The sequence below is a fragment of the Grampus griseus genome (assembly GCF_964374135.1).
Source record: "Grampus griseus genome assembly, chromosome: 2".
NCBI classification, from domain to species: domain Eukaryota; kingdom Metazoa; phylum Chordata; class Mammalia; order Artiodactyla; family Delphinidae; genus Grampus; species Grampus griseus.
The window spans coordinates 4922967-5192352 of NC_139018.1; the positions used below are offsets into that span (position 1 = coordinate 4922967).

Consider the following 269386-nt stretch of genomic DNA (forward strand, 5'->3'; position numbering starts at 1 on the left):
GCACTCGGGAGCGGGGCGTCGACGCTGCAGCCGCCGCCTTGGAGCCGGTGAGCCGTCCGCGCGGCCCCCGGCGCCGCGGGGGAGGGGGCCTGCGGGGCAGGGCGGGGCCGGCCGAGCGCAGGGTCCCGGCCGGTGGGCGGCCCGGGGGCCGCGAGGGGGAGCGGGCGGCGCGCGCGGGGCGGTCCCGGCGCCCCAATAAAGTCTGCTTTGACGAGAAACCCTTGTGCCTCCTTTTTCATGTCGGGCGGCGCTCGCTCTTGACGCCTAGCTTCGGGCGGGCGATGGCGGCCGAGTGAGGGAGGAGGGCCAGGCGAACAAAGGAGGGTGGGCGGGCGGGCAGCGGAGGGAAACGTCCGCCGGCGGCCGCGGGTCGGCACATATCGCCGCGAGCGCCCCGTCCCCGCTGGGTCCGGGGCTGAGCGCAGGTGGGCTGCACGCGGGGCGGGGCGGGCGGAAGCGGCGCGCGGAGCCCCCAGGTCCACCGTTGGGAGGATGTCCGTTATCCTTTTGTGACCCGCGGAAACCTGAGACGAAGCCGTTGGGTGCCTGCTTCCCCATAGGTCTTAAGAACAGCAGGGTCCCGGCCGCTGGTCCGGTAGCTTGGCTTTCTGTGGCTTTCGAAAATTTCCTTCTGAGCTTCCCTTTCTTCGCTCTCCAGCCAATCATTGTTTCCCTCGACCACCGTCTTCACCTTTTTCTCACTTGCATAGACGCTCCTCCTAATGCCCACCAGGCTTTGCATTTGTTTCCTCGTTGAAAATTCCACAATTTTCCCGCACTGTTCTCCTTAATACCTGCAGCAGAGCCTATATTTTTTCTGGCACGAATTAGCAGCAATTAACCCTCCCTGAATAGCTGCGGTGAAGTGGTTTTGCCCTTATTCATTGTTTTGGTCGACCTGACTTTGAGTTTGAAGCAACAGAAATAAAAACTGGTTTTTAAGAAAGAAAATCATGTGAAAGTGAGAAGCTGGGAAGGTGTGTCTTTGTTGTACCCGTTTGGCCAATTTAACGGCTGAGTGCATTTCTCAAACGTGTATATTCACAACGTTTAGCCTTGTCTTTTGGAACAGTGTTCTTGCAGGTGAACACCGTGATTATTCTGAACTGTAATATATACATTAATCTTAGATCCAACTTATTAAAGCAAGCAGGTGTCTTTCTTGAGAACCTTTAGAGAAAGAGGTTTGTGTGTTCTGATTAAAAAGTGACTTTGTCAATCTCGTTTAGTCCGTGCTTATTTTTCAACGGCATTGGACTTGATATTTGAGGATGTTGGTATAGGGAGTGAAAAATTAAATCATTGTCTCTTTGAGTTTTAAATTCTGAGTAATTCCCATTGGAGTGCTACACCCACACAGTTTGACAAAGTCAAGTCTGTTGAAATAAGTCATTTCTGGCTTCGTAGCTTATAAATTCTGCATAAATATTTCACAAATGAAAACGAATTGTGGGAGAATTTTTGTGTGGCTTAATTAATTTCACTTTCCCCACTCTCTAGTAATTGATGGGAGGATGTCTTTGCAAGTAGTTGATGCTTCCCCATAGATACAAGAGAAATGGGGGAAGTACCCAGTTAGGCAGCCTAGCTCCTGAGTCATAGGTCTACAGACTTCACAGTCAAGTGGAGAAAGCTGAAAAGGGTTTATCTGTCAGGAAGGGTAGTAGGTGGGAGAAAGCACTGAGACGGTCCAGCTATTCACCTGCTGCATGAAGAGCTTTTAAAAATTGCCCCAGAGCAGGTGACCTGTTAGGTAGGTCTTGAGTTTTCCATGGTGGGAGAGATTCTCGTCTTGTGTTCTTTAGCTGTGGAGTACCTTATGAATAGGCGTGCAAAGGCACGGTGCTGTATTTGCTCTAGCTTGCTTGCGTTTGCTGCTAAAGGTGAAAATCCATTTAAAAGGACAGGTTAAAGTGCAGTTCCAGAGCCATGGGCCTCTAAAGGTAGGGATAATTTCACTGCTTTTATCCTGTTCTGTTTGGGCAGAGTAAACTGGGCCAATGAACCTTCCCTCGGAACTTCTAGAGTCCTTTTGTCTTGGCAGCAAGAAAATTGACTGACCCCACTTAATTAAACTGGGTATTTTACAGCCATGTTTGCGTGCTTTCATCCTTCCAACTGAGGGCAAAGACCACGGCTGGGTCCGTCTACAGCCTAATGCCTTGTACATGGAATGATGGTTGGTTGGTTGGTTCATCAAAAAATGAAGGCACCATGACAGAGAGGACTTCTGTGTGAAAGTGCTCGGCCATTTTAGGTGTCTCAAAAGCTCCAACGAGGGCTTCCCTGGTGGCGCAGTGGTTGAGAGTCCGCCTGCCGATGCAGGGGACGCGGGTTCGTGCCCCGGTCCGGGAAGATCCCACATGCCGCAAAGCGGCTGCGCCCGTGAGCCATGGCCGCTGAGCCTGCGCGTCCGGAGCCTGTTGTTCCGCAACGGGAGAGGCCACAACAGTGAGAGGCCCACGTACCGCAAAAAAAGAAAAAAAAAAAAGCTCCAACGACTTCCAGTCCACCGTGGAAATGAATGTCAACAACTATAGAAGAAAGTAGAAGGTTGGAAGAATCCTGAGTTGTGTAAAGTTTCTAGAATCTTTGAGAAGTCACAGCTCACTAATGGCTGAGGAGACGTGACACATATCCTGCAAGGAGTGTGTCCCTTGACAGGACAGCACAGGACAAAGGTGTGGACTGTTACCCACAGCTCTTTGGATGGCTTCTCTCCTCCCTCATTCCTAATGGTTCCTTTCCGGAAACCTCCATTAAATTTCCAACTCAGCTTTAAGACCATGTGGTTTAGGAAGGGACATGCGTGGAGAGGAGGGGAGAAGGTGGGAGTGGGTGGAAGAATAAAGGATGTGAATTGAGAGACACCTAGTATCTCTTTCTCTCCTTTTTTCAGAGTATCTTCTCATTTATTAATTATAGGGAGGCTAGCGATGAAATCTGATTCTACCTTATTTTTATTTCTAACAGATCGGAAACGATTCAGGCAGTGAACTCATGCTAAGTAATTTCCCTTACCGCAAACTAGTTTGGCTGTCTCATGAAATTGCTTTTTGATTAGTTCTAATGTCTAGTTCTTTTGGAGTTACTTCTAGCAGGTAGTTGGTGCTGTGCATCGGTTACTGTATGGAGAATATTAGCCCAGTCTCTATTTTGCAGTTAAGGAAACCAGCTGAGAGAGGAGCTGCTGAAGGTCACATTGCAGCGTAGTGATGGGGCTGCAGCTAGAGCTTTGCCTTTTGTTAGGCTAGAAGTCTTTTTACATTTGCTGGTCGGACCCTGTTCCAGATCCATGCCGAGTTTCCAATAAAACATGTAGAAAAATCAGGATGAAAATTTGTGTTTCTGCATCTAAATTAGTTACCCCTGGTTTGGATCAATACAAGTTAATTGACCATAGGTGTGTACACATTTTCCTAATCATCTAAACTATTTCTTGATTGTGGAATTTTTGAAACCTGGGCTATTCAGGGGATACTCCTCCCTTCCCCCCAAATCAATGCATACATTAGATTTGGAGCTTAAATTGTGGTGAAATACCTTAACCGTACAAGTCTGTAAAGCTAGCACCATTTCTGCGACGTTTTATGTCCTTCGCTTTTACAGGCTCTTAGACTCTTTTTCTGAGGCTAAGTGGTTTAGTACAGCAGATGAATCTGGTCATTGCCATAAGTCTAAGGAAAGTTGAAATCTCTAGTGATAAATTCGCCTTGTTTTTCTCTACTTCGCTCGCTGTGTGCCCCTCCAAAGTAGAAGCTAAATCAGCTTCTTTGTACCGCAGTTGCTCCTGCCACCTGCCCATCCAAATGAATGTCACCCGTGTGATTGAACAGAATGAATGCCGAGTTCTGTCTCAATCCGCGGTACCTCGTTTCACGGCATACTTACTGCAGCGCAGAAATACAGGAAGCCGAGCCACTCCTGCATCGGTGTGTGAGGCAGGTCAGTGCTGGAGCTCTGTGCGAGTGGGCTGGACACGCAGCCTCTGTTAGGGATTTTCTCCGTTTGCTAAAGAGGAGTGACGGGCGGATTAGGTGAGCCCAGCTGTTCATCCCTGTTTGTCAAGCACCTGCTCTTCGAGGCTGGAGAATACTGCCGTTAACCAAACAATGCGCCCAGACGGGAGACAGGCTATGACCAGAGAGCTCAGAGATACCGGTCTCACTTCCACTTGGCAGTCCTGACAAGAAGTGGAGAGTCTGGGGACAAGTGGACCTAGGCCAAGCTAGTCAGATAAAGGCCTTCCTGAGGAGGGGACATTTCACCTGGGACTTGAGAGTTAAATAAACCACCAAGTGCCAAGGCCAGTGCTTGGCTGCAAACCAGCTTTTTTTTTTTTTTCCTGAAATGTTAATTTCTATGTGAAAAGAAAGTAGATAAAATAAATTAAGTGATAAATTTGTAAATATTTGCGATAAGCCCACAACACTCAGTGTAAAAGGGCTATTTTTTTGCCTCAGAAACTCATCAAATGAGCAAATTAATCCACCAAAACTGCTACTGAGATGCCTGAGGTTTTCTCAGTACTTGGTTACTGACATCATGTCCTTTTTTTTTTTTTTTTTTCGTTTTCGTTTTTTATGAGCCATTCCTTGTTCAGAGTCCCACTTGAACTTGGGGATTAATAATGGAAATGGTCTTGGAGTTCCAGGCCTTGGAAGGTAGACCAGCTACAAAGGTACTTAGGGAGGCAAAACTGATGAGTGGCAGCAGCAGAGCAGTGCCGTCCAAACAGGTCGGGGCCTGGCTGTGCCCTTTGTCATCCAGGTGACATCCACAAGGTCTTGTAGCCTCTCGGGTCTTCATTTCCTCGGCTTCAAAATGGGCCTAACGGTGCCAGTCTTCAGGCTTATAGGAATCCGCCATGGCGGTAAGTAAACCGTGTGAAGGCTTGATGCTTCCCAGGACTGATTATATTTCCTTCTTACCATCTCGCTCCAGGTGAGCTAGCCTCTGCCACTCACCTCTCAGTTTCTGTGCTGGTTTCAGGGCTCATCCTTATAGGCTGGACCCAGTGCTTACTTGGTTTCTTAGAGCAGATAAGAATTCATTTGCTAGCCAGACTTTTCTTAAAGAGATTTGTCATATCAGGGATAAGTTTTGAATCTCCCCGAGCTAGGTGGATTACTGTCTACTAAAAGTAGGCTAAACAACTGCTTTTGTGTTTTCTGTGTCAATCAGAACTCAACTTCTCAACACTGGAGCTCTTTTTGGAAGTGGGTCGACATTGGGATCCAGCTGCTCGTGTCTTACTGGTCACTTTTCCCCTTGTGACACAGAGGTGCTTTGGAAAGGGTAGACCGAGGAAGACTTGGCAAGGGTATCGTCGTCACGGAGGGGTCAACAGCTGCCACTCAGGGAAACAGCAGTCCAGAGGTGGCAGACAGAAGAGGATGAGCATCGGTCTCCTCTCTCCACGTCCCAGTACAGGGTTGCCAACAAACTTCCTTAGCGCTTGTGTACAGTTTTAATTGGGGGATTTAAAGGGTGGATGCAAAGGAAGAACTATCATATTCTAAACCATGCCATCCCCTTATTCCCCGAGGGGTGGATTGGGAGTGTCCTTGCGCTGTTTTGAGTAAACAGCGGTGTCATTGCAGCGAGAATGCGATCGTGGATCGCCTGGATCTTTTCCTAGTGACTGACCAAATCATACCAAAGGCAGTGCCGACTGACATGGTTGGAGGCTAAAGCCATCACCCCACAATGCCCCTCTCTATCATCACCTCACTGTCTCCCGTGCTCATCGAAGACCTGGCGCTTAAACTTGTGTAATATCTTTCTCTCAAACCTAGGCCATACCAGCCCCTGAGTCATCTGAGTCACTGCAGCCTCTTTACGTTGGCTTCCAAAACTCCAGCTACCTTCATTCCCACCTCTTCGGCTGCCATATCCTGGTCCTTGTCATTCCTAGGAGCAGTGCCATATTTGGAATCTCTTTTTGTTTGTTTTTGGCTGCGCTGTGCAACATGCGGGATCTTAGTTCCCTAACCAGGGATCGAACCCATGCCCCCTGCATTGGGAGCACAGAGTCTTAACCACTGGACCGCCAGGGAAGTCCCACATTTGGAACATTAAACTCCCAATCTCCTATCCTCTCCAGCTCTCACACCGTCTTTCCTGTTATCCCTTTATTTCAGCCTCAAACCTTCAATTTTCTAATCTCTCTTTCCTTCCCAGACCAGAACTCCACAATCGATTACCAGCATCCTCAGCTTCCCGCACTGCTTATGGCTGATAAAACGTCACCCTTTTGTCTGTATCACTTTTGTCTGTATACTTCTGAGATCCTGGCATCTACTGGAAGAAACGCCACTTGTGTATGTAGAGTTCTGCAGTGACTTATGGTCCCCGGCATCACCTAAGTGATGTCACTTGACATTTCTTTTTACTTGTCCTGACTCGGCCCCCCTCCACCATTTTGCTCAGCAGATTCTTTAAATTACTTGCCTCAAAGTTCATAAGAAATCTGCTTGTGTCCTTCTCTCCGTCCCCACTGCAGTAGCCCACTTCCAATGCCTCCTACTTCAAGAAAGTTGGAAGGGTCAGAATTCATTCCCTCAGACACCAGCTCTCCCTTTGTGGCCGCTCCTGGATGAGCCTGTGTCCTGTCTCTACCTGTGTTCCCTCCTCCTCTTCCTCTCGGGCTCTGTGCCATCACTTGTCATCTCTTGTCTGTCCCTGGCTCTTTTCTTGTCCCTGGCTCTTTTTCTTTGGATTAAGTCTCTCCTGGTCTTTATTATTATTTAATATATTTATTTTTGGCTGCATTGGGTCTTCGTTGCTGCACGCGGGCTTTCTCTAGTTGCAGCGAGCGGGGGCTACTCTTTGTTGCAGTGCGCTGGCTTCTCATTGCGGTGGCTTCTCTTGTTGCAGAGCACAGACTCTGGGTGCGCGGGCTTCAGTAGTTGTGGCACGTGGACTCAATAGTTGTAGCACACAGGCTTAGTTTGCTCCGCGGCATGTGGGATCCTCCCGGACCAGGGCTCATCCCCTGCCTTGGCAGGTGGATTCTTAACCACTGCACCACCAGGGAAATCCCTCTCCTGGTCTTCAGAAACAAGGCTGTCTCTTGACCCTGTGTCTCCTTGTAACCATTGCCCATCTCCTTCCATTCCCAGCGAAGCCTCCTGAGACCAGGTCTGTGTTGAGAGTCTCTGCTCCATCTGTTGAGCCGCAGGTATTGTGTCCTCACCTGCTGTGGTGCCCTGCCCAGGTGAGGCTTTTCTGACCTCGTTTTCTCATCCTTTCTTGCACTTCATGTGGCCGGCTGCTCGGTCCCCGGATTCCTTCCTTAGCTCTGCTGTCCATCTTCTCGCTTCTGACTTTTCCTCCTTTTGGCCCTCTTCTGTATGCTGTCCTGCGTCACCTCATCCATCCCTGTGGCCTTAACAGCCACCTGCGTGCTGAGCAGTCTTAGCTTCTGTCTCTAGTCTGGATTCTCCACAGAGCTCTAGACGTACATCCACTGTCCCCACTCAGTGTCCCACGGGGTCTCCCTAACAACCTTCTTGCCCTCTTCCTCTCGGGCACCTACCCTCTCACCAGTCACACCCAGTTGCCCGGGGCCGAAATCTGGAAATCATCTACTCCTCTGGCTCCGTAATCCCCGTGTGTAGCCACCAAGTCCTCCTAAATATTTTTCAAACCAACTTTTCTCCATTCCTGCTCTTACTGTCTTGGTGCAGGCCTTGGCGCGCTCTCACCTAAAGCTTTGGCGACCAGCCGCTCTACCTGCCTCCAGCCCTCTCTGTTCCCAAGGCTCTCCTGGGTTTTTCTAACATGCAGATGGGACCACGTTACTCCAGTGCAAACTCGGGATGGAGCTGCTCCTCAGCCAGGCATCCCTAAACCTGCCGGCCTCGTTTTCTGTCCTTCCCGCTACTCCCAGATACATGCACCACAAGAGCTCACACCTTTGTTTTCAGACTGTTTTTCTCTGCCTAGGAGATCCTTTCTCACCTCCTTCGACCTTATTCCTCTTCCGAAACAGCTCAGATGACCTCTCTAGGAAGCCTTCCTTGGGGGGGAATTTCCATAGCATTCTGACCAAATTGCTCTCACTGTCCTCACATTATAATGAAAACGGCTGTTAATGTTTCTGCTCATCCACAAAACTGCACATGCTTTGAGGGCAGGGAGTTTCTCGTCTGCCCAATGCCGGACCTGCGTCCACCCTGTCAGAGCAGAAGTGCCCGTTGATGCTCCTTCTGTGTCCTCCAGCCCTGCTGCATGTGGAATAAAGTCCCGAATCCTTGGCTGGGCTCAAAGGAAGCATGGCATAGCAGGAAAAAAATAAGAGTTCTGATCAGACAGACCCGGTTTTGAATATTTGCTCCACTCTTTATAAGCTAAGTGATCTCAGGTGAGTTTGTTGAACTCTCTGGGCCAGTTTCTTTCTGTTTTCTGGTTTTTCAGATAAACAAGTCTTCCTTGTTTATTTGAAATTCAGATTTAACTGGCTGTCCTGCGTTTTGTCTGGCAACCTCACCTTGGAATAATGCCCCAATTTTCAGTCCTCTTCTCTTTCCTCCCTCTACTCGCATTTCTCACTCTTTTTTTTTTGGCCGGGCCACATGGCTGGTGGGATCTCAGTTCCTCGACCAGGGACTGACCCTGGGCCCCGGCAGTGAAAGCCGGGAATCCTTACCACTAGGCCACCAGGAGACCCCCTCTGGGCCAGTTTCTTGATCTGTAAAATCAGTATATTACTATTCAAGATTGTTGTAACGTTTGATCTAAATAATACGCACAATGCTCCTGGCATGTAATAGGTGCGAAATAAATTCCCTCACCTCTTCCTGGTTTTCACTCTCCCTCCTGCTGCTTCCCGGCACCACCCCACCCCGCAGTTCCGCCTCACAGAAGCGTCATTGTTGGTGAATCTGCCCCTTCGTTTTCCGCCTTTGTTCATACTCCCGTTCTTTAAGGAATGCCTTCCTCACGCTCAGTTCCGAGCCTGCCTCAAGGCGTCCTAGACCCTCCAGTTGCAAATAACGCCCTCCCTGGTCTTCCGTTTCCCCGCAGCATGGAAAATTCCCAACTTGCTAAGCAGTTAGCTGTCTTTTACTTTAATTACTTGTAGATAGTTCCTGAGTTGGAAGCTTCCGGAAGGTAGGGATGTTTCTTCTGCTTTCTCGTAGCTGTTCATGCATCTGAGTTACTCAGGGCCTGGAACGCCCTAAGTGTTAAATGAATGGTGGTGTACTTTGATGGGGGTTGGTGGGGACAGGAAAATGCTGCTTCATGGGCTAAGCAGCGTGGCAGAGTCTTAAAGTAATCAGACTCTGGGAACCCTGAATTTAGCTTACTCGTCCTTAAGATTTTTTGAGTAGTAGGAATTTCCACGTTTGCGAGCAAATAAGTGTCTGGAAATTAGACATAATTCTAGGAAATTCAAACAGTGAAAACTGGTTTATAATGTGAAACAAGTAAAGAATATTGCTTATCCCAAACTACATGAAAGTGTATATTTCTAATTATTTCTCAAAAGTGTCCTCAAAAATGAAACCCTTTAAGGAGACTGTGCTTTGGAAAAACGGTCTTATTTTGACCTGCACAAAGCCCACACAGTCTTTGCTCCAGCCCTCTCAAAGCAAACGTTTTACTACAAGCAAACCCCCAGTGCAACTGCCACAACAAAGAGGGAGTCCACATAGAAAGACCATTTCCTGCCGAAGTAAATGCCTTGATTCATGTATTAATCCAGTGGTAAGCAGGTAACAATGCTGCTTGTGTTACAGGCAGGTAGAGGTGTTTTATAGATCTGCTCACACACATCTCTCCAGCCATGAAGTGGTAGTTTCCCTTGGACGCTTACTCATCCCTTTTTTTTTTTTTTTCCCCCAAACCACTGAATTCTAGATGCAAAGCCTACTCGATGAAACACTACAGTCTGTCCGCTTCTGGCTTCCACCTGTAGCGGGCCTGGCCATGTTCACCTGTGACTTCATGGTGTCAAGGTTCACTGGAACTCATCCCTTTCAGTGTTCAGAGCTGCAAACCAGCCACTGCTTGCTTTCACATGTATGTAGCTTTTAAATCGCCTTTCCCCATCCTCTATTCAAACCGTTGCTTTTCTTTGGATCCAAATTTAGTGACTTACCTGTTACATACGAGATGTAATATGTGGATCTTCATCTTATTGGCTGTGTCTGTCATAGGAGCCTGTGGAGACGGGAGGCGTCTTGACCGTCGTCCATCACGTTATTCCACCAGCTCGATGTTAGCTGCTGACTCTCACATAGCCTTTATGTAAGCTGGGGTCGTACATCAGAAATCCCTTCTAGAAATAGCCTCGAGGAGTGGTTGAACACGTTACTGTATGTCACGCGGATGTACGTGTGTGCATTTGTTTAGCAGAATACATCAGGTCCCTGTGGCATCCACTCTGGTGTCTGGCCAGCGACCACTCTTCTCCCAGCATCCAATGCTCCCTCCTTACAGAGCCCCAGTTTTTTCTTCGGGTAGCAGGTAGAAATCTGCTCCTTCGGGAAGAGGGTGGAACTATCTTAGCTCGCGGGATAAATCATGATTGGCTAAACAGCGAAGGCAGTCCTTTTTTAAAAAAATTTTTTTTTTTTTAATTTATTTTTGGGCCACGCCACATGGCTTGCGGGATCTGCGTTCCCCGAGCAGGGATCAAACCCAGGTCCCCAGCAGTGGAAGCACAGTGTCCTAACTGCTGGACCGCCAGGAAGTCCCTTTCTTTTCCCCCCAAGGCAGTCTTACTTCCTTTAGCCAGTGATGGATGTGAAAAGGAGTCGGGGAGAACGTGACCCAGTTCTGGCCAGTGAAATATTAAGGAAAACATATGTTACATTAGAGGCTTCCCTTCCCTAATAAGAAGATAAAGCCCCAAGAGAAGACGGCCCCTCTTCCTTCCTGCCCAGAAACTGGCGTGATGGCGAGGACTGTGGCGTTATCTTGTGACTGTGTGGAAAGGCGAAGGGAATTGCAGAGTCAGGGGTCAGGCCCTGTGGAGCCGTGAACCCACTGCTCCCACTGGGCTTCTCACGTAAACCCTTGTCCTGGGGTGCGAGGAACTTGCAGGGGCCCATTCTTGACCTACTGCCACAGGGGAGACTGTAAGTTGTTCCCTTGGGGAACGAGAGACCAGGGAATGGGATGGAGGGGAAGGGACATTGAAGGGGGTGTTACCGTTCTGCGTGTCTAAAGGGTTGTCTCTTGGTAATTTTATGGTCCGTCCATATGGAATCCACGGGATAGATTTTATATGTAATGATTTTTAATTTTGTAAACGTTTTTAATATGAAAAAAATGCTACGATACAATAATAAGCAAAAATGTAGCACATTTATGTATATATTATAATCCCAGCTCTTTTGAGGGAAAGGTATAGGAGAAGTGGAAAGTAAACATGTCAAAACAGTGTCGTTTGCTTCCGGGAACTAGGATTTTGAGCAGTTGGGGTTTATGTGGTAGGTTTTTGTTTGTTTGTTTGTTTATATTTGTGTGCAGTTATCACACGTGTATTTTTACTTTTAGATTTTTTTATTGTGGTAAAAGACATAGAATTTACCATCATAGGCCTGTTTAAGTGTGCAGTTCGTTGGTGTTAAGTATGTTTGTATTGTTGTATATCCCTCACCACCGTCCATCCCCAGAACTCTTTTCATCTTGTCAAACTGAAACTCTGTTCCTGTCGAACAGTAACTCCCCACTTGCCACTCCCTGCAGCCTCTGACACTCACCATTCACTTTCTGTCTCTGTAAATTTGACTTCTAGGTACCTCACTCATATAAGTAAATCACGCAGTGTTTGTCCTTTTATTGTCTGGCTTATTTCACTTAACAAAATATCCTCAGTATTCATCCATGTCATGAGGTATGTCAGAATTTCCTTCCTTGTTAAGGCCAAATAATGGTCCTTCGTATGTATATATCACATTTTGCTAATCCACTCATCCCTCAGCGGACACTTGGGTTGTTTCCACATTTTAGGTGTTGTGAATAATGCTGCTGTGAACATGGGTGTACAAATAAGTATTTTATAATTTTTTTTTAAAGTAGCAAATGAAGAAAAGCTTGTGGAAGCCAAATTATCCATATTAAATTTGTGCTTTTTTCCCATCATTTCCCATTTTGTATCAGATCTTTTGGATACTTTAGACAGCTAACTGTACCATTTCCCTATCAGAAGGAAGAATGGTGGCTGGGAGCTTTCTCCCCATTTAAAAACCTAAGAGTAGGGCTTCCCTGGTGGCACAGTGGTTGAGAGTCCGCCTGCCGATGCAGGGGACGTGGGTTCGTGCCCCGGTCCGGGAAGATCCCACATGCCGCGGAGCGGCTGGGCCCGTGAGCCATGGCCGCTGGGCCTGCGCATCCGGAGCCTGTGCTCCACAACGGGAGAGGCCACAGCAGTGAGAGGCCCACGTACCACAAAAAAAAAAAAAAAAAGAAAAAACTAAGAGTAGTGAAGTGGTTAACCATTTTCAAGCGTTCTACCTATCTCCCCCCTTCCCTCGTAGTTAAAGAGCAGGTTATTTGACTTCTTACCACCTGAGAATGCTCCCCTAGTACCTGTCGGCCCCCCGCCTCTGAGACCGTCCCTGGACAGCCGCCCACTGTGCCCACAGCCCTGGGTGTTCCTGCAGCACTCAGAAGGTGTAGTGGCGTCATCAGTTTCCCCAGCGAACTACACAGAAAGCGAGAGAGCAGCAAGTTCAAGTCACTAGATTAGGTGCTCCCACGTGGCAGCCACCCCGCTAGGCACCCAGGGGTCAGCGAAGAACAGGCCCACCGGGTACCAGACGGCCTTCAGGGAACCTGTTGCTTCAGGTGGAAGAGGCAGTGTTAGAATCCACTAACTTGGTGGGCGTCGTGGAATTTGAGCCCAGAGGGGAGTTTCCTGGTGGCCTAGTGGTTAGGATTTGATGTTTTTCACTGCCGTGGCCTGGGTTCAGTCCCTGGTTGGGGAACTGAGATCCTGCAAGCTGCGCAGCGTGGCCAAAAAAAAAAAAAGAATTTGAGTCCAGAGCCCCTAGACCTGATTTCGTCCAGCCACGTGAGACACTTAGGCGAGGCATTCAGGCTGTAGGTTCAGCTGAAAGGGCCTTTCCCGCGCTCATCCTGGTTGACGGCCATCGTCTGTGAGCTCTGACCATCCAGGCAGACCCAAGTCAGCTCTTTGGCCCTAACCTCCTCTTACAAGCCTCCTGTCAGCCCTACTCCTTCCTCCTTTGCAAGATGTCACTCTGCGGTCACACTGGGTGTGCCTTGTCCCTCCCTGCCTTTCCTTCCTTCTGGAATGTCTTCCTCCCCAGGCTCCACCTCTGCCCGCTGAATCCTTCAACTTCCACCTCAAAGGCCACCTCCTCAGCACTCCAGCCGGGCAGGGCAGAAGCCCTCCCTGTTTGATCCACCTGTGTTCTCTGATCGGTGTGCCGTTTATGTTCCGTGTGGCAGCAGGCTTGCGGTTGTGCTTGTGTGTATATGTTGTCGGCTCCTCTCTCCCCTCCGTCGTCCCCATCCTCTCCCCACCCCCCCCCAGATATAGATATACAGATAATCTTTATGTTATATGAGCACGAAGAAAGGAACGGGAATGTACCCACTCTTTAGTTAGTAACGGTCACCTTAGGCGAGGCAAGGGAGAATGTAAAGAATTGAAAACAAGCTTATCTACTGAGCTCTGAGCAAGTGCGGGAAATAAGCTGGAAGGAGGCAGGCAGCGCACATCTGGGTCACTAGGAAGCAGGCTGAGGATCGCATCACGGCTCTTCCTGCTGGTTATGGGTTACGTCAGCGACTCGGGGCAGAGGAGCTGGAGCCTGCTTCCAGAAGCATGGCGTATTTTTATATTCCTGGTGAACTAAATAGAGTTCTTATTTATGGGAGAACAGGCACAGTCAGCCTCTCATCACCCGGGCCTCTCGCTGCCTATGTGGGGCTGCGGCCCTGTCGCCCAACGCTTCCCCCTCTGCACCCAGCTCTCCCTCCTCTTGATTCTCTCCTTTCTGCACCTTGTCTCCCTGGCTTCTTCCCGGGCTTTCCTCTCCTCCTCTGTTGCTTTCCCTTTTCCTGTCCCCATACGTCATCCTTCCCTCCCCGGCTTCACTGGCTCCTCCCTCTTCAGTATAAAGTTAATGTATACGCTTCACGCTTGTTCTGCTTATCGGCTGTGGCTTCGTGTGTTATTAATAGAGCAGTAGATAAGTTATGGTTTGGAGCTGCTTTTCCCCTAGAAAAATTCCAGCCCAAGTTACTTTTCCAGTCAGTGGGCTTTAATTGATTTTTCTCCCCTGATCAATGATCTTCTACAGAAAAGCTCCCCACTGCCCTGTGAAATACAGGCCTGGGAAAGAGGCCCAGAGACTCAGCTCTGTGGGAGCTGAACTCTGGCCCTCTCCGGCCCCCCAGCTCCACGCTCTCCCCGCCGCCCACCCACTGCACCGACCAAAACCTGGGAACAGGCCTTCTCCCTCCCCATCCAGTCCCTGGCACCAGCAGCGTCGGGCCTGTGGGGAGTTTTTCTCCTTCTGCCTCCTGGGAAGGAGGATGGGCTGGGCACCTTCTTCCCTGCTCTGCTTCCCGGACTCCCTGGTCGCTGGGGTTCTGGGTGAAAATTGGGTTTCTTCGATCAGATACTCAATTTTGGAAGGCTGAAATAAAGTGTCAGCTTTGCCGTGTACAGGCATATGCAGTGTGTAAATGACAGGCTGAATTTAAAGCAGGAGGTGGCAGTGCAGTTAGTTCGTTCCTTCATTCGTTTGTTCATTGGTTCTACCCCCTCTCTGATGCTGAGGGCTGTTTTGCGTTGGGAATTAGAAAGACAGGCTCTGGAGGGAAATCACTTCCAGTCCAGTTCCCATATTGAGCACCCCTCCGTGCAAGGCTTCCCAGTACTTGGTTTTCTGGCGAGAAAGATCACAGAGACACCAGCGCATCCACGGCTGTACCTCCAGCCGTCACCCTGCCTTCTGATCCCTGGGTCAATTCCCTGCTGCACACCTTTGAATTCGGCAATCCCGGTGGTGGCCTTCCTGGTCTCGGCCCTTGTTCGTGGTTCAGCCATCCCTGGATCTCTGGCCCATTGTTTTCAGCCCATCCAGTGATTTTGTAAATTAATTCCCTGTGTTAACCCCTGTCGGTTTAAAATATAACCAATGCAGGGGTTCCCTGGTGGTGCAGTGGTTAAGAATCTGCCTGCCGATGCGGGGGACACGATTTCGAGCCCTGGTCCAGGAAGATCCCACATGCCGCGGAGCAGCTAAGCCTGTGTGCCACAACTACTGAGCCTGCGTTCTAGAGCCCACAAGCCACAACTACTACTGAAGCCCGCGCACCTAGAGCCCATGCTCTGCAACAAGAGAAACCCCCGCACTGCAGTGAAGAGTAGCCCCCGCTCACCGCAACTAGAGAAAGCCCACATGCAGCAACAAAGACCCAATGCAGCCAAAAATAAATAAATTTATTTTATAAATAAATGAATAAAATAAGAAATATAACCACTGCAGAGAGAGAGCCTGCTAAGGACTAAATGTTTCTCCGAGCAAAATTCATGTGTTGAAATCCAGTCTCCAATGTGATGGTATTAATTAAGAGGTGGGACTTTTGGGAGGTGATTAGGTCATGAGAGTGGAGCCCTTGTGAATGGGATTAGTGCCCTAATGGACCCCAGAGAGCTCCTCTGCTCCTTCTGCCCTGTGAGGACACAGTGAGAAAACGGGCATCTGCAGCCAGGAGGAGATCTCTCGCCGGGACCCGACCGTGCTGGCACCCTGACCTCAGGCTTCCAGCCTCCAGAACTGTGGGAAATAAATATCTGTTGTCTATAAGCCACCCAGCCTATGGCACTGTGTTACAGCGGCCTGGCCAGACAGAGCCGTCTCTCACCATCCGCACTGGGCAGCAACCCCTCCCCATTATTCCTTCTCCCTTCCCCTGCAGCATCGTGGCGTGTAGTTCTGTACTGCCTTGGGTACCTGTTGTTTCTCTCTCCTCCTTCCATTGTTAGCAAGCAGCTAGTTTCCCAGGCCTTGTACAGAGAGGTGCTTAATATGGAATCTGGACTAAAGTGACTTCCCAGAGCCTCCGTCTTTCTAATTCCCAATGCAAAATGGGTCAGGGAAGGGGTAGAACTAACTAGCTGTCACTTCCTGCTTTAAACTCAGCCTATCCTTTACACACTGCATATACCTGGGGGTGGTTTAACACCTGGCCGGGCCCCCTGCCCTTAAACCTAGTTGCTGGTTGGTTTTAACAAAGCTCTGATTCCAAAGCCCATCAAGGAATTCTAGCAGGACCTGGGTCATGGGTGTGGCTCTGTCCTCAGGGCAGGTTCTGGCCTACCTCAGGGACAGAGAAACTCCTCTGCCTTAAATGAGGCTGGAATCTGTATCAGCTCAAAAGTTGTAAAACAAATACGAGCTATTTCTGGAGTGGAACAACTGCCTCGGGATCCAGGTGAGGTGAGGAAGCCGCCTGGATTTGCAGGAGAGGCAAGCGGGGCACACAGGACGGAGGCGCCTTCCTGGAGCTACAGTAGGCCGCCGTCCCTTCCAGTGGGAATCTGCAGTGTCGGGCTTCCAGACGACCTTAAAGCTTTCCGAGTTAACTGGGACAAAAGGGTGTGAAGGCAAGGGGAGAGGAGGCTGAGGGCGCGTGCTTGTGTGGGCTCCTGGGTTCCTGCAACGGGAGCCTGACCCCGCCTTACCTTATGGTTGGGGAGGGAAACGCCACAGGAGCCACTAAGTGTGAGCCGTGGGAAGCGCCCCGCATCTGCTGTGCTTTTCTTTTTTTTAAATTGAACTAAAAAATAATCTCTCTATACAGTATAAACTTTTTCTTCCTTTTTTTTTTTTTTTTTTTTGTCCGTGCCTTGCGGCTGGCGGGATCTTAGTTCCCCGACCAGGGATCAAACCCGGGCCCAATATAAACTATTAATAGATACCCAAATACAATATGGTTTTTCAAATGAAATCATGTGTATAGCATTGTATTCATAAAGTACACTAATCAAAAGCTATACAACATTAACAGCAAATCCAAATCCAAATGGAGATATTCCTCTGAATTCCACGTTTCATCGAGCGTCAGAAACCACCAGTCTTTTAGTCCTTGTGCATTATTCTGTATCTGCATTCTCTGCGTCAGATTGGATCCCTGGATTTTATTTCATTTTCTGTGGGACATTCTCCACAGATATGTATCATCATCTGCTGCTTTGGGGGTTGCACATCCTTCTGGGTGTCCGTTGTTGTCCCCACATGGCACGGAGGAACTTGTCTACGCCTCCAAACAGACTCCCGCTCACTGCTGTGTCCTGCTGGGCTTTGACCGTGGATGAGCTGGGCTTCTCCAGTGCCTGCCTGCTCCAGCTTGACAATTCTTTGCTTCTGTGGCTGCGTCCTAAATGCGACCCAAGCTGGACACTGACTAGGAAGAACAGGGCCCCCCTTGCTTCTTTACTAGCTGTGTGACCTTGGACAGGTGACCTAACCTCTCTGAGCCACAGTGGGGAAACAGGCCTGGCTTTCAGGGCACTTGTAAGAATGAGGTGAGGTTCTGTATGTAAAGCACCTTAGCTTGGCGCGCGGGGCGGGCCCTAGCCCACAATCAGAGACCTGGATTCTGTTTGTCTCTGCTAACTCCATGTGACCTTGGGTAAGTCAGTCCCCTCTGGGTTGAAATGGACTTATTTTGTGATATCTGTGAAAAATACCCCAAAAAAGTCACAACGTGGCCCATTTTGCTAGTTTCTACATGGCCTTTTATCTGTAACTTGCAGTAGCATCCAGGGGCTCAGGACCCAGGGTGGGGAGACTGCAGACCAAGGAGCACTCCTCAGCAGGACCAGGGCGGGGGCTCCTAGATGGGGCCTCTGTGGTGGGATCAGCTGGTTGTGGAGGCCATCCTCATGGAAGACAGCCACGAGCCTGGAGGCTTGTCGTTAACTTACCCAGGAGCTCGTGAGGCCGGGGGCCACCTCCCTTTTGCCCTGTGCCTTTGCCAAGTCGGTCAGAGCACAGGAAATGGCAGTTGATCCAGACAGACGGGAGTGACGGTGGGCAGGCGGGCAGCTGCGCTGAAGCCGGGTCTAGCCCAGGGCCAGCAGGTGTGTGAGCAGGTGCTGTGCTGTAGCCAGGTGCTGCTATCCACTCTGGTGAGCTGCAGCAGCTGGCCCTGGCCGGGGCGCCTCTGGATGGGGTGTGGAGGTGGGTGCTTGGGAAGCTGAAGCGGCTTGTAGAACAGCACTGGGGTGCCGGAAGCGGGGGTGGTCGGGGAGTGCTGAGCAGAGCAGAATGGTGGGGTTTTGCAGCCATGGGGACGTTGTCTCCAGGGCACTTGGGCTGGTAGCCGAGCCTAGCTGGCTGCATCAACCTCAGGAGAGTCACCTCCCGGGAGCATGGGGCATGCTTACTCCAGAAAGGCTTCAGGGAGCTGTTGGCTGGGTGCCAGGTGCCTTGCAGTCACTCCGAGGGCTGGACACCATTCCCTCCATTCCACACAGGAGGAAACGGACCCAGAGAAGAGGGGGCTTTCCTGACGTCAAGCAGCTAGTAGGTGGCCAGAATTCAAGCCACGTGGCTGGATACTGAGGGGCTTTTTCCTCCCAGTTTTCAGGATTAAAATAACGTTGGCAAGGAATAAATTACTTTTTTTTTTTCTTTTGGATTATTCTCAGAAGAGCAATGACAGAGTCAAAGCATTCCACATTTTCATAGATCTTGATATATACAATTATCAAATTTTGCCCCCAAAGGGATGCATCAGTTTACAAGGCCAACAGCAATGGACCAGTTTCGCCTGAAAATGTTCCCCCCCCCCCATAAAAACACTGCTGAACCCCAGAGACATTGCCCTGTCCTGACCATGATCCTCCCTTCTCCCTGCAGGTAAGCCCAGTGCAGAGCCTTGTGATGCAGCCCATTGGGGTTTTACCTGGGATGGCATTGAACGTATGTATCATGTGGGGAGAGTGGCTCTCTTTATAATGTTAAGTCTTCCAATCCATGGACATGGTATATCTCACCATTTACTGAGGCCTCTTTATCTCATTATCAAGTCTTATGATTTTCTCCAAAGAGGTCTTGTACGTGTTTTAAGAGGCTTATATTTGACGTTATTGTAAATGGTTGTTCTTCCTTCATTTTCTAATTGTCTTAGCTAGAATTTTTTTAACACTGGTGGGTTGGGGGGGGCGGGGTTTGCACATTGATTTTTATATCCAGCAACCTTGCTAAAACCTTTGTGTCCTTGCTAAAACCTTTGTGTCCTAGTAACTTATGTGTTGGTTCTGTGACTTTTCTATCCTCTCTAAATAAGGACAATTTTGCTTCTTCGTTTTGAATCTTTATACCCTTTTTCTCCTTGCCTTACTGCTCTAGCCAGGACCTTCAGGACAGTTTGAACCATACTGGAAGTGGACAATGGACATCTTTGTCGTGTTTTCAGTCTCACAGGGAAAGCTTTCAGTGCTTCAGCACTGTATGTGATGCTTGTTATAGGGTTTTGTAGCTGCCCTTTATCAGGGCAAGGAAGTCCCTTCCATTCCTAGTTCGCTAACAGTTTTTCTCATGAATGGAGCTTGAATTTCATCTGCAACCATAGAGAGGATGGTATGACTTCTCATTTTTTTTCTGTTAAAGCAATAGATTATGCTGAGTTTACCAATGTTGAACCAATCTGCTTGCACTCTTGGGATTAACCCACCTTGGCTGTGTTGTTATCCTTTTCACGTATTGCTGGATTCCGTTTGTTACTCACGTTGAATTTTTGCCTGTATTTCATGCATGAGATTGCCCTGTACTTTTTCTTTTTCCCATTTCCCTTATCAGGTTTTGGTGTCAAGGCTATGACTGCCTCACAGAAGGACTGGGGCATTTCCCTCTTTTTCTACATTCTGAGTTTGTGTAAGAGTGGAACTCTTTGTTCCTTAAATGCATGTGAGAGTCACAGGTGAAGCCATCTGGGCTGGCCATTTGCTCTGTGGGAAGTTCGACTCCTGATCAACTTTCTCAGAAATGTCATCCCTTTCTTCTCCTCCTCCCAGACCAGACCACCTCACAAATGGACCATTGTGGCACCCTAAGGGGTACTGCCCTGGGCCTCCCCAGCTAGTCTTCCCGAAGCTCCATCTCCATCCTAGCTCTCTCCTGCTCCAGAGCATGCGTGGGTCCCCACTGCCCCCAGGCAAAATCCAGACTTATAGCAAGATGCTCATGGCCCTCAACTGTGGCTGGACCACCTGTCCACCCTTCCCTAGTGCTGTGCCCTGCGGAGCTTGTGGCACACCTAGCTTCTGTCCATGCAGACACACTACAAAAGGCTGTCACGTCCGTACCCCTTTTGCCACTAACATCACCTCTTCCAGGCAGCCTGCCCCTTCCCTTTAGCTATGGGTCCCCTCCCTCCTGTGGCTCTCTATTTCTTTTCTTTTCTTTTTCTGTGCTGCTCTCATTTTTCAAAAATCTATTTTATTTAAGTACAGTTGATTTACAATGTTGTGTTAATTTCTACTGTACAACAAAGTGATTCAGTTATACATATACATACATTCTTCTTCATATTCTTTCTCTATTTCTGCATATTATCAAAATTGCTTTGGGTAGAATTATTCTTTACTCAAATGAGTGTTCCAAGAGGGCGGGCATTGTTTTTGATAGTTTACTTATTCAGTCAACAAACATGTCCAGTGCACCAGGCACCATGCTCAGTGCTGGGATACGTCAGTAACTAAGACAGACAGGTTCCAAGTGTTTCGAAACTTTCCAGTGAGCAGGAATTAAAACAGCTTGCACTGTACAGGTATGAGTATAAATAAAGCAAAATTAAATCACCCCAAATCTCACTGTTAACTATTGGTGCATTTCTTCCCAGCTTTAGAAATGCATTAATAACCTGCCTGAATAGGTATGTCTATTACAGGTAAGGAACCTGAGGCACAGAGCTCTTAAATTAAAGGTCACAGGGAAGACGGAGGGCAGGGTTTTAACTCAGGTAGCCTGACTCTGAGTTCCCACCCCACACCACCGGCCCTTTAAAAAATATAATGGGTCAAACTGTGTGTCCCTGTTTGGGGGCCCAAATTTTTCACTTCTCTTACGACACACATCTTACCTTGGGAACACCGAAATGTGCAGCTGGCCCCTACCTTAGTAGCACACCTCATGGGCTCTACCTGCTGCCTTCTCAGACTGTCGTGGGGAGAGGCCCCGCCCGGGGAGTTCAGGGGCTTGGGTTCTTCTCGCCCTGCCACCAACTCACTGTGTGACCTCGAGCTAGTCACGCAGCCTCTCTAAGCCTCAGTTTCTCCACCTGTAAAAAAGGAGATGGGATTCTGTCACACTACAGGCCGGCCTTGAGGAGCCCTCTCTGTTGAGCGGGTGGCAGTCCCGGGATCTCTGCCGAGTGCTGGGCTGTCCAAGGCTGCGCGCCGCGGCGCATCTGGGCCCATGGGGCCCACCTCCCCCCACCGGCATGGCCGGTGCGCCCCGTCGCGTCTGGGTCCGAAGGCCCATGGCAGCAGCTGGGAAAGTCGCTCCCCCAGGCCAGGGGGAATCGGCACCAGCAAGCGTCCCAAGAGGGCGATGGCTCCGGACGCTGTGCCCCCTCGCCCCGTGGCACCTGCGCTCAGGGTGGGCGGGACAGGCAGGCAGGGTCCGGAGGCTGCGCTGGCGGAGCGTGGGGGTGACTTGCGGCGTCAGGGGACCACAGGCTGCCCTGGGGACCTCCGCCTCGCCTTCCCGGCCTGTGCCATCGGAAGGTGCGAAAGTAACACGGGATGCGCTTGGAGCTCCCGGCACGCTGTAGGCTGTCAAATGCGGCAGCCTTGACCATCCTCACAAGTCGGGCTTTGGGGTCCGGTTAGATTAACCGGGTTAGGGGCCGGAGTGGCTTCCTCCCTCCCTGCAAGGACCAGTCCCGTCTGCGCCCTCCGTAGGCCGGGTGGCAGGCCCTTTACGGGCTCTCCCCACGGTCCGGGCCCTGGCCTCTTGCCCCTGCTCCTCCCCTGGGGCCTCCACTGCCACCCCTGAGAACTTTCCTCTTTCTCGACCGGGCACCTTTGAACTTTGCATGCCACGGACCCCAGAGGCAGTCTGGGGGAAACCTATGGACTTCTCTAAACAGTATTTTAAAATGAGTAGATGGAGGAAACCAATTATATAGAAAAGCAATTAATAAAAAATTTTAAACACGTGTGCAATGTAGTAGTGTATTTTATTTATTAGCACATTAAATAAAAAGGCCAAAGCTGCAAGTCCAAAATGCATCATTTTAGGACTTCCCCGGTGGCGCAGTGGTTAAGAATCCGCCTGCCGATGCAGGGGACACGGGTTCGAGCCCTGGTCCGGGAAGATCCCACATGCCGTGGAGCAGCGGGACCCGTGGGCCACAACTACTGAAGCCCGCGCGCCTAGAGCCCATGCTCTGCAGCAAGAGAAGCCACCACAATGAGAAGCCCGCGCACCTCAACAAAGAATAGCCCCTGCTCGCCGCAACTAGAGGAAGCCCTAGTGCAGCAACAAAGACCCAAGGCAGCCAAAATTAAATAGATAAAAATAAAATTAAAATTCATCATTTTAAAGTAGCAGTGAGTGTAAATGATATTTAAAGATTTTTCTTCAGTTGAAATGTGATTTGAAAATATCTGGGTTTCTGTTGGTGACAAAGTCACAGGTGCAGGTGACACCACTGAAGTTTGTTGCCGCCATTCCTAACTGATGAGAAAGTAAATATCAGTCAGAGGTGTGTGGAAATGAGGATGTAAAATTTTTGTGTCCAGTTTCAGAAACCCCTGGCTTCTCTAGCCTCCAGTCTCCCCTCCCTGCGGTTCTCTCTGTGAAGCCTGGTTAAGAGACCTGCTCTGGTAATAGGCTTGTGAAAGAGGGACTAGGAGAGGAGGCGGGGAGGGTGTGTGCAGAGAGAGGCAAGCCTTCCTGACTGGGTGGGTCTGCTTGAAAGGGAAGCATAGGGCCGATTTTTATGCCTCTGGGCCTTTGCACATGCTGTTCCCGCTGCTAGGCCTTTCCATCCCATGCCCTCGCCCCATCTGCCACCTCACCTGCTTCAGCCCCAGCACAAGGTCCCCCCTCACTCTAGTTTCCTGCTGTTACCATCTCTCCTCAGAGCATCTGCATTGATCTCAAGTGTTTGTATTCAGGCCGGGATATCCTGCTGGACTGACCCAGGCAAGGTCTCGGCCAGGGCTGCTCCACCTCTGGGTCTCCAGGGCCCAACTCAACATCAGGGCTCAGCAGGTGTTTGTTGAATGAATAAATGAAAGAGTGAATGAGTGAATGACAAAGTTGTTCCCTGCCATGATCTCTAAGCTTCTTGCATGGCTCATGTTTCAGAGGAGACCGCCTGCAATGATGTGTGTTACTTTCCTAATATGCGGGGTTTTCTTTAAGTTGTTATTTTTTAAAGCAGGTTAAAAACAATGTTTTAACTACAGTGGAATATTATATGGCCCTAAAAAGGAATGAAGTACTGACACATGCTACAATATGGATGAATCTTGAAAATATACTAAGTGAAAGAAGCCAGCCACAAAAGGCCACATATTGTAAGATCCAATTTGTATGGAATGTCCAGAATTGGCAAATCCAAAGAGACAGAAAGTAGATTAGTTGGGGCTGGGGAATGGGGCACGACTGCTACTAGGTACAGGGTTTCTTGCTGGGGTGTTGAAAATGCTCTAAAATTAGATAGTGGTGATGGTTGCAAAACTCTGTGAATATACTGAAAACCGCTTAAATGGGTGAATTTTAGGCCATGAGAATTGTATCTCAATAAATGTGTTATTAAAAAGTGTGTAGGCAAATACCTACATTTCTGTCAATTTCCACACGTTCCTGCAATGTGGTCCCTGCACAGAGCTGGGCAGTGAGATTATTGTGTGAGATAAACACACATAATAAACTTGTGTTACATTTGTAATCAGTAGTTTTAAAAAGTTTACTTAAGAACACTTGATTCTTGGGACTTCCCTGGTGGTCCAGTGGTTAAGAATCTGCCTTCCAATGCAGGGTACGTGGGTTCGATCCCTGGTCGGGGAACTAAGATCCCACATGCTGCAGGGCAACTAAGCCAACGTGCCGCAGTTACTGAGCCTGTACGCCACAACTACTGAGCCTGGGTGCCACAACCAGAGAGCCGATGCACTCTGGAACCTCTGCCACAAGTAGAGAAAAGCCTGCGCACCGCAACGAAGAGCCCATGTGTCGCAACGAAAGATCCTGCGTGCCGCAACTAAGACCCAACGCAGCCATAAATAAATAAATGTTAAAAAAACAGAAAAAAGAAAAAACACTTGATTCTTGGACTTCCCTGGTGGTCCAGTGGTTAAGACTCCGTGCTTCCACTGCAGGGGGCACGGGTTCAATCCCTGGTCAGGGAACTGGGATCGCTCATGCTGCATGGCCAAAAAGAGAATAAATAAATAAATGAAAAGGTATTTTAAAAAAACCCACTTGATTCTTGTATATATCATGTCATCATCTATCTAAAAAGGTTAGGGGGACACAAATAGCTACATTTTTATTTATGTTAGAAATGATGGGAGGAAAACCCATAATATAAAGTGGTTGCCCTTAGGCTTGTGGGTTGATGTAGCTGTAGCTGGTGATGGGTCCTTGGAGGTTCATCAGACTGTTAACTTCTCTCTACTTTTACGTATGTTTGAAACTGTTTATAATAAAAAATTTAAAATATACCTGAAGCAATCAGCAGATATTTATCACTGAATAGCTGCATTTATTGAGCGCCTGCTGTGTGCCAAGCACTGTGTGAAGTGTTCCTAGGATCCAGGAGGTCATTTTAACCTCACACCAGGCCTGAGGAGCCAGCACCTGTTACAGGTGAGAGACCTAGAGGCGTGTGGTAACGTTGGGAGGACAGGGCGAGGGACAAGTGTGGAGGTACCAGGGTTTAACGGAGCTAAATCCTCATCTTTCAGCAGCAGGCAGCCATTGGATCGTATCTTAAAAAAAAAAAAAAAAAGAGAAATCAGGGACTTCCCCGGCGGTCCAGTGGTTAAGACTCCACGATTCCACTTTAGGGGGTGCGGGTTCGATCCCTGGTTGGGGAACTAAGATCCCACATGCTGTGCTGTGCAGCCAAAAAAAACAAAAAAAAAAAGTGAAAAATCAGTAATTGTCAGTATAAGCCTGTCGCTTACACATATAAAAGTGAAAGGCTTCCCTGGTGGTTGAGAGTCCACCTGCTGATGCAGGGGACACGGGTTCGTGCCCCGGTCCAGGAAGATCCCACATGCCGCGGAGCGGCTGGGCCCGTGAGCCATGGCCGCTGAGCCTGCACGTCTGGAGCCTGTGCTCCGCAACGGGAGAGGCCACAACAGTGAGAGGCCCACGTACCGCAAAAAAAAAAAGTGAAAGCCAGAAGAAACTTCTAAGAGCACAAATGGCTGCCTCTGAGGGGAGGACTCGGGGTGGGGCTGAGGGAGGGGGAGAAGGTCGGGAAACTGCCATTTTTTCATTTTAAGCCTTGTAATTCTATTTTTCCTTTAAAGATGTGTACCTGTTACTAATTTTATTGAAAATAAAAGAGTAAAAAAAGAAGAGAGAAAGAAAACAGGATCAGAGAGGTGAAGGAACTTGCCCAAGGTCACACAGGATTCAGAGCTGAGCCAGAGTTCAGACTTGAGACGGAGGTGGGCCCTACAGCCCCGCTGGACCTGATGCTGGAGGTGCACAGAAGGCCATCTGGCCAGAGGGACCAGACTCATGTTGAGGACAGGCTATTTTCACTGTCAGATGTTGCTGAAGTTAGAACCCGAGAGTTAATGTTAAAAAGCTGTTTATGAACCTGAAAGGCCCTTTCCACATGTCTGACCTTGCAGGCTGGGCTGTGGAGGTTCAATGTCCACCAAGCCCCTGCTCAGTGACGGCAAATCAGCAGAGTTCTCCCTAAGTTGGCTGCACTGTTTTGCAAGAACACCGATGAGCCATTCTCCCAGGGCGGCCACAAATGTGTCAGGCAGAGGGCTGGGTTTGAACTCAAGTCTCTGCAACTGTGGGTCCTCAGGGAACTGGTGGGGCCAGAGCAGAGGCACTGGGCTCTGGAAAGTAGGGACTGTTCTTGACCACGTGATGGGGGTGGGGTTGGGTGAACCCCGGAGGCGGCGGCGTGCGCAAAGTCCCAGGGGCCTTGATCTGGGAGTTTGGCACGGGTCAGCGTAACTGGAGAATGGGGGGAGGGAGGCTGCAGTTGAGGAGAGATGGGGGCTGGAGGGGGAGGGGACCGGAGGGGGGGAAGGGCTGACTATGCACAGGGCACAGACTGGGTGAAAGCCCAGGGCAGGAGGGAGCTGTGGCTGGAGCTGAGGAGCCAACAGCAAGGACGAGGCCCGAGGGGAGGCTGAGAGGCCGCAAGGCTCCGATCCGCAGGGCCTCGCGGCCTAGCAAGGATTTGCGTCTTTATCCCAAAAAAGCCACTTCGGGGTTTGAAAACCTTGCCCCGCCACTAAGTGGGGAAGGGAGGCAGTGGGGAAAGGAGGCGGGAGCTGCAGCTCCAGGGCGCCGCGTCCTGAAGGGCTGGGGAGGGGCGCACCCAGTCCCCCGCCGGGCGCTCGGGGCGGAGCGAACAGCCCAGCCGTCCCGCCCACAGCCCCGCCCAGCAGGAGACAGGCCGGTGACTCCGCCTCCCCCTCTCTGGTTGGCCCGGGGCGGGGGCACCTGACTCAGAGCGGCCAATCCTCGCGCTGGCAGGGCCCCGGGCCCCGAGCTCTGCCGCGCAGCGAGGCGCTTACAGACCAGCTGGCAGGGGGCGGCAAAGGGCGCCTCGGGCTGCTGGGGCTCACGAATGGGGGCTGGCAGCAGGTTGCAGATTAGCAATTCCCCGGACGTCCACTTGGCCAAAAGACCAATTTCTATGAACTGACGATGACGTGTGTGTTGGCCGAGGTCGTCCGGCGTCCGCTGGAAAGTGATCATTTCTCGTTGTCTCTATCCCACCCTGCTCTGCTGAGCCAGAGTTCCAAGCCTCTGAGGGCGGGAGTGAGGGGGTCTGTGGGGGCCGTGGAGTTACAAGTCTGCCCTCCTCCCCCCAACACTCACTCTCCCCCTTTGTGAGGTCCCGACTTATAAGTCTCAGCGTGCACGCCGCCTCGTCCAAGAAGCCTTCCCTGGAGGCCCCAGCGGCTGGACTCCCTGGGGCTTCCCAGGGCTCTGGGCTTTTCTCTCCATCCGGAAGCATCGTTATATGGGGATGTTTATCCCGGAGGGCAGGGGCCCTCTCCCCAGGCAGGGCCCCAGGCTCGTTGGGGGGTCCATCAAGGCAAAGTAAAGGGCTGAAAGTTGGCCCACCCGCAACTGACCCGGAGGAGATGCAGACAGGGAGGCTTCTTCCGCCAAGGCCGGTCGTGACTTGTGAGGCCTGGGAAGCCGGAAGTGTCCTCTGGCCCCGGAACCCCCACCTGTACCAGTACAGATGGGGACCAATGACCCGGCCTCGACCCCTCAGACGGCCCGAGGGTAAGGGAGATGCGCCTTAGAAAGCGTCCAAGGAAGGACCGTTTGCACCCAGTATTCAAGCTGTGAAAACGGCGTGTAACTGCATCAAAACTATGGGAAGCGGGCTTCCCTGGTGGCGCAGTGGTTGAGAGTCCACCTGCCAATGCTGGAGACACGAGTTCAAGCCCTGGTCTGGGAAGACCCCACATGCTGCAGAGCGGCTGGGCCCCGTGTGCTACAACTACTGGGCCTGCGCTCTAGAGCCCGTGAGCCACAAGTACTAAGCCCGCAACCCACAACTACTGAGCCCACGTGCTGCAGCTACTGAGGCCCGCGTGCCTAGAGCCCGTACTCCACGACGAGAGAGGCCACCACAGTAAGAGGCCTGCGCACCGCAACAAAGAGTAGCCCCCGCTCTCAGCAACTAGAGGAAGGCCATGCGCAGCAACAAAGACCCAACACAGCCAAAAATAAATAAATAAATAAAATAAATAAATTTATTAAAAAAAAAAATACGCAAAGCGCAGGGCAAAGCTTCGGGTAAACAGGCACTCCTAGCAGGCGTCAGGTCCTGCTGCAGAGGCCACTCACCGCCGTGGGAGCAAGGACTTTGCCAAAACACGAAACAACCTTACTGATTTATCTCGCTATGGCCTCTCTGCCCGCAAAAGGTAAGCTCTAAAGGCATCAGAGGGTGTGCAGTGAAAAATTTACCACCACTGTCGTCATCTGTAGTGTATTTGTATTTTATTCCTTTCTTTCCTTGACTAGATCAACTACTGATTTAGCTGTTTTCAATCCTTCTTTTTTCTTTTATTTTTAGCTGCACTGTGGGGCGTGTGGGATCTTAGTTCTCCCACTAGAGATTGAACCCAGGCCCTGGGCAGTGAGAGCTGAGGCCTAACCACTGGACTGCCAGGGAATTCCTGCTATTTTCAATTTTTAAAAAATTATTTCTACTGGATTTATTTTATTTGAATTAGTTCTACTGTTTTTTCTCTTCTAAACCATTTTACAATTTTTTTTTTGCGGTACGCGGGCCTCTCACTGTCGTGGCCTCTCCCGTTGCGGAGCACAGGCTCCGGACACGCAGGCTCAGCGGCCATGGCTCCCGGGCCCAGCCGCTCCGCGGCATGTGGGATCTTCCCGGACTGGGGCACGAACCCGTGTCCCCTGCATCGGCAGGCGGACTCTCAACCACTGAGCCACCAGCGAAGCCCAAAAGGCTAACTTTTAAAAAATAAAGAAAGAAAGAAAGAAAAGATCTTTAAAAAAATTAATTAAATCTATGTCAATAATTATATTATTGTCTTCTCTAATCTTAATTTTTCTTAATTTTCTTAATACACGTATCTGCGAGAGATGAATTGAAATTTCCTACTACCGATGTGCTTTTCACTTGCTCCCTGTATTTTTTTCATTGTATGAATGTGGATACTGTGTTATTTGATGCAGGTTGGCACCGAAGAGCAAATGAATGCAGTTTGGTGCATACTAGATATGTGATACCTTCACTGCGACTTGCACTCATTCTCATTATAAAGTGCACCTCTTGGCCCCACCTAATGTTTTGCCTTGAACTTGACCCCTGCTTTCTGTTTGTTTGCATTTGCCTGTTATCCCTTGCACCATGCTTTTATTTTCATTCCTTCTGAGTCCTCTGGATTGGGGAGTGTCTTTTGCCTCCAGCTTAAAGTTGAACGTGAGCCATCTGACGGGCAGGTCCCTTTACAGATGAGTTTGCATATATCGATGTGACAAATCTATCTTAGACTCAGTGAAGTCATCTTATTTTACGCTTTCTATTTTTGTAGTTTATAAACTATTGGCTTAATTTAGGTGCAAGATTTCTTCTGATATTTTGGAAATTTTGTAGCTGTGTACTTGTGGTTACCTCTGTAAGTTTATATAACACCCTTAGTCCTTTATTTATCTACTGACTCCCAGCTATGAGTAATGATGACACTATTATGTCTTTCCTTTCGCCTTCCTTTTCTCCACCATCCTTTTCACAATATAATTTTAAATGAAAGAAACATCAGGTTAAATATATCCATTTATATCACATATATATAAAATATGTCCTTGTGTCTAAGATGGCATTGATTTTAAGATGCTCCACTGACGTAGTAACAGCTTCTTGAACAAAAAAAAAACTCTTTCCCATCCCGCAGTCCCTGCAGAGGGCTAACGGTGGTCATGCCCGAGATGGAATTCAGGGGCCTCTTGATCGTCTTGTCTCTGAACCCTGTGTCCCTGACTGGGCTGCCAACAGAGTTCCTGTCCTCCTTAGGGCCATTTGGGGGAGGTGTCCAGCGTCCTTGCCAGTGATCACAGCTGTGAGTGTCTCAGCAGGAGCCACCTGGGTGGAGGGCCTCTGGTTGTGTCTCCCTGGATTCCAGGCACGCGAAGCTCTGTGTCGGGGGTGGGGTGGGGGTGGTGGGAGTGGGGGGATGGGGGGGGATGGGGGGGGCGGTGATGTCACATCCGCCCTGCCTTGACTGTCTTCTTTCTCCAGCCTTTTTTGTGAATCTGGGCGTGGCTGACATTAGCTCAAATACAACTCCTGTTTTTTTTGTTTTTATTTTTGTTTTTGGCCACATTGTACGGCATGTGGGATCTTAGTTCCCCGACCAGGGATCAAACTCGTGCCCCCTGCATTGGGATTGCAGTCTTAACCACTGGACCGCCAGGGAAGTCCCCCAAACAACTCCTGTTTAATAACATCTCATTAAAGCCTTCTGGAAGTTTCTCAGGACCCAGAGTTCTCAGCAGAACCCAGCATTGCCTGGTGCCAACCCATGGCTGTGCCAGTCACACCTGCTCCGCTGAGCCTCCTCTAGCTCCTGTGTGCCAGCCTGACCAGGGCACCCTATCCCGCCCACACCTTGTACTTGCCTCCCTCCAGGCCTTTGCTTCTGCTGTTTCTTCCACCTGGGCTGCCGTCCTCCCTCCAGTTTTTGCTGGTCTAAACCTCACCCACTGGTCTAAACCCTCAGCCTGAACATCACCTCCTGCTGGAAGCATTAGACCCTCCCTCTTCTGGCCCCTCACGGCCTGGCCGGGGGTAGCTGGCCACCGGGCCGCTGGAAGCCCTGGCTCCATCCTCGGACTCACGTCTCTGCCTTCATTCCCAGAGCTGCAGTGGCCACAGAACTTCCCGGGAAAGGCACTGGAGTCAGGCAAGACCCACTTCCACCAAACCGCAGTTTCCATGGTTGTAAAAGTTGTGAGGTTGAATAGAGAGAGTTGCGGCCAAGTGGCTGCCCTGTGCGTGGCCGTGAGGACACGGCGGTTGGGGACGGCCCTTCCTGCCAGCGGGGCTCAAAAATGGGGGGGGCAATCATTAGTATTTTGGTATAGTATTATTATATTAGCTTTACTGGTTTATTTACATTAAAGTGTAAAATCTTATGTGAGCAGCCAGATGAATTCTTCCCTATGTCTACACTGTGACTCCATGCAGATCAAGTTATAGCACATTTCAGGGACTTCCCCGGTGGCACAGTGGTTAAGAATCCGCCTCCCAATGCAGGGGACGCGGGGTCGATCCCTGGTGGGGGAACTGAGATCCCACATGCCTCGGGGCAACTGAGCCCACGCGCCACAACTACTGAGCCCACCCACTCTGCAACTAGAGAAGCCCATGCACCACAAGGAAGACCCAGTGCAGACAAAAATAAAAAATAAAACAAACCGCATTTCAGCCCCCAAAATTCCCCACCAAGGGCAACTGCTACCTTGCCTTTACCACCATAGATGAATTTGGCCTGATTTTTGTACTTTACATCAATGGAATCATACAGTATGTGCTCTCTTGGGTCTGACTTCTTTCACTCAACATTATTATGTTATCCGTCTATATGTTATTATACTAATAACGACAATAATAATAATTGTATCCCCCTCCCCCTGGGGCCTGGCACATGGCAAGTGATTAGTTAATAGTGAGGCTTGGTTGAGGGAACTTGACCCTTTCAGCTTTTTTTTTTTTTTTTGTACGAGAACGTGACCTGAGTCGACTCCATTGTTGAAAACTGTTCTGAAGGTGGAAATCAGGGCAGCAGAGAACGCCAGGGAGTTCACTTTACTGGTCGTTGGTATCTGTGGTTTGGCTTTGCTGTTTATAAATGCCCTGGCAGCGTCCTGAGGTTACCTCAAGCTGGTGGCTTCTGTCATCCCTTGGGGTCACTGGGCCCTACCCCTCCGCCCCGCCCTGGTCTACCCAGGTCAAGTGCCTGCTCTTGTCTAGCCTTGGTGTCTAGGACTCTGCTGTCCTCCTCTGTGTGTAGATACCCAGGAGGTGAGACATGCAAGCCTTGGCCTTGGTCTGGAGGGGAGAAAACATTCCGTCATCCTGCTCCAGAGCCCCCAGGTTGAAATCTCTGGACTGGTGCCTTAATCCAGGGGCTCCTAGGGGGTGGGTTCTCGTTGGTTCTGAAGTCCCTCCCGGAGGGACAGGCCATGTCTGCTCTTCCTAGCTTCCCTCACACAGATGGGAAACTGAAGCTCCAAGTGCAGGCTGAGTGTTTATTCAGGGAGTGGATGAGCACTCAGCCAGCACCTATTAGGCGACTACTGTGTACCCTGAGTAGGCACTGAAGACCCAGAGATAAGCCAACCTGTCCAGGCCAAGGAGAGCCGTGCTCCGGGGAGGGGTCTGGGGAAGCTTCACCAGGCAGTTGGCCTTTGAAGCCTCAGGGACTTTGGCCAGGCCTAAGTGAGGTTATTCCAGGCAGAGGGAACCGCTGGAACAAAGGCTTAGCAGTGGGAGAGTGATCTGGGGCCAGCGATGGGCGGCTGGCTGAGAGAAGTGTTCAGGAGAGAGGCTTGTTTTTTTGTTTTGTTTTTTATTTCCTTTGTTTTTTTTTTTCCCTGCACCAAGACTTGTGGGACCTCAGTTCCCTGACCAGGGATCGAACCCAGGTCCCCTGCAGTGGAAGCACAGAGTCCTAACCACTGGACTGCCAGGGAATTCCCCAGGAGAAAGGCTTGTTGAAGCTGGTCCAAGACCCTCCTTGGGGTGGTGTTGGTGAACCTTGGAGACTCCCTTTGGAGCAGGTGCAGGACCTGAGCTCTAGGCTTTCCTTTCACCCTCTGTGTGACCCTATGTTGGCCCCTGGGTAAATCTCTCCAAATCTCTCCCTGTGGCAGATAGATGAATGGAGGGTGGGGTGTAGTGAATCAGTGAATGGGGTTTGAAAGCTGCAGTCCATGCCAGGGAGGCAGGTGGGGTTGAATGAGCCAGGGCCCTAGGCCCACAGGTGATGAAATCAGCACAAGGATTAGCCTTGGCTCTATTAGGCATGCTCTCTACTCTCATCTCCTGGAGCAGGCCATTCCTGCACTCCACCGATGGGGGGCACACTCAGCTTCTCTGGCAGGACCAACAGGAGGCTTGGCCACCTCCCCTGGTTCAGCCACTGACTGACTTGCTGGTTGCATTTGTCTCCTTCAAGGTCTCAGGTACAGTCCCCTTTGCTCTTTGCAGAAGTGGAGGTGTCCCTGATCCAGACCCCATGGAGGTGGCCCCAGGAGCAGGGGCCCAAGAAGAAATGTTGAAGGAGGATTCACTCTTCCTTTCCTTTCTTTCTTCCTCCCGCCCTCCCTCCCTCCATCCCTTCCTTTTCTTTTGGCTTCATGCGGAACTTCCCTTACTAGGTATGAACCGGCGCCTCCTGCAGTGGAAGTCTTAACCACGGGACTGTGGGGGGAGCCCCCGTTTTACAGGACTTCTAATGGTCTCTCTCGTGGCCGCCTGTCATCTGCCCCTTCTCCCCCGCAACGGCTGGAGCCCCTCCCGAGGCCCCTGTGATCGCCCTCTCCAGCCGCAGCCCGCGGGCTCCTTCCCAATGCCAGGCCTCTGCCCAGTGGTGCCCTCCGCTGGGAGTCTCTTCCCTCTTCTCCCTCTGGTCAGGAACCCTCTCTTCCCTCTCCTTGGAGGCCCGAACTCGCAGCTTCAGGGCTTCCCACCCTCACCAAGGTTGTGGCATCTGGGTGGCTGTTCCCTCCCCGCTCCCGCCCCCCACCCCCGTCCCCGCATGGGCGTGGCTGGCGCCCGGAGAGCTGAGAGCCCTGAGCGTGGCCCAGGGAGGGGCCTGTTGCCCCCCTCCCCGAGATAGGAGACAGAAAAGGGGTTAAAAGAAGGATTCCAAAAGCGAATTTCTCCCTTCCTTGCGGCCCCCCCTCCCCGCTACCAAGCTCTCTGCTAGACCTGCGAGTCTCCCCTCTGGGGCCTTCTTACCTCTGGCGCTTGTTCGCGGGAGGGTGGGATGGGGGGCCGTCGGGCCATCAGTGCCCCGGTTCCCACCGGCTGCACGCCGGGGAGCCCCGGGGTGGGGACGGGGCGGAGCGGGGCGGGGGCAGTTCAAGGCAGGGGCTGGGCTGGGCTGCCTCGGTGGGCCGGGATTCGGGGTGGGAGGGTGGGACTCTCAGAGGCAAAACAGCAAAGGCCACAGGCCAGGTGACCCAGTGAGGGCTAGGGACGCGTGTGTACCTTCCAGCCAGCAGGGGGCGCGGGTTGGCCTTGGGGGTGGAGGAGGGCGAGACTGAACGATGCTGGACCAGAGAGGTCTGTTCATTTTAAAACATTAAATTAGATGGCAACTGAAAAAGAAATGCAAAACCTAAAAATTGAGAATTATGTTTTATTTGGTGGCCTCACCGACGACTGTAACTTGAGAGCTCAGTGCCTCTCAGATAGCTTTGAGGAACTGCTCCAAAGAGGTAAGTGAGGAGCCAGGGTATATAGGAGTTTTTGCTGGGAAAAAAAAGAAGTAGTAGAACATCAAAAGATTACTGCTAATCACAAAAACCAGGCATCTCAAGTTAATGATTCTAGTGCCTTTCTATGTATGGAAAGAGGCAAGAGTCTGGGGACTTCCCCGGTGGTCCAGTGGTTAAGAATCTGCCTGCCAATGCAGGGGACATGGGTTCGAGCCCTGGTCTAGGAAGATCCCACATGGCGCAGAGCAAGTAAGCCCATGGGCCACAACTACTGAACCTGTGCTCTAGAGCCCGTGAGCCACAACTAGAGAAAGTGCAGCAAAGAAGACCCAATGCAAAAAAAAAAGATGCAAGAGTCTGGGCTCATTGAAATTATTCCTTATATATGCATCTTAACCACTTAGGGTCAGTATCCTGTTTTTCTCCATCCTGAATTCCCCTCAGGGTGCACCGTAGGAGGCGGCTGCAGTGGCTGCTGGCTTGATGGCAGGCAACGTTTTTTGGTCCATGTAGATATTTTTTATTCTTTTAATGATCTAAGCTTATAAAACTCAAACAGGACAGAAGCATTAAAATAACAGCCCTGGTCCCACAGCCCCTCCTCTCGGAAGTAATCCCTGCCCTGCCGTCCCCTCTTGGGGAGCATCCTTCCAGGCCTCCTCCAGAGCATTCACGTGTGCAAGGACACACACACACACACACACACACACACACACACACACACAGAGCAAGGTGCCAGGCTCCCAGATGCACTCACAGACACGCACTCACCCAGCCACACAGGGACACGCCGATACATGAGAACACTTGTGGCACATAAATAGGTTGGTCAGAATCCTCTGTGGCGTGGGTGTATTTAGGCAGACACATCTCTGGTGATGAATCTACATACATTTTATTTTTACAGGTTTTGCATAAAAACCTCGCCTCCTTTTCCGGCTTTCCTGCTGCCACACCAACAGGCATTTCACATTTCCATCCCATCTTCCGCACTGTGGGTGAGCCCAGCTGCTAGGTGCAAGGTGGCCCATGTCTAAACTCTTCACGGCTGATGACACATTGCCGGGGCTGCTTGGGTGGTGGTGATGGGGGGCCCTGGGTGTGGGCATGGGGTGTTGCCTACCCCCTTGGGATTCAGGAAGATGCCCTGAGAGTGAGGGCAAAGCCAAGGAGGGGAGAAGTCCAAGGCCAGTGGCTGGCCTGGGGCCACCCCTTGACCCTCTCAAGGGACACGTCTGAGGCCTTGGGGGCTCTTTGGATTCGTGTGGGCCGCAAACACTGATTATCCCCTGAAAATGCAACCATGTTGAGCTGGAAGTAGACCCCGGAGAGACCCTTAAGGAGAGGGCTCTCCCACACCCGGGGCTTTTGGTCTATCTGAACACATGGGGCCCAGTCACTCTGCCTGCAGTTCCACCGTTACCCCCACTCTGGTGAATTCTGGGGAGTTCTCTTGAAAGCCACTGTGCCCCAGGTGATCCTAGCCCCAGCAGAGCCCCCAGGGGGACTGACTGGTTGACACTGTCTTCTACAGTCTGTGGGTGTGTGTGTTGGGTGTGGGGAGGAAGCATTTCAACCCCCAACTCCAGGCCCAGCCCAGAAGGTGGTCACTGTCTTTTTTTTTTTTTTTGCGGTACGCGGGCCTCTCACTGTTATGGCGTCTCCCGCCGCGGAGCACAGGCCCCGGACGCACAGGCTCAGCGGCCATGGCTCACGGGCCCAGCCGCTCTGCGGCATGTGGGATCCTCCCAGACCGGGGCACGAACCCATGTCCCCTGCATCGGCAGGTGGACTCTCAACCACTGCGCCACCAGGGAAGCCCTGAACCCACTGTCTTTTAAGTAAAATCACACACCTGGTCTCAGGACTTAATGAAGCTCAGGTTCTTTTATTTATTTAATTTATTTATTTTTGGCTGGGTCGGGTCTTCGTTGCTGCGTGTGGGCTTTCTCTAGTTGCGGCGAGCGGGGGCTACTCATTGCGGTGGCTTCTCTTATTGCAGAGCACGGGATCTTGGCGCGCGGGCTTCAGTAGTTGTGGCTCGTGGGCTCTAGAGCGCAGGCTCAGTAGTTGTGGCGCACGGACTTAGTTGCTCCACGGCATGTGGGATCTTCCTGGACCAGGGATCGAACCCGTGTCCCCTGCATTGGCAGGCGGATTCTTAACCACTGCACCACCAGGGAAGCCCATGGCTGGAGGATTCTTAAACGCTGTGCCACAAGGGAAGTTCGAAGCTCATGGTTCTTTATGTCTCATCACAGAAAGAATTCAGTGAGAGACTGAATACCTGAGATAGGTAAGAAGTGGATCTATTTAGAGAGATACACATTATAGACAGAATGCGGTCCATCTCAAAAGGCAAGACCGGCCTTGGGAGAAACACACTCCACAGACAGGTTTGGGGCTGTCTCAGAAGGTGAGAGGCCCCGAAATATGGGGTGGTTAGTTTTTATGAGCTGGGTAATGAATGGGAGGATTATTCCAACTATTTTGGAGAAAGGGCCGAGATTTCCAGGCATTGGGCCACCGCCCACTTTTTGGCCTCTTATGGTCGGCCTGGGGACTGTCATGCTGCTGGTGGGTGTGTCACTTAGCTTATGCTAATGTAGTACAATGAGCGTATAACGAGGCTCAGGGTCCACTGGAAGTTGAATCTTCCGCTCTCTTGGAGCTAGCTGGTTCTAACCAGTTTATGTCCTGTCCTCGAGGGCTGTGTCATTCTTTCAGAGGTTGTGCCCTGTCCGCCCCTCTCCTGCTTCAAAGGCACCTAGAGGCCTCACACCCTGAATAAGATCTGAGCTTCAGAACGCTTCTCAGCAGGCTGCCAGGTCCAGAGTGGGCCCTGCGGAGACACCTTGCCAGGATCCACAGACAGGCGTGGACGGAGGCAGGAGAGGACTGAGTGTGCAGTGTGCCAGCCCTGGGCTGCCCCTGCGCCTGGCTGTCACGCTGTCACACCTGGGCCTGGGCTGGGCATCTGGCCCTGGAGACCAAGCACCTTCCAGAGCTCTGATTTGGAACACGCACAAGCCAGGCAGTCCTGGGCAGAAGCTCCCGTCTCTGCTGAACCTGTTTCCGCCACAGTCACACGAGAGGGGGAGGGCCCAGTTTACTGTTGGCCCAGGGGAGGCGCTGGCGTGGCCTGGGGCAGGGGCTGACTTCGGGCCCGTGGGACTGGCACCGCATCCCATGCCCCAAACATCCATCCACACCTGACTGGGTTCGTTTGTCTGTGGTTGGAACCCTCCCCCCGCCAAATCAGGGTGGACTTCTCCAACTGGTTTTAATTTTATCCTTAAGCCACATGTTTGAAATGACTTAATCAAAGAAGGTCATGAATTAAATCTCAACAAGAGTGCTCAGGGCCTGGCTCCCCGCCCGGAGTGCCAAGGGCCCCATGGAGGAGGCGTCCATCAATCCCGTGATCAGCTGGTTCTCCCAGCTGATAACTGCCTTCATTTGAGGGCCTACGAGGTGCCAGGCGAGGTCTTGGGTGCTTCCTACACAGGCTTCCACTTACATCCAACCACCCTGGGAAGTGGAGTAGCTATCCCCACTTTACAGGTGGGGAAACCGAGGCTGGGATGTGAAGCTTGCCCAAGGTCACCTGGCAGGTGAGAGGCAGAGCTGCCATCCCAGTTGGGTCTATCTGTGTCTAGAGGCTGCACTGCCCCTTGGGCAGAACTGGGAAGACAGAGATCACACAGACAGATGTTACTGCTTTGCTGTAGGACAGGCCAATAAATGGAGAGACAAGGTGCTGGGGCAAGAAACAGCGACTTTCTTCAGAAAGCCAGCACACTGAGAAGGTGGTGGACTAGACGTCCCAAAGAACCATCTTCCCTGAGCTAGAATTCAGGCTGCTTTTACACGGAAAGGGGACAGGGTAAAGTCCTGGTTTCCGCCAGCCTCTGGAGGGGATGTGTTACTTTCTTCCTTCCCGCAGCCGTTCACAGATGGGCTCGGTCAGGAGGTTTCCTATGAGCTAAACAAAAGTATTTTAGCTTAACACTCATTACCTGGGAGGCAGGGTCCCCAGAGACGGGCCATTGTGTATAATTGAGGTTTATAGGCAACATCCCTTTAGTGATTAACTTGTAATAGAATACAAAGGTTCTTCCGTACTATATAGCGACCAGTGCTGAGGGGAGAGGGTGGAAGAGAGATGAGCCTCTCGTTCAGGCTCACAGGTCTGGGACGCTCCTGGAGGAGGTGGCACTTGGCCTTGGCATGAAGGATTTGGAGAGAGATGGGGAAGGCGTGCGAGGTAAGAGATTTGGGGACACGGGGAGGGGGTGGGGGCATTGTGGGGTGCAGCTGGAGAAGCTGCTCAGACTTAGCTACGAGGGCAGAGCTGGCCTGGTCTGGGCGTACTGGGCGGGCTGGGGGCGCCAAGGTGGGAGAGAGGCAGGAGGGGTGGACCTGGCAGCCGGCTCCAGGGCTTCCTGTGCACAGCGTTGCTGAGGAGTCTGTGGCCAGGCTGACTCGTGTTCTTTTACAGGTTGTTTCTTTTCTGTCTCTTCTTGGGAGCCTTTGGCATTTTTCTCTTCATTGCAGGTATTCAGAAATTTCTCGACCGTGTTTGTAGATGGTGATGTCAGGCATTTTTGCTGTTATTGTTTCCTTTTGTGTTCATTGTTTTAAAAATTACTTTATTTATTTTTGGCTGCGTCGGGTCTTCATTGCTGTCCACAGGCTTTCTCTAGTGGCGGCGAGCGGGGGCTACTCTTCATTGCGGTGCGTGGGCTTCTCATTGTGGTGGCTTCTCTTGCTGCGGAGCGCGGGCTCTAGGCGTGCGGGCTTCAGTAGTTGTGGCACGCAGGCTCAGTAATTGTGGCTCGTGGGCTCTAGAGCGCAGGCTCAGTAGTTGGGGCGCACGGGCTTAGTTGCTGCGCGGCATGTGGGATCTTGCCGGTCCAGGGCTTGAACCCATGTTCCCTGCATTGGCAGGCGGATTCTTAACCACTGCGCCACCAGGGAAGTCCCTGTGTTCTCTGTTTAATTAAATTGTAACATGTATTGGGGGCATGGGACGAACTGGGAGATGGGGATTGACATATATACACCACTATGTATAAAACAGGTAACTAATGAGAACCTGCTGTATAGCACTGGGAACTCTACTCAGTGATCTGTGACCTAAATGGGAAGGAAATCCAAAAAAGAGGGGATATATGTACACGTATAGCTGATTCACTTTGCTGTACAGCAGAAACTAACACAACGTTGTAAAGCAACTCTACTCCAATATTTAAAAATGTAACCTATTAAATGCACACATTTTAGGAATACAGCTCCGTGAATTTTCACAATTGTCTACACCTGTGTAACCACCACCCCAGTCCGGATGCAGACCACTCACTTCCAGCCCCTGGTGGGCTCCCTTTCACCCACAAAGGAAACCACGATTCTGACCACTAACACCATTGATTAGTTTTGCCTATTCTTGAACTTCACGTAAGTGGAAACATAGTCTGCATGCTTTCGTGTATATTTTTAAAGTAAACGTCTGAAATTTGAGAACAGTTTTAGATTTACAGTTACTGGGAAGATAGTCCAGAGAGTTCTCTATACTCATGCTCATTAGTGTGGTAGATTCGCTACAATTAGTGAACACGTATTGATATCAATACATTATTACCAACTAGAATCCATACATTGTTCAGATTTCCTCAGTTTTTCCCTGATGTCCTTTTTCTGTTCCAAACTTCCTTCCAGGACAGCACATTACATTCAGTTGTCAGGTCTCTTCCGGCGCCTCCTGGCCGTGACACTTGCTCAGGCTTTCCTTGTTTCTGATGGTCTCGGCAGTTTTAAGTACCGCCAGGTGTTTTGTATAATGTTCCTCAGCTGGGATTTTTCTGACTGTTTCTCGTGATTAGACTTGAGTGACGGGTTTGGGAGGAAGACCACAGAGGTGAAGTGTCCTTTCTTCATATCAAGGCCACATACTATCAACGAGATTCATCACTGTTGATGTTGCCCTGGGTCACCTGGCTGAGATGTGCTTGTCGGGTTTCTCCTCCAGGAAGTGACTCTTCCCCCTCCCCTTCCATACTGTCCTCTTCGGGGGTTTTTTGTTTTGCTTTGTTTTTTTTTCTTGGCCGTGCACAGCGTGGCTTGTTCTATCTTAGTTCCCTGACCAGGGATTGAATCCTGGCCCTCAGCAGTGAAAGCACTGAGTCCTAACCACTGGACTGCCAGGGAATTGCCTATACTGTCGTCTTCGGAAGGAAGGAAGTCATGGTGCAGCCCACACTTGAGAAGTGGGGAGTTGTCCTTGAGGGTGGGGTGTGAACCTAAATCCCTTGTAATTCTTCTGCACGGGAGGCTTGTCTCTTCTCCACCATTTAGTTATTTACTCAGTCATTTATATCAATATGGCCTCATGGATATTTGTTTAATGCTTTGGGTTATAATCCAATGCCATTTTCTTTCTTTCTTCTTTTTTTAAGATTTTTTTTGACGTGGACCATTTTCAAAGTCTTTATTGAATTTGTTACAATATTGCTTCTGTTTTATGTGTTGGTTTTTTGGCTGCGAGGCATGTGGGATCTTAGCTCCCCAATCAGGGATCGAAGCCACACCCCCTGCACTGGAAGGTGAAGTCTTAACCACTGGACCGCCAGGGAAGTCCCAGTCCTCCCTTCCTTCCTCCCTTCCTTCCTTCCATAGTTGATTTACAATGTTGTGTTAGTTTCTGGTGCACAGCAAAGTGATTCAATTATATATATATATATATATCCGAAATATACATATATAGATATCTCTTTATTCTTTCCAGATTCTTTTCCATAATGGTTTATTACAGGATATTGATTATAGTTCCCTGTGATAAACAGTAGAACCTTGTTGTTTATCTATTTTATATATAGTAGCTTGTATCTGCTAATCCCAAACTTCTCCCCACCTTTCCCCTTTGGTAACCATAAGTTTGTTTTCTATGTCTGTGAGTCTGTTTCTGTGTCATAAATAAGTTCATTTGTGTCATATTTTAGATTCCACATATAAGGGTTATCATATGGTATTTGTCTTTCTCTGTCTGACTTCACGTAGTATGATAATCTCTAGGTCCATCCATGTTGCTGCAAATGGCATTATTTCATTCTTTTTTAAAAAATTTATTTAGTTTTGGCTACGTTGGGTCTTCATTGCTGTGTGCAATGAAGAATGAAGCCTGCTGTGTGCAGGCTTTCTCTGGTTGTGGCAAGCAGGGGCTACTCTTTGTTGCTGTGCGCGGGCTTCTCATTGCGGTGGCTTCTCGTTGCGGAGCACAGGCTCTAGGCGTGTGGGCTTCAGTAGTTGTGGCATGTGGGCTCAGTAGTTGTGGCTCATGGGCTCTAGAGTGCAGGCTCAGTAGTTGTGGCACACGGGCTTAGTTGCTCCGTGGCATGTGGGATCTTTCTGGACCAGGGCTTGAACCCGTGTCCCCTGCATTGGCAGGCAGATTCTTAACCACTGCTCCACCAGGGAAGTCCTATTTCATTCTTTTTTTATGGCTGAGTAATATTCCATTGTATATATGTACCACATCTTTGTCCATTCCTCTGTCGATGGACAGTTAAGTTGCTTCCATGTCCTGGCTATTGTAAACAGTGCTGGTATGCACAGTGAGGTGCATGTATCTTTTCGATTTAGAGTTTTCTCCAGATATACGCCCAGGAGTGGGATTGCAGGATCATACGGCAACTCCATTTTTAGTTTTTTAGGGAACTTCGTTACTGTTCTCCATAGTGGCTGCACCAATTTACATTCTCGCCAACAGTGTAGGAGGGCTCCCTTTTCTCCACACCCTCTCCAGCATTTGTCATTTGTAGGCTTTTTTTTTTTTTTGCAGTACGCGGGCATCTCACTGTTGTGGCCTCTCCCGTTGCGAAGCACAGGCTCCGGACGCGCAGGCTCAGTGGCCATGGCTCACGGGCCCAGCCGCCCCGCGGCATGTGGGATCTTCCCGGACTGGGGCACGAACCCGTGTGCCCTGCATTGGCAGGCGGACTCTTAACCACTGTACCACCAGGGAAGCCCTGCAGACTTTTTAATGATGGCCATTCTGACCGGTGTGAGTTGGTACCTCATGTCGTTTTGATTTGCATTTCTCTGATGATTCAATGCTACTTTATTTTATTGCTCAAATTGTCCTAGCTTTGGCTATTGGGAACTCTTGTGGTTGGCTCCTGGGTCTCTTTGTCATGCCCCCATCACTCTGTGTGTGTGTGTGTGCGTGTGTGCGTGTGTGTTGAGCGCTTCCTTACTTTCAGCCATTACAGGATGCTCCAGGCTCATCTTGTATATTTCTAGCCCTAGTCGTACCATCTGCATTTCTCCAAGGAGCCCGGGTTCTTCACTGGAGAAGGGTATTAGAAATGAAGATCACATGTGATCATAGCTACTGGGATGTCCTTGTTTCTAGGTGCGCAGAGCTAACAAAGCAAGGCAATCTATTACTATTTCAACATGTAACCATTGTGTATATGTTAAGCTAAACGTAAGTTTACGTCTCCAACCCTAATCCATTACTGCCTGGAACATGTCAGCCTCTCGCTGTTGCTTATCCTAACATCCCACTCCAACAGCAAGAAACCTGGCTCTTACCGTCTGCCACTTATTTACTTAATTGTTCAATTCCAGGATACTTGTAGAGTGGTTCTACAATTGTTAGCACCTGTCCCCACAGGAAACAACTTTCTCAACTAGAGTACAGTTCTTTTGCCTTTAGTCTTGCAGTCTGTACACATTTCCAGTGTTACTTAGGTCAGCACCTTATTCCCCCAGGCCCTTCAGTGAGGTTGTTTCACCCATTTTTAAGACAATTAGATTCTTTTGTCATATTCTGCATTGCATCCTGGGATCCGTACCTCCTAAATGGCTTTTTGCATGCATTAAGATTCACTCTCTGTGATGCAAAGTTCTACGAGTTTTGACAATTGCTAATGTCTTATAGTCACTATTACACAATAATTTCACCTCCTTAAAAATTCCCCTGTGCTTTGCCTGCTACCCCCATCGATCCCTAACCCTACCCTCAGTTCTCCTGGCAACTACTGTTCTGTTTGTATTCACAATAGTTTTGCCTTTTCCAGAATATTCTATGATTGGAGTCACACAGTATTTTCAGACTGGCTTCTTTCACTTACCAGTATGCATTGAAGAGTCACCCACGTCTTTCCGCGAATTATTAGCTCATTTCTTTTTATCTCTGAATAATATTCCGTTGTATGGACGCAGCCCAGTTCCTGTCGCCCCACATCCTTGACGGTATTCGGTGGGGTCAGTGCTCTGGAGTTTAGCCATTCTAATAGGTGTGCAGTCGTATCTCATTATTGTTTAATTTGCTCGGCATGATGTTGAGCGTCTTTTCATAAGCTATTTGCTACCTGTATATCTTCTATGGTGAGGTATCTGTTCAGATCTTTTGCCCATTTGTTAATTGGGTTATTTGTTTTCTTATTGTTGACTTTTTGTAGTAGTTTGTATGTTTTGGATACAAGTCCTTTATCAGATATGTGTTTTGCAAATATTTTTTCCTCCTCTGTGACTTGTCTGTTCATTCTTTTAACAGTGTCTGTCACAGAGCAAACATTTTAAATTTTAATAAAGGGGAAACTATAATTTTTTTTCTCTTTCATGGATTGTACTATTGCTGTTGCATTTAAAAACTCATCACCAAACCCAAAGTCATGTAGATTTTTCTCCTGTTTTCTTTTATTAAAGAATGAATGAATGAATGAATTTTTTGGCTGTGTTGGGTCTTTGTTGCTGCGCGTGGGCTTTCTTTAGTTGCAGAGAGCGGGGGCCATTCTTCATTGTGGTGCACAGGCTTCTCATTGCGGTGGCTTCTTGTTGCGGAGCACGGGTTCTACAGCACAGGTTCAGTAGTTGTGGCGCACAGACTTAGTTGTTCTGCGGCATGTGGGATCTTCCCGGACCAGGGCTCAAACCGTGTCCCCTGCAGTGGCAGGCAGACTCTTAACCACTGCAGCATCAGGGAAGTCCATCCTATGTTTTCTTTTTTTTTTTTTTTTTTTGAGGAGAGAGATGTTTATTAAATATGACTGATTCCCCCTCCCCCATCTCCAGGAGGAGAATAGTAAAACTTGATCAAATCTTTATCCTTGGTTTTCCTTGTCCTTCCTGCCAGGATTAAAAGCCATGAGTTTCTTGTCACACACCTTTCTGTACCTTCCGTGGTTGAGTCTTGGGGAGCCAGGAACGGCTGGCGAGGAGGGATGAAAATGTCGCCGTGTGGCCCGATGCCCTCGTGGGTTCATCCTTCGAAGCCTGACACAGCTGGCGTCGAACCGGCCTCACCTCCCTTTCTCCTCTTCTGGGGCCCCTGGCTGCTCCGGTTCCCTCTCTCCTCCAGTCCAGTGGAGCCAGCCATCCCAGCAGCCTTCTTCCCAGCCTTCACGCTACAGTTACAGGCGAAGTAGGCAGCAAGAGCAATGAGTGTGGGTGGGAAGGTCACAGCCCTGCCCTGCCCTGTTTCAAACGCCCTGCCCTACCCAGTGTGCCCAGGCCTAGTGAACAGCCTGGATTAAACTCTGCCCGCACCTGGGATGCTCCTATCTCACCTGCAAAGGGTGTTCATCAGCCACGGGAGCAATGTGTACTCTGCACTCCACATGCAAGCGCCCTCTATGCTCCTGGGAACAACGTGCCTCCGGCCTGGGCGACCCGCGGAGCCAAGCCTGAAGTCCCGGGTGGTGGCGCATCGTGGCACCCCCAAGGCAGCCTGAATCCAGATTCTTCAGAGGACCTCCCCGACCAATGAGTGCCAGACGCTTTACAGTCAGCTATGAGCATCCCCGGGGCCAGAATGGGACGCTTCCAGCTGCAGGAGCCGTGTAACGCTACAGAAAGCAGACCCAGCCCTCTGAGGGCAGCACGTGACAGGGACCCGACACCCCGTTATGACCTTGCTGACTGTGGTGTGGGAGTCCCCGAAGGGAGTGGTACTCCCGGCAGGCGCCCAGCCACCAGAGCGTGATGGCCGGGCCCATCTCCACCGAGATGGCTGAGAGCTGGCGTCCCGGCACTGGGGGGCAGAGGGCATCGCTCCCGCCGCGTAATCCAAGATGCCCTTTCCGGAGGCCGGCTGCTGGGCCCCCTCCGCCCGGCCCAAGCCCTGGCTCAGCACGCGGTCACAGGAGGCCGTTTAGCGGGCCTTGGCCTAGAGGTGGCGCCCTTGGGCCAGTGGGGTGAGAGGGACCCCCAGGGCCCTCGTTTCACAGGGGCGGCCAGGGCCGGGCCCGCAGGGGGGTTAAGGGCGTTGCCGTCCCCCGAAGCTGGGCTCTCCTTCCCCCCTCCCCCTCCTCTGCCTCAGTGTCGCGGCCCAGCAGTTGCTGGCGCACCCATCTGCGAAGCCTGGGCGAACCTGAGCGTCCTGTTTTCTTGAAGAAGTTTTATCATTTTGCACTTCACAGTTAGGTCTGTGATCCATCTTGAGTTAATTTTTTGTGTGAGGTCAGTGTCTAGGTTCATTTGTTCTTTTGCATGTGGGCGTCCAGTGGTTCTAGAACTTTGCTGAAGAGACTCTTTTCTCCATGGAATGCCTTTGCTCTGTCGTCAAAGATCAGCTGAGCACGTTTGTGTGGGGTCTGTTTCTGGGCTTTCTGTTCTGTCCTGTGGGCCTGCGCGTCTGTTCTTTCACGTGGACATCTTGTCTCACAGTAAGTCCTGAAATCTTTACTTTGTTATTCCTTAGTATTGTGGCTCATGGGCTTGGGATTGGTTAATTTGCGTGTGGAAAGCACACTCCCCGTGTATTCTCTCTAGGATGTGGCTAGCCCTGGGAAGTGGGTAGCCTCTTCAATGTCAGCAAGGCTTCAAGATGTCAGAGCATTCGAATTACAGAAAATAAATAGGTATGATGAACATAATTGGCCCTGTGCTGCTTTGGCATAACTTTAAGGAACCCTTGTGGGGAGATGATAGAGGAGGATTTTAGAGAGTAGGCCATACGTTTCTATTGTGAGAATAGGAAGGACACAAGGGGCAAGTATTAGGGGTCCTTCTAGGCTGGTCTATACCGAAGGTTCTCATCTATATGGCATTACCCAAGAAAACAGACCTGAAATTTCCAGGGTCTCTAACAATATCTCTGTGGACTCATAGAGTGTGTTAAAAATATTAATATAAGAGATACATATAATTTGCTGCTGTTGGCTGTTTTTCTACAATATTATCTTGGTGTGTTTTGGGGGGCAGTTGCTGGGGGCATGAGGTGACCGTCGGGTAAAGTCTATGTGAGGGTGAGTGGTGGTGTGCGTAACCAAGGGGAAGGGGCAGTCATCGTGGTCCTGCTGGGAAGCTGGAGGGTGTAGTAGGGGAAGGCCCTGGGGAGTGGGTGTTCTCATGTAGAGGTGATGGCAAAGCTGTCGAAGTCCCCGTGGGTAGCCTGCAAAAGGTGTGTGTGTCCCTTTAGAGTTGAAGGCAAACTGGCAGAAAGACTGTTGATATAGGCACTGAACAGAGCATATTAGCCAAATCTGTAAGAGCAAAATAAATACTGGTCTTGATTGGGTGGAGGGAGTGATTTTCATAATATCGGAGGGACTTCCCTGTCCAGTGGCTAAGACTCTGCGCTCCCAATGCAGGGGGCCCAGGTTCGATCCCTGGTCAGGGAACTAGATCCTGCATGCATGCTGCAATGAAGTTCCCACGTGCCGCAACGACGACCCAGCACAGCCAAATAAATATTCTTTAAAAAATTGGGTATTGGGTCAGGGGCCTTAATGCATGAACCACAGCTTTACTGTTGTGAATCCATCAGGAGGAACGCTTTCTTTTTCCCAGGTTTCAGAATAGGCAAAGTTGAGCCGTTAAATGGAAGCAGTGGGGATATTCACCCTTTGTTAATTAGGTTTTATATAAAAGTTTTACTCCCTGACGGCCCTGTTTTAACTTACGTTGGGTCATATTAACTATTTTAACTGGGGGTCTGTGGGGTCCCATTTTATCAAGTCAATTTGTAGATGCCAAAGACTTTAATTTTATTATTCATAGCATTAGAGCGTCTTTGCTCAATATGAGATATTTTAGGGCACAAGTACTATGACTATGGGAAATTTAGGCAACGCTACTATTAAAATGAAGTATTATCTATTTCCTCTCTACTTTATATTCAGTTTCTTCCCTAAGATTATAGGGGCCACAGTGTTCAAATTTGGTGGGATCCCCAGGTATGACAATCATTTGAGCCCCAGTATTGATTAAGCCCCATGAAATTTTGTCAGTGGGTGATGTCAGCAAATACTAAAGCTAATTTAGAACCTATGTTATAGAAGCACAAAAGCCAACTGGTGCTTTTTAATTTTTTTGTTATATAAATTCTGTGCTATTTTTGTTATGTATAGTTATGTATTTATATATAAGTTATTGTATAAATTGTTAGTGTCTAAATTTTGGATCTCCAGTTGGGTCAAACTATGGACCTTTAATTTATGTATATATGTAAAATTTATTATATTTTATAAATATATTTAAAATATTTAAAAATACATACTATATGTAAAATTTATTTGTTATATATTTTATTTTATTTTATTTTATTTATTTATTTATTTTTTTGCTGTACGCGGGTCTCTCACTGTTGTGGCCTCTCCCGTTGCGGAGCCGCTCCGCGGCATGTGGGATCTTCCCGGACCGGGGCACGAACCCTTGTCCCCTGCATCGGCAGGCAGACTCTCAACCACTGCGCCACCAGGGAAGCCCGTTATATATTTTATAAATATATTTATATATTTATAAGATATGTAATTTATTTATTCACCTTTTGCTTTCTCCCCCTGTATCTAGGGTTTTCTTTATTCTTCCTTTTTTTCTCTTTTCCCCCACCCCTGCTTTTTTTCTTTTTCTTTTCTTTTCTTTTTCTTTTTTTTTTTTCTTTTCTTTTCTGTTTGAGGCGTTTAGCTGCTTGATTCTGTGGTTTTTAGTTTCTGTCTTGGGCCGATAAGCAAAAAAGGGGCAGGGACAAGGGGCCCAGTTGTCAGCCTCTAGGTAGCAGCCACTACCTGGGACGCGTCTTTTGCCCCCCACCCCACCCCACCCCGCCCCAGGTCTCCACCAGTGTGGTCCCTCCTATTCCTCTGGGTGGAGGGAAAATGGGACTGCAGCAAGGCAAACAACACAACGACGATGGCCCTTCCCCCAGGACCTGCAGGGTGCCACAGTCCCTGGGGTGGGCGCCCTGGCAGTGTGGCTCTGAAGAGCACGACTCTGCCCCACGGGCCGGGCTGAAAGGCAGGGCACCTTTCACGGCAGCTCTTTTTGTGCACACGTATCGGTGCTGCCCGGTCAGGCCCGGCCACAGCATTTAGCGGGAAGTCACACTTCCTTCCCTTCGGAGGGGCCTTTGTAAACTTAGCTGGTCAACCAAGAAAAAGGGGGACCCTGGGAACGTCCTCCTGGAATCTCGGCAAGTAATGGCTCAGACCAGAACTCCAGGAATTGTGGCCACGTCCGCCAGTCCCCAGCGGCAGTGGCACCAAGCACAAGTGTTGCCAGCAGGTGGCGCCACCCTCCCAGGCTACCACTGCCACCTGGTGGGACCAGTTAGTATGCCAAGAGCATATCCTTTTAGTCTGAGGCCAAAACACCCTGCTCGCTGCACCAATTGTTTTAAAATGTAGGTTTTATTATTATTCAGGTATGGTGAGGCCAAGAGATCAGGAGGCCACTGCCCTGGACAAGACAGTTTGTCCTGCATGGTTCCCAAGAGCAGAGGCAGTGCCACCAGGGTCATACGGGGAAGCACCAGGGTCAGGAGCCCAGGGTGTGAGGGGGAAGCAGGGCAGGAGCCTTTATTGTGGTTTCCATGAAGGATGAGGTAGGGTCAACAGGCTTAGCATTGGTTAGTTTGAATAATTTTATTCAGGTTGTCTGTCGAGTTGTCTGGTACCTGGCCCTGGGGTGATTTGGGCAGGGGAATACTGGCCCTGCGTACAGAGCAGGTAGGTCAGGTGGTGGGCTGGAGATAGGTCTGAGTTTGCTTATGGAAGGCACACTCCCCGGCCAAGCATTTACATCTCTAGGAACTGGCCAGCCCTGGAGGGCAGTCTCTTCAGGGTCAGCAATGCCCCAAGATGTCAAAGCATTAGAAATACAGTAAATTTAAACAGCTCAGATGATACACCACGTCGGTGTAGGTTTTGGTGCCACGGTTTGATTGCGGCACACCTTTAAGCAGGTGGATTTGCCATGAGACGTCTGTCCATTCTCCTGTGGTTGGAGGTTGGTGTTGTCTCCAGGACAGGGCTCCTACCAGTAAAGCTGTTATGAACATCCCTGCACGTGTCTTTGGCGAACGTCTATTTTCATTTCTCTGCAAGATGCGCCCTGCTGTGAAAGTCCTGCATCATGAGGTGGGTGGATGTGGAGCTTCGCAGATTTTGCTGCAGAGTTTTCCAAACTGGCTGAACCAAGTTTTCATCTTGACAACACACTTTTCAGTCTGAAGACTCGTGTCTTTCCTTTGTTCTGGGGAAATCCTCAGTTATTACTTGTTTGATGTGACTCATTCATTCTTTTTTTTTTTTTAATTATTTATTTATTTTAGGCTGCGCTGGGTCTTTGTTGCTGCGTGTGGGCTTTCTCTAGTTGCGTTGAGCAGGGGCTGTTGTTTTTTGCAGCGAGTGGGCTTCTCATTGCGGTGGCTTCTCTTGTTGTGGAGCATGGGCTCTAGGTGCACGGGCTTCAGTAGTTGTGGCTCGCGGGCTCTACGGCGCAGGCCCAGTAGTTGTGGTGCATGGGCTTAGTTGCTCCACGGCATGTGAGATCTTCCCAGACCAGGACTCGAACCCATGTTCCCTGCATTGGCAGATGGATTCTTAACCACCGCGCCACCAGGGAAGTCCCTCCTTTTTTTTTTTTTTGGTAGGCTTTTAAAATTTTTTAATTAATTTGGTTGTACCGGGTCTTAGTTGTAGCAGGCAGGCTCCTTAGTTGCAGCACATGGGCTCCTTAGTTGCGGCATGCAAACTCTTAGTTGTGGCATGCATGTGGGATCTAGTTCCCTAACCAGGGATCGAACCAGGGTCCCCTGCATTGGGAGCATGTAGTCTTAACCACTGTGCCACTAGGGAAGTCCCCATTCATTCTTTCATTTAGCAAATTGTTATTAAGGTCATCTCCTGTGCCAGGAACTCTTCTGGGCATTAGGGATGCAAGGGGTGAACCCAAGGGAACAAGACACTGGAGAAGAGGGAGCAGACAGTAAGCAAATAAATAAGTACATGATGTAACAATTTATTTAAGGTTGGCAGAATCATACGTGCATATAATCAAATTATAATTCCAGTGGGAGATGGCTTCTTTGAAGAAAACAAGGCAGGGGAGGGGTAAATGTCACCTCTCCTTCATTCTCTCTCCTAGAAATCTCATTAAAAGGATGGGGGTTCTGTTCCTGTCCCCCAGCTCTCATTTCTTTTTTTTTTTGATTAATTAGTTTATTTTGGCTGTGTTGGGTCTTCATTGCTGCGTGTGGGCTTTTCTCTAGTTGCGGTTAGTGGGGGCTACTCTTTGTTGCAGTGCACAGGCTTCTCATTGTGGTGGCTTCTCTTGTGGAGCATGGGCTCTAGGCGTGTGGGCTTCAGGAGTTGTGGCATGCAGGCTCAGTAGTTGTGGCACACGGGCTTAGTTGCTCCGTGGCATGTGGGATTTTCCCGGACCAGGGCTCAAACCCATGTCCCCTGCATTGGCAGGCGGATTCTTAACCACTGCGACACCAGGGAAGTCCCTCTCATTTCAGTAGAGGTTTTTTTTTTCTCCTGTGGCTGCCCCATGTGGCAAGTGGGATCTTAGTTCCCCAACCAGGGATTGAACCTGTGCCCCCTGCGGTGGAAGTGAGGATTCTTAACCACTGGACCACCAGGGAAGTTCTGAGGGTTTTTTTTTTTTTTTAAAAGAACAATACATACCTGCCCATCTCTGGTGTGTTTGTTTATTTTAATAGGTTGGAATAGCCCTTTATGTCTCCTGGGAGACGTTACTCTCATTCCTCAGTCCAGTTCTGTTTTCTCCAGTGGCTCTGTTTTCCCAGGTGTGAAGTTCTTCCCATTCTTGGGGTGGTTGCCCTTTTTCATGGAGTGATTTCTCTCTGTCGTCGGCTGGCTCTGGGTCACGGGCTGTTAGACTCAGCTGGCTTTGGGGAGGGCTGGGAGGTGCTGTGTGGAATGCATTCTGGCCTGTTTTCTGCAAACACGGGGCAGGAGAGGACTTTCTGCTGGGACAGCAAACACTATAGTCAAAACTGCTGGGCATAGGTGCTTCCTGCTTCTCACAGGCAGCTGAAGACACCAGAGCACCCTGACCAAGAGCCTCCGATCAGGGTCCCTCCTGGGGTTCAGTGAACCCTGCCTACTGGGGCTGGTACCCAGCTTAGGGGAAGTGGGGGAGTGGAGGGTGTGCAGGAGTCATGGAAGAGTGGCTGGCCTTGGGTTCCTCTCAGTTTCCATCCACAAAAGTCCCTGTTTTCCAATATTGTTAGGGATTTAACAACAACTACTACATATATATATATATATATATACACACACACACACACATATATATGTATCTGTATATATATATGTATGTATCTATGAATGTATGTATCTGTACATATGTACATTTTATACACTTCATTTTATTTTTATTTTTTGGCTGCACCCTCTGACATGCAGGATCTTAGTTCCCCGAGCAGGGATCGAACCTGTGCCCCCTGCAGTGGAAGTGCAGAGTCTTAACCACTGGACCGCCAGGGAAGTCCATACACTTCACTTTTATTTATTTATTTATTTAAATTTAAAAGAAATATTTATTTATTTATTTATTCATGGCTGTGTTGGGTCTTTGTCGCTGAGCACGGGCTTTCTCTAGTTGCAGTGAGCAGGGGCTACTCTTCGTTGTGGTGCACGGGCTTCTCATTGCAGTGGCTTTTGTTGCAGAGCACGGGCTCTAGGTGCGCGGGCTTCAGTAGTTGTGGCACGTGGGCTCAGTAGCTGTGGCTCGCAGGCTCTAGAGCACAGGCTCAGTAGTGTGGCGTACAGGCTTAGTTGCTCCACAGCATGTGGGATCTTCCCGGACCAGGGCTCAAACACCGTGTCCCCTGCATCGGCAGGCAGATTCCTAACCACTGCGCCACCAGGAAAGCCCCGCTTCATTTTTAAAATAAACTTTAACATCTGGTTTAGATTTACAGAAAAACTGTGAAGATAGTATTGATGGTTCCATTGCTTCCACACCCAATTCTCTTTATTTTACTCTCTTAAAATATAGGGACATATTATAATCTAATATACAAGGAATTAACCAACTATTCATACATTATTATTAACTAAAGCCTATACTTTATTCAGATTCCCTTAGTTTTTACCTACTGCCCATTTTCTGGCCCAGGATCCCACCCAGGACACCACATTACAAATGAATATGCGGTTTCTTTCATTTCTAGGACCGGGGACCTGGTGGGGAGGCTAGCCCATGTGCTCTGAGTGGCTTCATCGTCGTGAAGCCGAGTCTCTGTGGTCCAAGCCGACCGCGTGGAATTTGGGATTACTTGGCCATGGCAGCCGACTGGAAGTCATGGACTTTTATTCCACTCTCGGGTCTCTCTCCAGTCTGTCCTTTGACTTGTCCCCTCTTTGGCCTCAATTTTCTCATCTGTAAAATGAAGCCATTGGGCTAGTTTCACCTGGACAGACTGAGTCCTGGGGTCGATCTCTGAGTGGTTTGCTGATCTCCATCCTGGGCAGAGGGAGCTGGCAGGCATGGTGGTGCCCCAGAGGGCGGAGCTGGGACCCAGATCTCACTGGTTGTAACACGGGGCCGACACTCTGACTTTGGGCTTTTAAAGTCAAAGATCAGGGGCCTGTCCCATCTCTTCTGCTTATTCTGAGGCCCCCTTCATCTCTGAGCCTCAGTTTACCCATATGTAAAGTGGCAGCCGCTGGGACGGCTGGGACTTCTGAGGGTCCCTCTGGCTGTGAATAGAGCAGGTTGCCCTGGGGAGTGCTGAGTTCTCCATTCCTGGAGGTGTGCAAGCCAGGTAGGTGACACTGTTGGGTGGTGCGAGGGGTGGTGGCAACCCTAGGCTCTAAGTGTCTCTCTGTTGGACAGGGAATCCAGCCTCTCTGTTGGCCCATTTTCCTATCCTTGACTCAGGGGCAGGTGGCTGGCTGCCACCAGATGCCCACACCCAGTTGCCTTCCTTCCCATCTCATGCCAGGACTGCCTTCGGCCCTGGCCCACAGACTTGCGGGAGACTGGAGGGAGGCTCACCATTATTACCTGCCCACCTTGTGGTACCTCTGGCTGCCAGGCCAGTCTGCTACCTAGGCAGCTCCTACAGGCTGGGCTCCAGGTACACGAGGTACACCATACAAAGCTCCAAAGAAGCAAGAGGAGGCTGGGAGGAATCCCTGAGAAGAGAAGTGAGGGGCCCTGTGTCCCTACTCCCCACAAACCAGACTCTCCATTCTGACAATTTTTGGATTCTTCAAGTCCCAGCCTTTGCAGCTTCTGTTCCCTCTACCACCAATGCCCTTGCCCTTCTTTAGCTGTTGAACTCCTACTCATCCTTTGAAGCCTAATACAAAAGACCCCTCTACTGAACCTTAGCTGTCCCAGGACCTACAGGTGTCGTAGCACGTATCATCCTGTGTCATTAATAGGCCTCTTCCATGCCTGTGTCCCTGTCGCTCGATTTCCCTGAAGGCAGGGGTGGGGCTGACTCACTCCCTCCAACCTGCGGACACCTCATTGTCCTCTGCCTTATTGTATGAAAGGAGTGGGTAGGGGAAGGGAGAATCGCTGTGGCGAACCTTTCCCGAGCCCCTTCTCTTTACCAGCACTGTCGCATCCATTTAATCTCTACCCTCCAACCCCTGCCCCGTGCCAGGTGGGCGCTTTCACCGATGGGTCTGTAGGGGCAGGGGTGGCAGGAGCGCGAGTGGCCCTGGGCCGCGGAGAGAACTGGTGCTCAGCCGCGGGGGGGCGGGCCTCAGTGAAACCGAGGGAACGGGGCGTCGCCACACAACGTGGGGTCCGGGGACTCTGCACGGGTTGCGTCCTAACAGTCTCATTTTCCAACCGAGGTTAACTGAGGCTCCGAGAGCCCCGGAGACCCGCCTCTGCCCCGACACAAGACCGCGCCCAGGTCTGGTGGCAGAGGCGCTCCCGGCCCCGCCCCCGGAGGCCCCGCCCCCGGAGGCCCCGCCCCGAGCCCGAACTGGTCCTCGCGCAGAGCAGGGAGACAGGTGGAGGGGAGCCCAGCCCTGAGCCGCGCTCCCGGCGCCACCATGGGCAACAGCGCGGGCCGCAGCGACTTCGAGTGGGTCTACACGGACCAGCCGCACACGCAGCGGCGCAAGGAGATGCTCGGTGAGCTCGGGCCCCAGGTGGGGACAGCCCTGGGGCCGTCTGGTGTCCCGGGACAGCCCGAGCCCAGGAGTCGCTCCTGAGGCCCGGATGCCCAGCAGGCCCTCCCCTACCTCTGCTCCAGAGAGGGTAGGAGCGCCACTCCTCCTCCCTCAGCGCCCCTGGCTCGGGGTTCCTGAGGGTCCCCAGCTCCGGCCTGGAGCTCCCCTCGCGTCTCTGCCTCTGTCCTGGGATCTAAGACACGCGCTCCGCGCGTCAGGGGAGCGCGTTTCAGCTGCTCCATCCTGGCTGTGGGACGCGAGCCACTCCCAGGGCCGGGACCAGGGCTCGAGCTCTGGGGAGAGGTCGCAGCGCAGAGGTCGGCCCCAGGGACTGTCTTTGTACGGGATGCACCGCCCCCGCCTTCGAAGGCAGCTCCGCAGCCACCTGTCCTCCGCCGCAATCCGGGCTCCTATGTGCGCTGAGCGCCGGGGTCCCGGCGGCCCAGCCGGAGGAGTCACCAAGCCCACCCCCAATCCCGGAGTTTAGGGCAGAATGAGCGCCTCGAAGGAAGCAAACGCTGAACCAGAGAGACAAGTTTTTAAAAAACAGACTGTACCAGAGAGTCTGTCCTTTTATTTTATAGCCTAATACACGGTGGCCCCCCTCTCTGTCGTTCAGTGTCCCCGGAGGTCATTTTTACCTACGTGGTCACCCATCCTTTGGATTCACCCATCCTGATGGGCTCCATCCGTCTCTCAGGAAGACCCAGGATGTACAGTCCTTTACCCGCAATTAAAGGGCTCGCACCTCCAGAACAGCTTTTACTAGGTGCCGCCAAACGGCCTTTGCAGTGCCCGGCCAGCTTGCAGCAGGGTGAACGCGCTCCCCTGCCCCAGAGTCCGTCGCCATTTCACCACACCCTCGCCTACACCTGGGCTTGGCAAACGTTTTTAATCTTTACCAAGCAGATTGACAAAACAATACTATTTCATTGTGGGTTAAAATTTTAATTTGATGATTGGTTTCAACGTTTAATTGGCCATTTAACATTTTTTTTCTCTTGGTTTGGTCTTTTGCTTGTTGGTGTTAGAGCTCTCTTTGTACAGAGGCTTTTAACCCTTTGTCTTACACGTTGCAAATCTATTCCCCTTTATAGTCACAAAAGCTTTTTTTTTTTTTAAATGCATTTGAATAGGTTGGCTTTTTTCTCTTTAGAATTTTCCCTTTGGTGTCTTCCTGCCCCACCCCAAGACTAGGGAAATATCTGTCCTGTTACCTTTCAGACACCGGATGCACTGAGTGGTTAGTGTATGACCGTGCCCTGCTGTTGCTGGGGGTTCAGGGCCTAGAGACCCCTGGGTGGGTCTGTAACGTCTGTGGTTTTCTCCTGTGAGGTGAGCAGTAACCCAGCACTATTTACGCCTGCGAACTTCCTGCAGGTGGCTCAGAGAGCACTTGGTGATCATCTGGTCCTCCCTCCCCCACGGAGCACAGGCATCGTGGCTACTGTCTCTCAGCAGTTTCAAGGCAGGGCCGTGTTTCCTTCCCCTCCCCTGGCTGTCCCCCACCTCCCCCTTACAGGACTCACTGGGCACCTGGCCCCAGGTGGAGAAGGCTGTGGGAGGGATGTATCCTGGCCCACAGAGCTGCCTGGAGGGATCCAGACACTCTGGGTTGCAGACTTACTTTCCCAATCTGCATAATGGGCACCATCATCCTTTCTGGAGGAGTGGGTATGAGGATAAAAGGAGAGCTTGGGTGAGAAGGTGCTCACTGTGGTACCCAGCACGCCAGGACATGGGGAATGATCTGTCTCTCAAGATGGAAGCCACGGACCCTGGAACCAATCCAGGAAGCATATGGACAGGGTGGCTGGGAAGCCTGGAAGACTTGGAGGAGAGGGAGGTGACTTGGGCCAGGGTGGGGACAGCACAGGTTCTCAAGGGCTGACTCTCCAGGGAGCTTTGCAAATTCCCTCTGTGCAGTGTGTGCTGTGGATTCCTCCCCGCGCGTCCAGTTTTGAGCTAACGAACTTGGAATGTGCCATTCATTCCCCCTCCCTCTCAGGCATTTGCGCACGCGGTTCCTCCGCCTGGGGGACCTTCCTTGCTACTCTGCCCCACTCGCTCAGTTCTCCCTCCTGTAGGAATTACCCCCCCCCCCCACCACCGAGCCCGGGCCAGAGGAGGGTGCGGGGGGATTCCCCTCCACTGCTCCAGCCCATCGGGTCCTTATCTCTCTGGGGCACGTTATGTGGCTCTAGACCTTGGCTGTGAGCTGATCTCCTGGCAAGGACAACACCCACTCATTAGTCATGTGACCCTGGGCAAGTCGATAAGCAGATGAGGAAACTGAGGTTTGATTGAGTTAAAAGGGGTGAATTGTAGCACTTTCTTTATGGAGTTGTTGTGCAGATTTTTTTTTAAATATCATTTTTATTTATTTAAAAAAATGTATTTATTTATTTGGTTGCGACAGGTCTTAGTTGTGGCTGGTTGGCTCCTTAGCTGTGGCATGCAAACTCTTAGCTGTGGCATGCATGTGGGATCTAGTTCCCCAACCAGGGATGGAAGCTGGGCCCCCTGCGCTTGGAGCGCAGAGTCTTAAACACTGTGCCACCACGGAAGTCCCTGTTGTGCAGATTAAATGAGGTGGTGTTCATGCTCAGCCCAGCACTCAACAAAACTTTAGCTGCGATGATAATTATTACCTCTTACAGAAAGGCCCATGTCTTCCCCAAGGACAGGGAATGCCTTTCCATCTCTGTTTTCCTGAAGCTTGTGCTGTTCCCAGCCTGAGGGAAATCCTATGTGTAACTGTCAGCCTCTCTTTACAGAGGAGGCCCCAGAGTGGGGCTCAGAGAGCGGAAGTGACTTGCCTAGGGCCACACAGCTCAGTGGCCACAGAGGCCAAGTTGGTGTTCAGGCAGGGATGTGCTCCAGTCCCAGCCAGCTGGCCGCTGTGGCCCACACCAAGCTCCTTGGGGGGCCACTGGATGCTCAAGGATCCTAATCTTGAGGTCAGAACCCAGGAAGGCCTCGCATAGAGCTGGTTGCCGTGCTCTTCGCGCAGGACCAAAGTCCGTCTCCAGATCCCGCCTGGAAGGGGGGCGTGCCTTGCAGGCCAGGGCTGAGGCTCCCTGTGCTGTGAGGGCAGGAACGGAGCCGGCGAGACTCTGGTCACATTGGAGACCAGAGTCCAAGCCAGGTGTGCCCAGCGGAATAAGAAGCAGGGTTTGAATTTGTCTTTTCAAAAACAAATAGCTTTGTGAGTTTTTGTTTTTTGTGTTTTACCATGTATGTGCATTTGTGGAGGCTCTTCACCCAACCACAGAGATGCTGGAGCCAGGGGTGGAGGGCCGGCCGGCCACACGGCCATTCTCTCCCGCCCCTGTCCTTGCTGCCGTCAGCCTTCTCCTCGTCCTCCAGGCGGGCTGCAGCCTGTGTCCACCCGGCTCTGAGAGTCCCACAGAAGAGAGAGAGGTGCCTCTCTCCCCTTCTGCCCTGAGTAGCCCGTCCTCCCCTTGAGCCAGCTCATCTCTGGCCAGAGCTGTGAGTCCTCTGATTGGCCAGTGGGCGGGGGGCTGTGATGGGCAAACCGCACAGTATCACATTGTGACGTCAGAGAGTTGCAGCTCTCCGAGAAAGGGGTGCTGTGATCCTAAGTTGGGTGGGGAGGGAGGGGTGCTGGGTGCATGGGCACACAGCACAGACAATAGGTGATCCCTGGGACCCTATTTTTTTAAAAATATTTATTTATCTGGGTCTTAGTTGCGGCATGTGGGACCTAGCACCCTGACCAGGGATTGAACCCAGGCCCCTGAATTGGAAGCATGGCGTCTTACCCCCTGGACCACCAGGGGGTCCCTCTAGGACCCTATTTGAGCTGACTGTGTCCTCCCTGGCTTGAGTCCTCGAGGGCTTCCCTTCCTAGAATCTCATCTCTGCTCTGCGTGCCGGCAGCCCCATGCTCTGGCCCTTGCCCTTTCTCCTTACCGTCTGCTCTCTGGCCACTTGGTGGAATATACCCGCCATCTGCCCCTTTCCTGCGTCATGGCCTTTGCGAATGCTGTTTCCTCTGCTCGAATTCTTCTTCCCTACTCTTCGTCTATGGAACTCCTAGACATCCTTCAGGTCTCAGCCTAAATGTCCCTTTCTCAGAAACACTGTCCAGCAGTGCGTGCCTCACACGCCGTATGCTGGAAATGTTAAACAATCAACTGAATCTCTGGAGGGAACAGAAGACCCTGATTCGCAAATTGGCATTTGCCAATTGTTGTAGCTGTTTCCATCATGGCCAATTTCAAACTACCAACGTGCATCGCTGCCCACTGAGTTGGGGAGAGGGCGGTATATTTGGGCCCTGGACAGCGGCAGGCATAGGCTGGTTGCCCACACCACAGTCTACGCCCGTCTCTGCCGCCCAGCTATTCCTTCCCTATCCTTCCGTAGGGTGCTGTGCACTGCTACCTTGTGACCTTTGCTCCCATCTGTAATTCTACATTGATTTGTGGGGTGATAGCTTTGTCTGACTCTCCCACTCAACTCTGAGCTTCCCAAGGGCAGGGCCGGGCCCACCTCCACCAGTGCCCTTCCCAGCGAGGCTGAGGGAGGCAGTAGGCACCTACCAAAGCTTGAGCATCTCTAGTCCAACCTGCCACGACCGTCGCAGGGTTTCCCTCCATCCAGAGGTGCCAGGGACCTGTCAGCCACAGCTCAGAGCACGCAGTTTAATCCTTGCCAGCTGGAGAGCAGGGAGACATCCCGTTTTTTTTCCCCTCTAATCTCTCTCTCTCTCTCTCTTTATTTATTTGGTTTGCTGGGTCTTAGCTGGCATGCAGGATCTTTAGTTGCCACACACTGGATCTTTTTAGTTGCGGACACGTTGGCTCTTTAGTTGTGGCATGTGAACTCTTAGTTGCGGCCTCTGGGATCTAGTTCCCTGACCGGGGATTGAACGTCGGCCCCCTGCATTGGGAGCGCAGAGTCCCAGGCACTGGACCACCAGGAAGGTCCTGAGACATCCCGTTTTAATTGGCATTTCTGAGCTGATTAGTGAGGCTGAGTGTTTCTTCCATGATTTCACTGTCTTTCTCCTTATGTGAATTTTCGACTCATGTCCTTTTTCTATCTGAGGAGCCCTTTTCCTGGATCCGTAGGAGTCTTTTCCACATGACTTGTGGTGGCCCTGCTTTTGCCACATGTAACAAGAATCTTCCCATGTCTGTCCCTTGTCTTTTCACTTGGAACTTTTATTTTTTGAGGCGGAGTGCACACTGCACATCATGTGGAAACTTAGTTCCCTGACCAGGGATTGAACCTGCACCCTTGCATTGGAAGCGTGGAGTCTTAACCACTGGACCACCAGGGAAGTCCTAACATTTTTTTCATTCGTTTCGTTTCTCCCCCCGACTCCTTTTTTTTTTTTTTTTTTGGCCTTACAGACATTTGCATTTTTTTTAATGCAGAGCAGGACCCTGGGAAGTTAGGCCCCTTGCCCAAAGGTCACCCAGCCTGGTCAGGGTTAGGACAGGGCTGTAACTTGGTAACTCCGGCCTGCGCCTCTGTTCCACCCTCTTCTCCACGCGGGACCTGAAGAGAGCCTGTCCCCCCTCCTGTCCTCCCTGGCACGTGACCCACGGGCAGTCACCAGCTCACGTGGCCCCTTCCTCTCCTCCTTTCCGCCTCTGTACTGATGTGTGTGCTGTGCCTTCACCTGGCCTGCTTCTAATCCACATTCTTTCATTCGTACCAGCTTTTATGAAGTGATTTACATGCCATAAAAGTCACTCATTTTAAAGGCACAGTCCAGTGATTTTTTTAGTGAAGTTACACAGTCTAGTTTTAGAGCCTTCCCCTCACCCCAGGTCCCTAGGACCGCTTGCAGTCACTCGGCAGCCCACCCTGTATCCTTAGACCCACTCCTCGTCCCTCGAGTTTCGGCTCGAGTGTCACGGGACTCAGTCTGTGTGTTCTAAGCACGTCCTAGTCGGGACACACCACTGTGCCCCGCACGTGTGCCTCCCACCCCCGCTGAGCCTGCGAGCCCCTCCCGCCTCTGGGGCCTGGGGCCGGCTCGGCCCAGACCTTCGGCAAATATTTGTCCGGAATCAAGAGCAGGTTTGGCGGGAGGTGGGTCAGTGATTCCTGAAGGCACTTTGGGCCGCTTCCCCGGTTCCCCCAGAGCACCGCCCACACTGACCAGCCAGGCTTAGGCTTGCCTTTGGGCTCCCAAACCGGAAAGGAGGGGGCGAGATGGGGCAGAACAAGGCGGCTTAGGAAGCACTGGGGCCAGAGCTGCAGGGGAGCCGTTTAGGAAGGAGGGGATGAAGAGGGCTTGGGTGCCTTTGCTGGAGATGCTGTCAGAGGACAGGTGCTCAGCCGCTGGGGGGAGAGGGAGGGTGCTCCGCACGGGGTGGCTTGTGGCGGGACAGGGTCAGACAGGCGCTGGAGGCAGGTGGGCACAGCGAGCTGACCGACACGATGGAATGTTCAGGCTGGAGAGCGCTTGGTGGTGAAAGGCGGTGACAAGGCCCCCCTGGAGCCAGCGGGACTGTCCTGCGATGCCACTTGACCTCCCTGGGGAAGCAGTCACGGTATCTAGCCCTAGATGGTGCCCGGCCCGGGTGCGTGGAGGATCCAGAGTGGGGAGAAGCCCCATGTGCTCCTGGGAGCCCTGGAGGAGGCCAATGAGAAGGGACCTTATCGCCGCCGGTTAGCAGGGGCTGCGTGGGGACGCTCGCTCCGTGCGGAGGGCGAGGGCCCGGCAGCCCCCCCTGCCGGGCTGCCTGTTTCTGCCGTTTCCTCCCCACCACGCCTGGCACGGCAGGGTTTGTCAGGAATCTTCTGGGAATAACCAGGTGTCCACAGGGAGACTGTTCTGTGGGGTCAGCGTAGGGCAGTGGGGTCAGGCTGCTTCCCTTCAGGCAGGCTCCTCTGCTGAGCCCTCTGGGTCCTCAGGAACAAGTCCGCCACGTATGTAAATATATGTGATGCACGGGAATGTTCACAGCTGCTGGAGCCAAGCTCCCCGACACCTCGGGGCCTGCGGCCTCCTCTCCGCTGTCCCCCCGAGGCCCATGTGCCCCGGGGAAGGCCCCACCTCCAGGCCCTCACAGCCCAGAGCTGTCAGAGTGGGTGCCTTAGGGACGGAGAGTGAGGAAGCTGGCCCAGAGAGGGACAGGGGCCGGCCCAAGGGCACGCAGCAGTTGGACTGAGCCAGGCTGCAGTGAGGCTCTCTTGAACTGGACCCAGGATTTTCTCTGGGCGCCCTGCCCTGACGATGTAGCCCAGCTCCAGGAAACAGCTCCTCTCGGGGCTGAGGAATCCCTGTGGACTCTGGAGGAGCCAGTGGAGAATCAGGTCGTTTCTCCGTGTGGTGGGAGCTCTGCATGCTCGTCTCTAAGACGGGGGGGACGGTCCCCTCCCGGGCAGGGTGGCGAGGGCTGCATGAGGAAGTGCGTGTCAGACGCCGGGCACGTTTCACCTGCTGAGCACCACGTCCACACCCGGGATCCGGCCACGTCCACGGGCCTGAAGGCGGGGGGTCCTGAGGTCAAGTCTTGGCTCTGTCGGCCTCGCCCTGCCTTGTCAGACCCTTCCCTGGGCCTCCGCCCCTCCTTTCTGTGTCATGCCTGGACAGTGTGGCTTCTAGCAATGGTTGTTTTCGTGGGCAGCTTGCCTTGGGCCCCGCCCAGGCTGCTGCTGGAAGGCCATTTGCATGGGTCTGTTTGTCTCTGGTTCCATGTGGCTGTCCATGCGGGCTCCAGGCTGCCCCACTGGAGCAGAGAGCCCTTGAGGCGTGAGTGTCCTAACCCAGCTTCTCTGGTGCTCTGTGCTGGAGGCCTGAGCGAGCAGGTTTCCCCCCGACATCAGCTGAGATCCCCCAGGGGGGCAGAGCCTGGTCAGGCTGGGCCAGGTTTGGGTGTCCAGCCAGGCCCGGAGGACTCCTCGTGGGGCTGCCAGGGCGCTCTCGCCCTCCTCCTGGGCATCCCACCTCTCCTGGGGCCCAGAGAACATGAAGCCAGCAGCTTTCCCCTACCCAGCCTCACCCCTGAGCCCCAGAAGAGGCGCCCCTCTGTCAGGCCAGCACCCCCTGGCCTTCTCCGTGACCCCTGCCCCGCATCTCTGTCTTCTCCTTCTGCCGTCCGCTGGCCCCAATCTCTCCCATCTCACCCCCCGAGCCAGGCCTCCCTCCCCAGGCCTGCGCTTGGCCTCACCTTCTCACCTCGCCTCCTGCTGAAACGGTTCTTGCTGGGGCCCCCAGGGCCTTGCTAAGTCCAGCAGGTGCCTGTCCGGCCTTCCTTGCCGTGACCCTCCTTGACCCCCCGGCAGCTGGGCACCCCCAAGCCCACGGCTCCATTTATCCCAAACCCGACTGCACCCAGTGACCTCATTAGGCCCGCCTGGCTGGAGGGCCCCAGAGCATCTTCTCAGGGAGGCCTCTAGGCCTCCCACCTCCTTGGGACCCAGAAGCCCTGGAAGTGAAAAGGTTCGATGTTTGCTGTTTCCTTTGAGCGAAGATGGATCTCCGTCCAGCAGGCGGTAGATAAGCTAGTGAACCAGCCTGACCCTGCTCGCCAGCGCGGCTCGGGTGGGTCCGGAGGGGACCCGCTCCTTAGATGGGCCTTCCTGGGGTCTCCGCCGAAGGCCAGGGGTGTTCAGCGAGGTCTCCAAGCCGTGTCACCCCTGGAATCCGCTGGGCTCCTAGCCCCCTGGCCACTGTCTCTGAGCCCCCACTTTTTAAAAAAAAAATTATTATTTTTTTTGCGGTACGCGGGCCTCTCACAGTTGTGGCCTCTCCCGTTGCGGAGCACAGGCTCCGGACGCGCAGGCTCAGTGGCCATGGCTCACGGGCCCAGCCACTCCGTGGCATGTGGGATCTTCCCGGACCGGGGCACAAACCCGTGTCCCCTGCATCGGCAGGCGGACTCTCAACCATTGCGCCACCAGGGAAGCCCCTGAGCCCCCACTTCTGACTCGTCTGGCTTGCTGGGGCTCCTCCTGCCTGCGCTGTGGTCTGGACAGGGCCTCCGGGCAGGGTGGAGGTGGTCTGGAGCTCACGTGTTTGGCCCCTTCTCGGGATCGCCCCTGAGCTGCCCAGCATCCGGCTTGTGCGTGGGCCGCCTTTTTCCGTTGCTTCCAGCAGGATGGCTGGGCCCAGTGACTATCGTGGCCGGGGAGCATGGGGCCTTTGCTCATAGGTTAAAGCAAGCCTGGGGCCAGATCACCTCCAAGAGCAGCCCACAGCCCCAAAGGTCAGAAATGGGATGTTTTTTACTCTCAGATCAGAAAACTGTATTTAATAACAACAGTAGTAACGGCTCCCAGGGCTCAGAGCTGTCATCCCAGCCTCACCAGAGCCTGGATGGGCAGGTCGGGGTGTCACCCCCATTTCCCAGATGTGGAGGCCTAGGCTGGGGCAGCGCTGTGGGCTACCCAGTTGGCCGGGGTAAGGGGCTGGGGACCAGGCACCCCAGGCTGTGTTGAGGCCGCACCCGAGCTGAGGGCAGCTGAGTCCCTGGGAAACTGTCAGGAAAGGAGGAAGGGGCGCCAGGCCAGGCAGGGAAGGGACACCCAAGGATGTTCTCCTTTGCTTCCACTCACGCACGACTTACTGGCCTTGTACGACAGACGGGGCACCAGAGGCCCACCGTCCAAGGTCACAGCTGCTGGGCTCTGTCACTGCCCTTGCCTCTAAGGGGTACGGAAGTGGCCTGTTTGCTGGCCTGGATCCCTGAGCTGGGGTGCTTGTCCCTGCTGGCTTGCCAGTCTGTGCTCACCTGCTGCAGGTGTGGCCTGCCCCAGGCCTGGCCTCCTTCCAAGGGGAAGATGGAGAGACCTGCCCTGTGGAGGCTGGTGGCCTCTGGCCGCCTGGCTGAGCTCCCAGGTGTGCCTGGGCAGGTGAGGGCCCGGACCCTTGGAGGCTGGCGTCCAGAGGCCACCTCTGGTGGGAGGGAGGCTGATGGAACCCTGCGGCCTGTGGTCCCAACCTGACATTCAGGTACGCAAATGTTCGGGGACTTTGCACGTGATTTCCTGGGCACTGGGCGAGAACATTCCTGAAGGCTGGGCTGCAGGCGCATCCTCTTGCCCTGGCCTTCGTGAAGACACTTCTGTCCTCCCCTGCTCCACCTCACTGCGGCTGCTGGATTCCCACCCCCTCAGGCCTCTCAGCTCCACGGTGGAAGCACGCAGCTTCCTGGGCACCACTGAGGCCCGCCTTCTGAAATGTGCCCGCTCACTCTGACCCCCTTGGCGGCAGGAGCAAGCTGGGATGAGGCTTGCCCCCTGCCCCCCTCCCGAGTGGGGCCAACCCCCCCGGTTGGGGTCCTTTTGTCTCCTTTGCCCCGTCTGGCGGGGTGATGCTGGGCGAACGTCATGCTGGCTGGTCCACCTCAGCTGAGGCTGGCGGGCAGTGGCGCCCTTGAGGGGCAGGGTCGAATGTGAGTTGCCGCTGCGCCCAGCGCCAGGCCAGTGCAGGGATGGGGCAGTGAGGTCAGCTGGGCTGTCAGAGCCTCGGGGTTTCCTCATCCCCCGTCCAGTTGCTGTGTGTTTCCTAGAGCTGCAGAGACAAATGACCACGGACAACGCGCGTGTTATCTTACGGTTCTGGAGGTCAGAACTCTGACCCGGGTCCCACTGGGTGAAGTTTCTTCTGGAGGCTCCAGGGGGGGAATCTGTTACCTGGCCCTTCCAGCTTCTGGAGCCGCCTGTGCCCCTCGATCTTCACAGCTGGCGAGGCCGGTGGAGACCTTGCACATCCCCAGACCTCCTCTCCTGCTCCCTTTCCCACTGTCCCGAGCCTGGGATGACGCTGTGCCGCCGGGATACTCCAGGCTCTCCTTGCTGTTGTGAGGTCAGCAGACCAGCACCCTGGGTGCAGCCTGACTTCCAGGGTCCCTCAGAAGCTGACCGATTCACAGTGAGGGGAGTAGGACCTGGACGCGTTTGGGGGGCCCCTGTTCTGCCCACCCCAGTTGCCAGTCTCTCCCTCCACCTTGAGCTGGTTCCAGGCGGCGGGGCCTTGGCACCCCCTTCCCTGCATCTTCCTCCACCTGCCGGGGGCGGCGAGTACCCTTCTGGGCCTCTGGCCTTTCTGGGACAGCCAAGTCGCCTCCCACACGCAACGCAGGGACAGCCCACTCGGCCGCCGCTGGGCCATGTGGGCAGGCCCGGGAGGAGAGCGCTATGCAGCCTAATCCCACCACTGCTGTCCCCAGCATACCCGTCTTCGGGCAGCATCCTGGCCGCCGGCCTTCACGGTGCACTTTGTTGGGTGGTCGTCATAAAGCGCAGATTCACCTGGGCGTCTGCTCCCGGCCAGTCAGCCTGAGCTTTCCGTGCCTTATCTAGTCATCCTCCCAGTGACCTGTTTATGGTTCAGAAACGAGCCTTGGAGCTGACGTAACCTGCTCGGAGCTGGGATTTTTTTGTTTTTGTTTTTTGCAGTACGCGGGCCTCTCCCGTTGCGGAGCACAGGCTCTGGACGCGCAGGCTCAGCGGCCATGGCTCACGGGCCCAGCCGCTCCGCGGCATGTGGGATCTCCCCAGACCGGGGCACGAACCCGCGTCCCCTGCACTGGCAGGCAGACTCTCAACCACTGCGCCACCAGGGAAGCCCCGGACTTTTTTTTTTTAAACTTAAAAAACAAAATTGTGGTAAAGGATAACATAGAATTTGCCATTTTAACCGTGTGTGAAGCATGTGATTTGGGGGCATTCATGACTTTCACGGTGTGGTGTAGCCATCACTACTATTTCCAAAACTTTTTCATGACTCCAAACAGAAATTCTACACCCATTACCAGTCACTGTCCATTCCCCCCACCCCCCCAGCCCTGGAAACCTCTACTTTCTGGTTCTGTGAACTTGCCTGTTCTAGATATTTCACGTAAGTGGAATCGTACGGTATGTGGCCTTTCCTGACTGGCTTCTTTCACTCGGCATCATGTCTTCAAGGTTCATCCGTGTTGTACGCAGCCCGCGGTAGTCCTTCATGCCTGTGTTTTGGGCGGCGGAGGTGCTGCTAGTTTATTTGGGAGTCAGTTCCCGGGAGCAGGATTGAGGGAGCCGGCACTGTGACAGAGAAGCAGCGAATTCAATATAAGGGCTTTTAAAATTGAGGCATAATTGACCTATAGCATTATATTAGCTTCAGGTGTACAACATAATGATTTAAAAAAAAATTTTATTGAAATATAGTTGATTTACAATGTTGTGTTAGTTTCAGGTGTACAGCAAAGTGATTCAGTTATACATACATATATATAAAAAAAATATATATATATAATTTTTCTGCATTCTCTTCCATTATAGGTTATTACAAGATATTGAGTAGAGTTCCCTGTACTATACAGTAGGTCCTTGTTGGTTATCTATTTTATGTATAGTACTGTGCACATATATATATATATATATATGTATATATTTTAAAGAAGATGTTGGGGGTAGGAGTTTATTTATTTATTTTTGCTGTGTTGGGTCTTCGTTTCTGTGCGAGGGCTTTCTCTAGTTGTGGCAAGCAGTGGCCACTCTTCATCATGGTGTGCGGGCCTCTCACTATCGCGGCTTCTCTTGTTGAGGAGCACAGGCTCCAGACGCGCAGGCTCAGTAGTTGTGGCACACGGGCCCAGTTGCTCCGCGGCATGTGGGATCTTCCCAGACCAGGGCTGGAACCCGTGTCCCCTGCATTAGCAGGCAGATTCTCAACCACTGCGCCACCAGGGAAGCCCTGTGTACGTATATTTTTAAAAATATTTACTTATTTGGCTGTGCCAGGTCTTAATCGCGGCATGCGGGATCTTTAGTTGCGGGATGCGGGCTCTCAGTTGCAGCGTGCGGGATCTAGTTCCCTGACCAGGGATCCAACCCAGGCCCCCTGCATTGGGAGCATGGAGTCTTAACCACTGGACCACCAGGGAAGTCCCAGTAGTGTGTATATTTTAATCCCTAATTTATCCCTCCCCCACCAACATAGTGACTTGATATGGTATCCTGTGAAATGACCCCAACAAGTCACTATACACAGTTACAAATTTTTTTTTTCTTGATGAGTTCTTGGATGACAAGTTCTTTTTTTTTAATAAACCTTTATTGGAGTATAATTGCGTCACAATACTGTGTTAGTTTTTCTTGCACAACTGAATCAGCCATATGCATACACATGTCCCCGTATCCCCTCCCTTTGAGCCTCCCTCCCACCCTCCCTATCCCACCCCTCTAGGTCATCGCAAAGCACCGAGCCGATCTCCCTGTGCTATGCGGCTGCTTCCCACCAGCCACCTGTTTACATTCGGTAGTGGATATATGTCGATGCTACTCTCACTTCGCCCCAGCTTCCCGCTCCCACCCCAAGTCCTCAAGTCCATTCTCTGTCTCCCTCTTTATTTGGATGAGAAGTTCTTGATGAGAACTTTCAAGATCTACTTTCCTAACAACTTTAAAATATGCGACACGGCATTAATAACTACAGTCACCGTTCCAGACATTACATCCCCATGTCCTACTTATTTTGTAACTGGAAGTTTCATTCCTTCCTAAGGCTGAATAATATTCCATTGTGTAGAGAGACCATATTTTGTTTAACTACTCATCAGTTAACAGATACTTGGGTTGTTTCCACCTTCTGGCTATTGTGAATAGTTCTGTGAACATGGATATGCACGTTTCTGTCTGTGTCCCTGATTTAAATTCTGTGGGGTATATATTTAGCAGTGGAATTGCTGGGTCTTATGGTAATTCCATGTTTAACTTTTTGAGGAACCGCCCAATTGTTTTCCACAGTGGCTGCACCGTTTTCCATTCCTACTAGCAGCATACAAACAAGGGCCCCCATTTCTCTGCAGCCTCGTCAGCACTTGCTATCTTCCGTTTTTTGAGTTTGGCTGTTAGCGGCTCTGCGGTGGGATCTCACCGTCGGGCTGGCTGCATCCCTGCGACTGCTGCTGCTGAGCACCTTTTCATGTGCTTAGAGAAACAGGTGCACATCTTGGGAGAAATATCTATTCAAGTCCTTTGCTCATTTTTTGTTGGGTTGTTTGTCTTTTTGTTTTTGGGTTGTAGGATATCTTTATATATTCTTGTTACTAAACCCGTATCCAGAGCTGGAATTTGAACGCTTTCTGAACGCTGCTCCCTTCCACCCCCCGGGAGATGCTGTGGCCCCCTGGGCCCCTCTTAAGCAGGGCTGTGGTTTATTGCCAGGCCTGGGCTCGCTTGCCCTTTCCTAAGTTCTGCTTTGACGCTTGTGCTGTGACCACCATCCTTCGGGGCCTGATTAAGGGGTGTCCTTGGCAGCTTCGGGGAAAGCTCCCAGGATCAAAGGGCCCAGGCAGTCTTGCCGAGCTTGGAAGCCTGGGGGGTGGCCCCAGCAGTAGGGGGAAGGAGGCTGGAATGGGAGCCGGGGGTAGGGGTGTGAGGTTCGGCTGCCTCCCCTGGCAGGCTGTCTTGAGGGCTGTATAGCACCACTGCTCAGTTGGTCGGAGCCAAAACCACCGTAGCTGCCAGATGAGGTGGAGGCTCGGTGGGAGTGCTGGTGTGTAGATAGCAGGGGTGTCAGTGCTGCCTGGGGGATTCTGTGGGCTTCCTGGGCAGCGGTTCTAGGATGTGGGAACCCCGACTACCGCCCCCCGCCCCCGCCCCGACATCTCCAGCAGACGCGGGCTGTCCCACCATCAGGCTCCAGGACCGGTATGTGGAACACATACCCCGTGAGGCACATCCTGCCCACACTGTGTCACACTGGGACACAGAGGCCCAGAGAGGGTGGGAATGCACCATGGCCACACAGCAGGATCAAGACTGACCTCGAGATGGGCTTGTGGCACCACCATAGCTTGGGCAGGAAGACTCTGAGCCTGAGTCTCCCCTCTGGGGCAGAAGTCCTTGTTGTGTTTCTCCTTGCATACCCCCAGGGACAGGCAGCTCACCACCTGTGAGGCAGCCTGTTCCATTGCTGGGGGGCTCTGACAGAAAGTTCTCTGGTCTGGGAGGAAGAAGGCAGCCCTGTCACACACTTCCATTCTGAGCACTAAAGGGCAGCGACTTCCTGGGTCACTAGGAGGGAAGCGTAGGCCAGGATTCAACCTTGGCCTGGCCAATTCCATTTGGGGCCCAGCCTCTGCTGCAGCCCTGGACACCCTCTTCACAGGCCAGCCTGAGGCCGCCCAGCTGCTGGATGGGTAGGAGGGGCGGGCACTGAAGGCACTGGAGACGGGTACTGACTGTCCTAAGGGTGCCTGGGACGAGCCCCGCCCTCGCCGGCCTGGATCCCAATCTGTGTGTCAGGACGCTGGTTCCACCTGAGGGCCTGTCTCCTCTGCCAGGGAACCAAGGGACACAGCAGACCTGGAGTGGGAGGGTTGACTGTCCCCTTGAGCATGTGATGCCCCCCGGCCCTGTCCCTCCGTGCCCCTGGACACAGCACCAGCTGCTTCACCAGCCTTAAGCCTGCCAGCCCCCTCCCACAAGCAGAGGTTTCTAGAAGGCACCGCTCTCTTGCCCCAAGGCCCCCACCCCACCCTGTTCTCTTCCGGCTGCCTCCTCGGCTGGGAAGGCCCTCCCTGCTTGGGCAGCTCCCACTGCCATTGTTTTTTCCTTTTCTGTAAAACAAAATACAGAAAAGTACAAAAGATACTATAACAAACACCCACCACCCAAAATAAGTGTATTCAACATTTTATCATATTTCCTTCAGATCTTGTTTGTTTTACGAACTGAAACACCGAGACAAAGCCAGAGCCCTCCAGCTTCCCCTCCCCCAGCCACCCTGCCCCCTCCCAGGGCCCCCCCCGCCCCCCGAAGAGTCTGCTTGTGGTTCTCGGGCTCCCTGGAAGCCCACAGCAACCAAGCAGCCGTACACAGCACTGCGTGCGCTGAACCTGTGGCTCCCGGCATCTGTTTTGATGGCGGGAATTACGTTTCTGTGGCCCATGCTGACGCCTGCTCTTTGTGTAGGCTGGTGACAAAGACCCCCACCCTGGAGAGTCTCCCCAGAGCCCCCTGGGTGGTGGGGGGAGACAGGTCTGCCTGCCTCCCTCGGCAGGAGCACAGGCGAGGCTGCTTCTAGGCCCAGAGCCGCAGTGCCGGATCTCAGAGCACTGCCTGGGGGCTTGATGGATGGTGGAGGGAAAGACGGGGAAGATGGCAGGAAAGATTGAAGGAGGGGGGAGGGGAAGCACACATCTGGACCCACGCGGCCAGCACCCCCTCACCTTCTCTCCCGTCCTCCCTGCAGCCAAGTACCCGGCCATCAAGGCCCTGATGCGGCCGGACCCTCACCTCAAGTGGCTGGTGCTGGGGCTGGTGCTGGCGCAGCTGCTGGCCTGCTGGCTGGTGCGGGGCCTGGCGTGGCGCTGGCTGCTCTTCTGGGCCTACGCCTTCGGGGGCTGCGTGAACCACGCGCTGACGCTGGCCATCCACGACATCTCGCACAACACGGCCTTCGGCACTGGCCACCCCGCCCACAACCGCTGGTTCGCCGTCTTCGCCAACCTGCCCTTGGGTGTGCCCTACGCCTCCTCCTTCAAGAAGTACCACGTGGATCACCACCGCTACCTGGGCGGCGACGGGCTGGACGTGGACGTGCCCACGCGCCTCGAGGGCTGGCTCTTCTGCACGCCGGCCCGCAAGCTGCTCTGGCTGGCGCTGCAGCCCTTCTTCTACTCGCTGCGGCCGCTCTGCGTGCACCCCAAGGCCATGACCCGCATGGAGGTGTTCAACGCCCTGGCGCAGCTGGCGGCCAACGCCACCATCTTCACCCTCTGGGGGCCCAAGCCCATGGTCTACCTGCTGGCCAGCTCCCTGCTGGGCCTGGGCCTGCACCCCATCTCGGGCCACTTCGTGGCTGAGCACTACATGTTCCTCAAGGGCCACGAGACCTACTCCTACTACGGGCCCCTCAACTGGATCACCTTCAACGTGGGCTACCACATGGAACACCACGACTTCCCCAGCATCCCGGGCTGCAACCTGCCCCTGGTACGTGGCCATGGTCGCGGGGCTGCAGCGGCACCTTAGTGGGAGGTGGGGGAACGCGGGGAGGGCTCTGGGCCACACTCCGGCCTCTCTCTCGTGCTGATCACGGGATGGCTACGTGCTCACGTGGGGCCCCCAGGGGAGAAGGAAAGGCCACCCGGCACACGGAGTGCCTGGCTGGAGAACAGGAAGGTGACTTCGGGGGGGCGGGGCACTTTACAGTTCAGGCCTCTTGGTTTAATGAAAACCCGTTTGAGCACAGCTGTGACATTCACTGGCTGGCTGTGTGTCCTGGGGCAAGCCGCTTGCCCTCTCTGTGCCTCAGCTTTCTCTCCTGTAAATGGTGCAGCAGTAACGATACTGCAAGTGAAGCGCCTCGCCTTCCTGACCCTGTCCCTCCGCATTTCTTGTCACTGCCCTGTGACCCTCCAGGGGCCCCCTCACGGCACAGAGAGGACAGGGTGGGCCTTGCCCTTTGTGACCCAAGGGGCTTGGCCCGAGCTGCCTCGGAGTGGAAGCCTCTGGGCTGGCACCTCTGTCTCGGGAGATCTGGGTTGGAGAATTTCTAAAGAAGAAAGGGGGAGGGGGAGGAGGAGGGGGGAGGGGGAGGAGTTGTTGTTGTTCTGGTCTGGCACTGGTCGGTTAGAGCAGAAGTGACCGCGCACAGGGGGTTGGAGATTGTGGTCGTGGGAAGGCTGTCTGAGTGTGCGAGACTGTGTGTACGTCTGTGTGCCCGCATTCCTACACGTGATTAGGTGTGCCTGTCCGTATGTGCATGTCTGTGAGTGCATGTTCACCCACTGGTGTGCTGGAGTGCACGTGAGCGCTGGTCTGGGTGTGCAGGTGTTTGTGCCGTGGCCCACGTGACTCTGGAGTCTGACAGCCTGTGTGTCCACCCTGGCTGTGCAGGCGCCCCCCCCCCCCCCCCCCCCCCGCCCCGCCGATGGTACTGAGGTCCTGCTCTGTGCTGGGCACCATCTCACTGAAGCCTCGCCACAAGCCTACGCAGCATTTCAAGCCCACCACGCCCATTTCATGGACGCGAAGGGAGAGGCTCAGGGAGCAGGGGCCCCTGACTCAGGAAGCAGCAGAGCCAGAATCTTGACCCAGGACACTCACAGAAGCAGCTGCTGTCAGCTGTGAGCCTTTCCTTCTCCCAAGCAAAGTCAAAGGCTCCCTGTTCCTGCCGTGCGTGTCACCTCATCCCCCTTAGGCCCCCCTTTTCAGTTATAAAGCAGGCCCTGTGCACCCGGTGTGTCCTCTGTGGGGGGAGGGGGAGGCCTCCCCTGCAGTTGGTGTGCATGTAGGTGCTGAGGCTGGAGCACTTCTTGGAGGAGGCGGGCTGAGGGTGTCAGGTGCAGAGAGGGGCAGGGAGCTGGAGGGGGAAATAAGTCCTGAGGCTGGCAGGAGGGCGACGGGGTGGGAGTATGGTGGGAGCCAAGGTCAGAGGGGTTTGCAGGGCCGAGAGGGCACCGAACGCCGGGCTGAGGTGCGTGGGCGTGACCTTGGTTCAGCAGGACTCGGCCACCCCGAGGCTCCTGGATCAGAAACTCGGGGCGTGGCTCCAGGGAGGGGGTGCATTTTAACTCCTCACCCCATTTGGGGCAGGGGCCTCAGCGCCTCTTGGTGCCCCCGGCCAACGGCCCCCCCGCCTTTGGGCAGCGCCGGCTGGCCCGGACACGGGTACCCTGGGAGATGACAGGGTTGCGCGTGTGCTCACGTGTGTCTGCGCGCACGTGCGCCTGTGGCTGTGCACGTGCCTGTGCGCGGCCTCTGACCCATGTGCCCTCTCCACAGGTGCGGAAGATCGCGCCCGAGTACTACGACCACCTGCCCCAGCACTACTCGTGGGTGAAGGTGCTCTGGGACTTTGTGTCCGAGGACTCCCTGGGGCCCTACGCCCGGGTGAAGCGGGTGTGCAAGCTGGCGAAGGACGGCCCGTGAGCCCGACGGCCGGCGCCCCGAGAGCACGGACCCCGCTGCGCGCGCCTCAGCACCCCGTGGGAGCAGGGCCTGCGCTCTCCGTCTGCTGCCCGGCCTCGCCCCGCCCACCTGCAGGGCTGGCCGTCACCTGTCCCCAGGGCGTGCAGTGCCCAGAACTGGTTTGGCTGCATTTAGTTCCCGCACCCTAGGCTGCTGTTCTTGTCCCCCTGGAGTCCCGAGACCACGCCTGGAGACAGCGGGCGCGGGTGGCAGCCTGGAGAAGCTTGGTCTGCACGGGGACTGGTGACCGCAGGCCGGGCCCTCCCTTTCAGGACGTCACGCGCGAGGCCTGGCCCGGCGCTGGGTGCCCTGTGCCCAGGGAGCTGATTTCTCTGGCGTGCCCATGCCCTAAATTAAAGCAGCATGTTTTCAAGTCCACAAAGGGTGCTTCCCAGGAGTGGGCTCGGCTCCTGGCCAGCAGGGCCTGAGGCCACGCTCCTCCCTCTGGGGCAGCCTTCCCCAGGGGCCCTGTCATTGAGTGGCCGGTTTTGGGGGTGTGGGCAGAGATGAGATCCACGTGGTCCTCGGGCCACGTCCCTGCTCCCGCCACAACCCTGCCCCCCACCCCCACCCCCGCGCCTGCCGAGCTCCTGCTGCACGTTGGGGCCCTCACCCCCACCAGCTCAGACGTGGGGCTTGAGGAGAACAGGTACCACAGGCCAGGCAGATGGCGGGTGCACAGGCGGCTGCACCGACGGGTGACTGCCCAAGTGAGCTAGGGCTCTGACGGAAGCTGGCTGGTGTCCTCGGTGTCTCTGCGAAGCGGGATGCGGCTCGGCCGGACTGTGCGGAGGGCTAATGGCCCAGCTGAGAGGTGGGGAGGCATCGCTGGCGCCAGCCCCTGGGCCCGGGGGCTGTGTCGGGGTGTGGGTCCTGGTCTTCCAGAGGCAGGCGGGCAGCAGGAGGGATGCCTGGGCGAGGCCCTCCCTGCCAGAGGAAGCGGCCGGGCCAAGACGGCCTCCCTTTGGAGCCGTGAGGCTGGGGAGGCCGAGGACCACGGCCCAGGGGCGGGCATGGCGGGGCTGCCTTAGCTGGCCCGGGAGAGAGAGGGCTGGGAGGAAGGCCCAGCTGGGCGGGGAGGAAGGTCTCAGGTGCCTGAGACAGGGCAGTTGCTACGCAAGGGCTTCCTGCTCAGGGCTGGGAGTGGCCTCGCGTGTGCCAGGCACCCCTGTCCACAGGTGTTCTGACCACTGAGGTGGCCCGGGGAAGAGGCCCTTGGACTGGCTGTGGGAGGGCAATGCGGCTCTGAGCCTGGGCAGGCGGCCCCTCCTTGTGCACACACGCTGGCCTGGGCCCAGGGGAGCCCCAGAGAGCCCAGCTGAGCCTTGCGAGCTCTCCGTGTCCGCCAGCGAGCTTATCTGCCGACGGGACGGTCACGGCTGGGCCTCACCCAGAGCCGAAGGTGGGCCCAGGGCAGGGGTCTGGCACAAATCTCTCGAGAGGCAGCTGCCCAGAAGAGGGGAGCACCCCGTCGCCACCTGCCAGGACTCTCTCCCCGAGGCACCGAGGCGACAGGGTTCTTGGACAGCGGGAGGCAGAAGGAGCCCGGGAGAGCGGCTCATGGAGCTGTGTGTGGGTTAAGCCGCTCACCTCCCAGCCGGCAGAACAGCCCTATTCCTGTGTCCCAGGGTCGCTGGGAGCACTCGGTGAGATGGTGTGTCCAGAGCCTGGCCAGAAAACAGCCCCACTGTCACGAGCCAGACTGGGGGCCCTCCTCCCGTGGCCCCAGGGGACGGCTGGGCCAGCGCCTGGGCACACCGTGCCGTGGTGCCTGCGTGATAGTCAAAGGACGCCAAAGCCTTCCCACTGGCTGGGGCCTCACTCCTGCCACGGAGGCGGGGACCTGTGCTCCTCCCTGGGGGCTGCAGGAGACTTGTGGGGCAGGGCGGAGGCCTTCCCTGCCCGCCTTGCTGGGCCCGAGTCACGGGGCGCCCCTCTGCGCGGCGGGGAGGGTAAGCTGGTGCCTCCTCCCGGCCCTGCTGATGTTCCAGGCGCCACTCAGAGCCCGTCTCCCTGGAGGAGGCCCTGGGGGGCGGCTCCTGGGCCCCCCGCCGGCAGTGCCTGAGCTGCGCGGCTCAGCGGCCCGTCCCCCCTCGCATCCGCGTCAGCCCAGCCTCGCACCCACGGCCGCCACTGCCGTGGGCCCTTCCCCCAAAAGAGGCCTCCCCGGCCGGGAGCCACCAACAGCGAGCGAGTCGGAGCCGGGGTGTGGACGGTAAGCGTTTATTACCACGTGCACACAGACCGCCTGGCGCGTGGATGGACCCCAACCACCAGGACGCTGGGAAGGAGCCGCGTGGAAGCGGCCGCTGCTCCCGGTGGCACCTAGGAGAAAACTTGAAACCACCTAGCGAGGCGCGTGACTGACTCGGGGTGTCTTCTCTATAAACCGAAAGGAATGTACACTTAAATAGGCAAATATAAAATACAAAAAAAGGCGATAGGCCTGGTGTGCTGTGTCAGGTTGAATCTAAAAAAATCCAGGAGCTGAACTTTTTTCCTCATTTTAATATTTTATCACAGGTTAAGACTTTTAAACGAAGCACATCCTAGCTTCAGTGCGTGCTCGTGTGTGCTGGAGGCCCGGGGCGCTGGGCTCCTTGCTGTCCCCGCCTTCGGCTGGACCGGGTCTCAGGCGGCGTCGGGGGCCGAGCGACCTACGACGTGCTGATCCCACTCAGCTCCTGCCTGATGGCTGAGGGGACAGGGCGGGACAGGAGGCTCAGGCGCCGCCCCCCGGCCTGCTCAGGTCCTGCCTGGGGTCTGCCCCACTCTGTCTCCCCCCAGGCCAGAGGGCAGGCAGCGCAGCGGGCTCCGGCCGACTCCGGGGTGACAGCAAAGCCCTCTGTGGGTCTCATCTGCCGCTTCTCGTGAGCTGGCAGCCCCTCAAAGATGGCACTGCCCCTTCCCCGTCAGAGGACGGACTGGTAAGGGGCAGGCAGGCAGCCCAGCTCTGGTCGGAGGACCGGCAAGCCCCCCACCCCGCCCCCAGGGGCAGCATCAGGTCGGTGACCTTGAGCAGGGCGGAGGGCTCCCATGCCCTGCCTCCCGGGCCTGGGCTCGCCCCATCCGGAGGGGGCCGGGGCTTCTCCCTGCTCCTCTCCCCAGAGTCCTCCCCCAGATGTGAGCCTCTGCCCGGACAGACCCCAGGGGGCCTGCAGCCGAAGGCCAGGAGAGAGAGCTAAGGGCCAGGCCCGTCTCCAGCAGCAGGGGAACGAGGGGAGGGTTCCAGGAGACCCCCATGGCCCACATCTCCCCCAGCCTCTCAGCCGCCCGCCCCAGAGGCTGCGTCCACCATGGCCGCGCTGTGGCAGGTGCAGAGACGGGGGCCCCCCCACACCCACTGGCTCCCTCCGTCGAGGCTGTGCCCTCTGCTCGCTGGCTGGCTGGCAGCCCTGCTTCGGGCCCCACACCAGCCCTGGCCCTGGGGCCACACAAGCAGCCCTCCTGAGGTGGGAGTGCCCAGCATCAGAGCAGGGTTAATAGTTGGCCTCTGTCTCCTCTCTGGCTCTGCTTTCTCTCTTCATTCATTAACTCCTTATCTGCCCATCCCAGGCCTGTGGGGGGACTGGGCAAACAGGAACTGAGTGCTCTCTGGGTCAAGGACGGGGTGTGGCCGTCACCCAGCCCTGGGCAGGGGTCCGGCTCTGCTGGCACCCCACGCAGGCTCCCAGCCGCCTCTCCTCTCTCCCATGTCTGGCGGCCCTCCGCCACCAGCACCCAGCAGGTGGGATGGGGAGGGGTGTGGGCACCAGGCTGTGCCTCACTGCTCTGTCGGGCGGAGCCAGCCCTGCCCGAACCTTTCCTTTTCCTCTGGCTCCAGATCTGAGCCAGCGGCATCAAAGGCTACGGTGGGGCCCGGAAGGACGGATGTGATTCACCGTGACGAGGCCCTGCCGCTGGAGCCACATGCCCGCTCCCTCAGGCCAGGCCAAGCAGGCTGTGAACTAGGTCAGGCCCATAGGTAATTCTGTGGCTTCTTGGACCCCTAAACCTCTGGGAAGGCAGCGGTTGCCCTTATAACCCCAAACCCAGTGATCAGAAGTGGCAGAATAAAAAGCAGTAATCTACGTCCACAGGTGCTGAGCTAAGCAGCAGATAACTCAGGGCCGCTCTGGGCCTGGGAATGCACTCTCGGATCTTTCTCCTCGACACAGGCTAATCCTGGGAAGACAGACTGAGGCGGCAGAGCAGCAGGGCGTCCCCGGCCTTACACGAGGCGCTTAATCTGAGTCTCAGTTTGCTCAGAGACGCGGGAGGGTGGTGCTGGCCGCTGGGAGGAAGACTGACCCCCGCCCCCATGCTGGTACAAGGCCCAGGCCTCCTGGCCCAGGACGGCCTCCCTGGATGGACCATCCTGGACCCCTGCTTGGCCGCCCTGGGCGCAGGCAGGCCTCCGTCTTCAAGGACGCTGGGTGTACCCCGGCTCAGGGCGATGCTGGGGGTGGGGGCCCTCTACTCACCATCGATGATCTCCTCCTTCACTTTGTGGAGCTCGCGGACCACCTCCTCGAGGATCTCCTGGTGGGAGCAGAGCCTCGGAGTGAAGGGACAGACAGCAGAGAAGTGGCCTTGACCGAGGGGCAGGGGCAGCGCCACAACCCTCACCCCTGCCCATGTCACCCGTGTTCTCGGCTCCCTCCCCAAGCTGGGGAACGGTGTGTGAGTGGGACGTGAGACACCCTCCCACGCCTGAGAAATACTCAGGAGGAGCCGGGGTGCCCGGAAGGGGAAGCCCCAGAGGCGGGCCGGGAGCCTTTTCCTGGTAAGGACAGGGGCAGGGGGACCGACGCTGCGCGTGTCCCCTCCCCTACCGCCGGCTCCCGACTGCTGGCAGCCGCATGTGGCCCTCTTGGGCAAGAGGGCGGGCCTGCCTGCCCACGCGGCCCCGACAAGTCCCCAGCTCTGGCTCCTTCACAGCCTCTCCGGGAAGGACACACTCACCTGTTTCATCCGGTCTAAGTCTAAGGCATCCAGGGCCACGTCGTTTACACTTCCTGCCGGCTTCATCCTGGGGAGAGGGCGGCAGGGTGCGGTCAGGTGGGCGTTGGGGCCCGGCAGGCGCCCCCGTGCTGGGAGACTGAGCGGTGCCCCGGCGCCTCCCGGCTGCGGGCCCAGCCCTGCCCTCTCCCATCGTCCTTCACACGCTTTCTGCTTCTACCTCCGGCCGCTCCTTAGCTACCTGAAAAGGACTCCAATGCCCTGTCTCCACCTCGAGAGGGGCTCATGGATACTGTGACCATATTTCCCAACCCAAGAGTCAGGACTTGGTGTCTTCTGCCTGGACAGCTCTCACACAGAAGCAGCCACATAAGTGGACAGCGTCACATGCTGCCTCCCCTGGAAAGGGACCCTGATAAGCTGGCCCTCAGTGTGAGGGTCTGCGTTCCTAGCTAGACGGAGGCTTGGGGGAAACCAGTAACGATGGCATTAAATACGAGACAAAATTGCAAAAACCTTAAACACTCATCCTAAAGGCACCCACTTCCGACACAAACACGTGTCCCTGGTGTTGGTAACCGGCTCTGGTGTGTAATTACTTCAGGAAACGTCCTTGGATGTGGTTTTGCTCGTCTCAGGCAAAGGTTTCAGTTTTGGGGACTGTCCTGATGCTTCCGAACTAAGGTTAGCTGGTTTGAAACTTCATGTCTCTTGCACATGAATCCTCCCTGGAAAATCTTGGCAGGGAATTGCCTGGTGGTCCAGTGGTTAGGACTTGCTGCTTTCAGAGCCGGGGCCCAGGTTCACTCCCTGGTCGGGGAACTAAGATCCCACCAGTGGAAGAGAGGAGGGGAGGGAAAGATGGAAGGACGGAAGGACGGAGGAAGGGAGGAAGGAAATCTTGGCAAACGCTCGTCTAACCACCTGGCCTTTCAAAGCAGGACCATGGTGCTGAGGGTACACTTTCTGGATCCACTTTCTGTCCCCACGTGGAGAGAAAGGCAGGTTCAGGGAAATGATGTGGCTAGAGCCAGCTGCAGGGATCGTGGATGTGACAGCTGGCGGACAGACACTGACCTGGCGGACTGGCATGGCTACCAGGGGTCACTGTACAGATTAGGTCCATCTGGGGAAATCGAGGGCTGGTGTTCTCCACAGTGAAGGAGAACAAGCATGAAAACTAAAGTGCTGGTGCCGCCGCGATGGAAAACAGTGTGGAGGGGCCTCAAAGGATTAAGAACGTAATGACCACACGAGCCAGCAATCCCACCTCTGGGTACACAGCCGAAGGGAATGAAATCACTGTCCCAGGAGACAGCTGCACCCCCATGTTCACTGCAGCGTTATTCACAACTGCCATGACATGGGAACAACCCAAGGGTCCGCTGACAGATGAATGGAGACAGAAGATGTCATGTCTGTATCTGTGTGCGTGTGTGAGTGTATGTACACACACGTGTACATATGTACATCACACGGTTACATAATGGAGTATTCTGCCACAAGAAAGAAGGAAACCCTGCCATTTGTGACAACATGGACATTATGCTAAGTGAAATAAGCCAGAGAAAAACAAACGCCGCATGATCTCACTTATATGTAAAATCTAGGAAAGCCGAACTCAGAAACAGAGCGCAGACTCGTGGCTGCCAGGGGCTGGCGGGTGGCGGCAACCGGTGGAGGTGGTCCACGGGCACACACTTCCGCTAATAAGATGGGCTCCCTCTTGGGGGTGTGACGTACAGCACGGTAACTATGGTTAACGATACTGTATCGTATGCTTGAAAGGAGCGAAGAAAATAGACCTGAAAGTTCTCACCACACACGTACAAAAAAAGGTAACTGTGTGAGGTTATGGACGAGTTAACTTACCTGACTGTGGTAACCATTTTACAATGCACACGTGTATCAAATCACAGTGTGGTACATCTTGAACTTACACAACGCTAGATGTCAATTATATCTCAATAAAACTGGATTAAAAAAAACCCACTGAATGCTATTGTAAATAAAATTTTAGTGTCCAGTGCACAAAGCTGGGTTAAAAAAGAAAAGAAAAAGTGCTCCTGCGCCCCTCCTGGATGAACTCAATAAAGAGACTCAATAAATGTGGTCCTGACTGAGTTTGTACGTTAACTTTGGGTCCTGATGTGGAAAGAGGTCCGGCCTGAGATCCCTGGATCCGTCACACCCATCCTGTAGTTTCCAGTCACCTGGACAAACTGCTTCACCTCTCTGGGCCTCGGTCCCCCCATGTGCAGACCTGGAAAGTGCCCCCGATGGTGACCCTGACAGCTTTTGTGAGCCCTGCGGCACCCGCCCCATCTGTGAGTCTGGCTCGGAGCCGGAGAGCCCTCTTACGTGTAGGAATGCCCTAGACGACGCTCCTGCCCTGTGAGGGACGCCTGGCCACTCAGAACTTGGCCGCCCGTCCTTACTCCACAACCAGGAAGCAGCTAGCTCTGCTGGGAGCTGCAGGTCAGCCCCGGCCGCCTCGCCTCCCCGGCTGCTCTGGCTCCCGCCCGGCTCCGGTTCACCTCTCGCTTCACAGCCAGAGCGAGCTGCCCAGAGAGCAACTCCATCGCGGCGCCCTTTGCGCAGAGCTCGGAGACTGGGGCCCGCACACAGAATAAAATCCACACTTCTCACCGTGCGGCTCCTTCCTGCCTCTCTAAACGTGCCTCCCTCTGCCCTCCCCACGTCCGATCACCTGCCAGCCACAACGGCCTGCTTTCTGTTCTTTGAACTTGCCAGGCTGGTGGCAGGCTCAGGGCCTTAGCACTTACCACTCGTTCGGCCTGGAGGGCCGTGCCTACAGTCTCCACGGGGCAGGCTCCCTCTCACCCGGGTCAACTCGAATGCCACCTCTGAGAGGCCCACTTGCTAAAGCACCCCCGTCCCCAGCCCCGTCCACCACACGGCCCTCTACGTCTTCCCCAGAGCACCTCTCAGAACTCACAGTTGTCTTATTTACGGGCCTTTCCAACAGGAAAATGAGCTCCTCGCAGGCAGGGACCTGCAGGGCCCAGCTCAGGGCCTGGCTGAGAAAGGCCCTCCACAAGTCCTGGCTGCCGCCGAGACCCCTCATCCCCGTTCACCCGCATCTGTCATCGCCACTCCTGCTGGGCCGGCTGGAGCTCTCTCTGGTCACCTTGTTTGATTTGGCAAGACCAGGCTCAAACTCCACCTGCTCTGGGATTTGGGCTGTTCCCCTCCAATTTGTGATGGGCACTGAAGACACTTCCTAGTACGGATTCTAGAAGCCTGCAAATTCAGGCCACACTTGGCCCATAGCTACTGTGTGACTGTCTCTCGATTTTTTGGGCGACCTCAGTTTCAAACAACCCATCCTGTTATCACATCAGCTTTTGGTTTGGGAAATATGGTCAGCGTATCTCCGGGGAAAAGGCAGAGGAAGGAGAGGAGGTGGGGTGCCGGGCCAGCCCCCGGGATTTTGAGCTGCGGGATGCAGCCAGGGCTGCTGAAGATTTCCTGTGTCCAGCTGTTGTCCACACATGGTCACCCTGTGCGTGAGGGATGAAGAGACCTCCTCGTGGCGTGGGGGAGCAGTGGAGGCTCGGAGAGGTCCCCTGGCTTGCCCGGTGTCACAATTAGCGAGGCCAGAGCTGGGATTCGATCCCGGCTCCACCTCGCTGCCTCTCTGGACAGTCACTCCCCTCCCCTGGCCTCGGGCCCTCTGTCTAGGAGAAGACAGGAAGCAGCTGGCCCGCCCTGTCCCTGACGAAGCACAGACCACCCTTTCCCAGGGCCGACTGTTAGATGACAGGACACAGGTGGGATCCGGGGTGTTAGTCATGGGCAAGGGACAAAGGAGGCCCCAGAGGCGGGGCTGTTCGGTACCTAGAGTGAGGCTGCGACTGAAGGGGGCTCTTAGCTTCGGGGCTCTTGGCCACAGACGGGGTTCTGTGCGGTGGAACGGAATGGAACAGAGAGGTGAGTTGGCGCCGTCGCCCGCCTGGGCCCACCGACCCGGGCGCAGGGCCAGCCTTCCCGGGGCAGCTCACCTGGACAGCAAGGAGGACACGGGCTTCTCCGCCGAGCTGCTCCGCTCCCAGGGCTTCCGGCCGGCCTCTGTTGGTTCACGTCATGGATGAAGCGCCTCAGAGCTGGGAGGGCGCTCAGTGGCCCCCATCCCACAGCGTCCCGGGCAGGAGGCCCACCCGTGCTCCCCCGTCACAGCTGAGACCCGGCTCCTTATTCCAGTCCCCTTTGGCCCAGGCGGCCCTGGCAGGGTGTAGATGGCCCTGCTGCCACCCGGCGTCTCGCCCCCCTCAGGACATGAGCCTCTGTTCCCTCGACTCGGTTGACCTTGTGGCCTGGCTTTGAGCCCTCTCACCATGACTGGGTCTGTCCTTGGAACGTGAGCCAGCTGGTCAGGGAACCTCTTAACTACGACTTCCAGAGGCGCCCTGGGACTCCAGCAGTGGGCCGAGCAGGGCACAGGAGGCCCCCCACCAGGACACTCTCCGGGCAGCCCGGGGTCCACGTTCGCCTTCAGGGGCCAGGTCCACGACCCACGTGCGTCCCCTGTCCCCTGACTCCTTGCTTTCTCCCCCGACACTGCAGCTGGCTCTTTCCCAGCCTGGGCTTCAAAGCTGATTTGTCTTTCCTTTTTCCTTTTTAACTGGTGTTAAACTACATCTCACTTTACTTCAAGAGATTTGTCGAGCTGGACAGAATTCACTGACTTTGCAGGATGAGCAGAGAGGCAGAAGGAAAAACCCCTGGGGCAGCAGGGGCCAACCACTCTGAGCTGAGCCTGGAGACTGTGCAGGCTGACGGGCCCACGCTGGGCCTGCCGGACAGGTATGAGAGCTGGGACCACGTCCAGGGTCCAGGCATGCAGCCTGGAGGAAGCCATTTAAACACACTGAGCCTCAACCTCCTAGACTGGGAACAACCCATCCACCGGGACGTGAGCTGTTCATGCAGTCACTCACCAAGAACTGTGGTGGCACTGCCTGAGAAGGAGAGGGCACAGACCGCAGCCTCGCAAGGGAGGCAGACGCGCCAACAGTCAGGACGCTAGGCCCGTGCAGGGCAGAGCCGTGCCCCAGCGAGCAGCCAGCCCCTGGCAAGAGCTGCCCTCCGCTGGCTGGGGCGGGGGCGCTACTTCCCCTCCGCCTCTCCCAAGCCTGCACCGCACCATGTGCTCAGGAGCACAGGCCTGGCTCAGAGCAGACACTGAAACGTTGGACGAGTGACTGACTGCGGTGGCTTCTTCCCACCATAGAGCCTCAAGGCACTCTTCTAATCGCAAGCCCCGCTCCAGAGCTCAGACTGGGGGATTTCTGCGCGGGGTTCAGGACCGCCTTGTCTGGTTGACTTCTCAGCGAGCGAGACTCACTGCTAATCACTGTAACATGGGTCACAGCTGGCGTTTTGCAGGGCGCAGGAACGTGACATTTACGTGCCCCTCTTCGGAGCACGGGCCCAAGGCCGGGAACCTGAGCCCCAGGGCACGGTCTCCCACACCACTCGGTAGGTGCTGGCAGGCCGGCTGGGAGACGCGAGGCTTAGACTGGGCGGTCTTTCCTCCAGGGTGCCCCTGCTCAGGCTCGGCGTGGAGGCCGCGAAGATGGTGGGGAGCCCCCCACCAGCGCAGCCTCTCTGCTCACCGTAAAGTGAGGCAGGGGGATCAGATCGCCTTCCTGTAAGAACCCCTCCTGTGCTAAGACCCCGTGCTGGCGCCGGCAGGGCGGTGCGCCTTACCTGAGGAGTTGGGGGGCTGGCTGGCTGCTCGGGTCCCCGGAGATGGAGAGGTGCTCGGCTCTTCCTGAAATGGAAGAGAAAGGCTCTGCTGTCGGCCTGCTTAGGAAGACCGGCTGGGTGGGGGACCTTTGGGCCAGGTCATCTAGAAAACCTCAGTTTTCCAAATTAGCCAATGAACATATATTATTTTTATAATCAGTAAAACAACAAATATGATTCACCAATGAAAACCCAAGGTCGCGGTGGGGAGGTGGTCCACCCCACGGAAGTCAGGGAGGAGAAGGCTGCAGGGGGACACAGTGGACGTGGCCTGGACCCTGGGCCCAGCGCTGCTCACAGACTCACTATCCCTCACGAGGCACTGCCACCCCTTGTCCACCGGGACCCTTCCGCAGCCCTGGGAGGAGCCCGCTTCTGGTCAGCCCTGCTGGTCAAGGCTGGGCACGGACACAGCCTGAGTCCTAGAGACCCCAGCACTTCACTTCTCTTTCACCGGAGAGGAGGAAGCGTTAAGAATTTAGAATGTAGGGGCTTCCCTGGTGACGCAGGGGTTAAGAATCCGCCTGCCCGTGCAGGGCACACGGGTTCGAGCCCTGGTCCAGGAAGATCCCACATGCCGCGGAACAACTAAGCCCGTGCACCACAACTACTGAGGCTGCACTCTAGAGCCCGTGAGCCACAACTACTGAGCCTGAGCTCTAGAGCCCGTGTGCCACAAGAGAAGCCACCGCAGTGAGAAGCCTGTGCACCGCAATGAAGAGTAGCCCTGCTCGCCGCAACTAGAGAAGAAAGCCCGCGCGCAGCAAAAAACGCCCAACGCGGCCAAAAATTAAAAAAAAAAAAAAAAGAATTCAGAATGCTCTGAAGGTTATCTTTAGCCCAACCAGGCTACGGGTTCATCAATGTTGCTGACCAGTGGGCCAGGCGGAGCCCCAAGCCTCCGGCCGCTCGCCCATGCGCCCCACCATCCCCCAGACACGGCCGCTGCGCGTCTCTGTCCTGCACGCCCGCTCCTCTCAGAGCTCGGGGCAGATGCCGCCTGTCCTGGGAGCTCTCGCAGGGCTCAGGGCCCTGGTGCTCCGTCTCTGTCCTCAGCACTTTTCTGTATCGGCAGTCAGTTTATTGTGTCCTACCTTGAGCACAGAGGCCATGGTCCTATCCACCCAGGACCCCCGTGCCTGGCTCCCAGCGGGGCCCCACGAAGGCGGCCCGTGCGTGTCTGCTCTGCCCGTGGAATAAGTCTGTGGCGACACTTGTAATGGAGGTGAGTAATGCAGCAGTAACACAAGCTGACGTTTATTATCGCACATATTTTGGAAAGATTCTACACTCTTAGGAAAATGGCATTTATTAAGTAATCATAATTCCTCCATTTTTCTCAAGCAAAACACATACAGCTGCTACCTGGAGCTTTTTTTTTTTTTTTTTTTTTTGCGGTACGCGGGCCTCTCACTGTTGCGGCCTCTCCCGTTGCGGAGCACAGGCTCCGGATGCACAGGCTCAGCGGCCATGGCTCACGGGCCCAGCTGCTCCGTAGCATGTGGGATCATCCCGGACCGGGGCACGAACCCGTGTCCCCTGCATCGGCAGGCGGACTCTCAACCGCTGTGCCACCAGGGACGCCCTACCCGGAGCTTTTGACCAGAGACAGCCAGCCGACCTGACGAGACGGAACTAGCATAATGCTGACCAAAGCCAAGAATCGCCTTCTGCCACTGCCCATGTCAACTCTGCTTCCCATCTGGTCCATCCGAGCCTTGGGGTGAGGGCTCTCGGACGCTCACGGCCACCTCCAGGGCCAGGACTCCAGGCTCAGCGCTCCAATCAGGACCCACCACGCCCGGTCCACCTAATGCGAGCCTGTGAGAGCCAGGACCACGGCTGCTCACGCTTGGTCCCTGCGCCGAGAGCAGACCTGGCACCTATCAGACCTATCAGGAACCCCCACCCTGTATCTGCGTGGTGACTGAATGAACCCGGGAGTTGCTGGTCCAGGGGCAAAAGAACGTGCTAGGCGTGGGTCTCAGGCCAAGTCTCCTGAGCGTTCTGGTTTAAAGAGAGAGTGGAATAAATGAAACTATATAAATCAACACGTATGCGTGGGGACCAGGGCCCAGAGGAAACAGGCAAGAATGAAAGCCATTATGGGTGAAGTTAGAGTAACTGAAAAAAATGAGTAAGTTGTTTTGTGTCATCCTATTATTATTTCAGAAACAGTCAACAAGAATCCTCGCTCCCAGCGCACGGGGCTCAGCCGTGCCCACACCCCTGCCCCGAGGCTGCCGGCCCAGCGCCTGGGGGCTGTGTTTTCATGCCATGGAACACGTCCTTAGAGCAGTGACATAACTGGCCTGCGGCCAGCAAGCGGCAGAGCGCCCGCCTGAGCCACATCTGACTCCACATTTGGGGTGTTTTCCTTCTTTAACTAATGCTTATTTGTTTCTCATTAATTATAAACCTAGTACATGTTCAATGAAGAGGATCTGGAAAACACTGAAAAGTATAAAAAAGAAAAGCCAGGGAATTCCTGGCAGTCCAGTGGTTAGGACTCGGTGCTCTCACTGCTGAGGGCCCGGGTTCAATCCCTGGGCGGGGAACTCAGACCCCGCCAACTGCACAGCGTGGCCAAAAAAACAAAAAAGAAAAGAGAAAAAAGAAAGAAGAAAAGCCAGTCTCCAGTGTCTCCGTCCACGCGGCACCTGCTCTGGTGTGTGGAACTGCCCTAGCCCTTGCCCTGGAAGAGGCTGCTCCCGGGTGGGCAGGGCCTCCTGACTGCGGGGGACCAAGGCAAACAGAACTCCCAGTGACCAGGAGGCTTCTTAAAAAAGGAAAGGAAAGAAAAGAAAAAGGAGAGTCAGAGGAAGAAAACTCTACCCTTGGGGTCAAAGATTTCTCCTGGGTCCCTGGGATTTGAAACACACTCTTCCTGGAGACCAGGGAGGAGGGAGGTTGGGTACCGGGGCTGGAGCTGTGATGGCGGGAACTGGCCGGCGCCTTTGGAGACCTGTAATTATTCCTGGGCTCCTGGCCAGACAGGCCTCTGCAGTTTGAGAAATTAGTGGGGAGTTAGCTGGATGAACTCCATACTCTGTGCAAGGCATGGGAACAGTGGAATATGCACGCCTGGTCCTCACAGGGCTCACGATTCAGCAGGAACGAGCGAGTCTGAACAAGCAGAGATGTGTGTGCTAAGGGCAGGGAGAAGCATGGTGGCGAGAGCGGCCCGGGGTCCACGTAGCAGAGAGCCTTACTAGCCTGGAGGTCGGGAGCCTGTTTCTCAGGGAGTACTGTTTACACAGAGAAGTGCAGCCGAGGAGGAGTTAGCTGCTGGGGCCGAGGGGACCGCATGTGCCAGGCGGGGGGACCAGGGGAAGGGAGGGCCGCTGGCAAGGCTGGAGCCCGGGGGTCACACCCGGTAAGCCTTGCCCTGCTGACGGGGGTGGCACGGTACCCTGGCGCCTGGTGGTTGTAATATTTCTTCTGTCTCCTGCCACCGAGATGCAACCTGTATGCCATCTGTAGTTAAGGTCTAAACTTAGCCGTTTCAGTAGGAGTCTATTTTTACAGGGAAAGCTTAACACAGAGGGAAAGAGTGTTAGCCACCCTAGTGACGGCGGGAGCCTGGAACCTGTGTGGATAGACTAGGCTCCAGGACCCCCTCAGGACAAGAGCCAGAGCGCTGGGTTCCTCTGCCCAGCTCCCCTGCGGCTCTTGCTGGAATCCACGGACTCAAGTGAAGCCTTTCAAGAACAGGAATAATTTGAAAATAATAACTGCCCTGGTCTTCAAGCAGACACTGCCTACTGCAACTGTACTCTCCAACCCCCCGAGTCCCTTGAGATCTGTCTGCTGCCCCTCTGAGCTCCCCAGCCTCCAGGCCCTTCCCTCAAGGCGCTCCCAGGCGGGTCCTGCTTCTCTGCCTCTTACCTGCCTTCCCTGAGAGGCTGCGAGCTCCAAAGCAGAGCAGTGTCTGCTAGATGCTCAGTGAGCACAGGCCTGCCACCCGGTGCAGCGGGGACGGACATGAGCGCCCACAGGCCCTGTCCCCCTGCACTACCCCCTCCTGTCCCTCTTGTCACCCGTCCCCCCGCCCTCCTACAAATCACCCAGCGAAGTATCTACCGCGTGTATGTCCAAACACGGTGTCCCGCAGGCCCGGTCCATTCACACCTCTGGGGAAGCCGGGGTGGGCTGGCCGTGGGGTGTGCTTACCGTTTGGCTTTCGTCTTCCTTTTTATCAGCCGGCTTGTCTGTCTGGGAGGCTGCTTTTCTCCTAACACAAGGAGGGAGAAGATACAATCAGCCCTAAAGGTTTCCACACAGAGCAGACGTCACCTCTGTGCGGACACAGCTTGGTCCTCAGAGACTCCTTGCTGGGGTGTGACCCCTGTTTCGTGTGAAGGAGATGACTTGTCCAGGCACCCATCTGGCCTGTGGCGATGCCCGGGTGAGTGTCCAGGCCTTCTGTGCTGGCCCCAGGACCCTGGACACAAAACTGGTCTGGGTGGTGGGGTGGGGGGCACCCCATCTCTGTCTACAGCACCTGAAGGCCGAGGAGGTTGGTCCACACCCTGTCCAGGTCCCGGGGGACCTGGGCTCGGCCGGGTGGCCGCTGTCCTCCCAGGACGCTCAATGCCTGGCCACGAGGGGCAGGAGAGCTGCCCCCGCCACAGGTCAGCCTGGGGGCATCCCGTCTGCAGGCCGCCTGCGGGATGGAGGAGGAAGCCTTTCCCTATCGTCCTAAAGCTCCTCCTACCTCAGAGCTCAGCAGCCATGTCCTCCCCGACCTGGACACCACGAAGAGCGGCACGTGCTCAGGAAGGAAAGAACCCGAGAGACGCCCTCTAGTCACGGCGCGCACCTCCCCGCAGGGATGAGCCCCCTTCTCAGACACTGAGAACTCGCTGCTCTTTTCCGGCCTCAGTGGTGGCCTACCTCTGGCTAATTCCCAAATCTACACACATACCCCTTCCTACTCTCCAAAGATCCGGCCCCGGGGGCTCTCAACTCGGTGAAGCCGCCAGGACACAAACAAAGCTCTCGGAGCTCACGAGGTAGCTGGCTGTCAGGAGGGAAGCTGGCCTGGCAGGGGTGAGGGCCACCGGCTGCCTGTCCCCGTCTAGGGACCGGCCACAGGGGGCTCCTTCCTCATCTTCTCATCCCATCCACCTACGGCCCTTCCCAGAAGCCCGGGACTCATGCCCGACTTCTTCCTCGTGACAGTGGGCCCGCTCACTTCTGGCTCTGCACTTTGTTTCTGGGCTGTCTGGCCCGTCTTCACTCCCAACGCTGCGCGCAAGCACCACCAGCTCCTGCCTGGCCTGCTACTGCCACCGCGCCCGTGACGTTCTGCTCCTACCCAGAGCCTGCGTTTAATCTTCTAAGGATACCCAGCAGACCAGGCCCCTCCAGGCCTGTGAAGATTCCCTGGGCTGAGTGTCTGTGGACACGCTCGGCATCGAGCAGCTCCCAGCGACACGGTTCCCCCGCCTGGTCCACTGCCGGGACAGGCCTCAGCAACTGAGGAGGCAGCGACTCCGCAAGGACCTTTGATCAGCTAAGCTCTGTTACTATGCCTGTTTGACAGATAAGAAAAAGAAGTCCTAATGAAAAGGAACGAAATGGGGTCATTTGTAGAGACACGGATGGACCTAGAGACCGTCATACGGAGTGAGGTAAGTCAGAAAGAGAAAAACAAATAGCGTATCTTAACGCATATATGCGGAATCTAGAAAAATGGTACAGATGAACCTGTTTGCAAGGCAGAAACAGAGACAAAGACGTAGAGGACAAACGTATGGACACCAAGGGGAGAAGTGGGGGTGGGATGAACTGGGAGGCTGGGATTGACACGTAAACACTAATATGTATAAAATAGATAACTAATAAGAACCTGCTGTATGGCACTGGGAACTGCACTTCGCTGTACAGTAGAAACTAACACAACATTGTAAAACAGCTATACCCTAATTAAAAAAAAAAAAAAAAGGGCTTTAACAAGACCCTAGCCAAAAAATAAATAAATAAATAAAAGAGACCCCAGAGAGCTCCCTGCTCCCTTTCACCACGTGAGGACACAGCAGAGATGGCCATTTATGGACCAGGCGGTGGGCTCTCACCAGACACTGCATTGGTCAGTGCCGTGGTCTTGTACTTCTCTAGGAGTCTTGTACTTCTCTAGAACTGTGAGAAATAAAATTCTGTTTATAAGCCATGCATGCTGATTTATTTTTATAGCATCGCAAGCTGATTAAGATAGAGAATTAGCTGTCTGTACAAAGTGGAAGTAGAGATCTTCTTTAAAAAAAAAAAAAAAGTAGCCCTCGCGCGCATCTCCTTGTAGGCTCCACCCAGCATCCTGCGCGCCCAGGTGGGCTTCAGAGAGCAGCGTGGCCGCCCCTTGCCGGTCGTGCAGGGTGAGTGCTCTCGGTGGGCCCGGCTCTGCCACCAGCTTCTGGCGTCTCACTGGCTCCTGGCACACCGGCCTTTTCCTGTTCTCAGAAACTTCCTCTCCGTTTGGTCTAAACCATCTAGGCCAAGCAGTCACTGGGAACGCACTGGTGTTGGACTTGGGGAGAGTGTAAACACTTCCTTTTTTAAAGAATCTTCTATTTTTATGCGAGGCCTCTCTGGAATGGACTCTAACGCACGTGCACACGAGGCTCTCCCCTCTAGCCTGCATCCTGGTCCACCTCCTCCAGGCCCTGGGCTCTGGGGGGTGGGGGGCGTGTCTCAGCCTCTCCAGGTAGTATAACTCCACCCACCACACCCATCTCTGCTCCTCCTCTGCACGGAACCTCTCCTCTGCTGCTTCGGCCCAGAGGACGTGCAGAACCTCCTCTGTGAAGCGCCCCGGCTCCCTGGAGCTGCTCTGCACTGTCCGGCCGCAGTCGCCGGCTCACCTCTGGTCACGGCACGTGGACCCACCTGGCTGCTCCCCTCCCCCTGTGCCCTCCCTTGCTGGGCACACAGGGCCCTGGACCAGCCCCGCCGAGACGTGCCAGACCAGCTACCTGCACTCTGGGGGCCTCTGTCTCCCCCGTGTCCTCGCAGTGCCGTGTGGGTTTACCGAAGACCCGGCACAGAAAGCGCTCGCCCGGGGTCAGCCGCCATGGGGGCACCGGGAAGAGCCTGGAGACTGAGAGAAGGCAGGAGGGGTCACGGGGGAGCAAGGCCCCTGCCGTTGCTTTTCTTGGGCAACAAGGAGCGTGCTGACAGGTGAGGCCCACTCCTGGGTCCTCTGGTGCCCGGGTGAGCCATGGCCCTGGAAACCCCATCAGGGCATTCCCGCTGCCACACCACATTTACAGGTAAGACCCAAGCTTTTGCGACCCTTCTGAGAGGGAGCTGTCTGATCTCTCCATCTGCCTGGGATTCAGCTGGGGAACAACGAAGAGCCATAGTGACAGGCTGATGGCCTTGGGCAAGCTGGAGGCACATGTGCTGGTGAGGATGGAGGCGGAGGCCGCAGAGCTGCGCACGACGGGGAGGGAACTGCTGCTCCGTCCCTGAGGGGTAACGTCCTCTGGGCTCCTACCACCTCAGCACCCCTTCTCCCGAGTCCTCCGTAAGGGCCCCCACAAGGCGGGCCCCTTCGTCATACGTTCACCGCTGGGAATACTCCTATTTTCCCTCGGAATTGATCTCTGAAATGATCTCCAAATTTCTCTCTGCTCAGGACAAGGCTGACACATGGCAGATGCTTCAACGAACACTTGCTAAACTGAAATGAGGAAGGACGTAGAGCTCAGAGGACTCCTTTGGCTTGACGTCTCAGACTGAGCCCTGGAGAAGGGAAAGCGCGACGACCAGTCCCCTGCTTGGCTGAGCCCAGGGGACGGTGGGTCCTGAGGCCAGGCAGGCTTCCCCTTCCGCTGAGGAGCAGCAGCTCCTGACAGTGGCTGGGCCTGGGGGAAGCCTAAGCACTCACCTCTTGGCCAGCAGCTTGTTCATTTCTTCCATGAGGCCTCCTCCTCCACCCCCACTGCTCGCCCGGTTGGCGTCAGACTTCGAGGTCCCGCTGGGACTGGAGCTTCCGGACGCATCTTCTGGCTAAGGGGAGAGGACGGCGCGCTTCGGTCTGGTGTCCGTGGCAGGACGCCACTCGAGGGGAGACGGGGCCACGTGTGATGGCAGTGCTGGAAGAGGTCGAGGCCATCTAGTCCCCCAACCCCACCTGCTGGCGGCACAGCTGGAGCCCAGAGAGCGACCGGGACTGGAGGGTCACGGTTGGCAGGCACCCCCAGGTTCGCTGGCTCACGGTCAGCACCTTGCCAAGGCCAGCGTGGCTTGAGGGGGGAGGAGGCACAGTTCTGTGTCCCAGGTGCTCCTAATCCCACAGCCACACGTACGGCCTTCTAGAAGCCCCACCTCCCAGGACGCTGCTGAAGGCTGGGAGGGCCAGCTGAGCCTGAGGGAGCTGGTGGGCTTAAATGCAGGAGACCCAGGGCCAGAGTCCAAACCGCAACGGATGACCTGCGTACTCTGAACAAGTTGCTCGTGCCTACGCCTCGGTTTCCTCATCTACGAGGGCAGAGATCTCCTGCCTCGCTTGTAAAGGACTAGCAGCAGGTTACGTAACTGCAGGCACCTACGGCTCTCACGCGGCCCTGTCCCAGTGGTCTCAGTAACCGGGTAACTGTGACCGAGGAGGTGGGAGGTGCCGTCTGGCTGGGGAGGGCGGCGCTGCGCTCCCCGCCGGCGGGAAAGGGTCCGCCCGCCCCTCTGCCAGTTAGAAACCCGTCCCCCAGCCTGGTCCGTCCTGCCCACCCGCCCGCCCATCTGACAGGGCCCGGGACACTTACCCGCGGGACTCTTCTCAGCTTGGCCCCAGCCAGGGCGGCGGCCAGGCCGGACACGGAGCCCTCGTCGTGGCTGGTGCCCTGGGCTCCTCCGGCTGGCAGGGGGGGCGGGGGAGGGGGGGCGGCCCCTGTGGGTGGAGGCGGGACAGGGGGTGGGGGTGGGGGTGGAGGCCCGCTACACGAGAGGGGGGCGCCAGCTGCAATGGAGGGGTGCCCCGCTGGGAGGGTGGGTCCTGAAACAACAGTGCGCTCAGTGAGTGCCCAGCTCTCAGCGGGCGCCTCCCCGGGAGCAGGGACAGAGGGCAGCCTACTCCCCTGAGGGATGAGGAACAGCTCAAGCCTCTTCCAGGAAGCCCCCGCGGCATGCACCTGGCGTTGTTCCAGTCTCTCCCTACATTCGGGGGCCGGGCTGGACCCGGCGTCACATACTTGCTTAGCAGCCCTTGACCTACGCTAACTTTCTGTTGCTCAACTGTGGTCTTCCAGTGGGACAAGAAGCTCTTCGGTGGCACGAATTGTGTCTTATTTTCCCTCTGTTTCTCCTCAGCTCCTAGCACCCCCCTAGGCTTCAGCAATTGTTAGTCCCCAAGATACAGCTGTGACTGCCCCTTGGCCTCTGGGGACAGCAGCAGGCGGCTGCGGGTCGCAGGGCAGACCGGGGCATCTGTCCAGGAGCACTGCTGCGTGCTAGGCAGTCCCCCGTCCCCCACCCAGCATCCAACGCCCGAGCCTCTGCTGCAGGCCTGGCCCCGTGCAGGGCGCTGGGGACAAGCGGCCACAGGCTCCCTGCTCACGGTGCTCATGGCCTGGTAGCAGCAAACCCATCACATGGCTGAAGGCAGAACTGTCCCCGCGGCAGGGTGGCAAGTGCCTCCTAGAGCAGGCGCACGTGGGCCGCCCTGGCCTGTGAGGAGGCGCCCCAACCCGACCAGAAGGCCGTGCAAGGCCTCCTCAGGGAAGCAATGACTGCGCTGGACAGGGCAGGAGAGCGGGAGTGACGTCTGGTGAAGGGTGAGTGAGCGCGAGGGGGGAGGCCCTGCGGGAACTGAAGGAGCCGCCGGGAGGGAGCGTGCAGGGCAGTGGGTCTGCGGGGACTGGGCCTGCGCACCAGGAGCCCGTGCCAAGGACCCAGGTTGTTCAGGAGTGATGGAGAAGGGTGGCCCGGTGACAGGGTGAGACCCGCATTAGTAACGCAGGGGTGGGGCAGAGCGGGACAGGAGCCCGAGGGGTGCAGCGGCCCAGCTGAGAGGGGGCGGCACCAGACAGCATCCCCACCAGCGGGGGCTTCTGCAGCCAGCTGGGGCCCGGGGTCCTCATCAAAGACAGGGAAACATTCACCTGCTTACTTCACAGGGCTCGAGAGAATTAAGTGAAACGAAGGACGCGAAAGTACTTTGTAAGTTATGAAGTCCCATGCTTACTAATCAACATTACCCTGTTCCAGAAAACCCCTCTGCTTCACTGTGCTGAGTTCCAGTCACTGTTCAGGACTGAAGCCACCCCTCCCCTGGGGTCTTCTCTGACCCCCAGGGCAGCTGGGGCCCCCTCCACGTGCCTCCACCCCTGCACTGACTTGGTAACTGCATGTGCCCCGCGGTGACCCAGGGTCATTAGTCTGTGTCCTTGGCTGGACAGTCAGCTCTCTGGGGCAGAGGGTGCATCTGCCTCGTCCACCACTGTGTCCTCAGCCATTAGTACAGGGCCTGAGACACGCTCTACTCAGGGGATGAGTCGGGGGAGGACCAGAGGCCAGTGGGCAGGGCTGGGTCAAGCTGAGCTAATCCCCGCACCCGTGCTCCGTTCCCTCGTTTCCCCACATTCACCGGGCGTGGCTGTCACGCTCTGAGGCCTGTGCGACCAGCAGCTGGTCACAGCGTTCCCAGTGTGTCCCTGGGCACCATCTGGTGAAGGGGCGCCAGTGGGCACAGGCAGGGGAAGCTCTCACCTGTGGCTGAGGCTCTTCTCTCTAGAGACTCCTGGCGCTGCTGCTCCATCACTTGTCTGAAAAGCAAACACAGCAGAGCGGGTCTCACCTCCTGGGGCGAGACCGCGCGGCTCCGCGTCAGAGCCCAGGCTGCAGAGCTGGGCTTCGCCGGCGCCCCCGGGGGCTCAGCAATGAGCTCGCCTCATCCCACCCTAGGCTCCGGCTGCTGGGCTTGCCGCCCCGCTCACAGAGGCAGAGTTGTAGGCCCTGGCTCCAGGGCTCACACAGGGGAGCGCCAGCAGCCGCTGAGTCTTAAGACACCTGGGCAGACCAAGCTCTCCCCTCGGCTGGACAAGCTCGCCTAGCTTTTGGGGGCCTATGGCCACAACAGACTCGACCTCAGGGGCACCCATTCTTACCGCACCTGGCTCAGTTTCCTGGAACAACTGTCAGGCATTGTTGGCTGTGAGAGAAGCGGACACGAAGGCTACCTGTCCTCTTCCTTCCACTGATCCAGCTGCGGCCTGGCCTCCATCTGGAGGGCCATTTGGGAGGGTGTACCTCTGCGGGGACTAACCTCCTAGCTCCTCGCACGAGTGGCCCTGGGTTGCTCTTCAAGGCTGGACGAGTGAACACACTGATCCACAAACACATCCAGAGAACCTGGGGCTGAGATGCTGGGGGAGGAGGGGCTCGAGGAGTCATGTGGGCCCGGGTGGCAGCAGGGCTTCAACTGCTGAGCCAACTCTGAAGGCCTGTAATGGGGCGCGGGGCTGAGCGGGAGGCTGTGGGGCACGCGTCTGCTCCGCTGGTGTACAGCGCGCTGATGTCTGGGGCTGGGGCCGGGTGTGCGTGCAGCAGCTGCTCAGTATGCGCTGTGTGTGGAAGAGCTACACGGGGCTGCCCAGCTGCCTTCCCCTTGGACGAAGGTCAAGTGGGACCCGGAGTTTACTGCAAGGTCATTTAGAGGTAGAGAGCTTTCTGGTTCCCGTTCTGGGATTCACTGGTTTGTGATTACAGGCAAGTCATTTCCCTTTCCTGGCCCTCAGATTCCTCTCCGTAAATAAGCATAAGAACACCTGTTTCGTGGGGTTCTTGTGAGGATTATGCCCGAGATCTAAAAAATAATGAAAAAGACCCTTTTGACACTAAAGAGTCCCTACCTCACTGCTGGGCACCACGCAATTCCTCTCTTTCTGGGCCCCGCTCCGTGGTGACTGCCAGGGATGCAGGGGGAGTAGGATCCCTGCTCTGCAGTTTGATGCCTGTGGTTCATAGACTGACCTCTCGGGGTCGCTCGGTCTGTGCACGGTCGACTGCAGACAAAACTGAATGGCCCTCTGCAGCCAGTGGCCTGGAACACTGGACTTGGGGGGTGGCGTCAGATAAAGTGTGTGGTGTTTCACCAGTTCTGAGAGCACAACTGCAGGGTGTGTTTAGGACGCAGGCCCTTCTCTGGGTGGAGGCAGCCCTGGGACCTGGCACAGGGCTGAGCTGGGGCCAGTTCTGGTTCTGCTACTAAGTCTTGCTTACTTTGGGCAAGTCACTTCTGTTCTCTGAGCTTCAGTTGGCTCATGTGAGAAATAGTATGGGTAGTAACAACCCCTGACGGCTGATGTGAGGATTAAAATGAAACAAAGTGTGTAAAAGCCCCTTGTAAACTGCAGTATGTGATACTCCTGAGGGGCTAGAAGACAGGCCAGGGGAATTAATAAGAAGGAACCTCTGGGCTTCCCTGGTGGCGCAGTGGTTGAGAGTCCGCCTGCCGATGCAGGGGACGCGGGTTCGTGCCCAGGTCCGGGAAGATCCCACATGCCGCGGAGCGGCTGGGCCTGTGAGCCATGGCCGCTGAGCCTGCGCGTCCGGAGCCTGTGCTCCGCAACGGGAGAGGCCACGGCAGTGAGAGGCCCGCGTACCACAAAAAAAAAAAAAAGGAACCTCTGAGGTCAGGGGAACTGGTCTCGGCCACTCGCTGCAAGGCTGCCACTTTCATCCACTGGACAATCGTGTTCATATCAGCATTATTTACAATAGCCAAAATGTCAAAGCAAGAAAAATAATATAGGAAAAATGTGGTCTACACATACGATGGAATATTACGTACTTTAAAAAGGAAGAAAAAAAATTTTTTTTTAAAAGTTAGAAAATTCTGACATGATACAGCCTGGATGCAGCCTGAAGACATAATGCTCAGTGACATTAACCAGCCACAAAGACACTTACTGTATGATTCTGTTTCCATTAGGTACACAGAGCAGTCAAGTTCATCAAGATGGAAAGTAGGATGCTGGCTGCCAGGGGCTATGGGAGTGGGGAGGGGGGAGTTAATGTTCACTGGGCATAGAGTTTCAGTTTGTTTGTTTATTTGTTTGTTTTTGGTTTTTTTTTTTGCGGTACGCGGGCCTCTCCCTGCTGTGGCCTCTCCCGTTGCGGAGCACAGGCTCTGGCCGCGCAGGCTCAGAGGCCATGGCTCCCGGGCCCAGCCGCTCCGCGGCATGTGGGATCTTCCCGGACTGGGGCACGAACCCGTGTCCCCTGCATTGGCAGGCGGACTCCCAACCATTGCGCCACCAGGGAAGCCCGGGTGTTAGCGTTTAATGGGGACAGAGTTTCATTTTTGATGCAAACGTTCTGTGGATGAGTGATGATGCTGGTTGCAAAATGACGTGGACATCCTTAATACCACTGATCTGTACGCTTAAAAATGGCTAATATGGTAAATCTGATGATTTTTAAAATTTTAAATAAATTGTTAAAAAGCTGGAAAAAAAAAAAAAAGGAACCTCTCCAACCTGAGTCTGGGAAGCATATTCCCATCTTTCCTTCGTTAACACTGTTACCTTCAAACAGGAAGCCGAGGCCTAGAGCAGTAACTGGCCCAAGGTCACAAAGTACACCATGGCGGCCAGAAGGTGCTCAGAGCAGGGGAGAGGCTCGAGAAGAGAACTCCCTGAGAGAGTCTCACAGCCAGGTGAGGGTGGGGATGTCGCCTGCCCAGCTCCCGGCCCCGGGCTCTGCCTGCCTCACCACAGGCCCCTGGAGGCACGCCCTCTCCCGCTGACCCGGGTGAGGATGCAGGCCCCAGGCCTGCCTCCGCAGCACGGCTCCCACAGAGCCGGGACTCCAAGCCCCTCAGAGACGCTGAGTCCCCACCCAGGAGGCACAGAGCAGGTTCAAGCCCTGGCGCTGCCTCACCTGGCAACGTGACCTGGGGAGGCTGCTCCCTCCTTGGCCACCACGACCTCTTTTGTAACTTCAGGACAATGGCACTGGCCCTTCCTCCCAGTTCCAACACTTAAGAGGCTCCTTGGAGGGGGCCGGGGGGGCAGGGCGTCACCCTATGGCCCAAATCCCACCGGCGCAGCCCTGGCCCAGCTGTCCAAGAGCAGCTGCAGTGCACAAAGTGCTCTCACAGCCTCTGTCTGCTTTAACCTCCACCGGGAGGTGAGCAGGCAAGGGGTTAAGATCCTCCAGAGAGGCCGTGGCACCCACCCAGGGCACCCAGCGAGAGTGTGCCAGGACCAGGGCTCACGAGGCCTTCGGACAGAGCACAGGACGGGGTCAAGGACGGGCCTCAGTCGCACAGGCCTGGCGGGTCACGTCCGCCCATCTCCAGCAGTACAGCCTTGGCCACGTTACTGAATCCCCAGATGACTACCTCCTAATATACCCGGGAGGGCTGTGCTCAATAAGTGAACGACACAGGACACTGCCAGGCTGATCACGAGGCTGCGGCGCCGGCGAGCTCACCCCCGCCCCCTGCCCCCCCGTGAAACCACACCCTCTCACGGTCACTGGCAAAGCAGCAGTGAGCTGGCTCCCCTTCCTTTCTGGTCAGGCCTGTTCCCCCGCCCCCGTGTCTCTCTGGGAGTCCTGGCTGCAGCCACAGGTGTGTCCTCCAGGCTGGCCCCTGCTGCTGGGGGGTTACCTTCTCTGGATGTCCATCTCATCAGGAGACGGGCCATTCTGCACCTGACGCTGGCTGGAGGAGCCTGTGGGGCAGAGAAGCACAAGAGCGCAGCGGTTAACAGAGAAGCAGGGACTCCCGGGACTCTCCCTGCCTCTGCCCTCTGGTCCCACCGGAGACGGTCTCAACCGCTGGTCCTCAGCCCTGCAACACCCTGTCCCCCCTCACCCTCTCAGTCAAACCTCCTTCTCCCTTTCTTGCGGCTCCTGCCCTGGCGCCAGTAAAGGGGGTGCCATTTCACACGGCTCAGAATCGCCCCTTCTCGCCTGACCCCTCTGGCCTCCCTCTCAAACTGCACCTGCCGTTGCCACTTCCTCCTTGCCACTGTGCCCTCGACCCTCGACATCTGGCTCCGGCCTCTCTATGTCCCACAAAGCTGTTCTAACGAAAATTTGGAATCACTGAACCCAGCAGATCCATTTTATTCCGCCTTTTGAGCAGGCGAATGACCCTTACGGCAGGTATGCGTCGGAGCCGGGGTTTCAGCACCGGGTCTGGGCCGCAGCCCCGTGCCCCTCACCGCGATGTGACGCCCTCCTGCCTGCATCTAGGAGTCTGGAGCTGTGCGGTGGGCAGAAGAGGACAGAGCAACTGTGGAGCCTTCCAGGCTACATTCTTGCCCTTGACCCTGAAGGCAGGGCCCCAGAACAGGCGAGGTCTGTGGAGTGTACCTCCTGTCCAGACCAGGGCTGGTGCTGTGTTACATTCACAGGAAAATCAAGCTTTTGCTCCAATCTGAGAAGGAGCTGATTGTTCCTTCTCTTCGCCAGCTCAGGTGTCACTGGGGAACTGTGGAGTCACAGCAATGGGGGAGGGACTCCGGGCAAGCTGGCCTCACGCCTCGCTGCCTAGGTGGGGAAGAGGCATTGTCTCCTCTCTAGGATGAGGGGCATACGACAAAATCCACGATGGGCAGAAGGCTTCTCCCACAGGTGTTTCAAACAGCTGAGAGATTAGCAGGGTGTCCCCTGGGCCAGGGGCACAGCGGCACAGAGAGTAACAGAATCTCAAAGCCGAAACAGGTCATCTGATTCTGGGGCAAGCTTCTGCCCAGCACAGGTGCCCTCCAGGCCGGCTCTCCGAGCATGATCCCCGCAACGCAAGCCTCACCTCCCAAGGGAGCAGGTCCCTTCCTACACCGAGGTCCCAAATCTACCCACCCAGGAAGGCCCGATTTCCACCCCCAGGTGTGACAACACGGGTTGAATCCTTTTCTACTTTTCTATGCTTGACAGTCCTTTCCAAGCCGGGAGTTTGCTTCCATATTCAGCAGCGCCCAGTCCTAGGCCCCAGTATGGGCTTCAGTCACGTTTTCAGTGAGCCTTGCTTTGCTGCTTCCGGACCCCTGTGTGGATGCTTTAGTTGGGGAAAGAGGATCCAGGTGGTGGGCAGTGGGCCAGCTGCTTGACGGGAGGAGGGCCTCCCAGCACCTGAGGATAAATTTCTCCCCTGGGTGGCCCTGCCTGACCCTGCCTTGTTCAATGCCAACTGCTGAACTCAGGGGCCGGGCAGGAGAGAAGACGCCTGCGTACTCTTTACAGAGGTGACTACACAAATATCTGGTGGCCTGGCACATTAGTAGGTGTGAAATAAATACTGGTTTTCTTTTCCTGTCTCTAAACATGCTTGTTCTGCTTTATTTAACATAAAATAACTCTGCTCTTTCTAAAAATTGGTTTTTCTGTAAATATGTCCAGTATAGACATTAGAAAAATTTTCAAGTTTAATAAAGAAAAAACATTCCTAATTAAAAAAAAAAATCCACGGTGGAGGGGACCTCTTTTCTCTCCTACTCCGTGAGGCCCAGGCCTTAGGGCTCCTCTCCTCTTGTTCTCAGGAAACCAGAGAAAGAATACGAGAACACTGCTTTACAGCAGTGTCAGGTCACTTCTCTTAATTTAATTTACAGTTACTGTAATTCTCACAACCCTACTGGACAGCTCCCAGGAAGGCTTGTAACAGGTGAGGGCACAGCCCAGAAAGGGTAAGTGACACACCTGTAAACAGGAGAACCAAGCTCAGACTACCCGCAAAACGCCACTTCCTTTCTTAAATTCAGTCGCACTGTGGTGTCGGCTGAGACCGGCCTGTAGGATGAAGAGTGCAGGTGGCAGACTGGCCAGAAGAGTCCCGGGTGAGGGGCCGCAGCCCTCAGACAGCACCCAGGCTCTGCTTGGTGTCCGCGCGGCGGACAGTGCCACCCACTCAGCCCAGCATTTGGGGCTCAGGCCTGACAGCTGGACTCCTGCCTTGTTCCAAGACCCGGCCTCGGCTGCTGGGCCCGTGCCCGCGTCCGGATCTGCCCCTCTTCCGGGGCCAAGCCCCTGCCCCGGAGCCCCCGCCTGGCCCCTGGTCTGAGGACGGGAGCGCACCCTCGCTCTGACCGGGCTCCGCCAGCTGTCAGGACCCCCGCTGGCAGCCAACTGCCACGGCGTGAACTGCGGAGGTCCTGCGCTCGTGCCCCTTGTTCCGCCCGCTGGTCTGGACTGCCTCCTGACACCCTCAGCCAGCCGGCCTGGCCAGGGTGGGAGGACCGAGCGCAGCCCTCGCTGCTCCCAGGGGGCTCCAGTCCCTGCGCGTGAGGCATCTCAAAATGCGACGGCTAGAACTTTAGACACTACGGGGCAGGAAGAGACAACACTGGTTGCGTGAGGCCTCCCACTCTTTTTAACCTCAGAAAATGTGGCTATGTTTTGAGCTGCGAGGGTCCTTAGCATTAGGAAGTACAGGCCCTCTGTCTCAGAGGGGAGGGGTCTGTCCAGGGGCGCGCGGGGCGTGCCTCCTTCCTCCTGGCCCATTCCACCCACTGGCCACGGTGCCCCACTGGCAGAGGCGGGAGGACAACGGGGAGGAGGCTCCACCCTCCAGGACGGTCTAGGGCCTTCGGGAAGCCTGGGCACAGCCCATCTGTAGATGCCTCTTGTGTTGAGATCTCAGGGCGGGAGCATCGGGTGTCTGGTCATCACTCCCGTCTGTCCCGCGTCCCAAGTTACTTCCCATGATTCTCTGAGCGGTGCGATCAGAAGCCAAACACGTGGAGTGTCCTGTGCCCGAGTCACCGCAGGCCAGCCGTGCCCCCACCTCCAGGATCCAGGATCCAGGTGAGGACCGCAGGCCACCCACCCCCCAGTCTCCTTAGCTACCAAGTTCTCTGCTGCTGCGTCTGAGACCCCAGCAGAATCCACCTGCCTCTCCCTGCTCACGCGGCTGCCTCAGCATCTCTCCTGGACCCGTGCCTTAGTCAACCAAAGGGACCTCCGCCTCTACCCACACCTCTTTCTCCCCATCCAGTTTCCACACTGACTGCAGATCACATGATCTCTGGAAAACACAAGTCTGACCCCTATGGGGTCAAGTCCAAGCTCAATGGAGTTAGGAGTCCAGCCCATCCCCACAGCCGCTTCTCCTGGACTCACCGCCCCCCCCCCCCGCCCCCACAGCAGGCCTTCTGCACCTGCTCACTAAGCCTGGATCACCTGTTGTGCTTCCCACCTCCCCGTCTCTGTGTGGCCCCCATCCACCCGGGACACCTTCCTCACCTACCACGTCTTCAAGGCCCAACTGCATAGCTGCCTCTGCCAGGAAGCCTGCCCTACCTCCTCCTGCCTCCACTGCTCGGCCTCTCCCACACCACTTTCTGATATTACAGTGATTGGAGGGCAGAGACCACGCCTGTCACTCATCACTCCCTGCTCAAGGCCGGCTCACATCAGGTACTCGGCGTATTTTATCAAACGGAGTTGGGAAGGTCTGAGGGAACCTTGGTGTGATCACCAAGCCCAGGGAAAAAAGCACAGGAGAAGGAATGGGACTGGACTCGCTCAGATGAAGATAAGACCCACCTAGAAGTGAGCCACAGAACCAGGGCTCCCCAGGTCCGTGCCTGTTCAGAGAGGAGGCCGACTGAGGCCCAGTTCCCAGGCTAACTACTCCCCGCCGGCACCGGGGCCCACTGCCACCCGGAGAAGGGGTGTTGGTGGCTTTGAGAGGTGGGGAGGTGGCTTGCCCAAGGCCATGGGGCTCGGTGTCACAAGCTTGCCAAGTCTGGGAGCTCCAACTAAGACAGATGCTGCCCTTCTCTCACTCACTTCAAACAAGTTTTGCAAAGTCACAATAAAGAGCTAATTTGCACTACAGACACGTGACAAAGAGGAAAATTGAACGTGGAACATGGACCCAACATCGGGAGAAGCGGGGCGCCTGTGAGGTTCTGGTGTCTTGTGGGTCCAGCCCACAGCGTCAGAGTGCACACCCTGGTGGCAGGCCAGGGCAGAGGGTGGCCCGTGCCCGATGGAGCCCCTGTCTGACCACAGAGAGGAGCCTGGGCATGGGACAGGCAGGCTCATCCGCTCTGAGTCCATCTGACATGATGCTTCTTGGGGAAGGAGTGACTTCTTGTCCCCTGAGGCCCACATTCCAGCTTCAGGTCGGAGTCCCATCACACACCCACTCCTACAAACACGCTGGTGACTCAGAGGAGGCCCTTTTACCCTTGGGGGTCATGAGGTGGGGGATGGGAAGGAGAGACAACACCAGAGGGGAGGGAGAGGCTGGCCAGACCCAGGCCATGAGCCCGCCCGGGAGGGGGGCTGGCAGCCGAAGGGCCCTAGGGCAAGTCACTGAGTGACCGGAGGCCACACTGAAGGGGAGAGAGGGGCTGGGAGGACTGAGGTCAGACCTGGGGCCTCAGCAGCGAGCAGGGCGTGAACGACCCCGCGCCCTCCACGGGGTACAGGGCTGTTCCCAGCTGGGGTGAGAGCGCCCGGTCCGGGTACTGCGCCCCCGAAGACTTCCACGGCCTCCATCTGTGACGCAGATTCCAGCGTGAGATGCGATCGTCCTCGGGAACACTGCCCTCATTCAGCAGCAAGGGGCCGGGGAGAGCAGATGGAGGAAAAGCCGGCTGCACAGGGTCAGGCTTCCGGGAGAAGGGACCCAAAGGGGCTGACCCCCGGCCCCGCCCCAGCCTTGCTGAGAGGGGTGCAGGGGACAGGCGGGGCCCAGGCCCTGCTCTGCTGTGCAGGGGGCACCTCCTCACGGGGACTCTGCGAGCCCAGGCTCCCTGTCCCCTAGGACGTATTACGTGCACCTGTATGTGCCAGGACCCGGGCGCACAGCCGTCCGACTTAACCCCCAGGCACGTAACTGTCCTGTTCTCCACGTGCCCGGCACTTAACGTACTTCTTGGCATCCGGTCAACACTCGACAAATATCTGTTGAATAAATGCATGACCGGGCCCCAGGCAAACTGTCTGATGATCTCCAACAGCTGTCGAGGCTGTGCAGGCGGCACATTCTAGAGCTTTCCCCTCACGCTGGAAACAGGCCGTGGCCGAGCCGGGGACGCGCCTCGCGAGCGGGAGATTCGCGAGCAGGGAGACACCGTGGTCACCGGCGGGGGTGGCACTTGGCCAACTCGAGGCGACGGGATGCGGGATGAGAGAACTCAAGTTTATCGAGCAGCCACCATGCTGCGTGCCAGGTCCTGCGCCAGAGACTCCCAGACGTCACTCACTTAACCCGCACCCTCACCCCAGGAGCCTTGGTAGCATCCGTATTTCATCCTAAGGAAGCCGGAGAGCAGACTTCAGCTCTGCTGAAGTGACTTCAGCTCCCTTAGACACATGCCCTTGAACTGCTCCGCCTCCCGGGGAAGGGAGGGTGGGGGAGGCCGGATGGGAGGACAGGGGCAGAGGGTCCTAGAGAGCAGCGTGCAGGGCGGGAGGCAGGCAGCGGCCGCCGGGTTGGGGGGGAGTGGGGGGAGCCCCGGCGCCCTTTCCCGGCCGGAGTCCAGCCCCCGCAGACTCTCAGCACCCACTGGCCTCTGGGGAGGGAGACCGTGGGTCGGCCTGCCTGCCGCCATCCTGCCTGACCCCACGCAGGTGCCCTGCCCACGCAGTGCTTGGGTGAAGTGAGCGCAAATGAATGCTCCTGACCCAGGAGAAAGATCTGTATCCCAGGCTCTCAGCTGTGCAGAGCCTGAAGGGCCGCAGCGAGGAGAGACCCCAGAGCCTACCCGGGGTCTACTTCCCAGTGGGCTGAAGCCCGTCCTGCTGGCACTGTTCCCACGGGAGCCGGTCAGGACCAGACAGGGGCCTGGACGGTGGAGAGCGGAGCTCGTGTTCCCCCTCCAGTCCTCCCAGCACCCCTCATTCCTGTTTCCCAGCCCCTCCCCGTTCCTGGCTAGCCTCCCTGGACCGTTTCAGTTTGTTCAAATACCCTCTGGAGTGAGCCTGGAGCCGGTGAGACCCAGGTTCTTGCTGGATTTCGGCCACGCCGTAGTTAAGCCCCTCTCCGCTCCTGGCCTCAGTTTCCTATAGAGTGAGAAGGATGGAAGCAAGGATCTCCTAGTTCTGAATCTCTGCAACTTAAAAGGACAAACAAGGAAATACACCTAAATGTTCACAGTGGCTACCTCTGGATTGTGGGTTCTTCCCCTCTTTTTGAACTTCCAAATTCTGCACAAGCAGGACGCATCAGCTTATAATAAAGAAACAAAAGACTTAAGAGTCCCCACGGAGGGGATAAGCGCTCCACTGTGACTCCACCCTGAGTCTGGCTGTGCAGGGCAGGCAGAGGCCGTACCGCTCCTGCCCCAGGTACTGCACTTCAAGTTACACAGCTGAGGTAGGCAGATAAGCACTGCGGACACCTTCTCATGAGAAAGGCCGTCCTCCTGCTGGCCATTAACATTTATGAGGCCCTGGGACACCAGCCCCCAGCTCCTCTGGGACAGAAGGGACAGGCCAGGTTTCCAGGCAGTCTCTACAGGAAAGGCATCCCCTGGGCCTCCTGAAAAGATGGAACCTGAGATCCCAGCAGCACCAGAAACCAAGGATCCAGCACCTGCTCAGTGATGCCTGATGGAATTTCTGGCCAGCAAGTGACAGCCACCTGGCCCAGGCTGGGCAGAGCCCCAAGCCCTTTCGAGCCCCCTTCCCCTCTGCCGTCTCTCTGGCTGACTCCTTCTCCTTTCTCCAGAGGTGTCTCCATTTTGGACCGGCTCAGAGCCACACTCTGAGATGGGGTGCAGCCTTCCCTTCTCGTGTCTAGGTTCCTGCTGCCAAGCGAGCAAACACACACGTGGGAATGGAGCCTGTGATCTGGGCCTAAGCTCAGGCCTGGCCACGGTCTTCAGAGCCACCCTGCCAAGGCCACCCAGGAATCGGTGGCAGAGCTGGGACCAGCGCCCAGGACGAGTGTCTCCCAGCCCAGGGCTCTGTCCACACCAGCATGCTGATGCTCGGCTCTGGTTGGACAGACAGCTGCCTCACCACCTCTGAGATGCTCAGGAAGCCCAGGCAGGGGTGCCTAACCCACCTCCTGAGCCTGGCTCAGCAGCAGACAAATCCCGACTGCCACGGCCCTGCCAGTCTGATTGCTTGCTGAAAGCTACCCCGTGTCAATTTTCTAGTGCCTTTCTGCCAGTCCTTATGAGTGAGTTTAGGCTCACAGTGGCTGCTACGTGAGGCAGCTTGCTTTGTTTTACTCAGATCACCAGGGCCAGCTGTTTTATCATCCACTGCAATCCTGTAATACACCCTCATCCACGGGCCCGCCAGTTATGGCTCAACCCCAGGGTGACCGGTGGTTAAAGCTGTGTCTAAGAGGCCAGTGTCGAAATGACCTGTAGGCCCAGGTCAGCACGTGCAGATGCAGAGGCTGCAATTCAGAGAGGGGCGAAGGCCCAAGGCCACACAGTGAGAAGCACCTACCAGCCTTGCAATTAAGCACCAGCATGGTACGCCAGAAAGCAAAGGCCCTTTCACTCCAATGACAGCAGGAGGCCTGTGTGCCACCCTGGGTGCTAGCAAGCAGGGTCCCCTCTCCTGGCGTAGAGGGATCCTGAGGCCAGGGGAAAGGGAGGGACTTGCCCAAGAACACATCCAAACAGGGGTGAACGGGGCGAGAACCGAGGTCTCCTGGCTTCCAGGCCAGGATGCTGCCAACCAGCCTGCTTAGTCCCACTCAGGCTGTGGTCCTCAGGCCAATTATCATCCTAGTAAAATATTTTTTCTCCCTTTCTTAATAAGCTCCTTTCAGCATACATTACACACCTTGAAAAGGATCTCAAATAGAATAAAATCTGTCACACATTTATTGCCTGCGTGACAAACCACCTTTGCGTCATTTTTGTGATTAATCTGCTCAATCATCCAGGGCAGAGCCTGTCAGACCTATGTCACAGACGGGGAAACTGAGGCTTGGAAAGGGTGAGCGACTTCCCAAGGCCACAGGTACCCCAAGTGGACGGGGCTGCTGGGACCGGAGCCCACACTGGCCGCGGCCCAGCCTGCGTGCTGCCGCGTCTGCCCACCCTTCCTGCGAGGCCTCTGTCAGAACAGCATCTCAACCCTCCGACCGTCAGTGACAGGGAGGTCGTCGCAAGACCCAGAGCTCCGGCCCCGCCTCCCCCAGCACCTGGGAGCGGAAGGGGAGGCCCGGGAGGAGCGGGGAGGAGGGGGAGGGGCTCCCGTCACCTACAGCTCACTCTGCAAAGCACGGTGCAGTCGCAGTGGCAGAAGCAGAAGCAGTGGAAGGTCCACTCCCTGCTGACCATTACGGGCAGGCCCCGGGGCGCAGTCCGGAGGCGCGCTGCTCACATCCTGCCCACTTACCTCTCCTTCCTCAGCCGCCTGGCTTGGGCACTGGGAAACTGATACGCCGGGCAGCCGTCAAATGGGCTTCGCCGCTTCAATGTTTAATGAGGCTTCCCAGCTAACCTATCAGAACCCGCCTGCCTACCCGACTCCAGAAAGCTCTGGGGGCCCAGGAGGAGGGTCCCGACCCCTCGTGGGGCCAGCCCACGGGCCCTGGTGACGCCAGGTGTCTTCCAGAAGGAGCCTCCCACCGTGGCTCGCTCTCCTCTTGCCCCCGTGGGCTGTGGGAGGGGACGAGGTGGGTGCGGACCCAGAGGGAACAGGTGACCAACCGAGGGAAGAGCCCCAGGCACTGCTGACCTTGGCCGCCCACTCCTCCCGAGCTCCATCGGCCGTTCCTTGGATTTCCTCTCCTCTCCTCGCTGCTTCTCTCAGCCAATCCCTGCCCCTCCTGCCTGCTTTCCAGCCCAACCGGCTTCAAGGCCCGCGGGAAGTCAATCCTTCACCCCCTTCCACCACCCTGGACCCCCTTCTGCCATCATACCTGTGGGTGCAGTGGCTGCTCCTTCCGCTGAGAAGGTGCCTCTGCACTTCCCCAGCTGGCAAAGCCCCAGGGCCCATAAAGCCCAGAGTCAAGGGGGTCGCTGACCCCGTGGAGCCTTCCTCGACTCCTAGGTTGCCTCCTGCGGTCTCTCTGTCTCTGACTCTTCCCCTTGAGCCCTGCTCTCACACGAAACATCAGAAAGCATAGCGCTTCTGTGCTGGTCCCCACGTGGGAAACATCATTCCCATGGGTCCCTTGGGAAACGCTTCCCGGCCCCCAGCCCCTCCTCCAGCTCCTCTTTCCCTACCAGTGACCTACTGGGGTCAGGCCCCACCTCCCTTACCATCTTCCCTTGTGATGCTGACTGCTCCGTCTTTACTGCCCTGAGCTAAAATGCAAATATGCACGGATTTGTAAGGTACCACAAAGGACTTCAAAGGAATCTGGGATCCCCCAGACTTGCTGCCTAGGAGGGGCATCTCAAGGTTGGCACCTCCTACCGCCCCCCCCCACCCCGACCTTCCTCCCTGACGTGGGGCTCACACGGCCTTGCCTGTCCAAATCTTTCCCCGGATGATTAACGCATCGGTTCTGCTGGGCTTTGGGGCCTTGGGTAGCTAGTCGCTTTCCCTCTTTGGGACTTAATTTCCCACCTGCGGGGCTGAGCCAGAGCAGGCATCGGGTGCTGAGAGCGGCACTCCCCGTTCACACAGCGCACGGACTTGAGGCCACTTGGAGCTAAATCTGAGTCCTGGCTCTGCCACTCTTTGACCTTGGGCATATGGCTGAAGCTCTTTCTCTCTGTTGTCTGGTCTGAAACACAGCGAGAGCATCCCTTATCTTGGGGTGTGCATCTTCAACGCGTTAGTGTCAGCCTAGAGTCTGACATAGCACGACTCAGCCCTCTGCCAGTGCCCCTCCTTCTTAGGGAATTCTGAGTGACTAACATTTCATATCTCTATCTATTAAATTCTCGTAACACATCCCAGGAGTGGAATTATCGTTACCTCAGCAGGCCAGGGACGCCCAGAGAGATTAAAAGCTTGTCTACATCAAGTAAGTGACAGAGTCAGAAGCAGAACGAGCTCCTGCAGCTTCCGAGCCCATGTTCTGTCCCCATCAGCTTCCTGTCTCTTCAGAGGTCAGCTCTGCAATGGGTCATGTTGAGAAAACTCCCCAAAGTGGAGGTCTTCAGGAGCAGTTTCTCTCCTTGGTATCCAGTGGTCAGAAATGCAATTCCGGGCCACCCCACCAGCCACGGACCACTTCTCCTTAGAAAAGCGCTATGCGTTAGGTGCAAGCAGCTGGAGAAACTGAAGGTGAGGTTGTAACCGAAGCTAGGATGCGGGTCAGCAGAGCCGAGTGTTAATTCTCTTTGGCCTTTAGTGTCTCCATTACCTCCAACTGCTGAAGGCGCAGTGGATGGGATCTGCAGAATTCACACCCTGCAGGTGGCAGGGCTCGGACCCCGACTAAGCTGCCTGCTCCACCTCCAGCTGCTAGATGCTCCAGAAGCGTGTGATGACATTTCATTAGCAGTGTTTGCAAAGGGAATCACGAGCTACCGAAACACAGTCAGGCAAACAGCTGGATTTGAGCCCTGTTGCTGCCGGTGCGGGGCTTTCCGAGCTAGTTTCTCTGTGTGTAACGCGAGGGTCTTGGCTGATGTGGCTTGTAAGGTCCTTTTCTACACTATGAGCCTGTGAACTAGCTAATTAAATGGATTTGGTTCTTCAGCAAGGATTTATTCTAAGTTTTCTAGATGAGCTCACGTAAGAACGTCCTGCCGGTTATGCATGGCTTGGCTAACCTCCAGCTGTGCCTGAGTCACTGAGGTCACACGGTAGGGCTGCTCCTGCACTCTGCCGCTGAGGCCAGGCCACTCTCCGCCCTCCACGCCTCAACTGGAGAGGCCCCTGTGTCTTGGGCAGACCCTTCCCCGGCGTGGGGTGCTCTGCACTATGTGCAGAAACAGGAGGGCACCCTTCTGGAGCATCAGTTTTTTGTTTTTTTTTTGCAGTACGCGGGCCTCTCACTGTTGTGGCCTCTCCCGTTGCGGAGCACAGGCTCCAGACGCGCAGGCTCAGCGGCCATGGCTCACGGGCCCAGCCGCTCTGCGGCATGTGGGATCTTCCTGGACCGGGGCACAAACCCGCGTCCCATGCATCGGCAGGCGGACTCTCAACCACTGCGCCACCAGGGAAGCCCTGGAGCATCAGTTTTACTGAATGGGAAATAATTCCAAATAGGGAAGGAGGCACAGATACACCATGGAGAAGAACATAAAATCTGTGTGAGTTTTTACAACATGGCCCAGGACTTGCAAGGACTTTGGAGACTGGGGGTCTCTTGCAGCTCCACCGCACACCAGCCCCAGGACAGGCGGGATCCTGACCGGCATCCAGGGCCCTGCGACTCACTCTCTGAGCCTCGCCCCGGTGCGCTCTCCTAACCTCTCTGTTCTTCAGTCGGTCGCCTGCGTCCTCCTGAAATGTTGCTTTCTTTCCCGCCTTTCTCTGGTGCTTCCTCTGCCTGTGATGTGGCACGTTCCCTCCTCTGCCCCACAAGCCCATGGCCCCAGGCTTGCTCAGGGACTTGGTGAAGCCCCGCCCGCCAGGCCCCAGGCTGTCCTTTATCAGAGTTGTGTAGGTGCCTGTGTGCACCCCTGCCGGACTGCGAGCGCCTTGAGAAGTGAAATACCCTACATTTATGCCCCACACCACCGTGTCTACTTCTCAAAACCACCTGACAGGCTGTCAGTACAACCCCATGCAACAGATCAGAAATGGAGTTTCAGAGGCATGAATTACCCCCAATCGGTGGTAAAGATGGGTGAAGCCAGGACTCTTTCAGTCCCACCCGTCTGCCACCGCAAACAGCATGCCGTGTCCCTCCAAAGCTGGGAGACAGGTGGGGTGCTATCCACGGACAGTGGCAACTGGGGCTGGCCGGCCGGGGCAAACCATCGCTGAGTCCATTTAGAAGCCACGGGCTGTGGCCAAGAGCTGCGCAGGAGCCGCAGAGGCAGAGCACGAGGCTCTCAGGCCTCAGGAAGTCCCAGGCAGCCGGGAATCGGCACGGACGCTCCCTCTAAGCCCCGGCAAGAGCCACGGCGCCAGGGCAGGACATCAGCATGTAACTTTTCACCTCTGAAGATCTGTCTGGCAGGGAGAGGAGGCCATGAAGGCCTGGGGCTCGAGGGGAAGGTCTAGGCCCTTCCAGACCTGGCCCTGACTGTTCCGCAAGCCTCACCGATTCCCCCACACCCGTCCAGGGTGGGAAGTGCCCCCGTGAAAGGCTCAAGCACGTCTCTGTGCCTTTGCACGCGCGGCTTCCTCACCTGACTGTCCTCTCTCTTCTCTAACTGGCAAACTTCTATCCATCCTTGAAGCCCCAGATCCAGCATGCCCTCTGCAGAGGCTTTCCTGGAGCCCTGTCCCTGCATCTCAGGCTCCCGAGGCCCTGGACTTACTTCCCTCTGTCCCCGCACTGGCCACACTGTACTGTCAAGTCCCTCTTCTCTGCCTGACTGAGCTCTGCAGACGCGGGAACCGTGTCTTGGTCCTCTCTGTGTGCTGGTGCACGGCCCATAACAGAACAGGCCCAGGATATGCCTGGTCCTTCATCCATCACACAAACGTCACTGTGCGCGGCACTGGGGATACCGCTGTGGACACAAACCACTCTCCTGGGCCCTTGGTTCTCGAGAGGAAAGACAGGCAACACGGTAGCACGTAACAGGAGGAACGCAGCAGGAAGAGCTGAAGGGGCAGGTGTGTGGGTCCTGCCTCCCTGACGAGGCGTCATGTGAGCCATGGGTTACTCGGAGGGAAGAGCATTCCAGATAGAAGGGACACCGGGGTGAAGGGGCACGTGTGGCACAATCGGGGGGCGACCAGGAGGCCGCTGTGATTGGAAGTAAGTGGGTGAGGTAGAGAGTGGGGTGGAAATGAATGAGCAAGGCAGCCAGGGCCAGGGAGGTCCACGCGGGCCTCAGTCAGGGTTTGGATTTGATTCTGGGTCAGACTGTAAGTCTCTGGAGAGTCCTGAGCAAGGCTCGACCTGGCTTGACCTAGACATGGAAAGATCAATCTGCTTGTGTGTGGAGAACAGACTAAGTGCAGAAGCAGGCAAATCAAGTAGGTGTCCACTGTGAAAGCCCAGTCGTTTGTTGAATGAATAAATGATGAATGAAGGCAGGCAGCTGACAAGCGGGTGGGGGGCAGGGTCTCAAATGCTCACACCCTGTCCACTCTAGAAGCTGCAGGTTGCATCCAGGTCCAGCACCTGGGTTTCTGCGTCCCTGGGATGGTCACTTACTAAAATGTTTGAGCTGGCTCTTATCCTATATGAGCTAAAGTTGGCAGAAGGCTGACCTGGAAATTATCATTCTTTAGGAAAGATATTGAGTATGCTAACTGAGAAAAAAGAAAATGGATGCTAATTAATTTTTGACTTATTTCAGAAGAAGTAGGCATTTCGCTATAAAGATGGGCCAGGTTAAATGCCCATAATAATCAACCCGTGATCAAGCTGGGTTATGATTTAGAAAGTGTGGAGGCCACCAGCTGACTGGGATCTCTTTGACAGGCCATCTGGCTCACTGGGCAAAGGCCTGGACTTTGAATCAGAGACTTGGGCTCTGTCACTCACTAGTGTAGCCTTTGGCGAATCACTGCTATGAGCCTTCGTTTCTTCAGCCTTAAAGTGGGGACAGGAATTCCTAACCTGTCCCCGACAGTCTCAGGAGGATGCCAGGGGACCCAATGAGACCAGGCGGGACAGGTACAACAAAAGACACGTTCCTTTCCTTGAGGAGCGTGTGGGCCAGCCCCCGGGCACGTCACTGTTTCTTCCCACACCAGTGAGGACTCTGGCCGTTTCTGAGGGCTGAGATCTCAGACAGTGTCCTGGGATGGGTTGCTCCAGGGGCAAGCATGACAATTTGCATTCTTAGGGTGCTTTACAGCTTGCAAGTCACATTCCCACTTATGTTATCATTTGAATCTCACAGCAACTTTGCAGGTGGTTATTATAACCACCTTTAACGATGAGGAAACTGAGGCTCGGGGTGATGAAACGGCTTGCTCAAGGTTTCACAGGCTCTTGTGTGACAGGGCCTGGAGCACGGGCCTGGCACTCTGTCCTCTGCCCTCAGAGTCTGTGTCATCTCTCAGTCGCTGTGCTGACCACAGGCTGCTCACCACGACCCAACGCGAGATGTACTTGGTGGGCACTGGCGAGGCGGGCATCCATAATGGACCATTCAGGAGCTCAAGCCCCAACTGAGCATGTGGTACCCAGGTCAGATCTAAGGAAAACGAAAAGCCCCAAAGAAATCCTCCCATTAGCGTTAGGGAGATGATCCTGGGGCCGGTGGAAGGAGGTCCTCCTTCTCCGGGATGGGAGCTACACACAAACCAGCAGTGCTTTAAAGGAAGACAATGATGGCAGCAGGCTGCTGCTGGGATGCTCAGAAATCAGGGGTCCCAAGAAGGCTACAAAGTACTGCCAAGGTGCAGAGGGAGACCCCAAGGGTCAGGTACAGCCTCTCCTTGGACCCTTGACTTGAACTCACCAGCCCAGCCCAAGCAGCCCGGCCTCCCTGTGTCTCCCAAGGCATCACCACAGGAGTTGATATGTTAGTTAGTTAACTTTTCAAATACTAAAAAAAAAAAAAAAAAAAAAAAAAGTAACTTCAAATTGTTATAGTAATTTACAGGTGACAAAAAACTTGTACAAACATCATCTCATGTTATCCTCACAACAACCCTGTGAGGTAGGTGTAGTAAACCCATTGTACAGATGGAGAAACTGAGTCTCAGAAATCTGAAGTGACTTGCCCGAGGGCACAGCCTCGGCACAAGCAGTGCACGAACCCAGACTTGCCTGACTCCACGTCCGATACACGTGTACCCCAGGGCCACAAAGAGCTGGAGGTCGGTGAGAACACGGCTGCTGGCTGGGGAAGGTGTATTCCTCGGTTCAGGGTGCTGCTAGGCGGGCCAAGGTGACGGGTGCGATTTCTGTGTGAGACAATTCTATGTGCCATGTCCCTCAATCACAGATAGCACCCCTCGCCTTGCGCCCAGTTCCAAAAGTGGTGCTGGTCCAGGAACGTCGTCTTGGTCTGCAGAGGATGGCGTGACGGCAGGAAGCATCAGGCCACGTGAGGGACAGACAGACAGACAGATGTGTGACCGCACCAGTGAGCTCACCTACTGTCCAAACACCTGGGTTGTGTTGGCCCTTCTTCAGGGCTCCTGCCCTCAACGGGCTCACAGTCTAGATGAGCAAATAGCGAGCTCAAACCAAGTGGATGACCATGTGCTGAGAGGCAGGAGGAGGCCCCGGGAGGGGAGGGGAGGGGAGGGGAGGGGAGGGTGCCTTGTGGCTCGCAGCCCAAGCACGAAGCACGAGGACAACACACGTGAGGCTGGGGTCTGGGGTCGGGCCCAGTGCACGCCCGTGTCAGGATAGACCATCCAGTGCAATCACAATATGGGGCTGGAGGTCTCAAGACCGGCAAGTCCCCGGGTCTTGGTTTGCCCCCCCTCACCTGTATGGATGCAGCCAGAGCTTGTCAGTTAGACAGTGTGCTGGTTTTTGAGGGTCCAGAGACAAACAGGACACTTTCTGACTTCCCAGCCTGACCGAACGCACATGCTGAGAACAATGTGACATGCTAGGTGGCATTAACCCCTGCGATGGAGGCGTAAATGAGCACCGTGGGAGTGCGGGGAAGGAGCGGGGCACCCTGCCACGGTGGCCGGAAACGGCTTTGTCTGCAGAGCCAGGGTCCTGCAGAAGGAGTGGGGCTCAGAAGAGTGGGGACAGGAGGGCACGCCGGGGGTGGGGGGGCTCTGGGGAAGGTGCCCTGGTGAGTCACCGTGGGTGCAGGTGGTAGGACGCCCCGGAGGCTGGTGCGCAGGAAGCGGCCACCAGGGGGCAGGCAGGAGATGACGCGGAGCCTCAGGGAACGGGTGTCCTCAGTGACCCTTTGTCGGGGATAGAAAGTGCCCACGGCCTCCGCAGGAGGGAGGTGAAAACAGCTTTTTTCCTTAGGAGAAAAAAGCAGGTAATTTTAAGAAGAAAAGAGGTTTATGAAAAGCAGAATCCAGCCCCAGCTCTACGAAGCCGGGAGGTGGGGCAGTGAGAGGAAACGGCTCCGGGCCTCACTCTTCAGGAGAGGCCCCTGGCCTGGGCGCCCTCCTGTGGGAGCTGACGCTGCAGCGGTTAAGGACATTGGAAAGACTGGGGGAACATTCATCACCAGCACCGGCTTGAAATGCACCAACGAATGATGTTATCACAAGCAAACCAGGTAACAAAAGGCCACACCGCTATGTTCTGAGAGACGTGCTTTAACTCATCCCGTGTGGATTTGCACCAAGCTACCAGGTGCTCCTTTTCCTTTTTTGCAGAGTCCCAAAAGATAAAATGGAACTATTCTGGTTGTCATCAGGGTGTGAGGGTAGGACATGCCTGGTGAACCCCTGGAACTCCACAACATAGACAGTTTGAAATTCACTGCATTCAACCCCAAACTGTAAGCAAAGTTGCCTTTGACCAGGCAAGCCCCTGTGCCCCTCCCTGCCCAGCGCCAGCATCAGGCTTTAATGCCCTGAGGCATTCCTGCATGTAATCCTGAGCCCAAGGCCTTTAAAGGAAAGCCACACTCCCACGGAGCCTGGATGCTCTGAGGTGTTACCTCCTGCTCGTGACAAGCCAGCCAGTCTTCAGAACTCCTGCCACCAGCACCATGCTTTGCTGTACACCCATGATCTAATCTGAGGTAGGCATGACCACCCCATTTTACAGATGAAGAAGCTGAGGCTGGGAGGAGTCCTGCCCAAGGTCTGACAGCCTACAGCAGCAGGGCTGCTCCTGGCCTCTCCCCTGTGAATGCAACTTCACGGTCCTGCCCTAGAAGCCCAGGCACTGGGACATAGGTCCTCCCAGCACCCCTCCGGGGGCTCCAGAAGCCCTAAGGTTCTGGGGAAACGGACTCCCGCCTCCAGTGCTGGCTTTAATGGTCTCCTGCTTGAAGCATTCTTGGGCCCCAGACCCTGGCAGTCTGTGCGGAAGGCCCAACATGCCGTGGGGTGCCCTCTGGGCCGTCTCTTCCACTCTTCCCGGCACACTCAGGCTTGGTCACATGCACATGACATTGGCCCCCTCCCCTCATCACTGCTGGTGACCTACTGGGAGCGTCTATGACTCTGGGATGAGTTGAGGGTCGCCGCATCTTCGGATTTGGAGAGTTTCTTGAGGTCTTAGCGGGAATGGAGGAGGGGACCCTCAGTTTTGGTCTGGGGTCTTCCCACTCTGCGTGAGCTACAGGACAGCATGACTCTGCCCATTGGGAGGGTGGACTGGATGTCACTGGAGAGAACACGGACAAGCCAAGCTCTCCAGCCCTCCCGAGCCCCGCCTTCCAGGCTCCACAGCTCTCTTTCTAGCCCCACCCTGGGCCTGGGTCCCAGGGAAAATCCTTCTTCAGGAAGGAATGGGCGTGATGTGGGACAGCGGGAGGAGGCTTGGGTGCAGGCGCCAGCTCCGCCCCGATGTGCTGTGCAACCCGCACAAGTCCCTCCCCTCACCGGGTCCCAGCTGCAAAAGGGAAGCCCAGCGCCCTGACGTCTAAGCCCTTCTCTGGTCCCACATCAGTGCTGGCCGGGCCTCCACCATCTGTCCTCCACACCTGTGGAGGCTTGGAGGGGGAAGATTATTCTCAAAAGCCCACTCCCGCCAGAGGGCTGGAGGCCATCAGCCTGGGGCCTCGCATCCGGTGCCACCAAGGCCCTACCCTTCAGGAACAAGGAAAGACAACTAGACAGTGACTGCGGGAAGTTCCGAGAGAACCTAGTTTAACGAAAGAGCGCTCCTCTGCTGACAAGGAACAGCAGTGCCTGTGAGGGGGGCAGAGCAGAGGCCTGGAGGAAACAAGCTTTATTTACCGGACACCTACAGGTACAGGTGTCACACAGGAATTGTGTGGGGTGATCCTCCAGCCATCAATGGTATTATTATATCCGTTTTATAGACGAAGTGACTCGTCAGGGTCACACTGCTTGTGAGTAGCAGAAATTTGAACCCAAGGGTGATACTGTGATTTATAATAAGAAATGTACATTTGGTCTTCGCACACTGTTCCCGGCATATAGCTCCTAAAACCCTTGTAATTTCCTAAACAGGAGCCAAAGGGGCATCTTTCGTGATAACATTTAGGCTCCTTCTCAATTCCTGACACAGCTGCAGAGCATGGAGGTGAGATGGGTGTATTCTAACAGGCCCTTTCAACCACCCTTGAGCTGATGTTAATGCAGTGACTTTTGATTGGAGGGCTGGAACTTTCAGTTCCCACGCCCTCAACCTCTACGGAGGGCAGACTGGCTAGAGATTGGGTTCAATCGCCTGTGGCCTATGTAATGAAACCCCCATAAAAAACCCAAAAGGATGGGGCTCAGAGATCTTGGGCTGGTGGACATGTGGAGGCTGGCGAGGGTGCTGCCTAGAGAGGGCACAGAAGCTCTGGGCCCGTCCCACACGCCTTGCCCCGTGCATCTCGTCCATCCGGCTGTTCCAGAGTTCCATCCTTTCTAATACACTGGTCGGTAATCCAGTAAGTCAGACATTTCTCTGAGTTCTGCAAGCCACTCTAGCAAATTCATTGAACCTGAGGAGGGCACAGGCCCCTCTGACTCATGGCCTGTTGGTCAGAAGCACAGGTGACTGGCTCCTGAAGGGGGTGGGGGCGGTTTTTTGGGGCTGAGCCCGTAGCCTGTGGGATGCTGCCTGCAGGCAGCGTCTGGACCGCTTGGCGCGCTGTCGGAGGGACGCGGTGCCGGAGCACAGGCGTGCTCGGAGGAGAGGCGGGAGGAACGCGTGGCTCTCCTTCACACCGCGGTACCCTGGCTCCAAAATGTACATTCCCCGCCCACCCCCCGCCTCCCGGGGGCCCCGCTGCCTCTCCTGCTTGTCTCTGGAGGAGAAGAGGAACAGTGTTCAGATCCCAGCCTCCCTTATCCAGCCGGCACTGTTAGGTGACGACCCAAGGAGATACCAGACGTGACGAAGACCGAACTCGTCTCGTTTTTACAGAACTTCTAGCCCTTCCTTTCAGACTCAATGGCCCCTTTTTATTACAAACATTTTATAACACTCCCTGTATTATACTGAAGTGAAATTTAAAGATTATATAACCTACCTACATAAATTAGAAAAAAATAATAAAGGAGAGAAGAGAGAGAAGTAACCAATAATAAGACAACACTGCACCACGTAACAGCTCAGACAACTACAGTAGGAGACATCATCAGTCAGGTGCCGGCACCGCCCTCAGACACACAGTGGCCACTACTGACACAAGCGGTTTCAATAATGCGGTGCTGTGTGTGTATCTCACCAGCCATAACGCTGGAGATAAGATTTTCCAAAAGAGAAAACAACTCTTGGTAAAGTTACAAACAAACTAAAGCACAATTTTCTTCCGAAGCACGGGGTGGCTGCATTCCTAGAAAATCCAGCACATACTAGAACTGGTATTAAAAAAAAAGGAGGGGCTTCCCTGGTGGCGCAGTGGTTAAGAACCCGCCTGCCAATGCAGGGGACACGGGTTTGAGCCCTGGTCTGGGAAGATCCCACATGCCATGGAGCAACTAAGCCCGTGGGTCACAACTACTGAGCCTGTGCTCTAGAGCCTGCGAGCCACAGCTACTGAGCCCACGTGCCACGACTACAGAAGTCTGCACACCTACAGCCTGTGCTCTGCAACAAGAGAAGCCACCGCGATGAGAAGCCCGTGCACTGCAACGAAGAGTAGCCCCCGCTTGCTGCAACTAGAGAAAGTGCAGCAATGAAGACCCGACGCAGCCAAACATAAATAAATAACTTAATTAAAAAAAAAAAAAGGAGTGCTTTTTCTCGCAACACAGTAAAGTTCTGTCTCAGATAATTAGGTTCCTTGCTTCCATGTGTTTGGTGGAACACGCAGGACAGTACGGGATCACGCGGGGCTGCCCAGCGCACCGTGATGCGTCCAGTGCTCCTGGCCCTCTGTCCACCGTCCACCAAATGCCTCCTCTCCGCTCCCACACTGTCCCTGTTGGAACCACCTGACTAGTCCAGCCTAAGCACCAACGCCCGCACGGCAGAGGAGACACGCCTGAAGCCACAGGCATGGTGGCGGCCGAGCTGGCCAACAAGCAGATGCCCGACCTCCAGGCCAGGCTCTTCCCACCGAGGGCGGAGCTTCCCGTGGAACCCAGACGCTGTGCTGGGGGAGCCTCTGCCTTAGTCGGACGGGGGCTTGGCTGGTCACCATCACAGCCTTTCATGCGCCATGCTGCGCTGAACGCCTCAGAATCTGCCCATCTTACAGATGGAGAAACCGAGGCACAGAAAAGGGAGGTGATTTGCCCAGGCTGCATGCAGGCGGGCAGCACCCAGGTCTGCTCACCTCCGGGCCACCATGGCCTCGTCCTCCGCGGAGCCGACGGGCACCACACACAAAGGGCTCTGAGGGCCTCTGGCCTGGGGGGACCTTGGAGGGACAACCAGCACTGCATGTTTCAGATGAGGAAACTGAGGCCCATGGAGGTCACTGTGCTGATCGAGGGCACACGTGAGGAGCAGAGCTGCGACCAGAGCCAGACCTCCTGAGTCCTAGCCCAGAGGAACAGAGCTTGGGCTCCTGAGATTCAGGACGTCAAAAAGGCTGCTGCTTCTCACACGCATTTCCTGAGCTCCCTGGGTGCCTCTCCGGCTCTGTTCCTGGAAAATGGCTGGTGACTAAGGCTACACCGGTCCTACCACCAGTAGAACCAGTAAGGTGGCGGGGAAGCAGACCCCACAGAGGTGTTGTGAGTAAAACACGTTAAGTACCCTGGCAGAGGGGATGTGCAGGGCCGAGGGTGCTGGCTGTAGCGCCCGAGACAGGAGGCTGTGGGGTGCGGCAGCAGGTGCACGGGCCGGGTGCTGGCACGACCCGCCAAGGTCTGTGCTCACCGGAGCTGCCACAGAGCCCTCGGGGAGGCCAGCTCTCCTCTGTCCTCCCCCTTCAACCAGAGAAGTAGCTCCAAACAGCAAAACAAAAAAACAAAAAAACTCCAGTTTTTTTCTGTTCTGGCCTCTCCCGTTGCGGAGCACAGGCTCTGGACGCACAGGCTCAGCGGCCACGGCTCACGGGCCCAGCCGCTCCGCGGCATGTGGGATCTTCCTGGACCGGGGCACGAACCCGCGTCCCCTGCATCGGCAGGCGGACTCCCAACCACTGCGCCACCAGGGAAGCCCTCCAGTTTTTTTGGAAAAAAAACTTGGCTAAGTATCTCTAAGATCCTTCCCATCTTTCAATTTATTTCTAAATATAGGTTAGTGAGGGAGTTAGTCATCTATACACTTGCTTTTCCAACGAAAGAGCCGTTCTTCTTTTTCATGTTACCGAGTGACTCATTCAGGGAAACGCTTTCTCAGACAGGCACCCGGACACCTGACAGCTAGGTCTTCTAACTGCTAGACCCCCTCCCTGCTTTAGGAAGCCAGATGCAGGAACAGCCAAGGAACCTCTCTGACCTACTGACGTGCTTCCAGATTCTAAACAGAAGGAAGTTCCTCCAGCAGAAGTAAAGTTCCAGGGAATGAAAGAGGACGAAAGTGAATGTTTTCTTCTACGTCTATGCAGCCGAGCATGAATAACAACGACTCCTAAGATACAGACGAAGTAACACTACTCCACAGCAGCCGGGCGAGGGAGGTGGATTTATTATCTGTCGTGGGCCTGAAACACACTACGTGAGAGCAGGCTGCCTCCACTCATTTGCCAAAGGAAATAAAAGACCTCTTGGTCATTAGAGGACGCACCTGCTGTGGGAGTGGGAAATTATGCAGACGTGACTAAAGGCGCAGGAGGTTTGCAGCCCTGCGTGTTGTACTGCACTTAATTAAAGCTACTCCTGAAAATAACGGGAAAAATGAAAGCTCAAATTAGCATATGAAGAATGGTCATCATACTAGTAAACAAAAACGCAAATTAAAATGATACGTTTTCCCTTCTCTTGTGTCTGCTAAGGTTATAGGAGTACTAAGGCCTGGTCCTGGTGCAGGCTCAGCAGTGGGTGACCGTCGACTGGGCTGAACACAGTACAAACCAGTACTCTCATTCCGGAAGGTGTATTCAGCAAGATACGTCAAAGCTTTAGAAGTGTATGTATTGTTTGACTCAGAAATATCCCAAGATATAATCGGACAAGTGTGTAAAGATGAACATGAGACACAAAGCATACATACAAATTACCATATAAACATACAAGAGAGCCTGAGAGCCTGTAACAGCCCTCTGTTACACGAATATAGTGGTGAAACATGGGGACAACTTACTTACAAGCCGAAGGCTGGTTAAATTGTAGTAACATCTCTATATGGTACTCAGTGCAACACTCTGGCCACTTAAATGGTGAGGAGATCCGACTTCCCTGGCACAGAAGGACATGCGTACCATAGTGCCAAGTGAGAAAAGCTTACAAGACAGTACATACAGACTATTTCTGGGGAATAGCTCTTCAGTCATATGTGAACACAGAAAACTCTGGAAGCCTATGTAAGTGTTAACAGCAGTCATCTCTGGGTTTTAGGATCAGAGATAATTTTTTGTTTGCTGGTCTGTATTTTCTATTTTTCAGTTATAAACAAGGACTACGGATGGTGAGGGATGCTGCCTCCCGGACGTGCTAGGTCCTTCGGGAAGTAAAGAAGGACATTCTTCCGTCCCGTTTCTACACAGGGCTTTTCCTGCTTCTAGCATCGGCCACAGTGACCACATCTGTAAGCAGTGAACTAGCATTCACTCTGTCCAGACAATATACATAAAACCTAAACCGTTAGGGCTAGAAGGACCTGTAGAGAGCTTGATCAAATCTGTATCCCTCCTTTCAGAGACGGGGAAACTGGGGCCCCCAGAGAAATGACCTGTTTAAGGTCAGAAGCAGGCTCACATGGAAGCATATAGAAGCATATAGTGCCTTTACAAGGCCACTAAACTGTGAACTGAAGTCTGCTAAGAGAATGAACTGCAGCGGGGAGGGAAGCTGAGCTGGGCCGGGTGGCCAAGTATAGCCTGTAAACACTGCTGCCCTGCCTGACAGCTGGCGGCTTTACCAGACGGTGGTGCACGCCCACTGAGGACAGCAGCCGCAGGGAGTCCAGGTACATGCATCAGTGGGGTGGGAGCTGAGACGGTGCAGACCTGCCGGCGCCGAGGCCCGCGTCCTCGGTCCTCTTTCTGTAGCAGCTGTAACGTGCCATGAGCCATGCTCACTGCCCTGACCAAGCCCCTGTGATCCCCAGAGCAAGAAGCCCACCTGGAGCTGTGGGCTCAGGCTGGGCCCACGGCTGGCTGACCCTCCCCTCTGACCTACTGAGGCCCTGCAGAGTTGTAGAAAAAACACTGGATTTTGTTCAAAGCAGGAGCCCTAAAATTGAGTCTCAGTTCCACTGGAAGATCCTGGCAGACATGTCACCTCTTTTAACCCCAAGCCCCCATCTGAATAAATGTGTCTAACAGTAGCCGGCCTGACAACCTGTGGGAAATAAAAGCCAAATTATAGGCTCTTTAGAGTATAAGAAGTCCTTTCTTAGCCAGCTGAGGCCTACCTGTGGGGCTGCCTGGTTAGTGGGAGCCCCTTCCCTCAAGAAGGGCAGGGAAGGGGCATGTGGGAGAAGATCCTGGTAAGAAACAAAAATCCTGGGCTTTGCAGAGGAAGCCTAGATGTTATTATTACTACAGTCATTATCTCTGCCATCCAACTAGACCACAGGAGCCCCACTCTGAGTCCCCCTAAGCACACACACCACCCGCGGCCATCACACCTCGTCACGGAGCGGTACCCACAGGGAGGCCCCGTTTCCGCCAATGTCGGCACTCCTCCTTCACGCAGAAGACGGCTGCGCGTTAGGAGACAGACGGCTCCTCCCCACACCCCAAACTACCTCCAGGTGCCAATTTCTATAGAAAAAGCCCCAAGAACCCAGGGGCTGACTGTCCCCCTGTCCACTGAGATAACCCCTGAACCCAGAGCCTTGTGGGTCCCAAGAGAACCCTGAGCCAGCTCTGCACTCCTGTGCCTACCCAGGGAACCGAAAGTACCAGGCAACAGGACCATTATTTAATTTGTTGATTTGACTTGCTAGGTTGGCTTTAGGTTCCCCAGGTTGGGCCTGAAGTTGAAGAATGAGTATCCAAAACTCACTGGCATAAAAAGACAGGTTTTGTGGGTACCAAGGAACAAGGCCAGCAAAACAGATCTCTCAAGGGTCTGACTCTCTCCTCTCTCTTCCACGTAGAAGTCAGGCAGCGAGAACATTACTCTGTGGCGCCCGTTCTTTCTCCAGAATAATGTCAAGAACTCTGGCTGAACAATGGGTTTCACCAGGGTGACAGGCAGGAAGGAACAAAGAAAGAACAGAGTCGTGACCTGTCCTCAGCACACAGAGGGTGCAAACTGCGAGAGTGGGTCAAGTCCTGGGTGTACATCCAGGGAAGCCCCTTCCCCTCTTGAGCCCCGGCCTCCTAACCCAGCCATGTTGTGTGGGGACTCACTTCCCAGGGCTGTGGTGAGAATCAGGTAAGAGAAAGGGGCGTGAAGACTGGGCGGCCACGATTTGCTCTCCTTTGCTTTCAGGTTTGTATCTAAGCATCTTGTGTCTGCCAGGTTTGTTGGACCCCAGGAGGCCACACTAGTGTCGCTCACGCATGAGGGGGAGGTGGGACATGCTGATGAGACCCTGAGTCTCAGGAAGTCCACGATCCGATGGCCCGAGCCCCAGATGCCTAGCACAGAACAGGACATGCCGGTGAGGAGAGGAGGGAGCAGAGGCGGGCACTTAGGAGGTGCCAGGCCCCATGCCGGGCAACTGAATCCTCTCCACAACTCTGGAAGAGGGACTTATGACCCCATTTTACAAATAAGGATGCTGAAGCCTACGGAAGATAAGCAAATTCAGCAGGACCAAAGGGTAAAGAACCAGTATCATTCACGCTCTTATTCCATACCAGGCACTGTACACTAAGTACTCTATAAACATTTTAAACTTAACCCTCATGACAACCCTAGGAAGTAGGGTTTATTACCCCAAGGCCACTTAGTATAAGATCTCACTGCCTCCGAACACATGCTTTTCTCACTACACTTGACCCCTGAACAACGTGGCGGTCGGGCTCTGAGTGAAAACCTGCGTGTAACTGCACAGCTGGCCTCCACGTCCACGGCTCTGCACCCGCAGATGCGACCAACTGCGGATCATGTAGGGCCGGAGACGCATTCATGGAAAAGAAACCACTGTCAGTGGACCACTTGGTTCAAAGCCGTGTTGGTTCAAGGGTCCACTGCACCGCAAACCGCCTCCCACCGAGGAGGGCAGAACACAGTTTGCCAATACAGAGGGGATCTGATAGAAGCCTCACTATTATCCTGCAGCAGAGCCCTCCTGCGGTAGCTGGTGGAGAGGCTGCCCGTGCCCTGCCCGCGCTCTGAGGCCTGAACTACAGGTCAGGGTGGCACAGCCGTATTGTGGAGTGGCACTCCACAGTGACAGAGCCGGCTGCAGAGACACATGGGTCCGGGGCGGGTCTCTCAGACGTAATGTCGAGGGACAGAAATCAGGCCCCGACGTACACCCTACATGATCCATTTACACGAAGTTCGAACACAGGTAAGAGTGCTCTGTTGTCACGGAACTTGACATCCTGGTTTTCCTGGGAGGGGGCGGAGGGATTTGGTCCCTGTCAGGGCCTGGCAGGGGTTCTGCATATGCATTTGTACAAGCTCATCGAGCTCACACTTCAGGTTTCTGTACGGGACAGTGCGGCACACCCCAGGTGAAGAAAACGCTTCCTCCTCAGCGGCCCCACGGTCTCCCCTCCACCAAAGGCCGTGGAACCGGGATGGGCGACTACTATTCATGATGAAAGTTTCAAGTCAGGCCACTGTCACCTCGTGAGCACACATCCACCCCCTACCCCAACAAAGACACCCGTTCAACCCAGAGGAGACGCAGGAGGTCGGGGTTCTGAATCTGAGTTACTACCTGGCACCGGGAAGTTATTTCTTCATACTAGGTCACACGATTCCTATCTGAAAATGAGGGCTGGATTAGCTGATTTCCTTGTGATTCTATGGTGAAGTTAAAAAAATAACTAGTAGTTGCTTTGCATCAGTCATCTGAATAAAATAAAACCTTCTTTTCCCCCGCTTAATGTATCTGTATGTACAGATAAAATAAAGCTTAACTCCCACATCCCGGGGCAAGTGAGGCAGCTCGGATCGGAAACCTTAAACTCAGCTCCCTCCACCACGAAGCTCAAGGCTTTTGGGTGGAAAAAAAGACAGCTGGCTACACAGTTATTCCGTGCCTACAATGTTGCAGGCAGGCCCTGCACTCATCACTCACACCGCTGTGGTTCCTCGCGGCGCACCCCCAGTTCTCAGCAGAAAATCCACAAACCCTGGGGCCTTTTCACAGTGGGGACAGAACTCTACAAGTACCAGTTCTACGTATGACCTGCGGGAAGCATACTCAAAACGTGTTCTTTATTTTCTTAAAAAAACTCTCCTAGGGTTTAAATTGGGTCCCAAAGCTCCAACCTGTCAGGCACAATAGATATTGAAAAGCCATCTCCCTCCAGGTTCCAAGTGCTATGTCTCTCCACTTCCCACCCCAATTCTGGCAGCAGTAGCAGCAGCAGTGACAGTAATAATACCCACAAATACGAATACTGGGTGATTAATACGTGTCAGGCAGCCTGCTAACATACATTTGACTTCATTTAAACTTAGAAACAACCACATATCACCCATCCTATAGCTAAAGAAATTGAAGCCTAGAAAAATGACCAGGACTCAAGGCCAGCAGGGCACCCCGAGGCCCAGTTCCTCACTACCACGCTCTACCAAGGTAAGATCTCCAGCAAAGTGCAGGACTGTCTGTGGCCACCGAGATGCCAACATCCTGGAAGGCCTGCGACCTCCCTCTGAAGCTAACGCTACAAATTTCCGAGAACGGCCGCGTGTGCTTTTGCTCCTTTGCTCTACCTGCCCTGCACGGAAGCTTTTGCTAGCGCCCCTTGCCGCCCCCAGCCCACTGTCTACACCCCAAGCCTTCCAATATGGAGCCCTTCACTGTGCAGTCCGTGCCACCCTTCTAATTCCACATCCAATCTCTTTGCTGTCGGCACCGCGGTCTGCAGAGACACTGCAGCATTCTCTTTCCCAGCATGTGCTGGGCTTTCAGGCCCACGTGCCTTTGTATTTGCTGTTCCCTCTGCCTGGGATGCCCACTCCCACCTCTTTGCCCTTCAAAACTCCAGCTCAGATGTCACCACCCGCTCAAGGCCTCCCTTGGCAGCCCACATGGGCAGTCCCTTATTTCCCTTTCTGTGCTCCCCATGTCCCTGCCCTGCTCATACCTTATGAGCACACTTATCACAATACGTTACAGTTAGCAGTTCATGAATCCGTCTACTCCAAGATACCAAGTGCCTTGAGGGAAAGGACTCCATCTCCCCATTTGTTACCTATTCTGTCTAGTCAGTTTCTAACACTCAGTAAATGTTGAGTAAAAGTGTGCTAAACATACGCATAATTGAATACAAGAATACATTTTTGCTCGTTCCCTCCGATCTACGCCAAACATGTGTCTAGAATATCGAATTAGGATGACAAATGTAAAATGCATCTGGACACTTGGCTTTAGGAACACAGTACAAATCTGTATCTCACCAAGGGCAAAAAAGATGTAAATGCCATTCTCTCCTCCTTCAAATTGCTAACATAGCTTTAAATCTAGAGTCAGGCAGTGCGTTTCTCTGAGAACCCACAAAGCATCAGCTCAGCGCAGCTGCAGGGCGAGGACACCCAGGCAGCCAGAACTGTAGGAGGGCAGAGGTAGAATGAGAGAGAGTCTAGGCACCAGGCCAAGACAGAGCCCCGCTTACCTCCTTCTTGGGAATTCATGATGTTCAGGGCAAACAGCATGGCATTGGAGAACGTGGTCGCCTCTTCCTTACTCGCAAAGTTTAAACCATAGACCTGGCGGGCATCTCGCCACTGGTGGAAGGTTGGCGTTGCCTGATTGTACTTCAGCCCTTTCACGATTGAATAATTGATCACAACCTGAAAGGGAAAAGAGAGAGAAATACGTGTAAATAAATAAAAGGTAAGTGAGCTGTGTGGGGCAAGGATATTGTGTCCCCTGGGGCTACAAGAGGACAGGGGGACGGGGATGGGGTCAGCAGAAGGGGAAAGCACGACCCGGCAGCTTTTCAACATGATCTATACAACACTGAGGGTTTGAAAACTAGTTATTTCATTTAACTAACAAAGAGTGTGGTCGTGACCTCCACAGGACAGCCCTAAGCTGGGAGTCAGGTTCCCTGGGTCCTGGTCCTGGCCCTGCCTCCCAGCCATGTCACCCTAGGCGGCACCGCACTTCTCTGGGTCTCAGTTTCGCCAGTTATAAAATGGGGATAATGATCCTGGCTCTACTGACCTAATGGGGTTACTGCAAAGGTCACACAGTGACACATATCTTATGGAGGCTTCTGGATATTAAGATCCTTAAGGGCGAGAGCCTTTTCTAATTCATGTTTATGCCTCCCATAGCCCTCTGCATAGCGTCTAATACTCAGAATGCACTAGTAAATGGGTTATTAGTTAAAAGGACAACTAGCCATTCTTTTGCATGTGGCTATTCAGTTTTCTCAACACCATTTACTGAAGAGACTGTCCTCTCCCCACTATATGCTCCTGACTCCTTTGTCATAAATTAATAAAACCATATCTGATGGGTTTATTACTGCGTTCTCTATTCTGTTCCATTGATTTTTGTGTCTGTTTTTATGCCAATATCATGCTTTTTATTTACTAAGGTTTTTAATTACTATACTAAAATTACAGTAATATAGTTTGAAATGAGGGAGTGTGGTGTCTCCAGCTTTGTTCTTCTTTCTCAAGATTGCTTTTGCCGTTTGGGGTCTTCTGAGGTTCCATACAAATTTTAGGATTATTGTTCTAGTTCTGTGGCATTTTGATAGGGATTGCGTTGAATCTTGTTGATTGCTTTGGGTGGTGTGGACATTCTAACATGAGCACAGAGTCTGCTCTCTTTGCCTTGGTGAGTCTGGCTGAAGGCTTGTCAGTTTTGTTTACATTTTCAAAGAATCAGCTCTTAGTTTCCTTGACCTTCTCTATTGTCTTTTTAGTCTCTATTTCACTGATTTCTTCTTCTTTTTTAAAATGATCACCTCCTTCCTTCCTCCCTTTCCTCCCTCCCCTCCCTCCCTCCTTTCCCCGCCCTCCTTCCTTCCTTTCTTTCTTGGCTGCGTTGGGTCTTCGCTGCTGCGTGTGGGCTTTCTCCAGTTGTGGGAGCAGGGGCTACTCTTCATTGCAATGCGCGGGCTTCTCACTGCGGTGGCTTCTCTTGTGGCAGAGCGTGGGCTCTAGGCGCGCGGGCTTCAGTAGTTGGGGCACGTGGGCTCAGCAGTTGTGGCTCATGGGCTCTAGAGCTCAGGCTCAGTAGTTGTGGTGCACAGGCTTTGTTGTTCCGCGGCACGTGGGATCTTCCCGGATCAGGGCTCGAACCCGTGTTCCCTGCATTGGCAGGTGGATTCTTAACCACTGTGCCACCAGGGAAGTCCTATTTCATTGATTTCTGCTCTCATCTTTGTCATTTCCTTCCTTCTACTAACTTTGGACTTCTTTTGTTCATCTTTTTCCAGTTCCCTGGGGCATAAAGTTAGGTTGTTTGTGACTTTTGTTTCTTGAGGTAGGCACTGACTGCTATGAACTTAGCGGTAGAATGCAGAACTGCTTTTGCTACATCCCACAAATTCTGTTATGTTATACTTCCATTTTCATTTGTCTCCAGGTACTTGTTTTTTTTTGCGGTACGCGGGCCTCTCACTGTTGTGGCCTCTCCCATTGCGGAGCACAGGCTCCGGACGCACAGGCTCAGCGGCCATGGCTCATGGGCCCAGCCGCTCCGCGGCACGTGGGATCTTCCCGGACCGGGGCATGAACCCATGTCCCCTGCATCGGCAGGCGGATTCTCAACCACTGCGCCACCAGGAAAGCCCTGTCTCCAGGTACTTTTTAAATTTCTCTTTTGATTTCTCCTTCAACCCACTTCCGTAGCATGTTGTTTAATCTCCACATACTTGTGACCTGAAACCATAAAGCCCCTGGAAGAAAATATAAGTGGTAAGCTCCTTGACATAGGCCTTGGTGATGATTTTTTGAATCTGATACCAAAAACAAAAGTGACAAAAGCAAAAATAAACAAGTGGGACTACATCAAACTAAAAAGCTTCTGTATAGCAAAGAAAGCCATCAACAGAATGAAAAGGCAATCTACTGAATGGGAGAAGCTGTTTGCAAAACATATATCTCATAAGGGACTAATATCTAAAATATATAAAGAACCTGTATTGCTCAATAGCAAAGAAACAATCCAATTAAGAAATGGGCAGAAGATCCGAATAGATATTTATCTAAAGCAGACATACAGATGGCTAACAGGTACAAGAAAAGATGCTCAACGTTACTAATGATCAGGGAAATGCAAATCAAAACCACAAGGAGATATCATCTCACACATGTCAGAACGGCTGTTATCAAAAAGACAAGAAATAAAGTGTTGGCAAGGATATGGAGAAAAAGGAACCCTTGTGCACTGTCAGTGGGAATGCAAATTGGTGCAGCCACTACAGGATACAGTATAGAGGTTCCTTAAAGTTAAAAATAGAACTATCCCATGATCCTGCAATTCCACTTTTGGGTATTTACCTGAAGAAAATATAAACACTCAATCAGAAACATATATGCACCCCCATGTTCACAGCAGCATTATTTACAACAGCCAAGATATGGAAATAACCTAAGTGTCCACTGATGTATGAACAGATTAAGAAACTGTGGTATATACACAATGGAATATTACTCAGCCATAAAAAAGAATGAAATCTAGCCATCTGTGACAACATGGATGGATCTCAAGGGCATTATGCTAAGGGAAAGAAGTCAGACAGAGAAAGACAAAAACTGTATGATCTATCTTGTATGTGGAATCTTAAAAAAAAAAAAAAAAGCTCATGGATACAGAGAACAGATTGATGGTTGCCAGAGGTGGTGGTGGTGGGGGTAGGGAATGGCAGGGAGAAATTATGCATATGAAACCACTTAACACAGCTGCTAGCACACAGGCTGCCAGCAAGTGTTAACTGAAAAATATTAAGGTCCTCAGAGATGGAAATATGCAAGCAGAGTCTAGATAAGGCTGGATGGCCTGCTGTTAGTGATACAATGGAAAGATTCTGCTTTAGGAGAGGTACAAGATGATTTCTCAGATCTCCTCTGGCTTTGAGGCTCTAGGGTTTTGTGACTTGAATTGCCGATAACTCAGTCTGTTGTCCCCCCGGTCAGGAAGGAGAGCTCAGGAAAAGATTTGGAGACGCAAGGGGACATGGCCAAGACACCCTGTGTGCTGGCTGGGGCACTAAGATGAGAACTCTGATTTACTGCTCCATCCTGCTGTGCTGTTGGTTAAAGGCCAGAGGACAGCAAATACGGGCAATACCCACAAGAGCTTTTTCCCAAGTCTCGGCCAGGTGGAAGGTAGGTTTGGATTGTCCTATGGTGAAAAAAGAGCGAGCAAGTGAGAGAGACGGAGGGAGAGAAGCACGTGTACTAAATTAGCTAAAGAAACACAACAGGTTTTTTTTTTTTTTTTTTTTTTTTGGTACGCGGGCCTCTCACTGTTGTGGCCTCTCCCATTGCAGAGCACAGGCTCCGGACGCGCAGGCTCAGCGGCCATGGCTCACGGGCCCAGCCGCTCCGCGGCATGGGGGATCTTCCCGGACCGGGGCACGAACCCGCGTCCCCTTCATCGGCAGGCGGACTCTCAACCACTGCGCCACCAGGGAAGCCCAACAGTTTCTTAACTTAGTTGTTACATACTGACACTGCAGTTTTGGCCAACATCTATGCCCAGGTTCCTCGGTGGTTCTCTCTGGGTTTAGCTCTAGATCGTCAGAAAAGGGCTGGAGGTTTTGTGGCTACATGCATGATAAGCAGCACAGTGACTTGTGGTTAACACAGCTCTTCAGAGGAGAGGGCACGATGATAGCGGTACAGTGACCAGAATGAGGGAGATGAGACCCTCTTCCTTTCTGCCGTGGTTAAGTCTCTACCAGAAGGTCTGTGTCTGTGTGGTTTTGGTGCTGCACTTTTAGTGGACATTGACAAACTAGAGCAAGCCAGAGGGATGTGTTTCAAATGGACGAAGGTCTGGAAACCACATCATATCAAGAATGGTTGAGGGATACGGAAGCAAGATAAAAGAAGACTCTTCAGTGTATCACATATCTTTCCAGGTACTTGAGGGGATGATCTGGGGAAGTGAGGTTAGAATCCTAAGATCCGAAATCTCTGGTTGGCTATGTTCTTGGAGGGGGACTTGGAGCAGGAACTGGGGGAGGTGGATGCCTATCCACAATCTAGAAACAGTGTGGCGTAAGGAACTCAGAGACCAGACAGAATGTCTAACTCAATCCTCCCTTTTTACAGTTGGGAAAACTGAGGCCCAGGGAGAATGAGTGATCTGCCCAAGGTTACAAGGTAAGTAATGGTAGAACTGAATTTAGAATCCAAGCCTGTAGCCTAGGACTTTGTGCTGCTTCTGACTGCCAGCATAATGAGCTGCAATCTTTCTTCCCATAATTCCTTCTCTGGTCCTAGCTCTAACCTCTAAAGAGCCTCAGAAATCGATTCTCTACTTTTAGAGATTTTCGGCTACTGGATTGGGAGAGTGTGATAAAGCTGTCCCAGAAGTCCTCTGGGTTCTTTGCTGCACATGGCTGGCCTGTCCTCCAACTGCAGCTCTTGGGTTACCATTTCTGATCCATCTACACCTAGAGCATAGAGTTATAAAGGCTGCTCACCGAGTGCTGTGTCTGCTAGCCAGACATAGCCCACAAGGGTCTACGACTGCTCCAAACACAACTACCGTATGAGGTACAAGGACTGAGCAGAGGGTTTTGAGTCAAATGGTTCAGGATTAAAATTCTGGCCTTATTACTTTGTAGCTGAATAAACTTGGAAAAGTTACTAGCATTAGCTTCTTCATATGTAAAATGAAAATATTATAAATAATGCTGGACTGAATATCCTTGTGCATATGTCTGTGTGAACATTCCTATGAGCAGAATTTCTGGATCAATGGACATGACCATTTAAACATTTATATTTTCTGTTTGAAAAGATCTACTCTGAAACTTCTAAACTGCCTTCTAAAAAAGGAGAGTCCATGCAATGTGTTTTGGACATACGTGCAGATGACACATGGCCTATTTGTCACTTGACCATCTCGAGAGGTGGTCAGTGTTCATTAACTGACAGACAGAACTTACGAGCGCTGATAGTTAAAAATCTCTGTACCTACTCAATGGTTCCATTCCCTTGTTTACTCTCCTTAGAGCATGTGCATTACTACAAGTCCACTTAGGGGTGTGGATCAGCTTCATTTAATACACTCCTCCCCAGAGATGTCCATGTTTCTGAGTATCACCATCAGTTACTTTCGCCTGTTCTTGGACTACACAGAAATGGATTCATATGGTATGTTCACTTTTGTTTCTGTGTTCTTTCACTCAATATAATATCTATGAGATTCACCTGCGTCACTGCATTTATAAGTATATAGTTTTGTTTGATTGCTACATAACATTCCATTTTTTTATATACTATAAATAACCTATCCATTCTCCTGTTGATGGACATTCTCGTAGTTTCTAACTGTTGGGTATCAGGAATAAAACTGCTGGGAATATTTTCATATAGGTCTTTCAGTGGACACAGACACTCATTTCTCTTGGGTAGGTACCCAAGAGTAGGTTATAGGGTAGGTGTACACTGAGTTTTACTAGGTTCTGGCAAACCATTTTTCAAACAGGCTGTATTGATGGACACCTCCGCCAGCAGTAACGGGAACTCCAGCTGCTCTGCATCCTCACCGACATTTGGTATCCTTTTAATTTTAGCCTTTTGTCCTTTAAATTTTAGCCTTTCTGGTGTGCGTGCAGTACTCTGATTGCAGTTTTCGTTTGTATTTCCCTTATGGGTAATGATGCAGAGCAACCTTCACGTGCTCACTGGCCATGTCTTCTGTTCCACTGCTCTTTTCTCTTTTGTGAAACTCCTGTCCCAGTCATTTTGCTCATTTTTAAGAGGTTGTATGTTTTTTTCTTTTTGATTTGTAGGAGTTCTGTATATATTCTTCATATGAATCCTTTGTCATATTCATTTCTCTCCCTCTCTTTCTCCCCGCCCATATGTATGTATGTATATATGTATGTACGTATGTGTGTGTGTACGTACGTATATTCTCCCTGTTTGTAGCTTGCCCTTTCATTCTCTTAATGGGGCCTTTTAACAAAGAAAACTCCTTAAATTTAAAGAAGTCCAACTTAATTTTTTTTCTTTTACAGTTAATGCTTTGTGTGTCCCGTTCAAGGTTCTAAAGATATTTTCCTGTATTTTCCCCTCAATATAATGAAGATATTTTCCTGAATTTTCTTCTAGACACTTTATTGATTTACTTTGCATATTTAGGTTGATTTTTAATTAATTTGGGGGTATAGTGCGAACTAGGGATAAAGTTTTTTTTTTCATATTGATATCTCATTGTTCTGCCATCATCTGTTGAAAAGACCATCTTTAGCCCACTGAGTGCAACGGGGCTTTGTCATAAATCAAGTGACTATATATATGTGGGTCTATCTAGACTCTTTTTTTCAAAAAAAACTACAACATTTTGCTTTTCTCTATTGTGTATCTGCTTTCTATTTCATTAGATTTTTGGTTTTGCTTTTAATTTTTCCTTCTACTTTTGTTGGTTTAATTTGTTTTTTTTCTAGCTTCTTGAGATAGAAGCTTAGGTCACTGACTTTCAATCATTCTTTTTCTAAGCTATGCATTTCTAGCTATACATTTGTCTATATGCTGTTCTTTAGTTGCATCCCACAAGTTTTGCTACATTGCAGTTTCACTATTGTTCTGTTCAAAATATTTTCTAGTTTTACACTGAGACTTTTTTTTTTGGTCCTATGGGTTATTTAGTAGTATACTGCTTAATTTCTAAACATTTGAAGATTTTCTAGTTATCCTTCTATTACTGATTTCTAGCTTAATTCCTCTGTGGTCTAAGAAAAACTCTGTATGATTTTAATCCTTTTAAATTTGTTGAGATTGGCTTTGTGGCCTAGCATGTAGTCTGTTCTGTTAAATGCTCAATGTACACTTGAGAAGACTATATTCTACTGTGGCTGCCTGTAGTTTCTATAAATGTAAATTACATCAAGTTGGTTAATAATGCTCTTCAAATTTTCTACGTCTACTTATTCCAGTCTCTTGCAGGTATGAACAGAATCTCCGACCAGGCTTCTGGATTCCTTTATTTCTCCCTTTAGATCTGTCCATTTTTGCTTTATATATTTTGAAGATATATTAGATGCCTACAAATTTAGGATTGTTATGTCATCCTTTTCAGTTGACTCTTTTATCATTAAAAAGGTCCTTTATCTTCACTAATAATTCTTGCCTTAAAGTCTACTTTGTATAATATTAATATAGTCACACCATTTTCTTTGGTTAGTGTCTGTTAAGGTTCATCTTCTTCCACTCTATTACTTTCAACCTCTGTCCTTATCAGCTTTATATTAAAACTAATTCTCCAAGCTTTGGTAGGACTAATCTAGACAAGAGCTGAAGGATAAAACTTATTTTATTTTATTTTTTAACATCTTTATTGTAGTATAATTGCTTTATAATGTTATGTTAGTTGTTGCTGTATAACAAAGCAAATCAGCTATATGTATACATATATCCCCGTATCTTTTCCCTCTTGCGTCTCCCTCCCACCCTCCCTATCCCACCCCTCTAGGTGGACACAAAGCACTGAGCTGATCTCCCTGTGCTATGTGGCTCCTTCCCACTAGCTATCTATTTTACATTTGGTAGTGTATATATGTCCATGCCACTCTCTCACTTCGTCCCAGCTTACCCTTTCCCCTCCCCATGTCAAGTCCATTCTCTACGTTTGCGTCTTTATTCCTGTCCTGCCCCTAGGTTCCTCAGAAACTTTTTTTTTTTAGATTCCATATATATGTGTTAGCGTATGGTATTTGTTTTTCTCTTTCTGACTTATTTCACTCTGTATGACAGTCTCTAGGTCCATCCACCTCCATCCAAGTAAATATCTCTTGCTACTTCTTCAACTGTTCCACATAATAATGCTGCTTTCAGACCTCTCACCAGTTTGGACGCCCTCCTCCTTACAGATTTCATTTACGGCACTCAGATTTGGTCCCAACATTCACGGGAAAGTACAACCAGTGCAGAGCAGAGCACGACTATAAAATCCCTCCTTCTGGGCCTCTACTTCTATTAATTCAGCCTGAGAGTCACTAACATTTTTAGTGGCCATAACTCCTTCTCAACTAAACATCTTTTGGTTTCTTCACCTTTGATGTGAGATTCAGGTTAGACCCTGGCTAATGATACTATAACTTACCAGTCCTTTTCCCCACAAATGATCACCTGGTTTTATGTCCACCTATTAGCAAAACGGGGGAGACAATTCTTATACCATTATCCTCATGGGGTTACTGGGGGACTGAAATAATAAACATGAAGAGTGCTCTGTAAGCCATAGAGAGCACTGAACATGTAAGATATCCCCCTCTGGTTATAAGACCAGGAATCTCTGTCTCTCTTAAGATGTTTGACCTTGTAATCCATACTGACTGGAAATCAGACCTGTGAAAATCCATATTTTCTCCTGGGTCCATAAAAGTTATTATGGACCAGGTTTCCTGCCACTTTCTCTAATACCTTGGTTTACTGAGAATCTCTTTTGTGTTCCTGGCTAATGTGTCCCACCCACCTGGGCAGAGTTGCAACCATGTTCCAGGAGCCTGTCTGATGAACGTGTAATTCCAGCTGGAAGGCTATGTTGGTAACTTCTCCATCAGGTTCCAGAAGATCTCTAAGTTTGAGGCAACAGAGTCTCTCTGAGTTTCCCCAGGAGATCACTGAGGACGGCGGCCAGTCCCTCCCTGAACGCAGCAAAGGTCTCCTCCCAAACGAGCCCCAACACGTGCTTTCCTCTGAAGGAAGCTGAGGCTTCCGAGAACCAGGTTCACGTTGGTTCCCACACACCATGGTATCTTCCTAGTGTGCCCTGCAGGGCAACCAAGAGGCATGAAGAGAATGGAAAACTTGTCATAATAAAAGCAGCCACTTAGGGAACACCCACTATGATTCAGGAACTGCCTGAGATAATGCGCCTTATGTCAAAGGCGAGTACCAGGGTGGAACTGCCCTGGCTGTCAGGGAAATGTGTGAGATGTTTTTGGTTGTCACTATAGTTGGGGCTAAAGGTGTTATAAATCCTGCAGCATATGGTGCAGTGTGCCTCTAAAAGGCAGAGCCAGAATCAGTGAACTAGAAGAACAGGGAAGCAGCTTCTAGAAGGTTTTTAGAATAACCTGCCTATCCGTAAGGCTCATCAACAAGGGACAGGGATGCCCCTGAAGGTACCCAGAGTTCCAGGTCAGAAAGACCACCTTTGATCAGGGGTTCTGAAGTGAGGAGGTCCCGTTTAGCCACAAGAATCTGAAATCTAATAGGACTATTTTGGCAAAAGCAGAAACCCATTCAATAGGCAACACACTAAAAACAGAGTCCTCAGTTTCTGTTCTCTTTCCTATTTGAGAACACGATGATTCTTGCAAAGATAGCAGCAAACCTGCTGCTCAGCTCAGCCCAGGGCTGACTGACAAGGGCTGCCTATTTAAGGCAGAGGTGTTCATAAATGCTGAACTACAGATCTGCCGATTTCACTGCTGAAAAATGTCCTTGTCCATCTCTAAGAAGAGAGCCGGAGGGAGAGCCTGAGGCCCTAACAGAGTCACTGTGGTGAAGCCACACGAGCCCTTTCTCCACGTCTCTATTTCAGTCCACGACACATCAGCTCACTCTGTCTGAGTTATTTGTACACGACTACCGCGGACATAGGTGGACTTACCTTGTATTTATTGGCACAGGTACTTACCAGGTACACTCACAAACTACCTCATCTGATTTCTCCAGGATGTACTATTATGGAGGAGAATGATCCCAGATTCTTTAAATCATCTTGATTTCCCCCCCAAAGTAAGACTTAGGGGGTTGGTGGACCCAAAATCTTCACAGCTATATTACTTATGGGTATGCAGGCAGAGAATAATACTAACACATTTGTACAATATATTTTTCAAAGCTGTTTCACATCTATTATTTTATTTATATTCTAATATGACAGTAACACAGTGAGGTAGGCAGGGTGTGGATCACTGCCTGTGTAAGACAGCTGTGAACACTGAAGTTCAGAAAAGACCGTTGCTCAAGGCCTTACACCTTGGGGTATGAGAATACAGAGCCGGACACTGAACCCAGACCTTTGACTCTAAATCGTGACCTTGTTGTTCTCTGACCATTTTCCACCAGTGTGTGTGTGTGTGTGTCTGTGTGTGTGTGGTGTGTGAGGGGTGTGTGTGTGTGTGTGAGGTGTGGGTGTGTGAAGTGAGGTGTGTCTGAGGTTTTGTGTGTGTGTGGTGTGTGTGAGTTGTGTGTGTGGTGTGTGTGAGGGGTGTGTGTGTGAGGGGTGTGTGTGAGGTGTGTGTGGGTGTGTGAAGTGAGGTGTGTCTGAGGTTTTGTGTGTGTGTGGTGTGTGTGAGTTGTGTGTGAGTTGTGTGTGAGGTGTGTGTGTGGTGTGTGTGAGGTGTGTGTGTGTGTGAGGGGTGTGTGTGTGTGTGAGGGGTGTGTGTGTGTCTGGTGTGTGTGAGGTGTGTGTGTGAGGGGTGTGTGTGTGAGGTGTGTGTGTGTGTGTGTGAGGGGTGCGTGTGTGGGGGGGGTGTGTGTGGGGACGGCCTGTCACCCCAGCACTCACCTGCTGATCCTGAAGCTTGACTCCGACGACTCTGAAGGTGTTGCTGGCAGTGTTGTGGTAGATGTTGATCCGGCTGAATCCCTGCTGGCCAGGTTTGATTGGTACCCACTTCTTACTGGTGTCATCGTAGACCATCACGGAAGCCCGGGCTTGGCAGATACTCTGTTCGCTGCAGACCAAGAGAAAACGTTAAGCGTCAGCCTCAGTTACAAGGGATGGATGCTGGCTTTGTCCTTTTCTGAAACAGAGGCTAACTGCCGCTTGACACAAAGGAACTTCCTAGTTGCCAGAGCTTCCAACTGTCTGTGGAAGGGCCGCTCTGTGTGGTGATGAGTTTTGACTCTCCAAAGACCAGGGGGAGTGGACAGGAGGTTCTATGCCAAAGTTTTTGATAGCATGGAAGAGACTCCCAGCTTCACTTTCAGGGGAAAAGGTGCTTGAATTAGGAAGGAATTACAGCTATAATTTGCCAACTGTCCACGAGGTCCTAGGCACGGTGTTGAATAAGACAATGCACTAAACCACATAAGCTTCGCAACTTAGGAAGCAGCCATTTATTTCCCCCATTTTGTAGATGACAGGAGAGTGGCTCAGAGACTTGGAAAGCTTTATACAAATTCACACAGGGACTCAGCGACTCTATCTGGGATTTCCAACCTGTTCTGTCTGACTCTAGAATACATGACATAGATAATATTCTCCACAACATCCAACAAAACGCTCAGTTTATGACAGCACGACAGTGTGGCTTCACACATGCTATGTAGGCAATAACATGATTAGGTGATCTTCTGAAGAACAGAGTGAATCAAAATGAATAGATGGTCCACCCTGCTTCAATGGAGACATTTCCGAGCAAACTCCCCTGTTCAGCATGTGACAGAAAACGAGGGAAGAAGCAAAAGAAGCACCCGGAGAGAGAAGATAGTCATGACTGAAGTCAGCACACTGCAACTCCTGCCACAGCACGCAGGGCAAGTCTCCCAGAGCCCACCGGCCTCTTCATTTACATATAAGCCTAATAATCTTAAACATTTACTTTCTCAGTCTCTAGTATATTAGAATCCCCCAATTAAAAAGGTAAGACGGGCTTCCCTGGTGGCGCAGTGGTTGAGAGTCCGCCTGCCGATGCAGGGGACACGGGTTCGTGCCCCGGTCCGGGAAGATCCCACATGCCGCGGAGCGGCTGGGCCCGTGAGCCATGGCCGCTGAGCCTGCACGTCCGGAGCCTGTGCTCCGCAACGGGAGAGGCCACAGCAGTGAGAGGCCCGCGTACTGCAAAAAAAAAAAAAGGTAAGACGTGGTTTTCAAAGGTAGGCACCCCAACAGCAGCGAGGAGTGGCTGTTAGCAGAAAGGGAGGCTGAAGAATTAGAAACGGAAAGTTAAAGCCCAGCAAGTCGGCGCCAAGTTATAAAGAAGTGAAAGTGTAATTGTGATAGTCGTGATGAGGAGACCAAGCAGTCAGGAGAAAGTCACAGTCCGTTCCCTTCACCACCTCTAAGAGGGCAGGGAAACCAAATACTCGGAGAAGTTCTCTCCCCAGTCCCAGCGGTCACCAGGTGACAAAACGATGGTTTCCAGGAGACTGGCCCTCAGGGACCTGGAAACCTCAGCTTGGCCGAGGCAGCCTGCCTGAGGGCTCTTGTGGGCTGAGCTTCCCCGGGACCCGGCTCCCCTACGACTCCAAGCCGGCGGAGGAGACACATACAGATGGTCACCACCTTAGCAACGATTCTGGGTATGTGCACACACAAACCTGTCCGTACACATCCCCTCACCTCACGTTACACGAATCCCTACGTACATTTGATGGCTGTCCGGCTAACGACTTCGCGAGCCGGCGCTCTCAGACCCGCTCCAGGCCTACGCTGCTCATCTCAATCCTTCTGCTGGCCCCTCGGCTCTGCCCGAGGGTGCAGGAGTCTGGGGCGCACTGGACGCCAGCCGTCCACGCCCTGTGCCGAGGCTCCCTCTGTGGACGCGTGTACTGGGAGTGAACTAGGTGGGTTTTGTTGTGCAATTGTGCTACATCTTTTTTCCCATAATTCATTATTCATTCAACAAATAATTAAGGGGAAATCAGTGATGAGCCGAGCAGGCATGGGCTTCCCCTGAAGACAGCCATATCATACTGGCAGGGAGAAAAAAGAAAAACAAAAGGAGAACCAAACACAGCACTATGCTTTGCCTTCTCTGAGCTCTGGAGCCCGAAACCATGTATCTTCTACGAGAATATTAGGAGTTACCGCTCCCCTAGCTGAGTCATTGGGGCCCTGTCCTCATGAAGTCGAAGGTAGGAATCAGAGTAAACTGTACACAGAATTAGACCTTGGTTCAGATCAAGTCAGAGTCCCACACCAATGTAAACTAATTACTAATCAAGTTCCGGGCTAAGTTGTGTCACTTACTGCTACTCACGCACTTAGGCGCTCATGGTGACAGTGGGCAAGTAGGTGTGTGCTCTGAATGCTGGCTCAGGAGCTAGGAGAGATCCTGAGACGCGGCACAGTGTTAGGTAACAAAGCACAGACTCGATCAAGTCAGAGGGATCTGAGCCAAAATCCCAGGCGTAGCGCTTACTGGCACGTGACACAGAAGCCCTTGAGATGCCTCTGGGGGAGCAAGCCAGGAAGGAACCGTGTGGTTGAGTCCCTGTGTGAAGGCCGTGGAGTGCCGCCCTTCTGATCACCTTCAAACGAGCCTGTTCTGGAGCAGAGCTGACCAGTGGTCCCAGCTGCTGCCCTCTGGATGCCCACCACGTCTGCACAGAGGCCACATTCTCTGGGCTACTGTCTGCCAATGACTCAGTGGTGGCAGGCATGGCTGGCCCACGCAGGGCTCCTCCCCAGGGGAAACCTCATCAGCCAGGCCCAGATTGTCTCAGAACTGTGCTGTGGGCTGAGACGCTTCCTCCTCAGTCCTTCTCGCCCCTTCTTCTGCAGACGCCAGACCTGCACCTTGGCCTGAGGCTCTCTGGGCCTCTCCACTCCCTCCACCCTTCACTGACCTTCTGATAAATCTCTGGAATGTAGCCGTCCTGGGGGACTTGGTGTCTGCTTCTGGAAGACCCGAAGTAACACAGCCTGCACGGTGCAGGCTCCCCGAGGGCAGGGACACAGGGGTCTCATTCTCCACTATCTCCAGAACCCGGCAGACAGCAGGGGCCTGAGGACTGCTCCCTGTGAAGAGAGCTCTGGAGAGGACCTAGCCCCTCTCCTGCTCAACACAGCACACCTCCTAAAGCAGCCCGAAGAGCGCGCCGAGCCTCTGAATGGAACTGCTGGCGACGGAGAACTCTGCTCTCCAGAGCAGCCTGTTTGTTGTGAAACGGTTTGAGTTGTCCTTGTCCTGAGGGTCAGCCCACTCCCCGCCCTCCAGAGGCACAAAGGGGCTCTGGACAGCTCTGCCAGTCTAGTGGACAACTGAAGGAGCACCTTGGCTCTGCCATCCACCATTCACACAACACAGCGACAGGCCGCTGTGCCACCCCAGTGAGTCACCACCTGTCACATGTTCTCTCAGGATCTGGGTATGATACTCTTGCCTTCGTCTGACAAGCACAGATGCCAGTGAGTCCAAAAACATTTAGTGATGCAGAGATGCACATGACAGTCTCTGCTCACAGCTACTCAGGAAATAAGACAAATAATTACACACCTTCCTCAGCCTGGAGGGACTGAGGGAACAGGGGAGACTTTCTGCAGAAACCGCAGTGTGGGTTTAATGCTGAAGAGCTCTCAACCCCAGGCGGGTTCAGGAAGGGGATGTGGGATTCCGGGCGGGGGCGGCCCGCAGCCAGCGAGGCAAGGACAGCGCACTGCGTGCAGAGCCCACCTGGGGCACCACATACACCTCTCGGGGCTGTTCAACGGACATGATACGGCAACGGACCCCCCGCTGTGCTTGCCCCTGCTAGGTGCTTCAACATCAACCACTTTTTAAAAATTGTAATCATAGCCACAGCCTCCCTTTTTGTGTTTTTTTTGTTTTTTTTTTAGCAGTTTAGGTTCAAATTGAACTTGTGGTTAATCAAAAATCCCTATTTTTGTTCCCATTTGACTAGTGCTTGTCTATCTCTGCTTATTTTATTACCACGAACAAACCCTAAGTGCAAGAAAACACGTGTTTACTTAAGATTCGTCTTATTATCCCTTCGGGATTTTTGTTTTGTTTTGCAGGAGTCAGCATTTTATTATTTTTTATTTTTACTGAGATATAATTGACATGTAACATTATATTAGCTTCAGGTGTGTAACACAATGATTCAATATTTATATATATTGCAAAATGATCACCACAGTAAGTCTAGTTAACATCCATCACCACACCTAGTTATGAAAATTTTTTCTTGTGTTTTGTTTTAGTAAACTCTTGATTCCTCTCCAGCCTAGACAGTGCCTCTGAGCGCCATATATTCACTGTCTTCTCGACACCTCCATGGGGATGAATATGCAAACTCTACGCTACACGTGTTACTTCACAGGCACCAGACACTTCATTTGTCTAAATCAGTTTTTTGAGGAAAGTTAATTTGGTAGACAAATATCAGAATGGCTGAACTATTTTTCAAACACATACATACAAGATTCCCTTTACTAAACTGAGAAGGACTACTGCTACCCCTCCCCTCCCCCAGCCCTGGCCCTACACAACTTGCGCCAAAGCTGGTCCTCCTGAGGGCTCATCTCGGACAGGCTGCCTTCACGTGAGCAAACAACCACTGACCAGTGGGAATCAGTCCAATATGCCGTTTGGTTTGTTCCACATGGTGCTGAACTGCCAGGCTGATGGACTTTTGCCCCCTGGGACCTAACAGCCTGCTCTGAGCTGCAGGTACAAGCAGTTTCTCTCCCAGGAGAAGGCTCTTGCAGAGCTAGCAGTCCAATTCCAGTCTCATTTTGGGCTTTTGTATGGGTATTTGTGGGCCCAGCAAAATATTCAAGTCCGTAACTTCCCTCCCAGTGGCAGGTGAGACATACACTAAGAAAGCTGGGACAGCGCTTTTGTCAGAACCGTAGAGGAGGAAGATGGCATCCTCTGGGCCTCAGTTTCCTCATCTGTACAAGGCTAGTCTGACCTCAGGGCCCCCCTCAGACAGCCAAGCGTTCGTGCTGAGCTCTGCCCATAAGCCCAGCCCCGGGTCAGCAGTCAGTGTCTTGTCACTGGTTCAGCAGTTAACTCCTCTAGGCTATACGTCAGAGACCACTACTGAATCCCTGTTGAAATCTCTCACTTAAAAAGAAAAAGCGCAAACACACCCCAAACTTTCTGCATATAACTGTGAAACATACTCACAGATATTCCTGGACTTGACATAAGAAACCACTGATACACTGTGGATAAAACTAATACACGGGAGAACACAGTGAAAGTAGCCTGAAGTCAGTCTCCACCTCTGCTGCTGTCTATTCCTTCTGGAAAAGCGCAGCTTCCATGTCCCACCAGCTGGTGGACTCCCGCCCCACCGCTCCCTACGTGACCGGGAATGAGGTCTCCGAACCTCTCTCGGGCTTGCGGTGACACCCCATCCTGGCCACGCTCTTCCCTGTGCGCAGTGAATGTGGAATCCTTTCCACTCTACAAATACCTTTCGGGGCTTTTCCAGGCATTTACTACAAAAATTTGAAGAACAGAGTGTAATTTCATAAAGTAAGAGCAACAAGGTGCAAAGCCAAAAAGGGAGCAGAGAACAACAGGGCCAACGAAGAGAGGCTCATTGGAAAACTAAGCCCAGGGTTGAGCTTGGAACCTGTACAGCACTTGGACCTGTAAGAAGAACCAGCCCCCGCAGCACTGTGCTCGTCTCTGCCTCTCACCAAAGCTCTTACCTGTCTGTCCTGCTTCTCAACATCTGCATCAGCATCCGTCTGCCCCATTAGAAGGTGAGCTCCTTGAAGGCAGGGGCTCTATTGCTTTCCCCTTCGTAAATCTGCTCCCTTGTGTGCTGCTGACACTACAAACTGTTGAATACATGACTCTCTAACTGTGAATAAGTGCATTTATGACCGCGTGCCCGTGGGAACATTCCGTCTACAATCCGAGTCCGTTAATCCTCAGAGAGAGTAGCTGAATAAAAGTCTCGGTTATACAGAGCACCGTCAGATCACCGCGGCCTGGGATCTGAGAGTCAGGAGACCGCAGTGCTGAGGGTGGGCCTACGGAGAGTGAGGCTCCCAGGAGGCCAGCTGCGGACACAGACCCGCGGCTCTGGGAAGGTGCAGGCTGCCCTCTCGGGGTCCTCTGGAGGGTCAGCCTAGGAGCGCACTCTGTCGCCTGGATCACACCTCACCCTCCCCGCCAGCACGGGCTCAACCCAATGCCCAGCTCGGTCACTCCCTTCAGACAGAACAACTCATCACACTCTGTCCTGAAGGCGTATCTTGTCGCCCCAGCAGGACCAGGAATCCAGGTTTGCCTGGGACTGAGGCGTTTCCCGGGAGGTGGGGCAGGACACTCAGCGCTAAGACCAGGATGGTCCCAGGCAAAGCAGAGTGAGTGGTTACCCTACTGGGAGCTTCCTCTCCCTCTCCACAATAACTATCGCGGGATTAAGCGCCCAATAAACACCCAGTGAATGTGAGTCTGGCTGATGTAAGCTGATATGAGCTGGCACCACTCCCTGCTCCCAGCCGCTACCTCTCTAGCTCTCGTTTTCTCTTCCGTCAGGCTGAGACATATGATACCCGGCCAGACAGACCTGCAGAACAGTGGCAGGTACAGTAAGTGGCATGAAGGAAAGCCACCCAGCACCTTCTCCAGGGGGTGGGCCATCACACTCCCAGGGGCAGGCACTCAGGAGAGTAAGTGGGCAAAGCAGGGCTCGGAGACCCGGCGTGGGAGATGCCCCGGCAGCACAGCCTGTGCCCCCAGTGGGCAGGCCTCCGCCCTGGGGCTCCCGGCAAAGGCAGGACCCAACAGCCTGCGCGCTGCCACCTGAACGCCCAGGGTGGCTCTCCAGGTCACACTCAGGAGCCCCCGACCTTAGTTTTCTCCTTGGAGGTTAAAAGAATAAGGGGTAAGGGCAGCTCCAACGTGGATACAGAAGGCGCCTCACACTGGCTTCACCTCAAGTCTTACCTCATGCAGACGTGCTGTTTACTTGAGACAGTATGTCCCTCGTTCAAGACAACTTCTCTTTCCTACATCCACAGTTTGCATCTCACCTTTCTCAGCTCAGCGCCACTGCCTTCAGGAAACACCTGTCCATTCACTGCCACTGTCCTGAAGGTCTGCTGATTTTCTCTCTCCCCCACGAGGCAGGTTTTTTGTGGTTGCTTTAAAGATGTTCATCTCTGTAGCTCCAATAACTGGGACCTGCTGGATTGCTCAGTAATTATCTCTGAATACATGCTTGCTTCTGAGTGTGCCTAGTTCTGCCAGGCATCCTGCTTCTCAGCCTTCGAGGATTCTTTGGGGTGGGGTGGGGTGGGGAGGGGGTCACGACCCACCTGAGATCGGGCCACCACTGCTTTCTCTTCCCGCATTAATTTAACAAATAAACCAAGAACACACCCCTTTCACTGAGTACCGACTACGAAGCAAATATATCCCCACGCCTGGTCCTTAGAAAGTAGACCGTGTGTTGAACAGAAGCCGCGGTCTGCGCCATCAAGGGAAGGCGCGCGCGCAGCCCACGGCACTCCAGGGGTGCAGAGCGCCCGCAGCAGAAGGGGAGCCTGGCGCGTCTGGCCCAGGGTGGGGGTGCGTGCGTCTCGGGCAGAGTGCCTGGTGCTCCTGGCCATCACCCTGGGCCTCTCGTTACTTCTCAACACGCACGCATTCCAGGGGAACCAGGAAGCCTGCACCAGGCGTACTGGCACCGCATCCCAATCCAGGGACCAAGGAACAGGGATGGAAACAGAGCCCGGTCAGAGCCCAGAAACATTCGTAAGGAACCTTTAGATGGAGGAGTCAGGCCAAGTGAAGGGGGCAAGCTTACCAACGTCCCACAGCTAAATGCGGGAGGCCGGGACTCGACTGCAGAGCCCTTTCTGCTACAAGATAGGGCTTCTCTGCCTCCGGAATAAAGCATTTTTGCCACATGCAAGTTTTCTCTTTTTTATGTCATTTTTTTCTGAACCATTTGACAGTTCCAGATATCATGATACATCAATTCTAAGGTTTTTACATTTCTTTAAAATAAGGACGTTCTGATATATAACTTAAACACCATTATTACATCTAAGAAAATTAGTAATTTACTAATAGATCCAATACAGAGCCCATATTAAAAGTTACCCAAGTTTCCCCAAAATGTTTTGATTTTTTATAGATCTAGGATCCGCTCATGCATTACATTTAGTTGTGTTGTCTGCTTACTCTCTTTTAAGCTAGAATGTTAGGGCCTGTTTTTTTCCTGTTTATCACTGATACTGATTTTTGTGTGTGTGAAGAGATCAGGCCAATTGTGTTGGGGGCCGTCCCCATCCTGGATTGTTTCCTCGTGACTAAATTCAGGGTAAACAGGAAGAACACAGCACAGGTGGTAGTGGGCATGTATCCTACCACATCACATGGGGCAGCACACTCAGGTGCCTTCTCTTGCAGAGGCAAGCCTGTCTACCGGAGCAGACGCCAGATGTCTCCAATGGAAAGGTGCCTTTCTTCTTGGTAATGAGTAAATCCCCTCTAGGGTGACCTTTTTTCCTCTTAATGGAAACAGGCCTGAAACAGGTTTGGTGTTTTCATCTAAACTTAAAATGTTTATTCTGAAACAGTTCATGCCTACAGCTTTGGTGTTTTGTTCTAAACGTAAAATGTTATTCTGAAAACAGTTCACGCCTGTGAGAAGTAGGTTCCCATGATCCCACCACTCAGGCCAGGAAATGGGATGTCATCTCAGAAAGCTGTTCAGCTGGGAGGCCCCTGCATCCCAGTGCCCTCCTCTCGACCAGTGGGAGCCACCCCCCTGAACCAGGGGCTTTTACCAATTCTGTGCGTGTCTTTCATAGCACAGTCACATAACAGACTATGTTACAGAAGTGGTTCTCAAACTGTTTTGGTCTCAGAACCCCTGTACGCCCGTATAAACTACTGGAGATGGCAGCTAATTAGTACAGAAATGCAAATCAAAACTACAGTGAGGTACCACCTCACACCAGTCAGAACGGCCATCACTAAAAAGTCTACAAATAACAAATGCTGGGGAGGCTGTGGAGAAAAGGGAACCCTCCTACACTGCTGGCGGGAATGTAAATTGGTGCAGCCACTATGGAAAACAGTATGGAGGTTCCTCAAAAAACTAAAAATAGAATTACCATATGATCCTGCAATCCCACTCCTGGGTGTATACCTGGACAAAACTATAATTCAAAAAGATACACGCACCCCTATGTTCACAGCAGCACTATTTACAATAGCCAAGACATGGAAGCAACCTAAATGTCCATCAACAGATGACTGGATAAAGAAGATGTGGTACCTATCTATATACAATGGAATATTACTCAGCCATAAAAAAGAATGAAACAGTGCCATCTGCAGCAACATAGATGGACCTAGAGATTATCCTACTAAGCGAAATAAGTCAGAAAGAGAAAGACAAATACCATATGATATCACTTACACGTGGACTCTAAAATATGACACAAATGAACTTATTCACAAAACAGAAACAGACTCACAGACACAGAGAACAGACCTGTGGTTGCCAAAGGAGGTGGGGGTGGGGGAAGGATGGAGTGGGAGTTTGGGATTAGCAGATGCAAACTAGTATGTATAGGATGGATAAACGACAAGGTCCTAGTGTATAGCACAGGGAACTATATTCAATATCCTGTGATAAACCATAATTGAGAAGAATATGAAAAAGAATGTATATACATGTATAACTGAATCCCTTTGCTGTATAGCAGAAATTAACACAACACTGTAAATCAACTATACTTCAATAAATTTTAAAAAATTATCGAGGGTGCCAAAAAGCTTCTGTTTATGGAGATTAAGTCTATCTGTATTTACCATATTTGAAATTAAAACTAAGAAGTTTTAAAAACACAAGTATACACTTCCTTGGCTGTCACCGTGACAATGTCAACACATGTCATGTAAGCCTCTGGAAAATTCTACTTTGCACTCATGAGAGTGAAAAAGGCAAATAATGTCTCAGTATTATTACAAATATAGTTTTGACTCACAGACCCCTAAAAGAGGAGGTCTCCTGATCACATTTTGAGAACTGCTGCATTACAGTAATGAAAACAATAAATTAGATCCGCACAGAATAACACGCATAATCTCAAATGGTGACTAAGCTCCATTTTTGTGAGTGTTAGAATTAAAGAAAGGCTTTGGGTAAGTGAAGAACAAATTTGGTATCAAACCCAAGTATCTTCTCTTCTACCCAAGTTGGTTGGGAGAGCCAGACTGCCACGTCATGTGCGGTCAAGACTGTTTGCCAGGGCTTCCCTGGTGGCGCAGTGGTTGAGAGTCCGCCTGCCGATGCAGGGGACACGGGTTCGTGCCCCGGTCTGGGAAGATCCCACATGCCGCGGAGCGGCTGGGCCCGTGAGCCATGGCCGCTGAGCCTGCGCATCCGGAGCCTGTGCTCCGCAACGGGAGAGGCCACAACAGTGAGAGGCCCGCGTACCGCAAAAAAAAAAAAAAAAAAAAAAAAGACTGTTTGCCTTTTCTCTGCTCTGATGCCAGTGTCCCGGATGCCTGGACAGCTGGCTCCACTTCTCTGTGAAGTCTAGTGGAATCTGGAACAAACACTCCAACCAACTGTTGAGAGGGCCTGACATCCTTAGACTGATCCTGTCTCAACCCCTTCCCACACTTTCTCTCGAGGCCACCGACGCAGCCCTTCCCTTGGGGAGCCACCTGACAGGCCATGTGCACACGAGGACTGCTCCAACTTCAAACGTATTTAAATTCCACTCTATGCCTGTGTCCCCAGAGTCTGTGCCTCTGACCACTTGTGGGAGTGGAACAGGTTTTAACACGGCCTTGGGACAGCGGTAGAGACCTGGCTGGGCCAAGGACTGGGGCGGTACACGCATCCCCGAGGGTAAGTTAATCAATCGCCTGGGAATGAGACCCGGCTGCGCCTCGGCTGACACCCCTGATTATCGGCGGGGCGGTTCGGCTCAGATTCGCATCAGAATGAGTGCGTGCCATCCCCTGGCCATGGGGGCGGACGCAGACCCTGTCCACGAACAGCTCTAGGCTGGGAGGGGAGGTGGTGAATGAACAGATGACTGACGGAGAGAAGCGTGGGCGCCACAGGAGGGCTGAGGAGGTCTCCCGTCTCCCGTGGTACTAACGGTGGAAAATCGGAGACTACAAAGAAAGACAGAGATTAGGAGCCTTGATTCTAACTCTGATGGTCATTCTGGGCAAGTTCCTTCGAAAGGCTACAGCTAAGCTTAGCTTTTGAAAACACAAGAGACCTGGCTTCAAAGCCCAACTCTGCCAAGTGATACCAGTGTGACCTGGAGCAAGCAAGCTACCTTTGCTGACCCCTGTTCTACCAGTGAGATGGGAACAGCAACGAACACCTCCGAGGATGAGGGTCAAGTACAACACATGTCGAATCACATCAATGTAATTAGCACAGTGCTTGGCATGGAACACTCAGAAAAGGGTACTGCTGCTACTTTTCTCTTTTAAGGGTTCAGGTGTCAAAGTCTAGACTAGCTCTCAACCATCTCCTGCCTCAGGAAGCCCAGGGAACACAACACACTCCCATGAGAAGAACTTAGAGTCGTTATGGGAGTGTTTCTCCACTGCAGACACACTGGATTCTTTGAATAGAAGAAGACAGCAAAGTTTCAAGACGTCTTCAAATGACTGGGCTACACATCCCGGGACAGCAAACGCACAGCATGCTCTCTGAGGGCTCGTTTGGCTGTGAGCTTCCAGGACTCACACTCGCCTGTGAGGACAAGACGTCAAAGGAAACACCAGCTGCCCTTAGAGACGGTCTTCCAAACCCTGTAGCAGAGGCAAGGGTGTGGGCTGGGGGGCACCGTGGGGTGGCCAGGCCGTGGAACTTCTTCCACGTTTGCTTATTCAAGCTCTGAAGGGCTGTGGAATAAGTGGTGACTGCTGTGCCCGGGCAGCTGACTACCGACTGGTCGCACAGGGAGCCCTGGCTCCATCACGAGCTGAGAACACACGGAACATCTGCTCTCCTGGCCGCTGCTCCAACAGGCCACACTGCGGAGCTCCGCTGGCAGCGTCAGCGGCCCAGCCATCTCCAGTATCGTAACGAAAGTACTTAATTAATTCCAGCAAGTTAATAAATGTGTATTGCTGGGCACTGTTTTAGGCACTGAGGATACCCTAGTCAGCAAAACACAAAAAACCCTCCACTTTTGAACTTACATCCTTGTGGGGTGGAGACAGATGACAAACAACAAACTAAAAAGTCATGTGATATGTCAGAAGGTGACAAGTGCATTAGAAAACCAACCAAGCAAGCACGGTAAGGACAAGAGGGAGACGAGGGAAGGGGCTGGAATTACCCGGCTGCACCAGGAAGGGTCAGACGCATCACTGACGCGTGCGGTCCTCCCGCTGCCGTGGCGCGCTGAGTTCCCGCTTCGTGCAGCCTCGTTCAGCCAACACTCCCTGGAAGCCGTCCTGCACCGGCTTGACCCCCACCGACCCAGCCAGTACACAGGCTTGCACCCGGCCTTCCCCGAGTCCGCCCGAGTTGGGTTTGATTCACTTCCCTCCTTCACACCACCCTGGATCCAGCGGGCAGCCCCAGAGGTTAGACCTCCACAGCACCTCCCAAATCCGGCCACTCTCCCGCTATGCCACTGGCTCCATCACTGGTCCCAACCGTGGCCTGTCACCTGCGTGACGGCAGCAGCGTCCCCGACGCCTTCCTACCTCCATTCTTGTCGCGCTACAGACCCTTATCCACTCAGTGACCAGAGTGACTTTTCTTGAAGCTCTGTCGGATGTCTTTCCCCTTGCGTAACTCCCTCCAAAGGCTTCTCGTGACACGACAGACACAGCCTGGACTCCTTCCGGGCTCCCGGGCTCTGCGTGATGAGGCCTGGCTGCCCCTCCGCCCCACCTCCCTTCACTCTCCCCTTATGTCGCTTCAGCCTCCCCGTTCTTTTCCTGACCTTTGGACGCACCAAGCCGTTCCCGTCTCAGGGTCTTTCCCCTCGCCGTCCCCCCCAGTGTGGCCCCTCCTCATATTTTCATGCTCAGGTCTGGCGTGGCTGCCTCGTGCCCTCGCGCAGGTCGGGGGGTGAAGGCTGCAGCGGGCGTGAGCAGGGCCCCGCCTCTGCCGTCGCTCTAGCTGGGCTTTCCGCTTCTCCACGATTTTTCGACCGTGCGCCCGCTTCCTACTGCCCCTAGTGCAGTCCCTGTCTCCCTGCCACCGAGAGCAGCCCCTCGGTCCCTTTTAAAACTCATCCCTGGGACTTCCCTGGTGGTCCAGTGGTAAGACTCTGCACTCCCAATGCAGGGGGCCCAGGTTCAATCCCTGGTCAGGAACTGGATCCCGCATGCATGCTGCAACTAAGAGTTCGCATGCCGCAACTAAGAGCCGGCATGCTGCAACTAAAAAGATCCCACATAGCACAACGAAGATCCCTCATGTTGCAATTAAGACCCAGAGCAGCCAAAAATAAAAATAAAAAATAAAAATAAAAATACAACTCACCCCTATCCTTCGAGTCTACCTGAGACCCCACTTTCTCCCTGAAGTACCTCCTGGCAGCCCCCGACTTCTCAACTCCTGCCGTGCCTCCTGTCTACACTCACCATGGTCTACACTGCACCGGACTAAGGCCCTGTGATTCCTTCATTCCTGAGAACGCCGCCTTCCCACTCGACCAGCTCAGGGGCAGGAGTGCAGAGCGTCTGCATCAGGAGGCCCACTCCAGCCTGGGTCTCTCACTTCCTGGGCAACTTACTCCCTGCCTCTCTACCGTGGTTTCTTCCACTATGAAGTGGGAACAATAAAAGCAATACCTGCCACCTTCAGGGTCGCCGTAGGCATTAAATGAAATCATGCCCGAGAGAGCGTGCTGTACGCCGGCACGTGCTCAAGAGAACTCCCCGGTCCCAGCCCAGGGTTGAGTGCTCAGAAAATGTTTCTTGACTGATGGATGGCCGGAACTGGGACTGACCCGCTTTCATGATGGGAAGGCCTTTTCCATCCCCACCACAGGAACCACGGTGACCTAGGAATCCAGCGATCACATCTCTGTTATGTCAGCATGTGGAAAGCAAACCGTCTACGGCTCTCACAGCTGCTGTACGTGCCGTCCCGCTGGCACCGTGAGCGCAGGCAGCCTGGTACGGGGAGGGTGGGTGCAGAGAACCTGGGTTTTGGTTTGGCTGGACCACTAACTCACTCACCAAAGAACAAGTTCTGCCCCAGCTCTGGGCCTCAATTTCCCCAACTGTGTATACCTCAGAGCTGGACTAAATAAGTAGTTTTCAGATTTCAAAATCATCATCACCAGCAACAATACAACTTCTTTCCTCAAAGAAATATCGAGGAGTACTTTAAAAAGATAAAAGAGAGTGGATCTGGTTGAAGTGGAGGGTAAGATGCCTGAAGCACCACTAACCCAGGTGATCTACTGTAGATGGTCTCAACCTGCTTTCAAGATGGAAACTCCTAAGATTTCTACAACTTTAAAAGACTTTTAAGAACTGCTTTGCTTCCTCCTGGTTTACTTCTGATACTGTTTTCTGCAGTCAGTAGTTGACAGGATAGAGTAGACTCAGCTTTTCAGTGTAGTTTTCGGCAGGTAATGACTTTGGCGCCTGCCCACTTCGGAAGCTAACGAGCCTTTGAAACGGAAAGTCTGGTTTGCTGCAGCTCCACCCACAAGTCCTCTAGAGCTCAAGGATGATAGAAAACTGGCTGCAAAGGAGCAGGGAAGGCCAACTGCGGCCCTGGCCTTGAGAGCTGCCAGCGCCTGGAGGAAGGGCTCCGGCAGCCTGCCCAAGGCCGCGCCATGGCGCGAGAGCGCCGCCCTCTCCAAAGCTCCCCTGCCGACCAGAAGCATCGGACGGGCCCCACTTACTGTGTGTCAGCTGTCATAACTCCCTGCAAAATGCTCCTAGAGAGCCCGTGTTGCATCCTGGGAGAAACGCTGGACGCAGCTGTTCTGGGTGGTTCTCCTTCCAGTCCCTCCTCAACCAGCCATGCAACCCTGAGCGAGGGCCACAGCCGATCAGAGGCCAGGCCTCCTCGCCCACAGAACAGCAGTGATGCCCCCTTCCTGAGCTAACCACCCAACACGGCTGAAAGAATCAAGAAAACTGGTGAAACAGCAGTTTGGGAACTGTGAAGTACTTTTTAAGGGCAGGGATTATAACTTATGCTGAGACGCACAGCTGCAGTGAGTCGATCAAGTCAATGCCCCAAATCCCAGAGGATGAAGCTCTGTCCTACGAGCCACGGTATTGTACGGGGTCGCAGGGCAGGGGCAAATCACGTCTGAATTATAATCTCACCTTTGGAAAGGGCGCTCACAATGACCAGCTCAGGACACAGACCGGCTGGTGCCCACACATGTGCTAGACCGCAGCAGCCTAAGTGATCCGCGGTCTAAAGTCAGTCCCAAGTCTCTCAAGCAGAAGGTCAGGGTTCTGCTGTGACAGCCCATGAGGTCTCAGCTTGTACAGAAGGCACCCCAGCTCCTCCTTCTGTGCCCAGCATTCAGAGAAAACCCCGATGCTTTCAGGTCATTCTGAGAGAAGAGCCAGGACCTGTCCACAGCATCTCTCAGCCAAGCCCCAGTCCCCTCAGATAGTTCAGAGCCCCCTCTACCACCCGAGGCAGGCATCTGACTTCTGAGGAAGTGATTCTGACACACACACAAAAGCCATTAAAGATGACAGGCACCCAGAGACACAGGCCAGCGTAGTGGACAGGCCAGCAGACGGAGTGGGCAGGCTCCATCATAACCTGCTGTGTGACTGTGAGAGAGTCCTCTGCCCTCTGGGTCCTCGGTCTCCCCATCAGTACACCCAGGGGATCTGGGGGGAATCTCTAGAGTCCCCGTGATTCTTGGTCTCCTCTGACGTCCCTCTGTCCCCTCTGGTCCCCGTACTCACACTGTGGCCATGGCTGCACGTCTGTAGCACAGGGAACCCGAGGAGGTAAGTCCTGTATTCCCACCAGGCCAGCTGATCAGAGGGCACAGACCCTCGGAAGGCAGCAACTTGATTTTTAGACTCTACTTAAAACCAAACAGGAAAAGGAAGCTGAACCAGAGGCAACGGAGAAACAAACCCCAGTTGAGAACTGAAACCTAGGTAGAAAATAGAGCAACAGAGCTTGTGGTGCACAGACCCACCAGCATGGGCTGCCTGAAAGCGCCAGGCTGCAGCCTCCAGCTCCAGCGCTTTCTGCAGGGCCGGGATGAGGTCGCAGCCGGGCAGGGCGTTTTGAAAGGTCAAGGGCCAGACTCCCTCACCGGTGAGGACGCCGAGGCCCAGCGCCGAGGGCTTCCTACAAGCATTCACGGAAAGGTGCCCTGGCCCATCCTCCAGAGAATAAAAGACGACACGATGAGGTTACAGCCGGTGAAGGCTTTAGTTTTACCCCGGTATAAATTCTACAATTCTGTTGGGGAGACGCTTCTCACTAATGGTGACGTTTCTGTCAGCAACTTAGGACCCGAAAGGAAAATTTCTGAGGAATGATGGAAACCTGGCCTTGTCACTGGCTCATTAAGGGAACCTGGGCTTCTGTTTTCTCAACTGTAAAATGGGGCTAATAATTCTTAGTTTGCTTGTCTCCACAGGGTCCTCATGAAGATAAGGTCCATTCCCAATCTTTCATTCAAAATTGACTGAGGACCCACTGAGGACCCACAGTCATGCACTGTGCTAGAAACTAGAGACAAAACATCGATGGGAACAGCAGTTACTTGTCCTTAAAGGGTTTTTGCGGGTTAGAAAGGAAGAGACTGACAGGTTAGCAAGTTGATGTGTTAAGATGTTATTACTGATATAGCGGAAAACAGCTACACCGAGAACAGTACAAAAGAAAGATCACTTCTAACTAGAGAGCTGAAAGCACAGGCAGTGAGAGCTGAAGGCTGAAAGTGCATTTTCAAAGGATTTCAAAGATACGCATCTCCCTTTAAGCACAGCTTCAGGTTGCAAACCACAAACTTTGACATATTGTGGTTTTCATTTTCTCTTAGTTCAAAATATTTTCTATTTTTCCCTGACTTCTTTTATCCATACATTATTGAGAAATATTTTGTTTAATTTCCAAATATTTGGTGTTATCTTACCTCTGTTATTATTATTTATTTCTAATTTAATTCTACTGTGGTCAAAGAACATATTTAGAATTTCTTCTTTGGTTCTTCCTGGTATGACTGCAGTCCTTTTAAATTTACTGAGACTTGTTTGATGGTCCAGCATGTAGTCAGAAGATGTGTTCTGAAACTGGGTGCATTTTTCTAAAAATGTCAATTAAGTCAAGGTGGTTAAAAGTGTGGTTCGGGGCTTCCCTGGTGGCACAGTGGTTAAGAATTCGCCTGCCAATGCAGGAGACACGGGTTTGAGCCCCGGTCTGGGAAGATCCCACATGCCGCAGAGCAACTAAGCCCGTGTGCCACAACTACTGAACCTGTGCTCTAGAGCCCGTGAGCCACAACTACTGAGCCCACGTGCCACAACTACGGAAGCCTGTGCACCTAGAGCCCGTACTCCGCAACGAGAAGCCACCACAATGAGAAGCCCGTGCACAGCAACGAAGAGTAGCCCCCGCTCACTACAACTAGAGAAAGCCTGCAAGCAGCAACGAAGACCCAACGCAGCCATAAATGAATTAAAAAAAAAAAAAAAGTGTGGTTCGGATCTTATGTCTTTATTGGTTTGCTGTCATTGTTGATTTATTTTTGTCTAATTGTTGTATCAATTGCTGAGACAAAGGTGTTAAAATCTCCAAACATGGGCTTCCCTGGTGGCACAGTGGTTGAGAGTCTGCATGCCGATGCAGGGGACACAGGTTCGAGCCCCAGTCCGGGAGGATCCCACATGCCGTGGAGCGGCAAATCTCCAAACATGATTGTGGATTTGTATTTCTGCCAATTTTTATTTTATGTATTTTGAAGCTCTTGTTAGGTACATATATTTTTAAGACTATTCTATCTTCCGGATGAACTGACCCTTTGATCAGTATGAAATGCCCCTCTTTATTGCTGGTAACACTCTTTGTCTTTATCTGATATTAATGTAGCCATTGGAACTTTCTTATGCTTACTATTTACCTAGTATATCTTCTTCCATCCTTATTGGTTTTCCACTGCTGCTATAACAAATTACCACAAACTTACAGCTTATAACAACACAAATTTATTACCTTAGTTTTGTAAGATAATAGTAGGCCAGCCATCTGACATAGATCTCATGGCCTCACTGGGCTCAACTCAAGGTGTTGGAAGTGATACAGTCTCTTCTGGAGGCTCTAAAGCAGAAGAACTTCCTGGCCTTTTTGTCAGATTCTAGAGGCTACCTGTACTCCTTGGCTCATGATATACATGTATGTTATGAAATAATCACCACAAGTAAGTTAATGAACATATCCATCCCTACCTTTTTTTTTTTAAGATAGATTTTATTCATTTTATTTTATTTTATATATTTATTTATTTTTGGCTGTGTTGGGTCTTTGCTGCTGTGCACGGGCTTTCCCTAGTTGTGGCGAGCAGGGCTACTTTTCATTGTGGTGCGCGGGCTTCTTATTGCGGTGGCTTCTCTTGTTGCAGAGCACGGGCTCTAGGTGCGCAGGCTTCAGTAGTTGTGGCTCATGAGCTCAGTAGTTGTGGCTCACGGGCTCTACAGCGCAGGCTCAGCAGTTGTGGCGCACAGGCTTAGTTGCTCTGTGGCATGTGCGATCTTCTCGGACCAGGGCTCAAACCTGTGTCCTCTGCATTGGCAGGCGGATTCTTAACCACTGTGCCGCCAGGGAAGCCCTATCTCTACCTTTTAATTGGAATATTTAGTCCATTTACATTTAATTTATTGATATGATTGGGTAGAGATCTACCATTTTGCTACTTTTCTGTTTATCTCATTTGTTTTTGGTTCCCCTGTTGTGCCTTTCCTGCATTCTTTTGGGTAAACTAAATACCCTTTAGAATTCCATTTTAATTTTTCTATTGACTTTTTAGCTATTCCTCTTTACATTACTTTTTAGACGTCTTTCTAGGGATTAAAATATACATTCTTAACTTCGTACAGTATACTTAGAATTAATATTGTACACTTCATGTAAAATGTAAGAACTTTATAACTGCATAAATCCACTCCCACCCTTAATGGTATAGTAGTCCTATGCATTATATAATCTCAATAGAACGCTGTATGTGTGTTTGTATTTTTTAATTATGGAAAAAAGTCTTTTATATTTACCCATATATATTTATCCTTCCCAGTATTCTTCACCCTTTCCTAAACATCTGAGTTGCCTGGCATCCTTTTTCTTCAGCCTGAGGAACTGCCAATAGCATTTCTTGTACATCAGGTATGCCGGCAATAAATTCTCTTACTCTTCTTTTAGCTGAAAAATGTCTTCATTTTGCTTACATACTTAAAGGCACTTTTTTTTCTGATAGAGAATTCTGAGATTTTTTTCTTTCCCTTTCAGCACCTTGAAAATGTTGTTCTACTGTCTTCTGGCATCCATGGTATCTGATGAGAAGTCAGCCGTCGTTCATATAATCCTCTCTATAGAATTTCTCTCCCGTTATGATACACTGCACAGTCTCGGCTATGCTGTCTTCCTTTAAAGGTATTGAGTTTGTCCTGGCAGTTAGGTAAATTATTGGCATGTCCTTTTATTGTTAACAAGCTTGGATTAATTCTTTCTTAAGTTCTACTTCCATTTTGATTTAGCCCTAGGGTATGTCCCTTACTCAAGGGCATAGTCCTTACTCCTAATGCATAGCTGTTCTGGGGTCTCAACTGAATGCCTAGGTGCTGCTCAGTGAGGTCTCCTCATTCAGGTGGACAGGGATCTCCAGCATTCCCAGCACTGCATGACCTCTGGCATCATCATTCAGCTCTTAGCCCTACAGAAGGGAATCTGTGCTGGGTCTCACGGAGAGTGCCATTCTACTCATGCACAGCCAGCCCTTAGCCAACAACCCAAAGTGAATTCCCTACACAAAACTCAACATCGCTTCCTCTTCCCTATTTCCTTGCCCTGCAACATCCAGCTATTTCAGTAGCTTGGAATTCCAACAACTGACTCTTCCGCTCACTAAGATCAACTTTTAGCTTGGGTTCCACCATTCTGTGCCAAGACCAGAAAGAGACTCCAGGTAGAAAGCTAGAGCCATTGTGGGGCTTATCATGTGCGTTTCTCCACTCAAAGATCAGAGTACTGTGCCGCCTGTTCAATGCCTGAAAACAGCCAGAATTTAATATTTTGTCTGAGTTTCAATATCCTTCATATATTTAGGAATTTTGTATATTTTGTTCAGTTTCACAGTTGTTTTTGTCAAGATGACAAGTCTATTACAAATACTCTGTCATGGCCAGAAGCAGAAGTTGATTATGATTATTAAAGTACCAAAGGGTATTCTTTTTCATTTCCTGAGCATTTCCTAAAGATATTAGTTTCAGTGTAAATATCCTCACTGTGAGAAATGTGCCTTTCACTTTCATCCTTCATTAACTCTATCCTCAAAACATGTTACTACTGCTTTTTCTTGGTTTCAATAAGTAGGTCACAGGTAAGAGTGAATCTTTTGGGGGCATTTTTAAAAACTCTACCATCTGGCTTAATACAGCACTTGAGTAGGATTATGAGACGGAGCAAGAAATGTGGCAAGATTTATGAACAGGGTGTTATGAGACATGGACTCCAGCCCACGCTTTATTATGGGCACGCTGTATGTCCCTGGGCATTCACTTCCTCACTTTCGACCCTGGCTTCCTCATCTGTTCAATGAAAGGACTGGTTATATTAATAACTATGGGCTGCAGGTACACCACCAATTCCTACATCAACTGTGTCAGGGAAACAGAAAATATTGGAAAAACAGGATAGGGGCTGTTGACACTTGAAGAGCAATTTAGTGAGAGAGTTAAGAAATGTCGTTTAAGGTAGCACCCTATAATGTGTTCCTATGAATTGAGCTCAGCACCTAGTATACTGTTTAGGATATAGTAGGTACAGGGTAGACGTTAATTGCACGAATGAATGTATGAATGAACAAATGAAAGAGAAGGGCACCAAATCTCACACAGGATATTAAATGCTAAAGCATTTGGCCCTTGATCATGTTCAATAAACAACAACTATATTGACTTGAAGGAGGTGTTTTCCATGGGGCTAGATCCCAAAAGGAAGCAGAATGGTTGACAACGAATCAGGAAGCTATACTAAAAGACACCTTACTTAGGAGATCTAGTTAAGATCTAGTTGCTGTGTGGCTTGGGGAAGTCACCTTCTGTGGATTTTAGTTTCCTTTCCTTTAAACAGACTAATCGCTCTTCTACTCTGCCTCAGTGGTATATTTGAGCATAAAAGGGTCTTTGACTAAGAAATACAGAAAAAAATTATGCTTGTGTAATACTGGCTTTCCATGAGAATTTGTGTTAAAAAGAAGCAAAGTGTTCTGAGCAGTAGGTCCTTGTGTTCTAGGAGTAGAGAAAAAGAGGATAGAGAAACGGCTACACAGAATTAGTTAACATCATTGACATGTTATGAAAACCTACTAGCAAGGTTCATGACCAACTGTAGTCAAACTTGGATTTGTCCTTCAAGACCCAGCTTACATATCGCCTCTTCAGTGAGGTGTCTAATGCCCTCCAGGCCCCCAGAGAAAATTATTCCTGCTGCTGTGTTTCTTCAGCATTTTACAGCATTATCAATAGTTGTCACAGATCACTATCCTTTAGGTAAGGGCTACCATGTTTTATTCATCTTTTATAACCACCTGTACCCACCAGCACAATTCTTGGTACATACTGGGTGTTCAGAATGTTTGTTAAGTTATTCTGCTGCAGAGACTGGGACTCAAAAAGTACAGGAATTATTAGTGGTACAGAGAGGGGACAGATACGGGCTTGTTTTTCAAATCTCAGCATTTGGAAAGGGAATGGTTGAGCCTTGCCCATAATACCACGGTCCTCTGCCCCAAGGAACTTCCATCCCAACTAAGGTCCTGGCCAAACTCATCTGCAGCATAAATCGGCAGGACTGGCCGAGGCGACTGAATGTTCCAAGGAAACAGTGATGAACTCACAGGGGAAAATGATAATATCTCTGAGAAGTGTAAGCACTATAAAAAAAAAAAGACTTAAAAGAAAGGCAACTAATGAAGAAACCTGTGATATACAATAAGAAATATATATCTGGTCTTCGTCCCTGTTTCTGGCTCATAGCTCTCAAAACCCTTGGAATTTCCAAAGTGTAAGAGGAATGGAAGCATCCTTTGTTATAATACTTGGCCTCTGGTCTTCACTTCCTGAAAGAGTTTTGTGTGATAACAGTGAAACTGATGTCTTTTGTTACTGATAACAAGCCCCTTTCAACTACCCTTGAATTAATGTTAATGAGGTGACTTTTGGAAAGCCCCTAAGGATGAGTGAGGGCTGGTTGCCTGGAGAACCAACCATGTGATTAGAGGGTTGTAACTTGCAACCCACAGCCTTGACCTCAACTTCCAAGGAGGGCAGAGAGGCTGATACAGTAAGTCCCCTACATACGAACCTTCAAGCTGTGAACTTTCAAAGATGCAAACGTGCAGTCCATCAACGTCAGGCGTGAATGAAATTGCAGCTGGCCCTCCATCTCCTATTGCTGATGATCCTGCAGCTCTACCATCTCCCACCTCCTCTCCCTCCTCCAGTCAGTAACTCTTCTTGCCTGTTCACTCGATGCCAGCCCCCGTATGCCAGCTGTTGTACTGTACTTTTCAAGGTACTATACTGTAAGGTTAAAACTGTTTTATTGTGTTTTTTTTTTTTTTTTTTTTTTTTTTTTGCGGTATGCGGGCCTCTCACTGCCGTGGCCTCTCCCGCTGCGGAGCACAGGCTCCGGGCGCGCAGGCTCAGCGGCCATGGCTCACGGGCCCAGCCGCTCCGCGGCCTGTGGGATCTTCCTGGACCAGGGCACGAACCCGTGTCCCCCGCATCGGCAGGCGGACTCTCAACCACTGCGCCACCAGGGAAGCCCTGTGTTTGTTTTTTTATGTATTACTTGTGTGAAAAGTATTATAAACCTATTACAGTACAGTACTATATAGCCGATTATGTTAGTTGGGTGCCTAGACTAACTCCGTTGGACTTAAGAACAAATTGGACTCACGAACGAGCTCTCGGAATGGAACTCGTTTGTATGTAGGGGACTTACTGTATTGAGTTCAGTCACCAATGGCTAATGATTTACTCAATCACACCTCTTTAATGAAGCCTCCATAAACTCCCAAAAGGACAGGGTTGGAGAGCTTCCAGGTGGGTGGAGAGAATGTATCCGCAAGCTGGGAGGGGCGCACAACCTAAACATGAGAACAGAAGCCCCTGCGCTCAGCACCCTCTGGACCCTGCCTTTGATATCTTCTCCTCTAGCCGTTCATTTGTATCCTTTAATATCCTTTGTAATAATCTGCTTTCCTGAGTTCCGGAAGCTCTCCTATCAAATTAACTGAACCCCAGGAAGGGGGCATGGGAGCCTCCAATTAATAGCCAGTTGGTCTGAAGCCCAGGTAATAACCTGGATTTGTGATTGGCATTTGAAGCAGGGGGAGGAACAGCCTTGTGGGACAGAGCCCTTAACCTGTGGGATCTGATGCTATCTCCAGGTAAACAGCATCAGAATTGAGTTAAACTTAGAACACCCAGCTGGTACTGCAGAACTGCCTGATGTGTGAAAACCCCACATCCGGTGTCAGAAGTGAAGCAGTGTTGGTCTACAAATAATAAATGCTGCAGAGAGTGTGGCGAAAAGGGACCCCTCCTACACTGTTGATGGGAATGCAAATTGGTGCAGCCACTATGGAGAACAGTATGGAGGTCCCTTAAAAGACTAAAAATAGAGTTACCATATGATCCAGCAATCCCACTCCCGGGCATTTATCAGGAGAAAACCATAATTTGAAAAGATACATGCACCCCAATGTTCATAGTGGCAATATTTACAATAGCCAAGGCATGGAAGCAACCTAAGTGTCCATCGACAGATGAATGGATAAAGAAGATGTGGTAATATATACACAATGGAATATTACTCAGCCATAAAAAAATGAAATAAAGCCATTTGCAGCAACAAGGATGGACCTGGAGATTAACGTACTACGTGAAGTAAGTCAGACAAAGACAAATACCATATGATATCACTTGTATGTGGAATCTAAAATATGACACAAATGAACTTATTTACGACACAGAAACAGACTCACAGACATGGAATATAAACTTATGGTTACCAAAGGGGAAAGGGAGTAAGGGATAAATTAGGAGTTTGGGATTAGCAGATATAAACTACTGTACATAAAATAGATAAACAACAAGGTCCTACTATATAGCACAGGGAACTACATTCAATATCTTGTAATAAATTACAATGGAAAAGAATCTGAAAAAGAACAAAACAAAACTGAATCACTTTGCTTTACACCAGAAACTAACACAACATTGTAAATCAACTATACTTCAATAAAACTAAAACATAAAAAAAAATAAAGTAGGAAGTGAAGCAGTATTGTAGTAGAGCAGTGTAACAGTGAATGAAACACACAGGAGTTTCTCCTTTAGAGAACCTATACCATGGGAAACGGAATTTGAAAATTTAATAAGCATGATAAAAGTTATTGGAGATATAAGGAAAGATTTAATAATGACGTGGGAATAAGCAGTGAGAAAGAAGAACCAAGCAATATTTTAGTATAAAAATATAATTGTTGAAATAACTCAATGCATAGCCTCAGCAGAAGAACTGAGAGAGATGAAAAACACAAAATCAGGTCAAAGAACTGACCTAGACACATCAGGAAGTGAAAAAGAGGAGGACAGGAGAAAACTACCAGTTTCTGTGAAAAAGGCACCTGAGAAGGAAAGAAAAACAAAGAGATGAAATATTTACAGAAATAATGGCAGAATTTTTCAGAATTCAAGAAAGATGTAAGACCTCAGACTGAAAAGGCTCACAGGGTGACAAACAGAATTGATAAGTAAAAAATGTAAGTGTGCATGTGCACATACAAGGATTATAATAATATTCAAAAACATCAGACGAGGACTTCCCTGCTGGTGCAGTGGTTAAGAATCCACCTGCCAATGCAGGGGACACAGGTTCAATCCCCGGTGCGGGGAGATCCCACATGCTGCGGAGCAACTAAGCCCGTGCACCACTACTACTGAGCCTGTGCTCTAGAGCCTGCGAGCCACAACTACTGAGCTCGCGTGCCACAACTACTGAAGCCCATGCGCCTAGAACCCATGCTCTGCAACAAGAGAAGCCACCACAATGAGAAGCCCGCGCTCCGCGACAAAGAGTAGCTCCGGCTTGCCACAACTAGAGAAGGCCCATGTGCAGGAACGAAGACCCAATGCAGCCAAAAGGAAATAAATAAAACAAAATTAATTAATTAAAAAAAATCAGACAGAGAGAAAATTCTAAAAAGTTTTCCAAGTAAAATCAGATGACCAATTAAAGAACAAAAATCAGAACAGACTTCTATATCCTAGCTGCAGTAAGACAACAGGATATTAGCTTCAGAATACTGGACGAAAAACTTTGATACTCGCATTTCATACCTCGCTAAACCATTCTTTAAATGTGGGGCGGGGGAAATGTACTTTCAGGTATATAAGATCTTAGAGGGCTTCCCTGGTGGCGCAGTGGTTGGGAGTCCGACTGCCGATGCAGGGGATGCGGGTTTGTGCCCCGGTCTGGGAGGATCCCACATGCTGCGGAGCGGCTGGGCCCGTGAGCCATGGCCGCTGAGCTTGCGCGTCCGGAGCCTGTGCTCCGCAGCGGGAGAGGGCAAGGCAGCGAGAGGCCCGCGTAACGCAAAAAAAAAAAAAAAAGAAAAGAAAAGAAAATTTACGAAGGAAGAAATAAGATATAAAAAATGGGAGCATATAATTGAATACTATTCAGCCATAAAAAGGAGGCAGGTACTGACACACGCTACAGCACGGATTAACCTTGAAATCATTATGCGAAGTGAAAGAAGCCAGACATGAAAGGCCACATACTGTATGATTCCATTTACATGTGATATCCAGAATTCACAGATTAGTGCTGTCACGGGGCGGGGTGGGGTGAGGAGGGTCATTTGTGTCTGGATTTTCATTTATAAAGGTGACTGAGTGATGACAATGTCGTTCTAAGAAAAGTTTAACGTTACCGACAGTTTCCCTCGAAACAAGAGGTTTGGGATTGCGAAAGCACCAGTGTTGGTCAGGAGGCAGGAAGGAGCAAGGGGAAGGCAGAGGCGACAGCCCTTCTTGGAGTTTCCGTGGGAAGAGCAGAGCAGGGTAAACAGATTAGGATTGGCTGGTTTGAATAATTCCAGCAGGCTGTGGGGCCCAGGGGCTGTCCCTAGCTGTCTGGTACCTGTCCCAGGCTTGATTTAGGGCAGGGGAAATACTGGCCTGGTGTGTGAGTTAGATAAAGGGGGTGGCTGAGGGTATGGACTCCAGACTGGTTGGTCTGTACATGAAAGGTGGATCCACCAACAAATTTACTGTCTAGAGGAATTAGCCAGCCCTGGAGGGGCAGTCTCTCCCCAGCCAGCAAGGCCCCCCAAAGATGTCAAGACATCAAAAAAAACCCATTAAAAATATAATTAATATGGAGGGGAGGGGAGGGAGGTATGGGAAGAGATTACTTAATGAGTACGGAGTTTCCTTTTGATAAAAGTGATAAAAAGTCTTTGAAACTAAATAGTAGTGACGGTTGCACAGCACTGTGAATGTACTAAATATCACTGAATTGCAGACTGCAGAATGATTAAAATGGTCTTTTAAAATAGTTAGAAAAATTACGGGGGCGGGGCAAAAATCTAGTGAAGCTTCTTATAGCCTGAGGTTTAATTTATGTTTGAATAAGCAATGATAATCAGTAACCATTTTTTAAGGAAGTGTATCTATAATTTTGAACAAAAATTCCAGATATACCAACTTGTGTGTGTGTGTGTGTTGGGGGGGTGGGGGAGTACTGCCGATGAGGAACAGAGGGAGGTCAGAGAACATTAAAGGCTGAGGGAAGCGCAGACACTGACAAGCCTTAGAATAATGATGATGAAAGAGGGGCAAGCATGGGTCACAGTAAGTCAGGAGCAGAAACCAGGAGAATAAAAACAGAATTTACAGCTTTCAATTCAATTTAGGAAAATTCAATATACATAATACACTAGAAGGCAGGGCGGGAGGAAAAAAACAAGGAGTAAAAAGCGTTAAAAACAGAAATATAGAATAAGACAGCAGAAATCAGTGTATTACTCTGGTCACCCAATTTTTCTGCTTATGTACCTTCTAGAAATATTTAGAAAATTATACATCCTCCTGCATATTTTTAAGACAACATGTATAATTTTTCACAGGAAGTGTAGATGGTTGCGAAGGATTTAATATTTAGAAACATCATATGTGGTATATGTGCACTAAATAGGCTAAATTTATAAACGCAGTTTAAGATGTAAGCTTAAGTTCTTTCAATTTATGAAAAAGGTCTGCCATAAAACTTAACTGGTAGAACTTGCTTGCTCTATAAAACTATTCGGCCAAATCAGTTATACTTTCTATCAGAAAAAGTTTGACTAACTTTTTAAAAAAATTAATTAATTATTATTATTTTTGGCTGAGTTGGGTCTCTGTTGCTGTGCGCGGGCTTCCTCTAATTGCGGTGAGCAGGAGCTACTCTTCGTTGTGGTGTGCAGGCTTCTATGCGGTGGCTTCTCTTGTTGCGGAGCACAGGCTCTAGGAATGCGGGCTTCAGTAGTTGTGGCGCGCGGGCTCAGTAGCTGTGGTGCGCATGCTGAGTAGTTGTGGCACACGGGCTTAGATGCTCCGCGGCATGTGGGATCTTCCCGGACAGGGGCTCGACCCTGTGTCGCCTGCATTAGCAGGTGGATTCTCAACCACTGTGCCACCAGGGAAGCCTTGACTAACTTTTTTTCTTTTTAATACATTTATTTATTTATTTTTTGGTTGCATCAGGTCTTTGTTGCTGCGCGCAGGCTTTCTCTAGTTGCGGCGAGCGGGGGCTACTCTTTGTTGCGGTGTGCGGGCTTCTCATTGCGGTGGCTTCTCTTGTTGCAGGGCATGAGCTCTAGGTTGCGGGCTTCAGTAGTTGTGGCACGCAGGCTCAGTAGTTGTGGCTCACGGGCCCTAGAGTGTGCAGACTCAATAGTTGTGGCCCACAGGCTTAGTTGCTCCGCGGCATGTGGGATCTTTCTGGACCAGGGCTCGAACCCGTGTCTCCTGCATTGGCAGGTGGATTCTTAACCACTGCACCACCAGGGAAGTCCTGTCCTTGACTAAATTTTGAACTCTAACATGCTTATACACAGCACAGTGAGAGAATTCTTAATTTTAGAACAGAGAGCTACACGTATAAGGCACGGCACTTTGCACGAGTTGGCAGCCTAGATGAAATAAGAGCTGCCCTCTTCGGTATTTTCTTTCTTTCTTTTTTAAACTTATGGTTTTTTTGGCTGCATGGGGTCTTCATTGCTGCACGCGGGTTTCTCTAGCTGTGGTGAGCAGGGGATACTCTTCATTGCGGTGCACGGGCTTCTCATTGCGGTGGCTTCTCTTGCTGTGGAGCACGGGCTCTAGGCACGTGGGCTTCAGTAGCTGCAGCACGTGGGCTCAAATAGTTGCGGCACGCGGGTCGTAAAGCGTGTGGGCTCCAGTAGTTGTGGCTCGCAGGCTTCAGTAGTTGTGGCTCACAGGCTCTAGAGCACAGGCTCAGTAGCTGTGGTGCACGGGCTTAGTTTGGGCTTAGTTGCTCCGCAGCATGTGGGCTCTCCCCGGACCAGGGCTCGAACCCGTGTCCCCTGCATTGGCGGGCAGATTCTTAACCACTGTGCCACCAGGGAAGCCCCTGGTATTTTCTATAGATGCTTTCTTTGGTCTGCTCTCAGGAGACGCTCCTTCAAGGCCAATGCGTTCTCAAATTATTCCTCTGTTTGGTCTACTGAAAGTTATTATATCCTGAGGCAATGAATCTTCATAAGATTAGGAAAGGGCAGGCGATACGCCTCTCTTCCACACAGTGAGAAAAGAGGAATCATGAGAGGTGATGTGAGGAAGGGGAGCCAGCATAGCACAGGCACACAGAACTGGGAACTCAGGAGACTTATTCCCTTCAAGCTATCTTTGCCAGTGTAGCCCCAGGAAGTCTCAACACACCCCCAGGAATGAACGTGCCCCAGTTTGAAGATGGCTGTGCTACTGTAATAGTCACGACCTACCAGAAGTGGGTTAAAATCACTGGTCAGCAGACGGGAATTTGTTGGATTTCATAAAAAATAAGAACCAGAGTTACAGAGTCAACACAAGACAGTTCAAACAAAAGGATACTTCAAGATTGAAAATAAATAAATGGAAAAGTTATAAGGCAAATATAAAGAGAACATCATTAGCAATTTTAATATCACACAAATACAATTTAAGGAGAAAAACATGATTAAGGATCTAGAGGAATATTAAATACAAAACCAAATCATGAGCACATACATATGTAATATAGCTTCAACTGTGTAAAGTAACCAAAAAATTATGAGGAGAAACAGTTAAATAAACCATCCCAGTGAAATTTTAGAAACATATGACTTATTAGATCTTTCTTAAAACAGAGAGATACAAAGTAAACAAAGTGGGAGGCATTAGCTCTCCACTCAGCTAGTCCTTGCTTTAAAGTTATATTTGTTTAAAGTTAGAAAACTCAAACTATAGAAAGATATGGAAAGTAAATTAAGGCCCCTCTCCTCTCCTCTGGTCCTCTCTCCCCAAAGAGAACCATTGTTCATGCTGGGGAAAATGTTTGTACGGAATAAGGGGTCACAATTTTCATTTATCATGGTCCAGCGCTGCTTCCATTACACCCGTGTCAGGTATAATGTGGGGATGGACTAAAATGAGCCCTGCTTTGTAGAGGGACTCGTGCAACTTAGCATCTCAAAAAGGAATGCCAGTGTAACATTCAGGCACACTGAAAACATCAGGCTAAGGGAGGGATGCCCACCACGAAGAACCACACATCATACAATTCCGTTTATATGAAATGCCCAGAACAGGCAAATCCACAGAGACAGAAGTAGATTGGTGGTTGCCGGGGGAAGAGACTGGGGGAAATGGGAAAGGACTGCTAATGGGTACAGAGTTTCCTTGTGGGGTGACGATAATGTTCCAAAATTCACTGTGGTAACAGTGGCAAAACTGAATATACTAAAACCCCTGAACAGTACACTTGAAGTGGATGAATTTTATGGTATGTAAATTATGTCTGAGTAAAGCTATGATTAAAAACTAACCCCAAGGGCTTCCCTGGTGGCGCAGTGGTTGAGAGTCCGCCTGCCGATGCAGGGGACACGGGTTCGTGCCCCGGTCCGGGAAGATCCCACATGCCGCGGAGTGGCTGGGCCCGTGAGCCATGGCCGCTGAGCCTGCGCGTCCGGAGCCTGTGCTCCGCAACGGGAGAGGCCACAGCAGTGAGAGGCCCGCGTACTGCAAAAAAAAAAACAAAACCAAAAACAAAGCAAAAAAAGCCCACAAAAACAAACAACAAAAAAAACTAACCCCAAATGAAGGAAATATAATGCTTCCAACTGGATTATGAATTAGTGGGACTTTGAGATTGTTGAAGAAAACCATTCTGGCTCACATCAGAAACAATACCCAGTAGAAAGGACCTCACGTAGGGTGACAACCCTCAAGTTATTTCAGCCTTCTAGAATATAGAGAATATAAAATGAATCAAGGGGACTTCTGACTAAAAAGACCTCCCCAGAATCCAGCAGTTGCAGTATATATGCTCTTTGGCTTCAAGGCAACGCCTATGAACTTGAATTATGCTCAGGCTTCAAGGGAAGCCTACGAACCTAACCCAAGAACAATTCATATCTCAAGCTGTATGTTGAGTATTTTAATGTTGCCTAGCCTTCTTCCTCCTTTCAGTGATTTCCAATGGTTTTAATGATCATCTGAAGATAGAAGGACACATTAGGTAGTTTTGGTTAACTATATATCAAATAAATCCAAAGGAACACAATAATGAGAAACCATTTTTTATCATCCAAACAACTGGAGTGTTTTGTTTGTTTGTTCCTCAGAACTTTTGGTTTGGCTTGGTTTTGGTTTTATCTCATTTCAGTGAATTTAACACCCATATGGATCTGAGTAACCACCACCGCAATCAGAGGATACAGTTCCATCACCCCCTAAACCTCCTCCATTGTCCCTTAGTGGTCACACGTTCCCTCCCCCCCGCCCCCCGCCTTGCTCTCACTGATCTGTTCTCCAGATCTACAGTTTTCTTTCATAGAATGCTATACTAATGGAACTCTACGGTATGTAACCTTTTAGGACGCTTCCTTCACTCAGCATAATGCGTCTGAGGTTCATCCAAGTTACTGTGTTCATTAAATAATTTGGTTCTTTTCTCTTGTTTTGCAGAGTAGTACTCCATCATACGGATATACCACGAATTGTTTATCCACTAAGCCGAAGCACATTTGAGTTGTTTACGGTTTTGGCCGTTATAAATAGAGCCACTGTAAACAGTCTCTCTCTCTCTCTCTCTCTCTCTCTCTCTCACACACACACACACACACACACAGGTTTTTACGTGAATGTAAGTTTTCTTTTCTATAAGGTAAACATCCAGGATTGAGATTACTGGGTTATATGTTTAACTTTATAAGACACTGCCAAACTGTTGTCCAGAGTAGCTGTACCATTTCTGTTCCTACCAGCGATGTAGGAGAGCTGCATCCCCACCAGCATTTGGCATTGTCAATATTTTCTTCATTTCAGTCATTCTAGTAAGTGCGTTGTAGTATCTCCTTGTAATTTTAATTTGCATTTCTCTAATGACTAATGATGCTGTGTATCTTTTCATGTGCTTGTTTGCCATCTGTATATCGTCTTTGGTGAAATGTCTATTCAAGTCTTTTGCCCATTTTTTAAAAATCAGGCTGTTTTAATACTGTTAAGCTTTGAGAGTTCTCTATACATTCCAAAGACAAGTCCTTTGGGATGAGCAATTATTTTTTCCAAGTCTGTCTCCTGCCTTGTCAAAATTATTTTAATTTCATTAAGTCCAATTCATCTCTCTTTTTCTTCTTTTATGGATGGCTGCTTCTGCTGTCATGTCTCAAACCCTTTGCCTAACCCCAGCTCGTGGAGGCTGTCTCAAGATTTCTTCCAGAATTCTTATAGCTTTGTATGTTACATTTAGATTTAGCATCCATCTTGAGGTAATTTTTGTATAATGTGTGGGGATTAGATCAAAGTTCAATTTTTGGCAGATTAATGTCTAATTGTTCCAACTCCATTTGTTGAAAAGACAATGCTTTCTCCATTGAATTGCCTTTGCACCTTTGTCAAACATCAACTGACAAATCTGTATGGACCTATTTCCGGATTTTCCACCCAAGTGTCCAACATGTCTCTAAGTCATTTTGCAAAATCACAAGGCAAGCTTGTTGGTATCTCACACATGTCTCAACATCAGAACTCAGAACCTGAATCAGAAACAGTGATTAGGTACTTGATTTATTTATCTTTGTGCTACAGGCTGTGGAGTATGTAACCCGTGCCCTCTCCAGGCTGGACCACACATGGAATATTGAGATCAATTTTTTTTTTTTTTTGCGGTACGCGGGCCTCTCACTGTTGTGGCCTCTCCCGTTGTGGAGCACAGGCTCTGGACGCGCAGGCCCAGTGGCCATGGCTCACGGGCCCAGCCGCTCCGCGGCACGTGGGATCTTCCCGGACCAGGGCACGAACCCGCATCCCCTGCATCGGCAGGCGGACTCTCAACCAGTGCGCCACCAGGGAAGCCCCGAGGTCAGTTTTTGATATTGCAATATGAAAGGTACTGGCCACCTGGAAACACTCTGAGAGGGTGACTAAGATAGTGAGGCAAAGAGCAATCATAACACATGAGGACTGGCTGAGAAAACTGGGGCTGCCTAGCCTGGAGAGATGAAAGGCAAATGTGAACACGAGCTCTGGACCTATGCAGTGGAGCTCACCGGAAAGACGGAGTGCTTCTGTTATGGGATCTTTAGGGAGATGATTAGGACCAGTGGCTAAAGCAGGCGCTGTGCTATGTGCTGGGAGCCCAGAGACTGACAAGATATGCTTCCTGCTTTCAGAGGGGGAAGCCACAGGAAAGACTGTTTTGTTTTGACGTGGGCCATCCAAGCAATTTTAAGTGTAACGGACATCTGCTTTATAGGAGACCGGATTGAATGGCTTGTTTGCCGCTGATTTTGCATGGTTGCCAAAGGTGGCCCAACAACTCTATTTTTGAACAAACGACTTGTTTCTGTCTTTGGGTTTAATGGCCTCAGGAAGAGGCTCAGGCCACGTGAAAGCGATCTGCCCAGGGTCTCCAAACAGTGGCTGCAGAACTGGATTTGTAAACCAAGCCTCCTCATGCTTAGTCCAGGACTGCTTTTCACTGCTTGTCAAAATTACTAGTCGACACTGTATTTGCTGAAGACTCAGTAACCCGGTGCCTCCTCTTGTATATATAGTGTCTCCTGGGTTTTTCTGACCCTTTGGGCTTTCAGTCTCGCAGGCTCACTGTCTCAGAGGCCTTTAAAGAGAAAGGAATCCTACATTTGGAATTTCAACACTTTTTTTCAATGACAAGACGGGGGAAAAAAATCATATCAAATCAGACAGGGCTCTTCTGAAGATTTTCGTTCTGCTCTGAGCTGCTTCTGGGTGACCTACTACTCTAATTAGGCTGGAAGTAGACCTGGCTTTCATGAGATTCAGACTATGGCTGGAGGAAAAAGTTGTCAAGACTACTTAGCGTCATCGGTGCCAACAGTGGCATCAGAGCATTCCGGGAATTCACTGATTCATTCCATAATTCATTCCATCAAGTAACCATCAACACAGACAAACAAGGAGCACAAACATCACTGAATGATTTAGTATTAACCAACACACCCAGGACAGGACAGAGCAGAAAAGTAGCTAACGCTTCAGGTTACTGCCAGCCCCTCCCTTCCCCAAGCTCCCCAAGCAGGGGTGCGGGACAGGAGGAAGTCGCCACAGGGCTGAGGCGGACAGTCCCACCTCTTCCTTTCTGATGTGTGCTCAGTTATAGAAGGGAAGAAATAACCCCAGTCCTTTCTAGCAGACAGAGTTCTGGTGGGGATCAAAGGAGATGACCGATAGGAAAAGTGAAAAGCACTGTACTTAAGGGAGAGATTTACTCATTTAACAACCATGTGCCGGGCACCTATTAAATGGCGGGCACCATGTGAAATTTCATGGATATAAAGTAAACTAAAATATATCCCCGCAGTCCAGACAGTCAGACATAACATACTGTTGCAAGCACAATGACGGGAAAGTACAGGGTGATGGGAGAGCTCAGGAGGGGTCCATTCCCAGGCTGGGCAGTTAGAAACGACGATTGTGAAGTTATGGCATGAACAGGGTATTAAGGTAGCAGAAGACGGTACCAGATTTTAGAAAATACCTCACTCTGTTTATTTTATATGATGCACGAGATATCTGCAAAAGTGGGCCATGATTTTACTATTACCCGTACTGTAGCATAAAGCAGTGGCTCCCAACCAGGGAGGTTACTGGCACCTGGCAGGTAAGACCAGGGATGCTGTAGATACCCTATTAATACAATGCACAGGGCAGCCTCCCCGACAAAGGGTTACCTGGCCCCAGATGTCGACTGTGCCAATGTTGAGCAGGCCTGCTGTAAAGGAGACAGGCCTGCAGAGGAGAAGCAACTCGTCCGAAAGGCCACAGCAAGATAGTGGAAGGGCTGGAACCTGAACGCCGGTCTCCCGTGACCAAGCACCCCAGACAGGTGTCCCAGGTCATCGCCTGTACAGGTCTACACCTGGGCAGCAGAGGGAAAGCATGAAGGACAATGGGCTGGGGCAGCAGCTTGACTGATGCTGGAGGATAAACCTGAGTCCTAGTATCAGAGCAGCACAGACTTGGAGCAGTGAGAGAGAGGAAGGAGAGAGAAGGGGAGAAGGAAAAAAGCAAAGGAAGAAGCAGGCAGCTGGCCGTCTATTTCTGACTCTTAGAACACCCTTTAACATTTCTATAGTGATCTGCACTTAAAGAAGTGGGTTTCACACTCTCAGTCATCACAACAGCCTCACCAGCGAGGTGGGAGAGGTGAAGATAAAAATATACTCCATTCTCTGAAGCCCAGAAGGGCGAAATGCTGTACCCAGGGTCCCTGAGCTTTGCAGAGAGAGGCAGGACTCGACGGTCAGCACCGTCTCGGGCAGTCGACAAGCGCTGCACCCCAGCCCTGCACCCGCCGTGAGTTTCTCGGCCCCCCTGCGGCCCACGGAGATGGGACAGGTGTCTCTGAAAGGGCTCCCTGTGACGGCAAGCACGCACGCCTCCTGGTGAACTGAGGCCCCGAGCAGGGAGGCACTGCAGGCCTGGGCCGCTCCCTGTTTCGAGATCAGGTGAGCCTGCTGGCTTCTCTGGGCATCACTGCCTGTGCGCACAGTGAGAGAACCACAGATCACCTTTGAGAGCCCTCCCTGCTCTGAAAACGGAGTCCATGCTATTTTAAAATTCTCTATTCCTGAAGCCAATGATACTGCTTTTAAGTGTGGCCAACAAAAACTGTTATGGGTGAGGCAGCTGGTATAGCTTAGTGCCTTAGCCTACGCTGACAGGAAATATAATTACTTCGTTAATGAATTAATTTTCAAAAAAAATGAATCCTTAAAAAAAAGTCTCTGTCCAAATATCCTGGCTGCTGTTTCAGGCAGCTTTGCTGATGACGGTTTAGTTCCTGTTCACGCTAACATTTCTCCTGTGACTGATGCCCTGACTGGGCCTCAGGGCCTCGGGGACACACAGGGCAGGTGTGATGGGATGAGCTGGGAGTGGGGAGTCGGGATACAAGCTACACCTGGTCGGGTCTCAGGGAAACGAGTTACCTTTCAGGGCCATAATCTCCTCATCTTTAAAATGAGGGACGGGATTAGGAGGCCACCTGCACACAGCCAACACTGTCTCAAACTATTTTAAGTCTCAACTGGTCTGAGTCTGTTTCTTCATTACCATGCTGCTTGTGAAGATTAAATACAACAACGAATGGGGAAGATTCTTGAAAAGTAAAACATTTCACTTGTCAGAGGGGTGTGGAGCTTAGCACTCCGCTTAATTAGCACACGAAAGGCCATGCATGTGGATGCCAGTTTACACAGGCACAGGGGTCTTCAGCAGCAGTTCTCAACTAAGGAAGTGCAGCTCACCCCGTGTGTCAGGAAAAGTTCTACAGAAAATTGCATTGCAAGTTATTACCATGAAGTATCAACGTTTGCAAGAATTACCTTTTTCCCCATCACCAAGATGAATCAAGGTTACCCCTATAACATCATTCTTGCCAATTTACATTACAATATGATCTTTTTAGCAGACAGGTGGAATCACACTCCATACAACCCTGGGTGGGCATCCTCTAAGCGACTACCACCCATCTGACAGTCACTTCCTGGTTTGGGGGACTGTCTTCAACTTCTGCTTAATTCCACTCCAGTTTCATCAGTCTAGATCTAGCTAATAACAGAGTTCATGATTTAAAAATCTAAAAAGACCCTATCAGGCTGGCCTGGAATCTATGAACTAATGTATCTGTTTTTGACACATGCCACTAAAATCTTTGCAGGATGACAATAGGCACGTAAGTCCATGGAACTCTGCCTCTTCCGGATGCCCACTCACCCAGCACTTCAGTAGAAACTCCTCAAGGTCGTTGCCTTGAAGTCGTCTACTCGACAGTGACGAGACAGATCCAGCTGCTCCATCTGTCAGGCCCTAAAGGAGGTCACAATCTCCAGTTCTTCACAAAGCATCCTAGGTCTAAAATTTTAGTAACAGTCAACCTCTATTTTCCACCAATACCAGTCTCTTTTTCAACCTTGAGTTCACAGCCAGGAAATGGTTGCCTAAGGTCCTGCCCAAACTGATTCAGAACAGACCTACCTGAGAACCCAGCAAGGGAATATGGAGGGCAGACACACTCTGCTCCATCCACCTGTATCTACTGCAGCACTGTGTCCTCTGGGAAACCACCACCAAACTGAGCCATCGGGCAGGGATAGTGTTTTGGTCATCTCTGCAGCCCCAGGCCCTGACACAGGACTGGATTCGGGCTGCTGTATAAATGGAGGATTACTGGATGGAGGAAGGCTGACTTGGGAAGTACAGTACATTATAGTGAAACGGCCTGACCTTGGCATCAGAAGACCTAGACAAGCCCAAGCTCTGTCCTTTAGTAGCAGCGGGACTCCAGGCAAATCTCTTTACCTTTCTACCCTTGGCCTATTTCATCACCTGTAAGATGAGGTGACTGGTCCTTATTCTGCCTAGGACTGATGAGGAGACAGCAGACCTGGAAGCCATGGGTATTCTACAAAGCAAGTACAAAAGTGACCCGTTGGGGCTTCCCTGGTGGCGCAGTGGTTCAGAGTCCGCCTGCCGATGCGGGGGACGCGGGTTCGTGCCCCGGTCTGGGAGGATCCCACATGCCGTGGAGCGGCTGGGCCCGTGAGCCGTGGCCCCTGAGCCTGTGCGTCCGGAGCCTGTGCTCCACAACGGGAGAGGCCACAACAGTGAGAGGCCCGCGTACCGAAAAAAAAAAAAAAGTGACCAGTTGTTTTTATTTTAAAAAAAACCTCTCCTAGCCTGGCATTTGGGATAGTGACTGTCAATCAGAACTTTTCCTGGGAGCTCCTTGCTCTGCAAACATGATGGATGCCAGGCTAATCCCATGTACCAGCACTGTTCTCTAAAATCTTAAACTTAGGAGATGCTCATTTTCGGGCACAGAGGAAAGAGCCCTGGCCCAGGAAGCACGTGACTTGGGCAGCTGGTCCTGGGTTTCCCGTCAGGTCTCCTGTCAGTTCCCCAGCAGCCTGGCCAAGTGAGTCGCCTCTCTGGGCCTCAGTGTCCCTACGAGAAGACAGACGCTCAGATCCTCTTCCTCCTGCCGCCTCCTGCCTCTCAGGTGTCTCCTTCTTTTCACAGCCCTTCCCCCACCCAGAGTTCACAGGCAGCTGTAACTCCACCAACCCCAGGCAGGAGGCTCACCACCCTAGGACGGTATCAACACACTGGCTGGAATTAGCTACTCTTTCATCGTCTCTATGCCCAGCTTTTCCTCTAATAGTTCCTACTTTAATTAATGCTACCACATTTATTTGGCAGGCAATCTGGAATTTCTTTCCTATTCCTCAACCAATAACTTGCCAAGAACTGACAACCCAGATTAAACCTCAGCAGTTCTCACGTGGACTAACTCAGCTCCCTAACTGGCTGCCCTGCCTCTAGCTATAGCTCCTTCAAACCCAGCTTCCACATACTTAGTTCCAAGAGTAACTGGATAAAATGCAAATCTGACAATGTCAGGTCCTCACACAAAACCCCCCGAAGAAGACCCATCTCCTGTGGGAAGTGGTGTAAAGCCGGCCCAAGCTTCAATGCTGGGGAGCTTATCCGCAAGCACAGTCCAGGCCGGCTCCCACCGGCGGCCACTCTGGCCACCCCCGCTGATGTGAAAGGGCTCCCTTTAGGCTCTGTCTCTGGGGGAATTCAGGACTCACCCAGAGGAGCCTATGCATTTAATTACCCCCTCCTCCAGGTTTGCCTAGGACATGCTTGGACCCCACTACAAGGTCTGTTTCGGGGTCTGTCTGCCACTGGGGGCTCTGGGAGGGCAGGCACCAGGCCCTACTTTATCTTCCCCAGCACCTGGCAGCCTGAGAGCGCTCAGCCCACGTTTATTTTCCTATGGCTTTAGTCGACGCTTTCTGGACAGTTCTAACATGGGATTCTGGATGGAGGGGTGTTGTTGTGTTTGTATGTATGTGTGTTGAAGCAAAATCTCTGTGTTTAGGCAATGTTGCATGTCATAAAGAATTTTTTTAAATAAAAAGCTCTGTCCAGGGGTAACTGCTGGTACTAGTTCCATGTCTGTTCCTTCCCACCCACCCCCACGCACAGTCAAGTGTGTGGTGAGCCCCCAGCCTCTTCCCTCCCTCACAAACGGGTGCAGGCGGCACACCCGCTCTACACCGGAGGTGCGCACGCTGGCTTCAGGGATCCATAACCCCCTGAAACTGCACATAATGCTGTGTTTTAAGCATGTTGGACTTTTCCAGGGACTGTGTTAATAACTTCCATTCAGGTTTCAAAGGTGCTCCAAATCTCCAAAAAGAGACCTTCCCACCGCCGGAAGCTTATGAACTGCCCCCAGCCTGGGGGCTGCCGCTGAAGCCCCATCATGGTACGTTCCCCTGCTCAGGGACCACTGCGCCCACAGACGAGGGGGTTAAGGCAGGCAGCATGCCCATGGCGCTCGTGTCAGGAGCAGAGAAATTAGGAGCAACGAGGAGTATGTGGAAGCCTCCAATATCACTGCAACCTAATACAGAGCAAGGAATACTGCACAAATCTGGAAATTCTATTTAGCTCAGCACTTTCAAGTCCGTTTGCTAAATGCAGCAACGTGAAAGAGATCTGTCTGAGTTACTTTTCCTTCTCAGTTCATGGGGACACGGAGCTGCACTGTCCAGTGCCACGCCCCGAGCCACGTGACCAAGAGCACTAGAAGTGTCGCCAGTCCGAGTAGAGACGCGATGCTAGTGTAAAGGACATACCAGACTTCAAAGACTCAGTACCAAAAGTCATCTAATAGAGCTCATTAATTTTTACCTTGATTACATGTTGAAATCATATTTTAGACACAGTATTTTAAATAAATATATGACTAAAATTAATTGAATCTGTTCTTCTTACTTAATAGGGCTATGAAATATTTTAAATGTGGCATATGGCTCCCATCTGTGGCTTGTGCTCTATTCTGTTGGCCAGGGCTGCTCCAGAAAATGTGGCACACTAGCCACTATTCTGTGCTTCTATTCACTCTATCACTGCTTAATTGATTCCCAGCTTAGAATTGTTCTATTCTTTGCAAACCAAAAGCAAAACTTTCAGAGAGGATTTTCTACGTCAGATACTAGTATTTTCACACAAATAAAAAACAGTTTGGCAAAAATACCTGGGAAAATACACTAAGACAGACACATTTATTTATGGGGTCCAAATCCCCTTGGCAACATGCAGGTGAAAATGTCACATCCAGGATATACGTCTAATAATCACCTATTTCTACAGACATTTACTGAGCACCTACCGAATGCTGGGCTCTTCACATTTATGATCATTACTTTCATTTTAAATACGAGAGGACTGAAGCTCAGAGAGGGGGTTCAAGGCCACTTCACTTGTACGTGGCAGGTCACCTTGAACCCCGGTCCTGGAACCACAGCACACTGCCCCATCCCTCCCTCTGCCAACATTCTGCCTTGGTAAACTGTAAAGGGTGAGGCAAACATAAAGTACTTTGAGATACATTATATCATCTAATTATCCAAGCTATTCTGTGAGATAGACATGGAGGTTATCAATCACCATATTAAAAGCAAGGCATGAAAAGCTGTGTGAAGGACTTGCCCTACACCTAACAGCTTGGTGGAGCACAGTCTTACACCTAGGAGTTGTGAAAACAAGTTCAATATCCGTTCAAATGTACCCTCTCCATGCTACCAAACATAACCTCCTCCGTTAATTAATACTGACTGCGTTCCTGGTCTTGGAATTAAGGGAACAACAGAAGGCGGACCATTACTGTCAATAATAGTCATATTCATGTTCAGTGACAAACACATATTACCGCATATGATATACTCTTATATTATGAGTGTAGGAACGGCACCATGAATTTTCAGTGTGATATTTTATGTATTCATCAGCTCTTCCACGCTTACAGTGTCAGACTCATTTGAAAGAGGAAGAAACTGAGACATGGGACAGTTGAGTGACTTTTACAAAAGCTCTCAGAGCTACTTATGGACCAAACAAATTAAACACACAGGCAGCAAAGGTTAAACAAAGAAGCGCCTGGGAGAAGCCCTTCTTCTTGGTCTCTAACAGCCCAGGGAAGGTCTGACTGATGGATGTATAAACTCCTTGGTGCAGGTGGGAAAATGTAAAAGCAAAAGCACAGAAGATGCATAAAAAGGTTTAACTTCTTGAGAGGGAAGGGCATCCACTGCGTAGGAGTCAGGGTTGGTTTTGTTCTGTCTTGTTTTGTCCTCAGGTGAGTTTCCAGAGGAGCAAGAGGGCAACCACACTCCATCCTCGCTCTGCCCTAACGCTTGAAGTCAAAATATGGGAAAAACAGTGAAACACAGAAGTAATCCAAGTACAGCGGAGAAGGTAAGCCTGCATGTGGACCAGAGGGAGAGGATGCAGGCGCAGGAGTAACCCCACACAGCAGATTATGAACAAGGAGCAAGGAGAAGTTCACAAGAGAAAAACACAGCAACTGATGACAGCGGACAAGAACAGGGAGGAGAGAAAGCGGGGAAACAAGAGGAGCTTGTAAGAAACTGCAGAGGGAGCAAGGTGCTAGTAACACCATCACCATGTACTGAGCCGCTGGCCGAGTTGTCCACGTGCCAGAAGCCAGCATGCAGAGGGACAGACACCACCCAGGACCGGCTCGAAGCCACCACTGGGACACACGAGCCAGGGGAAAAGAGTGGGTTAAGATGCTGATGAGTCCAGGAGAGGAAATTACTTAGGACCCCCTTAGCATGGAGGGATGGACCCACGTTGTCATTTATTTAGAACTTTCTTGCACATGGTTTAAACCTAGTTCTTTTATCTATACTGTGCACCCGAGGTTATTCACTTTCCTTAAAGGTCCACTTTAAGAAGCCTGACATGGGCTCCTCCAGCTTCCGCTGTTGCTGCGCAGCATCAGCTTCACCCTGCCCAGTCTTCCTTCTTCAGGTTTCTACCACCGGCTGTCCATCTTCTGCATTTTTTTTCCCCTCAGAGTTCAGTCCACCACTCCTGCCCTTTAGTTTCGGAGTCACAGGGAATGGGTGCTGTACTTTAGGACCCACTGGATGATGAAATTCACCTGAGACCACAGAGCCAGAGAAGGCCAAACTGAGTTTTGAATCTGGCAATCTTGACACCAGAGCCCTCCAGCCTAAAGCCATGTGGCTGACAGGGTCTTCGTGCTCTGTCCGGGTGTCAGGCCTGTGCCTCTGAGGTGGGAGAGCCAAGTTCAGGACATTGGTGCACCAGAGACCTCCCGGCCCCACATAATATCAATCAGCGAGAGCTCTCCCAGAGATCCCCGTCTCAACGCTAAGACCCAGTTCCACCCAATGGCCAGCAAGCTCCAGGGCTGGACGCCCGATGCCAAACAACTAGCAAGACAGGAACACAACCCCACCCATTAGCAGAGAGGCGGCCTAAAATCATACTAACTTCACAGACACCCCAAAACACACCACCAGACACAGTCCTGCCCACCAGAAAGACAAGATCCAGCCTCATCTACCAGAACACAGGCACTAGTCCCCTCCAGCAGGAAACCTACACAACCCACTGAACCAACCTCACCCACTGGGGGCAGACATCAAAAACAACAGGAACTACGAACCTGCAGCCTGCGAAAAGGAGACCCCAAACACGGTAAGTTAACCAAAATGGGAAGACAGAGAAACACACAGCAGATGAAGGAGCAAGATAAAAACCCACCAGACCTAATAAATGAAGAGGAAATAGGCAGTCTACCTGAAAAAGAATTCAGAGTAATGATAGTAAAGATATACAAAATCTTGGAAATAGAATTAAGAAAATACAACAAACATTTAACAAGGACCTAGAAGAACTAAAGCACAAACAAACAATGATGAACAATACAATAAATGAAATTATAAATTCTCTAGAAGGAATCAATAGCAGAATAACTGAGGCAGAAGAACAGATAAGGGACCTGGAAGATAAAATAGTGGAAATAACTACTGCAGAGAAGAATAAAGAAAAAAGAATGAAAAGAATTGAGGGCAGACTCACAGACTTCTGGGACAATATTAAACATACCAACATTCGAATTATAGGGGTCCCAGAAGAAGAAGAGGAAAAGAAAGGGACTGAGAAAATATTTGAAGAGATTATAGTCAAAAACTTCCCTAATATGGGAAAGGAAACAGTCAATCAAGTCCAGGAAGCGCAGAGAGTCCCATACAGGATAAATCCAAGGAGAAACACACCAAGACACATACTAATCAAACTATCAAAAAATAAATACAAAGAAAAAATACTAAAAGGAGCAAGGGAAAAGCAACAAATAACACACAAGGGAATCCCCATAAGGTTAAGAGCTGATCTTTCAGCAGAAACTCTGCAAGCCAGAAGTGAGTGGCAGGGCATTTTTTTTTTTTTTTTTTTTTGCAGGGCATATTTAAAGTGATGAAAGGGAGAAACCTACAACCAAGATTACTCTACCCAGCAAGGATCTCATTCAGATTAGATGGACAAATTAAAACATTTACAGACAAGCAAAAGCTAAGAGAATTCAGCACCACCAAACCAGCTTTAAAACAAATGATAAAGGAACTTCTCCAGGCAGGAAACACAAGAGAAGGAAAAGGCCTGCAAAAACAAACCCAAAACAATTAAGAAAATGGTAAGCGGAACATACATATTGACAATTACTTAAATGTAAATGGACTAAATGCTCCAACCAAAAGACACAGACTGGCTGAATAAATACAAAAACAAGACCCGTATTTATGCTGTCTACAAGAGACCCACTTCAGACCAAGGGACACATACAGACTGAAAGTGAGGGGATGGAAAAAGATATTCCATGCAAATGGAAATCAAAAGAAAGCTGGAGTAGCAATTCTCATATCAGACAAAATAGACTTTGAAATAAAGACTATTACAAGAGACAAAGAAGGACAGCACATAATAATCAAGGGATCAATCCAATAAGAAGATATAACAATTGTAAATATTTATGCACCCAACATAGGAGCATCTCAATACATAAGGCAAATGCTAACAGCCATAAAAGGGGGAATGGACAGTAACACATTCATAGTAGGGGACTTAAACACCCCACTTTCACCAATGGACAGATCATCAAAAATGAAAATAAATAAGGAAACACAAGCTGTAAATAATACATTAAACAAGATGGACTTAACTGATATTTATAGGACATCCCATCCAAAACCAACAGAATACACTTTCTTCTCAAGTGCTCATGGAACATTCTCCAGGATAGATCATATCTTGGGTCACAAATCCAGCCTTGGTAAATTTAAGAAAACTGAAATCATATCAAGTATCTTTTTGGACCACAGGCTATGAGACTAGATATCACTTACAGGAAAAATCTGTAAAAAATACAAACACATTGGAGGCTAAACAATACACTACTTAATAACCAAGCGATCACTGAAGAAATCAAAGAGGAAATCAAAAAATACCTAGAAACAAATGACAATGAAAACACGAAGACCCAAAACCTATGGGAGGCAGCAAAAGCAGTTCTAAGACGGAAGTTATTAGCAATACAAGCCTACCTCAAGAAACAAGAAACATCTCAAATAAACAACCTAACATTAAACCTAAAGCAATTAGAGAAAGAAGAACAAAAAACCCCCAAAGTTAGCAGAAGGGAAGAAACCATAAAGATCAGATCAGAAATAAATGAAAAAGAAATGAAGGAAACAATAGCAAAGATCAATAAACCTAAAAGCTGGTTCTTGAGAAGACAAACAAAACTGATAAACCATTAGCCAGACTCATTAAGAAAAAAAGGGAGACGACTCAAATCAACAGAATTAGAAATGAAAAAGAAGAAATAACAACTGACACTGCAGAAATACAAGGGATCATGAGAGATGACTACAAGCAACTCTATGCCAATAAAATGGACAACCTGGAAGAAAAGAAAAGCAAAACCTTCCGAGACAGAATCAGGAAGAAACAGACAATATAAACAGACAAGTCACAAGCACTGAAATTGAGACTGTGATTAAAAATCTTCCAACAAACAAAAGCCCAGGACCAGATGGCTTCACAGGCGAATTCTATCAAACATTTAGAGAAGAGCTAACACCTATCCTTCTCAAACTCTTCCAAAATATAGCAGAGGGAGAAACACTCCCAAACTCATTGTACGAGGCCACCATCACCCTGATACCAAAACCAGACAAAGATGTCACAAAGAAAGAAAACTACAGGCCAATATCACTGATGAACATAGATGCAAAAATCCTCAACAAAATACTAGCAAACAGAATCCAACAGCACATTAAAAGGATCATACACCATGACCAAGTGGGGTTTATCCCAGGAATGCAAGAATTCTTCAATATACGCAAATCAATCAATGTGATAAACCACATTAACAAATTGAAGGAGAAAAACCATATGATCATCTCAGTAGATGCAGAGAAAGCTTTTGACAAAATTCAACACGCATTTATGATAAAAACCCTCCGGAAAGTACGCATAGAGGGAACCTACCTCAACTAAGAAAGGCCATATATGACAAACCCACAGCCAACATCGTTCTCAATGGTGAAAAACTGAAACCATTTCCACTAAGATAAAAGGAACCAGACAAGGTTGTTCACTCTCATCACTATTATTCAACATAGTTTTGGACATTTTAGCCACATCAATCAAAGAAGAAAAAGGAATCCAAATCGGACAAGAAGAAGTAAAGCTGTCACTGTTTGCAGATGACATGATACTATACATAGAGAATCCTAAAGATGCTACCAGAAAACTACTAGAGCTAGTCAATGAATTTAGTAAAGTAGCAGGATACAAAATTAATGCACAGAAATCGCTTGTGTTCCTATACACTAATGATGAAAAATCTGAAGGAGAAATTAAGGACACACTCCCATTTACCATTGCAACAAAAAGAATAAAATACCTAGGAATAAACCTACCTAAGGAGACAAAAGACCTGTATGCATAAAACTATGAGACACTGATGAGAGAAATTAAAGATGATACAAACATATGGAGAGATATACCCTGTTCTTGGATTGGAGAATCAACATTGTGAAAATGACTATACTACCCAAAGCAATCTAGAGATTCAATGCAATCCCTATCAATCTACCAATGGCATTTTTCACAGAACTAGAGAAAAAAATTTCATAATTTGTATGGAAACACAAAAGACCCTGAACAGCCAAAGCAATCTTGAGAAAGAAAAATGGAGCTGGAGGAATAAGGCTCCTGGACTTCAGACTATACTACAAAGCTACAGTAATCAAGACAGTATGGTACAGGCACAAAAACAGAAATATAGATCAACGGAACAGACAGAATACAAAGTCCAGAGATAAACCCACACACATATGGTCACCTTATTTTTGATACAGGAGGCAAGAATATACAATGGAGAAAAGACAGCCTCTTCAATAAGTGGTGCTGGGAAACCTGGACAGCTATATGTAAAAGAATGAAATTAAAACACTCCCTAACACCATACACAAAAATAAACTCAAAATGGATTAAAGACCTAAATGTAAGGCCAGACACTATAAAACTCTTAGAGGAAAACATAGGCAGAACACTCTATGACAAAAATCACAGTAAGATCCTTTTTGACCCACCTCCTAGAGAGATGGAAATAGAAACAAAAACAAACAAATGGGACCTAATGAAACTTAAAAGCTTTTGCACAGCAAAGGAAACCATAAACAAGATGAAAAGACAACCCTCCGAATGGGAGAAAAGATTTGCAAATGAAGCAACTAACAAATGATGCATCTCCAAAATTTACAAGTAGCTCATGCAGCTCAATAACAAAAAAACAAACAACCCAATCCAAAAATGGGCAGAAGATCTAAGCACACATTTCTCCAAAGAATATATAGAGATTGTCAATAAACACATGAAAGGATGCCCAACATCACTAATCATTAGAGAAATGCAAATCAAAACTACAATGAGGTATCACCTCACACCAGTCAGAATGGCCACCAAAAAATCTACAAACAATAAATGCTGGAGAGGGTGTGGAGAAAAGGGAACCCTCTTGCACTGTTGGTGGGAGTGTAAATTGATACAGCCACTATGGAGAACAGCATGGAGGTTCCTCAAAATACTAAAAACAGAACTACCATACGACCCAGCAATCCCACTACGGGGCATATACCCTAAGAAAACCGTAATTCAAAAAGAGTCATGTACCACAATGTTCATTGCAGCTCTATTTACAATAGCCAGGACATGGAAGCAACCTAAATGTCCATCGACAGATGAAGAGAAAAAGAAGATGTGGCACATATACACAATGGAATATTACTCAGCCATAAAAAGAAACAAAATTGAGTTATTTGTAGTGAGGTGGATGGCCCTGGAGACTGTCATACAGAGTGAAGTAAGTCAGAAAGAGAAAAATAAATACCGTATGCTAACACATATATGTGGAAACTAAAAAAAAAAAAAAAAAGGTTCTGAAGAACCTAGGGGCAGGACAGGAATAAAGATGCAGACGTAGAGAATGGACTTGAGGACCCGGGAAGGGTAAGCTGGGACGAAGTGACAGAGTGGCATGGACATGTATACACTACCAAATGTAAAAGAGATAGCTAATGGGAAGCAGACGCATAGAACAGGGAGATCAGCTCAGTGCTTTGTGACCACCTAGAGGGGTGGGATAGGGAGGGCAGGAGGAAGACGCGAGGAGGAGGAGATATCGGGATATATGTATATGTATAGCAGTGAATCAGCTAACACACCACTGTAAAGCAATTATACTCCAATAAAGATGTTAAAAAAAAAAAAACCTTAAAAAAAAAAGATAGGGCTTCCCTGGTGGCGCAGTGGTTGAGAGTCCGCCTGCCGATGCAGGGGACACGGGTTCGTGCCCCAGTCCGGGAGGATCCCACATGCCGCGGAGCGGCTGGGCCCGTGAGCCATGGCCACTGAGCCTGCACGTCCGGAGCCTGTGCTCCGCAACGGGAGAGGCCACACAGTGAGAGGCCCGCGTACCGCAAAAAAAAAAAAAAAAAAAAAAAAGTTAAGTGAACAAACCTGTATTAGTCAACTTGGGTGGCTGTAATGAAATACCCCAGAGTGGGAGCTTAGAAGCAGCAATTCACTTTCTCACAGTTCTGGAGGCTGCAAGTCCAAATCAAGGTGTCAGCAGGGTTGGTTTCTCTAGAGGTCTCTCACCTGATTTGTACAATAGATGTCGCCTTTCCTTGTGTCGTCACACAGCCTTCCTCTGTGCGCGAGCTCTCCTGGTGACTCTGCCTCTTCTTATATGAACACAAGTCGTATTGGATTAGGGCTCCACCCTTACGACCTAATTTAACCTTCAGTACCTCCTTAAAGGCCCCATCTCCAACTACAGTCACACTGGGGATTAGAGCTTCAACCTATGAATTCAGGGGGACACAATTCCATCCATATCAGTGTCCTAGGCCACAGTCCTTTGTTAAACACCCAGATGGAATACAACACTGTAAATGTGGTCTGACAATTTTGAAGATTACTGGGACAGTCATCTCCTCCGGAGGTAAAAATGATACAGTTTTGGGTCTGTTTTTATTTATCTTGCATGGTTTTGTATTATTTGGGATTCTTTAGGTTGTAGGTGACAGATATTAATGGGAAAAAAATGGAATTTATTAGTTCATACAGTACAAAAAAGTGGGCTCATGAATACGCCTGGATTAAGCAGGGCGGAAAGCGGGACACACAAGCTCAGCGATGCCAGGAGAATTCGGTTTCTTTGGCCTTTGCTGAACTCTACTTCTCTCTCTGGCTTCACTAGCAGACCATCTTTCCCCACATGGTGGGAAAGAAGGTTACCAGTGACTTGAGGCTTTCATGATCCTGACAGAGAAAACCAGCATCTTTCCTAATAGCTCTAGCCCATCAGCGGTCTCCTAGAGGACTCTTAGATGACATGCCTGCACCTAAGCCAATCACCACAGTCAGGGGATTGAGTTTTGGCCGGGCCAGGCCTGGGTTGTGTGCTACCCCAGAGTGGCGGTGAGTTGTCAGGCCCACACAAACTGCATGACCAGGTCAAGTTACCAGGGAACGGAAAGCTAGCTCCCCTCTACTTAACCCTCCTCTCCAAAACGGCTGCTGGGCAAAACACAGTATCTTTCTAGCAATAAATGCTATTCCAGCAAACAAACAGGTGTGCTAAAAAGTATTTTGACTGCCTCTCTCTTTTTAAAAATTTCTTGATCTTTGTACAACATCTTACTTATTGAAATAACCTCAAGCCCATCTCTGTCTCTTTGGCCAGGTGCTAAAAAACCAATGACTTATTTGAAGTGGGTAAAGAATGCCCTGACATCTTAGTACTTCCCATCAGTAAGATCTGTACTGGAAAGCAAAACCGCAGCAAGTTTCTCCTCCTTACAGTCCTTGAAAAGAGCTAGACTTTATCATGGAGACATCAAGAGTAATTCCATCAAGAGGGTGATACATTAGAAATTCCTTTAAAAAAAAAAAACCCACCACAGATGGGCACATCTGAGAGAATGAGCATTGTAAAAAATAAAAGAGGGCTTCCATGGTAGCGCAGTGGTTAAGAATCTGCCTGCCAACGCAGGGGACATGGGTTCGAGCCCTGGTCTGGGAAAATCCCACATGCCGCGGAGCAACTAAAGCCTGTGTGCCACAACTACTGAGCCTGCGCTCTAGAGCCCACGAGCCACAATTACTGAGCCCACGCGCCACAACTACTGAAGCCCATGAGCCTACAGCCCGTGCTCCGCAACAAGAGAAGCCACCGCAATAAGAAGCCCATGCACCGCAATGAAGAGTAGCTCCCACTCGCTGCAACTAGAGAAAGCCCGCACACGGCAACGAAAACCCAACGCAGCCAAAAATAAATAAATAAATTTATTAAAGAAAAAAAGCTAACACGTGCACACTGTTGAATGAAATTTACCATTTGGAACTGTCAAAAGTTTCTTGCTGCCAGGGACATGTCAGAAACACACAAAATAAACTGCCTTGGCAGTCCAAACTGGGGTACAACAAAGTGAATGACAGAAACATGGTTCTTGATTTTCCAATTGAGTGACTTCATTAAACTCCAAAAACATAAAACCTAGCAAAAACACAACTGAGAAAGAAAATTCAAGGAACATTTAAAAAAACTTTTCAGTTGTAACATGTCAGCTACAGAACTCAGAGATACATAAGACAAAATTTATTCATTCATGGAACAACTTTTTTTTTTTTTTTTTTGCGGTACGCAGGCCTCTCACTGTTGTGGCCTCTCCCATGGCAGAGCGCAGGCTCCGGACGTGCAGGCTCAGCGGCCATGGCTCACGGGCCCAGCCACTCCGCGGCATGCGGGATCTTCCCAGACCGGGGCACGAACCCGTGTCCCCTGCATCGGCAGGCGGACTCTCAACCACTGAGCCACCAGGGAAGCCCCCATGGAACAACTTTTAATTGTCCTTCAAACATCTAGTAGATGCCGTGTTAGGTACTAAGGCACTAAATGAACTTGGCAAATAACAACTGAAAAAAGAACTATGCGTTTTACTGTTAACAAAGCACTTTTGCGTATATAATCACACTTTTCCTCACAACAATATTTTACAGATAAGGCAAGTGAGACCCAAAAAGAATAAGTGATTTGCCCCAAATGACACAGCCAGTAAGAGCAGAAGCCTGAACTCACACCTAAACGAGACTTCAAATCACAGGCTCCATTTATTATCTTCTTCCATTTATGTATTTTGCTCTGAATATTCTCCTCTCCCCCCTCTTCTAATTCCCAGGCTCAGATTCTCCTTCCGCTACAGCAGCATTTTCCAGAGTTAAAACTAAAAATTAAGTGTTAGGCAATAAAAGTTCCTTCATCAAACACACATGGGAAACTCGGGGCAAAATTCCCACATATACACACACCCGCCGCTACAGGACTTCTCAGAGCCTTCATGCTACTCTCCAGGGCATGGGGTGTGCAATTTTCCTCAAACAGCTGACCACAGAACTTTGCTCCCCATGAAGCCCCTTGTACGACTAAGACAGCAGTCAAAAGCACAGGTCTCAGAGTCAGACGGCCCTGGGTTCAAATGCCAGCTCTGTGTGATGCTGGACAAGTTGTGAAACAGGTACGACAATAACAGCAGCTGTCTCAGGATTCCTATGAGGACGGCGGTACATGTGTTCATGCCTACAAAGGGCTTAGCAGGTTACAATGATCACAGTCAGGGCTCAATAAATGTGATATACTCACTTATCCAATGAAACATTATATAAAACAAATAGTGCCAGAATACCTCACAGACTCTGTTCTACAAAATTAGGGTCCGAATGATAAAAACAAGCATTGACGTTTTGGTTAGAAGACCTAGATCCAATTTCCAGCTTTACCAATTAAGCAGATGTGTGACTCTGAGGAAGTGACCTAACCTCTCTGAACCTTAGGTGCCTCTTAGATAAGATGGTAATAATAATGCCTAGCTCATAGGATTGTTGGGAAAATTAGAGATGATAACAAAAGTGCCTGGAATATGGCGGGTACACGTGCACAGGTGTTATCTTGTTTGCATCTGAATCCAGAAGAACCAGAAAAACTTCATTTAAATACGTAACGACTCTTTAAACTTCACATGCATTTTTACTAGCTCAAACCTTTTCTAAGTCCCTACAGCTTTGAAACCCTACCACCTGGCCCTTCCAGGCCTTCCTGCTGGTCTACTGCCCGGACAGACCCTGCCCGTGCACAGCAGGTCCTGCTCCCCAGACTCAGTACCTCTCTCAAAATCCCAATCATGCCTCCGTGCTCAGTAATGAACAGACGTCAGAGAGGCAGCAAATTGTCCTTTTTCCTGCCGTTTCCCCTTCTAGGGCCTAGAACAATGACTGGCATATGGCAGAGGGTTTTAAATAAGTCATAAAAATGAGCAAATAAAAAGTGCCGAGAAGCCAGGCTGCATCCAGCTCTGCTCAAGTGGGACAGATGGGATGAAGATGCATCAAACCCTGCTTCTGCCTTCAAGTATCCCTCAGTCTAGTCAGGAAAATCAGACTGAGAAACATTAAGTATTAGATTATGTGTTATACAGCTTGAGTGCTCTATGGGAGTTCAGTGAAAGGAGAACGTATTTGGGCGACAGAGGTCAGAAAAGGCTCCTGAAGGTAGCGTGTGCAGTCCTGGGTTTCGAAGGGTTTCATGGGAAGAAAACAACGGTTTTGACAGGAAAAGAGTAAAGGGATGAAGTTGGTGATTAAACAGTTAATTGCACTAGGGAATCTTAAGTAAAGAAAAAGGTATGGGCGAATCCTGTGAGTTAATGATCAGTCAAGAAAGCAGGTTTGCTTAACCACAAAACCGAACGGGCTTGCTTAGCAACAAAACCATGCAACAGAAGCATGAGACATGCCCCCCCAAAACACTAAAATAATGGTGGAATGAGGCCCACATGCTGCCCAGTGAGGCCAGGAAGTTAGTGAATCCTAGGACATGCTCCTCTACACACACGAAAAACAAAAATGTGAGGAAAAGGTGACATTACACTGAAACCTGAGACGGTTTACTGCATTTCAGTGTATGTTACCGCCGTTTTGCTCGTTTCCATGGCTCCGTGACAGTCCCAGTTCGCCAGTGTAGGGGCAAGAGAACTCCCCCACCCGCCGTGGAGGAGGAGCTGATGGTGGAGGCCTGACGTCTGCTTAAGAGTGAAGACGAAGGTGGTCTTCTCCCCCGCCCCACTTCTCCTTCGATTATAAACCGTAGCCCACTAAGTTCTGGGGGCGGCACTCCCTTGCCTGCCCGCTTGTATCTCTCACAAGCATCCTATACTTACTAATAAACTCTTTGCTTACCTGTCACTCTGCCTCTCGCTGAATTCTTGAAACGCGTTCTGTGGTTTCAGTTTAGAGACGGGGAAGCAAAGTGGCACGTGCAGATCTGTGACTAAATCCGTTTTTTGGAGCAGAGGGAAGATTCCTGGGAGTTAAGCTTTAAGAGAGAGGACGCAGTCAGGCCACAGACGGCTTCATTCGCAGAAGACAAAGGGGAGCTGCACTGGTGGTGGACAGAGTTCTATTGCAACTTGGTAAAGGGCCGTCCCCCCAATACTAGGACTTGTTCCCCGCATTGCCCACCTTTCTCTGAGGCAGGCTGTATTTAAGTTTTCAGTCAGGGCGGGGTGAGTTGATTCACACTTCGAATCACCACAGGAACCTGATTATCATAATGCCCCAACCAAGATCAGGAAAACAAACAGTTTTATCAACTGTAGCAAAACATATCTGCCTTCCTCTACCTTAGGAATCTCTAATGCCCTCAACTCTTCAGCAAGTTGGTGAATAAGGAAAATACACAGTCTTCACTCTGGCTTTGGAAGTGCTCCAGGGTTCATTCGACTATGAAAGCATCCTCTCTCCAGGAAAAGGAATTTCATCACTGAGTACAAACACTTCTTTAAATCATACAGTTTGCTTGATGTCCTGTTCATAAACGTATATCCAACCACATAGTTCTACCCATCTCCCCATCTGTCCTGAGAAGGCTCTATCTTGACTCAATACACAGCTTCTGATCCACGGCACACAGTGAAACAGGAAGGACAGAGCTTCTGAATACCCTGGAGGGAGCCCCGGAGGGACACCCACCTTCCTGCTCTGGGTTCTCTTTCCAATGACCCTGTGCTCCAGGGGCATAGGGGTGATCTCAGGGACGGAAGGGCTCCCCGTTTCCAGTTTTCTCCAGTGCCTCCACAAGTAAACGCAGGCTGCCTTTTCTCTCCTCCAGCCCTCGTGCTGAGGAAGACGGAGGCCAAGCTAGTCTCAAAGACGCACAGCGAGATCCGTCCTGGCGTCGGGCAGGCCCTGAAGTGGCTGACTGGAGTGAAAACAATCCCACTCACTTGTAACCGGGTTCAGGATGAACTTGAGAGCCACATGACCAGTTACCAAACCCAACAGACCACAAACCAGCAGGCCGTCAGTTCTAGACCCACTGTGTGTCTGTACGAGCCCCACACACTCAACACACCTGGGTTCAATCTGCCGCAGGAGGCGCCAGCTGAACTTGAAAGCACGTGTGACAGCACTTTTCATTATCCAGGGCTCCTGACTTTCCCACACTCCCGCATGGCCGTCATCTTGTTCTCTCTGAACCACATAAATTATTATTTGTATTTTCCAGGTGGACCAACTACATCCCAGTGAAGTTAAGTGGCGTATCTAAGGTAACACAGTATCATTAGAACCTAGGGCTTTCAGGTTCCCAAGTTCAGGTTCTCCCCACACACTCCAGCTAGGGAGGTGTGTCATCAGCGGAGCCTTGAAAAAAAAATGGACACCCCTGGACTCCACCTCTGAATACCTGGACTCGGTAGGTTTGAGGTGCGACCTGGGCACCTGTGTCAGGTTTCAGTGCACCCTCCCAGGAGGGAACCATTACGGGGGATCCCCCAGTTGAGGTCTCCAGTGGCTTCTCCTGAGGCCCAGCAGAGCTGCCCCAGGATGTACTACGCCACATCCACAACAGCGCCCGCTGGCTGGAATGGTGCTCTCCACAGAGGTCCCCCCCGTAATTCACTCTGCTTCCCCCCAAAGGAGGGCTCACACACCGAACCTGTCCAGTGCGGCCCATGTCAGTTCAACAGACATCTACTGCTCATGTCAGTCTCTGGAGATAAAGAGATACGACCCGGAGGAATACAGAACAATGAGGAACGGGCCACGGACTAACCAGGGAGGCACTGGGACAATGTTGACACTTGATGGTGGGCTCTGGCTATGTTATCATGATTAGGCAGAAAGCGGCAGCGTCCCAGTTATGTCAACTTCAGGGAACTTAATTAATCTCTCAGCCCAGTGAATCTGTGTGCCAACCAAGCCGAGATCCAGGCTCTCAGCTGATTAGTCACACCACAGTCAGTTCACTGTGTCATAAACATTTCAGCAGCAAACAGGATTATCTTCCACGGACTGACTGGTGGCATTCTGAGTCTGAATGCCAAGGAAACGGGGAGATCAGAGGTGCTCCCCACCCTTAAGAGTGTGCCAGGTCTCCTTCCTGGCTCCTGTGTAATTTCTAATCCAGGATGAGGGTCTGAATTAAATGCTCTGCTGCTTAAGGTAAATTAAAGGAATTAATTTATTGAGTATCTACTAAGTGCCAGGAACCCTGCCAGATGCTTTATATAAGTAATCTCATTTAATCAACACAGTAGCTCTGGGAGGTAAGTAATACCCCCATCTTACAGACAGGCAGACTAAACCACGAAGAACTTAGGTAACTTGTGCAAAGTAACAAGCCAGCACTGCAAAACATGCGTTTCCCACGAATACTTACATGTTCCCTAAAGGTGAAAAATGTGTGCCTCTGCAAAATAGTGACCTTCAGGGCAGAGAGAAGTGACCATCATGAGGAAAAGACAACCAGGTTGGGTTACTCTGAAAAGAGTGAGAAGAAGTCCCTTCTCCTCAGGTTTTACCAGCCAAAATATGGCTAAGAGCACACTGCCCCTGGCTCCCGGCTCCCTGGGCCTCAGCTCCTGCACTGCTGCCAACAGCCCTTCCCTTTATTTTCACCCACTCAAATCCTATGCTTCTCTAAGACTCGCTCCAAGAGACGGCCCGGCCCGGCCCGCAAGTCTCCCTAACTTCCACAACAGAAAAACCAGATCCTCCTCCCAGCCCAGGCACCTTATCCGGACCCCTGTGGAACTTCCCCTGGTTTTCCCTGGTTTCCTTTTGTCTTTGGCCACCCCCACGCCATGCTTTTGGTGTTGGTTCAGCACCTTCTCGGGGACAGTAATTCCCTGAGGGCAGGACCAAGGATGACACATATTTGCATTTTCTACTGATGTTCAGGAAGTGGTCTGTTGGATGAAGGGCTATCCTAATAGCAAAAAGGCCCTCTCACCTCCAAAAGGACACACCTGCACAGTTGGGAGACTCTTCTGCAACCATCCTAAGTAACTAGCAAGAGTTACACAGACCCAAGCTTGTGTCCTATTCTGGGGCTTATTCCTCTCGGTAATGAGTCCAGTTAAAATTCTTTCCTCTTAGTTCAGTTTTGCTTTGTTTTCTACATAAGAGACCAGAATGCTAAGCAAAGAGAAATGGGAGATGGAAACAAAAATTGTTTTATAAAGCAGCACCTGAACCGGTCAACTATGAACTGATTCCAAAATATAAAATGCAAACATTTATAGCAAAGTTTTATAATTCATACACTTCTTTCCTATATGTTATCCTCAAAATAGCCCTTTTCCTCTAAGAGAGGTAAAGAGAGATAAAGTGACTTCTGCAAGCTTTTAAATTTATATTGTATGAACTGCAGGAGAGTCTGGTTCCACAACACTGCTTCGCTTTGAGTGAAACTCAACAACTGTAACACTTAATAATGGAGAATAGACTGGTATTTTTAAATATACCTGCGTGGGCACCCTACAGCTAAAGTATCTGTTTCGCAAAATAAGTTTTGCTTGTGGCTAGACAAACACTCGGCGAAACTGTCAAGTCAATGAAACTTTCTGTCCTTCCCTCTCTGCTGCTCTACTTTTCTCTCCCTCAACCCTCCACCCTCCGCCCATGTACTCCAACCAGGTGCCCCTACCACCCCCTACTAAAGACCCACGTGGCTGTGCATACTAATAGCCCTGGGGGATCAGACAGCGTGACGGTAAGCTCCCCGCAGTTAGGGACTGTGACTTATTCAATTAAAGTTATTCTAATGCCCACAATATCAGTAGTGTAGACATTTAATAGTCAGACACTTACTAATCCCTCCTAGAGCTGACACTAGGCTAATAGTTGGTAGTGAGGTAAGATGACTAGATAATGCCTCCTGGCCTCCAAGAGCTCATACTTCAGTAGGGTAGAAGGATGTGAAAGAAACGGATTGTTACACAATTGCACTACAGTAAGTACTATTGATACATCGCTACATCACTAGAGCCCTGGGAGCTAGGAGGAGGGGTCAGTCTGTTCTACCCTTGGGGGCAGAATATTCCTCTTCTATTCCTCATCTTTTCCCACAGTCAGGGAGGTGAGCCAAGTGCCTGGAGCTACGACAGGCTCTGGGCCCAGAGGAGAGACTCAGAAAGGCTGTGCTGGCTGGAAGACACAAGGTCAATTCATAGGATGGCATTCTAGGCCCAGAGTATCAGAGAAAGAAGGACTGAACTGAAGTTGACCAGATCCCCATAACCGCTGGGTGACTTCAGGGAAATTACCTCACCCCTTTGAGCCTCTGTTCTCATTTCCTTCACTCACTTAACATTATTTATGGATTGGAGGTTTGGGGACAGTCCCATGTCTCTGAGCCTCTGTTTTCATTTTTATGTGGGTTAAAGTTACCAGGGGCAAAGCAGCTAGCAGTGTCTGGTACATAGTAGGTACTCAGTGATCAAGTTTCTGTACCTTTCCTTTCCCTGCCCAGCCCAGTTTCCATCTCCTGTTGATCTGAGATTTATTTCCTCACCACCGTGTGAAAGTCACTGTACCTAAATATCTGTTTCTTCAAGGGATTACAGGACCCTGGGAAACGAGAGGGACTAAGCTGGCTTGGGCTCTGGACACTCGAACGGGGTGGTGGGGCTCTCCTCGTGTGCGAACTTCAGGTCTTCCCTGATGCCACTTTTTTTTTTTTTTTCCAGTACGCGGGCCTCTCACTGTCGTGGCCTCTCCTGTTGCGGAGCACAGACTCCGGACGCGCAGGCTCAGCGGCCATGGCTCACGGGCCCAGCCGCTCCGCGGCATGTGGGATCTTCCCGGACCAGGGCACGAACCCGTGTCCCCTGCATCGACAGGCGGACTCTCAACCACTGCGCCACCGGGGAAACCCTCCAACTGTGGATTTTAAATACTGGAGTTGATATATCACATTCCTTCTGGAAATAAATCAGAATAAGTGGCAGGAGTTCTGAGAAACAGCGGTTTCTGATTTGGGTTCCATTCTCACTTGAGGGATTATGAAGCCGAAAATCACATTTCAAACTCTTTATTCCAGGGTCTGTAAGAGGATGCAGTCATTATTCTGGGTCTAGAGGTGGAGGAAAAACTACAGTATGCCACGAAGTTGTCTCCAGCAGGGCTCAGAGGATAGCCTCTGTGGTGTGCAGTTAACAGGTAAATGTTGACTTAAACTATCAGTTCAGCACACATCTCGCCTAAGAAGTTTTTTTTTTTTTAAAGCAAACACACAAATGCAGTGTGTCTCCCAGCACAGCCAGCTAGAAGAGCTGGCCTCGTGTTAGGACAAAACAGTCTTGCAGTCAGTGGAAGGTAGAAACCCTCTAACCAGCTGGAAAATGCCGGCCCGGTCTCTCAAGCTCTCGGGACCCTGCAGCGCTCCAGGCTTGCGCCCTGGGCCCCGGCACGTCACAACGATCAGCAGCCCATTCTAGAGTGAGGGCATCGCGGAGATCCCTCGTGAAATGTGCTCGCAGTTCTCTGGCACTCCTGCCATGGGGGTGTGCTGAGGACACTTCACATTTTTCTCAGGAGGTCAGATGTCAGCTTTCGACATGCTCTTCTGAACCAGCACACTCGGCGGGCACCATGGTACTATCCCAGGCCTGCGCCGAGCTAGCCAGAGAGCTTGCTTGCCTTTTCTTCCTTATTAAGTCCTCGTGAAAATGAACTGCGTCCGCCACTTACTAAGGCCTTACTGTGTGTCAAGCAGTTTTAGGCACTAAGGAGACAAAGTTAAAAAGACAGGATTGACAGACCACATTGGAACTCAGAGTCCAATAGGGAGTAACGGCAGGTAAACGTGTCTGTCAATCAGACTTCCTTTTAAAATGAACGTGGCCCTTGCGCTCTTGGAGTTGGGTGTGTGTACGGAGGGCTGTGTCCAGATAACCTGATGGAGACCCCCAGGGTCCTCTTCTCCCTTTATACTCATGTGGAAAGAGTGCTATAATTTATTAAGTAAGTTTATGTTATCTCATTTAATTCTAACAGTATTATACACTTTCTTGGCAAGAACAACTATCCCCATTTTCAGTTGAGAAAATTGAGACTTCAGAACGATGAAGAGGCTGGCCAAGCCCACAAAGGAGCACACGGCAGAACGAGGATTATAAAGCAAGTCCCCTGGTTCTCGTCCCAGTGTTCCCTTCCACCGCCGTCCCACGAGCGTGCCCCCCTCACGCCTGCACCCCCGCCTTGGCCCACCTGCCCGTACCTGAACTGCAGCTTCTGGCTCCTCCCTGTACCTCCCTCCTCGCCTCTGCCTCAGACTTCCCACCTCAACGACAACAACAACAACGTCTGCTTTCCCCAAGCCAGTGGTTCTCAAAGTCTGGTCCCCAGAACTGCAGCATCAGAAAACCTGGGAACTTATCGGACACACAGATCCTGACGCCCCATTCCAGACCTGCTAGATCTGAAACTCTGGGGGTGGGTTTTCATGAGCCCTCCGGGTGATTCTGCTGCGTGCTATAGCTTCAGGACCGACCTGACCTAAACTAAAAAGCTAAGCTAAGCTCCTCTCGAGTGCAGCGTTGCCCCACCACAATCACCTGGCCCCCATGTGCATAGGCCCCATGACTAAAGAAGAAAGCCACCTGGTCTGGCCCCCGTGCAGCCGTCATAAAATGCAATCATACTCAGCGAAATTCTTCAGGGCCAGCTTAGGCAGAAACTTGAAGGGTAACAGACTTCCCCACTTTCTCAGCTCAGCAGAGCAGTGGCCTTTAACTCAACCCCCTTCCACCTCATCAGACCCAGCTCTTGGCTCCGGGACTAGGTGCCACCACGGTGGGAGTGGGTTTGTTGATATGCATCCCTCCCCGCTGACTACAAAATGCAACGAAAGGCTCCAAGCTTGTTCGAGGCAGAAGCCAAGACTTACTCCATCTCAAACAAATGCTAGCAATAAAATCTGAGCCTCACCATCGTACTACTTTCTACGATGTACAAAGCTCTTCCGTAACTCTCACAAGGATCAGGAAAGCCAATTCTGAAACTCGGATTAGAACCCAAGACTCACGATTCATTCCCTAAGGACCTATCTACTGTTACATGCCAGGCATTAAATAAATTCTTGTTAGTTATCTAATGGAGCTATCCTAAAACTGTAAGTTCTGGTCACGGTGTCACCCCATGTCATCCGAGCACGTTGCCACGTGGAAAGAATGTTCTTTTCACAAACCCAGTCCATTAGAAATAATGCAGAGGCACGCTCTTAAACAAAGGGTAACTTCCTGGATCCAAAGCCCCAAGTTTATAGAAAGGGCGGGAACAACCTCCGTAGCCCTGCTTTTCCTTGTGGAAAGCTGATAATGCTCTCATCCTCTCCCTTGATTTTGATCAAAAGGTCTCTAGTTTCCTCTTACAAGTAATGAAAGCTGGTAATTCTACTATCATTTTCATGTCTATTGCAGCAACATTTGGAGGGAACGAAAAAGGCCTGTGGAGGTTCCCACACAATCACTTCTTCGCCCATCAATATGGTATTTTCGTTCAGTTCTAAAATACACAAAAATTCCATCTGAGAAATGAGCTGTCAGAGGTTAGAAACAGACACACTGTCTTCCGTACGCTCCGAAGAGGTGGAGACCTGCACAAGAACGAGCCGGTAACCCTCCCATCCCAGCTCCTTTATTTTCATTTCTTAGAGACTATCTCTTCTGGAGCACCCCCCGCCCCTACATTCATACCCAGGGAGGAGAGATGGAGGAAAGAGAAGGCATAAGATTCACAAAAGACTCAATCTGGAGCATTAATAATTACAGCAGCTGAAAAGCTGACGAAAGCAAAGAAGGACCCTGTTAACAAAACATCATGAGGGTACTTCCCAGAAAACCGCCCAGCCGCGAGATCACTATTCACAACGAGCAAAATCAGAGCCCAGATCAGATCTCGACTAAGCAGACAGACTTGCAGGACTTTCACCTTCACCGCTACAGTTAGCGTTTTTTAAAAGAGCAGTCAGGCTCCATGAGTCTGACAAAGGAAGAAAAACGAAAGGCAGCAAGAGACTCCTTCCGGATAAGCAGCTCCTGTCCTGTATTCCTGCCTCCACACCAGCAGCGGCACAGCTCACATGAGGCACAAGGTGGGGTCCTCGGCACATTCACACACGAGCAAACCAGTTACCCAGCTGCAGCTGTCCTGCAGTAAACAGCCTGGACCGGTACCACCTCCGCGCCTCCCGCCCCCGTGACCGGGAGAAACCCCGCCGCAGAAAAGAACCCTTCTTTTGTGAGAACGAGCCAGAGCCTAAGCTGTCATTACACAGCAAAAACCTAGCGAGAACAAAAACCCAGCGGCAGACTGATGTAGAAAACCCAGAACATACCTGAATTCTTCAAATGCAAACATGACCTAGTCAGAGACAATTTCCTTATACTGCCTGGTAGCCTTTCTGGTTCGGAGGACAACCGTTTAGTCAGTCAGATGGTGCAAAGTGCAGAAGAAAGAGGCGGGTTTGCACCCCCCGACCCCCCATATTCTGAAGTAGAAGGCTTTCTGCAGACGGGCCTGCAGCCTCCAGCCAGCCAGCTGCTGACGAGCAGCAGCTGACAGGCAGGCAGCTAGAGGACCACGTGATCATTCCAGCAAGTCTGATTAACGCAGCGAACGCTGAGGCTCCACGCTGGGAGCTGGGTCAGTCCCGGGCAAGAAGTGGAACCCCAGGCACGCCTGGGATCCTGGGGAAATCACACAACACACGCCCCCCCAGCAAGAACCATACGGGGGATGGGGTGGGGGGCAAGAGTGTAAAGGCACCAGAGCGCGATCTGTTCCCCCGCGCTGCTGGGTCACCTCCCCACGGCCGCCGCTGTGCTCAGGGTCAGGTACGATGACCACCGTGGGCAGCGAACGCAGAGGAGACTGATACCGGGCTGCGTGCTACCGGAAATTCTTCAGAATTCTGTATTTTACCCTTCTACTCTCAAACATTATTTTAGCACAAATGCACAAGCTGCTCTGGAATGACAGAATTCACATTTTATGCCCGGCACTTTACCACGAACATCACCCTGTAAGTCAACCAGGATGCGTGACCTCATTTATCTGATTATTCATTTATTGAGTACCTAATATGTACCAGCCTCCAATTCCTTGAAGTACAAAAACTGCTGTAATAATTTCAGAACAGAAGTTAAGAAAAAGGAAACGAGACGTCAGCCAAAAAAAGAGGAATGTTTCCCCGCTTGTAAAGCCCGAGCTGGCCAGATTTGGCAAGTGAGCTGAGGTTGTGCTCTGAAAGTTGCCATTAAGGAGAACCGTAGCATCTGGATTGCAAATCTTTATAAAATAAGGCAGGCAGATCTCAAATAAAAACCGGCGAGTCACTCTTGACTTCTCTGCTCTCCCTCACACCGGTCACTGACTCTGATTCTACCTCAGGAAGGTTTCTTTGAATCTGACCCTGCCCCACTCCCAGACCCACTGCCTCGGCTCTCGCCTTCAGCATTTCCCTCGTAGTCTCCTGCATTAGTAACTGGTCTTCCTTGTTCCGTCCCTTCTCTAACAATCTACCAGAACAACTGTTCTCAGTCTGACTTTGATGTCCGCCTATTTCAACCCTTAGTTCCTCGGTGGTCACGGGATTGAGTAAAAATGTCTCAGCGCAACACACAAAGTCTTATTTCTCCAACTTTCTTCCATTAAAACTTTTCACAGCCCCCAAAATTCAGCTAGACACTCTCAGTTCCCAAAATAAGGCAGGCCCTCTGTCCTCTGGTCCCCAGGCCAACTAGCCCAGATTATTTCTTGCTCCCCACATGGGCTGCACCCTTCCACGTGGCCCCCATTGTTCCCTGGGCTGCTCCGTCCCCAGGGGCCTGACCCATCCGCAGGATGGTCAGCTGCTCTCTCTGCTGTCAACTGCGCTGCATTACAGCACCCTGCCCACCCCACATCTATGAGGCCCTTGAGGGAGGTCTGTGTGAAGTTAATGTCTGTATTCCCAGGGCCCGGTAGAGAGCTTGACAGGGAGGAGTTAGTAAAGGTTTGCTGAGCGAACCTCCGCAGCTTTCTATCAGGGAGAAAAAGCAAGCTAGGGCATGTGTGTATTCACACAAAGGTGCTCAGGATGAAGGAGCTCCTCTTTAAAGTAATGAAGTGATGACGGCCAACTGAGGCGACTGACTGGTGAGCAGGATACTCTGGGGAGTCCTCTGTCCCTCAAACCACACAGCAGTCGTCAACTACGCCGGCCCAGATGCCTTCCACAGTATTCCTGACAGCCTCTGCCGAGACCCTCTAGGGGTGGCAGCTTCCTGGCCGCACTGTGATAGATCAGAAAACGCAGGAGAGGCAGAGTCACTAAATAACCCAAGTTTAAGTCCCAGACCTGCCACCTGCTAACTCTGTGATCACCGGCAGCCTGAGACTCCCTGTATGTAAAACGGGAAGAATGCGGATCCTGCCCAGGCCTCTGTCACAGGATGGGGGCAGGGACCCGACAAGGCAGGACTTGTGAAAGTTCTTTACAGGCACGTAGAGTTACAGAGATGTTCTTCACTGTCTTCGTTACTTCACAAGGTGGTCTCTCGCTGACAGCGCTGGGACGGCTCTTCTCTATGTGAGGCCACCCTGGCACTGAAGTTCTGTCTGTTCACAGGAGCTCATTTAATTTTTTTCCCAGGGGGAAGAGGGGCAAGGTATTTCTGTCCTGTGATTCTCAGGACAGGAATACAAGATAAATGGATATGCAGACAAAATCACTGTCCTAAGTCCTTTAAAAAAAAAAAGCAGTAGAGTTTATCCAAGTCTTAGGAAGAACAATTTACCCATACCAAATAAAATGATATGATGTTTTAATTTATTAAACTACCTGGTTAGAGTCACAGATGGATAGGGGTAGGGGCAAGCTTCTCGAGGGAAAGGAGACACCAGACCGAGCACCCACTGCCCATCCTTCCCACCCTTGAGGGCGGGGGTAGTAAACAGCAGACACCCCACAATGACTCGACGGATCTGTTGGTTGGTCTAATAAAGGTCAAAACCTACATTCCCGGTACTCTTTGCAAGGCATGGGGGGGGGGGGTAGCAAGGGCCTTAACCCCCAGAGACTGGGCACGGTGAGAACTGCCAGATGTGCTCTACCATGGCCGCCAGGAAGGTCCAGCGTGGTGATGAGGCCTGGTGGGTTAGAGAACCTCTGGACTTCACGCCTGGTTTCCACCGGCGACTCAAGAATCTCCTCTTGGAGAGCTGGTTATACCTTTCAGGGCAATTCTTTTAAGGTCCTAGTAGAGTTGATAGAAATGGTGAAAAATCGCCAAATCCTAGCACCAACTGTATTTGAGACATAATTTTATGAGATTCCCCAATCTACTAATAAGAGAACAGAGGCCACAGTGGTTAAGTAACTTGCCCAAGATCATATGGCTATGAAGTGGCAGAGCAATGACTTGCACCCGGGTAGGTTTATTTATTTGGCTGTGCCGGGTCTTAGTTGCGGCATGAGAGATTTTTAGTTGTGGCATGCATGCAGGATCTAGTTCCCTGACCAGGGATCAAACCCAGGTCCCCTACATAGGGAGCGTGGAGTCTTAACCACGTGACCACCAGGGAAGTCCCGCCTGCACCTGGTTAGGTTTAATGCCAAAGTTTTTAACCCCTGTGCCTGCTTGGGGTTCCAACGCCACAGACCCAACTGCCTCAGGCTACCTCCCTAAGAGGACTTATTCCACAGACTGTCAGGCAGCCGTGGCCCTGAGACAGGGCTGGGACATGGCAAACCTTTGAGGTTCCTTCATCCAGCTGGCCCTGGCTAATCCCCAGATTTCACAGCCAGACAAGAGACCGCTAGGGCTGAAAAGGTGGTTCAGCTGCCCCAGGAAGTAGGAAAACCTGAGTTGACATGGCCTTCGGACCAGATTGGGAAGGAGTGTGCTTCAGAGGCTGGGCAATCGCACCTGGCCACTTGATAACTAATAACACCACAGTGTCAGGAACAGGGACTCCTGGCCACTCCACTCCCCTCTAAGTGGCACTTCTGTGACCATACAGTGCTTTAAAAAAGAGTGATCCCAGGCCATCCACCAGTGACAAAGCATGCTCCTACTCTGTGACTTACGCTCCCTTTGTAACACGAAGGAACAACCAGACAGTAATTTTTTAGGCTTTTGTTTTTTTAAATGCCACTTACTTGGAACATGAAACTGATATGAACACAAAACTGATAAAAATGGAAGAGCCCCAGACTACCTGCTACCGGGCTTTCCCCTCCCTCCACCAGGGTCAGAACCAGAGTCAGCCTGGCAACACCAGGTCTAGATGACCTGGCAGCCCCATCAGCACTGACCTTTTGAGGCCTCTCCGAGCTACACGTCATCACGCTCACCCTTGTCACTCTGGACTCACTTCCTCTTCCCGGTCTCATCCTATGAACAGAAGCCTCCTGACTGGGCCCGGCTGTCCCATCAGGTCCCACTACTGACCTGCTGCCTGTACTGGCCGTGCAGGCTGCCCGAGGCTTCCGCAGAAAAACAGGCGTGGGGATAACGGAGCAGAAGCACGGTGGGTGACAGGAGGTGTTCCCAAACCTGGGACAATCTTGGAAAGCCACATGAGAAGGATGTTTGAAACCGGTGTCCTTCCTTAGCTTAAGGTGCACACGCTCAGCTTGCCGCAACATGGCTTTCCACGTGAGATGGTCAATTTCCCAAGGAAGTGGAGTCATGATTTAATTGTTGGCGCTGAATCCTCATCCAGCTCCTTTAGAGACTGACAGTCTATGAGTTCCAGGCCCTGAGGTCCCATGGGTTTGAGGCATCACAACCAGTGTTTCCTCTGCCACTTTTTTTTTTTTTTTTTTTTTTGCAGTACGCGGGCCTCTCACTGTTGTGGCCTCTCCCGTTGCGGAGCACAGGCTCCGGATGCGCAGGCTCAGTGGCCATGGCTCACGGGCCCAGCTGCTCTGCGGCATGTGGGATCTTCCCAGACCGGGGCACGAACCCGTGTCCCCTGCATCGGCAGGCAGACTCTCAACCACTGTGCCACCAGGGAAGCCCCTCTGCCACTTTTTTAGGTTAGGTTTTTAGGTTTGCACAGCCATGATGTATGTGCAACAAAACAAGGACTGGGCATCTGAGCAGAGACTAGCATTCCCATCACATGAGCAGGAACGCTCTGACATGCACGGGCCCGTACACTTGCGGCTGTGCTGCATACAGACCAAGCGGGAGGGAACATAAAGGGAAACCAGCTACAGACAAGACTGAAAATCCGACTCTGTCCTCACGGCCTGGCCGCAGATGTTCCACTGAGCAGGGGGATGAGCCTAACAAGAGACACTCGAGAGTGTGCTCAGTGGCCTTCCTGGTCGCACCCCAGCTCCTGATCACCCTGCCATCTGACCCCTTCCGGCACAGTCACCCACCCCAGAACCTCCCAGGGAAAACCCACAACTCCTCCTCACTGCAGAATGGAGTCTCGGCACCCCAGCCGGGCCTTCCCGCCTCCACCCACTTCCCACCCTGCCAACCCGGGACCCGGACGTGGGGGTCTCCCCGCCTCCTCTCCACAGAGGTTATGGAGACTGGGGTTCTGAACCCAGTGCTACTACCTGCCTGAGAAGCCTCGGGAAAACTCGCTCCCATCTAAGCCTCAGTCTCTAATCTCAGAACGGGGATGACAGCGTGCGTGTGGGATGCTGGGGAGAGGAAGTGCTGGCACACGTTAACCGCACGCCACGGTGGCTAATATTACCGCATGTTGCAAAATCCCATTGAGCGCCCTCCTGACCAAAGCCAGCCGACAATAAGCTCTAAAACTCAGCAATTCCTGTGACAATCAACAGCTATTATTTTAAAAATCTCACATACTGTACAAAAGTCTTGTACTGAGGAGTAATCTCTGTCCATCACGTGTCTTAGGCCTCTGACCAGGTGAGAGTCACTGGGGACAGTGTCTAAGGGGGCTGGTGACAGGAGACCTGAGGGGTTTAGCCCCTCACAACCTCCATCAGAAATGTATGGACAGGGCCTTCCCTGGCGGTCCAGTGCTTAAGACTCCGCGCTCCAAATGCAGGGGGCCCAGGTTCGATCCCTGGTTGGGGAACTAGATCCCGCATGCATGCTGCAACTGAAGACCCCGCACGCCACAACTAAGACCCGGTGCGGCCAAATAAATAAATAAATATTAAAAAAAGAGAAATGTACAGACATTCCAGGTGAAACAACATGCTTGCTATGCAAATACAGCGTCAAGAGAAACCCGCCACGATATGGAACCACCGGCTCTGAACTCTCCTATTTTGAATCGGTGGGGAGCCCACTAGCAGTGACCTTTGTTTTCAGTCCTTTCTAAGCCTTCACAAGGCAGAGCACAATCTTAGGCATAGATTTCTTTGTCAGAGATGTGCTGAATGCACTGAACGTGCTTTTATTCCAGTTGAATTAACCTTTCAAAAATTTAAAACTACACAAAACCCTCACCTCGTTGAAAGCACAGGGAAGGTGTGAGTCCTGCTCCAGTAACTCCTCCCCCCAAACTACATGTCACCTGAACTATTTAACTTCAAAACAAAAGTTTTAAAGACATCCCTTGCCTCCATGTTGAGAATTCTATTTAAAGTAAAAGCTATCTTTGGAGCAATGTCTATTTAGGTCTTCTGCCCATTTTTGGATTGGGTTGTTGGTTTTTTTGTTATTGAGCTGCATGAGCTGCTTGTAAATTTTGGAGATTAATCCTTTGTCAGTTGCTTCATTTGCAAATCTTTTCTCCCATTCTGAGGGTTGTCTGTTGGTCTTGTTTATGATTTCCTTTGCTGGGCAAAAGCTTTTAAGTCTCATTCGGTCCCATTTGTTTATTTTTGTTTTTATTTCCATTTCTCTAGGAGTAGGGTCAAAAAGGATCTAGACATTTCTCCAAAGAAGATATACAGACTGCCAACAAACACATGAAAGAATGCTCAACATCATTAATCATTAGAGAAATGCAAATCAAAGCTACAATGAGATATCACCTCACTCCAGTCAGAATGGCCATCATCAAAAAATCTAGAAACAATAAATGCTGGAGAGGGTGTGGAGAAAAGGGAACACTCTTGCACTGTTGGTGGGAATGTGAATTGGTACAGCCACTATGGAAAACAGTATGGAGGTTCCTTAAAAAACTACAAATAGAAAGACCATACGACCCAGCAATCCCACTACTGGGCATATAACCTGAGAAAACCATAATTCAAAAAGAGTCATGTACCAAAATGTTCATTGCAGCTCTATTTACAATAGCCAGGACATGGGAGCAACCTAAGTGTCCAGTAAGAGATGAATGGATAAAGAAGATGCGGTACATACATACAATGGAATATTACTCAGCCATAAAAAGAAATGAAATTGAGCTATTTGTGGTGAGGTGGATGGACCTAGAGTCTGTCATACAGAGTAAAGTAAGTCAGAAAGAGAAAAACAAATACTGTACGCTAACACATATATATGGAATCTAAGGAAAAAAAAAAAAAGGTCATGAAGAACCTAGGGGTAAGGCAGGAATAAAGACACAGACCTACTAGAGAATGGACTTGAGGATATGGGGAGGGGGAAGGGTAAGCTGTGACAAAGCGAGAGAGTGGCATGGACATATACACACTACCAAATGTACAACAGATAGCTAGTAGGAAGCAGCCGCATGGCACAGGGAGATCAGCTCGGTGCTTTGTGACCACCTAGAGGGATGGGCTAGGGAGGGTGGGAGGGAGGGAAACATAAGAGTGAAGAGATATGGGAACATATGTGTATGTATAACTGATTCACTTTGTTATAAAGCAGAAACTAACACACCATTGTAAAGCAATTATACTGCAATAAAGATGTTAAAAAAATAAAATAAAGTAAAAGCTATCCAAAAAAATCATTCCACGATTAAGCAAACACAATCACAATCCATTTTTCAGTCTCCCACTGTTCAGAAGTAGGAGTTTACTGGTAATTACTTCTTCATTCCTGTCTACATCAATCCCTCTCACCCAATAAGCACTCTCTAGGTATCTGTACCAGGTTATTGAAAACTATCCTTGCATTCCCTCAACAAATTTCTGTGTGAAAAGCTAAAGCCTTCAGTTTCATATTCTAATGAAGGAAGTAAGATAATAAATAAGAAAAAGATGGTAAAATAGGGCAAAGTACCAGAGTGATGGGGGAGGAGCTACTGAACTTAAAAGAGGTAACAGGAAAGGCCCCTCTCAGGTAGGGATATTTAAGCTGAGATGTGAACGACAAGTAGGGACAGTTGTGCAAATACCAGGGGAAGATCAGTGTGGGCAGACAACATAGCTGGTACAGAGGCCCGAGGGAGGAGGAAACTAGCTTGGCTTCTGCCCTTCCACAAGTGTGCCTGGAACGGAGAAGGAGCGAGTAGAGGGCGATGGAGACAGAGGGGAAAGCAGGGCTTTATCAGCAGGGCAGCTGCTGAAGAGCTTTAAGCAATGGAGTACCATGACCTGATTTTCATTTTTAGAAGGAAATGGAAGTGGGAGAAGCTGCTGCAGCTGTGCAGGTGAGAGATGGTGGGCTGTGGACTCCAGGGGCAGCAGCAGATGAGAGACAAGTTGATGGGTTGGGGGCAGGTTTCAGAGAGTCTTTTTCACAACTCAGTTGTTTCACGTTGTGTTTCATGAAACAGGGCAAAGACTGAAAATATTTCAACAGAAATACTAAGACACTGGACTTCCCTGGCAGTCCAGTGGCTAAGACTTCCACTGCAGGGGGTGCAGGTTCGATCCCTGGTCGGGGAACTGAGATCCTGCATGCCAAAGAAAAAAGAAAAATACTAAGACACCACCAGGGCCATGAGCCAAAGGGAGTGGGAGCCCCACAAGAGGAGGTCCTGCCTCGTCTTTCCCGTTCTACCCCAGGGCCTGGAACACAGGACTAGTCAATCAATATCTGCTGAATTAACGAATCAGCAGTTTGTAGATTTAGGGAAGATTTCATAAAAAGATGAAATTGGGTTAAGTCAGCAGTCCTCTTTCCAGTGCAAGCATCAAATAAAAGGGCAGATTATCCTTTTGAATGAACAAGTGCAGCTGCTCCGATGTCACCCAGAGAGACAGAAATTTGCCGAGAGAGTCTTACCAGGAATAGAGGGAGAATCAAGATATAAAAGCACGTAAAGCAAATTCCTACATTCATTCGAGAACTGTTTCCTGGGCACCTGCTGTGTGTCCAGCAACGCTCTATCCCTGAGAGGGGAGGGAGGGTGAAGGAAGATTCAGACACATCTCAGGTCTCTCCAACAGTCAGGAACAGAGCACACAGACGAACAAAACTACAGGATGAGAGTCAGGACTGGTAAGTCAGTGTGCAAGGGGTCTGGAGCCGTGATGTAGGATTTTATAGTTGGTTTTTTTTGAAAAATTTTTTTTAATACAGCAGGTTCTTATTAGTTATCCATTTAATACATATTAGTGTATATGTGTCAATCCCAACCTCCCAATTCATCACCCCCCCCAACCCCCCGCCACCGCTGATTCCCCCCTTGGTGTCTATACGTTTGTTCTCTACGTCTGTGTCTCTATTTCTCCCCTGCAAATCAGTTCAACTATACCATTTTTCTAGGTTCCACATGTATGCGTTAATATACATTTGTTTTTCTCTTTCTGACTTACTTCACTCTGTATGACAGTCTCTAGGTCCATCCACGTCTCTACAAATGACCCAATTTCGTTCCTTTCTATGGCTGAGTAATATTCCATTGTACCTACGTACCACATCTTCTTCATCCATTTGTCTGTCGATGGGCATTTAGGTTGCTTCAGTTTTTCCCTACTTCAGCTCACTGTTCTTATCAAGACCCTCTTGAACCCTGGTTCCCTCGTGCAGCTGCTGATGAGCTTGGAGTGTGAAGGGCTGCGCTGTGGTCCCAGCTCCACTCGACACCAGCTGAGTGCCCTGCGGCAAGGGCACTTTACCGGAGGCTCAGCTTAGTTACCTATAAAATGGGGACCATAATTCCTGTCCTGCTCCCTCACAAAGAAAGAGAGAGGGTCAGATACAACAGTAGGTATGCCAGTGTTTTGTAACTGTGAGTGCTACATAAACAAATGTGTTATTCTTTTTTTATTATAAATTTATTTAATGAATTAATTAATTTATTTTTGGCTGCATTGGGTCTTCATTGCTGTGTGCGGGCTTTCTCTAGTTGTGGCGAGCGGGGGCTGCTCTTCGTTGTGGTGCGCGGGCTTCTCATTGCGGTGGCTTCTCTTGTTGCGGAGCACGGGCTCTAGGCACGTGGGCTTCAGTAGTTGTGGCACGCAGGCTCAGTAGTTGTGGCTCGCGGGCTCTAGAGCGCAGGCTCAGTAGTTGTGGTGCACGGACTTAGTTGCTCCACGGCATGTGGGATCTTCCAGCACCAGGGCTCGAACCCATGTCCCCTGCATTAGCAGGCAGATTCTTAACCACTGCGTCACCAGGGAAATCCCAATAGTGCTATTCTTAACAACAAAAGAAATGATCCTTTTCTACTTTGTGCTATCTGAGATCTTGATAAAGGAGGAATTTTAAGTATTCATTCAAGTCAGATAATTAGATGATCCATAAATGCAATTTACTACCCAGGTGACCAAGAGAATTCATATAAACACCCAAAATTGTGGGAATTCAGGGCTGAAAGGACATGAAGTCAAATTAGTCAAACCCCACTCCTGGGTAAGCTACCTAAATGCTTATATCCTCCACAAGCACTCATTTCTGTCAAAGTATAAACTTCAAAAAGCTAAAAACATAACTCTCTCACAAATATATAGTATGCATGTATTAACTAAGTCCTTAATGAGGGAACCAGCAGGATGGCAAAGCTGGTTCAAAGGTGGTGGAAAAAAAGAATGCTGTAATAATCTTGCCAAATTAGATACAAAACTGGTTAATATCCTACACAGCAATTAAACTGTAACTTTTGAGGTTATCTCTTCTACTAAACAGAAATCATTTAGATCTCTTCTGGACAGAAAAAGATCACCTGTCACTTATCAATTTTTCACAAGTTAAAATCTAACTTTACAAAAGTCAGTCAACTCCAAGAATATCAGATACCCCTTAGACAGGTTTGCTAGACAATGCTCTTGAGTGACATTGGAAGGGCACATAATAATCAATTTGCCTTTTCTCCAAGTTTTAGGTAATTTTCCTAAAATATCTAAACCTAGCTTACTATCCATTCCAATGAACTGGTTGGAAAGGATGAGAAGTTCTTTCCTATCTGGTCCATTTTTTGCTTCTGCCTCATTTATATCCTCTTAATTTGTAAAAGAAATCCTTTCAAATAATTGACGTCAATTCTAAATTATTGCTTTGTCTTCCTAGGTCAAATCATCTGAAATTTGGGGGGGCCCTGTTTTCCAGAATTTCCAGCCTTCAGTGCTTCTCTGAATTCTCTCCAGCTATCACACTTGTGAGTCTCTTAAAGACAAAAAGGGAACATCTGATTCACAGGCACTGATTCACAGAGTCCCCTCCCCCAGGCTCTGGCTATTCTGAGGCAGTTACCATAATTAACTCTAATTTCCTAACTTCACAAAACCACCCCTATCACTCCTTCCTTTCCAATATAACCGTGCTTGGAAGTCACAAACCAAACCCACTACAGAGAGGCACATATAAACCCAACCCACACTAAATGCACAATAATATGAAGTCAAAGAAGAAATCTAATGGATCAGAGAATGTCTTGCTCGTATCTGTATTTTCCACAGAGGCCAGGAAATTAGAATGAATAAACAAACAGATTAATTAAGTAAACGCTCTAAAGAACTGAAAGAATGAATGGATTCCAAAGGCTCTGGCACGTTAAGTGTCTCTTAAGAGGCTAAGTAAGGAAGGGAATTTCCGGGGACTAGTCCAGCGCGAGCCTTCAGAAATGGAGACCGGCTTAGTCCGCTTGGGTTGTGGCGTAACGGACCCCGTGGCTTATAACAATTTATTTCTTACAGTTCTGGGGGCTGGAGGTCTGAGATCAGAGTGCCAGCATGGTCAGGCGAGGACCCTCTTCCAGGTCACAGACCTCTCACTGGGTCCTCACACAGTGGAAAGAACCAGGGAGCCCTGCGGGGTCTCTCTCACAAGAGAACTAATCCCACTTCTGAGGGCTCCACCCTCGTAACACAATCACCCAAAGGCCCCACACCTCCTAACACCATCACATAGGGATTACAACATGTGAATTTTGGGGGGACACGAACATTCACATCATAGCAACGACCAAATGAATGAACACTGTGGGAATTTCTAGCACCTACTGGCAAGGCAGGGATGAAGATATTTGATTTTGAAGGCAGGGAATTAAAGGAGTATAAATGCATACATGTAAAATCAACCCACACAGGTCTGAAGGCACCTATGCTGCCCTCAAAGCCAGCGGTCCTCCCTAAGGTCTGAAGTCTAGGCACCAATCCAGGCCATGCAAGCTCCTCCTAATCTGCAAGCACTGAAAAGGAAAATCTTCATTTCACACATGTTCTGAGAACAGAGATAATGACAAAGAAATTACATGAATATATGCCTAAGAGAGGTGTAACGTGAAAAGTCCTGCTTTAGATAAATGTATTTTTTTCCCTCTAAAAGCTAGTTTTTCTTTCTCGTATTTTATTTTGTTTGTTTGTTTATTTATTTATTTGGTGGTACGCAGGCCTCTCACTGTTGTGGCCTCTCCCGTTGCGGAGCACAGGCTCCGGACGCGCAGGCTCAGCGGCCATGGCTCACGCGCCCAGCCGCTCCGCGGCATGTGGGATCTTCCCGGACAGGGGCACGAACCTGCATCCCCTGCATCGGCAGGCGGACTCTCAACCACTGCGCCACCAGGGAAGCCCCTCTTTCTCATATTTTATTTCTGATAATCAGGCTTTCTCTATTTCTGATCTCCTACTAAAATATACAGGGTAGTGTTTTTCCTCATCCAAAATAGCACGGCTTCTTAGTTTCCAAAAAAGTTCCATTTGCATGAATCTTACAATGGTGTTTATATTCCTTCTTACAAAAAGCTCTGACAACCAGCATATAACCCTGGTGTTTAAATTAATAGGTATGAGGACAAACTGATTAAAGACCTTCCTGTGGATTGCTAGTGCTACGCTGGGATTTGTTAGGTAGCTGACTAAATTTGGAACTGCGGTTCTTTTTTAAAAGATGTATTCTTGCTAACACGAAAAAAATAAGCATTTTCTAAGCCTCACTCTCAAACCATTCAACTCTCCTATGATACTACCTTCCATGGGCTCACAGTAAATACTGAATAAAAGAAAGAAAAAGAGGGCAAAAAGGACACAGGCACTGAATGAAGCAAACCTTGAGAGCTACTGTACGACATCAGAAGAACATGGATTTTGAAGGATTTCATAGTTTTCACTGATAACGAGAAGTGGCCTAAGGAAAAGGTCAGTCCGATCCTCCCACTTTGACCAAAGACAGAGAAAACCACAGGCCCCCGTTCAGGGTCACAGAACTACTGTCAGAGCTGGAATTAGAACTGAAGTCTTCTGATTTCCAATTTAAGTGCTTTTCCTGTACATCAGTGGCTCTCAAAAATGGGGTCCTTCGCCAGCTGTGTGAGCATTACTTGGGAGCTTGTCAAAGAGGAAAATCCTCAGCCCTGTCCCCAGACGAAGTGCATCAGAGGCTTTGGGAGGACGGAACCCAGCAAGCTGTGTGTTTTAACAAGCTCTCCAGGGGAGTCTGATGCATGGTCAAGATGGAGAAATACTGACCGCTCTAACACCTGTGATTCTCAGCTTGGGGGGATTCTGTCCTCTTAATCACTACAGAACAAGTTAAAACCCAAAGGGCACGAAGACGTTAATTCTTGCATAACTTAAAATAGCAAAAAACTGGAAATAAACTAAATGTCCTCAACGAGGGATTGCTCAAATAAAGTACATATACAAAGAGTCTTTATAAGTATAGACCTACATCAACTGCCTAGACGTTACTACTGTTGAGTAAAAACATTAGAGGATTATTACAAACTGTGAATTATCGTATGATACACACTTCCAGAAATCAAACAATAAAACAAGTTATAGAAAGGCCTATAGTGTATTCTCACTTATGCCCCATCATATACAGGCACACCAGAGATACTGCGGGTTCAGCTCCAGATCACCACAATAATGCAATACAATGAATCACACAAATGTTTTGATTTCCCAGTGAATAGAAAAGTTCTATTTACACTACAGCTTATTAAGTGTGCAATAGCATTATGTCTAAAAAATGTACATACCTTAGTTAGAAAATACTTTATTACTAAAAAACGCTCACCATCATCTGAGCCTTCAGCGAGTCGTAGTAGGAACATCAAAGATCACGCACAGATTACAAAACAAATAAAATAATAATAATAATAAAGTTCGAAATATTGCAAGAATTACCAAAACGTGGCACAGAGACACGAAGTGACTGAGCAAATGCTGTTGGAAAAATGGTGCTCACAAACTTGCAGGACACAGGGTTGCCACGAACCTTCCACCTGTAATAAAAAAACGCAGTACCTGCGAAGCGCAGTAAAGCCAGGTCGGCCTGTACATCACATACAACACAGCGCAGTAGTTACAGACTAAGTCTTTAGATCACAGAGCTCACCACTAAGGAGCAAATTACTGCACTGCTGTCAACATCAGTTTCCTTCTGAGTAAAATGGGGTAACACTGTCGTCTCATAGGGTTTTGGTGAGAATCAAATGATGCGATGCACATGGAGCCACTATGAAACAGCTCTTAAGCTGAGCTGTTTCATTATTACTATGCTTTTATCTGTGTACATATGTGCATAAGGAGATGTTCGGAAGCATGTTAGCCAAAATGCTAACAACTGTTTATCTCCAGGGGATTGAATATGCCCTGGTCATCTGTACTTTATTTTTTGTACTTTCCCGTACTGCTGAATTTTTACAATGAATAGGTATGGTTTTTATAAAAACAACAACACTGCTTTGTATATACCCTCCCAACATACAGGTAAGTGTACTATATGAACGTGCTCTCTATTCCAATAGAATTCACGTGATAGGCAATATCTCAAATTAGAAACAGAGCAAGCTGGGGAGGCTGAGACCCTGGGCCTGGAACACTGTTGAATGAATGAAGGAACAGATGAATTGAGAGGCAATAGAGGGCAGCAGTGCTGAGTTTTGGAGCCAAACAGCTGGATTCAAATACCAGTTCTGTCAATTTCTAGCTGTTAAGCTTGAACACTTCATTTTTAACCCCTCTGATCCTGCGTTTCCTCACCTATAAAATGGGATTGTACCAATTTATAAGACTATTATGTGGATTAAATGAGACAGTAAACGTGAAAGCAGTTTGCATTTAGTGAAAGTTCAATAAAAGAGTTCTTTCCCTCTAGTCTCAAGTTTGCTAATGACAAACTGTGTGACACTGGACAAGTTCTCAGTTTTTCACCTATAAAATGAGTATAATATTCACCTACCCCTTGGGATGCTGTGATAATTATGTAAAAGCTTTTTGTACAGTATCAGGTACTATACAAATGGAAAGACTTACTATGATTATTATGGGAGTTTTTTGGTTCAATTTATATTATAGCCTCTTGGCTCCAATAAACTAAACTTGGACAGCCTTTAAAATCTGAGAAACATGCAGATTTTATTAATTAGTAATAATTTACTGACCTTCATGAACGTTCCCAGAATAGCCTAATCCCTGTCTACCTGAAAATAAAGTCTGCCTTGATCTGGCTGGAATCACTGCCTCCCAAGAAACCCTGGTCTATTTCAGCCCGTTGCTAAAGACTGCACAGCACGGAAGGAGGGAGCTGGCGGAAGTGCTGGCGGCTTGTGGTTTTGTTCTCCTGATGAGAAAGATGGGAACTCTTGCTTCTTCCCACTGTTTAAGAGGAAGTACTAACCCATCTGAGATGCCTCCAGTTGAAACCCTTACCTAATGGACACACCCACGCTCTCACTGTGGAGCACCTCAGTGACAGCTGACATCTACAGAACCCTTTCAAAGCAGTTCTCCACACCGTCTTCTCTGGCCAAAGAATCATCTGCCATGGCGGGCAAGGCAGGGATTATTATGCTGACTTCAGAGGGGGGGAAACCATGGATCTAAGCGGTTAAAGTGCCCCTGATCAAAGTCAAGCCTTACACTGCCAGCCATGCTTGGTAACAGACAGGGAACTGCACATAGCACTGGATATTTTGAGTATGTCGGCTATCTCCCACGTGGTATAACATTGATTGTTCTCAATTAATGTCTCAATTTGACATCAACTCTCAACTTCAACTGGTCTACCTGACCATGGAGCACTGTCCAGCAAGAAATCTCCAGCACGAAACTTCGCAAACCACGTTTGACATGTTTGATCAGTCGTCGCACCTTCTCCATAAGCTGCTCAAATCTTTTTTTGCATTTCAGTTGTTTTTACCTTTCTTAAAATCATAAAGCATAATATGCTGAAAATGTTGCTTTTTTTCTTCCATCTTCAATACTAAAATGGCTACACAAAAATTTACCAATTTTGATAAGTTTTTTTAAAATGCATGCTGATATGACAGCTGTCACAATACAATCTAACAAAATTGTTTCAAATGAAGTTAAAGACAACTAAGCGCTACTAGAGCCAGCTTATGGAAAAAACCGAACGAACTTTTTGACCAACCCTGTACTTCCCTTTGGGAAAGATGAGAGGGGAGGGAAAATAAAGCTGTGCCTTTAGCCCTGCTTAATCAAGGACGGGGCCAGAGGCTGACACCAGGTAGCTTACATCAGGATCACTTTTCCCTAATGCGAACAACCGAGAAAGATACTTATGTTTATGCCTCCGGTTGACTTATTCTGCCCTAATTTTGCACGTCAGCACACTGTCCTCCCGGGTCTGAAAGAGCCACGGGACCACAGGCTAGCATACCAGAAGCGTCCTTGGACATCACTTAGTTCAGTCTCCTTTCAAAAACAGATCGATGGTGACGATGAGGTTCAGAGGAGGGAAATGACTCACCAAGGCTGCCAGGGAGCTTGGGCGGCGCAGGCCCAGAACCCAGCTCTCCTGGATCCAGGCCTAATGCCCTCTTTACCGCCTTCCTCAAGTGACTGACCTCAGACCTATCTCCAGTGACAACAGCCCTACGCCACCCTCGCTCCCTATGCCCTCCGTATCCTAATCCTTTCCTCTCTCGGAATCGAAGTCATGCCTCTTGGTAAGTGGACGCTCAGAATACACCACATGCTCAATGTGGCAGTAAAACACCCCCATCTCCAGACCTTTACTACATAAGGGATGAGCCTACATGCTGATTAACAGATACAGGATGGCCATCAACCTGCCCTTTAGGCACGAACGGCAACAGACAAAAGAAACTGAACTGTCCTTTCCTTCTGCTTCTCAACTTCCTCAAAGCTTGAAATTCTCAACGAGAAGCCAGATAGCTATGTTAGCCATACGAGAAATGCTGAAGGAGCTACGCTCGGGCAAACAATTACATTTACAAGTGATTTAAAAAATAAATGCAATAGCAAACACGGGGAATATCGAGTACTAACTGAAGGCTAGGATCACAGATAAACAGAGTATCTGGAACTCCACCACTGTGAATTTTTGAGCAGTACAGGGCTGTGACTCCTGAGCTTGGGACCTGCTGGGGCCCATGCTTTCCAGCCAAAAGGACAAGTCGCTTGTCTCTTTGTGCCTCAGGCTTTTCACCATGAAAAGAGAGCAGTAACAGCACCTACCTTCTGGGAGTACTGTGAAGATAAAACGAGACAGTGTATGTTAAGTGGTTAGAACAGGGATGGCATGTGAAGAGTACTCATTAATACAAGCTATTGCAATCCTTATTATTGAGTACATTAATTGAGAAACAGATTTCAGATCTTCTTACCAAGCTGCACTTTTACATTTAATCACATTTTCACAAACTATAAAACAATTAAATTACTGCCCAGAGAAAGATGACTTCAAGAGAGAGAGTACTGGAAGAAACTAACTTTTAGTCTTAAGAAAGCTTTCTGAGCTTTGCTGATATCCTAGTACATGCTAGATGGTATTTTTTTTTTTTTTTTTTACAGTTAAAGCATGTATTCAATCGTTGTTCTTATGCAATTTTCACCAATTAGGCACTCAGTAGTTATCACTTACTTTCCAAGGCAAATAACCAACCTTGGTGGAAGGGAGAAGGGGTAAGACGCAGGGCCCGCCACCGTATTTTCCCAATTCTTCACAATGCCCTCAGATCTCTGCCACCCAGCATCAATAATCAAGATGAGAGGCACCATGGGAAGTACACTGTTTCCAAAATGCTTGGTCAGTGAAGCCATCAGGAACAGAGGTAAAAAAGAATAAAACAGAAATGAGAGATTTATTACATGCTGTAGCAAGTTAAAAGTGAATGAGGGGCTTCCCTGGTGGCGCAGTGGTTGAGAGTCCGCCTGCCGATGCAGGGGACACGGGTTCGTGCCCCAGTCCGGGAGGATCCCCACATGCCGCGGAGCGGCTGGGCCCGTGAGCCATGGCCGCTGAGCCTGCGCGTCCGGAGCCTGTGCTCCGCAACGGGAGAGGCCACAACAATGGGAGGCCCGCGTACCGCAAAAAAAAAAAAAAAAGAATGAGTAGATAGTCAAGTGACTTTCAACAAAGGTGCTATGACAACTCAATGGGGAAAGGATAGTCTTTCCAACAAATGGTGCCAAAACAATTGAAGATCCATACGAAAAAAGTGAACTGAGACCCTTACTTCATACCATATAAAATGGTTCACAGACTAAGTATAAAACTATAAACCTCTAGAAGAAAACATAAGGGAAAATCTCTCTAATCTTGAGTCAGGCAAAGAACAATCCATAGAAGAAAGTATTGGTAAGCTGGACTTCATCAAAATTAAAGATAGATGTGCTTTAAGACACTGCCAAGAAAATGAAAGGGCAAGCTACAGACCGGGAGAAATCACATATCTGATAAATGCTTACATCCACACCGAGTAACAAAATCTCAAAACTCAACAATGAGAGAACAACCATAATATAAACTGAAAATAACCTATATAAATATACAACAATGAGGACTGGTTAGATAATCTAGCTACTTCCAGTCAGTGAAATACTAGTGAGTTGTTAAAAAGTTTAAACTCATCACAAAAAACAACATGAATTGACAGAAGGACAGAAGGATGGGTATATGGATTGAGAAGTGACAAAGCATATCTAGTGAAATGGTGGTGGGAGTATAGATATTTACTGGATAATGTGATTTTTCTAAGTCTGAAAATTTTCATAAGACGTTGAAAAAGGTTAAGCTCTAGAATACTTCATAACACAAATATGTCATCAAACATGATGTACTGGTAAATAAAAAAGATTACAAAGCTGTATGCATAGTACAAATCCACAATATATACATTTTTTTTAACGTGCGCCCGGTGGAAAAGGATACACAGCAGAAAGTTAACAGTGACTGTCAATGGATGGTGTGATGACAACTGCTTTTCCTCTTATTTTTGCTGATCCGTCGTCTTCAAATTTTTCTATAATGATCAAATATTCGTATGATTTAAAAATAGAAGAGCCCTGGGGGTGCAGTGGTTGGGAGTCTGCCTGCCAATGCAGGGGACACGGGTTCGAGCCCTGTTCCGGGAAGATCCCACATGCCGCGGAGCAACTAAGCCTGTGCACCACAACTACTGAACCTGCGCTCTACAGCCCGCGAGCCACAACTCCTGAGTCCGCGCTCTACAACTACTGAAGCCCACACCACACCTAGAGCCCGTGCTCTGCAACAAGAGAAGCCACTGCAATGAGAAGCACACGCAACGCAACGAAGAGTAGCCCCTGCTCGCCGCAACTAGAGAAGCCCGCGCGCAGCAACAAAGACCCAACGCAGCCCCCCAAAAAACAATAAATGAATTTATTTTTTAAAAAAGAGGTGCCTTAATAGCAGTGAGGCAATAAATAATTTCAGACAAGACTGATTAGAATTTACTTGATCACAACCTCGGTGACAGAAAACACTCCCTCCAAAAACCTTTAAAAGTCTTAAGCTTATTCAACATGCATTCAATGAATAGTTCTTTCAGCCAGCTACTGCCTACTCGCTGAACTTTGTGCCCAATGCTGAAACTTATTAACAATTAGGGCTGCGCAACTTGAAATGTACATATCAGAAAGAGAGCTGATAAAGCCCTGAATTCTGCACCAGTCACACCATATCCACATCTTAACTGGAGTCAACAATCTGTAAGCACCACTGACAAACTAGAACCTGTTGTACAAAGCTCAAGTGAGCAGTGTGTTAACCTGGGGCAAAGTCGAGGAAATGACTGCCATAGTCTAAGAACCTGGGTGCCGTTTTGGATGATGCAGTACTTGGATCAACTAGTAGACGTTTTAGAGAAGCAAACACCAGCTGAATATAAGAAGAAGGAAGAGATACCCAGGGCTGGGTTAGTAACGTAACAACCCAGGGAACACCTTACCACCAAAAGTATAAAAGCAGAAGCTGGGTAAAAGCCGAACATAGATAATGGCTATGATTACATTCAAGAAGTATTAACTGAGTGCTTATGATGCAATAATGCAAGTTCCGTAATCTGTGCTGTCCAGCATGGTAGCCACAGGGGGCTGCTGACCACTTGAAATTGGCATTATAATCAGGAGGTATCATATGAAAGAACATGTGAGGGTAGGCTCCTTATAATATGGAGAACAGAGGAAATTACTCTGAAGAGGGAGAGAGAGGCCAGTTCGTGCAATACTTTGTAAACTAAGCTAAGGAGTCATAACTTTACCCAGAAAGACACAGAAATATCCTGAAGAAACTCAGGAAGAGAATATTAACTCAGATTTGAGTATCGACAATTTAACAAAATACAGAGGGGACAGTTTAAGAGGTAGAGAACAAAAGCGGAATATAATTATGGCATTTTAATAATGATGAAGACCTATGTATGTCAGTATCACAGCTCTGAAGGGGACAAGAGAGAGTTTAAGGAAGAAGACATGATAATGATAATGATGCAACCACTTGGATCTGACTCCATCAAGCCTCTAGGTTTCTAGTTTGGACCACAGTGCGCAGCTCACTGAGATTGAGGATTTTGGAAGAAGGAAAGTCTGGGAAGGAGAGCAATGTGTTCAGTTATTTTTTTTTTTTTAAACAGATTTATTTAGAAAGAGATTTTTTATTCCATAAAAACCACCCATTTAAAGTACACAATTCAATGATTTTTTAGTATGTTCACAAGGCGGCACGACAATCACTGCAATCTAATTTTAGAATGTTTTCATCATCCCCCAAAGAAACCTTATACCCCCCGGCAGCCCCTCCCCATTCTCACCCCTTAACCTCAGCCCCACTAATCTACTTCCCGTCTCTACGGATTTGCCTTTTCTTGGCATTTCACGTAAATGGAATCAAACAATATGTGGTCTTTTGTGACTGGCTTCTTTCTCTTAGCATAACGTTTTCAAGGTTCATCCATGTTGTATCAGTATGGGTACCTCATCAGTGGGTACCACTGTATGAAGAGCCCACATTTTATTTATCCATTTATCAGACATTTGGGTTGTTTTCACTGTTCGGCTACTATAAATAATGCTCCTATGAACATTCATGTATAAGTTTTGTATGGACGTATGTTTAATTTCTTTCGGGTATGTGCCTCACAGGGGAAATGCCAAGACATATGGAAACTCTGTTTAATGTTTTGAAGGACTACCGAACTGTTTTCCAAAGCAACTGTACCCTTTTACATTCACCCCAGCCAATGTCTGAGGGCTCCAATGAGGTTTACCCACAGAGCCACTCACCCAATGTGTGCAGAGCATCCACACCCTCACCAACATTTGTTATTATCTGTCCTTTTTATTCCAGTGAGTGTGAAGTGGTATCTCACTGGGGTTTGGTTTGTACTTCCTCATGTCTAAGGATGCTGAGTACCTTTTCATGTGCTTATTGGCCATCTGTACATCTTCTTTGGAGAAGCGTCCATTTAAATCATCCGCCCATTTTTAAAGTCAGTTTTCTTTTTATTATTGAGTTGTAAGAGTTCTTTGTATATGTTAGATATAAATCCCTTATCAGATATGTAACGTGCAGATAGTTTCTCCCATTCTGGGAATTGTCTTCTCACTTTCTTGATAGTATAGTTTGCAGCACACGTTTCTACTTTAGATGAAATCCAATTTATTTTTTTCTTGTATTGATACCATTTGTGTTTTGGTGTTATGTCTAAAAAATCACTGCCTAACCCAAGGCCATGAAGATTTACTCGTATTTTCTCCTATAAGAGACTAAAGTTTTGGCTTCCACATTTAAGTTCATTATCTATTTTGAGTTCTTTTGTATATGGAGGTAGGTAGGTTCAACTTCATTCTTCTGTATGTTGATATTCAGTTGTCCCAGCATTTGCTAAAAAGGCTATTTTTCCCATTGAATTGTCTTAGCATCTTTGTCAAAAATCAATTGCTCATAAAATAGTGGTAGTGAGTCTAGTTTTAGACACGCTGAACTTGAGGTACCTGTGCTCTGTCGTCCTGGGAATAAGCTACATGTGTGGATAACCATGTCTTCTACTCACAGCCCAGGAATTAGTGAACTCGATGAAAGTCAGTGGACGATCATCCATCTGTGTGATTCACAGTCGCTGCCTCATCACCCACAGATGTGGACACTCTGAGGCGTATCACTCTTTGCTCTCGTGAAGGGACCAGCTGGTTCTCTTTCTAGTACTGCTCTTCCATTTGGGACTCTTCTCTGATTCAGTGTATTGCTTACACTTCTATTTTGTACAGTGACACAAAACGAGGAGAGCATTTTCCTTCTTCCCAGGCAAGGAAGTCCCTAAAGCTGACCAGTTAGAAATCTCAGCTGGTAGAATAACGAGCGTCAATGGGTGTATTTGATTTCCATCTGTTTATAGGCGCCGAGGCTCCAAGGTGTGGTGTTTCTATTTTGTATAAAGGGCTTCAAACGTGTGCCAGGCCCAACAGTTTTCTGTGTTCAGGCAAATGTTAGAGAATTTAAATTTTTAAATTGCTAATGACTTCAGTGGGTCAGAGCTCAGTGAAAGGAAAGCCCTCTAAAGGGCCACTAATTAGAGAGAAATCATGAATAACTTGAAGAACCGGAGACATTAAACTAAATTGATGAGAGACTTTCTGAAGACTATTGTTTTCAAGCAACTGAAAAGCCAACTGGACGAAAGAATAAACCAGTAAAAAGAAGTGTAAAAGAACGAAAACAGAAGATAGAAGAGCCTAGCCTAGCCCACTGCAAATGCAAAAACATAAATTAAAAAAACTGTGTTGTCCATACCTCTTTTCTGGCACTTTTATCTCAGATGCCTCACGCTCCCCTTCTTGGCTACATACTACTACCCAAGGTCCAACTTTCACTCGCCCCATCCCTAGCACCACTGTCTTGCATATGGTAGGTACTCAATATCTATCTTTCAAGTAAAAATTTAAGCAGGTATGACATGTGAAAATAGATAAATAAGCAGTAGTCATGTATTTATAATACAGAGAAGTCTATACTTTTCTTAAAAAAATTCACATTTATTATAGTAAATTTAAAATTCTAAAGTATTTTTAAAGTATTCACATTTAGGGAATTCACTGGTGGTCCAGTGGTCAGAACTTGGCGCTTTCAGTGCTGGGGCCCGGGTTCAATCCCTGGTCGTGGAACTAAGATCCCACAAGCCATGTGGCTCAGACAAAAAAAAAACAAAAAAAAACCTATTCATATTTACTGAAGTTATGTTTCCATTAAGTATTTAACACCACCTTTATTGTGTCAAATAACTTCCACATGTGTTTACATTGCCTAAACCAATCACCATGTACACGTCTCTCAAAGATAAAAATAAAAAGGTCAATATATTGACTTCCAGGGGCTCTTCTAGTTCTAAGATCTAAAAGCCTGTGATCATCATTCCAATTTCTCTTCTGTCCCTACCTCAAAGCTACACAGCAGGGGATTAAGCAAAGATGATTAGAACCATGCAAATACGCCCAAGGTCAACTGGCAGTCACACTTGTTCACACGTGTCCTCTACTGAAATACTATAAACACTCTTGTCTGGAGTCTGAGTCAGCCTCTAAGCTGAGATGGCCATGGTGAACAAGAAAAGGTAAAACACAACTTATTTCCTTAAATATGCTAATCATAGTTCTTTTAAAATCCAAGTCGATCATTTTATTATGTCTGTCCTTACTGTCTATGTTTTCCCTTGGTTTTTGGTTAAGTCTTATCTTCTCATATATCTGATAATTTTTGATCGAGTGCCAGTCACTGTATATGAAAACTGTATAGGGCTTCCCTGGTGGCGCAGTGGTTAAGAATCTGCCTGCCAGTGCAGGGGACACGGGTCCGATCCCTGGCCCGGGAAGATCCCACAACCGCAGAGCAATGAAGCCCGTGCGCCACAACTACTGAGCCTGCGCTCTAGAGCCCGTGCTCTGCAACAAGAGAAGCCACGACAATAAGAGACCTGTGCACCACAACGAAGAGTAGGCCCCTCTTGCCTCAACTAGAGAAAGCCCACGCGCAGCAACGAAGACCCAACACAGCCAAAAGTAAAAACAAATTTATTATTAAAAATGAAAACTGTATAGGTAATTCACGGCTCCTCTAGGAGGATTTGCTTTTGTTTCTAATGCGCAGATAGGTAGGTCAGGGGTACAAACCACTCCGGGTCACCTTAATCTAGTTAGATATTGAGATGATTCAAAGCAGTACTCCAGCTCCTGAGAAGGCCAGTCTATGCCTAAGTTCACCCTTGCTCCTAAGCAGAGCCCTTATGAAAACTGGGGCGTTTACTAGGGCTCCTCGTCCCTGGCAAGGGTGCAAATACCAACTTTTTTTTTTAAATCTCCCCTGTCCCATGAATCTCCCGAAAGCTCTAACCAGCTTCTCAGTTGACAATTTCAGCAATGACAACTGCGTCAAAGGAAGAACTGGTGCCCAATGTCGGGCTTACCTGACAGCCCTCTACCAAATCTTGGCTCTGCAAATCCTTTCTGCCTTGTAGCTCTCCTATGCCTTCAAACTGATTCATTTTCCCCCCCTTTGGTGTGTATTTGTATTTATTTATTTATTTTAACATCTTTATTGGAGTATAATTGCTTTACAATGGTGTGTTAGTTTCTGCTTTGTAACAAAGTGAATCAGTTATACATATGCATATGTTCCCATATGTCTTCCCTCTTGCATCTCCCTCCCTCGAATCCTCCCTACCCCAACCCTCTAGGTGGTCACAAAGTACTGAGCTGATCTCCCTGGGCTATGCGGCTGCTTCCTACTAGCTATCTGTTGTACATTTGGTAGTGTATATATGTCCATGCCACTCTCTCACTTTGTCACAGCTTACCCTTCCCCCTCCCCATATCCTCAAGTCCATTCTCTAGTAGGTCTGTCTCTTTATTCCCGACTTGCCCCTAGGTTCTTCGTGACCATTTTTTTTTTTTTTTTAGATTCCATATATGTGCTAGCATACAGTATTTGTTTTTCTCTTTCTGACTTACTTCACTCTGTATGATAGACTCTAGGTCCATCCACCTCACTACAAATAACTCAATTTCATTTCGTTTTATGGCTGAGTAATATTCCATTGTATATATGTGCCACATCTTCTTTATCCATTCATCTGTTAATGGACACTTAGGTTGCATCCATGTCCTGGCTATTGTAAATAGAGCTGCAATGAACATTGTGGTACATGACTCTTTTTGAATTATGGTTTTCTCAGGGTATATGCCCCGTAGTGGAATTGCTGGGTTGTATGGTAGTTCTGTTTTTAGTATTTTGAGGAACCTCCATACTGTTCTCCATAGTGGCTGTAGCAATTTACATTTCCACCAACAGCGCAAGAGGGTTCCCTTTTATCCACACCCTCTCCGGCATTTATTGTTTGTAGATTTTTTTGATGGCCATTCTGGTGTGAGGTGATACCTCACTGTAGTTTTGATTTGCATTTCCTTAATGATTAGTGATGTTGGGCATCCTTTCATGTTTGTTGACAATCTGTATATCTTCTTTGCAGAAATGTGTGCTTAGATCTTCTGCCTATTTTTGGATTGGGTTGTTTTTTTTTTTGATATTGAACTAGATGAGCTGCTTGTAAATTTTGCAGATTAATCCTTTGTCAGTTGCTTCATTTGCAAATATTTTCTCCCATTCAGTGGGTTGTCTTTTCATCTTGTTTGTGGTTTCCTTTGCTGTGCAAAAGCTTTTAAGTTTCATTAGGTCCCATTTGTTTATTTTTATTTCCGTTTCTCTAGGAGGTGGGTCAAAAAGGATCTTGCTGTGATTTATGTCATAGAGTGTTCTGCCTATGTTTTCCTCTAAGAGTTTTATAGTGTCTGGCCTTACATTTAGGTCTTTAATCCATTTTGAGTTTATTTTTGTATATGGTGTTAGGGAGTGTTCTAATTTCATACTTTTACATGTACCTGTCCAGTTTTCCCAGCACCACTTATTGAAGAGGATGTCTTTCCTCCACTGTATATTCTTGCCTCCTTTATCAAAGATAAGGTGACCATATGTGCATGGGTTTATCTCTGAGCTTTCTATCCTGTTCCACTGATCTATATTTCTGTTTTTGTGCCAGTACCATACTGTCTTGATTACTGTAGCTTTGTAGTATAGCCTGAAGTCAGGGAGCCTGATTCCTCCGGCTCTGTTTTTCTTTCTCAAGATTGCTTTGGCTATTCGGGGTCTTTTGTGTTTCCATACAAATTGTGAATTTTTTTTTTTTTTTTTTTTGGTGGTACGTGGGCCTCTCACTGTTGTGGCCTTTCCCATTGCAGAGCACAGGCTCCAGACACGCGGGCTCAGCGGCCATGGCTCACGGGCCCAGCCGCTTCACAGCATGTGGGATCTTCCCGGACCGGGGCATGAACCCACGTCCCCTGCATTGGCAGGCGGACTCTCAACCACTGTGCCACCAGGGAAGCCGAAATTTTTTGTTCTAGTTCTGTGAAAAATGCCAGTGGTAGTTTGATAGGGATTGCATTGAATCTGTAGATTGCTTTGGGTAGTAGAGTCATTTTCACAATGTTGATATTTCCAATCCAAGAAAATGGTATATGTCTCCATCTATTTGTATCATCTTTCATTTCTTTCAACAGTGTCTTATAATTTTCTGAATATAGGTCTTTTGTCTCCTTAGGTAGGTTTATTACAAGTTATTTTATTCTTTTGGTTGCAATGGTAAATGGGAGTATTTTCTTAATTTCACTTTCAGATTTTTCATCATTAGTGTATAGGAATGCCAGAGATTTCTGTGCATTAATTTTGTATCCTGCTACTTTACCAAATTCATTGATTAGCTCTAATAGTTTTCTGGTAGCATCTTTAGGATTCTCTATGTATAGTAGCATGTCATCTGCAAACAGTGACAGCTTTACTTCTTCTTTTCCGATTTGGAGTCCTGTTTCTTTTTCTTCTCTGATTGCTATGGCTAAAACTTCCAAAACTATGTTGAATAATAGTGGTGAGAGTGGGCAACTTTGTCTTCTTCCTGATCTTAGTGGAAATGCTTTCAGATTTTCACCATTGAGGACGATGCTGGCTGTGGGTTTGTCATATATGGCCTTTCTTATGTTGAGGAAAGTTCCCTCTATGCCTACTTTCTGGAGGGTTTTTATCATAAATGGGTGTTGAATTTTGTCGAAAGCTTTCTTTGCATCTATTGAGATGATCATATGGTTTTTCTCCTTCAATTTGTTAGTATGGTTTATCACATTGATTGATTTGCATATATTGAAGAATCCTTGCATTCCTGGGATAAACCCCATTTGATCATGGTGGATGATCCTTTTAATATGCTGTTGGATTCTGTTTGCTAGTATTTTGTTGAGGATTTTTGTATCTATGTTCATCAGTGATGTTGGCCTGTAGTTTTCTTTTTTTGTGACATCTTTGTCTGGTTTTGGTATCAGGGTGATGGTGGCCTCGTAGAATGAGTTTGGGAGTGTTCCTCCCTCTGTTATATTTTGAGTTTAGAGTTTGAGAAGGATAGGTGTTAGTTCTTCTCTAAATGTCTGACAGAATTCGCCTGTGAAGCCATCTGGTCCTGGGCTTTTGTTTGTTGCAAGATTTTTAATAACAGTCTCAATTTCAATGCTTGTGACTGGTCTGTTCATATTTTCTATTTCTTCCTGGTTCAGTCTCGGAAGGTTGTGCATTTCTAAGAATTTGTCCATTTCTTCCAGGTTGTCCATTTTATTGGCATATAGGTGCTTGTAGTAATCTCTCATGATCTTTTGTATTTCTGCAGTGCCAGTTGTTACTTCTCCTGTTCCATTTCTAATTCTACTGATTTGAGTCTTCTCCCTTTTTTTCTTGATGAGTCTGGCTAATGGTTTATCAATTTTTTATCTTCTCAAAGAACCAGCTTTTAGTTTTATTGATCTTTGCTATTGTTTCCTTCATTTCTTTTTCATTTATTTCTGATCTGATCTTTATGATTTCTTTCCTTCTGCTAACTTTGGGGTTTTTTTGTTCTTCTTTCTCTAATTGCTTTAGGTGTAAGGTTAGGTTGTTTGAGATGTTTCTTGTTTCTTAAGGTAGGATTGTATTGCTATAAACTTCCCTCTTAGAACTGCTTTTGCTTCATCCCATAGGTTTTGGATCATAGTGTTTTCACTGTCATTTCTTTCTAGGTATGTTTTGATTTCCTCTTTGATTTCTTCAGTGATCTCTTGGTTATTAAGTCGCGTACAGTTTAGCCTCCATGTGTTTGTATTTTTTGTAGATTTTTTTTTCCTGTAATTGATATCTAGTCTCATAGCGTTGTGGTCGGAAAAGATACTTGATACGATTTCAATTTTCTTAAATTTACCAAGGCTTGATTTGTGACCTAAGATATGATCTATCCTGGAGAATGGTCCATGAGCACTTGAGAAGAATGTGTATTGTGTTGTTTTTGGATGGAATATAAATATATCAATTAAGTCCATCTTGTTTAATGTATCATTTAAAGTTTGTGTTTCCTTATTTATTTTCATTTTGGATGATCTGTCCATTGGTGAAAGTGGGGTGTTAAAGTCCCCTACTATGATTGTGTTACTGTTGATTTCCCCTTTTATGGCTGTTAGTATTTGCCTTATGTATTGAGGTGCTCCTATGTTGGGTGCATAAATATTTACAATTGTTATATCTTCTTCTTGGATCAATCCCTTGATCATTATGTAGTGTCCTTCTTTGTCTCTTGTAATAGTCTTTAAAGTCTATTTTGTCTGATATGAGAATTGCTACTCCAGCTTTCTTTTGATTTCCATTTGCATGGAATATCTTTTTCCATCCCCTCACTTTCAGTCTGTATGTGTCCCTAGGTCTGAAGTGGGTCTCTTGTAGACAGCATATATATGTGTCCTGTTTTTGTATCCATTCAGCCAGTCTGTGTCTTTTGGTTGGGATGTTATTTTTTAACTTTTCATGCTCTTAATAGGACTAAAACAGTGCCAGAAGTAGAACCCCTCAATCCAGTACAACTTAACGTGTTTAAAACGAAACCAAACGGCAATTTTCTAACATAAATCACTCATAATTTAATTCAAGTCTTCTCTAGTTGGTCTCTACAATTTCTGCAGTTCTGAAGTTTGAGTTTTTCCCAGGTGACTAAGAAATTTAGGGGATGAAGCAATGTGGAGTGTGAGAAAATAGAGATTAGGCATTACTGCTGACTAACAGAAAACCATAAAGCCTGAATTCAAACAAAGCATTAATCAAAAGTAATGTCATCATGCACTGTAATCTAAAATCTCACACACCTTATGGCTGGAGGCATGGACCTCCCTTCAAAAAATGAGAGAGCTGAAAACTCCTAGGCACAGAGCCTGACACACCACGGATACACAAGGAATGGCAGTCCCTGGTGCCCCTGCTCCTCCTTTCCTGTCTCCCCCTGACCCCTACCTAGAGGTGGGCAGACACTGAACGCAGGCTGAAATTTCAGCATAGTCCAGCTGTCTCACTACGAAGTCTCAGGCTCATTCCCAAGTTTTTGCTGTACTGAATAGGAGGAGCTAGGGTTGAGGTCATAAAGATGAACCCACGAATCAAGAGAGCAAATGCTCTTGCCTATTTCTGCCTATAACTAAAGAGGAAACCGTGGTTGAAGAAGAGTGAAAAATAAGACCAGAACTGCGAGACAAGAAATCTGAGCTTCATGCCCCTAATACCTCACTGCCTGTGAGGCCTAGGCAAGTGGCCTCTGGAGTCTGTGTCCATTTTCTCATCTGAGAAATAGGGGGCTCATTCATTCGTCAACAAACACTTATTGAGCACTTACTACATTCCAAAAACCCAGCCCCAGTCTTGAAACTCAGGACTAGATCAGCAGTTCTTAACTGTGGCTGCACACTTAAATAACCTGGAGATTTCAAATGAAACAACAGCAAAACATCTCATCCCAGATTAATGGACTCTCTAAGGTAGGGCCCCGGCATCAGGTGGAGGGTGGGGAAGAGGGCCTTTTCAACTGTTGCTGATGCCCAGTGAGGGTTAAAAACCACTGGACTTAGAGAATTTCTAAGTTTCTGAATCTAACTTTCTATGGTTTGACAAATGAGTATTTTTTACAGGTCAAAACCCTCCAAAATAAACCAGTTTCATCAATACTTTGGAGGGAGAGTGACAGAGGGGGTGCTTCAACTGTGCTGACAATCCTGGCCCGAGGGGTCGCATTGCCTGTAAGTGTCCTCCAGCCTCACAGATGCCTCCTTGGATTCGTATTCAAAAGCCACACATGTCATGTTATAAGTGAGAATTCTCCCCGAGGGGCAGACAGACGCCTGACTCATGCCATTCTGGATTTGTTCCCTTGGATTAAAGCACTGTTTGGTCATTCATGATTTTTGTCATATCTGTTTAACGTGAGTGCTATCAATTAATCTTCTTCTTTAAAATCAACTCACTAGAGCAGTAAGAGAATATTAGCCCTACTAAATATTAAAACACACTATAGAACCTCTTTAATCAAAAGTGAGGTATTGACACATGAATAAATGCAGACCAATGGAACATAATGGAAAATCCAGAAATAGGTTAAATTAATTAAATATGACAAAGGACAGAATCTCAGAACACTGGGAGAAAATGGAATTTTAAAATAATTAATTAATATGGTTGTGCTGGGTCTTAGCTGCAGCAGGGGGCTCCTTAGTTGTGGCTCGCTGGCTCCTTAGTTGCAGCACATGGGCTCCTTAATTCCGGCAGGCAGGCTCCTTAGTTGTGGCACGTGGGCTCCTTAGTTGTGGCATGTGCGAACTCTTATTTGAGGCATGCATGTGGGATCTAGTTCCCTGACCAGGGATTGAACCTGGACACCCTGCATTGGGAGTGTGGAGTCTTACCCACTGCACCACCAGGGAAGTCCCAGAAAATGAAATTTTTAATAAGGGGTATTGGGATAACTGAAAAACCAGATAGAAAAGGTTAAAATTGGATCCAGCTCTCATACCATATATTTAATTCCAAATGGATCAAAGATTTAAATGTTTGACAAAGAAAAGAAACTGTACAAGTACTAGAAAAAAACATAGGTGAATTCAAGCTGGTATCACAGAAAACTTTCGAGCCATGACTGAAAATCAAGAAGCAGTGAGTAAAAAAAAATTTCAAAAAGAGAGAAGTAATCCCCACAAAATCACGTGCATTAAGCACCTAGTCGGTGTCATTTCAGCCCCTCCTGCCTTACCTGTTTCTTATTCTAGCCACCCCTGAGGCAACCAGTTCTGCCCGGGCTCTGACCTGTGTCCAGTCCCTGCTGCGGCCGCAGGGGGCTGCCACGTGAGCCCTGTCAGGACCCACTGAGAACATCACCATGTACGGGGGCAATTAGTGCCCCGTGGAGCAATCCTTTGCCAAATGGAGACAGTAGCTAACGGATATAGGCTTCTCCCTTCGGGCCCCACAAATATCAATCCTGTGCTCTCCTCCAAACACACAGGAGCCTTCATCTCGGGTACAGTTTTCTGGGGAACCCAGTTAAAATGCCACTAATTTGATGCACTGATTTTCTTCTAATACACAAAAATAAATACTTAATTATTAAAATTTAAAAAGCGCTCAGCAGAAGGAGCATGACTCCCTCCTCCTTACGTGTGAGCTACGAATCGTGACCGTCTTGAAAAGAAGACAGTATGAAAAGGGGACTAGAAGAGTAACTTTACAGTGATGAAACCTGACAAACACTGCTTCAGCCAGGTGATCGAGGTCAACGTCAACAGTGATAAGTCACGCTGCAGTACGTACCCTCTGTAACATGGAATGGAATGTCACTTCATCTCTGCGATCTTCCTGCCTGAAACTTAACAACCCCAGGCCAACCATGAGAAAAACATGAAACAAATTCCAACAGAAGGGCATGCTACAATATACCTAAACAAGTACTCCTCAAAATAGTCAAGATCTTCAAATATTAAAGACAGTCTGGAAAACTATCCACAGCAGAGGGGTCTAAGGAGATTTAACAACTAAATGTAATGTGGTATCCTGGATCAGACCTTGGAACAGAAAAAGGACATTAGGTGAAAACAAGCAAACTTGAATACACTATGCACTTCAGCTAATAATATTGTATCAATATTAGTTTACTAAGTATAACAAATGTACCACGTAAGATATTAATAACAGGGGAAACTATATATGTGGAGAGTGTATGGGAACTCTCTGTACTATCTGCTCAACTTTTCCATAACTCTAAAATTGTTTTAAAATATAAAGTCTAGGGCTTCCCTGGTGGCGCAGTGGTTGAGAGTCCGCCTGCCGATGCAGGGGACACGGGTTTGTGCCCCGGTCCGGGAAGATCCCACATGCCGCAGAGCAGCTGGGCCCGTGAGCCATGGCCACTGAGCCTGTGCGTCCGGAGCCTGTGCTCCGCAACGGGAGAGGCCACAGCAGTGAGAGGCCTGCGTACCGCAAAAAAAAAAAAAAAAGTAAAAAATATAAAGTCTATTAATAAAAACAGGAAAAAAAAAGATTTATGAAAAGCATTCCTCCATCCCTGGCAATGGGGCCTGGGATCTGCATTTTGGGAGGACATACACACATGGATTCCTACGCACATTAAAGTTCGAGAAACATCAGGGACATCGAGAGTTACAGTGCACAATGTCCTTACAAAGAAAATTCAGGAAAAAAGAATCCATCCACACATCAATAAACAAATCCTGTCTCCTGGTAGTGGTACGGAAACACCAGATGAAAGCACTGTCACCCAGTAATTCATTAACTCATTGAGCACATAATGAAAGAGTTTTCATCTTGGATGCCAGCTTCACTCATTTGGGAGCTGCCTTGAATGTGGTACTTGGAAGGACCCATGACAATGCAGAAGGAATGTCATGATTTACTACCCATTTTACGTACAAGTGGCAGCATCAATATTCATTAAGCATCTACCAATTGCCAGGCACAGCGCTAGGCTCTAGGGACCCAACAGAGATGGAAACTAGCATAATCCTTTATGAAGTATAGGAGGAAAAAGATAAGTAATTATAAATATAAAAAGTAACAGAGGGACTTATCTGGCAGTTCAGTGGTTAAGACTCCGTGCTTCCAATGCAGGGGACATGGGTTCGATCCCTGGTCAGGGTGCTAGGATCCCACATGCCACGCAGTGTGGCCAAAAATAAAATAAAATAAAATAACAGAAGAGGAAATATGGAATGCCACAGAGGCAAATAATCGGGAAGGGCCATCAGCCAGGGCCGGAGTCAAGGACTGCCTCCCTGAGGAAGTGACATTTAAGCTAAGATTTGAAGGCTAAGAACTTAGCAAGGTGAAGAGGAAAAGGAAGTAGCTGAACTCTGGTCAACTCATGAATTAGTCCATCAGACCTTTTCTTACTTAAGGATCCTCTGGAGGAGAATGAAGAAGACAAGATCAGAGCAATAGACACAGCTCCACAGAGAGAGCCCAGAGAGGAGGGCAGTACCCACAGAGCGTTTAAGGTGCTGGAAGCTTTACACAGGGGCCCAGGGCAGATATACGACAAGGGGGAAGGACTGGAGAAGGTGAGTAAGAGGCTTCCAAAACCAAGCCCTTGTAAGGGACGTTGCCCATTTCCGCTAAGACACTCAGAAAACGTGTCACATTGGCTCCCACTGCCCTTTCTGCCACCACCTCCATGACTTTCACAACTAACTGCTCAACTGCAGTAACTGTTTCTTAATCTAAATTTCCTGGTACAATGATCTCCTCTACCCCAAAATAACATGCCTCCTGTTTTGTCTTTATTTCAGTAGTTCTATTTTGTCTCTTTTACAGAGAATGGCCCTGAATCATTTTTAGAAGTTGAAGCATCAATAGCAACTGTGGTTTCTAAACCAAAAAATTATCACATATGGTAGAGAACTTATATAGCAATCTGACAAAAGGGCAGAATATCTGAAATCAGAATTGTCCCAGATCTTTCCGGGTTCATCTCCTTCACAGACATAACAAATTGAGGTGGGGGAAGTAAACAGCTAACCTTTACTGGACACCGTAAGCCGAGACCTTTCTATGTATTCTCATCTGATCCTCACAAAACCCCGAGAAAGAAGGAGGGTTATCCTCATTTATGTTTGAGAAAAGTGTCAGCTCATAAAGGCTAAGTAATTTGCTCAAAGTCAGTCAGCTGGTAAGGAGTGGCTCTGGGGCAGAATCCAGGTCTATTAGACTCTAAAACCCAGGCTGTTTAGAATACAAGGGACAAATGTGGCCTAACTCAATATTATAAAAAGAAAAAGGTCATCCACATTCCTACGTTAAGTCCAAACCCAGAAGCAGAAGATGCCTTTCCCACAGCCTTAAAGACAAAGACAGACAATCCATCTTCACAGTAGCTATAGAGGACCTGAGAACAGGGCTCCCCCCACTGGCAAGCAGATGCAACCACACCATTTACTTCTGATTCCTCTCCTAGGCCTTTGCTTTTTGGGAGGGGAACCTCCAATTTAAGACCAGGAATAAAGTTCCTTTCATTAACTTTATCTTTCTCTCTTCTTTGCTTAAAATTTATCAACAGCCTTTGGTTCCACTAATAATACTATTTTTCTAACTTATCTTAAGGAAATAATCAGAGACATACCCTAAGATTTATGTACAGTCATTATCATCGTATTATTTACAATGATGAAATCCTAAAAACAAAGCTAACTGTCCCAAACTTGGGGTACTGGTAAATAAATTATGGTATATCATCTGATAGACTATTATGCAGCTATTTTAAATGTTTTCAAAGAACATTTAACGAAGGGGAAATGCATATATGTTGAATGTAAAATGCCCAATACGAATACACAGTATAATATCAATTTTGTGAAAACGTTACACTTACACGTGAAAAAGATAAAGAGACTATACCCCACGTTTAATGGGTTATCCCTAAACAGCGGGATCAATGCTGATTTTTATTGTCTTCTTTATACTTTCTCTGTTTTCAAATTCTCCACATTCAATACATACTACATTTAAACCAGAAAAATAAAAACTGCCACTAGAAGTCATTTCTATGAGGTCTTCTCCTTTCAGGCTAAGAAAGAGAAAAAGCTGTTTGCTGCGGGGACCACTGTCCTTCCCACCCCACCCTGACGTCAGCTGGAGGTACTCTTGTCTAAGTTATCGTCACACTATTAAGGCAGTTATGATATTCACTCAACTCGGAGTCACCAAGCCTATAGTCTACCGCAAGGTTCAAACCTGGGCAGTATATAGATTACCTTTACAGGGAAAAAAATCTTCATGTGAAACAATCCGATATATTTTCATGTAGCTTATTTATGTGCAATTATAAAACTAAGTTTAAATTTCTTATGTTTATGTAACTAGATACAAACAAAACCACCAACCCAGCAAAATTCAAAAGGACATTAGTAAAAAGATGATGTTGCTCATATTAAAAATCACCACCCACAAGGTAAATATAGTAACGGTACAGGTCTAAAAACAGAACAACCGAAGAGAGTCGAAGGTACACACACAGAAGCGCCGCAACCCCACAGCTGGTCTCCCGAACACAACTTCCAAAGATTCCTGGAGGAATGCTCCCCTGCCCCTATCCTGCAGCAATAAGCTGAGATGTACTTGTGTTAGCTAGTGCTGGCTAACTGTGGTGTGTGAAGACTGTGTCTGTGCTTGGGTATCTCATGCTGTACCCTGTAACTGCACTGCATTCTGCAGAACTCCAAATTGATAAAGTGCCCTTGGCCCAGATGAGGTAGTTCCCTGGCACATAACCAGACCTGTGAGATGGTAGGCTGGCCATGCCTTACAGACACAAGGCTGGCCCTGGCGGGGGCAGGCAAGCTCTCTGAAGATTGGGGGTGATCCTGCTTCAGATGTTACCATGCAGCCCTGGAGAGGATTTTGGAATCTGCAGGTTTGTTCTGCCATCCAACTTAGAAAACATTCCTGATACCTCCGCCACGTATCTACTAAAATAATCAAGTATCTGATCAGCAATTTTGAAGAAAAATGTAATTTTGATCTTTACCTCATATTCCAGACAATTTGAAGGATGAACTTTTGTGAAATTTTACATATAAAAAACAACTTAATACTTACCGAACTACTAGACAAATGCTAAAACATAAGAAACGATGGAAAAATCACAAAGAAAATGACTTGATAACATAAAAATCTTAAACTTCTATATATCAAATCTTTAAAAGATAAAAGGCAGAGGGGGAAAACGTTCACAGAAGAGAACCTTCCCAACAGATAAATGACTAAAGTATATAAGCAGAAATATATTGTATACTGTGTATGTGGGCATCTTTGTTTTTAAGTAGAAAAATGATGCACAAAGGGATTTAGTAAATTTCTGTAAATCTTTTAGGGATAGAGACTATTTGGGGGAGGGGAGGTTTGGCCCCTTCTACCTCCTTACCACCAAATCCAGTATCAGGCAACGGTAAGGCCTCGAAAAATGATTTCTGAATGAGATATGAGAATACATAACGTCTCTTAGGAAAAGGGAAATAAGAATTCAGGCAATAGTCTAGAAAATTAAGAAAAACTCAGACACATCCTTAATTATCCAAGTCAGCAAAACAGTGACTCGGATAATTCACCATGTCCACATAGTTTAGCAAAACTAAACTATGTGGACATGTGCCTCAAATGTTCAATTTATTTGTTAGAATGCATCTCTAGCTCTATGCCTTTCTGAGACATTCCTGAAAAGCATCAGTTTAGAGGCTCCATTTCAGACCATTTTCAAAACGTCATATCTAGGTACTCCCATGAGATTATCTAACAAGAAAAATGTGTCGTTTTCGTTAAAACAATTCAGAATGAACAAAAAAGAGCATTTTTCACAGATGAGCCACACTGCTTATAAATATGCAAATCAAATGAACTGACAACAGCGGTAATGATGAACAGACCTCCTCGACTCATTCAGGTGCATTTGCAAAAGCCACGAACCTCAAGAGGTACATGTAAATATACACGTACAGACGTTTAACTACAAACAGTCTGCAACAGAGAACCATGTTAAACGGCTAGCAGCGTTTTAAAAAAAAATCTGTGTAAAGAAAAAGGGTAACTGAATGACTCATTTTGGAAAAAGTATTTAAAAACTTTCATTTCTATATCCATGCCTTGTCATTTGATCCCCCCAAAACGGGATCTGAGAATACTATTATGTCATTATTGATCAAAAAATGAAATGTTCTATTCAAGTGGGCCAAGAAAGGGGTAATTTTTATCAAATAAACAATTAAGGAAATCAAGACAGGAGAAAGAAATGAATATTAAAAGAGGAGAGGAAAGCACCTGCTTCCAAAATCCTTTGCTTTACAGTAATGATCTGCCATTTTTTCAATTAATTACATATTAAGAGGAAATAAAGATATATTCTTAAAGTTATCTTGATTCTAAGTGCATTTCACAAACTGAAATGATCTAAAATAGTTATAACACAAAAAAATTGGTGGTGTTATTCCCCACAGCTTCTGTAACCAGGTAGCTTGAGTCTCCTCTGAAATTGAATATTGACTCAAACTGCTCCTAACATGCATACATCAGAGACTTTTACTTCCAGTAAACATGAACTTAGTACATCAGAACAATCCTCCAGCTGAAAAGAACTAAAAAAGCAGGGAAAAAAGCAGAATAAATATCTGCTTGGAGGCCTGGAGGAAGAAGGGCTATCAGAGGCTCAGGGAGGTAAGTTCAGTATTTGGGGCTACTTTTCCCTGGAGATTTCTGCCAACTTTGAAGGGAATCCTAAAAGTTTGGCTTTAGGTTGGAGGGTAAAGGTGCTGGTGAAGAGCTGAACATGAGCACTAAAGGTGAACAGAACAGGCTGGCTCTCATAAGGACTGGAGCTCAGCTTAGAAACAGCCCAATTCCTTGAGACTACACTGAAGTGACCCCAGATTATAAGTGCCCCATTTGTCTGGCAAAAGCAAATGTGAATTATCTCTGGAAGAGAAAAACATCTTCTTAGGCCTCAAATTATTTCTACAAACAATTCTGCAAATATGATGTCCAGCATGGAATTAAAAAACAAAAACAACTAGGCACAAAAGGAGTTAAGACAATATGAATGAAAACCAAGAGAAACAGACGTTGGAAATGACTCACAAATACTGCCATAATTGGACAAACATTAACATAATCATACATACTATATTCAAGGAGATGAAAGACTATTGATAATTTTGGCAGACAGCTGGAAACCATAAAAAAAAGCAAATGGAAATTAAAGTATCAAAAAATATATAATAACTGAAATTAAAAAGTCAATTGATAGGAGAGATAAGTGAGGAGATAACCAGAATGAAGGGCAAAGAGACAAACAGAAAACACAGAAGGAAGGTTAAGAAAACACAGAAGGAAGATACAGTGAAATAGCCTAACATGTATAATGGTAGCCCCAGAAGGAAAGGTGAGGGAGAATGGGACAGAAGCAATATTTGAAGTCCTAAGGGCTCATGACTTCCAAAACTAATGAGAGACATAAAGCCAAAGACTCAAGAAGCCCTAAGTTATAAGTTATTAAAAAAAAAAAAATCCATACTAAGGACAGCACAGAAAAAACTGCTGAAAACCAAACACAGAGAACATTTTAAAAGCATCCAGAGAAAAACACGACTTTCAAAGAACGACAGACAAGTTACTTCTCAACAGAAACAATCCAAGTCAGAGACAATGAGGTATCTTTAAAGTGCTAAAAGAAAGCAACGGTAAATCAAGAATTCTGTAACTACTGAAAAGATCCTTCTAAAACGGAGGAAAATGTTCTAAAATTAGATTGTGGTAAGGGTTTAACTCTGTGAAAATACTAAAAACCACCAAACTGCATACTCTAAATGGGTAAATTTTATGGTATGTGAATTATATCTCAATAAATCTGTTTTTTTTTCAAATGAAGGATAAATAATGACATTTGCAAACAAACACTGTAAGAATTTGTCACCAGCAGACCTGCATGAGGAATTCTAAAGGGTATTCCTCAGATAGAAAGAAATGATCCCAAATGGAAGACTGGAAGATGACAAAGGTGGCACTGCAGAACTATGGGGAAAAGATGACCTTTCTGATAGACAGTACTGAATAAACGGTTCTGCTAAATATAAAATTTGACCGCTTTTTCACAAGTTACACAAAAGTCACAAGTGGGCTGTAGATCTTAATTTGAAAGGCAGAACAGTAAGATTTTTAGAAGACATCATAGGAAACTATCTTCTTGACTTTGGAATAGAACTCCTACAAATTAGGAAGAAAAAGGCATGTAAATCCCAAAAGAAAACACTTTTGAACAGGCACTTCACAAAAGAGGATACCAAACAAACATGAAAAGATGTTCAACCTCATCAGTCAGCAAGAAACTGCAATCCGAAAACACAATGGGATACCTCACCAGGATGGCTTCACACTCACCAGGATGGCTAAAATGTAAGTGTTGACAAGTACTGACAAGGACATGGAGCACGAGAACTCTCATACATTTGCTGGTAGGAGTGTAAATTGGTACAAACACTTTGGAAACTTGGTGTTATTTCCTAAAGTTGAAGATATGGGTATTTTTGACCTAGAAGTTCCACTGCTAGGTATATACCCAACAGAAATGAATGTACCAGATGTATAAGAATATTCAAAACAGCATTATTATTAATAGTCTAAAGCTAGAAACAATTCAAATGTCTACCAATACCAGAATAGCTAAATTGTAGTATTTCATACAACGGAATACTATAGATTAATAAAAATGAACAACGGTTACGACATAATGGATGAATCTCAGAAGCACGTTGAGTGAAAAAGCCGGACACAAAAGAATATATATTTCATTAGTATTTCGTTTATATAAAGATCACAAAACAGTCAAAATGAAACGACAGACACTACAGTTTTTATGGGATATATGTTTCGAAGGTAAATTCACACAGACAAAAGGCAAGGACGTGATTATCCCCAAAAAGTCAGGATTGGGTTACCTCCGGAGAGAGAATTCCGAGCTCCTGGGTGCTGGCAATGTTTTTTCTCGAACTGGTAACCACCAGTCCCCCTGGCTGGGTGATAAACCAATAAGTTGTACATTGCGGGTCTTGCACTTGACCGGCGTGCAAGAAGAAAGGAGACGGGGACAAGAAAAAGGGAGCTGAAGCCGGCAAGGAGCTCCAGGTGGAAAGAAACGACCACTTAACGTGTAAGCCCCAGAGCGCTGGCACAGCGAGGCTTCGACCAAGGGTACAGAACCCCGGGGAGGGAGGCCGGAGGGGCTCCGGGCCGGGCGCGGCCACACCTGCCGCGCGGTCGGCCTCCCCGCGCGGCCCCCAGCCCCCACGTGTGCCTCCCGCGAGCTGCAAAGGCCGGCACACCCCGCTGCTTCCAGAAGGCCGCCCACTCCGACTCCCCCAGACCCTCTCACGGTCCCCCACACCCCCACGGTATTACCGAAGCCCGCCCAGCGCTCCGGACGCCGCCCGCCCGACCTCCCCACGCCCAGGCGCCCGCCGACTCACCTCATTGTCGCTGCCGGGGCGGGCGCGCGGGGCCGGGGGCGCGGCGCGGGGCGCGGGGCGTTAGCGGGGCAGCCGGCCCCGGGCGCGGCGGCTCCGCGTCTCGCTGGGCTGCGGGGGGCAGCGAGGGCTCATCTTCTCGGGGCTGGCGTCCGGGCCGCTAGCTGCGGGGACGGGCTGCGGCGGCGGCGCCTGACAGCTGGGCCCCGGCCCCTGCCATCTTGGCGGGCGCGTGCCCGGGCCGCCGTGTGCGCACGCCGCCGGGAGGAGGGGAGTGGAGGGGAGGGGGCGAGCGTCGCCCGGGTCCCTCCGGCCGGGGGAGCGTGCGCCCGCCCGAGACTGGGGACGCGGTCCCCGGGCGGGCGCGGGCGGCTGCGAGGCCGCCGACGAAGAGGCAAGAGGGCGCGCGGGCAAAGTCAGCCCGCGAGTCGAAACTGAGGGGAGAGCGCGCGCGGCGGCCCAAACCCGACACAAAAGGCGCGGGGCCCCACCGTCCGCGCCTCCAGGAGAGCTGAGCCGGGGTGAGCGAGGGGCGGGGCGGAACCTTGGGGGGCGGGTCGTGAGGGCCCGGCCGGGCCGCAAGGGGCGGGGCTTCGAAGGAAGGGTGCTCAGTGAGGGGCGGGGAGGAGCTCCAAGGGCGGGGTGGGACTGGCGGATGTGAGGGGGGCGGGGCTTAAAAGAAAGAGCGATCCGTGAGGGGCGGGGCCGAGGAGGAGGGCAGGGCCCAAAGTGGGCGGGGCGCTGGCGCGGCACGTGGAGCGCTGTGTCCCCCTCCCCGCGCGGGGTGACTCTCAACTACAAAGGCAGCTGAGCGCGCCGGCGTCCGTGCGAGTTGGCGGGAGGAGTCCACCTTCCCCGGCCCTGCGGCGTGCCCAGCCTGCTCCGAGGCAGTGAGCAACCCCCTCTCTTTGTAAATAAAGAGCCAAGGCTGGGACGGGGAGTCGTATCTTTGAGGCAATATCAACAGCTGAAGGATCTCCCAGTCCAAAAAAGCCCCACCTGGCGCCTGCAAACCACACCTTGTGAAAAATCACATCGACTGCACGAGGTCGTCCAGGTTTTCTCTGATTGTTAAATCCCCACCCTTCCTAAAGGTTAGTCATCCTCATAGCTGGCTGGAAACCCTAAACCCTCTGAGTCTCACTTCTCACTTCTAATTAGACACAGTTCGTCATGCTTTCTCAGCATCGCCACTAATGCTCCCGTTCCCCTCTATCACAGCAACAATGGAATCGTATCTACCTTTTTAAAAATTGCCTCTGAGCAAGAGCACATCAAGCGTTAAGTGGTTTCTGGCATATAGTAGGAGGGCAGCGAAGGGTCGCAATTCTACTCCTGGCCCAGAGTGAGAAGAGTGGTTTTTCCCAAGATACAGGAAGTGGTGGAGTCAGTTCTCAAGCCAAGGTTTTTCTGACTCAAAATCCCAGTGCCCATCCATTCCTTTTTTTTTTTTTTTTTTTTATTTTTTGCTGTACGCGGGTCTCTCACTGTTGTGGCCTCTCCCGTTGCGGAGCACAGGCTCCGGACGCGCAGGCTCAGCGGCCATGGCCCACGGGCCCAACCACTCCGCGGCATGCGGGATGCTCCCGGACCGGGACACGAACCCGCGTCCCCTGCAACGTCAGGCAGACTCTCAACCACTGCGCCACCAGGGAAGCCCCATTCTTTTTTTAAAAAAATAAATTTATTTATTTTCAGTTGCCTTGGGTCTTCATTGCTGCACGCAGGCTTTCTCTAGTTGTGGCGAGCAGGGGCTACTCTTCGTTGCGGTGCACGTGCTTCTCATTGCTTGCTGCGGAGCACAGGCTCCAGGGCGCGCAGGCTTCAGTAGTTGTGGCTCGTGGGCTGAGTTGCTCCGAGGAATGTAGGATCTTCCTGGACCAGAGCTCGAACCCATGTTCCCTGCATTGGCAGGCGGATTCTTAACCACTGCACCACCAGGGAAGTCCCCCATCCATTCTTGTTTGCTGCAGTTGTTCATCATTCTTACACGTTGCCGATTGATCTCTCTTCACCATCCACTTGTCCTCAGAGTTCTTTAGCGATTGGCTGTCACATCTCCACTTTCCTTCCCCGATTTCTTTGAGCTAGAGTCTTCAAACTCAAAAGGGCACCTTGGTCCTCTAACAGTCCTGTTAGCAGCCCCAGAGGATTTCAGCCCCTCCTAACCTTATCTGTCCCTCTCTTTCCAGGGTCAAGATTGGTCTCTTTGCTACAGAAGAGACTTGTTAGACCCCAAAAATTACTAAAATGGACAAGCCCCAGGTCACTTGGAGATGTCCCAATGTGCTCTGCAGAGGCAGGGTCACCCCTGGTTCATGCATATCAAAGTTCTGTGAGAAGACCCTCCCAGGATGTTGGCCTGTTTGTTCCCAGCCTGATTTATTGAAGCATGTGGTGCACTCTAACCTCTAGATCAAGCACTTTCCCTGCTGTCTTGGACTCTGCAACTGGAAGAAGATTCGCTGGGAGATGTTGATGGCAGACTTCCTATAGAACATTAGCACCAAAGGTGAGGGGGACTTGCCTCCGTCAACCTTTCCTGCTAACTACTAATCTCCTGGAACAGTAACGACATTCAAGTTCCTTTAAGGAGCATCAGAGAATATGGATGCTATTGGGGACCTGCAAATCCTACTCTTAGTAAGGGGTTTGGCGCACAGAACACTGCGAAAGGTTTAAGCGGCCCAACATCACTCAGTGAATTCACGAAATCAGCTGTGTCAGCCTCCTTGGTAGGTTTCTTCCACGTGATGTTTGTTCGTTAGAGGGCTTCTTGAGCTGCAGAAAGGGCCGGGTGGGCAGGTAGGGACCACTTGTGCCCTAAGCTGAGCCCCACTTCCCCATGAATGGGCATTGGTATTTGTCCAACCAGCCCGAGGATGCTTGGGGAGACAGAGCCCTGCGTTTTACTCAGCAGCTCAGACCTCTCTGAGCCTCCATTTCTTACTGACAGATGGGACTCCTAACGCTGTCTTGCAGGCACTGCTGAGGATAAGCACAAAGTCAGCTCCCAGAAGATCCTTCCTGCCCTTCTCCAGTGCCTCATTCTCACAGCTCCTTCCCCTTTCCCTTGACTGTGCAGCACTTAAACCCATCGTCTATTTAGCATCTCTCCCGTTTGCTGAATGAAGGCTTTATTTCTTAAAAGTACATGAGTTCATGTTTTCCATTCTTCTGCTAAAAAGAAAATTAACATTTTGGGGGGACATGTGGCCCCTGAACAATGTGTATCTGAAGTCACCAGTTCTTGGATTTGAAAAGATTGCTCACCAAAGTCAGTGACTTTGTACTGGGGTTCGGGACAAGTGGCCAGGCTATCTGTGGGTCAGCTCTGAGGCACTCCTGGACTGGATTTCTCATTCATGGGGGAGGCAGGAAAGATGGGGTTTTTGCTGTGTGTTAAGCCCAGGCTAGTCATAGAGCCACAGACACATAATAGAGCTAAAAAGTCCTTAAAGAGTATATTATGCAACCTCCTTGTCCAGAGGGTGGAGGTGAGACCCTGAGAGGGTGCACGGGTGAGTGGACGAAGAGCCTAACAAACACATTTCTGCAAACAACAAGCCCCAGGACTGCCCACGTTATCCCATGCTCCCTCCCTGCTTCTAGAAGTTTTTCCAGCCTGGAGTCACTGGTGAGGAACCAACTCCATGGATCATCTTCTCCATTACCTGGGGTTGCCAAAACAAAGTAATTGCCTCACTCATCACTAATAATAAAAAGAAACACAGTTGCTTTTGATGACTCACCAAGGAGACCATGTCTGGTTTATATTAATGAGCCGAGGTAAATTACTAATTCGTGTCAGACACCTGAAGTGTCTTCTTCAAAGGGAAGACAACAGAGGTCTCAGGGAACTTGGGATCACCTGTGACCCTGCAGCCCTTTTTTGAAAATCCCCACTCAGACCGTTAATCTCCTTGACCAATTCAGTTATTACCAATAGTTGTTTCCCTTAAATACAGCACCATTTGTTTTCATTCATTCATTCATTGTTTATTGAGCACCTACACACGTCTGCCTCCTCTCACGCCCAGCCCACTGACTCTCTACCTGGCCTATTATCTTCAACTCCACCCACATGTCACCTCCCCTCCCCGCCCCCCAAACACTCGGCACCCCCTCCCACAGGGCTGTAGGCACCAATCTCCGAAAGGCTTCAGGGCTTTGGGCTCCACTCCATCACACCCTTGCCATCCCATTCTGGAATGGTCTTTTCACTTGCTGGCCCCTGCACTGGACTGTGAACTTCATGAGAGCAGCAGGCATGTCTTCCGTGCTTATTCCTCTTTGTCCCCCCCGAGTTTCTTCCCCCCATGCCCCCCGCCCCCAAGCTTCTTACAGCACAGAACTGACATGTCATCCTCATCCAAACGGTGCTTGTGTGGGGCAGGGACGAGCCTGCAGGCATTATATTTTGGAAACCAAAGCTCTCGCTTGTGTTCTGGTTGCATCTGGTGGGAAATATAAGTTGTTCCTGGCCCACCTTGCCTTCCGCACACTGAGGTTGGTGTGGGGCACACAGCTGGAGCTTCTCTTTGACTCCATCTCTCAGGCGCCTCAGCTCAGAAAGCAACTCCCCTGAAGATTATGTTTCACCCACTTTGAAGGCCCAGGAGGGGCCAACTCTTGGGAGAGGAGCCGGCAGTGGTCCTACCGGGGATGACTCCTCGGTAACTCAAAGACCTGGACCAATCTAGGGGAAGCTGGGCCAGATGTGTGCATGTTGGGGGCAGGGGGAGGACCTTGGGTACCCATCTGGCAGAGGGCAACTTCTTAGTACCTCTTTGCACTGGGAGAGGAGCATCGAGGACCCAGGCTGGAGCAGGCCTGCCTTTCTGGAGGAGCCTGGAGCCAAGTCCTGCCATCCTGGGCTGCCTGAGTGTTCCCACTTAACAGGATCTTAATGTTCCCACTTCATTAAATTAAGAAAACTTAGCCAAGTGCATCCCTCAAGCCAGCCTAGCCTGCAATCCTAGAGGGAGCTGCTGATCCCTGGGAAGCCTTTACCCAGGAGCCTCCAGACCTTTGGAAAAGGATGCCCCAGCCAGCTCCTACCTAGGAAGCCCAACCTCCTTGGCATTCCCAGCAACAGCCATCAGGTCGCAGTGTGGGTGGCTGTTCACCAGTAGCCTGCGGAAGAAATGTCCTGGTTACTTCTCTCCCTGTCGGCTGTCTTATACCTGCCTTGGAGACTCTGACAGCCAGGCCTCTGTGGGGAACTCATTTCTGCAACAGAGTCGGGAGGCCTGGGGCCTCTGAAACCGTGAGCTTGGGAAGTTTAAAGACTGCCATCCCCCCAAAAAATGCTCTACCACGCTGAGCAGTCAGAAGGTGACATGTCTAGAGGAGGCAATGACAGAGAAGTTATCAGGAGAGTCAGGAGATCTTGCAGATGAACAATCTGAGAACAAAAGACAATTCTTGAGAACAAAAACCATTACTTCATAATTTAAAAGATTAATTAGAGGCAGGGAAAAACAGAAAAGACACTGATCTAGAACTAGGGTTGGCACACTTTTCTGCAAAGGGCCAGATAGTAAATATTTTTGGCTTTTTGCAGACCATTCGGTCTCTGTCACAACTACTCCTCTCGGCCATCACAGCGTGAAGGCAGCCACAGACAATCCCTAAACCAATGGGTGTGAGTGTGTTCCAATAAAACTTTATTGACAAAAACAGGTGGCAGGCAGGATTGGGCCTGCAATCCAGGGACCTAAAAGATCAGATGAAAAAATTACTTTGTGAAGCAGAGTAAAAAAAGAAAGAAGTGGAAATTATCGTTGACAAGATAAAGCACGTAAATGATGGATTCAAGAGATCTAACTTCTAAATAAGAGGAGTTCCAAATGGGGTGGAAGGAGGAAAAGCCGTAATTGAGGACAAAATAAGAGTTTTTAAATCAAAAGAGCTCGTCAGAAGACTGGAGGCTCGTCAGAAGACAGGGTTATCGGCTCTCACCACTGCTTTTCAAGATTGTACTGGAGGTAATTAGGCAATGAAAAAAAGGCATTCGATTGGAAAGGAAGAAGTGAAACGATCTCTATCTGCAGATTACATGATCTTGCGTTTAGAAAATCCTAAGTAATCGACTGAAAAACTATTAAAACTAATACACGAGCTCACTAAGGTTGCAGGATGCAAGAGAGATATTCAAAAAATCAATTGTATTTCTATATACTTGCTATGAACAATCTGAAAATTAAATTAAGAAAACAGTTCTATTTACAATAACATCAAAAAGGATAAAATACTTAGGAATAAATTTAACAAAAGAAGTGTTAAGACATACACTGAAAACTACAAAATGTCACTGGAAGAAATTAAAGAAGACCTAAATAAAAGTAAAGACGTCCATTCGTGGATTGGAAGACAATATTGTTACAAAGGCAACAGTCCGCAGATTGAATGCAAACTCAATGCAATCCCCGCCAAAATCTCTTTTTCAGAAACGAGCAAGCTGATCCTAAAATTCATCTGGAAATGCAAAGGACCCAGAACAGCCAACAATCTTGAAAAAGAACAAAGTTGGAGGACTCATATTTCCTGATTTCAAAATGTATTGAAAAGCTTTAGTAATCAAGACAGTGTGGTACTGGCGTAGATAATATAGATCAATGGAATTGAATTGAGAGTCCAGAAATAAACCCTTATACTTATGTTCAGTTGATTTTTGACAGGGGCTCCAAGATAAGTCACTGCAGGAAAGAATAGTCTTCAATAAATGGCGCTGGAACAACTAGACATCCACATACGAACGAATGAAGTTTGGACCCTTTACATCATACACAGAAATCACCTTAAAATAAATCATAGTCCTAAATGTAAGCACTAAAACAATAAAACCCTTAGAAGGAAACATGTTTAAATCTTCATAACCTTGGGTTAGACAAAGGCTTCCTAGATATGATTCCAAAGGCACAAGCAACGGAAGAAAAAAATAGATAAATTGGACTTCATCAGCATTAAAAAATTTTGTTGCAAGTAATACCATTAGAGTGAAAAGACAACCCACAGAATGGGGGAAAATATTTGCAAACATATATGTGAAAAGAGCCTTGTATCCAGACTATATAATGAACTCTTACAACTCAATAATAAAAATACAAATAAGCCAATTAAAAAGTGGGCAAAGGATCTGAATACATATTTCTCCAAAGAAGATATAGAAATGGCCAACAGGCAATGAAAAGATGCTCAACCTCATTAGCTATCAGGGAAATGCAAATCAAAACTGCAATGAGATACGACTTCACACCCACTGACATGGCTATAAATTAAAATTTTTTTAATTAAAAAAGGGAAATAAGTGATGTTGAAGATGCAGAGAAATTGGAACCCTCATAATTCTGGTGGAATTGTAAAATGATGCAATCTCTTTGGAAAGCAGATTGGCAGTTCTTCAAACTGTTCAAAAAAGTTATAATATAACCCAGTAATATAACTTCTAGGTATATGCCCACATGAAATAAAAACATATCCACGCAAAAACCTGTACACAAATGTTCACAGCAGAAGTATTCATAATAGCCCCAAAGTGGAAACAACCCAAATGTCCATCACCTGATGAGTGGATAAACACAGTGGGGTCCCTCCATACACTGGAACGTTAGTTGGCAATAAAGAGCAATGAAGTACTGACACATGCTACAACATTGATGAACCTTGAAAATATTACGTTAAGTGAAAGAAACCAGTCACAAAGACCACATATTGTATGATTCCCTTATAGGAAATGTCCAGAAAAGGTAAACCCATAGAGACATAAAGTAGTTTAGTGGTTGTCAAGGGCTGGGGTCGGGGAGCAGGAAGGGAATAGGGAATAACTATCTGTTATGAACTGAATCGTGTTCGCTCAAAATTCATTTGTTGAAGCGCTATTCCTGGTACCCCAGAATGTATTTGGAGATAGGACCTTTAAACAGTTAAGTTAAAATGAGGCCATTAGTATGAGCCCTAATCCAATCTGACTGGTGTCCTTATAAGCAGAGATTAGGACGCACAGAGAGACTCTTGGAACAGAGGAAAGGAGGCCTTGAGAAGGTGGCCGTCTGCAAGTCCCCAAGAAGAGGGCTCAGAAGGAACCAAACCTGCTGCACCTGGATCTTGGACTTCCAGCCCCCAGAACAGTGAGGAAATAAACGTCTGTGGTTTACGCCCCCCAGTCCGTGATATTTTGTTATGGAAGCCCTAGTAAACAAGTACAATGCCAATGGGCATGGAGTTTCTTTTGGGGTGATGAAAATGTTATAAAATTATACTGTAGTGATGGTTGCACAGCTGTGAATATATTAAAAACCATTGAGTGGTATTCCTTAAATGGGTGGATTTTAAGGAATGTGAGGGATGTCTCAATAAAGCTGTTTGAGAAGACAGAGCTCACCAGGCATTTGGGAGGACTGGTGGAGAAAGACACTCACCTAGCCACGATCTGGGAGGAGCAGCCTTGTTTCCTCTCCCACGTGGATGATACCCTTGGACAGGACAGGAGTTTAGGCCTGCACTCCTCTTTTCTCAGAGATCTGAAAACTTCGAGTTTCAAATGCAGGTAAGAAGCCAAATAACACATCTGTTTCTCCCTTTTACCCAGTGTCTTAGTTTCCTGTTGCTGCCGTGCAAATTACCCCAAAGTTGCTGGCTTAAAACAACACACATGGGGACTTCCCTGGTGGCGCAGTGGTTAAGAATCTGCCTACCAATGCAGAGGACACGGGTTCGATCCCTGGTCCGGGAAGATCCCACATGCCACGGAGCAACTAAGTCCTCGTGCCACAACTACTGAAGCCCACGCGCCTAGAGTCCGTGCTCCACAGCAAGAGAAGCCACTGCAATGAGGAGCCTGCGCACTAAAACGAAGAGTAGCCCCTGCTCGCCGCAACTAGAGAAAGCCTGCGAGACCCAACGCAGCCAAAAATAAATAAATTAATTAAAAAAAAAAAAAGCAACACTCATGTATTCTCTTACAGTTCTGGAGGGCAGAAGTCTGACCTCACTGGGCTAAAATCACGATGCTCCTTCTGGAGGCTCCAGGAGAGCGTCTGTTCCTTGCCTTTTCTAGCTTCTAGAGGTCACCTACATTCCTCAGCTCATGTCGCCTTAGGAAGGGGCCATCTTCAAAGCCAGCAACTAAGGTCAGGTCTTTCTCACGGGGCATCACTCTGACCTTGCTGTGTAGTCACATGTCCCTCACGTCTTTTCCCTCCTTCTCCCATAATTAGGGACCCTTGTGGTTACACTGGGCCCACCTGAATAATCCATGATAATCTATTTCAAGGTCAGCTGATCAGCAACCGTAATTCTACCTGCAGCCTTCATTCCCCTTTGCCATGGAACCTCCATACTCATGGTTCCTGGGGTTAGGACCGGATATTTTAGGGAGGGGTGGAGGGTGCATTCTGCATATAGGAAATCTGTTTTTTCTCCCAGGAGGCTGAAAGATTCCTGGAATTACCGTTGTTATCCTAGGAGTTCAGAAATTTCACCAGAATGCAATGAAACCCTAAATAACCATAAAAAATATGGTAAAAATTTAGCTTGGAAATGTAAAAATACTCTTCTAGATAACTTTGAGCTGAAAGAGGAGATCAATATTAAAACTACAAATTAATAAGAAATTAATGAAAATGAGAAAACGTCAGGGTAACACCTATGGGATACACCAACAGCAAACCTTACACGTTTTTATCATATAACAAAGAATATGTATAAAGGAATGAAGCATTCAACTTAAAACACAACAAAATAAATTTAAAAATTATGAGAAGGAAATTATTTAGGATAAAAAGCTGAAAAGAATGAACTAGAAAACAAAAATACCAAAAAACGAAATTAAAATACGCTTCTTCCAGAAGAAATAAAATGGAAAAGCCCAAGAAATAAAAGACCAGAAAAGAAAAGTAAACTAGGAATGAAAAAAGGACTTATAATTGCATGGGGTAAATGAGAACAAAATAATTACATGAGGATACTATTGCAGTTTGATTTCAATAAATTTGAGGAGCTACATGAAATGGATGATTTTCTTAAAAGACAGATAGAAAGGCTGGTAATAAGAGAACTTAAATTGGACTGAACCCTAAAACCAAACTGATAGCGGGGCTGCCTAGATGGTAAGCATTGGGGGGAAGCCAGCCACCTCCAGGACCTCCTTGGGGACACGTCAGGCACTGTGCCTGTGAGTGGCCGAGTGGCTCCTGGCAAGACAGCAGGTGGAGAGTCAGCCCCAGACAGGGAGGCCACCACTCACTGTGGGGCCCTGGGCAGGCCTCTGCCCTTGCTGGGCCTGGGTGTCCTCCCGCGTTGGATCCTGGACAGGAGACTTTGGAGCCCCAAGTGGAGGTGGGATGGAGGGTGGGGAGGTGGGAGAGGGAGCGAACACAGGATGAGAGCATTTCTGGTCACCTCCGCCCCCTGAAGCCGCAGCAGCTGCATTCTCAACCATATTATAGCGTGGATTTTCCTGTAAGATTTTTTTCTTTTTCTCTTTGATTTATTCTCATCTGTCCACTTTAATGAAATCATTTCTGATTTTATTCAGTTCAGAGCGATACAAGGTAGACTTTATTATGTAACAGCATATACTTGTTTCACTACTGGCTTCTTTTATTGTTATTTATTTATTATTATTAGTTTTTAACATCTTTATTGGAGTATAATTGCTTTACAATGGTGTGTTAGTTTCTGCTGTATAACAAAGCTATACATATACATATACCCCCGTTTCTCCTCCCCCTGCGGCTCCCTCCCTTCCTGTAAGATTTTATCTGCAGAACGCTGTTGCTAAAACGAACATTGGAAGTCAGATGATCCCCCCGCCCCCAAAGTGCTTTCAGCTTTGATCTCTTCATAGCATTCACCTGCCAAAGTTCATGGGTTATGCTTTGACAACTTGCTTGTCCCTTAGGATTTTAAAGGTAAGTCCCCCAATGGAGATGGATGTGTGCGTGTGTGTATCTGTGCCTGCGTGCGTTCCTTCTTTTACAGAAGTGCTGCTTAATTTGGAACATAATTGAAATTTGCTTTCCCCAAATGACCTAGAACTAGATAGCATGCAGGGGCTGACGGGCTGATGAGGCGGGCACACTGTCTATCCACACACACGCCCAACTTTCTCCCCTGAGAATGACGAGCTTTACAGCCTTTAGGTAAAAATAGCTTTGTGCGGCTTCCACCAGGAAGACACATAGGAAAGGAAAGAGGATTCATTTGCTACAAAAGAAAAAGCCTCCTAGATTGTTACCATAATTTTGGAATTCAGTTTTTGCAAAACCTATCAGGGGACATAGAGATGTTCTTGCCCTCTAATTCAGTAATTCTACTTCTGGGCGTTTGTCTTGAAGTAAATCTAAAAGAAAGACTCAGGGGACAAAGCTGTTCTCAGCAGTGTGGTTTGCAATAGTAAAACACTGGAAGCAGGAAAAGATATTCGGGGATAAGGGCAAAAGTTTAGGAATTGAATACAAGTCCGAATGCTCACCTTGCCTGTAGCTCCATTCATTCGTGTATCCCCCTAACTTACTGATAGGCTGTCCTCACCAGGCACTGTGCTAAGTGCTGGAGAAAGAAGAATGAACAAGATGAGGAGTGTTTATGCTTTAGGCAGCTTATGGACAGAAGGACTACAGGCAAGTAGACTAAGGAAACCCATGCTTACAATTCACTGTGATAAGGGAAGTACAATGGAGGGGGAGGGGAACACATAAGAGGGACCAGAAATCAGACTAGGCACTCCGGGAAGGCTTCCTGGAGGAGGTGGCTTTTTTTTTCTCTTTTGTTATGCCTTGTGGCTTGCAGGATCTTAGTTCCCCAACCAGGGATCAAACCCATGCTCCCTGCAGCAGAAGTGTGGAGTTCTAACCACAGGACCGCCAGGGAAGTCCCCAGGAGGGGGCTTTTTAGCTGAGTTATGAAAGTTATGATGGTTGGCCAGGAAAAACGGGAGGAAGAGTGTTGGGGCAGAGAGCACATGTAAAGACTGGTGAAGGCTGGGTGTTGACAGGGGGCATGCTGAGGTGTGGGGACAGAGAGTGGTAGCAGAGAGAGGTGGTGTGGGAGAGGAGCCCGGAGTCCTCTGAGCAGGCCCCGTGCACAGCGTGAAGGAGCTTTTCCCTAAGAGCCGCTAAAGGGGTTTAAGCAAGAGAATGGGGGTGTTTGGAAAGCTCACTCGGCTGCCACGTGGCACAAGGCCAGTGGGGCTGCAGCTGGGCCAGGGCAGAGGCAGCACAGATGGGGAGATGACGTGGACGCAGGTGATGGCCCCTTCAGTGCTGGAGATGCAGGACTGCTGAGCGTGAACTCTGAAACCTGACTACATGGGTTCAAATCCCAGCTCACTCACTGTGCAGCCCTAGAAAGTCACCTGACCTCTCTGAGTTTTAGTTTCCTCATTGTCAGTAAAAGGAGGGCCATCAAAAAGAGAAGCACCCTCGAGCCTCAGAAGCAGCGGATTAAAGCTCCACAATCAACTTGATGTACCTGCATCCGTGGAATACATGAATAGACAACGAATCATCCCAAATCGAGGAGCCGTGTGGATGAAAGGCTCTTGGTGCTGCAGCCAGGAGTCAGTGCTGTGCCTCTGAGGTGAGACAGCCAACTTCAGGACACTGGTCCACAAGAGACCTCCCAGCTCCACATAATATCAAAAGGCGAAAATCTCCCAGAGATCTCCATCTCAACGCCAGCACCCAGCTTCACTCAACGACCAGCAAGCTACAGTGCTGGACACCATATGCCAAACAACTAGCAAGACAGGAACACAACCCCACCCATTAGCAGGGAGGCTGCCTAAAATCATAATAAGTCCACAGACACCCCAAAACACACCACCAGACGTGGACCTGCCCACCAGAGAGACAAGATCCAGCCTCATCCACCAGAACACAGGCACTAGTCCCCTCCACCAGGAAGCCTACACAACCCACTGAACCAACCTTAGCCACTGGGGACAGACACCAAAAACAATGGGAACTACGAACCTGCAGCCTGCGAAAAGGAGAAGCGCCCTGCTCGAGTGGTGAGAGTGTTGAAGGAGTCGCCCTGTGCGGGGCATGGCTAAGGGCTCTCTAAGGGATGCTGTGGAGTCGTGACTATTACTGGCGGCTTGTCGATATGGGCAGTGAGTCCAAAAGAGGGGTGCAGAGGGATGCCCACTGCTGGCTTGGGCAGTTGGGAGGATGGAGCACAGGGTTTCGGGAGAAAAGTGGATGAACTGACTTGAGACATGAAATTGAGGTCCCAGTGGGCAAGCAGATGGACATCCAGGTGTGGTGCTAAGGAAGATGAGTCAAAGATACTGATCTGGGGGGCTTATCAGAGCTGAAGAGGTGACTGAGACCCCAGGAGCTGAGGATACAGCCCCGGGAGGGGCGGAGAAGGAAGAGAAGTGGGCAGAGCACCGAGAGTTGAGGAACAGACCAGGGAGGTTTTCTTCTAATGGGAAAGATTTGAGCCTCTTTAAATGTTGATGGAAGGAGACTTCAGAGAATGCATCGTGGACAAATGCCCTCTGTAAGTGTGGCCTTTATTACTTTTTCTTATCATCATCATCACCATCACCATAGGGGTGAGAGGACTGAGCTAAGAGAGTGATATTAGTCACAGCAGCCCGTTTATCTGCAGCTGATCAGAGTTCTTTATAATGAAGTTATAAATGACAGGGGAAAATGCTTACAAAGTTACATGAAAAAAGCAATACAAAGCATTGTCTATGCAATATGTTAACTACAGAAACACATCCAAAAATGTACTCCCAGAAATAGAACGCAGGAAGGAAATGCACTAAGAAGTATCAGTGCTATTTCTGGGTGGTAGGGATATGGGAGGGCTCCCTTCTGAATTTGCTGTGATGGGTATGTATTAGTTTTATCATGAAAAACTACAGTAAACTTTATTTTATAAAAAAACAAACAAACTAAGGTGGCTGGGGGGGCTGTCCCTGCCAAGGTCACAGTGACCTAGAGCAAATCCCTGTTTTCCCAGTACTCTGGTTTCTACATCTACAGAAAGACAGGGCTGAACAAAATCGCATCCCCCCCACCACGTGCTCCAGAGACTCTGCCTTGCAGACATATCCCAGGAAGGAAAGGCGGTGAGTGTGGTCAGACAGCCCTGGGGACCCTGCGTGCTTGGCACCCAGGAGGCCTCCCCCAGATGGCTGCCTGCTTCGGCCCCTCACTCTGCCACTCCACTCTCTGCTCAAAGGCCACCTGCCTGAGTCCCCAGGCTTAAGGGGTCTCCATCTCTGCTGACCCCTCGCTGCCTGTCACCAGCTGTCTGGCTTCACAAGAGCAAGAACTATGGTATCCTTTGGTATCCCTGGTCCTAGTATGGTGTCTGGTGCAGAAAGGAGATGGTACTTATTGGATGGATGGATGGACACGATGGCTCTCTGGACAATGCACATCGATGTATTAAAACTCTGAGAAGATCCACACTCAAAGCATACCCAAACCTGTTTAACTCATTGACTCACAAACCCAGGGTCCATTAACACCTTGTGGAATTGCTGTTCCACAGAACACACTTGGGGAAATTCTCCCCCAAGATGACCCCCTCCCGGAGCTCTCCTGCAGCCCCACCATTCTACAAATAAACAGCCCTGCTGTGGGGGTCGGCCAGAGTACCTCGGGGGAGGTAAGGGTGCAGTAGCTGTGTGGCTGTCCTCCTGGACTCCAGATCTCCCCATCTGGCTGTCCTGAGCCTGCTGGGTCCTCTCCTTCCTCTGAACCCTGCTGACGTCTGAGCCCGAGAGCTGCCTCAGCCTGGGAAGGAGACACACAGGAGTGAACATGTCAGAACGAGGGAAGAGCCTTTCCCACAGCATCTGAAAGTGCTTTCACAGCAGCCCGATGCCAAGGATGATTGAAGGTGAGGATGGGGCAACCTCAGGTGCTCCCGAAACAAGAAGCGCAGGGGTGCTGTCTGGCTTCTACCACGGCTGGCTTCAAATCCAGATGATGAGCCGCTGCTGTGGTTTCTAAACCTGTCACTTCTGCCACCTGCCACTTCTCTGTGAATCAGAGTAAAATAAACCCAAATGAACCACATGAGAACAGAACAGTGTGCGGTGCCATGGGTGTAAGTGAGGGGTGGGCAGCGTGCTGGACCGTGACTATCACAGCTCACTCTCCTTTTTGGTAGTCGTGGCTGTAAGGGTTCTGGGGGTAACCTAAAAGATACAGAAGCCCATTTGGGGGACTTCCCTGGTGGCACAGTGGTTAAGAATCCGCCTGCCAATGCAGAGGACGTGGGTTTGAGCCCTGGTCCGGGAAGATCCCACATGCCGTGGAGCAACTAAGTCCGTGCGCCACAACTACTGAGCCTGTGCTCTAGAGCCCGTGAGCCACAGCTACTGAGCCCGGGCGCCTAGAGCCTGTGCACCGCAATGAAGAGTAGCCCCTGCTCGCTGCAACTAGAGAAAGCCCACATGCAGCAACGAAGACCGAACGCAGCCAAAAATAAATAAATAAATATATAAATAATAATAATAAAAAAGAAGCCCATTTGGCCAAGAGAATCTCAGAAATGCCACAGACCGTGTCACACAGCAGGGAGTCAGGCAATTCCTTAGTTCAGGCCTGGTAAGGAGGGAGAGATTGCCCCCAAATGTTATAAGCCGAAATATTCTAAGCAAATTCGCTCCCAGTGCCTGCCATCCCGGTTCCCCCCCCATCGCCATGGCAACTGGCCTAATAAAAGGGGCGAGGGAGGCGAGGGTTGGTGTTCTCCGCTGTCTAGGGGCTTGTTGCCTTGCACCCTAGGGTCTCCAGTTACAGATTCTGTGCATCAGTGAGGCTGGTTGCTCTAGAGGAGAGCAGGACATAGTCTAAAGGAGTTGGCTGGGAACACAGGAAAGCAGAAGAGCCCTCATGCTCCTCGTCCCTGCTGTTGAGAATACGGCCTTGAAGCCCTTCTTAGCAGAAACTGGGAATGGAGGAGGGGAGGGAGAATCATGTGGCCTCCAAGTCCCCTTTCTTTGCTATATTCAGCTCCTGGATGATGACTTTCTCTCACAGTTTCTCCCAAGATGGAACGTTCATGGCCGATAATCAGTGTCTTGAGAGCACAGGTGCCCAACGCTCACGTTTGCGAAATGCTGGTGTAAACAGGTCTCTCTTTTTTAAAAAAATATTTATGTATTTATTTTTTTTGGCCGCGCCGGGTCTTAACTGCGGCACGTGGGATCTTCGTTGTGGCATGCGGGATCTTTTTTAGGTGTGGCACGCAGGATCTTTAGTTGCAGCATGCGAACTCTTAGTTGCGGCATGTGGGATCTAGTTCCTGATCAGGGATCGAACCCCGGCCCCCTGTATTGGGAGTGTGGAGTCTTAGCCACTGGACCACCAGGGAAGTCCCAACAGGTTTCTTTATGACAGAGCTTCCCAATGCCTTCCCTTGAGTCCCCATAGACCACACACTGTACGTAGCACGTGGCATTTCTCAAGTTATTTGGAAATCCTCTATTGCTGCTCCTTGAATGGCGCTCTGCGGAGCATGGGTCCGAGAACGTAGCTTGGGAGAACTGGGGGGGTCTCCCTTGGCTCTGCCACCAACTCACTGAGTGACATGGGCAAGCACCTCTATCTTTCTGACCCTAGGTCTCTTCCTCGTAGAAGATGGGCAAGTGATCCTACCTCTCAGGCCGGTCGTGCAGAGAGGAAGTGGAAGGTTGGGAACTGGAGAAAGGCTGGGCGAGATCCAGTGAATCTGAGCCCGTGCAAGCCTGCGTGCGTGTGTGCGCGCGTGTGTGTGTGCATGAATACTTGCGTGTGTGCATGCGTGCATGCATGCCAGCCAAGTCCTGGGGGAGGAGCTGAGACCCAGTAGACCTGCGTTCCAAAGGTGCTGCTGGACCACGGGCGGAGTTTACAAAGGACGCCCCCAAGAGACCTCTCAGCCTCTCACAACCACATTAAGGGTATAAGAGGGTCAGGAATTCAAATTCTTAAAAAGTATTTGTAAGGAGAATTTCTTTCGGGGAAAGTTGAGCTGTTGATTCCAACCACCTTTCCCCAAGAAGGAGGGGTGGGCGTTGCTTCCTTCTCACCCCAATTTCTTGAGAGCTCGAGCGTGTCTCCTAGAATTTGTGGACTTAGTGGCTGAAAAATCTACAGGCGACTGGGTGGCTCTCAGCAGTTGCCCGAGGAGGCTGTGTGGGAGGGCATAACTGCCCACCCGTCCGTGTTGGGGGTGGGACAAGATGCGAGCCAGGGGAGGAATCATCTTAGATCCCGTCCACAGGGCCACCAGCAGGGGCTGTCGGACTTCCACAGAAAGAGGACAAGAGGTGGACTGCCCTGTGCTCAGGGGCTGCAGGAGAACGCAGCTGCCTAATGGAAAGAACACCTTTCCCCAGGTCAAGGGGACTACACTATGTGTGAGAGAACACTGGCAACGTAGGGGCTCCCCAAGAACCTCTGGAATCTCCCTGGGAAGGGTCGGCTGAAACAGCTGCCCAGAGAGTGAGAACAATCGTTGTCTGATAAGAATTTCCTTTCTCGTGGAAAGACATCCCATGCTCTTGGATTGGAAGAATCAATATTGTTAAAATGGCCACACTATCCAAAGCAATCTGCAGATTCAATGTGCTCCCTATCAAACTACCCATGACATTTTTCATGAACTAGAACAAATAATCCTAAAATTTATATGGAACCACAAAAGACCCAGAATTGCCAAAGCAATCCTGAGGAAAAAGAACAAAGCTGGAGGCATAACCCTCCCAGACTTCAGACAATACTACAAAGCTACAGTAATCAAAACAGCATGGTATTAGTGCAAAAACAGACATATAAGTCAATGGAATGGAATAGAGAGCCTAGAAATAAACACACGCCTGTGGTCAATTAATCTTCGACAAAGGAGGCAAGAATATACAATGGAGAAAAAAGTCTTTTCAGCAAGTGGTGCTAGGAAAGATGGACAGCTGCATGTAAATCAAAGAAGTTAGGATACTTCCTTACACTATACACAAAAATAAGCTCAAAATGGCTTAAAGACTTAAACATAAGACACGACACCATAAAACTCCTAGAAGAGAACATAGGCATAACATTCTCTGACATAAATCATAGCAATGTTTTCTTAGGTCAGTCTCCCAAGGCAAAAGAAATTAAAGCAAAAACAAACAAATGGGACCTAATCAAATTTATAAGCTTTTGAACAGCAAAGGAAACCATAAACAAAATGAAAAGACAACCTACAGACTGGGAGAAAATATTTGCAAACGATGAGACCGACAAGGGCTTAATTGCCAAGATACACAAACAGCTCATATAACTCAATATTAAAAAAAACAAACAACACTATAAAAAAATGGGCAGAAGACCTAAATAGATATTTCTCCAAATAAGACATACAGATGGCCAACAGACACATGAAAAGATGCTCAACATTGCTAATTATTAGAGAAATGCAAACCGAAACTACAGTGAGTTATCATCTCACACCAGTCAAAATGGCCATCATCAAAAAGTCTACAAATAATAAATGCTGGAGAGGGTGTGGAGAAAAGGGAATGCTCTTACCCTGTTGGTGGGAATGTAAGTTGTTGCAGCCACTATGGAGAACAGTACGGAGGTTCCTTAAAAAACTAAAATTAGAGTTACTATACGATTCAGCAATCCCACTCCTGGGCATATATCTGGAAAAGATGAAAAGATACATGCACCCCAATGTTCACTGCAGCACTATTTACAATAGCCAAGACATGGAAGCCATCTAAGTGTCCATTAACAGATGAATGGGTAAAGAAGATGTGAGATATATATATATATATAATGGAATATTACTCAGCCATAAAAAAGAACATAATAATGCCACTTGCAACAATATGGATGGACCTAGAGATGATCATACGAAATGCAGTAAGTCAGACAGAGAAAGACAAATATCATATGATGTCACTTATTTTTGGAGTCTAAAAAAATGATACAAATGAACTTATTTACAAAACAGAAACAGACTCAGGGACATAGAAAACAATCCTATGGTTACCAAAGGGGAAGGGGGGAGGGGTAAATTAGGAGTTTGGGATTAGCAGATAGAAACTATTGTACTACATATAAAATAGTTAAACAAAAAGGTCCTACTGTATAGCACAGGGAACTATATTCAATATCTTGTAATAACTTGTAATGGAAAACAATCTGAATATACATATCTATATATATAACTGAATCACTTTGCTGTACACCTGAAACTAACACAACATTGTAAATCAACTATAATTCAAAAAAAAGAAAAGAATTTCCTTTCTCTCTCCCCACACTCCTAGTCTAAGGAGGTCAGACAGGAAATTGGCAAGCTGGGGAAGAGAAGGTGAGCTCTGCTTTCTGCCACCAGGTGGCGCACCTGTAGCCAGAAGGGTAGAGGAGGGAAGGTTTACACGTAAATCTATTTCCAAGTTTTGATGATTACCTTTTCAGTTTTCATCTTATGGGTGCTACGCACCTACTCTGGTTCTAAGCCGAAACAACCAAATTTGTTCTTAGCTCATCCACATTTTGAGCTCAGACAAAATCTGTGTCCACAAGCACATCCCTCCCTTAGGCGTCCCAAGTGCAGGGTCGCCACCACTCCCTCCCCACGTCCCGGCCCCAGGGTGGTCTGAGCTTGTGTCCTGTTTTTGTTGAAACGTGTGGAAGAGCGTGGAGGAGGCAAATTGGAACAGCTGGGACCCCCTGGGAGGGACTGAACCCCTGCCAGAAAGGCTCACCTTGAACAGGGCTCCACCTTCAAGAGGGAGCGGAGGTTTCTCAACAGGCATTGGGTCTAGTCCCACCCGCCAGCCAAGATGGGAAGGATCCAGCTGGGTGGCCTAGGAGGGGAGTGTCCCGAGGGGGCCTGAGGCAGGGTGGGGGGAGGGGACAGCTAAGCATACTGCCCAGGGGTGGAGGGAGTGGGAGGGGGAGGGTACAATGCGGCAGTGAGCCACAGGGTCAGACAAGGGTCCGGAACTAAGGGCACATGCAGGCTTGAGCCCCTATCCGCACTTTCAGGGGAGGGGGCACACATGGCAGCTGTATGCCCAAGGCTTTATATGGCTGTATCGTACACCCAGGCAGTGCTAGGCATTGAGACATGGGGCTGGTTTGACACCTGGAGAAATCTGCATATGGACTGGGCATTAGACAGTAGCGGGGAATCGCTATTAAGTCTGTCCGCTGTGATGAGGTCATGGTGGTTACATAAAATAAACTGTCCTCATCAGAGCAGCAGACTGAAGTATTTCTAGGTGAAATGACATGGTGGCTTGGACTTTTTTTTTTAACATCTTTATTGGAGTATAATTGCTTTACAGTGTTGTGTTAGTTTCTGCTGTAAAACAAAATGAATCAGCTATATGCATACGTATATCCCCATATCCCCTCCCTCTTGCATCTCCCTCTCTCTCTCCTTATCCCACCCCTCTAGGTGGTCACAAAACACTGAGCTGATCTCCCTGTGCCATGCAGCTGCTTCCCACTAGCTATCTATTTGACATTTGGTAGTGTATATATATCAATGCTATTCTCTCACCTCGTCCCAGCTTACCCTTCCCCCTCCCCATGTCCTCAAGTCCATTCTCTACGTCTGCATCTTTATTCCTGTCCTGCCCCTAGATTCATCAGAACCATTTTTTTGTTTTTTAGATTCCATATATATGTGCTAGCATACGGTATTTGCTTTTCTCCTTCTTCATGAATTACTTCACTCTGTAATGACAGTCTCTAGGTCCATCCACCTCACTACAAATAACTCAGTTTCGTTTCTTTTTATGGCTGAGTAATATTCCATCGTATATATCTGCCACATCTTCTTTATCCATTCATCTGTTGATGGACACTTAGGTTACTTCCATGTCCTGGCTATTGTAAATAGTGCTACAATGAACATCATGACTCTTTTTGAATTATTGTTTTCTCAGGGTATATGCCCAGTAGTAGGATTGCTGGGTCATATGGTAGTTCTATTTGTAGTTTTTTAAGGAACCTCCATACTGTTCTCCACAGTGGCTGTACCAATTTACATTCCCACCAACAGTGCAAGAGGGCTCCCTTTTCTCCACACCCTCTCCAGCATTTACTGTTTGTAGATTTTTTGATGATGGCAATTCTGACTGGTGTGAGGTGATACCTCATTGTAGTTTTGATTTGCATTTCTCTAATTATTAGTGATGTTGAGCATCTTTTCACGTGTTTGTTGATAATCTGTATATCTTCTTTGGAGAAATGTCTTTTTAGGTCTTCTGCCCATTTTTGGATTGGGTTGTTTGTGTTTCTGATATTGAGCTGCATGAGCTGCTTATATATTTTGGAGATTAATCCTTTGCCAGTTGCTTCGCTTCCTAATATTTTCTCCCATTCTGAGGGTTGTCTTTTTGTCTTGTTTATGGTTTCGTTTGCTGTGCAAAAGCTTTTAAGTTTCATTAGGCCCCATTTGTTTATTTTTGCTTTTATTTCCATTTCTCTAGGAGGTGGGTCAAAAGGATCTTGCTGTGATTTATGTCACAGAGTGTTCTGCCTATGTTTTCCTCTAAGAGTTTTTATAGTGTCTGGCCTTAGATTTAGGTCTTTAATCCATTTTGAGTTTATTTTTGTGTATGGTGTTAGGGAGTGTTCTAATTTCATTCTTTTACATGTAGCTGTCCAGTTTTCCCAGCACCACTTATTGAAGAGGCTGTCTTTTCTCCACTGTATATTTGTGCCTCCTTTATCAAAGATAAGGTGATGATAGGTGCGTGGGTTTTTCTCCAGGCTTTCTATCCTGTTCCATTGATCTATATTTGTTTATGTGCCAGTACCATACTGTCTTGATTACTGTAGCTTTGTAGTATAGTCTGAAGTCAGCAAGCCTGATTCCTCCAGCTCTGTTTTTCTTTCTCAAGACTGTTTTGGCTATTGGAGGTCTTTCGTGTTTCCATAAAAATTGTGAAATTTTTTGTTCTAGTTCTAGTTCATTTTTGTTCTAGTTCATTTTTCTAGTGAAAAATGCCATTGGTAGTTGGATAGGGATTGCATTGAATCTGTAGATTGCTTTGGGTAGTAGAGTCATTTTCACAACGTTGATTCTTCCTATGCATAGTATATCTCTCCATATGTTTGTATCATTTTTCATTTATCAGTGATCGTTTTCTGCATACAGGTCTTTTGTCTCCTTAGGTAGGTTTATTCCTAGGTATTTTATTCTTTTTGTTGCAATGGTAAATGGGAGTGTTTTCTTAATTTCTCTTTCAGATTTTTCATCATTAGTATATAGGAATGAAAGGGATTTCTGTGCATTAATTTTGTATCCTGCTACTCTACCAAATTCATTGATTAGCTCTAGTAGTTTTTCTGGTAACATCTTTAGGGTTCTCTATGTATAGTATCATGTCATCAGCAAACAGTGACAGTTTTACTTCTTCCTTTCTGATTTGGATTCCTTCTCTTTCTTTTTCTTCCCTGACTGCTGTAGCTAAAACTTCCAAACTATGTTGAATAATAGTGGTGAGAGTGGGCAACCTTTTCTTGTTCCTGATCTTAGAGGAAATGGTTTCAGTTTTTCACCACTGAGAACGATATTGGCTATGGGTTTGTCATATATGGCCTTTATTGTGTTGAGGTAAGTTCTCTATCTGCCTACTTTCTGGAGAGTCTTTATCATAAATGGGTGGTGAATTTTGTCAAAAGCTTTTTTGGCATCTATTGAGATGATCATATGGTTTTTCTTCTTCAATTTGTTAACATGGTGTATCAGATGGATTGATCTGCATATACTGAAGAATCCTTGCATTCCTGGGATAAACCCCACTTGATCATGGGGTATGATCCTTTAATGTGCTGTTGGATTCTTTTTTTAATTAATTAATTAATTAATTAATGGCTGCATTGGGTCTTTGTTGCTGCGCACAGGCTTTCTCTAGTTGAGGCGAGTGGGGTCTACTGTTCATTGTGGTGCACAGGCTTCTCATTGTGGTGGCTTCTCTTGTTGCAGGCTCTAGGTGCATGGGCTTCAGTAGTTGTGGCACATGGACTCAGTAGTTGTGGCTCATGGGGTCTAGAGTGCAGGCTCAGTAGTTGTGGCGCACACGCTTAGTTGTTCCACGGCATGTGGGATCTTCCCAGACCAGGGATCGAACCCGTGTCTCCTGCATTGGCAGGTGGGTTCTTGACCACTGTGCCACCAGGGAAGCCCCTGTGCTGTTGGATTCTGTTTGCTAGTATTTTGTTGAGGATTTTTGCATCTATGTTCATCAGAGATATTGGCCTGTGGTTTTCTTTTTTTGTGACATCCTTGTGTGGTTTTGGTATCAGGGTGATGGTGGCCTCATAGAATGAGTTTGGGAGTGTTCCTCCCTCTGCTATATTTTGGAAGAGTTTCAGAAGGATAGGTGTTAGCTCTTCTCTAAATGTTTGATAGAATTTGCCATCTGTGAAGCCACCTGGTCCTGGGCTTTTGTTTGTTGCAAGGTTTTTAATTACAGTTTCAATTTCAGTGTTTGTGATTGGTCTGTTTATACTTTCTATTTCTTCCTGGTTCAGTCTTGGAAGATTGTGCTTTTCTAAGAATTTGTCCATTCTTCCTGGTTGTCCATTTTATTGACATATAGTTTCTTGTACTAATCTCTCATGACCCTTTGTATTTCTGCAGTGTCAGTTGTTACTTCTTTTTCATTTCTCATTCTGTTGACTTGAGTCTTCTCCCTTTTTTTCCTGATGAGTCTGGCTAACGGTTTATCAATTTTCTTTATCTTCTCAAAGAATCAGGTTTTAGTTTTATTGAACTTTGCTATTGCTTCCTTCATTTCTTTTTCATTTATTTCTGATCTGATCTTTATGATTTCTTTCCTTCCACTAATATTGGGGTTTTCTTGTTCTTCTTTGTCTAATTGTTTTAGGTGTAAGGTTAGGTTGTTTATTTAAGGTGTTTCTTGTTTCTTGAGGTAGGATTGTATTGCTATAAATTTCCCTGTTAGAACTGCTTTTGATGCATCCCATAGGTTTTGGGTCGTTGTGTTTTCATTGTCATTTGTTTCTAGGTATTTTTTGATTTCCTCTTTGATTTCTTCAGTGATCTCTTGGTTATTTAGTAGTGTATTGTTTAGCCTCCATGTGTTTGTATTTTTTACAGATTTTTTTTCCTGTAATTGATATCTAGTCTCATAGCATTGTGGTCAAAAACGATACTTGATATAATTTCAATTTTCTTAAATTTACCAAGGCTTGATTTGTGACCCAAGATATGGTCTATTCTGGAGAATGTTCCATGAGCACTTGAGAAGCATGTGTATTGTGTTGGTTTTGGATGGAATGGCCTATAAATATCAATTAAGTCCATCTTGTTTAATGTATCATTGAAACCTTGTGTTTCCTTATTTATTTTCATTTTGGATGATCTGTCCATTGGTGAAAGTGGGGTGTTAAATTCCCCTACTATGATTGTGTTACTGTCGATTTCCCCTTTTATGGCTGTTAGCATTTGCCTTATGTATTGAGGTGCTCCTATGTTGGGTGCATAAATATTTACAATTGTTATATCTACTTCTTGGATTGATCCCTTGATCATTATGTAGTGTCCTTCTTTGTCTCTTGTAATAGTCTTTATTTTAAAGTCTATTTTGTCTGATATGAGAATTGCTACTCCAGCTTTCTTTTGATTTCCATTTGCATGGAATATCTTTTTCCACCCCCCCACTTTCAGTCTGTATGTGTCCCTAGGTTTGAAGTGGGTCTCTTGTAGACAGCATATATATGTGTCTTGTCTTTGTATCCATTTAGCCAGTCTATGTCTTTTGGTTGGAGAATTTAATCCATCTATATTTAAGGTAATTATTGATATGTATGTTCCTATTACCATTTTCTTAATTGTTTTGGGTTTGTTATTGTAGGTCTTTTCCTTCTCTTGTGTTTCCTGCCTAGAGAAGTTTCTTTAGCATTTGTTGTAAAGCTGGGTTGGTGGTGCTGAATTCTCTTAACCTTTGCTTATCTGTAAAGGTATTTATTTCCCCATCGAATCTGAATGAGATCCTTCCTGGGTAGAGTAATCTTGATTGTAGGTTTTTCCGTTTCATCACTTTAAATATGTCCTGACACTCCCTTCTGGCTTGCAGAGTTTCTGTTGAAAGATCAGCTGTTAACCTTATGGGGATTCCCTTATATGTTATTTGTTGCTTTTCCCTTGCTGCTTTTACTATTTTTCCTTTGTATTTAATTTTTGATAGTTTGATTAGTATGTGTCTCGGCATGTTTCTCCTTGGGTTTATCCTGTATGGGACTCTCTGTGCTCCCTGGACTTGATTGACTATTTCCTTTCCCATGTTAGGGAAGTTTTCGACTATAATCTCTTCAAATATTTTCTCAGACCCTTTCTTTTTCTCTTCTTCTGGTACCCCTATAATTCAAATGTTAGTGCCTTTAATGTTGTCCCAGAGGTCTCTGAGACGGTCCTCAATTCTTTTCATTCTTTTTTCTTTATTCTGCTCCCTGGCAGTTATTTCGACCATTTTATCTTCCAGCTCACTTATTCATTCTTCTGCCTCAGTTATTCTGTTATTGATTCCTTCTAGAGTATTTTTAATTTCAGTAATTGTGTTGTTCATCACTGTTTGTTTGCTCTTTAATTCTTCTGGAGCCTTGTTAAATGTTTCTTGTATTTTGTCCATTCTGCTTCTGAGATTCTGGATCATCTTTACTATCATTACTGTGAATTCTTTTTCAGGTAGCTTGCCTATTTCATCTTCATTTATTTGGTCTTGTAGGTTTTTACCTTGCTCCTTCATCTGTAACGTATTTTTTTGTCGTTTCATTTTATTTTCTTTGATGGGTGGTGTTGTATTCCTGTCTTACTGGTTGTTTGGCCTGAGACGTCCAGCACTGGAGTTTGCAGGCAGTTGGATAGAGCTGGGGCTTGGTGCTGAGATGAGGACCTCCGGGAGACCTCACTCTGATTGATATTCCCTGGGGTCTGAAGTTCTGTGTTAGTCCAGTGGTTTGGACTCGAAGCTTCCACCACAGGAGCTCAGGCCCTACCTCCAGCCTGGGAATCAAGATCCCGCAAGCTTCGTGGTGTGGTTGGAAAAAAAAAAAAGGAAGAAAGAAAGAAAAAAAGGAGCCGTACAATATCAAAGAATAAAAAATAAAATTAGAAAGATAAAAAGTATATTAGGAAAAATAAAACTATAATTGAAACAACTGCAACAAGGTAAAACAAAACCACAACAGAAAAAAGAAAAAAAAAAAAACGGGGGTGGTAGGGAACAAGCCAAAAGGAGAGATCACTAACAAAGTATAAAGAATAAAATAAAATTAGAAAAATAAAAGATTTATTAGGAAAAATAAAAATATTAAAGAATCAACAACAATGAATCAACAATGTAAAACAGAACCCCAATCTAAAAGAGGAAAAAGGAAAAGAAAAAAGAAAAGCTTTGGCTATGGGGGCGGAGTTTAGGTGGGGGTGGAACTTAGGCAGGGATGGCTTTTAGGGTGGGGCGGGACCTAGGTGGGTGTGGGGGGTGACGTTTGAGCGTGGGGCCGGGCCTAGCGGGTGACGTTCAAGCATGGGCGGGGCCTCTGCTTAGGACCTGGCAGAAGGGGAGAGGCTGCACGTTGGAAGTAGGGCCTCTGGAGTATGGAGTTCCGGAGTTTGGAGGTAGGGCCCTGCGTGCGGGTGTGTGGGTGGGCTTAGGCCCAGCGCCTTGGAGGGGGTCTCTGAGTGTAGAGGCGGGGCCCTGGCTGGGGGTGCAGGGGCGGGGCTTGGGCTCTGCATGGCAGGAGGGAGGCTCCGAGGGCAGAGGATTATGCCAGCAGGCTACCCAGTGCCTGAGTGGACAGGGAGAGCACTGGCCCCGTTGCCTTCTGTTCCTTCGTGCCCTCCCCCATCATCTCCCCCAGGGTCTCCCCCATCTCCGCTGGACCCCTAACCGTGGGTAGGTCCCGCTGGGTGTAGGAACTCCTCCCCTCCCCCAGCCACCCCTCAGGGGTGCCGGTCCCAGAGGTCCGGCCTTTACTTTTGCTCTCCCTTCCCTCCCTCCCGCTCCCTCAGGATCTGTCTGACTGGAGGGGGCCTTGGTGGGCAGAGGATCGGGCCGGGATCTCAGCAGGCTCCCGGGGTCCCAAGTGGTCAAGGGAAACCTGGCCACGCTCCCTTTTGATCCTCTGCCCTGCCAGCGTTTCCCCAATTTCCCCCTTCGGGCATGGGCTCCCTTCCCCTCCCCCAGCCGCCCTTCAGGGTCGCCAGCCCCGTCCCGCCTCCACTTGTCCTCCCCCCTCACTCCCCTCAAGTCCCACGTCCTACCTGGTCGCTGGGGGTTCTGCCCGTCCCCTTAGGTGTCTGCGGTCCCCCACCGGGGCCTGGTAGGTGCCCTGGTTGTGAGGAGACACGAATTCCGCGTCCTCCTGGTCCGCCATCTGCTGGACTGACTCTTAAAGTACTCCAGTCCCCCTCCCCACCCACAGTTAGGAGAGAGAGTAGAAACGAGGCTTTCAGGATGTCAATAATTTTTGAAACTGGGTGAGAGGCTTTCTCTACTTCTGTGTATGTTTGAAATTTTCTATTAAAGAAATTGAGAACCAGTACGGAGAGTAGCCTGGAGTCAGTTTCTACCTCGCGAGAAGTACAGACTTATCGTCTTGCTTCCCGGTTGTGTATTAGATTGAACCCCTTTGAGGAGGCCAGAGGGTCTCCAACGTTACTTCTTCTGTGTGCTCTTCTGCCTCAAAGATTAGATGATGGTAGCCTGTTCCCAAATCAGAGAAAAAACGACCAATGAGTGCCGTGTGCGGCCTCTGGGCAGTGGAAGCAATCCCTCAAAAAAAATTGGAGGGGTTGGGAAGATGTCTGAGCGGGCTTTCCAGTGAACCACGGACAGCCCCTCTGACCCACTGCCTGGGTGCACCTCATGCAGTGGAAACCGCAGATGTAAGTCCACGGATGCCAGGATCCACTGAACTTTCCCCCATGCAGCTCCAGCTGGCTCTGGAGGCCTCCCACCCCATGCCCTCACCCCGACCTTGTGCCCTCTCTCCTCCACTTGCCAAGGAGCATGTGAGAGAGGAGCCCTCTCCCAGCACGCCTGGATCCCCTGCCCAGCATCACTTTGTACAAAGATGCTGGAAAACCATTTGCTAAACAAGTAAAGAGCCCACAGTGGCTCCACAGCGAGCACCAAACCAAGCCACCCGGCTGCCGGGTCCTCCACAGCCCTCGTGTGGGTCTCTTTTCTGCCCCACCCAGCCCTCTGCTGGCTTTTCTCCTTCCTTGCTGACAGCTCATGCTCTACCTAACCTTGAAGTCCATCGGAGTCCCCCTGGCTGGGTCGGAGGCCCTCTCCTCACCCTGCTTGCCCAGGACCCGCAGACTCAGCACATCCTGGCTTCAGCGTCAGCCTCCTGCGGAGAGCATCACTCACGCTGGTACCTCCAGCCCGACTTCTGTTCTGCGCCTGCCAGCCAAACGCCTGCTTCACACTTAACACTTGGATGTCTCAGCGGCCCCTCACCTCACTCCAGCCTGTACCAGGCCTGACTCATTATCCTCTTTCAAACTTGCAGCGCCCCCCATCTTAGCCGACGGCACCAACATCTGCCCAGAGAACAGTCGGGGACCTGGGCCTCATCCACCGCCCCCATCCCATCCATCGCCAGGCCCTGCTGACGTCAACCCAGGAACCGCTCTCAGACACTCCATTCACCTCTCCCCTGTCCACTGCTTGCACCTTAGTCCACACCATCACTTCACCGAGATGAGGGTAATAGTCCGTCATCTGTCACTCTCCGCAGTAGGGCTAAGAGCTGATGTGGCCATAGGCCACTGGGAGGAACAGGCCTGGCTCTGCTTCTGGGGTCTCTCATTCCAGCAGAATCCCGGGGTTCTAGGCCTAGTTTGCCTGAGAGGTGGTAAGTGGTGGTACGTGGCCACTGCTTCCTATGTTAATGAATACCTGCAAGGTTAATACTGAGAATTTCATTTAAAATGTAGGCAAGTATGAAGGTAGCAATAAGGATTTATATACATACCCCTTTTCCATTATCGAGCTTGGAAAATACTGAAAGTGTATAGAAATAAAAGTAGATCTTATAACTTTTGAGTCAATAATGGGTTTCCTTCCCTTCTCTGATCTGGTTATTCCTTAATTATTAATTTAAAAATGAGGGCTTCCCTGGTGGCGCAGTGGTTGAGAGTCCGCCTGCCGATGCAGGGGACACGGGTTCGTGCCCCGGTCCGGGAAGATCCCACATGCCGCGGAGCGGCTGGGCCCGTGAGCCATGGCCGCTGAGCCTGCGCGTCCGGAGCCTGTGCTCTGCAACGGGAGAGGCCGCAACAGTGAGAGGCCCTCGTACCGCAAAAAAAAAAAAAAAAAAAAAAAAAAAAAAGATTATTTTTGCCAGTATTTACATAACCAAGTAAACTAACAACTGGGTATGGTAATTAAGCTAAATTCTTGGGAGTTCCCTGGTGGCCTAGTGGTTAGGATTCCGGCCTTTCACTGCTGTGCCCTGGGTTCAATCCCCGGTCAGGGAA

General features: G+C 49.7%; 2 protein-coding genes across 6 annotated transcripts; one reads left to right on the plus strand and one right to left on the minus strand.

The window, feature by feature from the left end:
- Positions 1 to 54409: 54409 nt before the first annotated feature.
- On the plus strand, positions 54410 to 73847 carry DEGS2 (delta 4-desaturase, sphingolipid 2; the record flags this gene model as incomplete). 2 transcript variants are annotated; one of them, XM_082648610.1, is made up of 3 exons in its annotated part: positions 54410 to 54527; positions 70743 to 71485; positions 73280 to 73847. In XM_082648610.1, the coding sequence occupies 3 exons, from the start codon at positions 54446 to 54448 to the stop codon at positions 73424 to 73426; spliced, it is 972 nt and encodes a 323-aa protein (XP_082504736.1). In that variant the 3' UTR covers positions 73427 to 73847. The 2 variants fall into 2 exon arrangements, with proteins under 2 accessions (XP_082504736.1, XP_082504735.1); XM_082648609.1 differs by lacking the exon at positions 54410 to 54527 and having other exon boundaries at positions 70625 to 71485.
- A 1968-nt stretch (positions 73848 to 75815) lies between these two features.
- EVL (Enah/Vasp-like) lies at positions 75816 to 240150 on the minus strand. Of its 4 annotated transcripts, none has more exons than XM_082649034.1 (14): positions 239903 to 240150; positions 138012 to 138180; positions 126964 to 127141; positions 98793 to 98856; positions 94886 to 94941; positions 92944 to 93173; positions 92070 to 92191; positions 88352 to 88412; positions 84140 to 84203; positions 82432 to 82498; positions 82268 to 82330; positions 78410 to 78476; positions 77929 to 77986; positions 75816 to 76160 (listed from the first exon to the last, which is right to left on the minus strand). In XM_082649034.1, the coding sequence occupies exons 1-14, from the start codon at positions 239905 to 239907 to the stop codon at positions 76123 to 76125; spliced, it is 1242 nt and encodes a 413-aa protein (XP_082505160.1). In that variant the 5' UTR covers positions 239908 to 240150; the 3' UTR covers positions 75816 to 76122. The 4 variants fall into 4 exon arrangements, with proteins under 4 accessions (XP_082505160.1, XP_082505161.1, XP_082505158.1 ...); XM_082649035.1 differs by lacking the exon at positions 239903 to 240150 and adding an exon at positions 199331 to 199517 and having other exon boundaries at positions 92944 to 93068; XM_082649032.1 differs by lacking the exon at positions 239903 to 240150 and adding an exon at positions 199331 to 199517.
- Positions 240151 to 269386: the final 29236 nt, after the last annotated feature.

Excerpts from the sequence above, each read along its gene's own strand:
- EVL (XM_082649032.1), bottom strand. The coding sequence starts at position 199,353 with ATGTTTGCATTTGAAGAATTCAG. Across the intron at positions 127,142-138,011 it reads TCAAGCTTCAGGATCAGCAG|GTTGTGATCAATTATTCAAT; the intron begins GTGAGTGCTGGG and ends TTTCCCTTTCAG. Across the intron at positions 88,413-92,069 it reads AACAAGCTGCTGGCCAAGAG|GAGAAAAGCAGCCTCCCAGA; the intron begins GTGAGTGCTTAG and ends TCCTTGTGTTAG.